The sequence below is a fragment of the Saccopteryx leptura genome, chromosome 2 (assembly GCF_036850995.1).
Source record: "Saccopteryx leptura isolate mSacLep1 chromosome 2, mSacLep1_pri_phased_curated, whole genome shotgun sequence".
Taxonomy (NCBI): domain Eukaryota; kingdom Metazoa; phylum Chordata; class Mammalia; order Chiroptera; family Emballonuridae; genus Saccopteryx; species Saccopteryx leptura.
The window spans coordinates 380,771,598-381,017,754 of NC_089504.1; the positions used below are offsets into that span (position 1 = coordinate 380,771,598).

Sequence of the window (246,157 nt, forward strand, 5' to 3'; positions counted from 1 at the left end):
CCCTGATAACAGGAACCTCAGCACCCAGTGACAGTGTCCAAACCCACTTTACAGATGAGGAAATAGAGACTGGGACCAGGCCCCTCCTGGCCACCTGGGAAGCCTGTGTGTCCCTCTGGCTCTGGTGGTCGGGCAGCACCCTGGGAGCACTCGTCCTAGATCATCGGCCCCTCCTGGGCCCATGCAGGGAGGCCAGGGGAGGGGGGTGACAAGGAGTCAGGGAGGACGGGCAGTGTGCAGAGCTGCCCATCCCACTGTGTTGGCCACAGGGTGCTCGAGTGGGTGTGAAGTCCTACCCTCTCTGTGTAGAAAACAGCCACCCCTGGTGTGCAGGTCCTGGAAACGGGCAGACCCTGGCCTTGATAATGTGGCTACCAGCCCCTGGCACCAAGGTGGCCGAACTATGCCAGCATCAGAATTTTGATGGGTTTCCATTTAATTTTCTCTTCATCACAATTACTTTGAAAACTATTATGTGTAGGTATTAATCTTTAAGCAATGATTATCTGCTCTTGTATTAATTATCTGACCATTGGGAGTGTCACCAAAATTTAAGATTTTTCATTGTTAGTAATATTTGCCAAACACAAGGGAGGTTTAATGCACCTCTATGTATTCTCTCCTGCCCAGGATGAGGCAGGGAGACTTCCCCAGGGCCTCTGAGGACTTGGGGTCAAGGCCGGGCACTTGTCAGAAGTGGCCAGGTAAGTGTCACTGGGCGAGGTGGTCAGACCCTGGCTGTGCCAGTCTCCTGCTTCTGAGCCTCTGAGCCTCTCTGTGAGATGGCGCTGACAAATGCCCTCTGCACAGCAGGCCAGGAGGGTAGAGTGGGATGATGCCCAGGAGGGGCCACAGAGCTCTGCCAGGTGACAGAGGCCTAGGGCCCAGTGTTGACAGGATGGCCATACAGTGTCAGCTTGCTTAGAATATTGAGAAGTGAGCAGGGAGCTTGCATCCACATGGCACTAGGTCATTAATGTCACATGTTACTCCACATTCTCAGCTGTCACGGAACTGAAGCCAGAGCTCCTGGGGACACTAGGGACTGCAGTGAGGCTGAGTGGACAGTGGGCCTGTGGGGTCACACAGGCCTAGACTGGCAGTGGGGGTTTACCTAGGGACAGCAGGGCACCTGCTATGTGGCAAGCAGCTTGCAGTGTCCCCAAGGCAATTTTCCCAGTAGGCCTTGGTGCCAGGGTATATACCCCAATCTGTGGGTCTCAGAGAGGCCAGCAGGCATAAGGCTGGGTGTGGACACTGCAGAGTGCGCCACCCTCCTAGTCTGGTGTCCAAGGGTCTTATGGGGAGCCGAAGAGAGGGTTGGGTCATACTTAGGACCCAGGACACACTCATGGGGGAGTAGCCCTGCCAGGTAGTGCCAAAGAAGTGATCATAGTGACGGTGACAGTGATGGTGGTGGTGGCAATGGTGGTGATGATGGTGGTGGTGATGATGTGATGGTGATTATGGTGATGGTGGTAGTGATGATGGTGGTGATGGTGGTGGTGGTGGTGATGGTGGTGATGATGGTGGTGATGATGGTGGTGGTGATGGTGGTGGTGGTGGTGGTTGTGGTGATGGTGATGGTAGGGATGATGGTGATGGTGGGGATGATGGTGATGGTGGGAATGATGGTAGTGATGGTGGTGGTGGTGATGATGGTTGGTGATGGTAGTGATGATGGTAGTGATGATGGTGGTGATGGTGGGGATGGTGGGGATGATGGTAGAGATGGCAGAGGTGTTGATGATGGTGGTGATGATGGTAGTGATGGCGGAGGTGGGGATGATGGTGGTGGTGATGGTGGTGATGGTGGTGATGGTGGGGATGATGGTAGTGATGGTAGTGGTGGTGATGATGGTGGTGATGGTGATGATGGTTGTAGTGATTATGGTGATGATGGTGGTGGTGGTGGTGGTGGTGGTGGTGGTGATGATGGTGGTGATGGTGGTGATGGTCGTGATGTTGGGGATGATGGTGGTGGTGATGGTGATGATGGTGGTAATGGTCGTGATGGTGGTGGTGGTGATGATGATGATGGTGGTGGTGATAGTGGTGATGGTGGTTATGGTAGTAGTGATAATGATGATGATAGTGGTGGTGATAGTGGTGATGGTGGTAGTGATGGCAGTAGTGATGATGATGATGATAGTGGTGGTGATAGTGGTGATGGTGGTAGTGATGGTAGTGGTGATGATGGTGATGGTGGTGGTGATGGTGGTGGTGATGGTGGTGGTGATGGTGGTGATGGTGTGATGATAGTGGTGATGGTGGTGGTGATGATGGTGGTGATTGTGGTGATGGTGGTGATAATGGTGATTGTGGCATAGGTGGCACAGGTGATGATGATAAGAGGTGATGTAAATGGTGTTGTAAATGGTGGAGTTGGTGATGGTGGTGACAATGGTAGTGGTGGTAGCAGCAATGATGAGGGATGGTAACGATAGTTATGTTCACGGTGGCAGCAGTGGTGATGAAAGCTAATTCTCCAGGACCCAGAGTTTCTCAGACAAACAACGTCTTTGGAGCCCTCCCCTGCCTCGTAGGCTGTCCCTGGGAGGCAAGAAGAGGAACAGCCTTAACCGGCCCTGATAGTACAGTGTTATATCTTGAACTCACAGAAAACATTTAATCTTAGTTAAAAATAAATAAGTCCAATTATTGGAAAGAGAAAAAATAGCCCAGTATTTACTGTAAGTGAATTGAAGGTAATTACTTGGAAAAGTCCACTTTAAGGATTCTGGGCACTGTCCCACTCCTGTCAGAATCATGGCTGGCAGGAGGGGCCGCTTTGCAGCACTCGTGGGATGGAGCAGGGAAGGCTCACCCTTCCTCCACCCTGGGGTAGATCTCGTTATGTTCTCCAGAGCAGTGGCTATAAGATTTGCAATGGCCCCCTTCCCTGGCTCAGCCCACAACTGTTGGTCAGGCCCTGGCCCCTGCCCTGGATGCCTGAACACAGTCCCAGTTCAGCCCCTGGCAGAAGAGGATGCTTCTGAATAGTCCCAGGCCCTGGACTCCCCTGCTCTGCTGCTCACCTGTTATGTGACCCCAGACAAGACCTTCAGCTCTATGAACCTGTGTCCTTCCCTGGGAAATGGGTGATAAGGTAGCTGCTTGCCCCCTGGGGGAGGGGCTTCCATGTTGATGATCAGTATTCCTGTGGTGGGAGGTAGGGGGCCGCTGGCCTGTGACACAAACTGTCTTGTGTAAAGGGCGGGGCCTTGCCTGCCTTCCCTCCACAGACCTCAACCCAGCCCAGGGTGTTCATCGTGAGCAACCCCCCCCCCAGGTCTCCCAGAACCCTGAGCTCATGAAGCCCCTTGGAGCAGGGGGCACCACAAAGGCCTGTTAGAGGCAGGTGCTGCTCCTGCCCAGCCTGGCTGGACACTGGGCAACTCAGAGGCCAGTAGAAAAAGGCTTTCAGGGGCAGATCTAAGGCCAAGCGCCCAGCTCAGCCCAGGATCCCAAACCCCGCCACAGGACAGGACAGGCCCTGCCCCTGAGTCTGCTTCCCGGGAGCCTAAGGGTGTTGATGCAGGAAGCCCTCCCACCCTCAGTCTGAGGGCCTCCTTCCAGCCCCAGCCCCGTGTGACCCAGCCAGACTAGCCCTTTATCTCCTTGGGGCTTCCTCTCCGTCTCTGCCCCCTGGTGGGGTGGGGTCACCTCCCCCCTTGAACCAGTGCCAGGGCCTGATGAAATTAGATGGCCTGTCTGTGACCCCAGCCACCAACCTCCAGGCCCAGACGTCCGCCAGGACTCCAACGTGCTCACAGCCTCAGGTGATGAGCTGCAAGAAGCTGCTGCTGTAATCAGCATGAAACGTGCCCCTTTGCCAGGGAGGAAAATCCTATCTCGGAAATCCACGTCCCAATACCAGTTCAATTTCACCCTCGGGGCCATAAACCCTTTTCCAATCACCTGGTGCTGTTGGCTGCCAGCGTCATTAATCCTGGGGACGGTATTTAGAGCCATGACATCGCCTGGGAGGGGGGGGGGGAATCAGTCCGAGCCCTGCAAGGAGCTCCCCTCTGTTCCCCCACAGAGGCCTCGGGAGACAGATGATGCCCAGCCTGGGGCACTGGGCAGGGATGTGGGCGTCCTGGCAGCCACACAGTCACTTCATCTCCCCCCACCTGGCCAGCGGGGCTCCAGATGGGCCCAGCTCGGGTGGGAAGACTGAGGCCAGGCCTCTCAGCCCCCAGCTGACACAGTCCCAACCCTCCCCCTGGCTCTTACCATCCCACTGCCTTGATTACTGAGGGTAACAATGAAAACATGTAATTGAATCTCCAAGAAATTACCATTTTTATAACTTGCACCCTGTTCCCGAGATAAATTAACTGTCTGGCTTGTATGGTGGGCGCTCAGGGCGCATCAGCGAGGGATGATACTGCCGTTGATCAACTCCTCGGAGCCTTCTTAAGAGGAATGCCTCTCTGCCTTCCGTGGGGTCCCTGGAGGCTCGACCGCTGCCCTGAGTGGGCAGTGTTGTCTTGAGTGGAGCTCCATCAGTCGCACTTGAGCAGTGAGTGGGCAGCAGGCTCCCTGGCTGGGTAGTTGGCTGATGGTGTGGGTGGTGGGTCAGGACCAGCTGGTATTCTAGTCCAGGTGTCACAGAAAGCCAGGCCTGAGGCCAGTAGCAGGCCTGGTGGGAAGGGAGGGGGCGTTACCCACCTGCCCCTCTTCCTGCTGGCCAAAACGAACTCCATGGAGCCAACTGGGCAGCAGGCTGAGTTGGTCATCCAGGCCACTGGGGGAGCAGCTGCCATGCAGGCAGTGAGGGGGAGTAGATGACCAGTTGTCTGAGTGGTCAGTAAATTTGTAAGCTAGTTGGTTGGTGGGTATAGTGATAGAAGTTCGCTAGGGCTGAGTTAACATGCCTCTTGCTGATTGTGCCAGCGGGTAGCCTTTGGGGTGGGGCGATGCTCGCCCTGGTCCGAGGACTGAGTTGCTGCAAAGTGTTTGCAGGCTGTGTTCAGCTGACCCACCTTCATACAAAGGACCCAATAGTGGAACCCCCTCACACCTGCTACCACTGACTAATGAGGCAACATGGGGCCAGCCGAGGGGTTCCATGCTGGAGAAGGCTCCCAGATGAGCGCCCAGCCCCTTGAGAGGGAGCAGGCATGGGGCACCTGAGGGGTGCCAGTGTAAGCCCCACAGTATTTATAATTACATTTCGGTGTGAACAGTGGGCTGAAACTAACCAGCGAACTGTAGATCTAATTTGGGCTGGAGCTTCTCCACCAGCCCCAGCGCTGCTCCTACCTTGTTAGACGCTTCTGCCTGGGTGGACCCACCCCTGGCTCCTCCTCCATCCCCTACCCTTCCCACTTTCCTGCTGTCAGGGCCAAGCAGCCCTTGAAGTCTACAAGGTTATGGTGCCATCTGGTGGTGAGTCCTGGGACCTACACCTTGGCTTGCAGGAAGAGGGCACCGTCCTTCAGATGGGGGGAGCTCCTTGGCACTGAGGAATATTAGGACACTAGCCCGGCCCGTGGCTACTCAAGGTCTCTGTTTCTGAGTCCGGCCCCCAGTGTCTTATTCAATCCCTTTGGACCCATTTCCAGGGCACAGGCTATACGCCTCAGGAGCTCGTGGCCCTGCATGTCCACTAACAGCAAGAGCAGGCTAGGGCCAGAGAGCGAAGAGCAAGGTGGGCAGGCATCCTGAATTCTAGGACTGGTGAGGATCTGGTAAGATGACCCTGGCACTGACCAGCAAGCGCACCAGCCATGCTGGCTCCCCAGGCTCCCCAGCCCACTGTCTATCTAGCAGAGACAGATGAGCATGGAGCGCAGAAGTGGGTGAGCCTGCCTGGGTGGGATTCTCTGGGAAAGGGTCTCTGGGCCTCTGCAGGGGTGGGCACATCCAATTCAGCCACCCTGGAGCACGGGAGCCTCGGCCGCCTTCAGCACAGCTACCTTCCTGGCCTCGAGTCCCCAATGCCCTGGCTTGAAGGTAATTTATTGGTGCAGTGTGTCCCTGAGAGGATTTTTCTGTCATTCTTATTATCTCCCTGATTCTTAAATTAAAAAATGAGCAGTGGTGTCCAGAGAGTCACCCAGGAAGGAAAAACAAACAGCCTGCCATGGTCCCTGCCCTGGGAGCTGGTCGGTCACACTAGGGACAGGGCAGACACAGAAGCATGCCCCCATCTCAGCCTCAGCCTCTGAAATGGGACCACCCTGGCAGTAGATCATGGCACAGCCCTCCCAGGGCCTTCCTCTGACCTTCCCCTGCACGCTGTTTCTAGCGCCCACGTCCAGCCAGTTCATCCTGCAGGGCTGCCCCCCAGGCCGGGAAAGGAAGCCACTCGGTACTCTGAGGATGTGTCTACACACCTGGAGTGTGCCTGCCCTCTGGCCCTGGAATGGGGTGGTCACTCCCTAGGGTGTTTCATCACTCACACAGCCACACCTGTGGATCTGTCCATCCTCCTGGCTATGAGTCTAGGGGAAAGTAGAAGTTATGAGGCAACCCACGGACCCCAGCTATGGATTACCCTCTATCTGTTATGCACTCAGTACAGGGGACAAGTCACCCCCAGGCCCTGGCAGGGGAGTGAAGACCAAGAGTAACCTGAAGGCCAGGGTAAGGGGGTCCCCCAGCCTAGGCTGGTTCAGGAAGCCTGCGGGGCCTAGAGAAATGCAAGGTGGCTCTGAGGGCTGGAGGGGCTGTGGCTGGCCCAGGGACTCCACGTTTCATCTGCTCCAGACCTATTTTTCAGCTTTGGGAAGGACTGTGGAGCACTGAATGTCGAGGCCAGTGAATCCAGGCAGGCGTGCTTGGCTCAGGGCAGGAATGACATGGGCCTCCTGTCCCTCCTCCCTAGCCCAAGCCCTGCTTAAGGGCTCCAGGGTCCCTGAGGCCACTGAATGTCATGGTAACTTGGGCAGGAAGAAGCTGCCATGGCAACTCACACATAGGGAGGAGTGCTACCTGGAAGAGGAGGGGGCGTGGCCTGGCACTCCCCACCCTGTGCTAGAGCCAAGCCTTCCTCTGTGCCCAGGAATTCTGGCCTGCACAGGACCCTATCCGGGAGCTCAGATACATGCAAAGCCCCTACCGTCACGCAGGACACTGGTTTTCAGGGTGCTTTGCATACATTAGAGTATGTGTCCCCATTCTTGGAAATGTCACCATGACTGTGGACCTCCAGCACCCCCTCTCTCTGAGAGCCTCCTCTGCCCCTTGGGGTGTTCTCCAACTCAGAGCCACAAGGAGGGGTGAGGGGGAGGAATGACATGGGCCGGGGAAGGAGGAAGGTTTCAGGGATGTGGGGTCTTCAGGGCTGGCTTGAGTCTCCAGCACTCGGGGACACAGCCTGGGTAAAGGTGTGGGTGTATCAGGGAGCCCGGAGCTTGAGGACCAGGGAGGGGGGCTCCGCAGAGTCACAGGCAGTGGTGCGAGGCGGTCCCTGTGTCATCCAGGTGCCTCAGGCAGCTCCTCAGACCCGCTGGGGATTACCACCTCCGCTCAGCCTGGGTGCCCCTGGTGAGACAAGAAGACACCCCTTCCACCAGCAGTCCACCTGTGTTACCTACCGCGCTGCCCTTGCTGTTACTATGGGGGTGTTCACCAGTCCCCAGGAGGACCGCCTCTCTCTCCCCATGTGCCTTTTCAGGCACCTACTGGCATTTGACAGGCTCGCGGGCACTGAGTGCAGGAAGCGCCCTCACGCCACCCCACCGTCACCGCCACACCAGCCACTCAGGACTTTTGGCCCACCCCTCCCCCATGGCTGCCTCACCTTAGATGTTGTCCAAGAAGCTTTCCTTGGCCCCCACCTCAAGTTTCCCCGAAGGGGTGCTTGCTCTGAGCTGAGCACATCCTAAGACCCATTGGGACTCTAGAGAAGGACAGGGCCAAGGCTAGGGGAGGGCCCAGAAGCTCCTTCCTCCTTTGGGTGGCAAAGCAGACCCCCGGCTGGCTGGGCAGTTCAGGGGGCAGCTGGTGTTGAAGCTCAGCCCCAGGCCTACCCTTCCCAGCTCACCCCTAGCCAGAGCTTGCTGTTAAGGGCTACAGATGTTGCCTCCCCCTCACCTAGAGACATAGCAGGGACTCCCAGGGCCAGGGCCACATGTGTCCGGCCTGTCATGGCCAGTGGACTATGCACACGCCTCCTCTGTTGGTGGGCTGCCCCCATTGGCGGTCCCTGCAGTGTAGCCACCCCACAGAGCAAAGAGGACAGGAGGGAGACCACCCTCAGGCGAGGGATTTCAACAACTCCTTAAGGTGGGAAGCAGAGGCTGACTGAGTAGGACAGCCTGGGGCTGAATGAGGCAGGGCAGGAAAACAGGGCTGGCTAGCGGTCAGCTTGGAGTGGCCACTCAGCACTTGTGAGGGATAGCAGGTGGCACAAGACGGCTCTGCTCGGGCAAAGTCCCCACACCATCCCCCACTGCACACTGCAGAGCTGCAGCCCAGAGACACGTGCCCAAGTCAGGCCTTCCTTCCAGAGGCCTGAAATGAGGGTGCTCGAGCTCCTCACAGGGACAGAAACGTGCCAGTCAGCTCGCTCCTTGTACACAGGAGTAGAAAGCCAGACATTTGAGGACAGTATCTAATAGGAGGTCCTATGACCACATAGAAAAAATGAACCACAAAGAATAATGCAGGAAACAAAAGATTTCCCCTTCCCCCACAAAGCCACTTTATCCCTAAAACAGAACAAGATGCTCTGAATAAAAGAAGCGGGGCACTCAGAGAACAATAGAGACAGCTGGTAAAAGTAAAACATGATTGCTGACATTCCAAACACCAGCGGCCAAGCCTGGACTGCTGGAGCAGCAGCGCTGGGGGCTGTGAGGCGCCTCGAATTTCTGCGGGAAGTAACTTTCTGAGCTGATTCCCTTGCTAGCCTGACACCCAACAAGTATGAGGTCAGAGTAAGATGCTCTCAGGCAGGGGTCCCCAAACTTTTTACACAGGGGGCCAGTTCACTGTCCCTCAGACTGTTGGAGGGCCGCCACATACAGTGCTCCTCTCACTGACCACCAATGAAAGAGGGGCCCCTTCCAGAAGTGCAGCGGGGGGCCGATAAATGGCCTCAGGGGGCCGCATGCAGCCCACGGGGACCGTAGTTTGGGGATGCCTGCTCTCAGGCCTGCGGGGGGCTCACAACCCACTCCCATGTGACAGACCACTCCAAAACTTCATGGCTAAAACAAGTGCGGTTTAGCCCAGGGCTCGGTGATCGGTTGCCCTGTGGGGCCATTCTTCAAGCACCAACCTGGGCTCCCAGTTAAAAATGACAGAAGTCCCTCCCTCCATAACCTCACATGCTATCTAGCAAGGCATCCCCCATTGCAGAGAGTGCCCAGATCAGCAGGACAAGGCCCAACACACAAACATGCAACTGCCAACACCTTATTCAGAACCCACTGGCCCAACTTATTCCCTGGGCTAGCACAGAATCTAGGAGGAGAAGCAGGCCCTGTCTCTTGATGTGAAGAGTGCAGAGTCACCTTGTAGAGGGGCAAGAACACAGGAGAGGAGGGATCTGTGGGGCCATTTCTACTGCACAGACAGAGGTAAATTTAACGGCTGGCTCACTGGGCGCATGCCCTGGGCCCTGACTTCTTAGGGCCCCGCAAAACCCTAACTTTACACTTTTTTCTAATGACACCAAGTTTAGTTTCATATGTGCAATTTTAACATTAATAGTGCATAATATTTTTTATTTATTTAAAAATATGTTTCCCTGTCTTTCTCTTTTTTAAGGGGCCCAATATTTTCTTCTGCACCTGGGGCCTCAACCAACCTTAATCTGACTCTGCACAGGGGCTCAACTTTCCTCTGATCCACCTTCCTGAGGCCAATATCTGAGAATACTGTAGATGAAACAAGGGAGGAAGCTGAGAAAGAGGAGGTCATGGAAACAGGGCAGCCTGAAGTGGGCGTGGGGGAGGTGGTACACAGAGGGCATGGTGGGACCTTGGAAAGAAGTGAGGGGAAACAAGCCAGGGACCCGAATCTGGCTCCGCCACTGGACGCGCGCTCCACAGAGGTTGAAAAGACCCCCGGGAGCCGGGAAGAGCAAGCGCCAGTCCAGTCCCATCACCTAATGGTGGTATGGCCCCGGGCAAGTGACTAACTGCCCTCATGCCTCAGTTTCCCCACCTGTAAGGAGAGGATAATAATCATCCTTCTAGGACCATTAAAGTATATGTTCAATAAATTATTTTAAACAAAACCTTGGAGATGTGATGGGTAAAAAAAAAAAAAAAAAAAGTCAGGCTATAGGGTGACCTAGTCTGTGTGGAGAGGCAGAGAGAGGCCGTGATGGTCGCCTGCACGGTCGTGCAGCCGTCCCCAGAAGGGTCTTAACGAGCAGCCTAACGAGGGCTGGGGCATGAGGGAGAACTGAGCTGTGAGGAAGGATCACACTAGACACACTGTTGTTTGATTTTGTTTTAACCGTGTGCCTGACTCATCTGTTTTACATTTTAAGAAAACAGCGAAAGTGGGTGAGGTGGGTAGGGTGGCTGAGGTGGGGACAATGCACAAGGGGTGACCAGAGGAGTGTACTTCAGGAACAGGGATGTGGTGGGAGGGGCCCTTTCAGCTCTGGCTCAGGCCAAAGCCCTGGCCCATTATGACCTCCCTGGTTTTGCCCAGGCCTTTGTGACAGGTGCCCCTGAGGCAGACCCGTGAGCTCTAACACCTGGGGGACCAGTAAAAGGGTGGCAGGTCATGCCAGGCCAAAGCCTGGACCTGGGGTCTAGAAGGGGTCACAGGGAGGTATGGAGGGGGCAAAAACCCTGGGACCCTGTGGCCACCCCCATCCCCAATGCCCCCAACCCTCAACTTCAAGCAGCCATGGAGGATGCCTGGACCCACCCTGCCAGGGGTTTGTAAGGTGGCCCTGTGTGGTCCCTCTCAGCTCCACTCACTCAGTGGAGTCGGCCAGGGCTTTCCCAGCCCCGGAGGCAGGGCCCGGGGGGCCCAGGGTAGGCAGTGAGGTACCTGGGGGATTTATTGCGAGTGAAGAGGGAGAGATGCAGAGACAAAGGCCAAGAGACCCAGCAGGGATGAGACAAGGACAGATGGAGTCAGGGCTGGGGTGGGGCTGTTCCCTGCACTCAGGAAGGGAGCAGGGGTCCCCCAGGCAGGGGGCATCCCCCAGCTCAAGGCGCAGACCCTGCCCATGCCCACACCTGACACTGAGGGCGGGAAGCCCGGCCTCACCCAGGGCAGCCCCCGCCCAGCTCCAGAGCGTGCCCCTGCAGCCTGCAGAGCAGTCCTTTCTCCAGCTGGAGCAGGAGAACCAGAAGCTGGTGAGTGAGGCGACCCACCAGGGCTGTGGAGCTGGTCACAGACTCTGCCTGTTTGTGCAAACAGCTCACAGCTGTTCCTGGACCTCCTAAGCCCTGTGCGCCCTTCCCTCTGCGCTGAAGCCCCTGCCCCAGCACTGGCTGCCTCAGGTTCCTGCAGCTGCGCTGGGCAGTCCCATCTCTCTGCCTCTTACCCCCAGAAAAGGCAGAACCAGGACCTGCGGGAGCAACTGGGGGCCCTTCTGGGACCAGGGCAGCAGTTCCTGCCCCTGTGCCAGGAGCACTCGAGTTGCACGACCCTGGCCTGGGTAAGTACATATCAGCAGTCTGAACCCAGCAGGACTTTGGCTACTGTCAGGACTGACCCTGTGACTCCATGCAGCACACCCTCCACTCCCACTTCCAAGCAGTCCAGGACCTCAGATGCTGTCCAAGACCTTGAAGCTGACTCAGGGGCTCTTCTGCAGCACCCTGAGCAGGCTGGTGCCAGGCCCCTGGAGGACAGGACACCTTTGCAGCTGCTGCGGAGGGAGCTGTGCCGGGGAGAGGAGTCCTTCGTGCAGCAGTCCCAGGTGGGCACCTGGAACCGGGCCGGGGCTAGGGGGCGGTTCCTTTGTGCAACAGTCCCGGTGGGTGGAGGAGGAACAAGCTGACCACCCAATGGCTGAGCCGTGCCCATACTATGCTCCTCCCCCAGAATGAGCTACAGCAGATCCGACTGTCCTTTGAGAGGAAGAAGATGGCCATTACTGAGGTGCCCACCTGGCCAGGGTGTAAGGGGTGCTGGGGGACCCACCTGGCGGGGCACATCCTTGGGGCATGACCTAGCCTTCCCCCCCATCAGGTGTGGGATGGCGTCGCAGAGGTACACATGGCCCTGAACAACCAGGCCACCGGGCTCCTGGTAGGTCCCCCAAAGAGCAATACCGAGAGGATGAGGGAGGCAGGAAACGAGTGGGGTTGGGGAGAGCAGGGGAGTGTGGCAGAGTGGTCAGGGGTGGAGGACCCTTTACCTCCTCTGCCCCCTAGAACCTCAAGAAGGACATCCGGGGCGTGCTAGACCAGATGGAAGACATTCAGCTGGAGATTCTGGGGTGATTGTGGGGTCAGGGGCAGGTGGCCTAACTGAGTTGGGGTGGAGCAGGCGTCCTGGTCAGGATGGGATGAACCAATCCCTAACCCTCCCCAGTTTCATGGCACCAGACCAGGGGCCCAGGGGTGGTGCCAGGCTGGTGCACAAGGAGTGCGCATGGCCCTGACTGTGCGACTCCCCCAGGGATCGTGCCCAGTGCCGCACCCAGGCAAGGAAGGACCTGTGCATAGCAGTAAGCCCCCACCCCTCTCCCAGCTTCCGCCTGTCTGGGGAGGGGAGAGTGGGCTTTAGTAGAAGAGGCCCCAGGGTGGGAGTCCCATTAGGAGCCAGGTGAGAGCCTTCTGGGAGACATGGTTGCAGGTGCCTATCCTGGGCAGGGGAAGCAGGAATGTGCAGCACCCGGACCCCTGCAGGGAGGAGTCAGGCTCTGACCTGCCCCTCCCCCACAGAAGGCAAAGCCACAGCTGAAATGTTCCGAGGGCCTCAAAGGCCAGCTCTGGTAGGTGGCTGTGTGTGTGAGCAGAGCCCAGTCCCCGGGGGTCTGTCCCACCAGCACCCCTGCCCCCTGACCACCACCGCCCACAGGCTGCTGGCCCTGAGGCTGCTGCTGGGCACCCTGATGGCCTGCACCGCTGCCTACGTGTATGTGGTGGACCCCGCGCCCTTCGAGGGGCTGGTGCCACCCCTGCTGAGCCGTGCCGCCGTCTGGAAGCTCCGGGCCCTGCTGGGCCCATTCCTGCACCTCGAGGTGGATGACTTCCTGCCCTTCTAAACTGGAGGCCCAGTGGCCCCAATGAGAAGGCCAGGCGGCCAGCATGGCCCTAGGAGCCCAGGGTCGAGCCAGTTCCTGTCCGCAGCACTGCCGCATGCACAGTCCCCGCCAAGAGCCTCGGAGGAGGGTGGGGTGGGGTCCGTCCTGAAGGCTGGACCTGTGGCTGGACATACAGTGGTGACACAGTGTCTGAGCTTGTCTCCGTGCAGATGGGGTACAGGGGAATCTGCTGCATCCTGAGGCTGATCTCAAAGTCGAGGTCCCTCAGGGTGACAACCTCACCTCGGCCTTCATGCCCCAACCGCCTGCAGGGTGGCAGCTCCTTCGCAGGAGGCCCCCAGCACCAAGGGGGCTCTGAACAGAGGGTTTCCACTGAAAGTGAGGACTGAGGATCCTCAGGCCCCCTCCTTCTTTGGGGGTCAGGTTCTCAGCCTGACCCTGTCACATGACCCGCAGTTCCGACATGGCAGGCCGCCCCACCCTCCCCACCCCTATCCAGACCACCACCCCACCCATGGCTATCCCCTCCTCAACCCAGGGACTCTGTCCAGTCCAGCCTCCCAGCACTGCCCCAAGGCTTTGAGGACAGGGGGACCACATTGGTGGACAGAGCAGTGGAGATAAACACAAAAAATTTTATTTAGGGCATTCAATTGGGGTAGGGAATACCTTCTACAACAATGGAGAGTAGCTTTATGGCTTGCTCACCCCCAAGTGGGAGAAATGGAGGTGCTGCTCCAGTAGGAAAGGGCTGGCTGGGGCCCTGCCCTCTCCCTGGGGACATCAGGCCCAGCTGGCTGGGGACTGCAGAGCCCCCAAGTACCCCAAGCAAGTGCCCCAAGCATACATCTCAGAGCGAAGTAGACTGCCAGGTAGGGCCCAGGCAGAATCAGCTCACTGGGCTGGGCGCTGGGTCTCCTCCCGCCCTGGCAGGGCCTGGACGGCTCAGCAGGCTGGTGGCTCCAGGTTAAGGCATCTGTTCTGGGTTCAGGGATGGGGAAGTGCAGTGACCTGTGGGGCAACCTAAGACCCCACACCCCAGCCTTACCAGAGAGGCCCGGGCTTCCCGGGGAGGAAGTGGAGTCTAAAATGCTTGGTCAAGCAGGGAGGTCAAGGTGATGACGTGACACCTTGGGAAGGCCGTGGTGGTCCCAGCAGCTCCAGGGCCCCCACCTGCGGTGTTGAACTCCCTGCAGCTGATGGGAACTTCCTGAGGTGGGCGGGCACACGGTCATGGGCCCCGTGGGCTGGGAGTCAGTCGAGGTTGGCTGATAGAGGGGACCTTCAGCCCATACCCCAGGGACCCTGGTAGCCTGGCCTCCCAGCTGTCCTGGGATGGCTGTCCTGGGCTCTGCAGATGCCTACTTGGTATCTCGCTCAGGCCCCGAGAGGCCAGGAACAAGGCTGGAGGCAGCCAAGTGCAGGCGGCACACAGCCCCTTGGGTGGGCACCCCAGGGGCCGGGCTCCAGGGGACCTGCAGCAGTGGGCGGTCCTCAGGGAGGCCAAGGTGGCACAGGTGCAGGCCGGGGGGCACCCTGGGTGGGCCACGATGCCCCCATCCACGGCTACAAGTGCCGATCCGCCCCCTGTGGGCCGCAGCGTCCCATGAGAGAGAAGTAGAAAGGTGGAGGTCAGCATGGCACAGAGCTGCCCAGTGAGGGGGCCAAAGGTCCGGGGCACCTCCCACACTGGCCAGCCTCTGCCCCCCAACCTCTACCCAGCTGTCTCAGATCTAAAAGCTGTGCATTCCCGATGCCTCTACCCCAGAGGTGGCGGGACCCAGTAAATACAGCGGCAGGACATGGCAGCAGCCACCACAGAGTCCCCAGCCAGCGAGTGGCTCCACATACTACCCCTCCTCCATTTCCTGCAAGCCCTTGGGTTCCCGGGGGCCCTTGGGGTGCCTTTCTCCAAAAGCCCCGTTACTGCCAGGAATGATGCAGACCCGGGGAGCCATATGCTCGTCAGCCAAAGACCTACGGGCCAGCCCCCAGCTCCCAAGCTTCCAGCTCGGCTTAAGTCAGCAGACATGCCCACATGGAAATTCCCATTCCATGTCGCTGGCCACCACCTTTCCCGGAGTCTGGCCAGCTCTGCCCCCACCCTGGGGCCCCTGAGTATCAGCAACAGCCCTGGCTTTGTTCAAGGAAAGGATCAAAATGACTCTTTTTCTTTTTTTAATAAAATTATAGATATATAGATGTAGATATAAAAACATAAAACAGACACAACGCAAGCGGACGCTGCTGTGTGCTTACTCTTGGGTCCCTGGCGCCAGGCGGAACTCTGACCCCCTCCCCATGTGCTTCCCACGCAGGTGCCGAGGCTCTGGCGCCCCGACTCTGCATGCCTTGGGGCGGGGAATCTCGTTTGGCAGAAAGGGACTCCCGATCTCGGAGGCCCCTGGAGCAGCGTCCGGCCTGTGCCTGCTCCCACCTGCCCCCATTGCCACCCACAAGAGCGTAAAGCAGAGGTTAAGGCTTCAATGACAGCGAGTTTCCCGGCAGTGGGGGCAGCAGGGTCCCGAGCTTTAACACATGGGACGTGGCATGGCAGCTCAGCGCACAGACACGGGGACACGCCCACCAGCTGGGCGAGATAGGACACACAGAGCCAGGATCCCACCCACAGCTGGCAGTCTATCGGTCTGTCCATCCACCTGTCTGTCAGAACCCGGAGTAGCCCTGGCGCTGGATGCCTGTGGGCCAGGGCTGGACTCCCCACAGAAGAATCTGCCTCACCAAACTAGAAGCTTCCAGCGGGTCCCTGAAAGGCAGCAGGTTAGGATCGCCAGGTGGCAGGCCCTCAGTCTGGAGGATGGCCAGGGACTCAGGCCTCTCTGTCCACCTCTGGGCCACAGTGACCCATCTATAAGATGAGTCGGTGGGGGCTAGCCAAGTGACAACCCCCGGGACATGGGTGCAGTCCATAAAGATGCAGTCCGTGCCCCTTCATGGCTCAGCCTACGGGAGCAGGGTCACCAACACAGATCCTGTAGCCGGTGGCCCGGCCACGCCCTGGTGAGCAGATAAGTGGATGGACAGGTGGAGAACGAGAAACAGACTCGCGGAGGCGTGGTTCTCTCTCTCGCTGATGTGTCCACACCAGGACGGGGCCTCCTCCTCTGTCAGGGCAGAGAAGTCTGGGGGTAGGGAGCAGCCGCTGGGGGGTCCTGGTCCCCGTGGTGCCACAGCAGATGGGTGGCAGTCACTCCTCACACCGAGATCTCGTACGTGGTCCCACCCACGCCAGACACCTTCTTAACGAGCGTGTGCTGGGCAGGGCTGGTGGAGGGCCCTGGGGGGCCGGCAGCAGGCCCCAGGCGGGCCAGGCCCGGGGACTGCCCGTTAAGCTTACTTGGGGGGGTCTTCAGCTGAGGGTGGTCCCTGCATCAAAGCAAACACATACATGCACACACACGGTGAACAAGGGACCACGGCAGGACAGAGGCCAGTGGAGGCAACAGGACAGATGATGCAAACAAAGCCCTGGGTGGCCATGCCGGCTGGCAGCCTTGAGGCTCAGGGATCACAAGGCCCCTGAGAAGGAGTCTGTGGGGGAGGGCTGTGTTGTCACAAGACAGACATCAGAATGGCTGTCACATCCCTAGGTCCCTTGGTCTCTCCCATTGGCAAGACCACAAGCATGGGAAGGCCAGGAGGACACCAGCCAGCCAAGCCCCTGGTTCTGGCCTATCCTGGTGCCCTAAGCTGGGGATCCCAGTGATGACTGTGTGGCTCCTTCCCTGTTCCCTCCTAGGAAAACAAGGGGCTGCCCTCCTGGCCCGGAAGCTGCCCAGTCATGAGGGCAGGAGGCCCTCCCACCTTTGGCTGTCATTCCTGCCTCTCTGTGCTGCTGCCACCTGCTGGACCTGTTAACTCCCACAACAGAAACCCCTCCCTCACCCAGCCTGTGCTCAAGGCAGCCGGGGTGATGCTCTGACAATGCTGCTGCATCCAGTGCAGGACCTGTGCAGTCAGGTGCTCAGTTCTTGTACTTGGGCCTGACCTGCCAGCCAGCCAGTCCTGCATCCTCAGTTACCCACCCACCGGGGGCCTGGACCAGCCTGCCCTTCTGGGCAGTTTCTGCATCTCTGAGCAGGGCAGCCCCTGCTTCCAGGGGCTACGGACCCTACCCAAGGTAGCACACTGTATTGCAGGGTGCTGTCCCCCAGACTCAGCCTCCTGGACAGGGACAGTGGCACCAGCTCCTAGGAAGAAGGCCCAGGGACCTCATGCATAGGTCTGTGCTGGCTGGGGGAGAATGTGAGATATTAAGCTAAGATGCAAATCCTCCCACACCCTGGGATATGCCAGAGTGTCCTTGGAGGGGCACAACCCTCACACAGGTTGGCCAGAAGCCTCCAAAGTGGGGAATGTCCGCCCCACAGGTGGCCACGGGCCTTCCAGACAACCCACACTTGCTTAGCCAAGAAGCCCCACAGACAAACCAGACACCTGCCCCCGCCAGGAAGCCTGCAGCACCCCCGGCACCCACCTCTGCACGGCCAGTGAGGGCGGCGGTTCCGGGAGGTCCGTGTGGATGAAGGCAACAGCTTTGGGGCCCATGTAGGAGGGCGAGCGGGGAGTGCTGGGCGGAGAGGGCGGGCCCTGGCGCAAGGGAGACCTGTGGGAGCCGCTGCCTGGCCGGGGTCCAGGGGCGTTGTTGTTGACCACGTCCGCCTGCAAGGAGGAGGAGGAGGTCCTAGGCGCCCGGCTCACGGCGCTCGACAGTGAGGACAGCGATGTCTGTAGTGCAGGGTTCCGGGCACCTCCGAAGCCAGGTCCGGCCACCAGGTCGTCTCTGGAGCCGTAGCGCAACACAGAGCCTCGGGGGCCCTCGGACAGCAGGCTGGCCTGCTGCAAGCTGTAGGAGCTGGGTGCATCATAGACTCCTGAGTCGCCAAAGAGCGAGTCGGCCTGAGAGCGCAGCAGCCGCTCACGCTCCTCCCGATCTTTGCGCTCCTGAATGGAGGCCATAATGGTCCTGGAAAGGTTGTCGTAGCGCACAGGCGAGGGCTCCCTCGGCCGGGGGCCCAACACGGGGCTGAAGCTGCGGGGTGGGGGCCGTGGGGGGTCACCCACAGCCCCAGGGTGCAGGTAGGAAGAGCGGTAGCCGGCCACACTGGCTGAGGGGTGGGCGGGACATGAACGGCCACCGGGTGGGGCGGGGCTAAGCAGGCTGTCATAGGACAGGCTGCCATTACGGTTGGGCAGCGTGTGGGGGGCAAAGATGCTGCGATGGGGCGTTGGGGGCCCACCATCAGAGCGTAGGGGTTGTAGGGCCATGTGGTCCCCACGCCGCCGGCTGGCAGCCTTTAGACTCAGGGATCGCAAGGCCCCTGAGAAGGTGTCAGCAGTACTGAGCGGTGGGGATGGTGGGTAGGTGGTATGTAGACCACCAGGTGTGTAGTCAGGGAGGTCCAGGCTGGGCTCAGATGTAAAATCCAGACTGTGGATGCTGTCCTCCCCCAGAGTCAGAGAGTCAGGGCCTGCAACCTGCAGGGACAGAAGGTGCATATCTACCACTGCCCAGCCACCATGCCCCACCTGGCCACCGGATGCTCTGTGCCCACATGGAGGCTACAATCTGGGTGACATCAAGGTGGTGGCAGGTATAACCAACAAGTTGTCCCGGAAGCACTCTATCCCCTGACCATAACACCTGTTCCTTGCCCACCACAGAAAGAAGTGGGGGCAGAGTGGAGCAGACCAGCAGCCTCAGATGGTGTCTCCCCAGAGAAGGGTGTGAATACTGCTCCAGTTCGTACTCCTAGCGGGGGTGGGCAGCCTCAGGAGCTGGACCTTGAGGACATGTAATAACCACACAGCAACCAGAGCCTTCTTTTGGGTACCCCACCCCTGATGTGTGAGCACTACAGGGCCACATCTGGATGCTACGGATATCCAGAGCTATGTCCTTGGAGCTATGTCCCACCCAGCTCAGGGGACAGCCGCAACAACAGTTTTCTTGGTTCAAGGCATACAGGTTTAGGCTGGGGACAAGAGCCCGTAGAACCTCAAAACCAAGAGGGGGCACAGATGGAGACAAATGTAGCCTCAGGGTACTTGGCCAACTCAGACCCTCTGTGGGATCCAGAAAATCCCAGGAAGGAGGTGACCAAGTCGAGGGCACTTACAGCCCAGCCCCATCCCCAAGAAACGCCGTTGCACATTGGCCAAGGAGGATAGGGTTAGGCAAGACATTGGTCCTAAGAAGAGGGGCTTCCTGGGTGAGGCGGGGCTGGTCTAGGTGTGCTGATCCGGCCACAGGGCTCCTCTCAGGTGGCTGTGAAGGAGGGTGGGGAGCCTAGGCATGCACGGGACCTCCGGGAATCCCTCAGACAGTCCAGGGCTGCCGCTGCTCCAATGGTGAGCAGAGAACGCTTATACAGCTCGGGGAAATAAATGTGCTTTCTCAAACAATCTCAGATTCTTTTGGAGCCTTCCCGTGGGCCTTATGGAGTGACTAATGGTGGAATTCCTGGCATCCTGGCACATACTGCTCCTGGGGGCAGCTGCCTACTGGGCCAGCAGACAGTGCTCCCTCCACTGGCCCCAACCAGGATCTCTGCAAGGTGGGGGCCTGCTGACACCCTCTCTGCCTGAAGCAGGGCCTTCCGGGGGCCAGGCCTCTGGGGGTGGGGTCTCTGGTGCAGGACATCAGGGCAGCACCAGGCTTCCTCACCTGCTCGCCTGGCCCACAGAAAGGCGCTTTGGGACCCGTAGGAAAAGCAGGCCGAAACTTGTACATGGCGGGTGTTGGGGGGCTGGTCCTCTGAGCCGACAGGGTGCTCTCTGGGAGAAATGGACCACAGTCAGGCTTGGGTCAATCAATACCCTTCCCCTCACTCGGCCAGCCCACCTCACCAGCACTGCCTGGACGTGGGGTCTGCCGGTCACCGCCGAATGTGCCCGCCTCCGACTTGGGGGGCAGTGGTGGCCCCAGGTCCAGTGGCTTCTCATCTAGCCGGTCCAGGCTGCCCTTGGACTGGGAGGGGGAGTGGTCAGTGGTGGGTAGAGTGTGGGCCAAGGGTGAGGCTAACTGAGGGCTCCTCCCTGGTGCCCTGGGACCTAGACCCTTCCCAGAATCTTTCCAATTCCTCCCCCTTCCATTCTTCTAGGCCTTTCCAACCTAGCTGCTTCCCACCTCCAAGGGCCTGACCTTTACCCCATCTCCCACCCACTGCAGGGTCCCCACCTTGCTCCGGCCCAGGCCAGCCTTCAGCCCATTGTCACTAAGCTTGACCTTGAGTGGTGGGGCTCGCTCTAGGAGTTCAGGCCGAAGGAAGGGAGGCTTCAGGCGAGCAGCAAGTGGCAGCCGGGGTGGCTCCACCACGTACCTGTAGTAGGAACAGTGAGTGGCAAGGGCAACCCAGTCTGAATGTACACCAAGGGCAGGGCTGGCCCACCTGCCAAGGGCAAAAGTAGACCAGGCTCAGGGCCCACAACTGCCCAGCTTGAACTCAGCAGAGACCCCCTGACTGCCCAGCTTGAACTCAGCAGAGACCCCTGACACCCCACCCGGGCCTCACCGGGGAGCCAGGGGGCTGCACAGCACGTGCTCCACGTTCCCATAGCAGCCTCGGGTGAAGGGATTCACGCCCCCACGAAACTTCCCCGTCACCTGTGGACAAGGGACCCCCTCAGCCAGCGTGGCTACCCAGGGCCCAGGCCAAGGTGGGCGAGGGATAGCAGGGGTTCTCCACAGGTTGGCCAGGGTCAGCCCAGTGGTAGCCCCTCCCAGGTTACCCCAGCTTATCCCTGCAAGGAGCTGTAGAATTTCCAGACCCTTAGCTACCGGTGGCTGCAATGGCACAGCCCCACCCCATGCCCCACCGCGGGATGCCGGACCTGAGCCTCCCCCACTGCTACCACACAGGCCACCTCAGCTGAGGGCCCTGCAGCCCTGCCCACCCCCCAACCCAAGGTCCCCATGAAGCCCTGGCGCTGTCGGCATCAAGGGCCCCCATCTCTATCACTGTTGGCCCCACCAGGGTCTGCACCTGCTCATTGGTAGTGCGCCCCCGAGTGACCAGCACCACGTGGAAGCCGGTGAGGCCGATGACAGGGATGAAGAAGAGACCGGCCACACACATGACAGCCATGCTGGCTCGTTAAGGCCAACGGCCACGGGTGAAGACACAGAGCAGGTGTCTGTGGACAAACTACCCACCCACCCCTGAGGGTTCCCAGGCAGCCGCCCCGCCCCTCTGAGTCCCGGTTCCCCTGTGAAACATCCTCAGCCCACACTGCCTCTGTGGTCGAACCAAGGATACGTGATGGTGGTGTGAGCAGCTCCCAGCCCCTCGGCGTGGTTCAGCACATAGACCAGGCCAAAGGCAACGACGCCCACCATATGCGCGCTGAGCGACAGCAGGAACAGGAAGAAGTAGCGGTAGTTGCGGCGCCCAATGCAGTTGTTGACCCAGGGGCAGTGGTGGTCGAAGTCCTGGGCAGGAGCAGCACGTCAGGGCGAACGGTGGGCGGGGGGGAAAGGGACACAGCGGGGAGGGGGTGGGTGGAGTGGTGGGGCCGTCACCTCTACACAGTTGTCGCAGACGCTGCAGTGGGAGCAGCGTGGTGGGCGGTAGAAGTGGCAGGTGGCACACCACTTCATACGGACCTGGATGCCCCGCACATCCACATTCTTGTACAGCGGGGCCCGGAAGTCATCCTCCTTATCCTCATCCTCATCTGCTGTGGGCCAGAAACAAGGGGGGTGGCAGGAAAGTAGTTTCCCTGGCAGGAAAGCCCCTCCCCGATCTCTGCCAGACCATCCACCAGGACGCCCCACTACTAAAGACTCTCCCCATGTTAGCCGTTTACACTCTAGTGAAAGAACAGATGATCTGCCCAGCACAAGGTCCTACCTCGGGGGAAGACGCCAGGGTCCATGAAGGTGGCCATGCTGAAATTGGCCAGGACAAAGAGGAAGATGATGCCATTGTAGACGGGAACAGCTGGGGACACAGCTCGTGTCAACCAGGGGCACCTGTGTGGCAAGCAGTGTAGAGCTGGGTCTGGGACTATAGCAGGTGGGTGAAGAGGGGGCTCGGGGCAGAGGAACTGGGCATAGGCCTTCGAGGCCACCATCAATGCTCAGCATGGTAGGCAGGAAGGCCACTGCTGCCTGGGAGCTCTGGGAGGCCCCTAACGGCCTGCCGCCCCTTTCCTCAGCCATCGGGGTTGTGCACACTGCACGGTGCATACTACATGGTGCACGGACTCTATGTCGACTCGAACTCCAGTGAACCCCCAGGTTGCAGTTAGGAATTTAACTCATAGTGGAGAAAACAGGCTCAGAGAGGCCCACAGGCTTGGGCATGACAGAGGTAGCATGGCGGGAGGGGCGGCAAGACAGGAGGGGCGGCCAAAGCTCACCCGTGTCTTCCCTCCCAACCCAGCATTGTTCCCAGGCTCCCAGAAGGAAAACTAGCCCTTTCTGCCCATGTGCCATGACAGAGGCCAATGACCTCTGTCCTCACCCAGACCTGTCCGCAGCCCAGTGGGGCATCCTTAACAAGGAGACCCTTGGGGGTACGGAGCCCCAATTCTCAGCCAGTACATACACAGTGGTATTATCCCTGCTCCTCCCTGAGGGGCGCATTCTCAGTCTGAGCCACGGGCAGTCCTTTCTTTTCCGTGGGTCATCTTCCTCTCCACATGACAGTGCAGAACACTTGGAGACTAGAAAACAATGACTCCCCCACCTCTTTACCACTTCTTACCACTTGGTTCCAAGGCTGGCCCCTCTTCCAGGAAGCCCTCCCAGACTCCTGGTGCCCTGTAAGGACATACATACCTCCCTAATGGATGCTATATCACAGACAGCATCTTCCTCAGCCCTCTTGGGGCCTGATCAGAGCCCTCTCTGTGGAGACCAGCCAGTCCCTGGGCACGCGGCCTGTGGCTCCCTGCCCCAGCTCAGCAGTGGGTCTCTGGGCCCACCTACTCAGCTCCCATAAAGCCCCTCTGGCCTCAGGCTCTCCATCTCTCCTATGGCTCCTGGCTGCTGTGACAAGCAGGAGCATTCAGGGGGTCTGCTCCCCTCCCAGTACCGAGGCCCACTGTGAATTTGGGGAACCAGTGGGGATCCCCCAAAGCAGCCCTGACCGTGAGCCCTGCCTGTCACCCGTCACAGGCAGGCCACACTGGCACACCCAGGTCTGATTTGGCCAGGAGCCAGCCCCACCACCCCAGCAACCACCTCCATGGCAGCAGAACTTCGCTATTTTTAGTGGAAAGCAAGAAGCTATTTAAAGATTCCCTTCCCATGGCAGCACACTTGGCACCCAGAGCCCAAGTTACCCCTTCCTCTTCTCGAGGACCCACCATGGAGGTGGACGCACGGCCTGAAGACAGGGTTCCCTCTGCCAGGAGCGCCTTCCTCTGCCACCCACCTTTCCAGGCGGCCTGGAGTGCCCACCAACGGACACCTTCCACACTCCCCATGCCTGCATGCTGAAGCCTAGCATGCAGACAGTGTTCAATGTGTGTCGTGGCTCTGATCCAATCCCATTCAGCAGGCAACAGTGGGCCCCTGAGGCATGGCCTGCCCTACAATGTGGGGGGCACATGGGTGGGTTTTCCAGACATGCCTGAAACCCAGGGAGAGGTGGGCCAGTGTGGACCCCAAACGGGCGGTTTGAACCAGCTCCCCATGGCACCTCTGGGAAGGGCTGGCCACATAATCTGTGCAAAATGAAAATGTAGGCCACTTGTTTGAAAAGTATGAAGAATTTCAAGGCAGTGACAGGAGAGTCTTAAAGCAAGCATGGGCCCTCATGCACCTGCAGAAGAGGCCAAGGGAACCCAGGATGCACTGGTGCCAGCTCAGGATGGGCAGATGTGCAGACATGGAGCATATCAGGTGGGTGGGCACTGAAGGCAGGAGGACACGTGCGGGGAGACCAGAGTGTGAGCCCCACCCACCATTCTGTCCAGGCTTTGCTGCACAGTGGACCGACCACACATTCCACCTTCCCAGCTGTGGGGGAAGGAGGGTGCTTCTCTTCTGTCCTCCCACTTTACAGACAAGGAGCAGATAATGGAGGGCTTGATACATGCACAAGGCCTCGGGGCGAGTCTGTGTCTGAGCTGAGATTCGAACTATTACATACACTGACGGGGACTGGACGCTACCGGCAGCCCCCAGCCCCGTGCTACCCAGAGCTGCCGCTGGCCTGGGCAGTCTGCACTGCTTTGTCCTCTCTGAGCCTTGATGAACACCCAGGACGCATGGGCTGGACAGTGGTCCTGATTAGATGCCTGGGACTGGGGGGAGGGAGGTAGCTGTGCAGCATTGGGTCCAGGTTTGGAAATCCGCACTGTGACGGGCCAGTGCTTACCTGGAAGAGCTGGGTGGCCTCTACCCACTGCCTGGGCCACACATACCCAGGGAAGAGAGGTAGGCTTTAGCTGGTGTAGGGCAGGATGGGGAGGGATGCAGGTTCTCTGACTGGGACCTGAGCCACTGTCCCTCTGCCCACCACCTCCAGCTTTGCAGACTTGATTCAGACCCAGGATTAGGCACTCCCATGCAGTCCTGTCTCCCACCACCCACCCTCCTCCAGGTGGCCTTCACCACCAAACAGTGCTGTAAGAGGGGACCAAGTCTGGCTCAGGCCTGAGGGGGAAGGTTCACTGGCCAATGCTGCCAAGGCCTGGGACTCAGCCACCTCGGGAATTGTGTGGGCTAAAGGGCGAAAGACAAAAGAGCCCGTGCAAACATGTGCACAGACATACGTATGCACCCACATGAACATGCAGGGACAGATGCACGCACATGTGTGCAGTACCCTCACATATACATAAACATGCTCCATCCAAGACATGAGTGTGTGGGTATATGTGTGCACAAGCATGCATACAGAGACACATGGGTACACACAGTTGTGCACAAAAGGCATGTTTGCATGAACATGCACAAATATGTGCCAATATGCAAGACACACACATATACAAACATTTGCGTATAGATATACACACTTGTGCACAGTGGCACACCTGCATGAACACACACATAACCACATAGGCACACCTGCACAAACACAGATGTATGTACATATGAACACAAGCCCCCTCCTCCCACTGACCCCAGCCCGGTCCAACTCAGGTCTGGCTGCCTCTCACTGATCTTCCACCTCTCTGGGTTTCCCTTTGCTTCCTGTGGACCAGGTGAGCACATGGACATACAAGCTCTGCGCAGCGCGTGGCCGGCAGCACTGCTCAGCCCACCTTGAGTCTGTCCTAGCTCCAGGAGGGCCTCTCTGCCTACAGGGAGGTGATCCCAGGCCCTGCTGGGCAAGGGCCGGCCACTCCCTGCTGGGTACAGCTAGGCCTCGGGCCAGAAGGAGACTTGACAGGGAAGGGGGCAGGCAGCCTGGCTGAGGCTCTGAGCACTCCTGCCTGACCAGCCCCTGCCTCTCCAGAGTCAGAGCCACATACATACCACTACCATGACCCCACCCATGCCGAGGCTCTGAGTCCTGCCTGGGCCAGCAGGGAGACACCATTCAAGGAGGGTAGGAGGTTCTATAGGGGCAGCACATGTACCGAAGTTAAATGTGGACTGAAAATTTTAACTCAGACATTTTAATTTAAATAGGGTTCTTCATTAACGGTTTGTGTTCATGTATAGGGATATAGGATAAGAGGATCTGTGACTACTGTCCTGATCAGGCCAGGCAAGACCTCTGGTCACATGCACCCATCCATCTCATCCCTACAGAGAGAGAAACTGAGGCTCAGGGGCCCAGAGTACTCCCAACCACATGCAGTGAGTCCTGGCAGGGGGCTCATACTAAGTTTCACCTGATCCCCATACAGCCCCTGCCAGTGGCTCGATCCACCTGGGCCCACCATGGGCTAGCCTGGTCCTGGGCTAAACCTCCCACAGTCCTAGGCTGGGCCTTACTGCCTGTCTGGGCTTCTGAGCATGGGGAGGACTCAAGCCCATCCTGGGAACCAGCCCGACATCCCAGAGGTTAGTCAACTGGCCTCAGACAGAAAAAAGATGGCCCAACCTGGCTCCAGGCATTGGTATTTTTCCAAGCAGCAGAGCTCAGTTCTGATGTTCATAAGATCTCTATCCTTCTGCGAAGTAGCTCTGGAAGGAGTAAGGGGCAGGGGCAGAGGCCTGGTGACCCTTTGACCCCCTCCACCCGAGCATCTGACCCAGCCTGGCAATGAGCCACAGTGTGAAGGGCTTCTGGGGTCCAAGGGGACACAACTGCACCAGGAACCCAGGAAGGCTTCCTCGAGGAGAAGGGCCTCTGGGAACCTGCCCTGTGGTGTGCTCCTCATTCTCAGAAGAAGGACGCTCCTATCTCCCAGCATCCTTTCCATACCCCAAATTCTCTTAGCAACATGTCTGCATGAAGTGCTGGCTCCAGCCCCTCAATGAGCTGACCTTGGTCCTCCAGGTCCCCAGGTCCCCATCTTGCATGACTTCAGGAGCTGCTGCCTGTGTGGACCTGTCCTAAAGGGGCAATTCATGTTTACTGAGTATAAAGAAAGTCCCTTAGTATCCAGGGAAGTCCAAGGATCTAAGGCAGAGAAGATAGACCCTATGGGCCTGAAGGTGGGGAGAGGGAACAAGCATGGGTATCAGGGTGACGAAGGGCCAGTCCTGAAAAGGGGACCACCTGGACCCCTGCCTGCCTGGAATTGCTACAATGTGTTAGCATCAATGAGCCTGGCCTGCCCCCACAGAGCCCCTTCTCAGGAACCCAGCTGCCAGGGCAGGGGCAGGCCAAGGTCAAGTCAGCCCAGGGAATGTGGCCTTGGTATCAGCCTGCAGGGAAGCCCTGTCCTGGGGGATAAGCGAGGCTCCCCTGGCTAGATGGTCACTCTACCTGGACCCCGGTAAGCGCCCCCAAGCCTTCATCCTGCTGCAAGGACACACACAGCACCTTTTCCTGGGCCATACACAGGGCAGGATGTAGGCACTCCCTATGGTACCCCAAGGGAAGCCTGCACCTCCCAGCACGATGTCCCTGAACCCAGACCCCCATCTGTGAGAACAGAGGAAGAAAGACCTGGCACAGGGCAGGATACAAAAGGTGCAGGGGCCTCAGAGCCTATTGCTTGGGGGTGGGTCAAGCTCAAGGACAGTGAGTAAGAGCCCTCTGAAATCTCAGGAAGGGCTCACTTCAGTACAAGTATGCTACAGTGAGGCCAGGTGAGCCTCACTGAGAGAAAGACAACAGGCTCTCAGGGGTAGGGTCAAATTTCAATTTCTTTTTAATAGTTTTTGTTTTCTGGAACATGTATTACTTTGAAAGTTAGGAGGGAAAACACTAAATTACACTTAGGAGATAAGAAACTGAGATAGACAAGCAGAGGCCACAACTCCCTCAAACCCTCAGCCCTGACCCCAGAGCCAGAAACGGGCCGGGTCCCACCACTTCAGAAGACCCAAGAGGACTCATCCTCCCTCTTCCTGCGCCTGCTGCCCACCTGCCCCTCTCCTTTCTGCTCCAGTCAGCAGCATCTGAGTGACAAGAACCCGCCTGCTCACCAAAGCCAGAAATAAGCCCGTCCACACAGGCCTTTTTTAAACACACTCTTGGCAGCCTGTGGCACCCACCCAGGCCCAGAGTCCAGGTAGGGGGCTCTCCCGCCTCCACAGGCACCCAGTGCAGACTCACTCTCCCCAAGGGAGCCACCCTCACTATTGCTATGTGAAAGGGTGCCATGCCGCCCCTGCCCATCCTGCTCCAGGGTCACTCACGCTCAGGGGCTAACCTGCCTCTGAACATAGGCCGCAACTGGCTTCAGACACCCCTGAGGCCTCAGGTCCCCAGGAGGGTTTGAATAGCTGTTGCTTTGGTCACCTGGGCTGTGTCTGACCTAGGACTTTGTGGAAGGTGGTAGTCACAGACATGTATGGCTGAAGTCTAGAGCCCCAAACCCTCCTTGTACCAGAAGGAGACCCGGGGTCCCATGACCATGGAGAGGGAGCTGTATGTACCCTCAGCCCAGCACTCAGTCTGTGAGATAGCCTGTGTTTCAGGTGAAGAAGCTAAAGCTGCCAAAGTCTAGAATCCTGCCTTCTTTCTGCCTCACGGGTCCCAATGCTTGCCATGGCCAGTATCCCTGGGTGTGGTCTGGCCTGGGCCCTCCAGCTGTGATTCCAGGCTTTCCCGAGAAGGTCAAGGAGGGGTGGAGGGTACTGCCAGGCTAGTGTCACAGGGAGCTGTGGGCAAGGCATGTGGCAGACAGGCCAGACCACACGGACTCAGAAACAACTTGGCTCCAGCCCCTGGCCACACAGCCGGGAGGGGACACAAGAGACACCCTCAGTTCCTTGCAGGAAGGTCTGGTGGCTCTGGGCAGCCCATGTCCTCTCCTGAAGCCTGTGGGGTGGGAAGGGCTGCAGCCACACCCTGGGCAGCCACTGCACACACTCCTGTCCAGTGCCGTACCTCACACCCAAGGCCTGCCCGGTACACTCATTAGATGCCCACCGGGCAGTGTGTCCCCATACACAGGACTCACTTTTCCCTAGGCACACTCACAGATTCTGCCTCAGACCAGGGTGGGGGCTCACGCTGCCCACAACCCTGGTGCCAGCCCTGCCCTGCCCAGCCTCCGAGCTGTACCAGGTCCTTGTACTTGGTCCCTACCCCTTCTGGCCCGGCTGTGGCCCTTGTGTCCCCGAGGACGCGGCAGACTCACGTGAACACGAAGAACAGGGTGCTGGAGCCGACCAACAGCGCGGCGGCCGTGGCCACTGGGATGTACTTGGCGGGTTTTAGGCGCGTCCCGGGGCTGCGGGGCATCCTGGGCGCCGCGCCGCCGCATCCCTCCCCGGGGCCGGACGGGCGGGGCCGGCGGGGTCGTGCCGGGGTCGGCGGGGCGGGTTGGACACCGCGCAAGACCGGCGGCGGCGGCCGCGGCAGCGGAGAAGGAGGAGGAGGAAATACCACCCCACGGGCGGCGCGGCGGCAGCGCGCTGATGTCAGCGCGCCCCTTAAGGTGGACCCGGCGGCGAGGGGGCGGGGCCGAACATCCAGGAGGAAGCGCCCCCCCCCCCACGCCCTCCTCCAGACGCTCGCTGCAGGAGCCCACCCAGCCTGGGACCGCAGAGTCCCTGTCTCTGCGCGCGCGCGGCAGAGCCTGGTCGGCTTCCTGCGTGGCGCTTAGGACCCTCGGACGGCGGGCATCTCCTCTTCTTTGGGCTCCAGCCTGGAGAGTTCCTTCGGCTCTCTGAAGCCACGCAGCCCTAGCGCACCTGCAGGCTATGGACACCGTAGTAGAGGACGCCAGGCACCCCGTTCCCAGCCCGCAGGCCCTGGCGCTTTGGCCTGTTAGTCCCCTCCTGGGCCTGTTTGCACAGTCCTTTCTCTAAACACGTCGGAGCGGCGTGTCTCTGAGGGTAGGCTGATGTCCCTACTCCGTGCTATTCTCGACAGCTAAGACCCTTCTTTTCTGGGGCTGCCCTACTCAGGCATTCACGAGGAGGTTGGGAGTTGTGAGACTGCAGGGGACCTTGGTTGTTTATCCCTGCCCACCTCACAGCCCTCGGCCCACTTGGCTGGACTAAGCACAACTAGCGGGCAGGGTAAAAAGAGCAGAGGGAGCTGGTCTCCCGCGTCGCGTCACAAGCTGCAGTCTTGGGAGTATGGGTGGGTGGGAGGCCCAGGGCCAGGCAAGTTCCTCAGCCTCCCCGGGACAGGGTGGAGCTTCCTCAGAAAGCACCGGGAATCCAGCCCCTGCGTGGGATAGGCCCGTGGTAGGGCCCACCTCCGGCAGGAAATCCCCCCCACCCGCGCCGGCGTTGCTTAAGGTGGAACACTGGCCTCGTAGAGAAGGAACGAGGTGGGTGGACTAGCTGGGCAACGGGTGCGGCTTAGCGGCCTCGATCAACCTCCAAAGCCTCCCCAGTGAGCACCAGCTACTGTCTCTGGCCGCGGTCGTCCACTGCACGGGGGCCATCTCCTCAGGCCACGCTGCCCCAGGCCCTGAGGCTCCTTGGCCTGGAGGCCCCTCCTTGCCGGTAGGTGGGCCTTCTTTAAGGCCCCAGCCCCCAGGGCTGCAGACTGCAAACTGCTATTAAGGAACCCGGGACCGGGGCCAGACCACAGTAGTAGTGCATCTAGACAGCAGATATGGTTATGTGCTTTCTACCACAACACCCAGTTGTAGCCCCTGCCCCCCCAGGAAGCTCAGGACGTGGGGTGTCTAGCTCTAAGAGGGGGTCTGGAGCTTCAGGGTGGATTCAGGGTGCAGAGGTGGACAAAGAACAGACTCCACCTGGAGCAGACACCACCTTATTGGCTGTCTGAGATGCCAGAGCCCTAAGATAGCCTAATACAAACAGGCCCAGGGGACACCATTCCAGGCAAACCGTGCCCCACCAGGGCTTCACTCTTGTTCTTGCCCTTCTTATGCCCCATACATGGAACACCACCCCCAAAACTCTGGTAACAGGGCTTGGAGGCAGTCCCACCCAAAGAGAGGCTCCTCCCAACGACTCAGCCACTGCACCGAGTGAGACCCTGCTCTGTGTAGGGGTGCCAGGACAGCCAAATGCTGATCATGGGAAGAAGGGGCACTCACACCTCTTTGCTGAGGTCCCTGCAGACTACCTGGGCAGAGGGAGACCTGGGTGAAGTGGACCCAGTGAAGCCACAGCCCAGAAATACTCTATCCAGATCACGGAACAGAAAATGCAGCTTCTCAAACACCATCACCCCCAACCTGCAGGAATGAAAAGTTGGTAGATCATCCCGCATCTCCTCATCCCCAATACTGTTAGCACCTCAATTCTGGCTTATCGTCACCTCTGTGCCACAGGGAGCCCACCTGAAAATACTGGCTGGGGACCGGGGGGAGGGGGGGTTAAAGGACTCCATTCTGGTGTCCTTGCACTTGCACTGCTCCCTTTGCAGCTGTTCTAGTGTTAACAGCCACATCTTTAAATGCACTCTGATCACAGCACCACTGTCCTCCTACAATTCTGAAGGGCCTTCCCTGCTGGGAGATACAACTCCTTCCCCAAGAGGAAGTCAGCCTGGCGTTTTATATCAAGTGAGGAGTTATCTTTCATTGGATCCCAAAACATTAAACATCCATTCTGGGCTGACAGGGGTGTCTGACCATCCTTCCCTAGACAATCAAGTCCCTGGGTGGGACCTTTCACATAATGCACCCAACAGAGGCCTCAGAGGGAAGTGACATTTGCCCTCCACAGCATCACAATTCCAACTCAAGAGGGGTGAGGTACGCAAGCTTCAATGTCCCTCTTTGGATGGGAAAAAACCACTGCACCAATGCTAACCTGTGTCCTGGGGCCCAAGGATGCCAGGACACAACCGAGCAGGCCAGTGAAGCCTTTGGTTTTAAAACAAGAGTGGCTTCCTTTGGAGGTGCATCTCCGAGTGACCAAGGACACAAAGTTTAAATCAGAAAAACATCATAGGACACACAGGGCCCAGCTAATAGACTTAGTAAGCCACACTGTAAAGCACCTGATACGTGTTGATGGCTAACAGCCACAGGAGGCATGAGCATATCACTCTGGGCTGGTAAAATTTGCTCCTCCCCTGTTGGAAGGTAGGGAGGCCACAGCCCCTCAGAGTCCTTGCTATCTCCTAGAACGCACCATCACAGGTGAGACCATGTGCTTTCTTTTTTTTTTTTTTTTACAAGAGACACAGACAGGAAAGGAGAAGCATCAGCTTGTATTTGTCACTAGTTATTGATTGCTTTCTCATACATGCCTTGACCAGGGGGCTCCAGCTGAGCCAGTGTCCCCTTGCTCAAGCCAGCAACCTTGGGCTCAAGCCAGCGACCATGGGGTCATGTCTATGATCCCATGCTCAAGCTGGCGACCACAGGGTTTTGAACCTGGGTCCTCAGCATCCTGGGTCGATGCTCCATCCATTGCACCACTGCCTGGTTAGGCGAGATCATGTACTTTCTAAAGCCTGTCCATGCACTATAAACCCTTCTCCCTATGTAGGATGATGTCTACAGATGTGGCCTACCTACAAGATAAATCCCCAAATGGCACAAACTTATTTGCATTCTTGAAAGCTCCCTTTTATTTAAAGCTATTGCAGGTGTCCACGATTCCACCTAATGGAGATGCCGGAAGTAAGTGGACAATGGGACTGTTTTCTCTGACAGTGGCAAGAGGACCAAGCCCTGCCAACACACTGCAACAGATTGGATGTGCGCACTATGGGACTGGCCTTTCTCTGGCTGAGGGCTGACCAAAGACAGCGTTGGCCAAAAATCTGGAGACTAAGGAATCTGGTGGTCTTCCTTTCTCTCCCCTAAAGGCAAAAAAGAAAAAAGAAAGAAACCCTCCCTACTCCTCACCACAGGACAAAGGCACATGAGGCCGTCAGGAGGCAGAGCACCCAGGACCAGTCTCCCCCCAGCTCAGCTGCCCCACTAGCGCCAGCTCAGACATACCGCAGCCCCAGTGGCCAGCAGGGGCCCAAAGTACAAAACAGAACGAATATGACAAGTGGGGTCAGACCCCGAAAGTGCCACCCCAACACCCTGGAGCCAGCAGGAACCCACGCTGCTGCCAGGACAGGGCCGGCGCACACACGGTCCTGCCCTTTGTGAAGGTTTCCAATGTGTTTATTCACTATTTTTAATGACTATAAATAACTGTTTCCACTATGGAAAAGAAAGTTAGCACAGTACATTTTCATGACTGGGGAATGGATTTTCTGAAGTCATCTTCAATAGGGCAAAAACTTAGAAAAAAAACACCTGAATGTTGGAATTCAGTCCTTTATATAAAGTCCCTTGTGAAAACAAAACAGAGTAAAAACCGAAAAGAAGGGGCAGGGCAAATTTTTTAAAAAAAGGAAAAGGAAGGAAGGAACAGAAAACAAGGGCAGAGGACTTATTGCTTCTCCTCGGCTTTCTCCTTGGTCTCGTCTTCAGACTCCTTGCTCTCCTCCTTCACCGAAAGAGCTTCTAGCTTTTCAGCCACTTTCTCAGCATTATCGTTTTTGCCCAATCCCCCTAAAACACGGGAACAAAGTAAGAAAACAGAGAAGCGCCATTCTCCCCAGCCCATGCTGTAGTCGATGTAACTATCTCATGTAAGCCTGGGACACACTCCCCACAGGACAGGCTGCTGTTCTACCATATCCCTCCAGTCACCCAAAGAAACACGCACGCATGCGTGGGACCTTGGTCAGTCTGCTCAGTTACAAGTGGTGACTTGCCATCGCAATGGCAGCCATTGTCAGGCCCTGAATAAACAGGTGGCCATGAGGACCCCTCAAAGCCCATTCTGCCTCTGGAGGGCTCTAGTCAGACTCCGTGACTTGACCACATGCCAAGTGTCACAAGGTCAGGCCAGTGAGCAAGCACTTGGGCCTTGGATGGCCAGCTCACTCCCCAGAAAGCACCATGTCCCCGGGCAGCTGTATTACCCGACAGGTCCAGGTAGTCACAGTACCCTGGAATGTTTCTATAGCAGACGAAAAAAGCATCCGCCTGGGACTGCAGCCGGATGCAGAGTGAGTCTGCAAGGAGCACCCCCGCCCCATCCATGAACACCACATCACCTTTCTTTTCTCTCTCTTCGATCTCTTTCCTGCATTCTTCAAACTTTGTCTTGAATTTTTGTGCATCTGTGCAAAGAAGAGAGACTTCCTCAGAACCCTGAGCAGTGAAGGGCACAAATCCAGTGAGTCTGAAGAGCCAGGACTCATAAAGGGCCCGTCTCATGGCCATTCTGACAAGCTGGGCTGTTTAATATGGCCCTGGGCCCGCTTTTGCCCTGACTGTGCAGTGATTGTTTCCTGGATCCCTCCTGAGGTTAGCGGCTATGCTGGGCTGTCTCCTTCCACCTGACTTTAACAATTAAGGCATAGTAGCACAGTGTGGTGGCCTCATGCAACCAAAGGCCAGGGGCCTCCTCGCGAAGTACTCTGCTCTCCATTCATGTTGGAAGTAGCTGCTGGACAGCCCTGTTCCTAGAGCCAAGGCGAGGTCCACTCAGCACTGGATGGTGAGCTACTAAGTCGATGGGCCCCAACACCCATCCAACTTCTCTAGTGCCCACCGGGCACACCTTTTGTCAATCTGGAAAGAGACCCAAGCAGGTGAGAGATAGCCTGGGCCTGCAAATCTTAGCACAGTTCCTGCTGATACCCAAGTGATGGTGAGAGAAAACCAGCTGGTGCAGCCTCCTTTGAGGTTAAGAGGGAAATGCACTGTTAATGGACTCGGTCTGGGAGTAGCCTTCAGGGCACATGGTTTGGCAGCACTTAGACCCCCTTCCTTGAGGAGCCACCAGACAACAGTGTAGAAACATTCCCCAACACAGCTTCCCAATTACCATCAATTCTCCCCCGAAAGCAACAGTATTTGTTTGCATTAGAACTGCTACGCTTGGGGCCTGACCTGCGCGGGCGCGTGGATAAAGCGTGGACCTCGAACACTGAGGTGTCAGTTCTAAACCCTGGGCTGCCTGGTCAAGGATATATGGGAGTTGATGCTTCCTGCTCCTCCCCCCTTCTCTCTCTCCCCTCTCTAAAATGAATAAAATACTAAAAAAAACCAAAAACTGCTACACTATAAAACGGCAGTTAGTCCAGTCCAGAGGCCCGCCCACCCACCCTTCTGCTTACTTTCAGCATTGAGGAAGCGGATGGCCAGCAGCTCCGGTTTGGGACGCTCATCGGCAAAGTCGGCATGGGTGTTCCAGACCCAGGCACGGTCACTGCCTGCGTTTGGCTTCAGCTCCATCATTGATGTGACTGGAGGAGAAGCCCCATGAGGAAGTGCCCACGGCCACACAGCTAGCTCACCACCCTGGCCACCCACAACAGAACTGTGGTCCTGGCTGCCAACCCAAGGTCCCACTTTGGGCAAAACAGGGCTGATTTGGGACGGTCTAGAATTTATCCAGAACTCTTTAAAAATGACCTATGTTCACTTAATACCAGGGCCATCCTAGATCTAGGAACAAGGTGGCCTGCTCCCTGACCATGAGGACACCTTGGTGAGGGTCTCCAATCCCAATGCAAACAAGGGCTCCAAAGTCAATGTGGCCAATTACACCAACCCCCTTAGTGTAGCCCCAGGCCCAGGACAGACAGGGGCCCAGTGGCAAGCTGACCCAGCCCTTCCTGTCAAGGGCATCCATCACATGGCTGTGGCCACACCATTGGGGACATTGGGAGGTGTCATCAGAGGGCCTGAAGCAGGGAAATGGGATGATCACCCAGAAAGGCATACAGTCAGACCAACACAACCAATCTCAGCCTTACACTGTTCAGGGAGACTAGTGGGGAGGCATAAGGCCACTGGAAGTGGGCACATGCTCATGTGCACAGAAGACACAGCTAGACCTGGAATAAGGAAACCTGCCCTATCACCTCAGGCTCTATGCAGACACAAGGGAGACAAGGGAGACCAGCTCCCCAAAGAACAGAAGCACCCCCAGTGAAATGCCCAGCATTATGTCAGTGACAGATGTCTCCAGGGATATCGGACAGCCCCATGCCTAGCCCTGGGCAACACATCACCATCACCACCCAACCCCCACAGACACGTGGCCAGCCTGTGACATAGACGACATGCACAGTCTTCTCCCACCATCAAACATCTGGTCCATCAAGGGTCCATGGTGTGCACTAGGCCCAGGACCCACTTGCAACTCAGAATGACCCAGCAATCTGGCAAGGCTCCAAGAAAAGCACACGTGTCAGGAAGACCCCTGAGGAAGCAATTAAATTGGGCTGGCAGGCAAGGACTTGGGCAGAGCAGACAGGCTGGGAGGTGGAGACTGGCACACAGAGGCCAAGTGGGTCAGAAGCAACGTGATACAAAGAGGACCCTCCTGCCCTCAGGGCCTCTGCAAGCTTACCCATCCTTCCACATCACCGTCAAAGGCCATTCCACTCTGGTTCCTGCCAGCAGTCACCCCACTGGCAGACAAGGAGGGCCCTGTCAAACACACATCACACCCAGAAACGCAACACGGCCCCGGGTCAGGAATGGAGCCCAGGCCACAATGGTTTCCGAAGACATACATACGCAGAGCACTGCATAACAGGCCAGCAGTCAAGAAATTGATGTGGCCCAGAACTTACTGTCACCCCTTCACAGGCCAAGCCTTGTGTGGCTAATCCTAAAACCTCCCACCCGACTGAGCCCAGGGCTAACAAATCATACCTGTCCAAGGGCCTTCACCCGCCCCATTCACTCCTCTGAAGCTTCATAGGTGCTGAAAGATGAAGCAGCCACCTCTCCACACCCCGTTCCAATCCCATGTCCTCCCCCGGAGACCATGTGGGGACAGAGCACACTAAAGAGTAGGACGGCACCTCACACACAGACGCACATGGTACATACACAAACACACTCACAGGCCCTCAGGCTGAGCCTGATTCCAAGCCCACACTGGGGCTCTGCATCCACCTGGCTGGTCCCACCTGCCCAGACTCCACACCCCCGTGGGCTATAAGCTTCTGCAGGTCTGCTCTGAGTTCTGAAGCATATTCAAAATCTCATTTCCTATTTTAAATTCAAAAAACAAAACAAAACAAAAAACACACTGTGAATGTGCACTCCATGTAACAGCACACTCCTGGGTTTCCGGCGCAGCCCTGAAAGCAGCTGCCCAAAGGTCGGAAGCTGTCCTGATGCAGAGTGCTGGCACTCAATGAAAACACACACCCGAGAGGCCACCTACTATAGTGGTTGGCGCATATCTTCAAGGTCTTGTCCCTCCTCATGAGGAGGCGAATGGTCCCTTTTTCCTTATGCTTCAGGAGCTTGACGTCACCAGTGCCACGTTCCTTCCATTCAGGGAGATCGTTTTCTGAAGCAAATCGGAAGAGCTTTGCTCGCCTTCAAGAAAAGTCATTGAGTGAGAGCTTAAAGATGCAGAAAAGGTAACATAAGACAAAAGCTTGCTTGGGAAAAACACTTTCTGAGCATTTAATAAATAGCTGTATGTGATGTCTCAACAAATATCCTTTCCTTTTTTTGTATCCAAGAACTAAAAGCCAAAATGTCACCAAAAGAGCAAAAAAGCAAATTCCAAGTTTTAACTTGATAAGAAAGAATAAAAGATTTCTACAGTCACAATGTTTTCTAACAAGAAGACCCGACCTCTCAGCAAAGTAGCCTCACCTAAGTCTGTTGGGCGTATCTGCAAACACAGTACCGGGGCTTCCTGGTGCCCTGTAGGGCCACAGGGAAAGCATGAGAACAGATGGAGGTCAAAGACCCCTATCCTCCACAGAGCCAACCTTTTCCTCAGCTGTGAGATGCCCCCTGTGCTTCCCCCACTCCCAAAAGGCCATTAAACCCTGCCTTCCCGCCCAGAACAGCACCTCACACTGGACCCAGGCAAGGTCCCCACCCCAGCTCAGCAATACTGCCTTAGGGCTGAGGCCAATATCTTCCCATAACCACTGACCACACCTGCCCTTCAGCTTCCCCACAGGAAAGCTCTGTCAGTCCCTTTTCTGTGGAACATTCTGCTCTCTCCCCCAAAACTTAGTTCTGTTAAGGGAGACCATGTTCGCACAAGAACACCCCCAGATCTTTGACTTCGAGTCTTATGGGCCCAGATACAAAGGTCAGACTTGCTGGCCTCACTTCCCTTACTCAGAAAATGCCTGTGTCTAGGACACCAGGAATAACTCCCACCCCTGTAGGGACATGGAGGTGACAGCAATAACACCACCAGCAGTCCTCACTCTTGGGAGGAGCCAGCCCCTGGCCATGGCATCATTTCTGGGCAGAGCAGAGACCTGGAGAATTAGTGTCTTCAGGGAGACTCCCACCACCTTCTGAAACCAAAGGTGCAAATGCATCTCTCCTTTTCCAGGCACTTGGGAGTTGCGGGGAGGTAATCTCCCCAGCCTCCCTTCCTTAGAGAGAGGGATGATGATTGCTTCTGCTCCCTTGCCCCTTCCTGAAACAAAGCACTCAAACCATAATCCAGTATCCTGGAGAGGTATGAAAGGAGTAGCGGAGTTCCACAGACTTGGATCAGGGAAACACTACAATCTATTCCCATTAACTTGTAACATTTCCTGCAATTCTGAGCATAGCCAATAGGCCAAAGGCTACACTGTTACAGACACATTTCAACAACACATTGCTAATGTAGATGCTGCTTCGAAACACCAGCCCACAAGAAAACAAACATAAAACCAGCCTATAGCTTCTTCTCACTGAAGATGCCAAAAAGCACATTTAGAGTAATTTTTTAAAAGTTATCTCAGTGACTACAACACTACCCACTTTCATTCATTATTCCATAAGTTATTTTATGCATTAAGAACAATGAAGCAGGGATTCACAAGCTTCAAACTACCAAAATTCCTAGTGGGGAAGAAAATAACAACAATAATAATGATGGATGGCAGTGGAGATTCCCTGCTCAACTGGGGGAAAAAGGGTTTGGGAGTGGCAGGATGCGGGGAGATGCACCTTTATGGACAGAGGAGTATCCATGCCCTTCACAGCAACTGGCCACAGGGGAGCAGGGGCACCCAGTAATGAGTGGACTCCAATAGCACCCTTCGTTTCTAAGTGGGATTAGTCATCACACAATTCCAGGCCCTCTCTTCAGCCTCGGTCCAATTAAAGATCAGGTCAAGATCTTGGTACCCATAAAAACCACAAATTCCATGTTAAAATAGAAATATCCATTTCAATATCAGCTTACTTACATTTTAAAAAGCTCCTCTTCATCTTCTTCCAGCGTTTTAATTTCTTGCTCAGGAAGAGAAACTATAGGCTCAAACTGGGGGTCGTGGTTGGACTCATCTGCATTCTCAGTGGAGGTATCATGGTCCTCATGGATGTCCTGTGAAGGGAGGTGTGGAGAGTTGACTGATGGCGATGAGCCTGGCCTGCAAGACAGGGCTCACCAGTGCCCACAGTGGATATCCCTACCAGTGACTAGCCTTACCCCAAAGCAAGATATTAAACCCACAGCCTTTCACGCTAGTCAAGGTTTGCATCTTTCCAGCACAGTGAGACACACTGGGCTTCAGCATCTCCAGATGCATCAATCACACCTGACTGGGGCTCCTAAAACTCAACCACCTACGAAACTGCCCCATTTATTTGAGCCTCCATGTCCTCATCTGTGAAATGTGGATAATGACACTGTCAGCTTTAAAGGACACAATGATGGACTGAAGAGGACAAAAAGCAACCCTTTGAGTTTCTACTGGTTGAGGAAATTTTGTGCTCTTGCTTACTAGAAGAAAAAACGAGACTGCCCGTTTTCACAAGGAATTCACAGTTCCGTCAGCAACTTCATCTTGATTCAAAAATAAAGTCAGAAGAAATCGTAAATATAAAACCCATAAAATTTTGGTTTAGTTTAGAGAACTGCAGAGCACAAAGATTCTTATTTTAGGTTCAAGTCATACAGAACACGTGGTTTGGTGATTTATAAAACTGTAAGAAATCCAGACACTCCCTTATCAGACTCAAACCAAAAAAGAAAAGATAAGCCTTCGCAGCTTTTCTTGGTTGGGCAGCACTGCGGCTCTGCCGCGGCCAGCTCGGCAGAACAGACACCCGCTGCCAACAAAGCCGCCCCCACCTTAGGTGCGGGAGTCCGGGACCCCGCTGGAACGCAAGAGCTTCCGCCGCAGAGGCCTGTGACGGTTCAAGACTGGGACAGAATGAATGAAGTGCTGCGTATACGACGGGAGGGAGGGATGCACGGTCTTGATGGGAAGCCCAGTGGGCTGAGCCTGAGGAAACCCGCAGCCCGCCCGGCGTCCTTGGCGAGCGGTGAAGTGAACACAAGACCAAGGAGCATGGGCGGTGGGGCCGCCCCAAGGTCGTGCGGGCACCCCGCAGCCCCTGGGCCAGAGCCCGCGCCCCTAGGTCACGCGCGTTCCGGCCCCGAAGGTCTCGAGCCCCCAGGCCGCACCACGGAGACCCGCAAGAGCCGAGATCGCAGGCCAGCGGGGGTTGGCGGCAACGTCGCGGGCCGCCCACGTGGCCACCCATAGCGGCCCCGGGCCCCCGCCCAATACCCTCCCGGGCCCAGCCGCACCTTGGCGGCCGCCATAGCGGCGCGGCGGTGGCGGCTCGGCTGGTTCGGTCGTCGCTGGCTTCAGGGCCTCTAGGTGGCTACTCGTAGCTCCTACACTCCGCGTCTGGCGCCGGCACCTCCCGCCCTCCCGTTCTTCCCTCCGCCCCGCGACCCGAACCCTGACCCCTGACCCCGCCGGCGGGAAACGCACCACGATTCAAAACCAGTGCAGCTTTATTGGCTCAGAAGACGGACACTCTCATTGTCCGGCCCGCCCCGCGCTTCCCGCCAAAATGCCCGCGGCGCATGCCCGGCCCTCCCGGCAGCCGAAGGAGTGTGCACTCCCGGCGGCCCTCGCGCGCACTTCCGCCCACGGCCGCGCGCGGTCTTCGGGCTCCCGAAATCGCGAGCCAGACGCCGGCGTTGGAGTCGACGAGCGGCGATGACGTAGCCGGAAGCTGGGATGATAGAGACGCACCGACTCTTCTGCACGCTCTGGCCGGCGAGACCGTGGCCGGCCAGACGAGTGGGGCTGGCGCGGGCCTCTGGTCGGCGGACGGTGCATTCCATACCCGAGACCAGGACCTGAGCACCGAGGGTTCGAGTCTCGCCCCTGGGTCGGCCTCGGTTCGCCAGACCCACGCTCTAAGAGACTTCCGTGAGCCAGGCCCAGGGTGAGGTGGCGGAGGTTGCCTTCGTGGAGCCCTCAGTCCAGGCAGGGAACGGATCGGAGGATGAATGACAAGGTCGACAGCGAAGTAAAGTGAAGGGAGATTCTAGCGAAAGACGCGGGGCGTAGATGGCAGAACTCATGAAAAGGGATGTAGATGCGGACGCTCTGGGGAACCTCTGGGATTCTGGGGTGAGATGGGAGAGGGAGTGGAAGGTAAGGATGATAGAAAGGGGAGGGGCCGGGTGTAAGATGCACTAACGAAGGTCTGGATGCGGGGTGAGGAAGCCTGGGCTTTCAGGACCCAGAGTCTAGCTCTGATCCCAAGCCCTGTCTATCTCCATACAGGGCCCGGGGCCAATGGAGGGCTGCGGCCAGGACAGCGGCAGTGCTCTGGGCATTTCTGCAGCCCCAGCCCCCCACGAAGAGAAGGAAAAGGAAGAGGGGGCTGGGGCAGCCGCAGAGTCAGGGCCTCAGCCTGGGCTCTACAGCTACATCAGGGACGACTTGTTCACTTCGGAGATCTTCAAGTTGGAGTTGCAAAACGTGCCACGTCATGCCAGCTTCAGTGATGTCCATCGCTTTCTGGGCCGCTTTGGCCTACAACCCCATAAGACCAAACTTTTTGGCCAACCTCCTTGTGCATTTGTGACATTCCGCAGCGCTGCTGAGCGAGACAAGGCCTTGCGTGTGCTGCACGGTGCCCTCTGGAAAGGCCGCCCTCTCAGTGTGCGCCTGGCCAGGCCCAAGGCTGATCCCATGGCCAGAAAGAGGCAGCGTGAGGATGAGAGTGAGCCTCCAGCCACATGCGTGGCCGATGTAGTGACCCCTCTTTGGACTGTGCCGTATGCTGAGCAGCTTGATCGGAAGCGGCTAGACTGTGAACAGGTGCTGCAGAAACTTGCCAAGTGAGTGTGGACACAGTCACCCTCTTGACACTGGAGCTGTATTCATTTCTTTGCTTGTTCAACCCTACCTGTGCTCTGCACAGACACTCTTGGCCATCTGCAAAAGCTCTTGCAGATCCAGCCAGTAAGACCCCTGTGTTACCAGTGGGGATAATGAGGTCCAAAGGGAGGGACCCAGGTGGCTAAGCATTTCGAGAGTAGCTAGAGATGGGTTGGGGGCAGATGGCTGAGTCTAACCCTGGTCCCACCTCACTCTGCAGGGAAATTGGGAGCACCAACCGTGCACTGCTGCCCTGGCTGCTCTCACAGAGGCACAAACACAACAAAGCCTGCTGCCCACTGGAGGGAGTCAGGCCGTCACCCCAGCAGGTCAGGCCAACAACCCTTTACTCCGTGCTCTTAAAGAAGCTGCCCTCTTCCATCTCTCCTGCTTTGCATTTACTACTTAGATTAGTCACAAGACTACTAGGCATCAGCTTTATCGCCTGAACTGCCACACCCTGGGGGTGAGCCGGGGCCTTTCACACATTGCCATCTCCCACTCACTCACTTTGGTCCCCTCCATGCACAAGTGGTGGGCTGCCAGGGTAAGGTCAGCTATGTCTCTCTTCCTCTCTCTGCCCACCCTATAGACCGAGTATCGTAACAAGTGTGAGTTTCTGGTGGGTGTCGGTGTGGATGGGGAAGACAACACTGTCGGCTGCCGGCTAGGAAAGTACAAGGACGGAACATGTGCTGTGGCAGCCCCCTTTGACACCATGCACATCCCTGAGGCCACCAAGCAGGTGGTGAAGGCCTTCCAGGAATTTATCCGGTGAGGCCTTGTGGCTGGGCTGAGAGCTCCAGGATGTTCTGAGATGGTCTGGTAGCAGAGAGCCTGGGTCCTGCTGGCAGGGGGTGCGATGGGGCAATGTCCATGATTGTGGCCTGGTAGGTGTGGCTGCTCACCCAGTTCTGGTTAGCAGATGTGGGGGGTCTCAGGGCCGCTTATGGTTCCCACAGGTCTACTCCGTACTCAGCATACAACCCAGAGACATACTCAGGCCACTGGAAGCAGCTGACTGTGCGTACCAGCCGCCGCGGGCAAGCCATGGCCATTGCCTACTTCCACCCTCAGGTCTCAGGCTGGGTGGTCCTGCCAGGGGATGGTGTCTGGGCCAGAGTGGGCTGCATGCAACACAGCCTTACAGGGCCTTTTCTACTGCCTCCTCCAGAAACTGAATGCTGAGGAGCTGGCAGGACTAAAGGCTTCCTTGGCACAGCACTTTGTAGCAGGGCCAGGCAAGGCCAGTGGGGTGACCTGCCTCTACTTCATGAAGGAGGGACAGCGGTAAGGAGCCTGGATGGGAGGGTGGGATGGGTCATTTCAATGGCTGGTGACACTGGATTGGTCCCACCCACAGAAAGACTCCCAGCCAGGAGGGCCTGCCCCTAGAGCATGTGGCTGGGGACCGGTACATCCACGAAGACCTGCTGGGGTTGACCTTCCAAATCTCCCCTCATGCCTTCTTCCAGGTAGACCAGAGTGCCCTGGGGATCATAAAAACACTTGGAGGCCTGATGTAACACCAGGACATAATTGGGACAGTGGGCTAGGTGGCGAAAAGCTGTTAGCCTATAGAAGTCTGGGGTAGAGCATTCAGGCAGGGGAGCCACAGGGCTGTGAAGTAGGAAGGAAGTTGTTTGCACTAACTAGCCCTCTGTGATGACTGTTGGAGAGCCATAGTTGGAAAGTGGGAGCAGTGGTGATGCCAGGGTTCTGGTGCAAGCTCTGGTGAAGTCTTCCATGCTTGACGCTGCTTTTTGGGGGTCGGGGGATTTGGCATCGATTTACTTTTGAAGCCAGGTCCCTCAGTGAGGTTGCCCAGCATCTCATGGCTAGAAAGATGAATGAGCCAGGAATGGCCACGGGTCTTGGAGCAATGGGAGTGCCCTGTGGAATGCAGGCACTTCGTGGGGCTGCAGGAGGGGAAGCTAACTTGGGCAGTGGCGCTGCTGACATCCTGGGTGGTGCTGGCTGACCCTCCAGGTGAACACCCCAGCTGCTGAGGTGCTGTACACCATCATCCAGGATTGGGCCCAGCTGGACGCAGAGAGCACAGTGCTGGATGTGTGCTGCGGCACTGGCACCATTGGCCTGGCCCTAGCCCGGGTGAGCCTTCCTGCCCCAGCTAAGAGTGCCCTTTCCTTACCCCACCCTTGTGTAATCACTGCTTCGGTGACCCCTCCAGTAACTTCCAGTTTGAAGGCAGCTTAACCCCAGCCTGTCCCCGATTCTCTTCTACTCCCCTCCCCAAGAAACCCCTAGGGTGGTACAGGGCACCATCAGCCTGTGCTTTTTCTCAATACAGAAAGTGAAGAAAGTCGTAGGGATTGAGCTGTGCCAGGAGGCTGTGGAGGATGCCCGGGTGAACGCCCACAACAATGGTGAGAGGCAGTGTACCACCCAGCAGGCAATCACTCCTGCCATGCACCTCCATAGAACACCTAGAATCTACTACATGGCTTCTAGGGCCAGCGGTGGAGGTGGGGGGTTTGGAAACTGCAGAAGACACAGCCGTGTGCACCCACCTGGGGCTGACTGATAGAGAAGGAAGAGTGAGAAAGCTCCCTGCCCACTGGTCAGGAGCTTCAGGACACCAGGCAGCTGGGCAAGTCCTGTGGGGGCAGGGCATCTGGGGTCCCAGTAGTGTTGCTGTGCCATCTGCAGAGCTGAGCAATGTAGAGTTTCACTGTGGGAGAGCAGAGGACCTGGTGCCTGCCCTGGTGAGCAAACTGGCCTCTCAGCAGCTTGTTGCCATCCTGGACCCACCCCGTGCTGGCCTCCGTGAGTAGCCTACATTTGGGAGTGGTGCAGGGAAGGAGGGCAGTGACATCTGGGTGGCACACCAGGCTGTGCAGCCTGATGTCCACACCTGCTGGACCCCCATCCCTCTTTGATGTGAGGACCCTTGCTTAAGTAGTCTACCTCCTCAGATTCCAAAGTGATTCTAGCTGTCCGCAGAGCTGAGAACCTCAAGCAGCTGCTATATGTCTCCTGCAACCCTCGGGCAGCTATGGGCAACTTTGTGGAGTGAGTGTGAGGTGGGGGTCTGGGATGGAATGGGGCCAGCACCCAGCCCCAAGAGCCCCCAGCCATGTTACTAACCTTGGCTGCTCCCTTCTCACTGTAGCCTCTGCAGAGCCCCATCTAACCGGGTGAAGGGTACCCCCTTCCGTCCAGTCAAGGCTGTAGCTGTGGACCTGTTCCCGCAGACACCACATTGTGAGATGCTCATCTTATTTGAGAGGGTGGAGCACCCCAATGGCACAGAGACCCTGAAGCCCCAGGACCCTCCAACCCAGCACTCACCAGCACCCTCAGATGAAACCCAGAAGGAAGTCGGGCCATCCTCTTCCTAGGCCCTGGAGCAGTGGCCCTTCCAAAACAGGGCCGAATTTGTATCACAGGCAGAAACAAGTGGCTCCTCAGGTCTTTGCCTCACCCCAAACTGCTTAGAGGCAGTAACCAACAGGACACAAGACCCAGCTGCCCTACCTAGGGCCAGCCTGTCCCTGTGGGCCATGCATTTATTGGTTCCTGCACTCTGTACATACATGCATCTATTCTTTTTGGACTGGTTGGGCCACAATAAACAACTGCTGAACTACTGATGTTTCTGTGATGGGAACCCAGAGTTTCGGCATAGGGGTTCTTCTGCCCCCCACTACAGGTACAAAGGGATGGAGCCAGAAGGGTACTTTTAAGTCTGAGCCTCTGGCTCTGCTAGCATTCTGCTAGTCCTGTGCACAGCCAAGAATTGACCCAGGGGGCCTGGGTATTAGAGCAGTCCTCCCAACTCCTCTGAACAGCAAAAGTTAACAGAATGTGGTGTTTTGTGCTTAACCTTGAGGAAAAGCAGATATTTCATGGCCAAAGGCAAAGTGTATATGTGGGATAGGGAGCACAGGGCAAGAAGTTGGGCCTCCCTGCCTCCCCCCCCCCCTTTCCCTACACAAAAGGGAGGGCCCTCAACCTTGTTTCAACCAGTCCTGATCCCTGGAGGGAAGCCACCTCCATGGCGACCAAGGAAGAGGCTGGGCTGGCATGCTGCTTGGCTACTGTGGGGAGCAGCTGTGTCCAGGCAAATGATGTAGCCCACTAAGGATTACATCAGAGTTCTGGTAAGCTTCTAGTCTCCCTCCCAGTTAGAACAAAACACCAGTCAGAATGTTTTGGACAGGTTTATGTGTCCAGACAATCAAGGCTCACTGTTACAGCCATGGCCCAGTTGTCCCCTAGAAGGTACACAACACACACAGGTGGTATCAGCAGAGGCTCTCTTTGCCCTCCACCCCCAAAGCACAGCTGTGTGCACACAACACTCGCACCCACACACAGGACAGAGGAAGGACATAGGGAGCCACAGTGAGGCTCATCCACTTCTAATAACGTACACAAAACTTTGGTTCACAATGGCGCATCTGGCTGATTTAAGGGCAAATAGTCACGGTCAGATGATGATTTACAGCTGCTGACAGGAGGCAAGACAGAAGCAAATGTATATAATTACAGCAATTTGATTTGAGGATTGTTTTATAAAGGTCAGCACAGAAGCTGACCTTGGTCACATAGGTGCTGAGAGGGTCAGACTGGGTGGCCCACAAGGCCAACATTGTCTTCCTGGAAACAAACCTCATCCACGGGGGACGTGGAGGACAGGCATGCCAGAGGAACCTAACAATGCAACCCGGAGCTGGGCTTCTGTACCTGGCAGTGCACCGTAAGCACATGGCACCCTGAATAGTGCTAGGGACAAGAAACCGATGGTAACCACCGCTACCTTACATGTGAGGACAACACAGGGCCCCAAATACACCCACATTCCCTGGGATTCAGGGCAAGGTTACATCTACCCCTGCACCTATCCACAGGAGCCACCTGGAGAGCACAGGCTGCTGGTCCCAGGAGTGAGCTGGTCACCAGGCTTGGCTGCACAGGGTGGCTGCCTCTGAAATCCAGTGAAGCTTACCACCCATGTGCTTGCACCAAATCTGGAGACGAGTGCCAGTTTGTGATCAAGAATGGATTGCACACTAAAGGTCCTTGTTTCCTCTTAAATAAATCCACGTGCTAAAATGCATTTATTGTTTATATCTGCTACATGACTCCAAATCTATCTTCTAAATACTTGTAAAAGTTTCTTTCCAAAAGCTAAAATACCATAAAAGCTTTAAAAATTGAAGGGTGGACAGATGGACTTGACTGTGCAAAAATCTTGAGTAAAAAGTTGCCAGAAGCCAGGACAGGTGAGAGGCCTCAGTATCTGCTGTCTAAGGTGTGTTTTGAGGGCATTAAGACTTACTCAGAAAAATGGACCACATTTCAGCTCTGGGCTTGGGCAACAAGCCAGGTGGAGACACACTGGCTGAAAAATAATCACCTTGATGATTTGCCTGCAATCTCTGAAAAAGTTCTGCTAAAATTATGTTTATTTTAAACATAAATGTCTGAAATACTTGTTCCTACCTATTATAACATTTTCAGAGGAAAAAGGGAAAACACAGGAGGCAGGAACGGGATGGGGTGCCAGCCAGCATGCACCTTCTGACCAGGTCCCTGCAGTGGCCCACAGGAGCCCTGGGCACAGGTCGCTATAGAACTCAATCATCATTTTCTCATTTCATCTGTCTTCCAACTATAATTTGTCAGTGCATGTTATGTACTAAAATTCATGAAAACCAGTCTACAGCGAATCCGTACAAGCAGAGGTCATCTCCAAGTCTGGCTTCCACCTGTGCGGGCAGGCTGAGCTGATGCTTGAACACGTTCACTCAGACCTGCGGGTGGCCCCCAAGGAAACAGTACAGTACAGTGTGGTACAGTACATGGCCATGGCTGTCCCCATGCACTGGAGCCCAGCCGTCTGGCTCCAGCCCTCAGACATGTGGCTGTAAGGGAGGAACTTAGATTGGAGGTGAGAGGCTGCAGAGTGAGCGATGCACTGTTCTCCCTGACAGCAGAGCCAGCAGCCCCCATGCCCAGCCCACCACCTCCTCATACATCCACAGTGCACAGGGGCTCGCCACCAGGCTGGGCAGATGCCACAATAGACATCTTGGGCTTCTTCCGTGTCTCCTCCTAGAAAAACAATGAAGATCAGAGATGTCAGTGAGGTGGAAACATGCTGAGCCCACTGTTAGGCAAGAGGCTACAGAGGAGGATGGATGGGTGGGAGGTGAGCCAAACATGCCAGGGAGCCTCTGGAGTAGGGCACCCATGCTTTGTGATTTCAGGCTGGGAGGACCAAAGGCCTGAGTAGTGGGCCAGGCAAGGGGCTGAGTGAAAGGGTCACCCTGTACACCATCAGAATACCCCATGACTCCCTGGCAGTCAGGACACACACTCAGAAGGACGAAAGAGGTCACAGCCACCAGAGATAAGCTACCTGGGTGGGGGGCTCTCTCCCCACCTCACCTGAGGGCAAGAGTGAGACCTCTCCTGGACCCAAAAGGCCACAAAGACAACCTCCTTCAGGGTTTATACAGGTCCAGGTTGATAAAACAGCTGAAAAGTTCTGAGACCTTGGGAGTGCTGGCTTTAAAAAACTGCACAGAGCCTGGGACAGATAAATAGCTTGGTTGGAGCATCCACCTGAAGCTCAGAGGTTGTGGGTTCAATCCCTACTCAAGGCACATACAGGGACAGACTGATGTTACTGTCTTTCTCTTTCTCCCCCTCTCTAAATTGCTAAAATAAACATTAAAAAAAAGACAAGAGAAAAAGAAGCTGCACGGTAATGAGCCCTACCCTATGCTCAACTGTTCAGTGAACCATACACGCCCCTCAGAACTGCTGAGGACTCTAGGAGGAAGAGGTCCAGGATGGCAATCTGCCACCCACGAGGACCTTGAGTGAGTGAGTGTGTGTGTGTGTGTGTGTGTGTGTGTGTGTGTGTGTGTAGGAGGGCGCTGGTCAATACACTGTGCCACCCACGAGGACCTTGAGTGTGTGTGTGTGTGTGTGTGTGTGTGTGTGTGTGTGTGTGTGTGTGTGTGTAGGAGGGCGCTGGTCAATACACTGTCCCTGACCTCAAACAGCCAGCATGAAGTGGGGACCCAGAATCAACAAACAAGAGGCTGGGCACTTCACAACCACAGGCCAGGGCTGCTAGCTCTCTATATAAAATAGTGACCTAATACAAATATCATGAATGCTGAAGCTCAAGGAAAATCTAATCTGGAAGGGTTAGGGCTTTTTGGGTGCCTGAGCACTGCCAAGGTGTCAGAAGCCAGTGATGAGTTCCCACAGGACAGCTTTCCCCCCTGCAGCTGCCAGTGTGACACAGCTTGGTGTCCCTCCCCTGCCTTGCGGGCAAGGGGAAGGAGGAGCCATAGCCCATGCTCACCCTCTCCTCAGCCAGCCTCTTCATCTCCTCCTGCAGCTTGCTCAGGATGTGCAGGTTTGGCTTGTTCTTCTTGGCATACTGCTGCAGCTCAATCACACTCTTGTCCGAGGTCTCCTGGGGAGCACAGTGCCTCCATCTCAAGACTGCCCTGGACCCCACACCAGCTGCCCCACCCTCGACCTGCGCAGAGAACGATGTGGAGTCCACACTGCCCCCGCCTCAGTGAACAAAAGCCACAACCTCCTCCCTTCATAAGACAAAATCAACCTGGCACCCAGCTGTCTCTGCTCCTGCCCAGGTATAACAAGAAAACTGGACACAGCCTCAGATTGAGTCGTGAGCCAAGCACTTACTGTGCCCAGGGCCCTGTGGAGTGATGCCCAACCTGAGAGGCCATCGGCCCCAGCCACTGAGCTCTCTGCATGTCCTAGACCAGGGGTCCCCAAACTACGGCCCGTGGGCCACATGCGGCCCCCTGAGGCCGTTTATCCGGCCCCCACCACACTTCCGGAAGGGGCACGTTTTTCATTGGTGGTCAGTGAGAGGAGCATAGTTCCCATTGATATATACTGGTCAGTTCGTTGATTTAAATTTACTTGTTCTTTATTTTAAATACTGCATTTGTTCCCATTTTGGTTTTTTTACTTTAAAATATGTGCAGTGTGCATAGGGATTTGTTCATTTTTTTTTTATACTCCGGCCCTCCAACGGTCTGAGGGGCAGTGAACTGGCCCCCTGTGTAAAAAGTTTGGGAACCCCTGTCCTAGACTTTTAGTTCAACAAACTATCCTGAGGCCCTCCAGCTACAGGACAACTGCTGCTGTACCTGGGGTGCCCGACTCCACCTGCCCTCCAAAGGCCACATGCTGGGCTGTGCCTGGACTAGACCCACACCGTCCAGCTTAGGAAGGCTTCCTCTCCATGGGCCAAAGCGGGCTTTCTCTCCCTCATTCTTAGATGGAGAGAATGCACAGAAGGCATACATACAAAAGGCATAATAGGTTTCATCTACATTGCACCCAAGTTTTCTCAACAACACATATCCTAAGGTTCCTCTAAGCACCTTGGGGGCCCCCGTCACCTCCCTCACCCTACCCTGTCATGCCCAGAGCAAGGGCCTCCTCAGGGATGGTCTGAGGGTCCACAGTGTGCTCTTTGGAGTCACCACCTCCAGTACCCACCCTCTATACCAGTGGTCCCCAACCTTTTTTGGGCCACGGACTGGTTTAATGTCAGACAATATTTTCACGGACCGACCTTTAGGGTAAGACGGATAAATGCACAAAATAAAATTATGCGACCAGCATAAAAACTGTGGTATTTTTAAATATAATTGTCGAACTTACGAGACAAGCATCAAGAGTGAGTCTCAGACGGATATAAGAGGGAATCTGGTCATTTTTTAAAAATAAAACATCGTTCAGACTTAAATATAAATAAAACGGAAATAATGTGTTATTTATTCTTTCTCTGAGGACCGGTACCAAATGGCCCACGGACCAGAACCGGTCCGCAGCCCAGGGGTTGGGGACCACTGTTCTATACCAACCACCCCTCCATTTACTGGGGTACTAATAACCCAGTTTCTGTAAACATCAGGAGAAAAGTAAAAAATGTAAACACATCTCCCAGTACTTCCCCCCACCCAACAAAGCACACAAACCTAAGGGTACTGGTACTGGATTAAATCTCAAGATCTTGGCAAAAGCAACAGAAACAAAAGAGATGATACACACAAGCTGTTGGAATAAAGCTGAGTAACTGTGTTCGTAGTCAAGAGGCCGGCCCTCGCATGCTCCCTCTCCCTTAACCACTGGGCGGCCTCAAATTAGCACAAGGGCTCTTGTCACTGGACTAAGGTCTCAGGGCTGGCAGCACTCACCATCTGCATCTCCTGCTGCTCTATACCCTCCCCACACTGCCAGAGCCAGGCCCAGGCCCCTTGGGCAGGGATGACTCCACTCCCTCAAAGTCACAGACGTGGCCCAGCAGAGTCCAAAGAGGCAGCCATGAACAAGAGCAGAGTGGCTCGACTCTGTCCCTGTGACAGTGAGACCCCAGGTGTGTACTCCAGGGTTGGGAGAGAGGTCCTATTACCTGTTTGACCATCTTGCTGCTTTCACGACCATACATGCGCAGTAACGACCCCCAGTTCTTGACATGAGGGTGCAGCAGCTGAAGGATTTTCTGAGAAGCCAACTGTTTCCCAACTCTCTTATTTTTACCTGTGCAGAAGGAAAGCATAGGCATGAGTCACAAACACCCAGCTGTCCACACAACCACCTTGCCTAAAGAGTTCATCTGTGTCTCCCTCTGAGCTCAGGGTATTCTATGGGAAGGAGGTAGAGAAGAGCTCCGCCCCCAAGCTGAGCACTTGCATCTCACAATCCCAGACTAGGACCCACCCCGACCCCACCTCAGAGAACAGCCCACCAGAGGCTCCAGGTCAGGACAGGACCAAGGAAGGTCACACAGCTTGAGTCCTCCCTCCTGCCACAATCCCATATTTCCAGACACAAACAGCAATGAGGTCATGAAGCATGTGGCCTGAGGTTCCTTGGAGAAGCAGGCACAAGAGGAAGGCTTTACCATAAGGCTCAGAGAAGCATCTAGAGGGGGTTTGTGTGCTTTGAAGGTTTCTGAATAAAAGGAAGGCAGGACCAGGGGTGCAGAGTAGGTCTGGAGAACACCAGGTACCAAGGAGGCACTCCTGACTTGGGAGGAGGGAGTTCTGGCACCAGGATCTGGCCTCTATTTCATGCCCCACCCACCCACCTGCTCAAGATCACTTCTCAGTGGGACTGGTGTCTGCTGGATCGCAGGGCATACTGGGTCTCAACACCAGGGTCAACTTGTGTACTACCTTCTAATTTATACAGCACTAGTTTTGTGTTTATAGCATTTATACAAAGTTTTCTCTTAAAATTGTATTTTAAAAAGTGGTTACTTCAAAACCCAAATTAGGTCATGAGCACAGGTAACACATACAACCCCAGAAGGCAGAGGGGCAGCGCATGTCCAGCACAGGAATGCAGAGTGTATCTGCCATTTGAGCAGGACGCCCCCACCGCTGCCACCACCGCAGGGACCAAGGGCTTGTAGGGGGCAGAGATGGCAGAAGGGGAACACATGGCCTAGCCAGAATGACCAGTCCAAGCCCATGAGAAGGACAGAAACAGCTTAGATAGGACTACCACAGTAGAGCCTCAGACTGACTGTGCCAGATGTTGATGTGAGATGCTGGTGGACACAAGTGTAGCAGTCAGTGCACACAGCTGGAGCTCAGGATTAACAGTAGGGCAGTGGCTAAAGACCAAGCCACAAGGGTTCAAAACTCCCAGAGAGACCACACAGAGGGGTACCAGCAGGGTGACACCCCTAAATGGTCATATGACAGCATGGTGGGTGGCGGGGAGGAGGAGAACCCTTACACCAGCCGCGCACTGTGTGCTTGCCGCACGCCATGACATATTCACTCTTCTGGTTTTTACCAGGAACCACTTCAAACTTGATGGATGTGTCACCCATTCCATGGTTTCTTTAAGAGAAAAAAGACAACAGGTGACCTCAGCTGAGGAGGATAAAATGGCTTCCAGACAGTTCTTTAAGAGATCTCTGAAGAAAATCCCAAATCTCCCCAAAACTGCTTCTCAGCTGAAGAGGGTGAGGTTCTCTGAGTACACCCAACCCAATCCCATGGGGTTCTGATGGACCGCCAAGCAGAAGGGCTCCGAGCACACACGGAACACTTGCAATGGCTCGACCTTTAGCACTGCATCTTGAGCCAGGATCAACAGCCAGTGAGGATGCTGGGCACCCAGACAGAAGCCCCCACAACCGACTTATGACAAGAAGCTCCCACCCTACCTTTTAAGGCACTCGTGGAGGATCTGATAGGGAGACAACAGTCCGGCCTTGCTGGTCAACTCGTAGACCCGCGAGTCCTCGATACTGATGTGGTTAAAATACTACGAAACAAAGCAGCCACACCTGAGTGCTGGCCTTGCAGAGCTGCTCCCCACGCTATCTGCTTCCCCAAGTGGTTCCTGTCCTCATTACCTCATGGAACAACTCACACCACCCACTTCACTCTCCAGCCTCTGAGACATGAATGAGGCGCTGCACTGCACCAGGCTGGAAAGAGCGCCTTGAATGGGGTGGGAAACTGGTGCAGTGAGGCCTGGGCTGCACAGCTAGCTAGCCTGGGGAGCCGTTTCTGAATCTGAAACTTTAGCAAGCGAATTTAACATGAAGGACCTGCTGAGCTAAAGCCAGCCCTGAATCTGAACCTTTAGATTTCACAGTCAGAAATCTAAAGATGAACAATCTTTGGGAAAAAACTTGAAAATCATCATGAGATTGAAGAAGAGAGAAGGTATGCCAGAAAAAAGCTGCACTGTAACTAGCCAAACTCTCTGAAAGCTGCAAAGGCCATGGCTGGGCTCTAGTCTTGAACACAAAGTCTTCCTGGATTTAAAATCGATTACTGTGACCAAAGAATAGAAAGGTTAACAAGGGTTAACAGAAAATCACTTAACCAGTTAAGGAAAAAAAGTTCTGTACAACAAAGACAGATACCAGCAGGAGTGGTTCTGACCCCAAAGCCTCTGGTAAATAGAGGATGCCACTCAGGAGCATGGCCTACCTCCCCAGTGGTAGTTGTGTTAGTCAGCTGGGGATACCATAACAAAGCACCACAAACTGGGTGCTTGAAACAACAGAAATTTCTTTTCTTTCAATTCTGGAGGCCAGAGGTTCAAAATCAAGATGTCAGCAGGGTCAGACTCCTTTTGAAGCCTCCCAGGGAGGATAGGATCCTTCCTTGACTTTTCCAGCTCTGGGTGGCCCCAAGCTTTCCTCGGCTTGTGGCAGCATAACTCCCATCTCCATATGGCGTTCTCCTCATCTCCCTCTCCTCTTCTTATAACAGCTGCTCTGAGCAGGAAGGCGGGATTCCTCTACTGCCATCTGGCATAGTGAGGAGGCAGGCACCCTCCCTGTGACTGAGTTGAGGAATGAAAGTGTTTCTGAAGAGTATTGCTGATTCTGTGAGCAGGAAATCCTCTTGCTATCATTTGGCTATTTGTCTTCCAACAGGTCCCCACAAGACACTTCCATTTTCAAGCTCCCGCATCAGTATGGATCAGTTTCTAGGAAAAGTTACTCAAGATGTCAGGCCCTGGACCCACTCTGAATGGCCAACCAAGGAACCAACCCATCAGCAGTGTCTGGTTTTCTCATTCAGTCTATGAAGGTCCACTCTCTAACCAGTAGTCAGCACCTGGGCTGAGACCCTGTAATATGGCCAAGTAGTTGCAGAACCTACATACCCTGTAGCTCTAGATTCCTACCCTGACAGAGCTGAGACCGGCGCACGTTGAGCGTGTGTGCTAGAAGCCCAAAGAGATCCAACAGCCTCTGACCAAGGCCTACACACCAATTACCAAGTAGCCATGGCCACATGTTGCTGACAGTTTAACCTAGCAGGAGAGAGTGGGGACTCCAACTCAAGAGAGCACAGGCAAAGGGCATAAGTGACCCACGGAGAACAGCATAGGAGAGCCAGGGTGATCAGTGCCAACAGACAGCGAAAGACCATGAGGAAGCACCACAGAGGGCCCAACATCTGCAAATTAGAAAATTTAGATAAAACAGACCAATTCTTTTTTTTTTTTTGTATTTTTCTGAAGCTGGAAACGGGGAGAGACAGTCGGACAGACTCCCGCATGCGCCCGACCGGGATCCACCTGGCACGCCCACCAGGGGCGACGCTCTGCCCACCAGGGGGCGACGCTCTGCCGCGACTAGAGCCACTCTAGCGCCTGGGGCAGAGGCCAAGGAGCCATCCCCAGCGCCTGGGCCATCTTTGCTCCAATGGAGCCTTGGCTGCGGGAGGGGAAGAGAGAGACAGAGAGGAAGGAGTGGGGGGGGGGGGGGGTGGAGAAGCAAATGGGCGCTTCTCCTATGTGCCCTGGCTGGGAATCGAACCCGGGTCCCCCGCATGCCAGGCGGACGCTCTACCGCTGAGCCAACCGGCCAGGGCCAAAACAGACCAATTCTTTAAAAATGTAAACTACCTGCATTGCCCTATTCCAGTGATTTTCAACCTTTTTTCATCTCGTGGCACAAACTAATTACTAAAATTCTGTGACACACCAAAAAAAACCCAACATTGCATTTTTTGACGATCTGACCAAAACAAAGGTATAATTTACACCAGATGGCTATGTATTGGCTATTGTCATTTTTTATCTGACAATCTAAGGGAAAAGAGGTCAGTGCCCCTGACTAAACAGTCAAGTGATAAATATTTTAAAAATCCTGTGGCACACCGGTTGAAAATCGCTGGCATGGGGCAAAGTATATGGTTAAGGGGTGCAGAATGTCTGGTGCCCTTTTCAAGTTCACCAACCCAGAAGCTCCTGACCACCACTTGCTGGGTTTCTTATGAAGGCATGATTGGTTACATCACCAACCATTAGTAATGCAACCTCCAGCCCCTTTAGCCCCAAGTCTGAAAATTGGGGGTGGTGGCAGAATGAACTGTGTGGCTGAAAGCCTCTAATTAGATGTTAGGTTCCCCTGGCAACTACCCCTCTCCCACCAATCCTTAGGGGCTTTCCAAAAGTCACTTCGTTAACATAAATAAAATCCAGTGTAGTAGAAAAGGGAATATTAAGAATAACAAGACATTCCATTCACCTTTATCGATCAGGAGCTATTTCAAGAACTGGTGACAAAAAAAGTAACAACTTATTGTACTACATTAGTTTTGCCCCAGGAACCTAAGTCAAAGACCAAATGTATATATATTTATTATATCAAACATCCCAAACATATATGCACCAAACAAGTCCCAGAATACATAAAGCAAAAACAGTCAGAAATGAAAGGAGAAATAAACTCCATAACAATACCTGAAAACTTCAATATCTACTTGCAGTAATGGATTGAAGAACTAGGCTGAAGACCAACAAGGAAACAAAACAACTAGCACACACCACTTAGACCTAAAAGACACCTGGTTTACTCCACCCAGTAACAGCAGAATATACATTCTTCTCAGGTGTATATGGAATATTCTCGAGGAGAGACCATATGTTAGGTCATAAAACAGGCCAAAATAAATTTTAAAAGATTGACTGAAATTATACAAACTTTCTGAACTGCAATGAAATTAAGTTAAAATCAATAACTAAAGAAAATCTGGAAAACTCACAAATATATAACCAATGGTTAAGAGAAGAAATTACAAGGGAAATTAGAAAAATTCTTTGAGATGAATTAAAACAGAAACAACACTCTAAAACTCACAGGATGCAGTTAAAATAGTACACAGAAGAAAATTTATAGCTGTAAGCTTTATATACATAAAAAGAAAATCTCACATCATTACTAACTTTAAGACACTATAAAAAAATAAGAAACGTTAACAAAAAAACCAGAATTTGGATCTTTGTAAAGATCAACACTGACAAAACTTTAGACTGACCAAGAGTTAAAGAGTCAAACTGCCTGACCGGGTGGTGGCACAGTGGATAAAGCGTCGGACTGGGATGCGGAAGAGATCCCGAGGTCGCCAGCTTGAGTGCGGGCTCATCTGGTTTGAGCAAAAGCTCACCAGCTTGAGCCCAAGGTTGCTGGCTCGAGCAAGGGGTTCCTCAGTCTGCTGAAGGCCCACGGTCAAGGCACATATGAGAAGGCAATCAATGAACAATTAAGGTGTTGCAATGCGCAACGAAAAACTAATGACTGATGCTTCTCATCTCTCCGTTCCTGTCTGTCTGTCCCTGTCTATCCCTCTCTCTGACTCTCTCTCTGTCTCTATAAAAAAAAAAAAGTCAAACTGCTAAAATCAAGCATGGAAGCAGGGACATCACAACTTTGCCAAATAAAAAAGATCAAAAAGAAAATACAATGAACTGTATCCAATGAATTAGATAACCTATATCAAATTGAAAACTTCCCAACCTGACCAGTGGTGGTAAGGTGGATAAATCATCATCTCAGAAAGCTGAGGTTGCTCTGGGCACAGGCTTTTCGTTACAGGGTCACTGGTTTGAGCAGGGGATCATCCATCCACACAATTCCAAAGTTCACCAGCTTGAGCCCAAAGATCGCTGGCATGAGAAGCCCAAGGTCGCCTGACCAGGCGGTGGTGCAGTGGATACAGTGTTTGGACTGGGACGCAGAGGACCCAGGCTTGAAACCCCGAAATCATGGGCTTGAGCGCCGGCTCATCTGGTTTGAGCAAGGCTCACCAACTTGAGCCCAAGGTCGCTGGCTTGAGCAAGGGGTTACTCGGTCTGCGGTAGCCCCCCGGTTAAGGCACATATGAAAAAGCAATCAATGAACAACTAAGGAGCCAAAACTAAGGAGAATTAATTCTTCTCATCTCTCTCTCTTCCTGTTGTCCCTATCTGTCCCTCTCTGTTTCTGTCATAAAAAAAAATGAAACCCAAGGTCACTGACTTAAGCAAGGTGACACTGGCATGGCTCTAGGCAAGATTCATAGGGAAAAGATCAATGAACTTAAAGTAAAAAGCAACTACGAGTTGCTTCTTACGCTCTCTCCCTTCCTGTCCCTCTCTCACATACATACATACAAAAATACAAACATACATAAATATCTCCAGAAAGACACAAAATCTAAAAATTGGCTGAAGCAAAATAAAATCCGAATAGATATAAAACAAGTTTAAAAGACTGAATTATATAGTAACTGAATAACTTCAAACAAAGAAAAGTCTAGGCCCTAGTCCTGGCCTCAGTAGCTCAGTTGGTTTAGAGCAGGCATAGTCAACCTTTTTATACCTACCGCCCACTTTTATATCTCTGTTAGTAGTAAAATTTTCTAACCGTCCACCAGTTCCACAGAAATGGTGATTTATAAAGTAGGGAAGTAACTTTAAAAAATTTATAAAGCAGAGTTATAGCAAGTTAAAGCATATAATAATAATTACTTACCAAGTACTTTATGTTGGATTTTCGCTAAGTTTGGCAGAATAAATCTTTATTAAACAACTTACTATAGTTAAATCTATCTTTTTATTTATACTTTGGTTGCTCAGCTGCCGCCCACCATGAAACCTGGAACACCCACTAGTGGGCCGTAGGGACCAGGTTGACTACCACTGGTTTAGAGCATTGTCCCAATATGCCAAGGTTGTGGGTTCAATACCTGGGGTCAGGCACATACAAAAAACAACTAATGAATAAATCTATCAATAAGTGGAACAAGAAATTAATGTTTCTCTTTTTTCCTAAAATCAATAAATTGTTTAAAATTAAAATAAAAGTCTAGACCCTGATGTTTTTACAGGTAAAGTCTACCAAATGTTTTAAAAAAAAAGATCAGGCCGTGGCTGGTTGACTCAGTGGTAGAGCACTGGCCCAGCATGTGGAAGTTCCAGGTTCGATTCCTGGCCAGGATACACAGGAGAAGCGCCCATCTATTTCTCTACCCTTCCCTCTCTCCTTTCTCTCTATCTCTCTCTTCCCCTCCTGCAGCCAAGACTTCATCAGAGCAAAGTTGGCCCCAGCACTGAGGATGGCTCCACGGCCTCCACCTCAGGTGCTAGAATGGCTCTGGTTGCAGCGGAGCAATGTTCCAGATGGGCGCATGTGGAGTCTGTCTCTCTGCCTCCCCACTTCTCACTTCAGAAAAATAACACACACACACACACACACACACACACACACACGCGCGCGCACTAATCATCAATCCTTCAAACTATTTCACACAATGTAAGAGGAAAGAACATTTTCCAACTCCTTCTTTATTACCCCAATACCAACACCAGACAAAAACATCACAAAATAACTACAGATCATCCCTGAAAAATAAACATAGCTATATAAGTCCTTAACAAAATACTAGATCAGTGATTTTCAACCTTTTTTGAGCCGCGGCACATTTTTTACATTTACAAAGTCCTGGGGCACACCACCTACCAAAATGACACTCTAACACAGTACATATTATACATATAGTTAATAATATAGTTTCTAAATATATTTATACTCACACCTGACCATGTCTCATGGCACACTGGTTGAAAAACACTGTACTAGATGACCAAATCCAACAACACAAAAATAATTACACATCATGACCAAATGGGATGTGTAATTATCCCAGGAATGCAAGGTTTATGTTAAAAAAAAATCAATTGTGATATATCACCATACTACTAAAGTAAAAGACAAAAACCACACAATCATCTCAATAGAAATAGAAAAACTATCTGAGAAAATCTAACATCTATTCCTGGCAAAAACTCAGCAAACCAGGAGTCGAAGAAAACGTTCTCAATTTAATAAGATCCACAGCTAACAGCATGCTAAGTGAAAGAAGCCAGTCACAAAAGACCACATGTAATGTGATTCCTTCCATTCCTATGAAATGTCCATAATCGGCAAATTTATAGAGACAGAAAGTAGATTAGTGGTTTTCCAGGTGTTGAGGGGCTAGGGAATGGAAAGAATTAGGAGTGATTGAAAAAATATTCTGAGTTCAGAGTGTTGCGATAGTCTTTCAACTCTTAAGTATTCAAAAATGCACTGAACTGTATAGTTTAAATCAGGGGTCGGGAACCTTTTTGGCTGAGACAGCCATGAACACCACACATTTTAAATGTAATTCCGTGAGAGCCATACAACGACCCGTGTACATTACGCATTACCCAATAAAAATTTGGTGTTGTCCCGGAGGACAGCTGTGATTGGCTCCAGCCACCCGCAATCATGAACATAAGTGGTAGGAAATGAATGGATTGTAATACATGAGAATGTTTTATATTTTTAACGTTATTATTTTTTTATTAAAGATTTGTCTGCGAGCCAGATGCAGCCATCAAAAGAGCCACATCTGGCTTGTGAGCCATAGGTTCCTGACCCCTGATTTAAATTATATCAATAAAGCTTTTTAATTTCAAAAAATGCATTATTCAGAGTCTGAGAAACCTTTGTTAGAAATCATAGAATCAGACCTACCCAAGAAAGGTTCACAAGTAGTTTTAAATGGTTCTTAATATAAAGAACAATCTAACTTTTGTAGACTGTCTCAAAGGTTCATTCCCACCACAGATCTACTATAAGGAGATCTGGATTTACTTCCAAATACATTTAGCATGCACAAGCAATTTCCTACTACCAATTACAAAACACAGGGGACAAAAATCTGACAAAAATGACATGTTTTTCCCTGCTTACATAAAGATAAACAAGTTTGCCCTTTTATGAATTATGAACAAACAGCATCACCTGAAGCTTGTATGATTAAATCATTGAGCACCGCCTGCAGTATCAGGGCAGGACAGTCTCCATTGGAGTCACAGCTCCAAACAAAGCAGGGTCATGACACTCACCTCAAGCTCTTCACTGTCTTTAGGTTTCTCCTCAGAAGTCTGTTTAACAAAGTCAGGGATGAGGATTTCCAGCGTAGCTCGGGCTATGAGAAAAGGAAAAAAAGACAAAAACCACTGATGATGTGGGCTTGGGCCCAGGCTGCTTCCCAACTACAGAGTGAGCTACACACTGGCTTCTCTGCAGGGAGGGCCAGGGACCCCCGTGGTTCAGAGGGGAGCAGGGGCCTCAGAGAGGAGTGCTTTAGAAACAAGAACAGTGCAGGATTGAAAAGAACACATCCTAAGGAAAGGAGACAGTGCAGGAGTCACTTTCGCCCTGAGGCACTTATAGCAGGTTAGGGAGAGATCAGCATGTCAAATGAACCATGTGACATGCAAGCAAATGGCTCAGCAAAACCTGGACCAAGTAGGGAGGACCAAGAACTGAGCAGGCTGCATGAATGGGGGAGAAGCAGCAAGATCAAATGAACCCTCTGGAGACAATGTCTGCAGGACAGAGCACAGGGATAACTCCATGCTAAGCACAGCTGCCTGAATGAGCAAGGAATGGGGTTCCCTCACCACTGGAATGGGGAAGTGGAGCACTAGGCGAGGGGGGAGGGGTGAACTTCTAGGTTTGTAGTGCTAGCAAGACATCCAAATGTAGGTGTTTAGTGTAGCCGGGGTCTGTGCAGAAGTGGATCTCTGCACATGAGGAAGAATGTAGCAAGGTCCTGCCACCAGGATGTCTCCACCCTCCACGCTTGGCTCTGCTCTGTAGGTTATCTGCTTCAAGACCTTGGTAACACCCAGTCTGTCGAGCTAAAAAAGGTCTTTTGCCAGAATTTCTCAAAAATGGACAACAGGCCTTCCTGGAGAATGGGGCAGAGTATGTGAGCCCAGCACAGCCTTACAGAGGAGGGACAGACAATCGTGTATTATTCCAATTGTCCTCAGCAAACACCATCAAAAGAAAGCGACACCAAGGGAAATTCTGAGTCCTATGAGCAAAAACACTTTCACCGACCTTGAGACCTAATGATACTTTGAAAAAACTGACATACTTCATACTCTGTGAAACAGCTGTTCTGGAAGACAATGAGAATGGTAAAAACTTCAAGAATTGACCTATGGGTGCCAGGGCCTGTGGTGTACCTAACCCCCAGCCTGTAACACTCACTTAGAAGTGAGCCCACTTCTAAGAATAAGCCAAACAACCCTGACACTGAGGCAATGGCTTCTGGAAAAGAATGCCAGTAACTAGTGCTGGGCACAAAAGTGAACAGCACATACACAGTCAAAAAGAGTAATTGGTTTTAAGCAAAAACCATAAGCTTTCCCACAGAATTGCTATGCTATATTCAATGAGTGGCAGTCCCAAATTTGGAGTCTGAAGGACTTAGGAAATTGTCCTCACAAATGTCAAAACCACTTGAAGAGAATGCCAACAGCATGCTGATTCACCTGTTTTTCATCTCCCAGCATGCCCACATTTTGCTTGGTTTAAATACAAACCCACTCTAGAACGTGTGCCGAGCACAGCCCAATCAGCTCTGTGAGCAGGGGGGAAAAGGGTGGGAGGTTTCAACCCAGCTGCCAATCAGTAGAGACCTCCTACTTTTGACAGGTTTTACTGTATCTGAATCTTTCCCAATGAGCACATAATTTTTAAAAATCAAAATAGATAATTACCTAAATAAAATGGATTCCCCCACCCACCCACACCCCTCCCACTTGGGCTGCTGCTCAGCACCCCCCAGCCAAGGGGAGGGGCAGGCACAGCGGGAAGCCTGGGGCTCTGACACCTAAGCAGACACATTACCAGCTTTATTCTTCGCAAGTTTTTTGCTGCTTGCAGTTCCAGATCCATAGGTCACACCATCAATGGTCACCGAAGCACCAAAAGGCTCACTTGGGTTCTCTTAAAATTAAAATTACTTTTTTAAAACATGCTCACCAAGACATTAAAAGCACGCACACACACACACCCTGGACAAGGTGAGGTCAGGATTGCCACTGGAAGGCAGAGACTAGGGGACTTCCTAATGCACTGAGATGGGGCTGAGATGGTCAACAGGCAGAGAGAGCACTCCAGGAAAATTTTGAGAAATGGGTGCCATAAGATAGTGAGCTGGAGGGGAAATGAGGTGAGAGGCAGAACCACCAGGGACAGAGACCAATGTCTGTGAAAGATGGACAGAGGACTGTGAGGGGCAGGGATGCACAGATGTAGTGAGCCAAAGAAACAACATGATAAACAATGAAAGGTTCTAGCTTCCAAGGGAAGACAAATTGGTTTCACAACGGTGTGCCGAGGATGGACAGGAGAGAGCTGTGGGAAGCACAAGCCTGAAGCCTCTTAATCCATCTGAGGGAGCCTGGAGACAGTGGGCAGCCTTCCTCAGAGCAAGGGACAAAGGAAGATGGTGAAGGAGTGAGTGTGAACAAATGAAGGGGAATCAGGATCGTTAGACTGGACAGATTCCCATAATGAACTGCCTTCTTGCCTTTCCTTTTCATTTCTATCCCACCTAGCAGCCAGCTCCCACCTCCCCAGACACGACCAAAAATGAGGTACGTGACTTTAGGACTGAGGTAGGGAAATTCAAACTTACCACATTCAAAGAAATTATAAACAGGGCGGACCTTGAGGACACGCTGCATGTACTCGTGCAGGATGCAGACCTCGGATTTCCCATTGGGGTTAATGACAAACTCTGTGACAAGAAGGACCATCTCAACAACAGTGTGAGGACTCCACTACAAGCTAGCACTCAAGACCTGGCACCATCCAAGTTACCAAGTCACTGAATTAGGGACTCAATGCCATGAATGTGTTGGATCTCTGGATTCACAGGGTAAAGACAAGCTCTGAATTAAAATGCAACTCACACACAAAGTACACATTTTAAAAACATCAAATGAAAAATAACAGTACAGTATAACCATTCTGCCGATGTTACAATTTATAAGCCCCAACTCACCCTTCTTCGTGGGTGCATCCTGCACAGACAGAGTGATGAGCTTCTGATTGGCCGGCAAGATGGGCCGCTCAGACTCGGCCTGTTTCCGTTTCATTTCTCGGTTAAACTGCCTCCGCTCTGCCCAAGTCCTGAATTTTTTCACGGTAACTTGCTCAAAGTCAAAACGCTTCTCCAGGTAGTTCCGAAATTCCTCAAGATCTGTACAAGATTTGCCAGAGAATCAAATTACTCATTTTCAAATTAAGCTATTTCTTCTGCCCAGTGAGTTGGACAGTGATGCACTGCCCATCAGACAGTTTCCACCACACAATAACCACTGCTCTTTCCTTGTTTTGAAGGGCATGGAAAGCAAAGAATTAGGTCCCTTCACTCAGCCAACTAAAATTATTCTGCAGGGCCTTGTGAACAAACTTCTGGGAAGTACTTTTAGTTTATTTACAACAAAAATAAGGATTAAAAAACAAAACAAATAAAAGATGGCCTTCAGGGCCTTTCCTTCTGTATCAAAACAAGTACCTGAGTGCCAACAGCAGTATGGGGAGCCGTGCACCCACTGCCCAACTTGCTCTCATCCCTCCAGCCACCGTGGCAGCCTCCAAATTCAGCAACATGCCCAAGCAGCTTAGGTTATGGCACTCACCATGCTTCTTCCCACTTGGTCCCTGACTCGGACCCACAGCTCACCCAGGTGCCTTGCCTCTGCCAAGTACCCCTCGCTCCAACTATTCAGTGAGGTCCCTAGGGAGCCTCCCACTTTCAGTTACACTTATTACTCCTTCTCTCCCAGAACTTCCTAGAGTTCCCACCAGCCTCACTAGTTTCTGCCTGCTTCCTACCAATCACTCAAGTGTGCCATGGCTCATGCCCAACCCTAAAAGCAGTACCAGAAAAGGTTCTACGTAGGCAGGCTGAAATGTATACTGAGATGTAGCCTTTTAAAACAAATGCTACAGCCCTGGCCGGTTGGCTCAGCGGTAGAGCGTCGGCCTAGCGTGCGGAGGACCCGGGTTCGATTCCTGGCCAGGGCACACAGGAGAAGCGCCCATTTGCTTCTCCACCCCTCCACCGCGCTTTCCTCTCTGTCTCTCTCTTCCCCTCCCGCAGCCAAGGCTCCATTGGAGCAAAGATGGCCCGGGCGCTGGGGATGGCTCTGTGGCCTCTGCCTCAGGCGCTAGAGTGGCTCTGGTCACAACATGGCGACACCCAGGATGGGCAGAGCATCGCCCCCCGGTGGGCAGAGCCTCGCCCCTGGTGGGCGTGCCGGGTGGATCCCGGTCGGGCGCATGCGGGAGTCTGTCTGACTGTCTCTCCCTGTTTCCAGCTTCAGAAAAATGAAAGGAAAAAAAAACAAAAAAACAAAAAAACAAAACGAAACAAAAACACAAATGCTACAAACAACATACTTGCAACTACTTAATTATAAACTGAAACTACGTATCTCTTTACATACCAATGCAGAAGTGAGTCTGGGAATAAGTTACCAGTAGTCACCTCTCATAAAAAATGAGATTAGAAGTGGGAGGTAGGGCCTGACCAGGTGGTGACGCAGTGGATAAAGCAACAGACGTAGAGGACCCAGGTTCGAAACCCCGAGGTCTCCGGCTTGAGCACAGGGTCACCAGCTTGAGTGCAGGGTCGCTGACTTGAGCATGGGATCATAGATATGACCCCATGGTCACTGGCTTGAGCCCAAAGGTCGCTGGCTTGAGCAAGGGGTCACTCACTCTGCTGTACCCTTCCCCCGTCAAGGCACGTATGAGAAAGCAAACAGTGAACATCTAAGGTGCCACAACAAAGAATTGATGCTTCATATCTCTCTTCCTTCCTGTCTGTCTTTCCCTATCTGTCCCTCTTCCTGACTCTCTGTCAAAAAAAAAAAAAAATTGGAGGTAGGTGTCTTACAAAAACAGGAACACATTCATTTACACATACATGCACAAAAGATGGTATGAAAAAACAAACCATCGTCTTAAAAGGAGAGCTCCCTTCCAGCTAGGTCTCTGAAAAAATCCAACATATCAACAGAAGACTAAAGAAGCCAACTTTGATGAGGGAAGAAGCCAACACCAGGCAGACAGGTTGAGAGGAGATTGAAGTCTACACATCAGGGAAATGGGGGCCAGTGAGACCCTGCCCTTTCCCCAAATGTCCAAGGCTCCAACCAGGACACTGCATCTCCCTTACCCCACAGAAGCCATCCCTCTAGCTCTTACAGGGTCCCTCACATGCAATAGTTATGAGACAATCCAGACAGCAATACAATCAAAAATCCCGAAAATGTGAAATTCTCTTTGAAAAAGATTCAGCAGGTGGGCTAAAACAATTTGCTATCACTTAAGAGACAACTAAGACTTGAATGAGTAAGACTAAGCTAAGAAGAGAGAGTGAGAAACACCAACACACACCCAAATGGCAACTGCAGGACTTAAATGTGAAATGCCCACAGAACAGTGGCAGTTTCCCAACACTGAGCCTGAAGATTGAAGAAACTCACTATGAGCCCATCAAGATAAACCAAAATGCCACACAAAACATCCTACTGAAAAAACGGAAGACTTAAGGAAAAAACATAAAAGTGACCAGAGAAAATGGTTGGTCTATATTGATAGCAGCCATTTCCATAGCAGCATTGGCCATGTGGCCCCTGCAGAGCCTGGGAGCAGGGGCCTGAGCATGGAACCCACGCAGGCTCTCCAAAGATGAGGGTGATGGGCCTTTCCAGACATTCGGGAGTAGACAGAGGTCCCTGTTGTCCCTTCCTCATACACTTAACTAGAAACAGATGGCATTCAGCAAAAGAGGACCCAGAGAAGGCATGGAAGGTAGTGGCATCCCTGTAGACAGTACAAGGAGGCAAAGGGGAAAGAGAGTTCACTCTGGAAACTTACCAACTGATTCGTCTTTGCACACCTCAACTTTGGCCTTCACCTGCCCCAGAGCCCCAGGGGCGGCCTCAGCCCCCAAGGGGTCCTTCTCATCTGGTGGCCCTGAGTCGGCCCCTATTGAATCAGGCTCTTCGAGGGGGAACTCCAGCTCTGCAGATCGGCTGAGGGGCTTGACAGGGGACACCTCCCCACTAGGGGCAAGCTCAATATTTTGCTCCCTTTCCTCATTGTCCTTCATTTTCTTGTAATGCAGACAGGGGATGCTACTCAGAGGAGGGTCATGTTTCTGTGGATAATAAAATTGCAACAGATTATAAGGATGACTCTGAAAGTCTGAATATCCACTGTCTTTCACCTGCCTCAGCTTGGCTATGATGCAATGTGTGCAGATGTGATATTCTTATCTGTTAATTTATAAGACTAAATTCATGACTGATGCATCCCTCACCCGTATGCTTCCCGTTCCCAAGAAGTATGGCCTGGACCAGGTGACCACTCGAGACTCTCTGTGTAGGTACACGGGGACTCCAGAATTATGGAATGTCATGATCCACCCATCAGGCAATGGTTCTGTAGGTGGGCGGCCACGACCTGCACAGAAAAACATCCTACTTGAAAAACTTAAGAACTTTTGGGATTTTTAAAAAATGATGACATATGGCAGGAAAAAACCCAAAAAGGTTAAAATGAACCAAATATTGAAAAGAACCGCTAAGGACTGGCAAGTAGGGAAGTGCTCCACCCTCCAGCCAGAACCTATTCCAGCCTTGCCTGTTGCTTGGCACCTCCCGGCACCTCCTGTGTATGAAAAAGTGTTCTCGTTGTTCTTGATTACCTGCTTAACCAACAGAATCTAAGACCGTCTATGACAGCAGGGAGCTTTCTGCTTGCTCACTGCTATAGTACTGGGCCTAAAACAGCATGTAGTGTGTGAAGGAGCCTCGGCTTTGCCTCCACAGATGGTGAGCATAGTGGACATTCGATTGCTCACCTCCTTGCCTTGGCTGGGTAAGCTTTTCTAAGAAACTGCATGTCTGCTGAGCACTATTTCCTGTGACCAGATGACAAGTCTTCACTGTAACTAAGCTGCAAAACTCTCATCAGCACACAAAACACTACTTCAAACCTGTGAATTTTTAAATCAGTTTTAAAACACTAGCCCCCTCAAAAAAAACCAACCAACCAACCAAACAAACAAAACACTACTCCCAGCCCCTTCCTTGCTTTATAGGAAGTCATTAATAAAAAGCAAGACTTGTTATCCACCTGACACCAGGCCCAGCTGCTGGGAAAAGCATAAGGCAAAGGCTTAACTAAAACTTAATTTCCATACAGGTTCTGGGATTAAGTTAAAAATTTTAGAAACAAAAGGAAAAAAAGCAAATAAAATCTACAAAAATATATACTAATGAAAACAATACCAACGATTCTCGAGGAAAAGGGAGTGGCACCCCAGTACATGATCCCCACCCAGCAAGGAGGGCCAACCCACACACGGCTGATACTGGACAGCTGGTGTCAGGATGGCCCTAGGAGAGAGTGAGGCACGTCAGAAGTGCACGAACGCTGTCACTCTCCCCAGTGAGCCAGGGCCAAGGAGCTGCCTTTCAGCAGCTTTAGGCTAAATCAGAAGAAACAAATGAAATACAAGCCTAACACAACATGAACACAGGTGCATCCAGGCCACTCATTTATGACAATGAGTAGTCACCAAGTTTCCTGGGCTGTCTGAAGAACTCACATGCTGCTCCTATGCAGTCTGTGAGCATGAGGACAAAGCTGCAACTCCCTCCTGGGAGGGAAGCATGGCTCCAGGTGGAAAAAGGCTGCAAAGGGAAAGGCAGCACCCATACAGACAAGCCGAGTGGTAGGCATACTGCTAACCTGAGTACTGCTCAGGACATGGCTTTACCTACTTAGAATGAGGTTACTGAAACCTCAGAAAGAGCACAAAGCAAACCTGCCAGAGGCCCTCAATCCCTTCTCAGAAGCTGAAACCCAAGTTCATCTCCATCTGTAATCAATGCATCCAACCCTTGTTCTGTTCCAACCACTAGCCAACATGGGCAGACACTTGCCTGCCCACCACTGCCATGTCCACTCCATAGCCAGGGGAGACTGCACATCACTTGCCCTCAATACCTCTCCATCAGCCTGACCAGGCATTGGCGCAGTGGATAGAGCGTCGGACTGAGATGCGGAGGATCCAGGTTCGAGATCCTGAGGTCACCAGCTTGAGCATGGGCTCATCTGGTTTTAGCAAAGCTCACCAGCTTGGACCCAAGGTCGCTGGCTAGAGCAAAGGGTTACTCAGTCTACTGTAGCCCCACGGTCAAGGCACATATGAGAAAGCAATCAATGAACAACTAAGGAACCGCAACGAAAAACTAATGATTGATGCTTCTCATCTCTCTCCGTTCCTGTCTGTCTGTCCTTATCTATACCTCTCTTTGACTCTGTCTCTGTAAAAAAAAAAAAACCTCTCCACCATACCTCAACTGCCTTCTGCACCCTGCTCTTCAGCCTAAGGTGCTACCTGTCTGCTCACCTGAGTCCCCATGCATCTCTTCAGCCCCTCTCCACTGTCTAACTGACCAGCCCAACATCTCCACCTGGGCACTCACAAGTGCTTCCAGACTAGGACAGACAGAAACAAACACACTTCTCTCAAACTGGCACTGCACTGGCAAAGGGACTACACAAACAAACCTCTGGGCCCACTGTCCCCAAATCCAAGTGTAATGCCATGCTTAGGCCACAGGAGCTGTGCTTTTAGACAAAAATTGTGTAACACCACCTGCTTGCTCCTTTTTTCCCCCAGTTACTAAGATACATCTTTTTCAAGTTATCAATGTCTTTTAATTTTTAAAAATATATTTCTAGATCTGTTTTAAAAAACAAATCATTAGTTTCAACATTTTTAGGCAATTAACATTTTGAGAGCAATTACACTACCATGAGATTATTCGCCATCTATTTCTCCCCCCAACACCTGCTTGCTTCTAGTGGCTTCCCCCAACAGCAAATGAATCCAGAACTTGGACCTCGACCTTCACCTATCACCATGCTGAGCACCCACCTCTGACCTCTGCCTCCACACACACTGTGCTGGTCTTGTCCCCAGAACATACCCATGTCCCCTCCTCAGGGGTCCCTCCCAGTTCCTCTGCAAAACACCAGCCTCTCTGATTTCCAAAGCACACGCCACAATCTGCACCTGGGTGGTAGGGCTTCTGGGTGCACCGTTATGTCCTGTTTCCCCTTTATCAGACATAATTATCTTACCCTCAAAAGCATGCCCAGAACACTGTCTTGGTAGGCCAAAGGCTCTCAAACCTGCACTTCTGCAAACACTCACAACCCTGCCAACTTACTTTTGAGCACTGTTTTAATCTTGGTCATCATTGGCTGCACACTTGTCTCTCCATCAGATGGATGGTCACTGTCTCCACCGTATTTCTCCTCCAATCTCCTCTTTTTGGGAGCACAAAGGCCCTCTTCCAGCAGAGCATCAACATCATTGTCAAAATCATCCTGCAAAACATACTGTTCAGACACCATAGCCTCAGCACCTGCATTCCTGCACCATGGGCAAACTTAAGGACACTAGTGAAAATGGACACAAAAATGAGATGCTCTCAAAGGGACCTAGGTGTGCCTTTATGATGCATGATCATCTGAAAAGCAAGCAAGATGAAACCAACAACTGAGGCTAAAAGGCTTGATCCAGACACACCATCAGGGAGCACGTCTCAGCAGCAACTTCGAACTCAGATGGGTAAAAGGTACAAGGCCAACCTGTCAGCCAAACTTTTCATTAAAGTTTTAAAGTCTGGACTTTTTATAGCTGTCTCTTTTCCACCTCGTATGAGCTTTTTTCTCTCTGCAACATCAGCTTTCATAAGATGCTGCAGTTCCCGAACACCTCTCTTTGGGTTTTGTTAAGAGCACTCCAAAGGAGAGGTCACCGACATACCTCGTAGGAGAAATTCAAGGCCTCTTCATCCACTCTGTCTCTTTGCACGATTGCTTTAGCCGTGAACCCGCCTGCTCCTTCTTCATCTAGCTCCAAATTGTCAGTAAAATCTTCTAACTCATCGAGCACTGCATACTCCACTCTCTTTTCCTGATCCAGCTCATTCTCCTCATCCTTCTTATCAGCACTCTCACCCCCTACGTCTACCCCGTTACCAACACTCCCGCCAAAGGGACAAGCATGCACGTCTCCACTGACAGGGCTAAGGGCCAGACTGCACTCTGCGCGAGTGTCGCGCTCCACTCCTGTATACAGCACCTTCCTGTCCTTACTCCTGCAGCTCTCGGTAAAGCTCACGCTAATCTTTACATCCTTAAGCAACTTAAGGTCAGGGGAGAACTTCCGGACCGCAGGTGCGTGCCGGGCGGTGCGCGGGCTGTGGCCACTACAGTTCGGGTCTATGAGGAGGCGGGCTTTAGAGAAGGATCCTTTGGAGAGAAGAGAAGCTCCGTAGAAGTTGAGTGGGTCCTCGGCAGGGGATTCGGCCTGTCCATCACCACCAGAGCCAACGTCCATTACCTCTGCATCACTGGACGTTTGCAGGGGAGGTGGTGGAGACTGTTCACGGGGCAGCGCTTGGAGGGGGCAAGCACGTTTCTCCATCACCGTTTCTCCTGCGGGCTCACGCGGGAGAGGAGAGGGACTCTCACATGTCTCCATAGTAAAAGTGGTTAAGACTATTTTAAAAGACCAGTTTTTAAAAACCTTACATAAATCTATACAGCTAACATGCACAAGTCCGTCGAGACCCGGTGCCGTCCTGCCCGCGCTGCACACGCTGGCGGCTTAGTCAAGCTGGCCACATTGCTCTTTTCATTAATGTAGACAGCTTTTAGAACCACTGCCTCAATTATTGGAAATCACAATGCACTCAGCTTAAAAGACTGACGACTAAGCGAGTCTGTCTTCATGCCAAAGTGGCACCTTTCTTCTTCTACCTGCAAAGAGATTTAAAAACACCATCACAAAATGACAGAAACCTTCCACTTCCCTGGTACCAAGAGTCAGGTGCTATTAACAGTGTAGTAAAGAAAATAATACTGCCTAAGAGAAACTTCTAGGCTTTAAAACAAACTACCTTTACTTTGTTTCTTCAGAACCTAAATGATAAGTTCAAAGTTAAATATTTTATTAATTGTCCACTGCAATTCCTACTTCAGAAACATAAAAATATTATCTTAAGATTCACAATGATTTTAAAAAACGTACACTAAACTTTACCGTAGCATTCCCTTAACTCAGCTGATTAGGTAAGCAAGCATGTGGTGCAAGGCTGCCCTTTCCAGAACACACAGAAAGTGTGCGGCCTCCCTCTGGCCATCAGAGCAACATCAATCTACTCACCTGCTACAGCTGGCTCAGTCAGAGGGTGAGCGTGAGACCCTCAGCTCAACTCTGCAGCACCAGGGCCTCAGAGGTACGGCCAGGCGCTCTGCTACCCTGGAACCCCAGGGCTCTCCTGGGCCCACAAGGTGGCACGTAGACCGGGACAGTGATGCAGCGTGCTGGTCGCCAGAGGTGGCGTGGTTCTGTTCCCAGTAGAGGAGGGAGTGGTGGCTGTGGGAAGGGAGCCAGGCCAGGGTTGGTAGGGCAGCTGCAGGAGACAGCTGGAGCCAAGGCACAGGGGGTTCTAAGTGCCATCTGGAGCCTGGCTCCATCCTGGGGGCAATAATGAGCCACCAAGGGTGATGTGACTCTCATGCCACAGTTCAGTCCCTATTTGGGAAAGGAGACTGACCACTCTGCCAGGCACAGTCTCTGTGCCCAAGGCATTGGAGGAGTCCTCTAGGCTAGAGGGCCAAGGCAGGAAGAGGGACAGGAGCCTTCAAGAACAGTGAAGACACAGAAGTAACTGCTCTGTTGACCAGGTAAAGAGCACAGACAAAAGGGAACTGAAAGCAAATGAGGTTCCCCCTGGAGTAACACGTGTTCCAGCATTCAGACAGGAGCCTGTAGAGGAGAGTAGATGAAGCCTCCAGGGAGATTGGTCCAACAGGTGCTGAGGGCACAGCTCTTGAACTGACTGGCCCAGAGAGAGGGGGCATTAGCGAGGTAGTAGTCATATCAAAACCACAGAAGAGAGGCTGCCCAGAGAGTGAACACAAACCAAGAAGGTTGAGGACACAACTCTGAGAAACTTCACTCCAGAGGAAGCACAACAAAAGGGCTGATATGAGGCCAAAAAAGCAGCTCAGAAAGAATCCAAAACTTAGATGTCTGTAGGAGGCTTGGGCAGCAGAGCAGAAGCACATGCAGGTGCACGCACAGAGTGCAGATGCACACACATATGAATATGCCATGCACACGGGTGCAACTATGCACATGCATGCCCATATACGCACATGGGGCAGCTTGACTGGTTGCACAGACAGGAATCAGCAAACATAACACGTTTAAAAAGTTTGCACTGCAGGGACAGAGCATAGTGATTGTATTTTGAAGGACATAACACAAAAACTAAGGACTTGCTTAGATTTAATCAATTCATTCAGCAAATACCATCTACTCCAAGGGAGACACTACAGTGAACAAGATCCTCACCACCTGGACACAGATGGAAAGGCAATGACCACCGAGCTGTCACTCTAATTCCAAGATTCTAAGATGTCCTTACTGTTCTGATTTCAATGATACTTAACACAGCATCTTCCCCAGAGATGTGTCTGTCAAAGGTGCTAAAGATGAAGGAAATGCAGCACATAGATGACATCAGATAAAGACTGAACTGCAGTAAATGCTAAGGAGGCTGCAGCCAGAAAGGCACCGGAAACACTGAGTAAAGCCAGTCTCCTGGCAACCAAGAAAGATCACTTTAAGAGGACAGGTAGGTCAGCATGCCCATAGATCAGACCAGGACCAAATCTCACAGCACCTGGTAGGTCTGCCCAGACTCCAGCTAAAGCCACTCTATGACTCTGGGAGCCAAAAAAAAAAAAAGGCAAAAATGAAAAACACAAGAGGAGATAGAAGGATTGAAAACAAATGGCAATACAGGGCAGAGAACACCTGCTACTGTGTTAAAAGGCTAAGAAGCAGCCATTGTAGAAGCACAAAACAAAGATGACAATAACTGATAAAGGGAAGCCTAGAAAAGGCCCACGAGACAGGGTTAGAAAGTATGCACTCTTCCAGAAATCAGGAAAGTCCCAGGATACAACAGGTCAAGGCACAAAGCCCTACAGTGGGGTAGTCCTGGCCAAGTTTCTTACTTTTTCCTCTGCAAGCTTTCTCGACTCATTCAACAAGTATTTGCTGAACATCTTCTATGTCACACACACACAAATATTATTCTAGGTGTTAAGGTCATCAGACAAAATCTCTGCCCATAGAGCTCACGTAATAGCAGGAAAGATGGTCAAGTAACAACTTAGAAAAACTGAGAAGTGCTCAAGAGAAAACAATGCAAAGAACTGGGAAAGAGGAGGCAGCTTCCAAAAGGATTGACAGTGAAGGCCTCAGAGCCAGGGTCCATCTGAAGGCAAGAAGAGTGAACCCGTGAACCAGGTGGGTACTGGGGGTGTGAGGAGACATTCCAAGCACACAGAGGAAAAACAAAGGCCTTGGAGTAGGAATGTGGTGTGGCAGGTGAGAGCACTGTGCTAAGGGGGAATGAGAGGAGGCCTAGTCAGTGAGGGTAAGCAAGACCAGAACTCTGGCTCTTAAGATGGGCCAATGGACAGGAAGGTCCAAGCACTGGCAGCCAAATCTCAGCAGGACCCTATTCTAAGTGCTTTATGCATTTTCTTTCACCAGCTCGGAGACCTGAGAGAAAGGTTAAGCAATCTGCTCAAGGTCACACAGCTAGAAACTGGTGGAGCTGTTTTAACACCCGGACAAGCTGGTTTCCAGTCTGTACTGCCTCAGTTTTACACCATCTTACATTTTAAAAGAACCATTCTATCTACAGAAAAGCTTTAGATGGGTGCTGGGGGGAGGGGCAAAGGAGAGAGCAAAAAAAGTTAAGAAGCTCACCAGGCTTAAGCCAGGGGTGGTGAGAAACAGTCCTGAGGGTTGCATGGAGGCTTGAGAGGAACCCAGGTAACTCCAAACTCAAAAATAGAGCTCTCGTGCACTGAGGTGGTGAAGGCAGCGCAAGGAGTGACTTGGGGTAAAGATGGGGGTGTAGGTCTGGACATGGCTACTTGGCATCAAAGTAATACATGGAGAACTGAAAAAAACAGCTAGAAAGGTAAGGTTGCAGCTCAGATGGAAGGCTGGAGATGGCAATGAGATGGTATTAAAACCAGGGACCTGGATGAGATCACCAAAGAGGGGAGGGTAACTACATGAGAGGCCATGACTGGGCAAACCAGTCAGATGCTTCCTACCCCCAAGGTCACAATTAGTCTATAAAAAAACACTTGAGAACTGTCCCTCACAGTGCCTGGCCATATAGGGCTCAAAGGATGGTTCATTCTGCCTTTGGCCTCACTACTGCTTCAGCTGATTGAACACACAGATGCAAACCTTGCTTGCCAAGTGGACCATAAGCCAGCAGCAGACTCACAGCAGGCTTCCCTGAGTCCCTGACACAGGGGTAAAACACACAATTGGACAGCATCCTTCGTTGGAGTCCACTTACTGGGCTGGCATGGAGGCACCGGTGGGCAATTATAGTACAATGCTGTGGCTGCTCTCCTGCTGCAGCTTCCCGCCCAACCCAGCAGCAGTATGACCTCATCCATTCCTTTTGTCATCCTCCAACGGACCTCATATCCTATACTCACAGGCAGCACGACCGACTGGCCGTTCACTCCCTTTCGTGAGTGAAGGCCTGTGATAGGGTTGCCCAGAGCCGGATGACTGAGAAGTCCGTTCTGCTGCCAGGAAACAAGGTTCCGTCCTAGTGGTTGGCCTCGCAATCACCAACGCTAGACTGAACTGCTGAGCACCGGATAACAAGGTACATACATGCGTGCATGCATGCAAAAAACGGTAAATCAAATTCCTACCAGAAGCAACCCAAGTCCGTCGGATGATACTTGACAGGTATCACTGTCAACAGGTTGGCACCTTACATTTATTTCTACCGTAATCATTGTTATAACAAAACCACATTCCAGTTATCTACATGATACTTAATCCACGATCATTTAGTGGAGGAAAAGACTTGGACAACTTCTCAGATTTCCCGCAGGGTCCTTAGCGAGCACTACCCTGTTCATACCTTTCCCGCCTGAAAGTGATGCTACTATTGCCACGGGCCCACAGGGCGAGGGGTTTTTTACACTTGGGCTGTTAACCGGGGCGGAAAACGACCGGCCTCGGCGCCACCTGAGCCCAGGGCCCGCCCCCCAGCTGCAGTCCCCCACCGTCCCAACCCCCCCGCGCTCTCCAGGCCCGCCACAATAAAGCTACACAAAGACCGAAACTCCGCATGGCCAGGCCCGCCTCACGCCCATCCGCCCCGCCCCGCCGTGCCGCCCGGGCCCGCGGCCCTCCACCGAGAGGTAAGGGCGCGCACTCGCTTAGGCCGCAGCGCCCGCCCAGCCAGCGGGGCGCCCCTCGCGCCCCGCACCTACCTCCGGCGCCTGCGGCCTGCCGGAGCTGCCCGCAGCCCGACCACAGAAGAGAGACCCTCACGGCCCGGCCGCCACCACCACCAACCAGAAGGCCACCCAGGCTCTCCCCGGTCGGCGGGACCCGCCTGCCGCGCGGGCGGACGGAGGGCGGGCCTTGGCGGCGCGCGGCCAATCCTTGGGCGCGGCCGCCCCACATTGGGGAAACCACGGAGCGGGCTGCGGAGGCCGCCAATCGGAGGCGCAGGACGCTCGCGGCCTCAGCGTGCAGCCCAATAGCGCGGCCGCATGGGCGGGACCAGACGCTGAGGCCGCGGCCGCGCTAACGGTCGCAGCCCGGGCGGGGCTCGCCGCGCGAAGGGCGATGGCCGCGAGGAGTGCTGGGAACAGGGAGCGCTGGGAATGCCGGGAAGAGGGGAGCGCGGGGAACGCCGGGAATGAGGGGGGTTTGATGCGGGATGTGCCGGGAATCCGGGAGCACAGGAACGCAGGGTGCGAAGAGCGCTGAGGTGGTCTCAGGGCTTGGGCAGTCTCCAGTCTAGACAGTGCAGACGAGACTGTTCACACACAGATATTTTGCAGTTAAAATCGTTAAACGTATCGTTAGGAAAAAAGGACAAGTATCCTCAATTGTCTAGCACTTTTCCATTTGCTAATACTGTATGAGGAGTCTCAAGAAAGAAAGAATACAAGTAAATTGAGAAGGGACCACTCTTCCTTAGACCGGAATTCCAGTAAGTAAATGTAGAAGGAATAATGGAAATAGAAAATACCCCATTTGGCAGAAAACACTAACTGCTGCAGGCAAAAAATCATGGATGCTAAAAAAGATGGGAAGAGGGTTGTTTTAGAGTTGGAAGTTTTCCCCCCAAGATATGAATTCCAAAGGGAAGATAGTAACTTTGCGGTGGAAGAAACCTTAAAAGACACCACTTTAACCAAGTGATCAAAGTCACCATCAAACGTATACACATCCAAACTTACCAAATTATACACTAGAAGGCTGTGTTGCATTGTATATTAAATAAAAATGAAGGGAAATAAAACACCAGGAAAGGGATAAATTGTGGACCTCCGGAGAACATGTATCACTTGGTATTTCTGCCCCAAAGGCAAAAAATGTAATCATGAAAAAAAAATAAGACAAACCTAGATGATGGGACATTCTACCAAAAAAACTGGCTGGGGGCCCTGGCCAGTTGGCTCAGCGGTAGAGCGTCGGCCTGGCATGCAGAAGTCCCGGGTTCGATTCCCGGCCAGGGCACACAGGAGAAGCGCCCATTTGCTTCTCCACCCCCACCCCCTCCTTCCTCTCTGTCTCTCGCTTCCCCTCCCGCAGCCAAGGCTCCATTGGAGCAAAGATGGCCCGGGCGCTGGGGATAGCTCCTTGGCCTCTGCCCCAGGCGCTAGAGTGGCGCTGGTCGCGGAAGAGCGACGCCCTGGAGGGGCAGAGCATCGCCCCCTGGTGGGCAGAGCATCGCCCCTGGTGGGCGTGCGGGGTGGATCCCGGTCGGGCGCATGCGGGAGTCTGTCTGACTGTCTCTCCCCGTTTCCAGCTTCAGAAAAGTACAAAAAAAAAACTGGCTAGGCCTGATCAGGCGGTGGCTCAGTGGATAGAGCATCAGACTGGGATGCAGAGGACTCAGGTTCAAGACCCTGAGGTTGCCAGCTTGAGTGCGGACTCATCTGGTTTGAGCAAGGCTCACCAGCTTGGACCCAAGGTTGCTGGCTTGAGCAAGGGGTTACTCGGTCTGCTGTAGCCCCATGGTCAAGGCACATATGAGAAAGCAATCAATGAACAACTAAGGTGTCGCAATGAGAAACTGATGATTGATGCTTCTCATCTCTCTCCATTCCTGTTCCTGTCTGTCTGTCCCTATCTATCCCTCTCTCTGACTCTCTCTCTCTCTGTAAAAAAAAAAAAAAACTATTAAAAAAAACTGGCTAGTACTTTTCAAGTGTCAAAATCAAGTCAAAGACAGACCAAGGAGCCATCTTTGATTAAAGGAAATACAACAAATTACAATGTGGGGATCTAGATCCTAGATTGGAAAGGGGTATTAGTAGGGCAATAGGTAAAATTCAAATAAGGTCTGTAGACCAGTTAATAGTATTGCATCATTGCTGATTTCCTGGTTGTGATCATTGTTAGGCCTAAACTGAAAGTTGTTACCAGCAACTGTTAGTTTCAGTTAAAATTATGAAAATAACCCTAACAAAATCACAATAGTGTAGCCCCAAACCAGTTTCAGTCAAATTATAAAAATAACTTTCTAGACATGAATCATAATAGTTCTGTAAATTCTAACCTCAGGCTGAAAGAAAGTCCAGCCCAGAGGGCACAAAGGAACAGTTGTGAACATTTGTGAGAACGTCTGCCAGACAGATGAATAAGCCTAACTGGATGTCAGCAACCTGTGCCCTATATAAGTCATCCCCTACCCTTTGCTCCAGAAGGTTGTTGTTCTTAAGACATGACCTTCCACAGCTCAAGCAAGCCTCAAATAAATACTCATCTTGATGAATTTTGATCCCTTGCAACTTCTTTCCAGCCATACCTAACAATTAATTTTACTGTGGTTAGGAAAGGTGTTAGCATTTGGGGGATGTGGATGAAGGATGTTGGAATTCTTTGTTCTATTTTTTCAAGTTTGTAGCAAATTGAAATAATTTCAAAATGAAAAGGTTAATAAAGGCAGGGAGATGGAAAGTCATAGGCTGTAAGTCTACTCAGGCCCTTCCCTCCCTTCCTGCCCCTTTCCGTTCACCTGGCTGCCTCAGTGGTCAGCACCAGACACATCAGAATGGGCACCAAGCCCAGTGAGAGTCTGGTTCCTGGACTCGGCTAGCTGCTGGCGTTGGTCCATGAAGCCATGGAAATCCTTGGCATACCACCATTCAGCTGTAGCCATTTCTCCACACTTCATTGCTTGGTGAGTTGGGGACTCCACCTGCTCCAGTCAGACTTGAGACCTCAGACCTGCACCCTACAGCCAGCTTCCCACAATGCCAGGGACCAAACTGGGTGACAGACAAGGACCCTCACCATAGGACCTCTCACACAGTCCCTACATGACTTCGGCCTCAGGGTCACAAAGACTGATTCCTGGAAGCTGGAACTCCAGCCCAAGCCGGGAGAGGAAACTTCCCTCTGAGCTTGTGTTTCCACCTCAGGCCGGCTCATCCTTGAGCCAGGTCACTGCTGAAGAGCCTGGATGATGCCATCTGCTGGCACCTTAACCAAGTAATCATGGTTACTAGCAAATGTATTTACATCTGAATTATGAACCCTGAGAAAAAGATTCCTACTTATGAAGGGCTCCTAGTAGCTAACTGGGCTCAAGTTTTTTTTTTTTTTTAATTAAAAAAACTTTTTTGAGAAAGAGAGAAACATTGATTTGTTGTTTTACTTATTTATGCTTTCACTGGTTGATTCTTGTACATGCCCTGACCAGGTACTGAACCTACAACCTTGGTGTATTGGGACAACACTGTTAACCAATTGAACTCCCAGCCAGGTGGGCTCAAATTAAAATAAATAAATAAATAAATAAAGCCGAGCAGCCATTTATGCACAGGGGCCTCTCACAACAAACTGCACTTCACAGAGAAGCTCTCACGGCACCTGCCTGCCCTGTGTTTCTGCCAGCTGAGCCAGCCCGTATAAAGGAGTTCCTGGACTCCTATTTCAACCAACAGTACTGAGGCTTTCCTGTCCAGTTGGAGCTGTGCAGCTCCAGTCAATCACAGTTGCTCTGTTTTGACCTATCAGCCATTTGGACCAATCAAACTGCGAGGATTTGGAGTCCTTATTTGCATGAGGGCAAACAAATCAGGAACCAAGGGTGGGGACTTCTAAACCAACTTCCCTCTGGTTCAGAAAGCACACTTTCCCTTCACCCCAAAATAATGAAGACTGTGTTTTCCTGGCTGAGCTGAAACACCCAAGGTGTCTTGTCAGAGCAGAGCAGGGCAGACCAGGGCAGTGCAAAGCAGACCACCAAGGAGCAGAGCAGAGCTGTCTAGCTGGATGGGCCTGGCCACATAGCTCTTTTATAGCTGTGCTGTTTGTGCAGATGTGCTGTATCATAATTGAGCTGTTTTGCAAATAAAGTTTACTTCTTCACCACACCCCAAATTGGGGATTCCTGTTAGCATTGGATTGATGCCAATGACCATCATTTGACAAAACTTATCAAAAGATGGGATGTTTGTGTGGGTCTCTGTGGGCAAAAGGCCAGGAGCCCAGGCCTGCCAGGACAAGACCTGGGATCAGGCTGCATTCCTGAGCTGGTCATGCTTGCTCATAGACTTGCCTTTGCATCAGTCAGCCCCACACCTCCAGCCTCCAAGCCAGCACACCCCAACTTGGCTGTCTTGGAACCTGAGAGCAGAAGTTCATCTGGGAAAGGGGCATCTGAGAAAAGGATGAATTCCCTAATCACACAGGAGAAGAGGACCCATGTTGAGAACTCAGGGATCAAATGTATCCAGAGGCAAGCACAGAGGACTGGCTAAGCCACACCCATCAGGCCCTGGCCTTCCTGAATGTATATCAAAAGCACTTCTAGAAGGCATAGATCTGTATACAGGGACCTCACTTCAAGGCACTGGACCTCAATAAATGGAGGCTTGGGAACACAAGCATTGCCATCCTTGGTTCAAATATCTACATGACCTAGGCATCAGGATACTGCAGTGGGCAAGAAAGGAAAGTTCTGACTTCATGGAGCTCTCCTGACAGGGAGACACATAAAAAACAATCAAAATACACAGTATGTCAGTGCTAACTGATGCAGAGAAAGAGCAGAGAGCAAAGCCGGGAAAATTGCAAATTTAGATAGGACCACCCTGGCTGGATAGCTAGGTTGGTTAGAGTGTCACTCCAAAGCACAGAGGTTGCTGGTTTGATCCCCCAATCAGGACATATACAGGAACAGACTAATGTTCCCATCTCTTGCCTTCTCTTTCTCTCTCTTTAAAGTCAAAAAATAAAAATTTTTAAAAAAATTAGGTGGGGCTCCCCCCCAAAAAACCATGAAAACTTTAGCAAAGGCCTGCAGGATGTGAGGAGGAGTACAGTTGGGATATCTGGGAGAGGAGTTATTCAGGCAAAGGGGACAGTGAATGCAAAGGCCCTGGGGAAGGAGCTGTGCAGAAAATGTCACCATAAGTAGTGGCAGGGGTTAAAGTGATGTGAAGGTGGAAGGATACCAAGCAGCAAGTGAGGGCAATGTGGGAGGACTGAGCACACAGGGCAGGCACCCCAAGGTCCTTGTCTTCATTGTACTCTTCCTGGCCTCATGGCTCTGCCTCCCCATTTGCCCTGGGGACTGGCAGACTGTTATGTTATACCCCCAAGACTTGGTTTCCTCGTCTGTAAGGTGAAGATCACAATTATATTATTTTGCTAGGTAGGACTGCCATAACAAAGTACCACAAATGAATGACTTAAATAATAGAAATTTATTCCTCACAGTTCTGAAGGCCTGAAGTCTGAGATCAAGGTGACAGCAGGGCCAGGTTCTCTCTAAAGATGCCAGAGAAAGATCTGTCCAGGCCTTTCTCCCAGCTTCTGGTCATTTCTTGGTGTGTGACTGCATAGTCAGTGTCTTCATAGGACTTCTTCCCTGTGTGCATGTCTGTCCGTGTCCAAAATTTCCCTTTTTTATAAGGATACCAGCCGTATTTGTTTAGGGCCCATCCTATTGACCACATTTTACCTTGGATTACCTGTATAAAGACGCTAATAAGGTTCCATTCTGAGGTTCTGGAGTTAGGATTACGTATAGCAAATCTTTTAAGGGCAAAAAATTCAACTCCTAACAATCACAGAACCACACTTTGAGCTGCCCTTTCCTCAGGGGATCCAGGCTGTGGGATGGAGGGGACCATGACGAGGGTGGGGAAGATTTCCTCCAGGCCCCACCCCTTGTGCAGAGGTGAACACCTTTGGAGGCCCTTCAGTGGCTCTGCAACCAGCCCAGTGGTGCCCCTGAGGGTAGACATGCCTTGCGAAGACTGGCGCTGGCATGGGGCACTGGTCCACGCTGTGGAGCATCCCACTGAGGTACACAAAGGGTCTTGGGCATTAGCAGTGCCTGAGCTGGGAGCCTGGCTTGTCTGACTCAGCTAGACACTTGAGGGACTTGGGGCTGATTTCTTCTTGGGTCTGCGGTCATGGCTGTGTCACCTATGCAAGCCCCCTTCAAGCCTGGCTCTGCTCAGGCACTTTTCTTCTGAGTTCAAAGTGAGCCAACAAGGGCATCAGGCCCCTGAGGAGTGGGAAGGAGGAAGAAATGAGCAGGCAAGACATGCCTGTAGCAGATCCACACCCAACCCCAAACTCCCATCTCTGTGAAGGTCAAGCTGGGGATCGGCTACAGAGGCAGAGGGAAGCCTGGGTCATGGCACTGGATATGTGGGACCCCCTTATGCTTGGCCCCAGCTAGGGACAGGAACTCCTGAGTGCTTGTCCAAAACCCTGGTCCTGGGACTGAGACAGACTCCATTACCCTCTTACCCTGAAACCCACCCCATCACCTGGCCTCCATGGTCCACACCAAGTACAGGCCTGATCACACTGCTCCCTCAGGGGATCTCAGGGACTCCCCACTGTACCTGGGTAAGTCTCTGGCTCCTTGGCTCAGCTCAGGAGGCCAGGTCACTGGCTCCTACTGTGTCCTATATACACAGGTTCTCTCACACCCAGGCATCTGCCCAAGGACCCTCATAGCATTCAGGAGGCCATGAGCAAAGGAGAAAGTGAAAAGGGTCTTTACCAGTATCTGTGCCATGGGAGCTCCTTCAGGCCCCCAACCCCTCACACACAACAGCTCCACTTGTCCCCATCACATAAGTTAAGGACCTGGAATGCATGGACTCACCACAGCCTCAGAGTTTTATTATCAACATCTCATGTTCAAGTACAGATTCCTATGAAGTTTGACTAAAAGGGAAGGGCCGGGGCTGCTGAGATGGGCCTGCCGGACCCCACGACCAGCGAGCAGGTAAGGCCTGAAAGGCTGCTTAGGTACCCAGCACACACAGGACTCCTGGTCACAAGACAGTCCCATTCACACAGGACCCCCTCGTGCACACAAGACCACTAGATCTGGCAATCAGACTGTGCTTCTGTCATGAGAGTAGGTTTTTGTTGGGTCTTCCTCATTCCTCAATCCAAATGTGGCCTGTTTCTACTCCCTCCAAGGGCAGGTCTGGTTGTGAGGAACTAGACTATGCCCAGGAGAGAAGGGGACACTTTATTATTATTAATTTTAATGAGAAAGGAATGGGGGGAGAGAGAGAGATAGGAACATCAATCTGTTCCTGTATGTGCCCTGACCAGGGCACCTCTGCACCAGCAACCTCTGCACTTTAGGACAATGCTCTAACCAACTGAACTATCCAGCCAGGGCAGGGACACTTTTAGACAAAGGTCTACTGTTGTTTTGATCAAACACTGGCCAGAAGTATGTGTGGGTGTAAGAGGCACACCTCTGCCTGCCAGGCCCGAGCACACATGTATATGCCTTGCAGTATGTGTGTGTGTTCTATCGATAGCATGTGTGCGCATATAGTATGTCACCTGTGTGTGTGTGCCCTACAAGTGTACATGTGTGCCTGTGTGCCAGCAGATGTGTATGTAAGCATGTGCCTTACGTATGTGTCTCTATGCATGGGCAGGGGGCAGGACCAGGTACATTCACACATGCACAGCACACCTGGCCCTGCCCCTGACCTGGCTGTGGGACTCTATCACTCCCACTGGCATAAGGGTGGACCTTGAACTGGATACAGGGACACAGACAGATCATACACAAATCAGAGGGCCTTGGTCCTGAGGGATAATGGCCAGGTCACACACAGGCAGTACATGTGCTGTGGAAGGTTCCTATCCTTCAAGGCAGGGCCTTACAGGAGCCCGCTAGCCACACCCAGGGGCAGGATTTAGCTCTGCAGCTTAAACTCATGGGTGCTGGTCTCCCAGCGGGAAGGGTCCTTGTCTAGCATGCTGCGTTCTGTGAAAGTCACATGCCCATCTGCGTCCACAAGGATGACCGTGTTGGTTCTGAAAGAGAGCATGGGGCCCATATTCAGCCCACTGCACTTGGGCCCCTGCCCAGCTGTCAGACACCTAACTGGGGTCAGATCTGAGGTAGAAAGGTCAATCCCACCACACCTGGGCCTGTGTTAGGCACTCAGCATGGCTAGACGCAGGTCACAAATGAGCAGCCCTGGGGAGTAGAGGGATCCTTCTGGGGCAGCTGGGCACTGAGCCTGCTGGGGCCTGGAGCTCCCTGGAAGGCCCCATAGAACCATGTTTGATGAGTCCTGTTGCATCCACTCTAAAACATCCCTAGCCTGCCCTGCCCACCCTCTATAGCACAAGCCCGGCCACCCATCACTCTGCCCAGGGTGAACCCTGGGCTAACAGTGTACTTCCCTGCTCACTTTCCCCCAGGATGCACTTCTCCCGGAGGTTTCAGGCAATGGCCTAGAACCACTAGGACATTCAGCCACACCCAGCTCTTCCAAAAGATCAACCTGTCAGCTGTTTGGGGACCAGACCTTCTTCACCTAGAAAACTTCCTTGTTCCCTCCCTTGTAACCCCAGACTACCCTGTCCCAAATACTCAGCACACCTCTCCTCCTGCCTGGCCTGCCCCATGGTGAGTACTCATTAAGCACCTGTCTTCCACTGATGGAGGGCAAGCACTGAGTCCCTAAGTAGACCCACTGCAGGCTGACACCCAGAGGGTCACATGCATACTGAAAGCTGGGGTTCCCAGTCGGGGTGGGACCCAGCAGCCACGCACCCAGACAGGGAGCAGACTTAGCACTCTGCCTCACACACCAAGTACACGAGCACACAACTCAGTCACAAAAACAAGCCTATGATGGAGGAGTAGCTTGAGGGAAAGGATGCCCCTGCTGAGGGAAAAGCCAGCCCAGCCAGAAAGACCACCATTCAGGCATGCAAGCCTCCTCACGCCCTGGAGCAGCAGTGGGCCCCGGAGGAACAGTGCCAGGCGTTCACACCATGCTGGCCCTAACCAGCATCCCATCCTCAGCCAGAGGGCTTGAAATTGTCATTTCCTGAAGGATGGAAGACTCAGGGGAGCCTGCCACCTTCTTGGTCAGCTGTCCCCAGGACATCACATGTCAATCTGCCTGGCTCACATCCTTCTGGGAAAACCACCTCCTTACCCGCATGGAGGCAGCAATAACCTAACCTCTCCCACCTGCAGGGAAAGAAGGGGCTTGGCTCACTCAATCTCAAATGACCTGAACCCAAAAACCATGTATATGTGTGGCAGCACCCTGACATCAGTCAGCACTTGTCATGGCCCAAACAACTTGTCCTTGAGTCCTTGGTGGTCATGAACCCCTCCATCACAGATGCTGCAGGTCCCCAGCCTGACACGAGGCTGGTGTCCATGGGACCTGATGCAAGATAAGTCCAGGCAGATGTAGCTTGCACATGAAGCCATGCTGCACTTCCAGGCCACGTGTGCCAGGCAGGCCAGGCACATGGCAACAGCACTCCTAGAGCATCCTGGCTAGAATAGCAACCTACCCTCTTCTGCTTCCTAGCTACCTCCAAGTACAGCATGTGGGCTTCCCTCTGATGGAGCCACATGGGCAGAGCCAGGCCCACTAGCCTCGCACCCAGGAGAAACAGAGGCAGGGAAGAAATTTGCCAAGACAGCAGATACCCATGCCAACAGCTTCTCCCTCTCAGACATTTTCACCTTGTAGCCAAGACATTTTCACCTTTCCTGGGATAAGGAAACATCCCAGGCTGAGATGACCTAATCTCGACCATGGTCACACAGAGAACGTGACAGGCCCAGGGACACAAAGCAAGTGAAGGGACAAGCCAGACAATGGGACCTCCAGGCCCACAGGGATTTAGTGATGCGAGTATGCTCAATGCCATCTCAGCCCCCTTGTGGCTGTGTAAGAGGGCAGCCTAGGACCCCTCTAGGAAGCAATGGGGCCTTATACCTGGTCTGCAGCACCCCTGGGAGCTGGCATCTGCTCACTCTACAGCCCCCTAAGCTGAAATAGAAGCCACTTCTAGACAAGGCAGAGGCTATGGGATCCACAGAGCTCAGGTAAGGCCAGGTTTCTCCTGGGACAGGACTGGATGCACCCAGCAGCCCACCATACCTGGTGCCGTAGTCTGGGCAACGCACGCACACAGCCGCATACTTGCTCAGAATGGGCTGCACATACTCCCTGCCCTGGTTCTCGATGGCTGGATCCGGCAACTGCCTGGAAGGATAGAGGAGGGGTCACCACCAGCCCCTCCACGAGGCTGCCTGCAGCCCTGTAGTGCCTGAGTAGCCCACTGGCCTTGGAAAGGCTATTTTGTGCACTTTTCTGCTAAAGGGCTCAAATCTCTGTCAAGACTTTCACTGAGGACTCCATTGCTGGGTTGGGCTTCCAGACAACAATCACTGGGACAGCTCCCCTGCCAGGGCCACCAGGAGCTGTCCCAGGACCCAGGACTCTAAGGACATGTATACCTGTGAGCTTAGTGCTGAGAAGGCACTCTGCTAGATCTGAAAATGCCTACAGTCTCTCTGGTAAGAGCTGTCCAGGGCCTCTGCAAAGGGACAGAAGCCATTTTAGGAGCAAGCTTACCTTCTCCTCTCAGTAGGGCCCGAGTTAGTGGGCAGGGGCCTGACTGAGATGTGCAGTCACCTGGCCACATATGCTTCCTGCCTATCCCAAGAGGCACCCTATGGCCATCTCTCCATACAACAAGAGCCCGTTCAAACCCCATAGTTTGCCAGCCACTATAGTTGGCACTGGAGCCATAACTGTCAATAAAAAGCAGCCGGGGCCTGTCATAGGCCAGCAGGGATGACAGACAATGACCGAGTGCTGAGTGGACTTACAGCTAAGCATGGGCCACTAGGTGGACCAAGGCAGGGCTTCCCAGAAGAAGCGGCTATGCTAAGGCTGTGCCCTGGTTCATGGTTCGGAGAGGAGGAGGGTGAGCAAGGGGCAGGGAGGGGCCCCAGGGGAGGGGAGCCAGAGGCAGGTTGTGGGGGGCTCCTCTAAGAGGCCATCGGGTATCTGAGCAGGATGTTGGCCTGGCTTGAGTGCAGTAGCAGAGGGATGTGTGGGCTGTGTCACTGCATGGGAGGAAGGTAGCTTGGCCACTACCTTGACACACACCTCCCCTCCACTGAGATGGCCAAGACACACCAGATGGTGGCATCCCTGGGGCAAGCCTCATGCAGAGGCCACTGAAGTGCCTCAAGGAAGTCGGGTCAGAGGTTCCTTTCCCCAGATAGTATCTGGGGTAGGTGTGTCTATGTCATGGCTCCTGGGGCCTCCAGCTACCCTACTCTCAGCACCAGACAAGCCCATATCAACCTCTAAAAGCACTGAGCTTCCCAGCACACTAGCCCACAACTACCCCATCTCCCATCATCAAAGGCCTATGTCAGAGACCTCAACTGTCCCCAAAGACGACAGATGGGAGGGGGCAGAGTACAGCATGTCAGCAGTCTATCAGGTTCTCCTGCAGCTGAGGAGCTGGTCCCAGTCATCTGCACAGGCCTCCCAGGGCAGCAGAGACCGCCTACCTCTCTGCCCCAGGGCCAGAGTGATAGGGGGACACTCTGCCCAGCAGGACCCACCCACTCACGCCTCCTCGTTGTTGAGCACATCCAGAAGCTGGGCGATGAGGACATCCTTAGGGAGTGCCTGATTCCGCTCCACAGCCTCCAGGAAGAGCCGCTTCCCAAAGCACAGCTTCCTCCAAGGTGTCTCCAGTAGCGCATTGCTCAGCCCATAGGTCCCTGCAGGGAGGGGGTCAGTCCACCAGTGCAAAGGCCCCACTGTCTGAATTTCAGGTAAACTGCCAGCACCAGGCAAGGTACCAGGGTACAGCCAGGAGCACTGAGGCCAGGCTGCCCCACTCTCCAGCATCTTCTCTATGGGTATCCCAACCCACCTGCACAGAGGAAGTGGAAACCTCAACACGGCAGAGCAGCAGTAGGAGACTGTGAGGCACAGAGAGAGGCCAAATGGCTTTGACAACAAAGAATAAACAAACTGAAATCCAAATGGGCAAAGAAAAGGGGATCTTTGAGAGAGTATCACCTCCCTATCTCACTCCCATCCCTCTCTAAGCTAGGAAAAAGCTAAGACGTGAGTCCTGAGCAAGCTCAAGGGTGGGAGAATCAGCAAGCAGGGGCCAGGACACCTGCCCCAAATAGGTCTTGGCTCACATCAGCAATTAGAGAACCCACCACCATCAGCCCCACCTAGTGGGCACAGGCACGGCCTCCTCTACATGCTGGCAGGGACCCTTGGTTAAGAGTCTTAAGGTCTTGACACAAGTTTCTCAGAACAGGTTCTCAGTGATTAATAGAAGGTGTCACAAAAAAGAAGAGGGTTTTTCATGCCAAAGAAATGGAGAGGTGTGGCCTTGAGGTAGAGAGGCTACAGCAGACGGCAGGAGCAAGTGAGCACGGAGTCATGTGCCCCAAAAGAGGCACTGAAGACGGGGAGCTGCCACCCTCTCCTGCAGCCAGGCTTTCCAGGCAGGATCTTGACTGAGTATGACACGACTTCAGCTGTTTCCAAGGAAGACAGCCCTGGATCTGCCATGCCCCCATAGGCATGCCACCAGCACAGGGTATCACTGTGCTTTATCCTTCAGAAGTGACAGGAAAGGCCACTAATCAATAGTACTGGGCACCTGGGTAGCCCCATGCAAAGAATGGAGAACCCCAACCTCACACCGAACACAAAAATCAATTCAAAATGTCCCAAAGGTCTAAATGAAAGAGCTAAAACTATAAAACTCTTAAAAGAAAATGTACAGGGGAAGCTACACAACCTTATATTAGACAATGCTTTCTTAGATATGACACCAAAAGCACAAACTACCTAAAAGAAGAAAATATGTAAAATGGACATCATCAAAATGTAAAATGATGCACTTCAAAACTTCCCTATTGGTCATTTTCTTGACCAACAACAAAGTGAAAAGAAAACCTACAGAAGAGGAGACAATTTTGGCAAATCATATATATGTTAAGGGACTAGTACTTAGAATAAATAAAGAACTATGGCTCAATAATAAAAATACAAACAACTCAGTTCAGGATCTGAATAGACATTTCTTCAAAGAAGATATACAAATGGCTACTAAACACATGAAAAGTTGCTCAATATCAGTAGCCATCAGGGACTTGCAAATCAAAACCACAATGAGATACCATCTCACACCCACTAAGATGGATATAATAAAAAAAACAATGACATCCTTGTTGGCAAGGATGTGAAAAAATTGGAACCTCATATATTGGTGGGAATGTAAAATGGTGCAGCTGCTTTGTAAAATAGTGCGGCATTTTTTCAAAAGATTAATCAGTTACTTTATGATCCAGCAATTCTACTCCTAGGTATATACACAAGAGCAATGAAAACATGTGTCCACACAAAAACGTGTAACAGGTGTTCAGAGCTTCATTATCCACTATAGCCAAAAGGATAAAATAACCCAAATATCCATCAAGGGATGAAGGAAGAAACAAAATGTAGAACGTACATAAAATGGAATATAATTCAGTCATAAAAAGGAATTAATCTCTAGTCATATTACCACATGCATGAACCTTGAAAACATGCTAATTGGAAAAAAGCCAGACATAAAAGGCTACACACTGCCTGACTCCGTTTATATAAAATGTCCAGAACAACACAGGCAAATCCACAGAGAGAGGAAGTAGACTGGCAGCTGCAAGGCACTGGGGAAGAGGGAGAATGGGGAGTAACTACTAATGGGTATGGTTTCTTTTTTGAGGTGATGAAAATGTTACATAGCAATGATAGGTGTACAATTTTGTGAATATACTAAAATGTCCCAAATGTTACACTTAAATGGGGGAATTGTATGATATGTGAGTTATATTTCAAAAAAGCTGTTATTAAAAAAACAGTGACAGGGATCAGGAGAGGGCAGGATGTAGGTGAAAAGAATTTCTTCCAAGCAATGATCTAGCAAAAGACAAGCGTCTCCCATCACAGAGTCTTGAGCACTGAGACCTGAGGGCATCACGGAGACAGTCTCCAGATGCTTCCACAAAGGCCTCTAAGCCAATGCATAGAATTTGAGAGTGGTGCTCTGTGTCCTTTTGTGCCTTTTAGTTTCCTATTTTCTCACTTGGTGCTGGCGAAGGGGCGGGGAGGAGGGGAGCGTAGGCAGCCTGACACAGGGACCAGGTGCATGCCATAAGGTACAGAAACAGCCAAAAAGCAGTCCCAGGAGAGAAATATGACAGGGACCTAGTCTCTGAAAAGCACAGAGGTGTCCCCATAGAAGCAGCCCCCATCATGTCACCACCCACCAAAGCAGGCTCACCTGGCTCCAAGACAATGGGTTCGGGATCCCCCTGATTTCCATAGTAGCACATGACATCTCCCTTCTCTGTGCTGTGAACAGGAGGACAGAGAGAATCAGAGGGAGCCATGAATGGTGCAGACCCCTTGATGCCTGGCAATCTCCATAGCCCTATCCCCAGCTCCCCTGCCAACAGCCAGCACAGGGATAGTGGTCTGCTGCAGCCAGGGCTCCAGCCCCTCAAAGAATTACAGGCAGGGTCACCAAGATCCTGGCTCACCCACAAGGACCACTGGCCTGGGAGTGACAACACCTAAAAGATCCTGGTGCCTCGCTGGATGCACGGGAATTAAAGGCTGACAGCGGTGACTACTACAGAGGGCTGAGTCCCACACCCAAGAACACTGGTCCCCTCTGTAAGGCCTCAGCCCCTGCCCCCAGCTCATCTCTGAGCATCTCTGGACTAGACATAATGCCCCAGAATAACAGAGCCTTCCGAACAAAGCACCAGAGACCACGTTTTTCTACTTTCATACACAAAATATGGATTTAAAAATAGTTTAAAATGCTCCAGAGCTGAATATGGTCCAATTCCAAAATACCATAGTAAATCCTTTTGCTGTAACCTGGAATGTCTTTTCTACAAACTAAAGAGAAACTTTTCTGGTCTGTGAGCTGCCTTCCTGGTGGGATGCCAGACTAGGGGACCTGAGCCTTTAGGATAAATCAATGGAGTGAAAAGGCTAGACGGGAGTGCTGGGGAGTCCCACTTGCCAGGCCCACCCCAGCCATTCCTCCTGCTCTATGCTGCCCTGCAAGCAGAACACCTGGACCCTAGGAGGCTTCACACTCTGTTCACATTCTTCCTCCCCACAGCTGTTGGCTCCTTTCTTAAGAGGTCTAATGACTTGAAAGATTTTGTTTGCAGGCAAGAAGCTAGAAAGCATGATGGCCTGCAGTAGTGGGCATCTACTCCCACCATATCCGGTCAAGTGGAGGGGGGGCTTGACCCAAGGATAAGCTGTGATAGAAATGAGACTCTCTTCTTCTAGGTCTTGAACCCTTCCTGGTACCCTTCACCAGTGCTGCTGGCTGATCTCTAACTCCCTGCATCCTCTGGCTCCCTCTGACCTCTGATGCTTTCTACCCTCTGGCCTGCACTGAGATGCTCCTTGGGCCAACCTACTCCTCAGGGATAACCCTCTGGGTTCCTGTCTGCCACCTGGCTGTGTCTATGGAGGCAGACCCTAACCCCGTAGCCCCCAGAGCCAAGAGCACTGCTTAGGCTCCAAGGGGACTGATCCCTGTCCCCCTGTCCCCCTTCTATAGGACTGCCTGCCCATCCCTGTGTTCACTCAGAGCATGATCTTCATCACCCAGCAACTTGACACAGCTGCTGAGCACCAAGTTCTGCCAGTGTTGAAGCCGAGGGGCTGGTCTCCCGGGCTAGGTCAGACATACAGACTTCCTACAGGCAAAGTGATCTCTGAACTGGCATGGAGGCTTCCCCTCCAGGAGCTGCCAAAGGTTCAAGTAGGCCAATGCAGGGAAGAGAAGGTTCTGGGCAGCAAGTGCCAGTGCCAGCCCATACCCTTGGCCCTCTTCCCATGGGGCACTGCAGCCTCTATACTGATTACCTCTATCTGCGAGGCAGGGGCAAGACAGAGCTCACCACATAGCAGGCATGGGTGTCCTGGGGCAGAAAAGAGGCCTGTAGACCTGCCCTTGTGAAAAGGGGCTGACTCGGGATGTGCATCTGATCCACTCATGGGCCTACCATGGGGCACTGGCCCCCTCCCCTGGCACCTGCAGAGGGGCAGACACCCTGCCAGAGCCTCTCTACACTGGCCTTCCTTCATGGCCACAGCACTTCTGCTCCCCCATCCAAGCTCATTCTGCCAGATACCCTGAGACAGTCAGCAGTGTCAACTCATGTGTCTGCAGACAGGGACAGGTGGGAATTTGGCACCCAGCATGCAGATCCTGTACCACTTCCCTGCCCTGTCCACCATGTCTGACTGAGGACCCAGGGCACAGGCTCTGGGGTCCCCCCCAGGAGACAACAGTCTTGCAAATTTCCCCCTAACCTGAGCCAAGCACTAACAATCACTTCATCTCGAGGCTCAATGTCTACAGTGGGAAGTGGGCCAAACCGATGCCACTAACAGTGCCTGTGCAGCTGGTGACTGAGCTGGTGTGGGGCCAAGGCCAGGGTTTAGGCCTGGGCACCACAGAAATAAACACACTCTAAGAAGCCAGGCCATGATCCACTGGCCACCAGCATCAAGTGGAAATTAGCACAGTGCTTCTTCCCAGGCTGGGACACGACTGGTGTGATGCAGCTACTGTCTCCAGGGGCACTTGGGACTCCTGCACAACCTCAGGAGACCACCAGTGGTCGCAGCCAGGTCACCTACCTGCGGGAGCTCAGCTGCATCAGGCACACAGGTGGCTCTGAGGATATGCTGAGCGCTGCATGTGAGAGGCTCAGCATGCGGCCATAGGTAGCCACTGACTGCTGCTACAGCTATCAGTCTCCTGCTGCACCTCTCTGTGTGCCCAACATGGGCCTGGAAAGGCTCCAACTGCCACTTCCCCAAGGGGCATAGGCCTTCTGCAGGATCCCAGCAACCTGACTGCTGAATCACACAACCCCAAGCCCCTCACAGAAACCAAGATGAGCCATGCTGTCCACTCAGACCCAGCTCCCTGAAGATGCTGCTGTGGGACCCCAGGGATCAGGAACACCCTGCTACCAGGGGTTCCCAGCATGCTTCAGGACCACTGCGTGCTGTGCTTACACCTTCCTTCCCCAGCCTAGGGCCCCTCTGCCCACCAGAGAGCAGTGTAAGTGTGGTATGGTGCAAAAACAGTGGGGTCCTCAGCCACAGACATGGGGAGAGGAGCTGGGGGCAGAAGGGCAGGTGTAGGCAAGAGGTACACCCTGTGCTAGGACAGCACCCCTGTAGCATGCTCTAGTTCTCCATGGCAAGAGCCAGAAGCCCGCACACTGTCTGTCACAGGAAGCCTCACTGTGACACTCTGCTTCCCAAGGCCCCACAGCAGCAGGTCTGGGAGGGGCTCAGCCCTCAGGACACTCACCAAGCCCACCAGGAGTGACGCCCCTGGACAGGCTGCCACAGAACCCCAAGCCTAGTGGCAGGGCTGGAACCCACTCCCTGCTGAGACCACAACCCAGTCGTGTGGCAGCACTTGGTGGGCTGCTGTCCCTCACCCAGCGGACTCACCTCAGGTCAGCTGCTATGAGGTTGAAGCCATTGTACAGGTGACCCTCTGTGGAGACCTTCTTCAGGTAGGACAAACTGTCTACGTCTGTGGTCAGAAAGTGGGCCACGAGTTCACCTGTGAGCAGGGAACAGACACCCATGGCTGAGGCAGCAGGCTTAGCCCCCCTCCCTGGCAAGACTGATGGTCCCGCTTCGGCTCACTACACCTCATCGACCCGGCAGCCAAGGAGTTCACCTGTGAGCAGGGAACAGACACCATGGCTGAGGCAGCAGGCTTAGCCCCCCTCCCTGGCAAGACTGATGGTCCCGCTTTGGCTCACTGCACCTCATCGACCCGGCAGCCAAGGAGGTCAGCATAGAGAACTCTGTTTTTGTTGGTTTTAATTTTTTATTGCTCCATTATGCCTCCACATATAAGTCCAGCATCAGGGGAAAAGTCTTCAATAGGGATGATATGTGCCCAGAAGCAGCCCTACCCAGGGCATCTGCTCTGCAAACACTGGGCAGGTGGGGGACAATGAAACAACCAGGAGTGACACACTGCCTGGGGGACAAGTATGAAGCATGTTCCCTAAGAGGAGTGAAATGTCCATGCCATGGGTGTCACGTGGACCAGGCTGAAGGTGGTTCTCACAGTGATTCCAGGCAGCAGACTACAGGGTCCAGAAAAACACGCACTCTTCCCCATTCTAGCACCTCCTCCTATCTCTGCACAGGCCTAAGGAAGCCCCCGCCCCAAGTTCCCACCCCCCAGGCCAGCCCCCAGACCCACCCTTGGGTTCCCCCACACCCCTGAGCCAGCCCACAGCCCTGCCCAGGGTACCTCGGCCCCTAGCGTCTGGGTCCTGCCGTGGCTGCAGGTAGTTGGTGAGCGCCGCCAGCTTCCCGCGGGTGCTGATGCCCAGCCACGTGCCTCCTTCCTTACCTTCCTCCATGTCGAGCCCTGGGCAGATACCAACATCACCACCAGCAGTGCCCAACCTATCCCTCTATCCTGGGGAACTGCACCTCAGTCTGACATCCCTGGCTGTTTGACAGGGGCTCTGAATCTACAGGGCGGGACAGCAGGACACCTAAAAGATGCCCTCCCCACGCCCTGCCCCTCAGGACAAGTGACACCCAGGACAGCATCTTGAAGCTTGGGCTGGAACTGGGCTGGGAGCAGGGCAACGGCTCCATCACAGGAACCTCATCCCGGACCTGCTGCAGGGGTGGCTGGCTGTCGTCTTCTGGCAGAATGCACAGGGCCCTCACCACGAGAGCTTCAGTAGGAGCCCGGTACACACCAAGCCTATAGCCCACCCAGCACTCCCATCCCCAGGGCACATGCCCTGCCATAGTCAATGCTGCACAATCCACCAGGCCCCCCTACAAGGTCGGCCAGGCCCTTAAAGCCACAGGAGAGCATGTTCCTAGACTAAGGGTCATTTTACTTGAAGAATGGGATAAAAACAGCTAAATCATTAAAATGTTATTTTTGGCCTGACCTGTGGTGGCGCAGTGGGTAAAAGCGTCAACTTGGAACGCTGAGGTCGCCAGTTCGAAATCCAGACCTTGCCTGGTCAAAGCACATATGGGAGTTGATGCTTCCTGCTCCTCCCCCCTTCTCTCTCTCTGTCTCTCTCTGTCTCTCTCTGTCTCTCCCCTCTCTCTAAAAAATGAATAAATAAAATCTAAAAAAAATGTTATTTTTATAACAATAAAAGCAAGAAAAGATGTAAAGATCAGGAAAAAATAAGTAAAACTATCTTTATTTGTAAATGACAAGATTTTATATGAAGAAAATCCAAAAGGAATCTACCCCTCAAAAAATCTGCTAGGAACTAATAGTAAATACTAGCAAGAATCAACAGAATGAACATTTAAATATACAGTTTAAAACAGTGCTAAATAATAATTTTAAAATATATACTTAGGAAACAAAACATTTAAGGGAAAATGTGTAATTTACCTAAAGACTGATTGTGAATCCAAATAAAATCAGGTTTACGGTTGGGGGTCCTTCCAGCCACTACTTCTGGTGATGGATCCATGATTCATGAAGCCACACTGTCAGTGCTAGGTGGACAGTTCTAGGGCTGGTCAACCCAACACTGGCCCCGAACTGAGACTTTGCAGCTGTCAGTGTCCACTTATTCATTCTGAATTTACACAGGCACACAGCACCCATAATGGTTAGGACCCCCTGGGGCTCATACTTCCTACCACGCTGTGGCCACCCACCATGAGGAAAAACTCACCACTGAGGATCTCGTTGTTGTTCCCCCAGAATTCTGCTACCTTGGACGGTCTGTGATAGAATTCATCCCTGTTGGCTGCCAGGATGAGCCTGAAGAAGAAAACACATCTAAAACTCTCCAGTCAAAACAGAAAAACCACACATTATTTTCTCTTTAGTTAAAAAAGAAAATTTGCCCTGGCCGGTTGGCTCAGTGGTAGAGTGTCAGCCTGGCGTGCAGAAGTCCCGGGTTCGATTCCCGCAGGGCACACAGGAGAAGCGCCCATCTGCTTCTCCACCCCTCCCCCTCTCTTCCTCTCTGTCTCTCTCTTCCCCTCCCACAGCCAAGGCTCCATTGGAGCAAAGATGGCCCGGGCGCTGGGGATGGCTCTGTGGCCTCTGCCTCAGGTGCTAGAGTGGCTCTGGTCGCAACATAGCGAGGCCCAGGATGGGCAGGGCATCGCCCCCTGGTGGGCAGAGCATCGCCCCTGGTGGGCGTGCCAGGTGGATCCCGGTCGGGCGCATGCGGGAGTCTGTCTGACTGTCTCTCCCCGTTTCCAGCTTCAGAAAAATACAAAAAAAAAAGAAAAAAGAAAATTTGCTTCAGTGACAACATGGGCAAGTCCCAAAGTGAAAAAGAATAAAGGTCAGCAGCAGCTCCAGGCAAGCAGTTTCCAGGGAGCTCTCAGCCAAACTGCCCAGGGCCTTGCAGAGGAGATAGGCAGTGTGCAAAGACGTGCATCCATGTTGTTCAGGGCTAGGAGACAGAGTCCTGTCCTGCATACCCACTGCTCACCCGGAGCAGAGCCTCGCAGGCAAGACCAGGGGCCAGGCAGGTGACGAATTCTACCAGAGGTACCAAGCACACTTCGGGTACCCAGGTGGCAGAGAGGTCCCTCATTCTGTCCATCTGTCCCTTCCCCTAAAGACACCCCAGCAAGTATACTGGAAGTGTGAGCATGCTCACCGGAGAGGCTTGGGGGTACGTGTGGAGCACTGTAGTGTACAGGGTCTCCCAGGGATGCTGTCCTGAGTTTGGGGTATTTTGGGGAGGGAATGAGTGAGCGCTTCTCTGTATTTTACTAAGTTTTTTCACTATGAATCCAACAAGTGTTTCTTTGGCAATTAGAAAAGATTCCAGTTTTCAGAGTCCAGGTTTAGAGGTAAGAAAGCTAAGTTTCCAGTCAACTTTGGCATTTAAATAAGAAAAAAGATGATAGTGAGTGAGATATCTTGGGTCTAAGAAGTGATCACCAGAGGACCCTCAGCACCACAGGTGAACAGAGGACAGGACCCAGGGTCTGGGGTTTAGTGACCCATTGGTGGTCATACTGGATCTGAAACCAAATTAGTCTAGTCAGTGGTTATGCCCTAAAAAGTCTTCAAAAATAATTTTTGTATTGTCTCATTGATTTCATGAATATATGCTCTTGGAAAAATGTGAATTATCAAAGATGTTCATAAAATTGAAAGTGAAACCAGCACCAGGTCATGAAAGTGTTTTTACCCCCTGGACACAGATAAGTGACACCCTATACACATACACACACATACACACACACTCAATACCTCCCCATGAAGCCCTGCCAGGTACCAACACAGCCAGGAACTGTGCGTGGCCGTGGAGTACTCGGGGCCACCCTGGAAGCCTCACCACCTTCGGACCGGACGGCCAGCCTACAGGCACTCTCTATCCGTAACTGGTTGCAGCGCTGCGCCAGGTCTCAGGGCTGTGCACCTGCGAGGGACAGGTCCCCACCCTGCTACGAGCTCCAGCCATTTACAGAACAATCCTCTGCAGTTCTAGCTGCCAAGCTCTGCCTTGACCCTAGCCTTCAGGTAGACGGCCTGAGGGAGAAGACAGCTGGGCCCTGACCTCTGCTTCCCACATCTGCTGTCCCTTCTGGAACCCACGGCCTGGACAGAGTGCCACATCCCTGAGTTGGGGGAGATGCCACAGCCATGGTGGGGATGCAGCAGGGGCCAAGCTCCACGCTGACCCTGTGGGAGGGGGGTGTTTCACACAGTCAGCACCAAGTGTCCTCCTGCAGACACCTAGCACTCCTCTGCACACTCGTCCTGACACCTGCAGAGAGTAGGGCCTGGGGAGGCTAGGTAGGCAGCACTCAAAATGAGGTTGTGCTGCTGGCTTCTGGTTTTGATTCTTACATAAGGCTCCAGAAAAGAAAAAATTGGGGGGGGGGGGGATAAAGCTGACTGAACAGAATCTTCTGTCCTAAGACTTTTCAACTGCCTCTTTTTAAAACAAGGAACATTTACATGTGTTTGTAACTAGGAACATTAATTGCTGGGTTATTTTCATCAAAACAGTCACTATTTAGCTGAATTTTGCAGTTAGTTGGGGATTTCATCACATACGCAATTCAGACATGTGTGGGGTGACAAGTGCCAACCGCAAGGCTCCAAGCGAGGGAAGAAATCCTTCAGCCACCACTTCTGGGACAACAATACCAATAAAGGTCCATCTATGCCACTGTGTCCAGAGACTGGGGACATGCCCGCCACAGTTAGGGGCTCTAAAGGCACCAAGTCAACCAGGGCTTTGTTTTGCTCTAATCATTGAAACCACTAATTAATTATTCATGACCAGTGAGCACTTCTCACCAGCTCCTGAGGGAGGGTGTGTACACCAGTTGGGAGGGGATCTATGTTGAGTCTGTGTACCTTCTGGGGAGCGTGGGTCTGTGAGCTCATAGTTTACTTTATATACATTTTGTGGGGTATGATTTTTTTTCAAAGATCACATATCCTCTGCAATCAAGGAAATAACATCAATGGAAGTGCATCAGACTCAATGCCTCTATGGAGCATGCCAAGATCATGAGGGCCCTGGGGCAAAGCTGCAGCCCGCATGGAAAACTTCTAAGTTAAGTTAGCATCTCACAGGTCCCTAATGTAAGTTTTTATCCACCAGGCTCCTTGCCAGAGCACTGCAGATAGTCACCCTAGAATTAAATACAAAAGCTAACCAACAGGCACCCAGACTATACTCATACTGGGTAAATGCCACCAAAATATAGAGTTTCCAAGTGCCTGGTAACAAGGGCATGGGGGCAGAGGCTGTGACCACCCAGGGGATCACACCTCTGGGTAGAGGCCATGATATATTGTGTCCAGGGTGACCCCAGAAGGGAGTGACCCTGGAAGAGAGCACCTGTGGCCAGCCAGAATGCAACCTGGAAGGCAGACCACACCTGGACAAGGGCCAGCCCAGAACCCAGAGGACAGACAGGGAGGCCCCAGGGAGCATGGGGGTTTATGCCAGGGCAGGGCCTGGGGGAAGACAGCAGTGGCATGTGACATGGGGGTGCCACATCTAGAGGAATGGGTATCCCCAATAGGGAGGGAAGCAGGGTGGCAACAAGAGATGTAGGGGGTACAGACCGCAGGGTCTGTGACAGTCCATCCCAGCAACAGGCTTGAAGATGCTCTGCAGAGGCCGTGTTCTCACTCACTTCCTGGGCAGGTACTGAGCTGGCTCCACTCCCTCCTCACCTTTCAAACACTGAGGGCCAGTCAGGCGGTGGCTGCTGAGTCTGGGCATGAACAACCCACAAGACACATGCTCTGAGTGGCCCACGTTTTTTCCTCTGGGAAAGAGATGACAGAATGCTCAAACATAGCCCAAGAGAGGAAGTTCACACATGCTTCAGGAACCATGCCTTCCACCATCAGGCCAGCAAAGTGGCAGGATGGGCCTACCCTGAACATCGCTGGCTGTCCTAGGCAGGGCGTGACAGGGACAGGCTAACCTTTCCCCTTCCTAGGAACTAACTCTTGGAATGCTAGAAAACACATTTCCATAAAATTAGCATCTGGAAATGGCAGAGCCACAAGCAACACTGCCCACAGCATCAAAAATGAGGATGTCTGTCTCTTCTGCAAGGCAGAGGTGACTTGTTTGAATCACATACATACATGTGGCAATCATTAGACCTAGAGCAACACTGCAGGGATGAATTCAACCCATGAATGTGAATAAAAACAGGGACCATCTGTTACCCTGACAGGCAAGAGACCACTGCAGTTGATACTGAGGGTGCTGGAGGGAGCACAGAGCCACAGGGGCCTCAGCAGTCCCAGCCATGTGGGCCAGCTCTGTGGGCAGCAGGCAGGGTTCAAGTAGATGGTGGCTGGCACCGAGCCTGTCTGGCTGGGAGGAGAGGACCTGGTCTGGATGGTGCATAATAATGACACACTGTGAGGACACGCTGCCCAACCCAACAGGGGACATGGGGTGACATGCCACAGGAAGCCTATGACAGGCCACCAAAAGACACTTGAGTAGGCCCTGACCAGACAGCTCAATTAGTTGGAGCATCATCCCTACATACCGAGGTTGCAGGTTCAACCCCCAGTCAGGGCACATACAAGAATCAACCAATGATGGCATGAAAAGGTAGAGCAATAAATCAATGCCCCCCCCCCTTTCTCTCTAAAAGTCAAATTTTAAAAAAAGATACTTGAGGCTATCAATTTGGCAGTCCTCCAAAAAGTTAAACACAGAATTGCCTAAGAATTAGCGATTCGACTTCTGGGTGCACACCCAAAAGAGCTGGAAACAGGACTCAAACAGATACTCATACACTAAGATTCATGGCAGTTGGCCCTGGCCGGTTGGCTCAGTGGTAGAGCGTCGGCCTGGCGTGCAGAAGTCCCGGGTTCGATTCCTGGCCAGGGCACACAGGAGAGGCGCCCATCTGCTTCTCCACCCCTCCCCCTCTCCTTCCTCTCTGTCTCTCTCTTCCCCTCCCGCAGCGAGGCTCCATTGGAGCAAAGATGGCCCGGGCGCTAGGGATGGCTCCTTGGCCTCTACCCCAGGTGCTGGAGTGGCTCTGGTCGTGACAGAGCGACACCCTGGAGGGGCAGAGCATCGCCCCCTGGTGGGCAGAGCGTCGCCCCCTGGTGGGCATGCCGGGTGGATCCCGGTTGGGCACATGCGGGAGTCTGCCTGTCTATCCCCGTTTCCAGATTCAGAAAAATACAAAAAAAAAAAAAAAAAAAGATTCATGGCAGCATTGTTCACTGCCCAGTCTCACTGTCCAGACACCCCCAGAACTAGAACAGAGCAGCCACCAGAAGCCCCTCTGGTTGAGGAAACACTGAGTATATTCACTCATTCACCCAGAGGTGTCATATTGAGCCTTTGGCTTAGAACTCTGGAAAGCATTTGAGAGAAACGCTAAAGCTGCATTGAATCACAACCCACAAGTTGTTAAGAGGACAGGTCCTGGCAGTGACACACAGGTTGTGAGCAAAAGCAAAAGAGATCTGTGCTCACCCTCCGCTCTCCTTCTTCCCATTTCTATTTTACTTGCGGGAGCTTGGAGGTAAACTTAGGAAACAGTGTCTCAAGAGGTGGCTGGATCTGGTAGTAACAAATACAGGCAGTGATGGAGTTGGTGATTTCAGGCTGCATTTCCTCATTTGAGAAATTCTTCACTGGTTGGGTGGAAAGACAGTTGTGTTGGTGTTGAAAGTTCAAAAGAGCATAGAAGATAGATATAAAAGCTTAGTAGCCAGAGGAGTGGATCATGCCAGTTATCCATCTATTTCATCTCAGCCCCAAATTTGCTCTTTTTTGCCTGCTCTGTGATACTGGAGCTGAACTTTGCAACTGGTACCATGTTAACTTTTGTCAGTAGAGGGCGCTGGAGAGACACTGGAGGAGGAGAGGTTTCTTTTCCTGGCTCCAGTGTGCTTTCTCAGGAGGCTCCCATAACACACGTGACTTCTGTGACTTCCCTGGCATCAGTGTCTTGCTACACATGTGCCTTCCCCAGCCCACAGTAGTAAGCAGCACCCAGTGCCTTCCCCCCAGCATCCTCCCTGCAACAGTTGCCAGCCCCCTTGAGGGCAGATTTCTAGCAGGTTTTGCTGATGCAGCACCCCAGCAATTTCTCTGTCAACCACTGTGCTACGGCTGTGCCTCTCCAGCAAGGTCTGGATGTCAGCCCAGGGCTAAAGGATGGGGTTTTGCCCTGGGCACTCCAATCTAGCTATAGTTAGTCATTCTGTATACTACACTTTCCCTGCTCAGATCACTGTGCCTGTCTCCTGTCCACTGGCTGCACCTTGACTCACACAGCTCTTCCTAGTGAGGGCCTTTCGGGGTCGGCTCCCAGATCCTGGCCTGGCCCTGCAGCCCACTCCTCTGCTGGAAGGAACACTAGGCACTTTTCATCCTCTATTCTCTGACCTAGACTGAGTGAATTCAGCTATGATGTTAGGCAGCATAGTGTGTACAATTTGGCCCGGTGACTCAAATCTGAAAAGCTAGTCAACATAGTTAAAATCACTTCTAGTAAACATTTTTAAATGATAAAAAGTAAGCAGTTTCAAGTGTCATTTCTGGTTATGGGTTTCATCTCAGCCTCATTCTCTGTGTGGATAAATGCTGACAGGTTTCTGCTGAGGTTCCCCAGGATGCTATCTAGAGTCTTAAAAAGAGAGGGTCCTCAGTCTCCCTCGTCTGGCTGGTACCCCCAGTGTCTCCCATCCCCCTGCACCCTGACAACATTCCCCAGACTTCTCCCAGCAACATTGACCAGCTAGCCCAAGTGGGGCTCTCACTCGGAGTCACCCCAATTCTGCTGCCTCCTGGTCCTCTATCAGAGCGTGCAGGGCTGTGTCCTTGCCTAGATCCACTTTGCTCCTCTGTCCTGCCCACACAGCCACCTTTGGAGGCTGAGTCCTAATATGTCTGTACATTGACTCAGGGTCTCCTACCGAGAGGCACCCCAGACAGAGTGACCATGTCTGAGAGGGCACTGCCAGGCCTGTGCAGCTCGTCCCAGGGCCGCACTCTCTCTGCTGTGGGCAGCAGCAGCAGCATGCCTCCACGCCTGGGGCGACTACACAGAGGCTGAGGACTGTGGGGCATCCGAGGCTGAGCAGATGACGGCAGACTCAGAGTGAAGGAGTTACCTGTACGCATTTTTGGAAACAGGGCGAGGATCGAACTTAAAGAAAATGATGCACATGGGTCCCGATGGTGGCTTTGCTCACACAGGGGTCACAGAGTCTGCAGGAAAAGGAAAAAAAATGAGTTGAGTAAATAGCAGAACCACCTTCCCTGCACCTGCAATGTTCTCTGACCAGGAACATAACCAGCTCTGTAATGCCTCTGACCCTTGCTGGATGTGCCAGTCATGTACACAACACCATGACACTCACCAGCACTATACAGCCATCTCCCTAAACATACATACTCGTCAGCACTGGCCAGACCATCCTGATTCCTGTAGTGCTCACTGGCCCTGGACCGCAATGGGGATGGCAAGTGGCTAGAGGGGAAAGCAGCAGCAAGAGCAAGAACCACAAGCACAGCTGAAGCAGCAGCAGGCAAGCTGGCCCACACCTGCCTGGGAGCAAGGCTCTGCAGCTTGCTCTGTGCCCCAAACCCAGACTACACATGCCTTCCCCTGGCAACAGCACCAATTCCAGTCCCAAGCCACTCAGGCAGGGCCACATCACATCTGACTGATTGGGAATGCTCTGCAGCGATGTCTACCACAGGCCCTGGCCACATGCCCTCTACCCATGACAGCCCAAGTGCAGTGAACAACCCGGAGGGCCCTGCATACCCGTCAGCAAGGGACGAGGGGCAAAGTACACGTGCTGGTGACATGGACACAAATGCAGGCGCTGATGTGTGAAGATTCAGTGTACACCTGCCTGTGTCGAGGCACACACAGAGCCCTCACCTGGGGCCTCTGGAACTAGCAGGTCTTTTTCAACAAATGTGTTAAAAACTGAGATGAGATCCCAAGGCCACCAACCCTAAACAAGGTGACTATGAGGGTCTCTAGTCCTACATGTGTGTTATAAGCTAGGGACATGGCCCCAGGGCAGAGCCAGCACCAGCAGCCAGGAAACAGGCAGCAAAGAAGCTGTACAGGTACTGAAGGGAGATGAGAAGATGCTCCCAGAAGAGCCTGATGAGCAAGGGGGGGAAGAAGGAAGATGTGTTCAATGTATGTACACATATATGAGGCTGAGAGATCTACGTGTATATGTAAATACATGAATACATCTGCATATGTGGTTATATGTGCAATGTGCATTTATGCATGTGCCTGTGCATGTTTGTCTACAGGAGGCCACTGAACTCCAAGTGCCTTAGCCTGGGGTACCCTGGGGTTAGGAAGTGTCCTTGCAGTGGCCTGTCCCAGGATGTTAAGGGCACAGTGCCTGCTAGAGTAGGACCTGCACCCCACCCAGTGGAGCACATCTGTAAAGCAGGTTTGAGTTGGGCCCTCCCTGGGGGGCAGGAGCAGGGGAGAGATGCTCAACCCAGCCCATCCTTGCTCTGGGTTCAATATAAGCCATGGCTACTCTGCCACAACTGCTTCCCTACCCCAGGCCTCAGCAGCCACAAAGGGAAGGTGGCCAGCCTGCTGGGTGGGACTCCAGCAGAGAGCCCCCTGCAGACATGGGCCAGGGAGGGCTCTAGCTCACTGCCTCAGGCCCAGGCCCCCACAGTTCCAGAAGAGACCCATCCCCAGGCCCCCACAGTTCCAGAAGAGACCCATCCCACAGCAGATGAATAGTGGTGATGACAGCTCCTCTGTGATGCAATCGCTCCTGGTTCTTGGGTCTCTGTAATGAAACCTTTTCTGTCTCAGGACTCATAGAAGGGAACGTTCCCACCTCACTGACCCTGCCAGCACCCCACGAGCAGGTGGACGGGAAGCAGGAACTACAGCCACAGAAAGCAGAAGAGCCAAGGAGGGGCCAAAGCCCAAGGCTGGCACCACAAATACACCTCAGTTGCGAGTCACTCTGAAGCTGCCAGACTCCTGGAGCCCGCTCATGGACAAGCCATGATGTTCCCACCACTCCACTCACTTCTGTGGCCAAGGTGAGAGGTGGGGAGCGAGGGGGGAAGGACTGACTCAATCACTGTCTCACACAACCCTGGAGAGACTCCTACCAGGATTTAGCCCCAGTTCCTCGTGGCCCCTGAAGGCATAAGCATTGGTGATAGCCACAGGGGACAAACCTTTGCCCTCACTAAAGCCCATAGTTGTGTAGGTGAGGTGTCGCCATGGTGACTAGCAAATGTGCAAGGTGCTAGGGGATGCATAGCCAGGTGAGATGAGCTACTGGCCACTAGCCCAAGCTGACAGGAGTTCCCACGCTTGAGTGCCCTGGTAGTGCCCGCTGGGGTCATCATTCCAGGAGTGCCTGACAACCCCAATTCTTGTGAGCAGTCTGGTGGGGCCAATTCCTTTGGTAAAGAAATAATTCGGCCCTGGCCGGTTGGCTCAGCGGTAGAACGTCGGCCTGGCGTGTGGGGGACCCGGGTTCGATTCCCGGCCAGGGCACATAGGAGAAGCGCCCATTTGCTTCTCCACCCCCACCCCCTCCTTCCTCTCTGTCTCTCGCTTCCCCTCCCGCAGCCAAGGCTCCATTGGAGCAAAGATGGCCCGGGCGCTGGGGATGGCTCCTTGGCCTCTGCCCCAGGCGCTAGAGTGGCTCTGGTCACAACAGAGCGATGCCTGGGAGGGGCAGAGCATCGCCCCCTGGTGGGCAGAGTATCGCCCCTGGTGGGCGTGCCGGGTGGATCCCGGTCGGGCGCATGCGGGAGTCTGTCTGACTGTCTCTCCCTGTTTCCAGCTTCAGAAAAATACAAAAAAAAAAAAAAAGAAATAACTCAAAATGCTTGAAAAATTTGTGAAAACATGTTAGCAGCAGCCAAGAGCTAACAAGGTCATGCAGGATTTAGCCAACATCTTGTAGAACACAGGAATCCAGAAGGGGAGAAAAGCAGAGTCTGGGGCCATTCCTGCCCTGGGGTGTTGACTTATTAGGAAAAAGGGCTCAGAAGGGAGAGGGACAGAAGACAAAATCCAGGGCCTCCCTGGCACGGGACCTAGTAGGAAACGTTTCAAGGGAAGCTGGAACCCCAAAGAGCAATACTTGCAGGATGTGAGTACTTTATCCACAGCCACCCAAGGGCCTCAGGACAGCCTATAAGTAGAAGAGGTCCCTGAGAAACTGCACGAGTGGAGCCAGGGCCATACTGGGGTCCAGGAACCCTCAAGCCAAGACTTAGTCTGAGGGGCTCCCACACTGGCAGTACCCCTGGGCACCTAGCAAACCAAAGTTCTCACCTTCATCCCAGTCATCCCAGAAGTCTCACAAATAATTTCTAGGGCAAAGAACGGTGCACTGTCAGAAAGAATCACGTAACAAAACAAAGTGCCATACAGAAGAACCAGCAGAAAGAGATCCCCACATGTCTTATAAACCAGCCATGCTCTGACTGCAGAAAAGGGGAGCTTGGGAATATCTATGGAGAAAATGAGATTCACAAAGCATTGAGAAAGGATTTTCAGAAGTGGAAGCTATAGGTAACCACAAATTAAAACTCAGCAGTGGATTTAACAGCAGTTTAGACACAGCTGATGATATGACATAGCAAAATCATCCAGAACATAGTGCAGGGAGACAGGAAGTGTGCTGGACCTCCCAGGACCCCAGGTGTCCCACCCACCAGCTACAGCTAACAGGGTTCTCAGCACTTGCCACCTGACCATAATCCAGTACAGAAGACACAGGCCCCTCCACCCCCAAGAATCTGGTCTCTCTCAGACACAAGAATGCCCCAAGCAAGGTTGGCTGGTGGTTCTGTGGCACCCAGGCTGCTGCAGTCAGTGGTCGGAGCCCTGCCAGCCCATCCCTGCTGAAATCCCACTGGCCCAGAGCCCTACCGGGACAAAGCTATTCTGAAGGCTGCCCCACCAGGAGCATGCCACCTGGGCTGTCAGAGGACAGCATGTGTGCCCTGGTCTACCGCGTTCCTCCCTGAACTGCATGCCTGACCGCTAGGTGAGGCCACTGGCAAAGGGCTGGTCTGCCCACTGATGCTCACAGGCCATATACAGAGCCCACACCCCCAACTCAGCTGCAGGCCCCCACAGTCCTAGCTGGCTCAGGCAAGTGGCAGACCAGCCCTCCAGATGTAACAGGGAGGGGTCTGTGGTCTGAGAAATTACAGCAATGGGTCTCCAGGCAGCCTGGTGCCAGAGGTGTGGGCACAGAGCCCAGGGCTGCAGCCTCGACGAAGACGCAGTCATTGGGAGGGAAGGACCAGAGGAAAGCCAGCCCCTGGGGAGGGGACCATCAGGAACTGCCTTTCTCTCCAATCCCTCACCCCCCACTCAAGCCAGGCCCACTGCCCACCCACCAGGTACAGCTAACTGGCCCCTCCCCTTCCTGGCTTCACCTCCCATCCACCCCCAGCACTCTTCATCTGGACCAGATATGCTCCCTTGGCAAACACCTGGCAGGTCCCATGGGTGCAGGACCCGTCTCCTAGAGTGCCCCTACCCAGGTCCACCACAGAGCTCCAACACCCTTTCCAGGGCATGGCGAAGTCCTCCTCCCTGACATCCTGGCTCATTCAATTACCTTGTCACCCCTGCTGACTTTCAGGGCTCTGAGAGCAAGCTCTGGATACAGCCTCTGTCATCCCAGTCACTGCACTGAAGGCTGGGTGCAGGTCAGATGGGCAGGTGGGTGGCTGGAACTGCCCACAGTGGCAAACAGCATCACGCCTGCCAGGTTACTGAGGTCCACTGAGAAAATGCTCCTCTCCACTTCCCACAGCTCCATGGCCAGCAGAGGAGGAGGGGCATCAACGGGTCCTATCATGCCAGGTGAGGCTGGGGCTTATCCTTGTCAGGTGGCATCTGTTTGTTGGGAGGAGCGCAACCTGAATGACACCTGAGCTGGTAAAATCTGTAGGGGAAGGCAGCATCCCTGGCAGAAGCATGCCTGCCTTTTTCAGTGACACCCCTGCCCCACCTGTCCCTGCCTCCACCCGGGCTCAGGACATAGGCACAGGCTATGGTAGAATGTCCACATGCCCGTGGAAGCCTGAGAAGTAAGGGATATGCAGGTTCTGGGGTCATTCCTGAGGGCAGGGTGACCAGAGCCAGCCACGGCTAGAGAAAAGGCAAGCAGATAGGTCACAGAGTATCTGACCAGGAACTTTGCCATGGGCCTTAACAGGGGCATCTGAGCATTGCAAGAAGCCATGTCCCACCTCTGTGTCCTGTGCCCAAGGTGCTGCTTGTCCCAGCAAGCCAAAGAGACCACAATAGTAAGGTGCACCCAGCCATGTCTAATGGCAGGCACTGAGCTGTCACAGGCCCATCCTCTGCTTTCCCTCCCTTCCCCTCACTTAGTCTCCAGGCAACCAGCTGACAGCCAGAGAACATAGGGCACAGTGAGGAGGGTCTCCCACAGAACTTGGCTCTCTGGCTAGTGACACACTGAGTCAGAAAAGGCTGGGCCTTGGGTGCCACAGGGCAACAAAGGGGACAGCTGGGGCGCATACTGGACACTTTACAGGTGTTATGTCCTCTCACTGAAACCTCAGCGTGAAGTCACACGGGAGGCTCACTGGCAGGGTGCCTACTGGCTGCACTCGGAGTGAAGGAGCACGCATATGTGTGGTGCTGGGGTCAAGTAGGCCACCTTGACCTCACACCTGCACCCAGGCAGCCCCCTAGAAGGCCAGGATGCCCCAGCACTGGACCTGCACATCTGCACAACCCTGGCACATCGAAAAGCTGCTCTACCCAGCTTCATCATGGAAACCCTGGGAAGCCAGAAGACCTCTTACACAAGCCCCACTGGCCTCACTGTTTTTCCTGTGGCCAGCCCTCCCTAGGGTATGAGAAGGCCCTGGGAAAGCTGGTGATGGGCAGACAGCTCCACCCCAGCCATGGTGGAAAGTCACTGTGTCCATGGGTGGTCCCACTAGGGGTGCTGTTTTACAACTGCCTCACACACAGGAGGACTGGTTCACTGGGACAGATGACCCCAGAGAGTGGCCCAGGGCAAGGAGGGGAGGCTCTGTAGGCAGCAGTCTAGAGGATCCACGTGAAAAGCTAGAGTGGAGCCTGTGAGGTGGCCAAACATCCTGACAAGTGCCTGAGACACCGGGCGTACCGCTGTACAGCAGCAGGCTATAGAACCAGCCACAGAGAGGTGTCTTCCTCCTCACCACTGCAGGAAGCATGTCCTTTCCTGTTCACTGTGAGGTCCAAAGGGGTGCGCACTGTGGCCTGGGCTGCTCCGGGCCCACTGGGGAGGGGAGGCGGCCGCTGTCGGCAGTCCCCCTTGCCCCTGAAGCATCCTCACCATGGTTGCTTTACAATGCCATGTTTCACGATTCACACACATTCCGCTAGCTGCACATGACAGCTAGGGAATCTTTGTAACCACTAAGATTTCATACAAAACAAACACTGACCTCTGTGTACTTGGCCAAGTGACAGCTCTGCTTTAATAAACTACCCAGGACTTCTCTGGAACGGAATAGAGGGGAGCATGAAGTCCTGCCTAGAGCAGGAAGGCTGCAGCTCTGGAAGCGCATTCTCTCCAACAATGTCCAGTGTAGACTGAGACTGTGACAAAGGTCCCATCCCAGGGATTGCAATTCAGGCTGGGTAGGTACACAAGGCTGCACACGCACAGATGAAACCAATGTACTCAAACCTCACACCTGCCCACTCACCACTGCTCACCAGTCACTCAGTCTGGAGCTCTTGCTGTGACCTTCACCTGCCTAGAAACAGCTAAGAAAACACTGGCCCCTGAGGTGGCCTGCCCCAGCCTGAGTATACATCTCTGCCAGGGCCTCCCACCTGCGGCCTGGGCAGATCCACATGTGCAAAGCAGTGCTAGCAGTTTTCACATGCACCTGGAATCCCTGGGCACACCTGAGCCCCAGGAGAAAGGGTCTGTGAAGTGTGAAGCAAAAGGAAAGCACCCCCTTCAAATCAAAGCCAAGAGTTTCCCATCCTCTCTAAGAAAGCCAGTGGAAGTCTTCCCAGATGACAGCTCAGCAAGCCGCTTTCCCCTGGTCTAACCACCTGGTAATTCAAAACAAGGAGAGTGGCTCACGGATTTGGCACCAGTTACTCTCAGTGCACTGGCGCTGCCTACAAAGCACAGAAGCTTTCTAGGCACTGACAGCCCATCTGCTGATAGCGCTTTTGAGAGTCTCCTGGCCGGCTTCGTCCTGCTGCTCACCCACTGCCTCTGAATCACCCCTCCAACCGGTACCTCCTTCCTGCTCCCCTGGCTCCCAGAGGACCAACAGGGCTGTTCCCAACAGCCAGGTGGAGCCAGGTAAACAGCCTCTGTCAGAAGGATCAGGCTCTTCAGTGAGTCAAGCTTCAAACCGCACTCCATGTGGCATCTAACAACAACGCAACAAGAAAATAAAACAAGCAAGCAGGCCTGGACAAAGACAGGTCAGGGTAACATGCCAAGAGATGCGGCGACGACCACAGTGGTTCAGGTAAGGGCCATAGCAGACAAAACCTAGCACCCTGATGGATAGGGCCCAACAGTAAGGATCTGCTTCCCTTGTGCCCCTACACCTGACACAGAGACAGGTGGGTGAAAGGCAGGGTGAGCCATCGACCTCACAGAGGCCACTGGGAAAGAAGGCCTAAGGGGCCTGAGGGCCACTGACAGGCCTTGTTGTCACTGCCAGCCCAGATGGGGAAGGACCCAGAGGAGGACTGGCAGACCTCAGCACTGCTGGGGGTGGTTACCCACCTATCTCCAGATGCTACCTGGCTGCTTGCCTCACTCTGCCTGGGGACTAACGGCATCATGCACTGTTACCACCAAGCTGGTGCCTACCAGCACCACCTCCTCCAGCATTTGCACCAAGCGCTTCCCCCTCCCCCTTCCTCCCAGCCTACCAGCAGCTCCTGGGGGCTGGCAGGGTCTATGGTGGTGGTTCCCACTCCCAGGTCACCCAAGGGCACATTCTCATCCGGAAAATTTCCAAATACGTGCATCCAGCAAAAGTCTTATCTGTGGCCAGCCATGTGCTTCCATATCTTTCTCTGCAAAGTATGGGTATAGGGTTATCTCACAGGCAGGATTTTGTTACCCGTCTTCCCCATGACTGGCTATGCAGGTCCATCCTCGCCAAGGGGTAGTGTCCCCAGCCTGCTCGCTGCTGCCCAGCTTTCCTGGGGGGTGGAGTCTGGTGCACAAGCTCTGCAAATGAGCTGAGGACCTTCCTAGGACAGCAACCCAGGAGGCAGAATGGCTCAGTCAGACGCTGAGGCTCTCAGGTGAGCACACCAGACCCAACTCTCTCCAAACATCCAGTGCCAGTCTGGCCCTGCCACGGCTCACCCTCCTGCAATGTCAGGAAATGCTCTCACCACAGTTTCCTTGGCATCCCTTAGAAGCAGGCCCATATCCATGAATCACTGATCTGGGTACGCAATCCGAGGCCTTTGTCACCCTGATCTGCAGTGCAGCTGATGTGGTGTGGACAGGCATCCCTGTTTGCTCCATGAGCCGCAAATGTTTTTTCCTCATCCCTCCCCTGCATTGCAGCCTTGCCTGTGCCACTGCCTATCAGAATGTCCATTATCTTACAGTGAATTTCCCATCTTTCCCGTACAGCTGTTACCTGTTCTGTCCCAAAATAAGAGCCCTTTTCTCTTGACTTCCTTCCTTGTATGGTTGTGTTTTGGCTTAGTTTTCAGATCTGCCCAGGGTCTGCCTGAGTGGGTGGTATGAGGGATGGACTCCTATGCTTCCTCGTCTCCAGGGCCCTCACTCTGTCCAACTGCCCCATACCTGGGCACCCTATCAGACAGCCCCTTAGGGCCCTGCACATGTCACCAGGTCTCTCAGCTTCAGCACATATTCTAGTGTTTGGAGGGCAAGTCTTCTTTTTGGCTATACAGTCTTCTAAAACTCTCACTGAGTGTGCCATGCCCACCCCTGCCAGCCACACCAGGTGCTGCACCAGTGCCCCTGCCCATGAAAAAAACAGAGGGAAGGAAGTCCGCTGCCTGGAACTGAGAATCATCCCAGGCCCTTCCACACTGGAATCCACAGAGTGGGAACAAAGAGCAGTAGAGAGACCCCACTCAGGAGAGAGGGCCCCACTCAGCACTTGCACAGAGGCTAAAAATGAGCAAGAGTCAACCACAGCGGCAGAAGTCAGGGCAGAGCACCTGGTCTACAGAACACTCAGGGACAAGAAGGAGACAGCTATGTGCTGGCGATGGTTTCCATACCCTCGTGTGAACAGTAACTGCGAGGCTGGTTTTACTGTCCCATCCATGGAACTAGATGCTTAAAACATAGTCATGTTCGACATCAGGGAAATAAAATGGGTTGCCCACCGCCAAAAGCTGCCTATGAGAGAAGCAAGTGGACAGATGCAGCTCTCCTTCCCCACTAGCTTTGAAATGTTCCTCTGTGCTGGAGGAGGGGGATAAGGCAGGAAAGGCTGGAAGAAGAGGCTATTCACAGGAGATTGGGCAAGAACAGACTCAGCCCTGGCTCAAAATACCTCAAAAAAGGGACCAAGTACTGCTGGACTGTTGTGAATTCTGCACAATAATGCTACCCACTGACCAAGTCCACACCTGACCACCGTGGCAGAGGGGAGAGGAGGACCTGTGTCCTTGACAGGGCACTTGCCTTTGCCAACTAAAAAGGCAAACAGCTTCTTGTCAGTGGGGAGACACCAGGTCAGAATGCAGCAATGAATAGCAGGGACGCACACCAGTGAATGGAGAAGCATTTTCACCACAACCCAGAACAAAGGGGTCTGAGACACTCAGGAAAGTGAGGTTCCCAGTTCACATCATATCAGTGTCCTACCAAGCTATACGTTCTAAAGCTCTGGAAAGAGATAACTGGTCCCTAGAGTCAGGTCCCATTTCACTACGCCAAGCACTTTACACATTTGGGAATACATTTTTAAGTCTAGCCAGCCTATCCACCTAGTCTTGAGCTGTGCAGAGAGGATGGGATCCCTCAGGCTTTACACACGAGAGCTGCAGAGCCAGAAACCTCCTCCCCACCCTGCATCTCACCCGCCCTGTTATAGCTCCCAGGGGCAGAGCTGCAAAGCATGAACTGCTCTTTTCATATGACGCCTGAAGTCCTCACAGCAGCTGCCAGCAGAAGAGGTAAACACACATGGGAACACAGTGTCGCTGGCAGTGTCACTGTTCCAGGCCTTGGCTGAGAAATCTCTGACGTCTGTAAATATTCCAAGCAGCTAGCCCACTGCAATGCTCCACCCTCCTCACCGCACAGGGACCGAGGAGTCCTCGATCTATGCTTTGTTGTTTCGACTGTTAAGTGGCATTTCACCGTGACAAATACTCTCTCCTTAGATCTTCGAGATATTTTAGGAGCACTAATTCAACCTCACACCAAGTGCTGTTATCCCTTCACAGTTCAAAGGAGCAGCACAAATGAGGGACACAGTGAGCATTAAGGAAAGCTCCAGTCATGATGCAGCCCCTGCAACTTGGCCCCTCCTGACAGGAACACTCAGCTTCCCTACAAGCCAGCCTGGCCTCCTGGTGGCCCCGGCAGCCTGCATGATTAACAAAGGAGGAAGGGGCCACCTTCTCCATCAACCCCTCAAAAGAAGATGAAAGCAAGCGCTTAAAGTTGGCATGGTCCCGAAGATCTCAATGGATAAACCCCAAGTGGCAGCAGAAGATGGATGTCGGCCTGTTTTACTTTTAAGCATGCTTATATTATTTTTGCAATCTAAAAAAAAAGCTGAGAGAGAAAGAAAAAAAAATGCACTGATAACCTGAAAGGGCAGCTCCGTGGTTCTGGGGTGACTTTATTTTCATGGAACCCATCATCCAACCTCATGGTCCAGGCCAACAAATGCCAGGCTCTGCAGCGCCGTCCTCATGTGACAACTGATGTATTAGCAAAGGATAGCCCCTGTTCTACACATCTGGAGAGTCAGTGTCGGTGTAGCCCCATTTCTAGAAGCCTCCCAGCCTCCCTACCCTGAGCTGTTCCTCTCCAGACAGGCTCTGGGGTCTCCTCATCTCTCCACAGAACTCCTCAGCAGCACCACCTGCAGTGCCTTCAGAGAACTTCCCTCTAGTGCAGAGGCCAGGTCCAAGAACACAGCCCATGGTCACACCCATGGGCAAACATAACCGAAGGACAGCTCTCAAATGAAAGCACAAAGTAAGCATAAGGTGGTAATAACAGCTCAAGGCCTGGGCAGCCAGAGAGTTCAGCTGACTTGCCTGCATCCAAAGAGGGACTGTCGTCACCACACGCTGGAGCAGGCAGTGACCTGCTCGGAAGGGCCTACAGTCTGTAGACACATCATAATATAAAGCTGTGGGACTGGGGTAAATGGTCAGGGACCTGAGGAGAGCACCAGAGCAATCCACTCTGTCCCACGGGAACACTGGGATCCCAGAAAGGGGGGTTGCAAGGGACAGAGGCTCTACTGTGTCCACCTGCCAACACAACACAACCATCTTCTCCAGTTCCCACCATCCCACCTGACAGGTCACCTGATGCAGGAAGGCTCCTGGGAAAGAGACCCAGAAGGAGCATAGGCACTAGGAGCTGGCCCTGGCTCTGAGTGACCTTGGGAACACCATTTGCCTCTCAGCCTGAGTTTTCTTCACTGTGAAAAAAACATTGTTGGACCAATGAACACTTGCCTCAAAAGGTTGCCAAGAGGACCACCAAACAAATGTGAGAAAGCACTTCCATAGCAGTACCAGCTGGAGATGACCCTTATAGCTGCCACCATGTCACATTTGCCTCATGGAAGAGGGTGCTGAGCCCAAACAGCAGCAACAAAACAGTGGTCAGCAGGTCCAGAGCAAGATGACAAGCCAGGCCTGTACCGAGCATGTGACATATCTGCTGGAGGGTAGGGGCCTGAGGCTCAGGGATTGGTTCAAGGGCAGTTTCTCTCTAGCTGTGGCCCAGAATTAAGCCGGGAAGTGGGAAAGGTGCTGGAGTGGAGAAAAGGATCTCAAGGCTAGCAAAAAGGACAGGCCTTGCCCTGGGTGCAGCCCTACCCAGCCCCCCGCCCATGCCCTGGGGGAGGGTCTGACCACCACAGCCACCCCAGGAAGGCCCCTGTCCAGGCGCAGGAATAACGCAGCATCTGTAGCCTACTCAGACATACATCAGCTGTCACCCCGCTGCCCACAGCAGACCTCAGGGAGGCAGCAGCGTGACTCAGGGCTCCATAGCTGACCATGACCTACCCATCTTGCGGCCACCGCCAGTCTCTGCTTTCCCGCAGCGAGACCAGCCCTGCCTGCTAGTGGCCCCCGCAACTCATCCGGGCTGGAATCACGGGAAACCCCTTTCAGTAACGCGTGGGGCCCTTCGTCTGCCGGGGTTGATTTGGTCTCCCCGGACCCGGCCGCTTGCTTTCCACTCCACGTCTCAGGAAGGGAAAAGGTAAGGCAGGGCGGCGAGGTGTAACCCTGCCCCTCCGCGCCCGCGTCTCCAGAGCCCCGTACCCCCGAGCCCAGGCCCACCCCGCGGGTAGCTGAGTCCGCAGGCCCGGGCAGCCAGCCGCGCACTCACCGCCTCCGCCGCAGCCAACTTCCGGGTGCCGCGCCCGCGCGCTGCCGCTACCGCCCAGTTCCCGCCCCTGAAGCCATCTGCGCGCTCACCATTGGGCTGTCCGGACAGAGGCGGGGCAGCGCGCTACAACCTGGGGTACGGTTGGCTACCTGCGCTGTCGCTAGGGGGTTGCAGCCCCTTACCCCCGGAGTCCGGCCCCTAGGGCTGCACCAAGGCTCGGGGTTTCGTTGGTGTTTGAGGGCCTGTGACCCCCGTGGACTTCCCAGCCTTCTTCACACCGCGGCCCTGGGGACGCTCGCGGAAGATCGCAGCCGCTTGCAGCTGCCGCCAATCTCATGCCCTCGAGGACCCATCGAGGGCCGCGGCACTGAGCTTATCTGTCACCTACCCAGCCGGTGGCCCTCACTGGAAATACTACGGGATGCTCACTTCCGTACCCGCCCCTCAGGCTCTGTCCTTCTCTCCCTGCGTCCATCCAGTCTAGGCCTATGGACCTTGCCGTCTTCTCCACTGCAACCCTGATACTCTGACATCCCTGCCATGTTCAAGACAGATCCTGGACCAAGCATTCCTGCCCCAACCAGCCACCCTAATCTTTGAGTCCACCTGGAGGCTGCTCTTCTGCAGGTCCAGGCCCCAAGGATCTGTACTAGGTGAGCCAGTGAGCAAGAGACCATGAAAGGGCACTGACTGAGGCCTTCACAACTGGACAGAGGCACTGGGCTCCCTGACAGCACCCTCCCACACCCGTTCTGGGGCCTAAGTATAGGGAAGTGGAGAATCAGAGGCTCAGGATGACGGCTTGCTCCAAAGTGGGCACTCAGCAAATTATGACAAGAATAGTAGTAATATTAAGGATAATAACAATGTGCTAAGCACTCTAAACCCAGGGTTTCAGAACTCAGTTTTCTTTCATCCCATTTTACAAATGCAGACAGGACTCAAAGCAGTTATGTGGCTTGCTTGAAGTAAAAAAAAAAAAAAAAAGTGGCAATTGGTAATGACTAGATTAGCTTCACAGCCCAGCACTGAAGACCTAGGTTCCTTTATCCTGATTCACTGATTCAGAGCAGTGATACCCTGTGGAAAACTGAAGCTCAGAAAGGGGAGGGGCCTAGCTGGTAATTAGCAAACACATTGAGCTAATTAAATCACTTCTAAATGTAGGAAAGAGAACCTCAAGTTTGGCAGCTAGGCCAGAATGTCATGACACTCCCTAAGACCCATCGCATCACACTCTTTTGTCATCTCATCTGTGTTCCTCCTGGAACCCAACAGAAGCTCTTTGCAGACATGGGAACAGAGGACTTCAGATGCCCAAAGACTCATGGCCAGAGGGTGGCAGACCCAACAAGACACAAAGTTCCATCCTGATCTGTCACCACTGACTCCAGTCTGGATGGCATTTTGTGCTAGGAAGCAGGCAAGACCAATGAGATAGGTTGAGGTGGGCATCTGAGCCCTGAGGTCTCAGGGCTATAAGGAGTTCATAGCCATCCCACTTCCAATTATACACATCCATAGACAGGGAACTCACTTCCTTATGTGGCCACCCTTTTGATGTCTGAACATCTGAAACTATTGGAAAGTTCTTCCTGACATCTAGCTGAAATTTTTTCCTCCTTGTCACTTTCCTCACGTGCCCCAGGGATGTCCCTACCGAGCTAGCCAGTGGCCAAGTAGAGAGAGTGAGAGATAGGAGACTATACTGGTTCCTGTGGCAGTGAGTGAGTGAGTGAGTGAGTGGTGGAGGCCGCCTTTCCTGCTCTCTGACTTTCTTACCCCCACCTGCAGCTTGAGCCATGTTGAGCCCACTGCCAGACAGTGGCCAAGTCTTCTTGGAACTATCGTTGCCTACCCTGGTCCTCTGTATGTCCTGGTGATCCAGCTCAGGAGCAGATGGGTCTCTGGAACCCTGTCAGGAATTAGTAGGGAGAGAGGCAATTGCTTGGGCAGATTTAGGTGCACAATCTCATTAGTCCAGCCAGTTGTGCTGTGTGTGGGAAGTGGTGATGCTAGACTATAAGGTCACTTAAAGAGGAGGGGATCCAGGAGAACCAGGGCCTAATGCCTTGGTGAGATCTATAGTGAATGTTGAGCTAATTAAATCCACTCTTAAAAGGAAAGAGAACCCCCAGTCTGGCAGCTAGGCCAGAATGTCATTGATGATGTGGCTCCATGGGACAAGAGCTGTCTTGCCAAATGGGGCTTTCGTGTTCCAGAAAGGGATTCTTCATTCTGTCCACCCAGAGCTTTGAGCAAAATCTCTGTGCTAGGGTGCCAAATGGCTGTCACCTAAAGTTCCAATGCCATTTGATTGGTGGTGGCTACCTGGCTTTGCAAGGCTCCTGGGGTCAATTTGCCATGTATACCAGGCACATGGGGATCCAATGGTGGCACCAGTAGTGAGTTTTAGCCCCAAGTCATTTCCCTTTCTTTGTTCTGACCAAGAAACTATTAAGTGAACACTCTGGCTCCCAACGTGGGTGTATAAGACATGAATGTCTGGTCCCCTCATTTGCAGTATTGTGTACACTATGGCTCTCTGGGTGGCCGTGGGGAATTGAGGATCTGGTCTTTTCCAGGTGCAACCAGGGCAGTAAAGGCTTAGAACCAAGAATAAGCCAGGACCAGTGTTTAAGGGGCCATTTCAGGAACCTCTTGAAACAACCCAATGGACAGCATCCCCACCACCACCACAAAGTAGAGTTGGCCTAGAGTTATAGTCCCATTCACAGTCACATTTGTGCACTGTGTCATTCCAGGGACCAAGTGGCTGTTCTCCACCTGGCAGGAAAATACAACCTTTGGTAAACTCAACCTGGAGGGCTGAACTCCACAGTGTTACTCTGACTCCAGGAAAGGGTGGAGAAAATGGGACACTGGGGGTTTGTGTGTGGAAGGGGGGGGGGGTCGTAATAAAGGCACAAATTCCTCCTCCCCAGGTCCAGATCTGTGGCGGTGGGATGAGGGAGGTGAGAGAGGGTGGTGCTGTGCAGCCTTGCAAGGTGGGCTCACCCAAGGTGTCTGCAGACTCAAGCCTGATGGTAGAGGAAAATCCCCTGTTCACTGAGGGGTCCCTCCTGCCTTGGGAACCCTGTAGGCATTCACCCACGACAACCTCTCTGAGCCAAGGCTGCGCCCTGCCTCTGCTATGGGAACCCTGGGGATACGAGGATGGGAGCCCCCAGGCTCAGGTATCAGATGGACTGGGTTTGAGCCTCCGTGACCTAAAACAAGTGAGAACCTCTGAGTCTCAATTTCCCATCTGTAAAATGGGATAGCAGAACTCTCCCTCGCGGGTTACGTGAAGAATACAATTCGATATGGACAAGAGGACGGCGCACGCAGCGCTTGGAGAACGGCAGGCGCTAGTGAAGGATACCTGCGAACTGGAGGTGGTGATGGTGACATGCTGCGAACAACGCACCGGAGTCTGGAGAAGGGGCGTTAGTCCTGCCGGGCCCCGCTCCGGGCCGAACGGTCCGGGGACGTCCTCGAAGGCAGGCGGGAGGAAATGGCCCCACGGCCCCAGCCGCCGCCACAGCAGCGGTCCCGGCAGGTGCCTGGCCTCCGCCGCTCTACAAGGGGGCCGGTATCGGTCGGGACGGCCATCCAGGTGGCCCAATGGCAAGCCGGCGTCTTCCCGAGCCCGACCAATCGACGCCAGTGGCCGGGCCGCGCCGGGTTTTCCGACCAATGGAAAAATTTGCGGGCGGATGGGGCGGGGCGGAGAGCCGAGTCGCTGGCCAGGCCCGCTTTGCGCACGGGCCACGCGAGGGGCGCGAGGGCTGGCCCGGGGATTGCGCGCGGGCCCAGGAGGGTCTTCCCCCAGCACAGGTACAACCCGAGGCCCGGCGAAAAGCCACCCACAGCGCGCCTTGGAGACCCCTCGTCTCGCGCGCTCAGGGACCTGGGGACGCCCGTCTGGGGGCGGGGGCCGCGCTGCGGAGCCGCCCACTCCGCGCTCCAGGTAGGTGGGACCGGAGGGCGGGGTCCGCAGGGAGCCAAAGGTTGGAGCTGTAACTGCGGGCCCCGCAGGGGCCGGCATGGGGCGGGGTCTTTGGCTGGGAGTCTAGGTCTGGACGGGGGTCGGGGCTGAGTATTGAAACCCGGCTCCGCCCGAGCCGCACCTCCTCCGCGCCGCGGTGCGCAAGACCCTCGACTGGTGGGGACAGTCCCTTTGTGCGTGGCCTCCGGGTCCTGCCCGACTGGCTTGGTCCTCTGCACTGCGTGACACCGGCGCCTTGTTGCCAGGGCTCTGCAGCTACGGAAACTTTCCAGCCGCCGGAGGGGCGGCGGGGCTGGGGGAACTTTCCTAGGGCTGTGCGCCGCGGGGAAGCGCCGAAGCACAGCGTGGCCAAGGCGATGTCTCCATGCCGCGTTGCTTCTGCCGCCTAGAGGACAAGGGAGAGGACGCTGCCAGGGGTCCCTGCGCAGTGCCCCGACCTGGACCCCCTACCAACTACCCCCATTCCCCATGAGGCGCCTCGGTGTGGGATACCGGGTCCGTAGCAGAACCGCGTCTTCCGCACCCGAAATGTTATTCGGTCCGGGTTCTCTGAGGTGTCGCCTGGGGCGAGGAACCTAGGATTCCCCAGCCTTCCATTGTAATCTTTAAGTAATGAAATATTGGGTACTTACAAGACACCGTTTCTAACCTACGCAGAGTGTATCGCTCCGGTTCTCATTCACTTTAGACCCAGACATGTTTAGGAACAGGGAAAAGAGAACTCGCCCATAGGGGTTTGATTCTTTAAGACAGACTCTTAATGTAACCTGAGGCGGCTACCCCTTGCTCATGCCCCTTCCCCTCGTCACCCATGTCACTCTGCAGGGCACACACCACGTCAGGACTTACAAACTCAGGTGTTGAGGGGATGAGCAGCCTAGTGCCTGTGGGGGCAACCTGCCCCAAGGACAACACCAGGGAGCCCCTCAGCTTCCACTCCCAGATCCAGGCTGCCACCAGAGGTCTGCATGTCCCAAGCAGGTTCTGTCCTGTGCTCAATGTATCTCTGGGACAGTGCTGGATATGGGGGACATTCATAACCCTCTGCCCAGTATGCTGGGCCTAGGGCCAGTCAGTTTCTGAGCAGGTGGGCCCGGCCTCAGGTTTGGCCACAGCATGTGTAGTCATGAATCTAGAAGATATGCTTTCTCTCAGCCGTGCCCTGTCCCATCCACTGTACCATGTCTGTTCTCTGTTGCCCCCACAAGTCTGGTCTGCCAGCATCTAGCACAGAGCTGGGCACAAAGCACTCTTTGTGCTCAGGACTCTGGTCTTGGCCTGGAGAAGAAGGTCACGTGAGTACAGCTAAGCCAGCCCCACCTTGCTTTTCCTCACTGGTTTTTCTGCAGGACACCAGTACCTGATGACCAAGTCCCTCTAGGATGAACTGGGTTCAGCCCCCACCCCTCAGGCTACCAAATTAGAGCTGCCTCCACCCCCTGCCATGCCTGGACTACATAGTACCCCCTCCAGGGTTAGCCCCTCGGGTCTCTTTCTAGACCAGGGGCCCCTTTGCATCTCCATTCCTTTTCCGTGTTGCACAGGATTTAGGGTGGGTTCATTGTGCTCCCTTCACCCTAAGAGACAAACTTGGGAGACACAAACCGCAGAATTCTTTTCCTCCAAGAGGAGCCAATAACTCAGGGGTCCCCAAACTTTTTACACAGGGGGCCAGTTCACTGTCCCTCAGACCACTGGAGGGCCGGACTATAAAAAAAACAACTATGAACAAATCCCTATGCACACTGCACATATCTTATTTTAAAGTAAAAAAACAAAACGGGAACAAATACAATATTTAAAATAAAGAACAAGTAAATTTAAATCAACAAACTGACCAGTATTTCAATGGGAACTATGCTCCTCTCACTGACCACCAATGAAAGAGGTGCCCCTTCCGGAAGTGCAGCGGGGGCTGGATAAATGGCCTCAGGGGGCCGTATGTGGCCCACGGGCCGTAGTTTGGGGACCCCTGCAATAACTGAAGCACAACTGAGGGAGCAAGGATACCAGGCATGCCAGAGCCTCAGCCATCCCCTAGCGTCTGCCCTGTGACCTGGCCTGGCCTCAGCAGATAAAGTGAGGGGGCAGAGTTGGGTTGGAGGACCCGGGAGAGAAGGTATGACAAGCTCTACAAGCACTGTGGGATTGGAGGGGGGGCTGTGTTGGAGGGGCACAAGGAGTTCTGGGAACTTCCCCTATAGTCACTCAAATTGGAGGAAGACATCTGTTCTTCTGCTGCCAGCTTCTATTAAAATTGGGATGAGGCCTGACCTGTGGTGGCACAGTGGATAAAGCGTCGACCTGGAAATGCTGAGGTCGCGGGTTTGAAACCCTGGGCTTGCCTGGTCAAGGCACATATGGGAGTTGATGCTTCCAGCTCCTCCCCCCTTCTCTCTCTCTCTCTCTCTCTCCTCTGTCTCCTCTCTAAAAATGAATAAATAAAATTAAAAATTAAAAAAAAAAAAAGATTGGGATGAGGTCTTGAGCTACTCTGCAAGAGCCCCTAAATTAGCATAAGGGTCAGGAATCCTTTCATAGGCCTTCCCAACTGAATGAGCTGCACATCTTAACCTATATCATAGGTCAGAAAATGAGCCCAGAGCTGGTGGACAACCATATCACCTATATGGCTCTCTTTTTTTTCCCTCCCCCCACCCTGGGTCAGGCACAGGCCTTCTCACTGCTCCCCGTGGACCCTGAGGGGCCAGCAGCCTCTAGAGCAGGAGTCCCCAAACTACAGTCTGCGGGCCACATGTTTATCTGCCCCAACCACACTTCCGGAAGGGGCACCTCTTTCATTAGTGGTCAGTGAGAGGAATACCCCTGGAGTACTGTATGTGGCGGCGCCGCAAAGCACGGCATTGCTCACGTACAGTACTACTTCCAGTGATGCTGGACGCATGCGTCACGGCTCTGGAAGCACATCATATCACTTGTTGTTTTGTTGTTGTTGTTTTTTTTTAATTTTTATTTTTTTTCATTTTTCTGAAGCTAGAAACAGGGAGAGACAGTCAGACAGACTCCCGCATGTGCCCGACTGGGATCCACCCGGCACACCCACCAGGGGCGACGCTCTGCCCACCAGGGGGCGATGCTCTGCCCACCCTGGGTGTCGCCATGTTGCGACCAGAGCCACTCTAGCGCCTGGGGCAGAGGCCAAGGAGCCATCCCCAGCGCCCGGGCCATCTTTGCTCCAATGGAGCCTTGGCTGCGGGAGGGGAAGAGAGAGACAGAGAGGAAAGCACGGCGGAGGGGTGGAGAAGCAAATGGGCACTTCTCCTGTGTGCCCTGGCCGGGAATCGAACCCGGGTCCTCCGCACGCTAGGCCGACGCTCTACCGCTGAGCCAACCGGCCAGGGCCACATCATATCACTTGTTACGGCTAACAGTGACAAATATGGAACTGGACATTGACCATTCCAGTAGCCAAAAGCAGGCCCATAGTTCCCATTGAAATACTGGTCAGTTTGTTGATTTAAATTTACTTGTTCTTTATTTTAAATATTGTATTTGTTCCCATTTTGTTTTTTTACTTTAAAATAAGATATGTGCAATGTGTATACGGATTTGTTCATAGTTTTCTTTATAGTCCGGCCCTCCAACGGTCTGAGGGACAGTGAGCTGGCCCCCTGTGTAAAAAGTTTGGGGACCCTTGCTCTAGAGCAGCGGTTCTCAACCTGTGGGTCGCGACCCCAGCGGGGGTCGAAGGACCAAAACACAGGGATCACCTAAAGCCATCGGAAATACATATACAATAGGCGACCCCTGTGTTTTGGTCCTTCGACCCCCTCCGGGATCGCGACCCACAGGTTGAGAACCGCTGCTCTAGAGCAAAGCAGCAGCAAGCTGACTGTGGCCACCAGAGGGCACCCAGGACCACCATGGCACACAAGACTTTCCACCCACGACCCTCCCAGAGGCACCTGGTAGGGAGGCCAGAGCACTTCTTTCTCCAGGCTGCCTGTTCTGGGAGCGCTGCTGGAGAATAGGCAAGGATCCCCAGAACAAGGCCCCTTGGTACTCCCCAGAGCCCGTCACCACATTTGGTGTAGGCAGGGGAGACCTGAGGTCTGGATGGAGGTTGGTTGAGCACCGGCTCGAGCAAGGACATTAAAGGATGGGCCCTGCACTTGCACAGCCCTTGGAGTGAGGACTCTTTCAGTTGCATGCCCCAGTGCCTCCCTGCTATCACCGAGGGGTCCAGGTGAAGACTCTGAACCAGCTGCTCAGGGCAGGGTTGCACCTCTCTCAGCATCGGTGTTCCTCTCTATAAAATGAAAGGGTATAACCAAAAGGGGAGCCTTTTCACGATGCACCAAGTTCCAGAGTGACCAGCAGCTTGGAAGATCTCAGCGGGACTTGCTGTAGTGCAGCAGGACTCGAGGCTTTAGTGCAGCGTGAGCTCCCAGGCAGGCCTGCTGGACCTTCACCTGAGCTCCTCACCATCCACTGTGGCCCCAAGCCACCTGCCCAGCCCTCCCAGCCTTAGCCGCATACCTATTCTGGACTCCGTTTGTGCCCATGAAAGCTGCCTCTTGTCAGATATTTGCAGGTCTACAGCTTGCTGTTCTGGCTCATGGCTGGCCCTTGCAGACTGGGCTGGGCTCTTGTCTCAGTTGGAGATACAGCAAGCGTTTCCAAGGCTGGAAGTATGTCTGATAAGGGGCTTGGTGACTTCTTTGACCCCCAAGGCTCTTCAGGGTCCTTGGCCTGGCAGATGACCCCAGCACCTACAGACCAGCCCTGAGGGGGTGGTGAGAAGGGCCCATGACAGGTACACCCTACCCTTGTGTTACAAATTTCATCATTGTTTCTACTTCATATCTCAAGTCTGTTTGTCCATCTGTCCACTGCCCAGAATTTTAGGCTCTGTCCCACCCCAACCAATACAACACTGCTCCCCCATGCCCCTCCACTCCCTCTGTTTCCACCCTCCATTTGTGGGAGGCTCTTCCTCTGACCCCATCCGTGCTGCAGCTCTGCAGACGTCCCCACCCCCACACAGGTGTCTACTGCTGAGTTCTCTGCATTTGTGGGTTTCTTGGCCCGGCAGGAGCCCCATGAAGACGGAACATGTTGTTCTTGTGACCACACATTCCTGACTCAGTGAGTGAGTTGGGGGAGTCCGAGGAGCAGGACAACCTGAGTTCAAATCCTGGCCCAGCGCTGCCTTGCCTGGACCCAGTCTCTCCATTTGTAAAATGGGGCATCGGGCTGACCCCAGGTGTCGAGTGAGAATCTATGATGATGGGGCACAGCTAGCACTTTAAGAGGCTTCTCATGAGGCCATTGATGGGGAGAGGCTGGTGGTTATCAGAACTGATAAGAAAAAGACACACAGTTCTCTGGGACAAGATGGTGTGAACATTTAAGCCAAAAACTGAAGTGTCCTAAAAACGTCACATTCTGAGCAAAAGTTGACCCCTGAGGCTCAGACCTTGGAGCAGGAACAGCGGCACTGGGTCGTGGTCAGGAGGGCATCAGTGGGCAGATAGACTCCTGTCCACGCCTCCCCTCTCAGCACACATGGTCGTGTGTGTACATGCATCATATGCACATGTGCCCAGCTTGGGTCCTGCTCTTCCCTGCCCAGTGTCCTGATTGCAACCCCATGATCCCTACTGACTTGAAGCCCCTCCCCTTGATGAAAGGGCTGCAGTGAAGCGGGAGACCCACCTTGTGGGCCCCAAATGGGCCACATCCACAGAGGAAGATTGGACAGAGGCTGGAACAATCTGGAAAACATCGTAGAGCCAAGGTAGAGAGCTCCCATCACCCATGTCCCATAGGAGATGGCCTCCTATCTGGGGCCCAGACCCTCCCTGTCTGTGTTTGCCACCTTGGTTTTCTTTTTCATGACACAGACACTGGCAACATCCCCAAGCTCTATACAAGAGGGAATGTGTCCCCCAGTTCATTGGACAAGACAGGAGGCCACATGAGTCCTCTGTCCCACTTCTGCAGGCATTTGAAAGGCCCTTGACCATAGCTTCATCCCCTTGGGCCCAAGGACTAAAGAGCTGAGCTGACCTCAGAGAGCCTCAGAAAAGGCAGGTGGCTAGTCCCACAGGACGGGTGGGGGAAGCAGAGCCCAGTGAGGAGTAGGAGGAACAGACTTTAGAGGGTTGTGACACCCTGCGTGAGCCTGTTGGACACTGATGTGGGAGTTCTCGTTGTTGGGCCATTTATCACCACAGAGCACACCCAGCCTTCTGGAAGGGAGATAGATATTATTATCAGTCCACAATTCTAGAATCAGCAATCAACAGCGTTAGAAACACAAAAGGCCATGGTATTCTGATGCAAACTGCAGATGGGATGGTCCTAATCAAGTGGGGATGAAAGTGCCCACAACTGTGTATGTCAGAATTACCACGAGACAACCTTGGGGTCAGGGATGACAGTGCCCAACCGGGAGTCTGGCCGCATCTAGAAGAAACAGGCTGGCAGGTGAGCCTCACAAGATGCCTTCTGGTTTCCCTGCAGGAGCTGGAGTCAGCAGGATGGATGTTGGGATATGCTGATCTTCCCTTGAGGCAGGTAAGTAACCTGGGTTTGGCCTAGGGACATCTCACACAGGACAACAGAGTGTCCTGTTGGTCTGGGTCAGTGTGCTCAACAGAGGGAGGGACCGTGGCTCTGAGTGACGTGTGCTTCCAGTTAGCCTCTCATTAGGTGGGCACAGCACCCTCACTGGACAGGGCAGGACAGGGCTGGACCTGGAGACCTCCTGTCACTGCTGCTTAGATTCACTGATGTCCTGAGTGTGAACAGCAGCCACTGTTTGACACCTGGTTTCAGGGATGAGCCTGTAGTGGGCCCACTGACCAGGATGCTGGCTGGGTTGCTCTGCACCCACCTTGGCTTGGACATCTGCCACAGCAGTGTCTGTAATTGGCACAGCCCACCCAGCTCTGTTCTTAGCTCAGGGTGGTCTTGCTGCAGGGGAAGACTAAAGCCACCAGCCCACATGCCAGAGCACCAGAAGGAGGGCACTGAGGCAAGCAGCAGGCTTTGTGAAGACCAGAGAGTAAATGTTTCAGTTCTGTAGGCCATAATGTCCGCCACCCACAGCCACACGAGTCTGCAGTTGTAGAGAGAAAGCAGCCACCAAGTCACCGAGTAGTCTGACTGCCCTGCTTACAGCCGGGATGCCATGTGCTGGCCCATCGCCTTGGGCATTACCTGTGTTGTGGGTTCTTCTGTTAATCGCAGATCCGGTGGGGCTGGAGTTTGGTGCTGAAAAGTGTAGCAGGAGACTTAGTGATCCCTGTGTCCCCAAAGACCTCCTGTATGGTGCAAAGGTGTGTCCTGCTGACACCCAGTCTGTCAGAGTTCGCTGTGGTGGTGGAATTTACAGAGGAATGATGGCTTGTAAAAATGCCCCCAGTCACTCTTGTCCATTCAGTACAAGCTCCCAGTCCCCAACACTGCTCTCTGCCATCTGTGTAGGAGCCTCAGCTGACCCAGATCTGTGGATCCTCAGTGTCACTGAATGTCCAGTGTAGGGGGCCTGACCTAGTCAGCAATGTGTTCAATTAGTGGCACGAGGGTGGTAGCCACAGACTCAAGCCCTTAGTGTCCTGTGCTGTGGGCTATATGACAGAGGAGACAGGCAGGGACCCCACTCTTTTCATGTTCGTTCCTTAGGACCTCCGGTTTGGGGAGCTGCCAGCTGGTTGGTGGGAGCTGGGGACCTACTGCCACCTGGCTGTGGGAGGAATAAGGTCTGGCTAAGCATCACTGTGTCCAGGCTGGTGGGCCGTGCAGGGGCTCTGGATTGGGATAAAGAAACTCAGCCTGCATCCAGGGCTCAGGACATGGCACTGCTTGTGGCACGGGTGACATAGTCCCCATCCCCCTTAACTCCTGGTAGGCCACCATGCCTTGTGTTGGCAGGCCACCAGATACGGAATGACAGCTCTGATAACTGGGCCTGCAGGAGGCTGCCTGCCACTCTCCCCACTGTCACCGCCATTGCTTGTCCTTTTCTTGTCCCTGTCTCTCCTTCCCTGTCTCCTGCTCCTGGTTTTCTCCCTGTTTCTCTCTGTGCCACTCTGCCTCTCCCTGTCTCCTGTCAGCTGTTCCTATCCTGCCCTTCTTGAGTGTAGTGATTGACTGTTTTTGTCTGCCATGGTAATTGACTGTTCATGTCTGCCGTAAGCACTGAAGGGATGGCAGTAGTATTTTTTTTTTTCTTAACAGAGATAGAGAGTCAGACAGAGACAGACAGACAGGAATGGAGAGATGAGAAGCATCAATCATTAGTTTTTTGTTGCGCATTGCAACACATAGTTGTTCATTGATTGCTTTCTCATATGTGCCTTGACCGTGGGCCTTCAGCAGACTGAGTAACCCCTTGCTCGAGCCAGCATCTTGGGTCCAAGTTGGTGAGCTTTTGCTCAAACCAGATGAGCCCACGTTCAAGCTGGCACCTCGGGGTCTCGAACCTGGGTCCTCGGCATCCCAGTTCGACGCTCTATCCATTGTGCCACCGCTTGGTCAGGCGAGATGGCAGTAGTATTTGTGTCATCTTTGCTCTGGGCTAGGACTGTTTCAAAGATTGGGGCACAGAATCTGGGCTCTGGCCAAGGGCTGCCTGCTCTGCCAGGCCCTGGGATAAGGCCCTGCCCACATCGGAGGGCGATAGAGCGGGGTCTTTGGGACCAAGTTGGGATGAAGGCTGATGGTAAGCACCTATGTGTCCCTAATACTCACTTTCAGCTATTTGGCACCTGCACACTGAGCTTCATGTTGGACACTGGTCATTGTGACCACATTAGGTCCCTCCCACCCTGGGGGAGCCCTTAGCCTGCCTGAGGACATGGCAACAGGCGTGGCCAACACAGGAATTACAAGGTGGTGAGGAATAGCAGGGTGCTAAGAAGAGGGAGCTGGAAGGTGGGATGGAAGGTGATGGTGATGCCAGGCCTAGGCAGAGAGGCCCTGGGGGGCATAGGCGCTCTTCACCACAGCCATGCCAGCACTGGTGTTCCCTCTTGAAGCCGCCTTTGCTTGGACTTACTCGGACTTGGTGGCTGAGCAAGGCTGCCTTTCTGCAACTGCTGGCCCCAAGCCAGGTTTTACTGGGGCTTTGATGTATTTCTTAGCCATTGGTGTGAGTCTATACACATTAAAGTATGAATTTTCCCCTTGTCCATCTCCCTGCTGCCTTTTGAGTCTTTTCAGCCTTTTAATTTTTGTTTGTGATTGTTGACAGAAGTTTTTCATATTTTGTGTGAAACCTGTTGATTTTCTTCTTTTACTTATCTCATTGTTCTATGCATTGTTCTTCCTAGCATGTAGCCAAAGAAATCCACATTGATCTTTTCCTGTAAGTATTTTGAGTTTAATGTTTATGCTCAAGATTTCATTCATCCAGACCTTATTTTGACATAAATGTGAGGTGAGGATTTAACTGTGTTTATACAGTTGTATCTGAACTGTTTCTTGACTACTATTTTCTGTCATCGGAAATTGGGAATATTACACAATGTGTCCTCGGGTTCGTGGTGCCCCGTGCAGGCATCCCTGGCCCTTGGCCAGCACCCACTGGATCGTTAAGATCAGCTTGGGACCTCCCATGATCAGCCTTTGTTCTCAGAAGTCAGTCCTTCTGCATGTTTACTCTACCGGTACATGTTGGGTCCATCCTGGCAGGTCCTCCTCCCTCTGTGGACTTACCTGAGGCTCGCGCTGTCTGGAGCCTGTTGGCGCTCCATGGATGGGTTTGTGTCTTGTGCTATAGCCCATGCACATCCTGCTCTGTTTTCCCTGTGTCTTGGGTTCACAGCCCCTCTGAGCACCTTTCACTACTGAGAACAGGTCCCTGCCATGGTAGAACCCCCTCTGAAGTCCCAAGGGTGATCAGGTCCCTTTGTGGATATCCAGGCTTTGAATGCTATGTGCTATGTGCCACCTATGGTCCGGGACAGCCCCTGAACCACCTGCAAGGAGGGGTATGGGTTGGTCTTCTGATGACAGTGTTCATGAGATTTCACATGTGGTGTCCTTTGCCCAGGAGGTTTTGTCACACTGTGGGAGTAAACAGGCTTCTACCTCAAGGGTAATAGGTTTGGCATCCTCATGACCTCAGCGGAGGCACCACCAGGCCAGTACTTACATGTGTCCTTTTGTGTCTCAGCTTCGGGGGCTGGCAGGAGTGTGGTGGAAGGCCAATCTGCCTGCCATGCAAGGATCTTGCCCACATGGCTGGGAAGCCTGGTGCAGGCCAGCCAGCTGCCCTCTTGCTTATGGGCTGTTCTAAGACAGGCATCCAGGGGCCTCTGTGGTTCGACTTGTGGGTCATTCCCAGGTGGGCTTAGTGTGAGAAACGGGAGACAAGACCACAGCCTCAAGCCCCTTCCCGCCCCCAGAACCTTTGCATCTCAAATGAGTCGGGAGGAAGAACACCTACGTGGCAGGACTTGGGTTCACACCCTGGCTCTCTTGGTTGCACAGGCCGCATGAAGGGCTCTGTGCCAGCTACTGCAGTTATGGTATGAGTGCCACGCCAGCTTCTGGCTGTGCCATCCCTAACTCAGAGTGATTCACCGCTGGTGGCGTGGATGGTGCATCAGAGCCAGCCTCGCGAGGGCGGCCATGCTCTGCCCACAGGTCCTCCTGGATAGTCCCTGTAAGCCCACGGTGTTTATAGCCCCCCCAGCCCCATCACTCTCCTTCCAGAACATCTCCGACCCTCCACTTTTCTCTTATGGCCTCTCCTGGCGCCTCTCACTGTCACTCTAGGCACCAGCTTTGGGCTATTCCTTGGATTTGTTCTGTTTTCTTCCGCTTCTTGGACTGTCCTTCAGGGAGCTGCCCATAAGCTCCCTGGACCAACAGGCTGTTGAGGGGCCTCCAGTCCCCCAGGCCCTGGGTACCCCTGTCGCAGCATGACCCTCAGCCGGAGGACTTGGAGCCATCAGCTCTGCTCTGGCCCACATGGAAGGCTGCCCATATCCTGGTTAGACAGCCAGAGGCACCCCACCCCCATGGGGCATCTTGCCAGGTTGATGTTTGCAGTTGATGAGTTTGGTATTTCGAATATGCCTTTAGTTAAACTTTTTCTTTTCAAAATATTTCACTCTCCTGAAAACCTAATTAGGCCATTCATTCATCTGAATGTACTTGCTGCTCTCTGCATTTTGTGAGATAATGAGGCTGTGGAGATGCTGCCAAACCTCTCCTCCCGGGGGCTTTTACCCTGTGCCCTTTCCTGGCCTGTGGGATCTGGGCCCCAGAGCTTGGGGGGTGGAGGGAACACCAAGGGTATAGATGGGGAAACTGAGTCCTGGGACACTAAGAGTGAGATGACATAGGTGGAGGGGACTCAACCCCAGCAAAGCCCACCCTTCACAAATCAGCATCTCCTGTCCCCTCCTGTCACCCCAGGCCCAGGGTCAAGGCTATGGCCTCGGTGATGCAATAGAGGTGCCTCCAATATCCCACTGGGCCTGGGCACCCCGAGGGACCGAGAATCATGGAGAGGCCGCAGGACCAGCCCGCAGATGCTAAGTGACAGTGGCACCAGAGTATCCTGTATTGCCTTTTTAAAAATGTATAAACCAATATGTGCTTGTTTATAGAAAATGTAGAAAAAACAGAAAAAAGGGAAAAGAAATAACGTCCTTCAGACTCCTCCATCCTGGCACTCGCAGTGCTTCCTAGGCTCCTAGTGAGACAGTATCAGCATGTGCAAGTTTATTTAAGCTGCTGGGGTCGTGACCCCTGCTTCCCCTCCCCAGCTTCTTCTGTGTTGATGCTGGGCCAGCACAAGAGAGTGGGCACCATCACTGTGCTGGCCCTGCCAATCCTCTCTGACCACCTGGCCCTTCCGCCATGGGCCTCCGCACTTCCGCGGACAGGCCTGCCCCTGGTATGTCCATGGGGTTCGCGCAGTGGCTGCTGCAGCCCAGGGCTCAGGAAACACATTCCACTGTGGACGCTCAGGCTGTTTGCTGCTCTCCTTCACCACCAGGGCCGCTGAGGTAAAGAAACATCTTGTGCCCAGGGTTGTTTTTCTGTATTTAAGCAACTTGGGTTTGGTTTGATTTTGAGGTCTACCAACTCTGTGTGTGTGTGTGTGTGTGTGTGTGTGTGTGTGTGTGTGTGTGTGTTTTGCTGGGGGCAGAGACTTGGTGGGGATTATCAGACTAGAGCAAGGCCTGAGAGCAGCTTGTGCCAGCCAGCCAACGACATTTCTTCTTCCTGAGAGACACCCAGGCCCAGTGTCTTAACACAGAGCCCACCCTGCCCCAGGGACCTGCACAGGAGACAGACCCTCTCCAAGTTAGACAGTCGAAGGAGCCACACCTCATCCATTTCTGTTCCCTCTTGTGTGGAATGGCAGCCCAGGTTCCCCGGCAGGGGAGTGTGAGGTGACACCACTCCTGGGGCTGTGCTGAGGAATGTGGGTTATCAGGAAGCCAGGGTGGTCCCCTGCTCTGTGGTCAGTGCACAGCAGGTGCGCTGGCCACCTTCTGCCCCTCAGTCTCCCCAACCACCGCCCCGTCTTGGTCCTGTGCACTTTTGGGGCCCTCACCCAGGCCTGTCTGGGGAAGCGACTCCCTTGGGAATTGGAGGCTTGGCCATACCAGCACTTCCGCAGATGATTGCCTCTGAGGTGAATCACGGGGACCCTCAGAGAGGGCTCACAGATGGCTCTGGCAGGAAGAGTGAGTCTCCTCTGCACGCAGCTGGAGCTTTAGGGCTCAAGGTACCTAGCACCCCCCGATTCTGCACCCTTCAGAGCCCCATGATGGAGTGAGGGCTCCCAGCCCCTACTGAGGGTGCTAGCTGTGCCCCTTGGAGCATGCCATGGACCTCGCAGTCTGCCCACTTTGGGGACCTTGTGATTAGGAAGTCTAACAGGGCAAGGGTGTAGCGAGGGGAGAAAGAGGGACAAGGGGAGGGAGGGGCAGAGATTTAGGTGTGTAGGGTACAGTGTGAATAGGGATGCTAGGGGCAGGGTGCTGAGGAGGCAGGGGTGTGGGAGGAAGTGGGAGTATAGGGAAGGGAGGGGAACTAGAGGGAGGGATGGGGAGAAAGGGACACTAGAAGGGGGCATGCAGGGGCAGGGAGGGGTATAGGGGAAGTGAGGGTACAGGAGATGTGGGAATACAGGGAAGAGGGGCAGGGAGGGGCAAGGGTGCAGGTAGAGGGAGTACAAGGGGCAGCAGAGGTGAAAGGGGGAGGGTGGGGGAGGGAGAGACAGAGGTTCAGAGGCAGGAAGGCAGAAAGTGTTTGGAGACTAAGGGCAACCCAGGCCCAGGAATGGGAGCTAGGAGGATGAAGATCATGTACTCTAAGCCGCATGCTGAGCCTCTACCCTTGGAGAGAGTAGTCCATGGACCCCCCACCCCCCCAATCAATGGGCACAAACTACCAGCCTCACCTGTCATCTCCTGCCCAGGATAGGAGGGGGTCAGGACCATTGCCCCCAGGAAGGCAGGTGATCTGTCCAGGGCCCCAGAGGAGGCAGGGCCATACCAGGGCTCTCTAGACCACCTCCTTCCATCTGGGGCTTACCTGCCCCCTGCCCACCACCGTCCCAGGCCCAGCTGCAGGTTGTGTGAGACCAAAACCACCTTGCCTCTTTGAACTCAGCAGTGGGGTGAGGGATTATGATGGGGAAACTGAGGCTCGGCAAGCTGAGTGGTGGTGGGGAAGGCCCTGCTCCCAGCCTGTCATAGGCAAGCACATCATTCATTTCCCTGCTTGGTGACAGTTCTCTGGCCTTTGTCTGTAGGGATCTATTGTTTGTGACAAGACTAATTTAGAATATTTGTACTTGAAGAAATAATTTCAGACGTTTATTAACCAAATCTTTGTAGCATGGGCATTAGTTAATTTTTAATTAAGCTTTTATACTTGCAGGCTTTTGTCTTCACAGAACCAGGATTTAGGGGGCTGGTGTTGCTGGGTGTGGATGGAGGTGAGTGGTGCTCCAGGCTACATTGCCGCAAAGGAGGCCATCTATGACCTGTGACACAGGCAGTAGCTGTGTACCATGGGGGAACCCTGGGCCCAGCATGCAGGCTGACACGTCCTCTTGCTCCTGGTGACCCAACCTGTCCTGCTTTGCTAGCTCAGAGTCCCTGCCCTGCCCCTAACAACTGATGGGCAAGAGGAGTGAAACTCAGGCCAGATGTAGTGTCTGCAGACAGCAGCCTTGGGCAGGGGGAAAAGGGCTGGTTGGGTGAGGAGAAATGTCTACCATCCCTTCACCTGAAACTAGTGGGGGGCTGCTTTGGCCAAGGAAGGAGAAGCTCCTGAGCTGGGCCTGGTTCTCTTGCCCTAAGACCCTCCATGAAATGAACCCCCATCACCTTCAGTATAAAAGCCATACCTGGTCCCTGTGATGCCACCAGCCTTACTCCTTGCCACACCCACCTCCAGCATCAGCAAGCTCTGCCTGGGTGAGGTCTCTGTGTCATTCTAGACACAGAGGTGCTCTCATCAAGGCAGTGTCTTTCTGAGCCCCTCAGAGCCCCAAGGCAGTCCTGAAATTTCTCCAGTTTCTTGCAAGCATCAGCCTGTGTGTACAGCACATGCTCTGACTCCACAGGGCTGCCCAGGCATGGGAATCACCTGGCCACTGTTCTTCAGCTGCTGATCTTTGCTTCCTTTATGCAGTAGAAACGAATTGAGCACCTGTTATATGCCAGGTGCTGAGCTGCCTGCCACTCAGCTCTGGCCTGTAATCCCTCAGAGGCTGAGGTTGAGGCTGTCTCTGCTCACTACCACCTTCAGTTCCATTTGAGGCAGCAGGAGAAAGTTTAGACTTGTCATGTCTGCCTTGTCCATCCAGAGACTTAACAGATCTGAGGGAGGCACAGCAGTGAACTTCATAATGTGATCCTAGGTTCATAGGTTAATTTTCTGTGCCTTCTTTCATTTCTGACTTCTCTGAACCATATCTGTTAGAAATATTTCTGTTTCTGACATATGAAAGGTAGTCAGTGAGAGATATGTTGGTTGTTTCTATGATTATCTTGGTTTGGAGACTTAGATGCCTGTGTGCTCATTATTTTAGGTTTAGCAATATTAATTTTTTATTGTTTGAAAGTATTTAAGGCTGTGAATTTACCTCTGAGAACAGCTTTGGCTATAACCCATGTTTTTATTTTCAGTTTTATTGAGATATAATTAACATATAACATTACATAAATTTAAGATATATATGTGATGATTTGATACACATATATACATATATTGTGAAATGTTTACAACACTAATGTTAGTTAACACATTTTTCACTTCATATTATTATTCTGTTGTTGTTGCAGCAAGAACATTAAAGTTTTATCAAAACAATTTTCAAATATAGTAAATCCTTATTTAACATCAGCAATAGATTCTTGGAATTGTGGTGAAACAATATATGTATAATGAAACCAATTTTACCACAGGTTAATTTATATAAACAAGAGTTAAGAGGCCTGACCTGTGGTGGCGCAGTGGATAAAGCGTCGACCTGGAAATGCTGAGGTCGCCAGTTCGAAACCCTGGGCTTGCCTGGTCAAGGCATATATGGGAGTTGATGCTTCCAGCTCCTCCCCCCTTCTCTCTGTCTCTCTCTCCTTGCTCTCTCTCTCTGTCTCTCTCCCTCTCTCTCTCCTCTCTAAAAAAATGAATAAATAAAATTTAAAAAAAAGAGTTAAGATCCTATGGTATCTTGTCAATGTTGTAACAAAATGATGTCCTTCAAGAACCTGCTGTATACAATACAGTATAATAGCCTGACCTGTGGTGACACAGTGGATAAAGCGTCAACCTGGAAACGCTGAGGTTGCCGGTTCAAAACCCTGGGCTTGCCTGGTCAAGGCACATATGGGAGTTGATGCTTCTTGCTCTTCCCCCTTCTCTCTCTCTCTCCCCTCTCTATAATGAATAAATAAAACCTTTAAAAAATACAGTATAATAGTTACTATACATATTAACTTAGTCATTTTATAACTGACAGGTTGTGCACTTTGACCATCATCTCCCCATTTTGCCCACCCCTCAGCCTCTGGCAACCACCATTCTGTGATTCATATATGTTTAATGTATGACATGTGAGTGTATTTTTTCACTGTTTCTAAATAATCAGCTCTGTATGCTTAAATTTTTATCTTTGATTTACTGTTTACTTGAAAGAGTGTTTTTGTAATTTCTAAGTTATTTCTTGGTGGCTCTCTATAAATTTTATTTTTAATTATTGTAAAATACATATAAAATTAACCATCTTAACCATTCTTAAGTGTACAGTTCAGTAGCATTAAGAACATTCATGTTTATGCAACTAATTTCCAGAACGTTTTATCTTGCAACATTGAAATTAAATTTATTAAAGAACAGTACCCATTTCCCCCTGCTTCCAACCCCTGGAACCAGCATTCTACTTTCTCTTTCTATGAATTTGACTACTACAGATGCCTTATATAAGTGAGATAATACAGTGGGTTTCTTTTATGATTGGCTTATTTCACTTAGCATAATGTTCTCAAGATTCATCATGTTGTAGCATGGGTCAGATTTCCCTCCCCCCTGCCTTTTTTAAGAGAGAGAGGAAAGGAGAAAGAAAGAAGCATCAACACATTCAACTTTAGTTGTGCCTTTGAAGATTTTCCTTCCTTTTAAGGTTGGAATAATATTCCAGTATAAGTCGCCTGACCTATGGTGGTGCAGTGGATAAAGCGTCGACCTGGAAATGCTGAGGTCTCCAGTTCGAAACCCTGGGCTTGCCTGGTCAAGGCACATATGGGAGTTGATGCTTCCAGCTCCTCCCCCCCTTCTCTCTTTCTGTCTCTCCTTTCTCTCTCTCCCTCTGTCTCTCCCTCTCCTCTCTAAAAAAAAAAAAATGAATAAATAAAAAAAATTATATAGGTTTAGGTGTACAATGAAATTATCATTTTTAAAGAAGTACCTATTATCATAACATGGATTAAATGGAAAAGTGTTCAGCCTCTAGCACATACATATACTGCTTACAAAAATTAGGGGATATTTCAAAAAAAAATATTCCAGTATAAGTCTATATCACATTTTGTTTATCCTTTCATCTGATGATAGACACTTGGGTTTCTTCACATTTTGGCTATTACAGCAAATGCTGATATGAATGTGTATATACAGATATCTTTTCAAGACCTGCTTTTAGTTCTTTTGGATAGATATCCAGAGGTAAGTTGTGAGAAATTTTGAGATATGGTAGTCCCATTTTTCCTTTCTTTCTTTCTCTCTTTTTTTCTTCTTCTTCTTCTTCTTTTTTTTTTTTAGTGAGAGGAAGGGAGGCAGAGACAAACTCCTGCATGCACTTTGACCGGGATCTACCTGGCAAGCCCACTAGGGGGCAATGCTCTGTCCATCTGGGGCCCTTGCTCCATTGTGACCAGAGCCATTTTTTAGCACCTGAGGCAAAGGCTATGGAACCATTATCAGTGCCTGGGGCCAACTCGTGCCAATCAAGCCATGGCTGCTGCAGGAGGGGAGAAGAAAGAGAGAGAGAAAGAGAGAGAGAGAGAAGTAAGAGGGGGAGGGGTGGAGAAGCAGATGGGCACTCCTCCTGTGTGCCCTGGCAGAAATTGAACCCGGAACATCCACACACCAGGCAACACTGTGCCAGTCAGCCAACCTGCCAGGGCCTATGGTAATCCCATTTTTTAGTTTTTGAGGAGCCACCGTATTGATTTCCATAATGGCTGTGCTATTTTGCATCCCACCAACAGTAAGTACACAGGATTCCATCTTCTCTACATTCTTGCCAACACTTGCTATGCGTTGCTATCTAACGAGTGTAAAGTGACATTTCATTGTGCTTTTGATTTGCATTTCACTGATGATAAGTAATGTTGAGCATCTTTTCATAAACTTTTTGGCCATTTGTATATCTTTTTTAGGAAATATCTGTTCAAGTTCTTTGGCTATTTTTTAATTGGGTTATTTGGTTATTTGTTGTTGAGTTATAGGAGTTCTTTATATATTCTGAAAATTAATCCCTCATCAGATATATGATTTTCAGGTCTTTCCTCCCAATTCTTAGGTTACTTTTTCTCTCAGTACATCATATTCTTTGATGAACAGAAGTTTAATTTTTTCATATAGTTGTTTTTCTTCTTTTCTTTTTTTAATTTTTTTGAGAGAGAGGGACAGGTAGGGACAGACAGATAGGAAGGGAGAGAGATCAATTCTTTGTTGCGGCACCCTAGTTGTTCATTGATTGCTTCCTCATATGTGCCTTGACTGGGGGGCTACAGCAGACCGAGTAACCCGTTGCTCAAGCCAGCAACCTTGGGCTCAAGCTGGTGAACCTTCCTTAAACCAGATGAGCCCGCGCTCAAGCCAGCGACGATGGGGTTTTGAACCTGGGTCCTCCGCGTCCCAGTCTGATGCTCTACCACTGCGCTACCACCTGGTCAGGCTGTTTTTCTATTTTCACTTTTGTTGCCTATACTTTTGGTGTCATATCCAAGAAATTATTGCCAAATACATCACAAAGCTTTTCCTTTATGTTTTCTTCTAAGAGCTTTATAGTTTTAGGTCTTATGCTTAGGGCTTTGATGCATTTTGAGTTAATTTTTGTATATGGCTTAAGGTAAAAGTCTTAACTTTATTCTTTTGTATGTGGATATCCAGTTTTCCCAGCACCATTTGTTAAAAATACTGTTCTTTAAACCCCATTGACCACCTTGTAAAAAATCAATTGGCCACACGTGAGGGTTTATTTCTATTCTATTCCATTGGTCTACATATATCTGTCTTTATGCCATGGTTATACTGTTTTGATTACTGTGGCTTTATAGTAAGTTTTGAAATCAGAATGTGTGATACCTCCAACTTTGCTTTTTTTTTTTTTAAGATTGTTTTGGCTATTCAGGATCCATTGAGGCTCCATAGGAGTTTTAGGATGGATTTTTCTATTTCTGTAAAAATGCCATGGAAATTTTGATAGGGATTGTATTAAATTTGTAGATTGCTTTGGGTAGTGTTGACATCTTGACAATATCAAGTCTTCCAATCCATGAGCATGGGATGTCTTTCTGTTTATTTAGATCTTCTTTAATTTCTTTCAGCAATATTTTATAGTTATCACTGTACAAGTCATTCTTTTTTAGTTAAATTTATTTCTATTTTATTCTTTTTGATGCTATTATAAATGAAATAATTCTCTAAGTTTTCTTTTTAGATTGTCCATTGTTGACTTTTAACTAACTTCTGTTTATGGATTTTTGTACCCTGCAACTTTACTAAACTGGTTTCTAAATTTTTGTGGAATCTTTAGGATTTTCTACATATAAGATCATGTTACCTGCAAACAGATTTTTTTTTTTTTTGCCTAATTGCTCTAACTAGGACTTCAAGTACTATGTTGAATAGAAGTGGCAAAAGCAGGAATCCATACCTGTTTTTGTTCTTTAGGAGAAGAGCTTTGAGTTGTTCACTACTGAGTAGGGTGTTAGCTTTGGTATATGTATAGTATGATATGTAGCATGTGTAGTACGATATAGCTTTCCATATTTATTTATTTATTTATTTATTTATTTATTTATTTATTTATTTTGTATTTTTCTGAAGCTGGAAACGGGGAGGCAGTCAGACTCCCGCATGCCCCCAACCGGGATCCACCCGGCACGCCCACCAGGGGGCGATGCTCTGCCCATCCAGGGCATCGCTCTGTCGCGACCAGAGCCACTCTAGCACCTGGGGCAGAGGCCAAGGAGCCATCCCCAGTGCCCGGGCCATCTTTTGCTCCAATGGAGCCTTGGCTGCAGGAGGGGAAGAAAGAGACAGAGAGGAAGGAGAGGGGGACGGGTGGAGAAGCAGATGGGTGCCTCTCCTGTGTGCCCTGGCCGGGAATCGAACTCGGGACTTCCGCATGCCAGGCCAACGCTCTACCACTGAGCAACCAGCCAGGGCCTATATTTTATTTATTGACTTTAAAGAGAGGGAAGATAGGAGAGAGAGAGAGAAAGAGACCTTGATTTTTTGCTCCACTCATTCATGCATTCCTTGGTTGTTTCTGGTTTGGTGTATCAGGATGACTCTCTAACCAGCTGAGCTACCAGGCCAGGGCTGCATATATTTTTTATGTTGAGATAGTTTCTTCTATTCCTAGTTTGTTTTATGTGGGGGTTTTTTTTTATCATGAAAGAGTTTTGAATTTTGTCAAATGCTTTTCATGCATCAATTGAAATGACCATTTTTTAAATCATTCTCTTAATGTGGTTCACTGTGTTGATTAATGATCATATGTTGAGGCATCCTTGCATTTAAGAATCAATCCCACTTGGTCATGGTGTACTTTTTAACATGCTGCTGAATTCAGTTTGCTAGTGTTTTTTTGAGGCTTTTTGCATCAGTGTTCATAAGAAATATTGGTCCATAATTTATTATTATAGTTTCAGTATCAGGGTAATGCTGGCCTCATAGAATGAGTTAGCAAGTATTCCCTTCTCTTCAGTTTTTGGGAATAGTTTGTGGAAGATGATGTTAATTCTTCTTTGAATGTTTGGTAGAATTCACCAGTGAAGCCATCTAGGTCTGGTTCTTCTTTCTTGGGAGGTTTTGATTACTGATTAAGTCTCCTAACTAGTTAGAAGTCTGTCTGCTCAATTTGCTGTTCATTCATGGATCAGTTTTGTAGACACTATGTTTTTAGAAGTGTTTCCATTTTATTTAGGTTATCGAATTTGTTGGTGCATAATTTTTATAGTATTCTCTTGTCATCTTTTCACTTAAGAATAGTATGCAAGGAGCTCTGGCTAGATGTCTCAGTTGGTTAGAGCATCATCCCAAAGTTCAGAGGTTGCTGGTTCAATCCTCAGTTGGAGCACATACAGGAACAGATTGATGTTCCTGTCTCTCCCTCTCTCTCTCTGCCCCTCTTTTCTCTTTCTGAAATCAATAAAATAAACATTAAAAAGAAAAATAATAGTATGCAAGGGGAAAAAGTACAATATTATACAAGAAAAAGGCATACTAAACACAAGTGAGTGTGGGGTCTTTTTGACATTTTTCAAGTCTATTTTTAAGCAACTGAGTTTGTAAAATTAAGTTAGCTAAAAACATTCATTTGTTTTTCTTCTTTTTTTCAGCTTTATTGAGGGTAATTGACAATTGTAAGATGTTTAAAGTGTACATACTGGTGATTGATTGACATCTACATTGTGGAAGGGTTTATCCCCAGTAGTTAATTAACACATCCATCCGTGTGTGTGTGTGTGTGTGTGTGTGTGTGTGTGTGTGTGTGTGTTTGGTTGTTTGGATTGGTTGGGTTTTGTCTGTTTCTTTGATTCACACCTACTCCCTTGCAGTCATCAGTCCGCAGATCCACAGATTTCCTGAGACAGTAAAAATACTCCCCAGGGGCCGCTGGCAGAGGATGACTACAGACAACTGCAGCCATCTTAAGGTGCACAGAACATCAGTATTACAGGGTGGGGCAAAAACAAGTTTACAGTTGTGAGTACTCAAAGCACAGTCTATTATTAATTATTGTTTCCTTTTCCATATGAACAACAACTATAAACTTACTTTTACCCTACTCTGTATTGCTGGAAAATGCAGTTTGACTTCTCAGCAGCCCTTGTTCCCTGAAGGGCATTGCCTGGAGCCCATGCTTGCAGTTCCCCAAAGTGCTTGGGTTAGTTGGCCTCTTGGATTCCAGAGTTTTTCACTTCTCTTGGCTCTTAAAGCCATAGTCCAAGGTCCCGGTGAGCCATGTTCCCTGCCTCCCAGGGAAAGATTGACTGTGTGAATGGCAAGTCATGACTCTGAAAATCCAGAAACTTCACCATGATGTCTCCTAAAGGTAATTTCAGAACTAGGTTAATCTTTTTAAAGATCTCGAGTTAAGGAGGGGAGGTATTTTTGTTTGTTTTCACAGAACTATCAGCTATTTCTCACCAAAAATGAGCGTCTGCAACATGGAAAGTGGTGCGTGGGCAGCGGGTGCTGTAGCTCCCGTCTGTGGATGGAGATCGCCCAGGGCTGTGGGCGGCCTGGTGGAGAACATGACCCAGACCTCAGTGTGGCCTGGGACAGCAGGCTAGGCAGGCTTCCTCCTACGCTGCAGAGTGGACACCACGTGTTTAAGGAGCCTGAGGAAACATCAACCTAATGAGAGTGAATAGTAAAACTCCAGGAGTAGCCCTGTGCACTGTTTTCTCAGCTTGTGTTCTGAAAGGAAAGCTGAATTCCTACCCTGACAATGAGAGCCCTGCCAGAGGCCTTCTCTGTTGAGGGCAGTTTCTGACCTTTTCTTCGGGTTCCATGTCTATTCATTCTCCCTCAGTGTATCCTGTTATGTTGAAGCTTGGCTCAGGATTCATTTTTTCATATCTCCTGTCTTCCCTCTTTTAATAACTCTTTATCCTTTTCTGCTGGTTTGGAAGGATTGCCTCGAGTTTGCTTTCTGCCACCTCACTATATCCTGGTTTTCTGCTGGGCTCTGTCAGCTGTTTGCTGCCTCTGCTGTGTTTCCCTGCAAATCTCTGCAGGATCTTCCTCATTTATGATCGTTCTTTTTCATTGTGGTCTTTCATTTTATTGCTATCTTGAACCGTTTGAGAACACTTATCAGTTTTTCCCTAATATCTGTGCTAATAAATACACTAAACATATTTCAGTATAAGGCAGCTCTCTCTTGGGCCTCCCAAAAGTGGCAGGATCTGCCCAGAGTGCTGGGGTGCTCCAGGAGGTCTGTGCATGCTGAGTGCTTCTGTCTAGGGTCCGTGGCCCAGCCACCTCCACCTGTCACAGATAGACCCCAGTATAGACCGGTGGCTGAGGCTGCTTGTAGACTGTATTGTCAGGAGCAGGCCTGGCGTCTTGGTAGAGGGGCAGCCTTGTCTGGTGTTCAGGGTAATAATGGGGTCTACCCAGGACCACTGATCCTCGCTAGGAGCCACAGTAGCTAAAGAACCATAACTCTCCCTTCACCTTCCTACAAGGACTTGTCAGTACTGTCAGGCCACCTACCACCCATTTTCTGGTGGGGCAGGAGAGGGCCCACATGGTAGCTGTGGCAAGTTCACTAGTAGCCATACAGAGCAGATAATATGCACACATGTTATGTGTGATTGTGTGGGTGGCTGCATGTGTGTACTGCAGGTAGGTTTTAGACAATCCCAAAACAGTCGGCAGGCCTTCTACAGTGTTTCTTCCTCCTTGTGGTCTGCCACAGACAAGCCTGGCTCCCAGCAGGCTCTCATGGGATATGTGTGTGGGTTGGGGAAGCTAGACAGGGACACTGCAGGGCCTAAAGTCTGTACTGGGTGAGGGTAGGGTAGAGCCCTCGGCCCAGTCCCACTGGGTCATTTGCATATGAAAGGCAAAACTTTGCTGTTGGCTGGAGGTTGGTGGTGTCTGGACTTGTTGCCATGGGCACTCAGCCTTAGGAGCAGCAAGGCTGGCATCCAGCTCGGTTTCTGGAAGGGAAAGGGTGTCCCTGGGGCCCCCTGCAAGGAGCTAGAGCTAGCCAGAGGCCACTTGGGACACTGAGCAAAGCAGATCAAAAAGGTACCTGGTTCTTTGATGGAACAAACCAGGAGCAAGGCTGGAAAGGCCTGGAACCGCCCTCCCCAGGGAATGCCCTCTGATCCATACAGAACCAGGCAGCCACGGCCAGTCTGCCTCTGCCCACAGCAGCTGTAGGGTCTTCCTGACACCTGTTCTGCTTGTCCCCTGTCCCCTTCACTGGGCTGTGAGTGTCATGCAGGTGAAGCCAAGTGGAGTGTCTCTACTTGGGTTCCCAGTGTTCTCTGATGAGGGAATGAGGGCCACTTTCCCCACACATCTCACTCTTCCCAGAGAACCTCTAGGGGCTGCAGGTGATTCAGCTGAGCCCCATCTCCCTGGATGGCAAGGTCCTAGGCTGGGCGACATTGGGCTCTCCCCAGCAACTCCTTCCCTCCCAGGGCTGTGGGGAGGATCGACTGGGTATTGCTACTAATGGTCTGTACAGGCACCTCCAGCTGCCTGAAAGTGTCAGCAACTAGGAGGAATGTTGATGGGAAAGCTGGCCAGGAGGGTGAAGTAGGGGCCTGTATGGGGGTGCAGGGGATGTTTGCTAACTCACAGGGGCATTGCTGTATCAGGATTGCCCCTTGTCCCCCTCCCTGGCACTTGTGTGGATCTGGCCACAAAGGGATGAATCTGTCCTGGAGCCATTCCAGCCTATGCTGCTGCTGGGGCCTGTGAGCCCCACCCCAGGGGCTTAGTTAGCAAGGCTGCAGTGGGTCAGACTGAGGTCGCTTGGGGAGGGCCAGCTCAGCAGGGGGCCCAAATGCAGGGGTACTGCCAAGTGCCTGGTCAGCAGCAGCCAGATGGGAGGGACCCATGGGCTAGAATGAGGAGGGGCTTCATGGCTGTGGCCGCCTGGGGGTAGGGTGGGGGAGTGTGCCTGCTGGGGTGAGCCTCACTGACTGTGGAGCTAGGGCACAAACAGGGCAGACACTCTGAGATGAGGGGACAGGGACTCTGCACTGGGTCCATGTCACTATGCCTTGGACCTACAGTACCCTCAGAGTCTCACCTCCCCAACTCTGGAGCAAGCCATGCCATAGCATAGCAAGGTTCCCCTTTGTCCAAGCCTATCTCAGGATTATGGCTGCAGTAATTCTGCCAGGCCATACAGCTTGGCTGGCAGAATTCTCCTCAGGATAGGCAGGCAAAGATGGGGACTGCCACAGCAAGGGAAGCCAGGCCGGAGAAGCAAGGGACAGTGAATGGGAGTGGGCCAGACACTATGTCCAGTCCCTTCAGCAGCCCTGGTCCCAGACCTCCTGCCATCTGCCCTGCCTGTCTCCGTCTGCCAGCGCCAAGGACTTCCTGAGCCCAGTTCCCACTGGGTCCTGTGCCTGGTTTCCAGTGAAGTGGGAGTTTCCCTGCTGCCTGTGCCTTTCTCTGTTTATCTAGATCAGGGGTCCCCAAACTTTTTACACAGGGGGCCAGTTCACTGTCCCTCAGACTGTTGGAGGGCCGGACTATAAAAAAAAACTGAACAAATCCCTATGCACACTGCACATATCTTATTTTAAAGTAAAAAAACAAAATGGGAACAAATACAATATTGAAAATAAAGAACAAGTAAATTTAAATCAACAAACTGACCAGTATTTCAATGGGAACTATGCTCCTCTCACTGACCACCAATGAAAGAGGTGCCCCTTCTGGAAGTGCGGCGGGGGCCAGATAAATGGCCTCAGGGGGCCGCATGCGGCCCACGGGCCGTAGTTTGGGGACCCCTGATCTAGATGGATGGAATACACTGCTTGTCAGAGTGATGGAAAAGGCAGTGGGAAATCCCCCAGCCCTCAGCTGACAGCCACTTTCTGGGGCCATGGGGCTCATCTCAGGGACTCGCGTGGACAGCGAGGGCAGGTGGATCTAGGGGAGTGGGTTCCAGCCTCTAGCACTTAGACTCTTCTGCCCCAACTTTCTTGACTCTGAACTGGGGGGCAGTGAGTTGAGGGGCCCTGTCTCACTCCCCAAAGGCTTATTGGGCACAAGCTCCAAGGGGCTGTAACCCCGTTGCCCCTCAAAGAGGCTTTGTACCACCACAAAGAGGCTCTGTCCCCCTGGAGAAGCCTGGGTGTTGCCATGGTGACAGAGGGGGCCTGGAAGAAGGGGGTCCACCCTGTGGGAGAAAAGGAGCATTCCAGGCAAGGGCACTGGTGTGCATAGGCCAGTAGCCAGCGAGAGCGATAGCTGCGCTGCCCTGCTTCCGCCTTCAGCCTTCAGCCTGGCTGGACAGCTGCCCTGGCTGTGCCTCGGTGGGGCTACCAGAGCATCTCACAGATAGAGCCCTTGGCTCCCCAGTGGAGGCTGGGCTCCCAGACCCTGGTTGCTGTCAGAGCTGTCTGGGTTTGGTCCCAGCATAGCTGTGAGCCTCAGGCCCCTTGGGAATGCCTTCGTCCCTGTGATTACTCCAGAATGAAGTGGCATAGGTCTCTGAACTGGGACACTTTTTTTTTTTTTTTTTTTTCATTTTTCTGAAGCTGGAAACAGGGAGAGACAGTCAGACAGACTCCCGCATGCGCCCGACCGGGATCCACCCGGCACGCCCACCATGGGGCGACGCTCTGCCCACCAGGGGGCGATGCTCTGCCCATCCTGGGTGTCGCCATGTTGCGACCAGAGCCACTCTAGCGCCTGAGGCAGAGGCCACGGAGCCATCCCCAGCGCCCGGGCCATCTTTGCTCCAGTGGAGCCTTGGCTGCGGGAGGGGAAAAGAGAGACAGAGAGGAAAGCACGGCGGAGGTGTGGAGAAGCAAATGGGCGCTTCTCCTGTGTGCCCTGGCCGGGAATCGAACCCGGGTCCTCCGCACGCTAGGCCGACGCTCTACCGCTGAGCCAACCGGCCAGGGCCTGAACTGGGACACTTTTAACTACCATCCCCCCATCGCATTGCTCTGCTATTCCTGAGATGGAGGGCGCTGATGAGCAGGATTCTGCTGGAGGGATTGGTGTCTTGCAGACTGTCTGCCTGGTAGGGGAGGCAGTGGAGCCAGGGCCAGCTGACCCCATACTGTATAGTACCTTGGGGTTCTACCCTCCCTTATGCCCCAGCCCCTCCCCATGGTTGGGGCTGGAGTGAGTGGGCTGCCGGTACAGGTGGAGAGGGGACTGACTGCCAGCCCCCAGCTCTGCCTTGAGCCCTAGGGTTCCCAATCCTGGGTCCTTGGCATACCCATGGGCTTGGCTGTTGTATGGACCACAGAGAAGGTGGGTCATGGCTGCCCATACCCACACTCCAAGCCTACAAGGCAGAGCCCTCAGGCCTGGGCTGCAGCTGCAGTCTGGGGCAGGAACAGGAAGGGCAGTGAGGGAGCGGCTCAGGATTCCAGCCCAGGTGGGGTGGGGGGGATTGCTGCATGTCTCCGTCCCAGGAGTCCTCATAGATGGGCAGGTCTCTAGGAATCAGGGAGACTTGAGGGCTGCCACAATTGGCACAGGGAGCATAGTCTGTGACCTGGCCCAGAGGGAAGCTCAGGCCCAGACCCTTTAGGGGGCTCTGGCAGGAACTCCCTGTGTCCTGATCCTCACAGCAGGAGGGGCAACAGCTAGGATGCTCACAATCCCCAGCCTGCCATTTCAGGTCTGACCTGCAGTCACCTGGCCACTCCTCAGCCCCAGTCCCCTCCCTAGGCTCTCAGCTCCTCAGACCTCAGAAGTATCCCTGCCTGGAACTGACCCTGAACCTCCTGCATCACATCCCCCTCTACCACCTCTGGTCCTTCTGGATCACCTGCCAAGTGGGCCCCCTGCCCTGGGGCTGACCAGTGCTTTACCTAGGGTGCCCCATTAGCACAGGGCAAGAACCTTTTGGGAAGAGCACCCCCAGACTATTCTACCTGCTTATGGGAGTTGTCCTCCATGTGATCATGGGATGTGTGCTCCTGAAGGTTCATGTGGGCAGCCTAGGGGCAGGAATAAGGTAACCAAGGGGTCGTCTCCTCTGCTGGGGAAACCTAATTTCCAGGCTGAATGTGATTATGGCTCTCCAAGCTCCTTGAAAATCCAGCTCCCTGAAAATTCCCTTGGGCAGCAGTTGGCACCGCCCAGGCCCCTGGGGAGCTGAGTTCCCCAGCTTTCTCACTCACTTGGCTGCCAGCTGGAGTGGTGTCTGTTTTTCCCATTTCTTTCTTAGGGTCTGCTTGTAGCAGGAGCTCATGCTCCTCCTAGAACATTGGCACAGCCCAGGGGGCCTGGAGCCACCGCAACCTGAGACAAGCTCCTTCCAGTCTTTCTTCTGTACACAAGCTTATTATGGACAGTTTTTCCACGCTCATTACATCTTGTTTCTCTGCCCACATCCCTTGTTCATGACCTTTACCTACTTTGAGTTGGGGTTTTGATTTTTCCTATTGATTCATAAGAGCACTCTATAGACACAGGATTTCACTTTACTTCTAGATAGATGTTGCAAAGACTTGATCCCAAGGTGTTGATTGTCTTTTGGTTGTCTTTTTGTCTTTTTCTTCTGCTTTCTATTATGGAAAATTATAAACACACAGAAATAGAGACTAGTGTGATGCACCCCCACATGTCCCTCGCCAGCTTCCACCATGATGTAGTCACAGTGTAGAAGTAAAGTTATTGTCTGTCATCTGAAACCTTCTCTACACGTGCTACTGTAATCAGTGTTGCTTAAAAACAAACTATAACCACAGTACATGGCTTTTATTTTGGGTGTACAGAAATGTTTTGTTCTCCCAAAGTGAAGCTAGTCAGTCTTACCTTGGCAGTTTCTTGCAGGCTTTAAGGTTGAGAACAACCTTCTCCCACCCGGGCCCTCCAGACCCTGCACTGACTGGGAGTGACCCAGTGTTCCTGGCTGGGACCGGTAGATGGACAAGGACTCCTCCCTGTGTGACTCCCTGTCCCCAGCCTTGGCACAGTGTGCATCCCTGCACACTGACCAAAGCTATTCCCATGGCTGTAACCACAGAAGGGGACAACAGCAAACGTGGGCCCCCACAAGGCCTGGCCAGGGTGTAGGGAGCAAGTCTCCAGGCTGGCAGTGCTCGGCACGGACACGACGTCCTCTGGCAGAGAGGGCTGTGGCATCACCAAACCTGGGTTCTGCTCTTCTGCTCCTGCTCACACCACTTCCTCCCCGTCTAGATGGATGGGGGTGTGGAAGGAGGTTCATCTGGTGCTGAGTCCCCTCTCTCCTGTCATGGAGGATGGAAAGCAGGCAGTGTACTGACAGATGGCCAGTGAGGGGTCAGGATTAGAGCCCAAGCCTCCTGCCTCCCTCCCCCTGCTGGCTTGACCCTTAGGAAATTCCTCTAATTCTTCAACTCAGATTGGCCTCAGGCCCCATAATTCAGTTTTCTGGAGTAGGGTTTGGCTGTATTCCCTGTGAGGAGAAATGTCTGGGTCAGCAGGAAGACATCTAATGTGGGCTTAGGTTTCAGGGGAAGGGTCAGCGTCTTCCCCTATCTTTCCTCTAGTTCCCAGGATGGGGCCTTCATTCTCCTGATAGTATGTTGTCTGCAGTTGTGGCCCAGAAGGCTCGGGGGCAGGCTCCCTCCTCCTAGCAGTGTTTCAGAGTCTTGCTCTTGCCCACATGTCCACTCATTCATCCGCCCAACTGTATTCACTCATTCCTCCAGCCAACCTCCCATTCCTCCAGCCAACCTCCAATTCTCCACCCATCCTTTTATCCATCACTAACTGCCCATGTATCCACCTATCCGCCCACCCACCATCCATCCTCATCCTCTCATAGAACAACCTACTTATTCGGCAGTCCATCATTCATTTACTGGTTCATTCATTTCCCCTTCTAGCCAGCCTCTGTACTTCATCCTTCCATCTGCCCACCAATCCATCCACCTGGGGTCACTTCTGGGTGCCCAATCTTGAACAGGCTTTCCCCACGTTGAGCACCTCTACTCCTGCCATGAGACCGGCAAGACTGTCTCTGGATGACATGTTTGTTCCCGTCTTCTTTTAAACTACTTCCATGGGCAGGAAAGCATGTGTGGTGAGAAGTTACTTGCAAAGCTGGTGGCTGGGGTCAGGGTGGGGTTGTGATAGGTTTGCCCTGCAATTAGTGCAGGGCCCTTTTCCAGTGAACAGAAGCTTTGCAGGCGTCAGCCAGGGAGGAGAGTGAGGGTCAGCTGAGGTCCCACGACGTGGCACCTCCCTGCTTACCTCCAGAGCCTCCCAGGTCACAGCAGGAGTGAATCTGGTACCCACCACTACCCAGGATTGGGGCCTCAGCCCACGGCCCAGCTGGGGAAACGTCTTTGAAGTCTCATGTTCAATCTTAAAAATTCATGCACATTTTGCCTTTCATATCATTACATATTTATTGTTTTAATATAAAAATAGCATTTTGAGTTACTATCAGAAAAACTGCCTCTGGGGTGATGGCCTAGGTCACCTGTGCGCACACGTGCATTGCACACCTGGGACCTGGGGAAGCTGCCATGTCAGGAGAGTGAGCCTGGGTCTTCCCTGCTTCCTCAGTGCCCCCAGCCAGCAGTCTGCCTACTGCATATGCCAGGGCTGCCCCTGAGGCCACCAAGGTAACGAAGCTGCAGCCGGCAAGTCAGCACCCTCATTCACAGGCAGGGGGTGAACCCTCAGGCTGGAGCAGAGAGCATGGCCCAGGGCCCGGGGTCTCTGTTCTCCTGTGGGCAGCTGTGGGGCAGGCACTCTACCCTCAAGCTTCCTGGCATTTTAGAGTGTTACCTGGGAGACACACAGTCATTTAGCTCTAGCTGAGAGAACTGGGTAGTGGAAAGGTCAGTATGGGGTTTGGCAGCCTTCTCACTAGTCTCAGAATCCTGGGCCCCTAGCCAGCCCCCAGCCAGAGCAAGTGGGCCCCTTCAGGGGGCTCCTCAGATCTGAGAGCTGTGGCATGCTGGGGGCCCAGGGCAGGGAAGCTGGAGGCTAAGGCTGCCCCCTGGCCTGCTGTCCCCAGGGTCTCCAGTGTAGGCCTGGTCCTGCTAGGTGGGAGAGGGGAAGCCTGAGGTCAGTCAGGAACCCATGTCTCAGCACAAGGAGGGAAGGAAGCCACCTCCTGGCCATGAGGCCAGTGGCTATCCCATGGGTCCTTATCATCACCTGCTGGGCCACACCTTCCCATCATACGTGCTGCCCAGGGCCATGAGGCTCAGCTGAGACTTCCCTGCTACAGTCAAGGCTGGTTGAGGGCTGATCTGCTTTGCCCTCTTCCCTGCCCTGTGCTGCCCTTGAGAGAGGAAGGGCCCACAATGCTCACATGGGCAGCCAGCTTAGTCGATCTGTGCACAAGGCCTGGGCCACCACAGGCAGATGTGTCTGAGACCCCAGGCAATGGTTGATGTGCATAGGGGGCTGCATGCCCATGGATGAGTACATGCCATGTTGTTTGTCCCTTATTCCCTGCTGGCCAGAGGACCTGGTTGGCTCCTCACACACTGTCTCCCCACCTTCCTGTGGATGCCAGGACCTCTCCCAGCAGGAGTTCAATTCATTCTCCCCACTGTGCTGACCTCACTGCCCCCAGGTCACGTTGACAGTTTATCTGTGTGACTGGTGCCAGGGAAATGAAGAGCAGCTCTGGGAGCTACAATGGCCTCTTTTCCTCTCTGGGCCTCGGTTTTCCCAGTTGTCACAGTAGACTGGACTCTGTCATGTCCTTTCAACTCAAGGTGCCCCCGTGACCCCAACAGTGTTCCTGGCCCAGCCAGCATCAGTGTGGCCAAGCCTAGCACTGACCCTTCCTTTATGGGGCTCTGCTCTTGCAGCTGGCTCTGCCCTGCAGAGCTGGACCTTCTCAGGTGCTGCCACACTGTTGTGTCTCTAAGTTCAGGCTCTATGTGGGTGGAGGAATAAGGTGGTCAGCAGAGGTGGCCTCAGTGGACTGATGTGAGTTGGGCCAGGAAGAGGCCCTGAGAAGCACTGGCACCAGGCGGCACACTAAGTGCCTGGCAATGTGGCCACATGGTCTGTACCCCATGTGCTGCCGTGTGGCTGGGTACGAACTCCAAACACTCCTTCTGCTTTTTGCCCATGAAAAACAAACACGCTGAGCAGCCAGGGAGCATGTGGTAAGGAAAAGTGCTGGCTCGTCATTGCAGCATCCAAGCCCTGCCACCTCCACCCAATCCCCTGGGATCTGCAGGGGAAGCACTGGATTGGGGCCTGGGAGGCCTGACCCTCCCAGCACACTGGGTCTGGGTAGCCCAGACCCCTTCGCTCAACCTCCCTCTGGATCCAGGGCCAAGCACATGGGCCATTTCTGGCACAGAACTGCAACCAGGCTGTGCTCGGTTTCCACTCTGCTGTGTGGGGAGACATCACCCTTGTTCCAGCCAGCAGAGCTGTGAATGGAGGCCAGATCACTAGTCTGTAGACCAGTGTTACCCCTGTGCCGGCCTAGATCTCCAGCACCTGGTGGCTATGGAGTGATACCTCCCTCCCTGCTCACTGGTGCATTGGCTCTGCCACACTGGCTGTGTAGCTATGGACAGGTCCCCCACCCTCTCTGGGCCCCAGCACTCACCTCAGTGAGATGGGGCTGGGCTGGCCCCATGAGACTGGAGTGAGCTGGTATGTGCTGTGGGCAGCAGAGGCACTGGGAGGTCTGAGCATTGGTCACACAGTTCTTTTGAGTTGACTCTGGGACCCCCACAGTCCATGGTTCTGCTGGGCCTACCAAGGAGCAGGGGAGTTCGGGTCAGAGCCCCACACCCCCGCATGTAAGGAGCCGGCTGCTTCCGGCCAGCCTCAGATTAATGGCTTTTAATTTAGAATTTAATGTCGCTTCTCTCTAGAGAGAGCTGGATGCTCCAATCTAGGAGTGAGTTGTATGATTTGTGAGTGGGGCAGGCAGGGGGCCCATGGTGGCCTCTCCAGGCCTCTGCCTTGGCCCTACCTTGACCTTGCTTTGCTTTGCCTGCAGCTAGTAGGCATCCTGGTCATGGAGGACTGCAACGTGCATTCGGCTGCCAGCATCCTGGCCTCGGTGAAGGAGCAGGAAGCTCGCTTCGAGCGGCTGACACGAGCGCTAGAGCAGGAACGGCGCCATGTTGCCCTGCAGCTGGAGCGTGCCCAGCAGCCTGGTGTGGGCAGTGGTGGCGTGGGCAGTGGGCAGCCCCTGCCGATGGCCTGGCAACAGCTGGTCTTGCAGGTAACAGCCCCCTGACTCAGGAAGGATAAAATGGCCAAGTGGGAAAACAATCAAGGGGCCCTGGTGGGCCACAAGCCAGCATGCATTGGCTTATTACAAGACCTCCGGGGGCCTCTGGGAAGGAGAAAAAAGTGGGATCCCAAAGGGACTAGAAATCTCACTTGGGTGTGCAGGGTACCACATGATGAATGGGCAGGACATAACCAGACCCAAAGAATAGCACACTCCACTCAAGTGAGCCCCCAGGACCCAGGCAGCTAGACAGGGTCTGTTTTGGTCAGCTCAGTGGTCAGCATGGTGACACTGAGTGTTTTGCTAGTCCTGGAGTCTCCCTGCCATGGTATTGTTCATAGCATGCATTAGTGGGTCAGCTCCAGGGGAAGGCTTAAGCAAGGCCTTGGGCTCTGCCTGCAGCTCAGAGGGTGACCTAGGAGGTCAGTTTCTCCACTGGCTATTATCTTCAGACTGGTCTCAGGCCCCTGATCAGCCCTAATGAGGTATGGAACCCTGTCTGCTCTGTGGCCAGGCCCTGAGAATTTTGAAGTTGGGTTGCAGGTTCAGGAGTCACTTTGCCAGGACCCCTCCTACTACCCACTGTGCCCCGTACCTAACCTGCAGATGAGTAACAAAAGCACCTTGCTCACAGGATGGTAGAGGCAGGACGAGGATATGTGGGAGTCCTGGAGTTTGGTGTGATTATTTGGGTTCCCATTATTAACTGAGGCATGGAGTGGGGGACAGGCAGGGTGGAGTTTTCCCAAGGTCCTGGCAGGGAGCTGGGAGAAGGGTCCCTGGGTGGGGGCCCACCCTGAAGGCCTCCCACTGTGGTCCCTTCTCACTACTGGGTTTAGAGACCTAGGGGCAGAGACCTGCTGAGTCCTCAGGGTTCCTCACAGTGACCCTGGAGGATCCTTCTAGTAGGTTACTCAGTTTCCTGGGCAGGACAGCAGGGCTGCTCTCCTAAACTTGGTAGCCTAAGCTCCTCTCGATGTGTCCCCTAGTACATGCTCACCCTCTCTTCACTGGTCCTGCTGAGCCCTCCAAAGGTGAGGCCTATACCTCCAAAATCGAGGCGGGGGCAGAACAGCCCATCTGGGCCATATGGGGACAGCAACAGCCGATGACCCTGAGGCCGCTCCTCAGGCTCCAGGCACTCTATTCAGCCCTCCCAAGACGGAAAAGGCTTAGGCCTTCAATCTGGAGGGCACCGCCAAGGGTTAATGCCCTCAAGGGAAGATGTTCCCATGGCCTGGAGCTGCCCTGGCTTCCTGAGGGCTGTGTAGGGGAGATCTCAGGCCACCTCCCCTCTCTGCCCACTGCCCCTCCCCATCCAAGGCTTTCCCAGCCTGCCTTTGATTTTCTCATTCTCTCTCTCTCTCTCTGTCTCGAGAGGAAATTGGTTTTCTCAGGCTGAGATGGGAGTCTGTTCCCAGGGTGGTGGCTAGACTGGCAGGGCGGATATGGGGATGCTGGGGTGCTGGGGGAGGTGGGGCCACATCTGGCTGTCCAGGCCTAGCAGCCTCAAAGCCAAACCTGCTTTCCAGATCCAGATGAGGTGCCTAGTGACCTACCTGCTGAGCCTCAGGGCTATCTGGAGCTGTCCTTCAGGGTCAGACCCAGGCACTGCACAGTTTGGGAGCTGGTGGCAAGGCAGGTTGCTGGGGCCTGGGGGTTAAGAGGCCAGAAGCTGCTGCTGCCATGACCCCTTTGGCTGCTCCACAGTCCCGGCTGTCTGCCCTTCATCCTCCATCAGGAAACTTCGGTCCCCTCATCCAGACACCTGGCTGGAGCTGGGCTAGCTGAAGCCAGCCTAGCCCTCACCCAGTGTGTTTGTTGGGGAGTAGGGGGCATCACTTTAGGGACCTAGCCAGGCTCGGGCTAGGACGCCAGCAGCTGGTGGAATTTGGGAGAAGAGAGAAACAAATCCAAAGTAAGCATCCAGGTCAAGTTCTCTTCAGGGCAATGGTCCAGTCCTCCTGCATCTGCCCCAGTCTTCCTGCTTCTGCTCCACCTAGGGCTGCCATAGATGATACAGGGGACCAGTGGTTAGGTCAGCTCACCCCTGTGTAAGTGGCAAAACTGAGGCTCAGAGGGACATTCAGTGGACGCCCAGAGTGCTTGATCATGATCTAGATACACGGCATGCTGTGGAAGAAAGGAAACCCTGTGGTGGCTCAGTTTCTGAGTGGAGTCAGTGGAAAAACAGGTAGGAGGCAGGAGGCCAGGTGCAGGCCTCCTCTCTTTTCTGGCACATTGATTCTCCCTTGGCCAGCCCCAGCTCTGTTTTTCTAAGCCTAGTAACCTCAATGATAATGCTAGAGCCATTGGCTTGTCATTGTGGGGTAAGACCCAAGAGGTGTCCCAGCCTAGCCCTTCCCATGTCTACATTTCTTTCCAGCAAAGCCAGACTCCCCAGGGTGTGTCTGCACCTTCTCACTAGGCTTCTAGGAGGGGGGAGTGCAGCCTGATTAAGCCACCACTCTGAACCCCTCCACCACCACCACTTCCCAGTAGATCAAAGGCATGGAGGAGAGAGGGTCTCAGGCATTTCACCCTACAGTTTTCCCTCCCTTTGATCTGCTCTGACACTTCTCAGAGGATGAAGTGATCCTGGGCCTGTGTCTTGAGAGAGAAAACCCAAGACAAAGTGGGTCAGTGCAGGTCTGTTTGCCAGGTCTGGGTTGAGCTCTGTGGGATCACTTACTTGGTAGGGGGGCTTTCTGGAGATGGGCAGGGGCTTGAAGCCGGATCTGAGAGACCTTGCAGTGCTGTCATCGTAGTAACTACTGTCTCCTCGGCCCCCATTCCATAGCAAGAGGAAACTGAATGCCTTTGAGGGTGTCTGCACTCTGTCCATGGCCACTCTGGCCTGTGCATTGCCAGAATTGTTTCCCCAACTCTACAGGGGAAGGGGTGTGTGAGCTCTTTTACTGGGGGCAAACCAAAGTCCAGGAAAAGGGACTAGGCTCAAGTCACTTGTTAGGAAATATATCACCCACTCTGAGAAGGCCGGTACAGGGAAGGACAGGAACCCAGACCCGCTGCAGGGGAGACCCCAGCCCGCCCTCACCCGCCCACCGGCCCCGCCCCGCCTCGCCTGGGCGCGGCCCGCGCGATTGGCTGCTCGCCGTGACCGCCGCCGGATCCGCCCCCGCGGGGAACCGAGTCTGTGGAGCCGGAGCCGGAGCGGTCGAGGCGTCAGAGCCGAGCCTGGACCTACCGCCACTGCCCCACCTCAGGCCCGCGCCTCCCGAGCTGGCCCAATGCCGGCCGAACTCAGACAGGTTGGAGGGAACTTGCTCGTGCGTTGGGGGCCGGTCCCGGGATCAGTAGCGGAGGGCGGGGCGCCGGCTTTCCCGGGAGGACCCGCTTTTGTTCCTTGGAACCGCCGGCCGGAGGCAGCTATTGTCTGAGCTCCGGGCCGGCATCGGACCCCGGCCGGGAGGGGCGGCGGAGTGAGCGCAGCGCTGGAGGCTGTGCAATGCTCCGAGGTTCTGGGCGGGGCGGCCCTGCACGGGGAGCGGGGACGGGACCCAGTGGGTACACCCCGGGCCAACGCCCAGGACAGGTGCCGACAACAGGGGCGGGGAGGCGAAGGCCTTCCGGAGCAGCCCTCTCTGTGCAGGAGGGAGACCGAGTCTGGAAAGGGAAGTCCAGCTGGTCCCCCTCCTCCCAGGAGCTCGCTGGGCTTCCCCTCTCCTCCAAAGCCCCAGAGCGGGTTCCGACTCTGGGGACCTGCAAAGGAGGTTCCGGAGGGAGCTTTAAGGGAAGCTGGTCTGTGGCTGCAGCGCACGTGAGGGAAGGGGTGGAGGACGGCCCTGTCCACGTGCAGAGGCGGGTGGGGTCTCTGAGGAAAACCCGGGCAGTCAGCCTTCCAGTACTAGGGCTGAGGAAGGTTTGTGGGTAGCCTGCACTCTTGCCCAGAGGGGGCGGGATCCAGTAGCAAGCTCGGAAACAGGCTGAGTAGAGGAACAAGCACGAGCCTCTCCTTGGGCTTGGACGTGGGTCTCCCACATACCTGCCTCCTGGGACAGCCAGTCTCTGCCTGCTCTGTATCCCTGGTGTGGCCCCCAGGATCTAGTCACTGACTACTCGAGATGGAGGGACCACTGGGGGAATTGAGGGGATTTGGGCCACAGTGTGGCCAATAGATGTGGGCTGGGCTTGGGGAAGTACGTGACAGCCAGCTCTGCCTTCTGTCCCTCACAAGCCTGCTCCCTTGATCTCTCTGCCACTCAGCATAAGCTTGTGCCCTGGCAGGAGGAGAGAGCTTCAGTCTACCAGGCTGGGCAGAAGCCATGGGCACCAAAGGAGAGGGTGTCTGTGGTGGCCAAGGGCTTGCTTCCTGGTGGGAAATGCCAGCCTGGTTTGTCCTTGAGTCCATCTGGGACGGCCATGCTGGTGGGAGGGGACTGTCACTCCTCTACCCCTCTGTTCATTCATTCAGCAGCACCCATCTTATGCCCTCTGGGGGCCTGGCCTAGGAGTTATGGGAGCCAGATTTTTTTGTTGTTTGTTTTATTTTGTTTTTCTTACAGAGACAGAGAGAGAGTCAGAGAGAGGGATAGATAGGGACAGACAGACAGGAATGGAGAGAGATGAGAATCATCAATCATCAGTTTTTTGTTGCAACACCTTAGTGGTTCATTGATTGCTTTCTCATATGTGCCTTGCCCGTGGGCCTTCAGCAGACTGAGTAACCCCTTGCTCAAGCCAGCGACCTTGGGTCCAAACTGGTGAGCTTTGCTCAAACCAGATGAGCCTGTGCTCAAGCTGGTGACCTCGGAGTCTCGAATCTGGGTCCTCCGCATCCCAGTCCAACACTCCATCTACTGCGCCACCGCCTGATCAGGCAGGAGCCAGATGTTGGGTCCCACCTTAACCCATTTCACGTGTTTGTTCCATGGTTTGTTCTTCAAGACCATGGGTTCTTATCTGACAAGTGCAGACAGTGCAGGTAGATCCATGCCTCTGGGACCACCATCCAGCCTGCTCCCCATTACAACTTGGCTTGTTTCCTTTGTCCCTTTCCTCATGTATCCCAAATACTATTGTGGACTTTGCCCAGGTGGTGATCCCTCTTATGTGTTATCTCACATCTGGCCACAAAGGTGGACTGGTACCATCTCCTGCTTGTCCTACAGCCATAACAACCCAGGTTCTTCTTCTTTCTGTTTGAAGAAGCTGAGCCCCTGGTGTGTACAAGGCCCAGGGCTTCTTGCTGTGCTCAGCTCTGTACCTCCAGGTACCCTCTTGAGAGCATCACCTTTCTGGGGTACTCCAGCTCCCACTCAGAGGCCTGGGCCAGGTTCCTCTCATATGTTCGAAGGACCTTGTGGGAAACCCTAGGCTTGTGCCGCAGCCTCTCTCCAGGCTGGAGCCTATGGGCCATGGACCAAGCAGACCATGGATAGGAATATCATGGAATGGATTTGGACCCTGGAGGTGGGTGATGGGAAGCTGGGCAGTGGTCCTAGTGAGAGCTGCAAGGATGAGGCCAGGGTGGGAGAAGGGGTGCTAAGATACAGTTGACAGGACTTGGCAGGATTTGGGACTGTGGAGAGGGCTGGGGGTGGTGTGTCCAGATGGGTGCCAGTGTCTGGGGAAATGGGGGAAACTGGGACTGCAGGGCAAGGGTTCCCTGAGGGTAGGCTGGCCTGGGCAGGTGGACATGGGCAGGACATGGGGCCCTAGAGCAGACAGGGATCCAGGCACATTCACTGGTCATTGCTCCTGTTGAGCACCAACTGTGTTCCGGTCATCAGCTCATGATATCATGTCCCCACCACAAGGGTGTTGCAGAGTCCCAAGCCATGGGTTGACTTTGGGCCTCTCCCTACCCTAGGTTTCAGTTCCTCCATCTGCTACTAGCTCTGAGACCCCTATAGTGGATGCATGGGTGGTGGTTGAAGGAGTCTGAACACATGCTGGAAGACAGGAGGAGGTGACGAGGATGTGTGCATACATGCAAGTGCCTCTGGAGATTGTGGGCACTGTGCAGTGAGTGCTCTTAGGAGAGCACACCAATTACGCAGGCCTGTGGGCCAGGCTGGGTGCTCATACATACTTGTGTCCCTGTCAGAAGGACCAAGTACCTGCAAGTGTGTGTCCAGGTCTCTGTTTGCATGTGTGTGCCCAAGCATATGTAATGGGAGCCAGGCCTTCCCATGATCTCTGGCCGACTCAGGCTCCTGCCTGCCTGCCTGCCTGGGTGAAGTCATCACCCGTTTTTAGCTCCCTGAGGTCATTTGCCAGCAGGGGCTCTTGGAGCCTCAGGATCACAATGCAGGGCTGCCTGGACTGAGTGTTGGTGGGTGATGTTGCAGGCTTGTCAGGCTTTGTTGGAGGGCCCTGGCTCTCATGGGCACCCCATCCCCTCATCCTGACTTCACTGTGTCAGAACGTCACCACAGACCAGAGTGAGAGGAATAAGCTGGATTGCAGAGTGGCATTGGGGTTTGAGATACGCTTCCCTGCCTCCCACAGTCCCAGCCAGGGTGTAGGGGCTCGTCTCTGAGAGTGTTAATATATGTAAATGTATGCAAACCTACTGACGGGCCATATTCCATTGGCAGTGTAGTGTCCTGGGCAACAGTCCTGGTCCTCATGTCATTCTTGCTTCTTGCCCCTCCTCCACACTTGCAGCTACCAGAGCAAGACCTGAGGCTCCTCCATGCCTGACTACCCCCACCCCCCACCAGGGCCCAGCAAAGAAAATTCAGTCCCTGCCACACATTTGCTCCTGCACTTGCTAAATACGGATGGCGCAGGCAAGGCCTCAGCAGTGACAGGCTGTTCCTGAACCTTCTCTTGTTCCAGAACTGTCCTGGCTCCCCAGTGCCCTCCAAGAAGCATTCAGGCCACTCTGCCTGGCAGCCCATCAGGGTGTCCTATTCTGGGCCTCAATTTACTTCTTTTTCCCAGGGAAAAGTGTTCCTCCTTCCTGGCCTGGTCTCCAGCAGGCACTCTACCTGCATCCCAAGACAGAAGGTGACAGCCAAGGCTGTGGCCCACAGGGGGTGAGGTGGAGCTAAAAGGCTTTGCAAAATTGTCTTCTATATGAATGCCTGAAATTCCCCCATTAGCAGCTTGTGAAATTCTGAGTAGATCTTCTCTCTTTCAGACCCCCATTTTCCTTTTATAAAAGATGTGTTCTCCTGCATGGGATGGGGTGCAGGTGTACCTCCTGTGGCATCTTCCTTTCTGTGTTGCCAGAGCCCAAGGAATGCACCTGTCCTTTCATGTTGGTTCAGACCCTTCCCTGGACCCCTGAAGAGGTTGTAGGGACCCAGAACCTCAACAGTAGCATAGTTGGGGAGCTCAAGCATTCCTTCAGGACAGGACCCCAACCTGGGAAGACATCACACCCTGAGGACTTAAGAAGGCAGGTCCTGAAGGCAGCTCTGGCCACCTTGCCCTTTCATAACTCCAAGGCCCAGTAACAGGAGCCAGAGTAGGGCTCTGATGCCAGGCAGCTGTGGATGGGAGCTGATGGCCTTCTCTGGGCCTCAGTTTCATGTCTGTGCAGGCTTTAGGAGCCTGGGGCCCAGGCAGAGGACCCATCCTGCAAGGTATGGGGCCTGGGTCACAGAGCAGAGCCTGCCCTTCTGCTGACCCAGCCCTGGCTGCTCAGGAATGTGTTCCCCACTGCCCTCCTCCCATGGCTTGGATTTCAGTCCCTACCCATCCTGGCCAGATGCTGATCCTGAGATGTTAGTGCTGTATGGGGGACCCATGTTGTCAGATACCCAGGGGTAGGCTCTTGGTCCCTGTGCCACTCAGCACAGCCAGGGTCTGGCCCAGCTCTGCTGTGGGCTGGCCTATTCTCCCTGAGCTGCAGTTTCCCCACTGGCCAATAGGTATGTGGGCCTTCAAAGAGCCTCTGTCCAGAGCCAGCTTGCCTTCAATTCCACCATGGTCATCCCTGTAGGGATGATGGCAGGGGGCAAGTGCACCGGTTGAGAATGAGGCAGGTGTTTGGGAGCTGAGGGCCAAGGTCAGTGAGACCTGGGATGGGGACAGGGGGAGAGGCAGGGAGGGGACACGGTGTTCTTATCAAGAACAAACCAGGCCCCCGTTGGTCGGAGCTTACTGTCTGTGTAAGGAAGAGTAGGCCAAGCCTTGCCCACTCAATACCCCAAGAGTATCTGGGCCGGAAGGAGTGAGGGTATTTTGGTGCTCTGAATGCACAGGGCATTCTGGGAGCTGGATATTTCTGGCCTGCGAGGGTGTCTGGTTGGCCGTAGGGATAGTAGGAGCCTGGGTGGCTATAGGGGGTCAGTGAATAGTACTGAAACTGCCAACCCAAGGTCTCTGTACTCAGCATTTCTGAGGTGGGGCAGGGAAGAGGCCCAAGATACCTGGAGAGAATCCAGCAGGTCCCACCTGGCCTTCTTGGGCTTCCAGAAGCCAACAGCAATCAGGCTTTGCAGCTAAGACACGGCTGCCCAAAACTTCACCACTGGGGTCCTGGACCTGATTTGCCACCTTGGTCTCAGGAGGCCTCGGAATGGGAGCCAGCCCCTGGGGCCCCCCTCGGGATGGGGCAACAGGGCAGGTTTAGCTCTTGGGCTTTCAGAAGCAGGAACATGCTGCTGTTCTCACCAGCTGGTGCTGAGACAGGCCCTAGGGTTGGTGGGTTCTGGGCGTGGGGATTAAGTCATTGCTGGCATCCAGGCCAGCACCTACTTGTACTCTAGGGTGGAGTGAACACTGGGTCCTCCCACCAACACTCACACCCCTCACCCAGGAGCAGAGCCCAGGCAGCCAGGTCTCACTGGCCACGATGCCAGAAGCACCTGAGGTGCTGGAGGAGACAGTGACGGTAGAGGAGGACCCTGGCACACCCACCTCCCATGTGTCCATTGTCATGTCAGAAGACGGCACTACACGGCGCACGGAGACCAAGGTATGGCCAGGCCCATGTGGTTGGCCCGTGGGCTATGTAGCCACACTTGTCTCATCTGTCGAGTGTGTTCATGTCCCAGCCTCCTGGGGGCTACTTGTTTGGGTGGGAAACTGAGGCCACTCTGGCCCTGTGGGGCAGTGTCCGGGCCTCTCAGGGTGCCCAGCCTATCGGCTGCCTACTTATTCACCAGGTCACCAAGACGGTCAAGACGGTGACTACACGAACAGTGCGCCAGGTGCCCATGGGCCCAGATGGCCTCCCCCTCCTGGATGGTGGCCCCCCACTAGGGCCCTTTGCTGATGGCCCCTTGGACCGGCACTTCCTACTCCGTGGGGGTGGCCCGGCAGCCACGCTCTCTCGAACCTACCTCAGCAGTGGGGGTGGCTTTCCTGACAGCCCCGAGCCCCGTGACGTTCCCAGCTATGGCAGCCTGTCCCGCGGGCTGGGTGTGCGGCCCCCACGTGGTGGCCCCCTTGGCCCTGGCCCTGCTGATGGCTGCTTCACACTGCCTGGCCGCCGGGAAGCCTTCATCGAGGGCCCTGAGCCTGTGCCACCGGCCAGCCGCTCCCAACCCGAGCGCTTCCAGGCAGAACCCTATGGCTTGGAGGATGACACACGCAGCCTGGCTGCCGATGACGGGGGTGGCCCGGAGCTGGAGCCTGACTATGGCACGGCCACAAGGAGGAGGCCTGACTGTGGGCGGGGCCTTCGTGCTAGGTGAGCACCCTGTGCCCGGCCATCGCCTCCAGAGATTCCACAGGTAGTCTAGCTGTTGGAGCTAAATCAGTCACACACATGTCAGTTTGAATTGGCCTCCATCTTCTCAAGGACAGCCACAAGGATAGGCTCCAGGATAGTGGAAGTTGCACTGGGTGCTCTCCCTGCAGGTTTGGGACATGAAAGAAGCTTTGCCTAACACCTCCTGCTCCTGTTCTAGGGAGGTGGCCCTGAGGACAGGATTCCACAAGGCTCAGGGTATTTCTCTGAGCTTGAGCCCCAGCTTCTCCCCAGGCCTCAATTTCCCCTCTGCATAGTTGCAACCAGAACCTAGACCTCCTGGTCCTTCTTAGTGTAATCTTGGGCTCTGTCCTCTCTGCCCTCAGTTTCTCTATCTGTAGAGTGGGAACGTGACCACAGTCTGGGTCTGGAGGATGCTGCATGACCATGGGCAAGTCACTCGGTCCCTCCTAGCCTCAGTCTCTCCCCCTTGGGAAGTGGTTTTGATGGTGACAACCCACAGGGACATCTGTGCCCTGGGGGACTGATGGTCTGAATGCCCCTCAGATGGGCCCATCAGGATGGCCACGTGAAAAGAGGATCACCTTCTCCTCTGACATCCTGGCACCAGCCAGAAATGGGCCTCACGGGAAGGTGGGACTTCCAGTCATGGACAGATGTTTCACAGAAACACATTTAGCTCAGATCGGGGGACACTGGCTGGTGATGGGAGTGAGTAAGCCCTGTCTGGGAGGGATGCAAGCCCTGATAACCGTTGGCTGGAGTTTGGTTGTCATTGATTCTGAGTCAGTTTTTGCTGGGCTGGGATATCACTTTTTCAGCACCCATGTACTTGTGGCCAAGTGCCAACACTCTAGGCCCAGCCCCACTTTCTGTGGGTTCATGTTCCCTGGAGTCTGTTGGGGCAGTTTGGGCAGGGCCAGCAGCGAACAAGAGCATGTTCATGTGCCCTGCTCACTTGGACAGGGTCTATGAGGACGTGGCAGATGATAGTGGTGAGCTGATGGAAGAGAGGCCCCCATTCCCAGCCACGACAGCACCGCTGGCCCAGCCAGAACGGGGCAGCCTGGGCAGCCTGGACCGGGTGGTGCGGCGCTCGCCCTCTGTCGACAGTACCCGCAAGGAGCCACGTTGGCGGGACCCTGAGCTGCCTGAGGTCCTGGCCATGCTGCGGCACCCGGTGGACCCCGTGAAGGCCAACGCGGCTGCCTACTTGCAACACCTTTGCTTTGAGAATGAGGGTGTCAAGCGGCGCGTGAGGCAGCTGAGGGGACTACCACTGCTTGTGGCCCTGCTGGACCACCCAAGGGCAGAGGTGCGGCGCCGGGCTTGTGGGGCACTGCGCAACCTCTCCTACGGCCGAGACACTGACAACAAGGCCGCCATCCGGGACTGTGGTGGTGTGCCCGCCCTGGTGCGCCTGCTGAGGGCCGCCCGGGACAATGAAGTCCGCGAGCTTGTCACAGGTGAGTGGCACCTGGCTGCTCTGCATCCCCTGGGAAAGCACCCCATTTAGTCAGGAGTCCCAGCTGCTGGGGCAGGCATCGGGCTTAGACACCATGAAAAATCCTTTATCTCTACCTCTGACTCTGCTGCCCCTGTGGGGCTGGCACTGGGCCCCATAGGCAGTCCTCCCTCACCTGGCCCCTTTCCCAATAGGGCAGTGGTGGGGACTATGCCTTGTGGAACCTCAGTGGCCAGGCAGAGTCACATGACTACCGCAGTATGGCCCCAGGAGTGGTAGTCCTACCCGTCTTTGTGGCTGGGAAGGGGTGGGGAAAAGAAGGCACCTACTGTATTCAGCCCCAGGCTCCCTGCCAGTTGCTCCTCTGTGTCCCAGCCCCTCTAGGTCCCATCGCCCCTCCCCACTGGGAGCCAGTGGTGGATGCTGTATGCCCAGGTCACAGGGTGCACTCAGGACCTCTAATAACTCTTGTCATTTTCTACCTTCTGGTCTGAGCTGAGACATGATTGAGGGTGTGGCAGGTCCTGAGTAGGGTCACATGGGAGGTAGGGAGGCAGTGCCTGTGGTCAGCACTGGCTGGTCAATGGTGCCCCACAGGCACACTCTGGAACCTGTCATCCTACGAGCCCCTGAAGATGGTCATCATTGACCATGGCCTACAGACACTGACCCATGAGGTCATTGTGCCCCACTCGGGCTGGGAGCGAGAGCCCAATGAGGACTCCAAGCCACGGGACGCCGAGTGGACGACTGTCTTCAAGAACACATCAGGCTGCTTGAGGTGGGGGTGTGGCTGGGCTCAGGTACCCCCTGAGCATCTGCCCTGCGCTGTTGCTGGTCAAGGAGGCAGGAGCCGGGCACTAGAACCTGCATGCAAACAGCTATCCTGGGATAGCCATATCTTTGTTATCCAGATCACCTGGAAGATCACTAGCTGTCCAAGTCTTAGGACTCAGATCCATGTCACAATTCCTGTCTGAGTCCTGAGAATGGGGCCTGATACGGTTGTACTCACTCCCAAGGGCCATCTCTGGACAAGGTCTGCCACTATGTTGTGCAGTACCCCATGTCCCTGTCCCTGCCCTGCTTTGACCCACTCTTCCATCATTGTGGTATCCAGAGAACGGGGAGCCAGGACCCTGTTTCCAGTCTGCCTCAGTGGCCTCACCCCACCTCCGTGACCTCTCCCCTCATATCCTGGGAGGCTCTGCAGAGACCCCACAGGCTGTCCTGGGTCTCCTTAGTCCTGACTGTCCATCAACATATGTCCCCATGGCCCTAGTGGGTGCTGACCTCAGGAAAAGTGGTACTCAGAGCCTCTGTTGGGGCAGAGGGAACTGAGGCTTGCCTGTGCACAGATTCAGGCCTCTGAACCCCCCTTTGTTTCTTTCCAGTTAAGTTGGGAGTCAGGAAAACCACACACACCCCCAGCCACAGAGATGCCAGGCCAGGGCTCCCTCCCCAGGGTCTCTGTGGTTAGGCTGACCCCACTTTTCTTCACTGCTGTAGGCTGGCATCATCTGCCAATAAACCCAACAGGTCATGAATGGTGCCCATTTTGTAGATGGAAACAAGGCCCCAAGGCCAGGTGGGAGCCGGGGAAGTTACTGTGGGAGCCAGGGGTCACAGAGCTTGCTTGCTCTTGGCTACCCAGGAACGTGAGCTCAGATGGTGCAGAGGCCCGGCGGCGACTTCGGGAGTGTGAAGGGCTGGTGGACGCACTCCTGCATGCTCTTCAGTCAGCCGTGGGCAGGAAGGACACAGACAACAAGGTGGGCGGGGTGGGACAGAATGGTCCCAGCAGGTCCCAGTCAGCATCAGTCTCAACCCCTCAAGAGGGATCAGGGAGATGGGCCTGGAGCGGGCACAGGGGCTTGGACTATATGGGTGGCACAGAAAGGAGTAGGCCTGCACATCTGGGGCAGTGTGGGTCACCTTGTAGTGACCATACTGAGAGGTGGTTCTACCACAAAGCTCAGAAAAGGTCCTATGTGAAGTAGGTATTCTACCCTTTTTCTCTCTCAGCCTCTTCCTGAGGGTTCTTGCTCATGTGGGCCCCTAGCTCAGGCCTCCATGTCTCTACACCTCCCACCCCCAGTCTACTCAGTGCACACTGGCTGCAGCCAGTCTTCTCTGAGAGGCTTAGCATTCCCCATATCCACCTGGCTATACCCCACCAGCTCTCTTCTTTTCACAGTCAGTGGAGAACTGTGTATGCATCATGCGGAATCTGTCCTACCACGTGCACAAGGAGGTGCCTGGGGCCGACAGGTACCAGGAGGCTGAACCTGGGCCCCCAGGCAGTACTGTGGGCTCCCAGCACCGGAGGCGGGATGATGCCGGCTGCTTCGGTGGCAAGAAGGCCAAAGGTGTGTGGGTGGGACCGGGGTACCACTTTAGAACCTCTCCTTGCTCCCCAGGGTGAGGCTTTCCATACTTGTGGCATCTGTGGCCAGTTCCCAATGGGCAAGTGAGAAAGCAGGGAACCAAGGAGGGTGTACCGCCCTGGGGTACCCATCCAGCAGGCCCAGCCTTGTCCCCTCTGCACTGTGCAGAGCCCAGGGGAGGGCAGGAGAGAACCCATATGGTGGTCCTGACTGATTCCTGGACCTAGTCCCTTAGCTCCAGGGAGGGTTCTATGGGCCCAAGGTGGAAAGTGCTGAAGATGATGCCACTTCCTGGCATTGGTAGAGCACCTGAAGACCCTGAGAGACCATGAAAGCAGCACCCTACCCCATACATACCACCTGCTCCTTTCGAGTGCAGGTTCCAACATAGCAGAGCAGCTACCTGGTGCAGTCTCTGTACTGCTCTCACCTGTTTAACCTATGCGGGCCTTTTCTGATCCCTGACCTACTTGAGGCCATTTTACCCACAGACGTAATTGGGGTGAGATTTCACATGCCACCTGCTCAACCCAGGGCATGCAGTGGGAAGTTGAGGCTTTCTGGGAGGGCATGGAGGGTTGCTGCCCGCTCAGGCTCGTCTCCTTTCTCCTGTGCTTCCTCGGGCCGCCCAGAGGATTGGTTCCATCAAGGTGAGTCCCTGTTTGTCCTGCTGTCCAGGCCTGGCAGGTGCATTGGGCACCAGGAAGGCACCCCCACCTCTTACTGCTCAGGCAGTCGTCTTCATGACAACTGCAGGACCTTCCAGTCTCAAGGCCCTCCCCCATCCCCAGTCCCTTCTCTGGGCAGCCATCTCCATGACAACAGCAGGAATGTCGGCCCTAGACTGGTTTGGAGGCCAAGGGGCTGTCCTGTAACCTTAGACTTTGTTCCCCAGGCAGGGCAGCGCCTGGAGCTGGAACTGGGGCAGAGTCTGGGCAGGGCTGGGGGTGTCCCTCCAATGGAGTGGGGCATTTGTGTCTCTGGACAGAGATCACATAGAGTCCCCTGGAGGCCAGGAAGGGTGGGGACCTCAGATCATCAGCTGTGCTGCCTCCCAAAGGAGGAAAAACTCCATCTGAGGTGGGGAGGATGGCTGGGAGGTACACAGGTTGAGGCTGATAGGTGTTAGGTGCTGCTGCAAGGGCTTGGCCTGTGAGCGGGGTATCTGCTAGCCAACAGACCCAGACAGGGGTAAGTTTCCCTCATTGTGAAGCCAGGCATGCGCTGTCCCTGCCAGCCCTAGGCTTCCTGTGTGCACCTATCCACCAACCAGCCAGGCTCCTGGATCCCTCAGTTCACACACTTGACAGCCACAAAGAGGCCATTGGGTAGGTCTGCAGTGCAGCTCTCAGCACCTGACGGGAGATGAGTCCTAGATGCTCAGGGCAAGGCTGGGACATCCCCAGGCCCCATTGCCACCACTGCACTCCCCTGGATCAACCTGCCTACCCGAACTCATAACACCTCTGCTCCCCTGGCCTCTCGGTGCATAGTTCTAAATATGGGACTGCTTTTTGGGCTCTGGGCAGGAAAGAGCTGGGCCCAGCCCTCCTGACACACCTGTTTCCCACAGGGTCCACCTCACCTCCTGTTGCTCTTCTGTTCCAGGGAAGAAGGATGGTGAGATGGACCGAAACTTTGACACGCTGGACCTGCCCAAGAGAACTGAGACCGCCAAAGGTAAGTGGGTGGAGGTGGAGTCAGCTCAGGGCTGTCCAGGTAGCGAAGTTTTGTGCCACTAAGCAGGTCTAAAGGGCCTTGGGCATCCAATGGGGAAACAGGACCACAGGAGCGGGGTTCCTCAGAGGATCATCTAGTTCCTGGGCACCTGTAGCGGGTTTAGAATTAGGGTCAGTGCCACAGGTCGCTTCTGGCTGGGTCGGGGGATAGAGAAGCCAGGCACTTGTTGAGTCACAGATTTGAAGTGAGGCCCTCAGTGAAGGGCAAGGGCTGGCTGGCAGGGCCCCCAGTGTCCGCTGAGCGGTTTGGGTACTGGGAGGGTGCAGCTAGATCCAGGATGGAGGCTTGGCCAGATCACCCTGATCCATGCAGGGGCAGAGGGGTTTGTGCTCCCAGTCCCCTGTGCCTGTTGCCACACTACTGTGGACTGACATTGTTCGGTGCAGTGGGAATCCAGCCTGAGAGAGACCCCAGGTCACAGCCCACTCTGTGAGCCCAGATGCTCCCAAACAGAATGGAAGGGATCAGCCACAAGAGGCCTAGGGGAGCGTCACAGACTGAGAAATTAGCCTGGCCAACACCTGAGGAAGCAATGTGTTTGGGGAATTGGAAGCCCATCCAGGCTGAAGTGGAGGGAACATGGCAACATGAGGACTATGAGGGGGTGATGGCATGTTCAGCAGAAGGATAGGGGACAGGGAGGTAATGTCCAGGAACAGGCAGAAGCCCCAGTATAGGGACAGCAGCCTTGGGAAGCTGCTCAGCCCCTCATCTCTGGAATGCTGTGGGGGAGCGCTGCTGCCCGGCCTGGACCTCTTAGAGAATGGACCCTGTTGCTAAGGGTATGACCCTGGCAACAGCCTGTTATATATGGGTGTGGGGCCCTGTTGCTAGGGAAGGTGGGTCTTGTTGCTAGGGGAGAGTCCCTGGTTGCCACCTTCTCCCCACTGGTAGGCCTTCTGGATGCTTCTGTTGCCAGGCAGGTCTAATCCCATTTCTTTGGCAGCAGAGTCAGGGGAAGAACAGCCTTTCCCAAATCTACTGCCTCATCAATGAGCCTCTTTTTGTTCCTCTGTGGAGTGGGAACACTTTCACTCTTGGCTGGCCATAACATTGTTAAAAATTCCCTGACTGCACCTTAACCTGGGAGAAGCAGGGAGAGGGAGTGATATGGGGAGGTCTGGATGATGGTAGGCAGCGGGTGCTCTGTGCCCAGGCTTTGAGTTGCTGTACCAGCCAGAGGTGGTACGTCTCTACCTCTCCCTCCTCACGGAGAGCCGGAACTTCAACACTCTGGAGGCTGCAGCTGGTGCCCTACAGAACCTCAGTGCTGGCAACTGGACGGTGAGAGGCAAAGTCTGGCAGGGAAGGGACAGAAAGGGAATCCCAAGCATCCCAGGCTGGGAGGGGGGGGAGGAGATACTGCACCTCCCTAAGGTTGGGGAAGTTGGGGCACTAGGTCTTCAAGGAGGGTTCCCTGGGTGGTGGGGTGTGGAGGCGTCTGGTGGAGGTGGAGTTGAGCTGCTGGTGTAGGGCTTTGTCAGAAGTGCAGTCCAGCTGAAGGGAGTGATCCGGGTCGGGTGGGAGTGTCCATTGTGTGCTGTGGCGCGACTCTGCTTGCTGAGCACGCTCCCACCTTCTCTGCTGCCATAGTGGGCCACATACATTCGCGCCACAGTGCGCAAGGAGCGCGGTCTGCCAGTGCTGGTAGAGCTGCTGCAGTCTGAGACCGATAAGGTTGTGCGCGCTGTTGCCATCGCCTTGCGCAACCTTTCGCTGGATCGGCGCAACAAAGACCTCATTGGTGAGGACGCAGGTGGAGCTGAGCCTGGATGCGAATTTGGTGGGCGGCTAGGGGGGCGGGGTCCTGCCACTGGGGCTGAGGGACCGGTGGTTCAGGGGCCTGGCCTTGCTCTCATCGCTTTGTCCCAGCTGCTGAAGCAAGTCTTCAACCTGTCTGATCCTGGCCTCCTGTGCACGAGGCCCTTGCGGACTCCCTTCCTGAATCCTGGGCTCCCTTCCTGAATCCTGCTTCTCTCCACAGGGGTGGGCAGGGGCGTGTCCTAACACCCGACCTTGCCCCTCAGGGAGCTATGCCATGGCAGAGCTGGTGCGGAATGTGCGCAATGCGCAGGCTCCAGCGCGACCTGAGGCCCACTTAGAGGAGGACACAGTGGTGGCTGTGCTCAACACCATTCACGAGATCGTGTCAGACAGCCTGGACAATGCACGCTCACTGCTGCAGGCCCGTGGCGTGCCAGCACTGGTGGCCCTTTGTGCTTCCAGGTGGGTCAGGGCAGGGGATGGAGAGGGCGGTGAGGGGGGGGTCTGTGGGTGGGGTCGAACACTGACCCCACCCCGGGCATGGCCACAGCCAATCGGTGCGAGAGTCAAAGGCTGCGTCCCACGTGCTGCAGACTGTGTGGAGCTACAAGGAGCTGCGTGGTGCCCTGCAGAGGGATGGCTGGACCAAGGCACGCTTCCAGGTGCGGTCTGCGCGGCTTTTCCCATCTCACTTTGCCAGGCTGGGTCCCTTACTGGAGGGCCCCCTACCCCCACCCCTGTTTGTTTTGTGCTCTCCCATCCAGTCGGCTGCTGCTAATGCCAGGGGGCCCAAGGGAGCAATGAGTCCCGGGGGCTTTGATGACAGCACACTGCCACTAGTGGACAAGAGTCTTGGTGAGTACAGGGCAGGGTTGTGGGGCGTGGGAACTCATTCCTGAGGTTCGAGTAGCCTCTCCACTTGGTGCATTGATGGCGACAAAGCTAGTGATGGGTGGAGGATGGTGGTTGGCCTTCCTGCAGGAAAATAGCCCCAGGGCAGCCCCTTTCCCTATTTACAGCCTTCTACATCTTCTCCACCCATGGTGTCCACATTGGTGCCAAGTTATGGGGGAAAGGGGATTGCCGGTACACAGTGGCCCAGCAGAAGGGTTTAAAGATGTTAGTGATGAAGGGTACCTAGGATCTCTGAGGCCAGCCCTGCCATGAGTTTATCTGCCCTGGTCCCCCCACTTCTGTATGCAACCAGCCAGCCATTGGCTTTTACCTTGCAGATGGCGAGAAGCCAGGCAGCCGGGATGTCATCCCAATGGAGGCCCTTGGCCCAGGTAAGTGTGGGTGCAGGGCTGCTTGCTTCCTGTGTGGGAAGGAGGGGCCCTGAGATGGGCCAGGTGGTTTTGCCCTGTGTGTGTGTGTGTGGGGGGGGGAGTGTTTGGAAGGCCTTCCCAGGAGGTGCTGGTTGGAAAAGAGGGACTTGGTTTTAGGGGTACTCAGGGAGTAAAGGGGTAGGGCAGCCTGGGAGAGGTCAGTGCTAGCTAGGGGCTCTGATCTGTCAGCTGAGGGGAGGTTGGAGGGTCCTGAGCTTCCAGGGGGGGGCAGGGGGCACTGCAAGGCCTGAGCCACTTGAAGGAGGGGATGGGGCTGTGGGAAGCCCTGTCATAGGCCTCCAGGATGATGCACCCTGTCCCAGAGGCCCCTGTCTGGACTGGGGGGGTGGAGTGCTCTGCTCCTGTGGTGCCTGCCCCTCAGAACTACCCTTATGCCCTCACAGATGGCTACTCCACAGTGGACCAGAGGGAGTGGAGGGCTCGAGGCAGTGCCCCCACAGGGGAGACCTCTGAGAAGGAAACTTTGAAAGTGAGTGGTTATGGACAGTGCCCAGGGAGGCAGCGTGTATAGTGCTAGTCCAGAGAGGGGCTCAGGCAAGATGCTGGGTTTGGTCTGGGTCCTGGGTCTGCCTGGAGTGGGGTTCATCTGTTGGGCAGCTGAGCAGGAAGACAGCTCAGCTCAGTGGCCCCTCCACTTCGGGAACCTCATATCAGAGCCAGTCTGTGGGTGCAGCTAGCTCAAAGCTCACACTCACTGGGAGGGAGAGAGCATGTGACAGGGCACTGCATGGCACAGTGCTCAGGGCCAGTAAAGTCTGAACAAGTGTGTCTGCACCCTACTGTACATGTGGAGGGGGCAAGGCCCCATCGTGGTCTCACCCGCAGGGCAGCTCCTGCCACCTGCTCTGTGCCAATCCCCTGGCTTTGGGCACAGGCCTCAGGGCATCTGCTCATCTTTGTGAGCCACATCAACTCAGCTCCCCTCCGCATCAGCCCGCCCCTCCTGCACACCAGCATGGGCCCTGCCCCACTGACCAGCACAGCCCCCACAGTCAGCTCTGACTAACCTACTCTGTTCTGCCTCTAACACCCTCCTGCCCACCGTCCATCTGCTACAGCCTGACCCCAGCAGGAAGGCTCCTCCTCCAGGGCCCAGCAGGCCCGCAGTCAGGCTGGTGGATGCTGTGGGGGACGCTAAGCCTCAACCCGTTGACTCCTGGGTCTAGCTTGCATGCCTGGTACGTTTTCTTCTCTGGTTGTTTGTCAACTGTTTCCCATTCTCTGGAGAGGGGCTTTTTTAAAATCTCTACTGGCTGCATGCTCTGTGCTCCCTGTATGCTCCGTGGTGGAATCCCTCCCTGCTCTACCACTTGGAGCCCTGTCACCTGAATGTCCATCTTAGGGAAAGACAAGCCAAGTCGGGGCCCAGAGGAGATGGGACCAGAGCAGGGATGCCCCCACCCATGCCTTTACACCTATATGCCTCCATTTGTCTAGTCTGTGGAGGCAGCCCCTGGCCCTTGGGCCACCATACTCAGCCTTCCCCTCTTCCCTCCTCAGGGCTTGGGCCCAGCCTTTCATTCTTAGAGATCTGCTGATGGGAAGAAGGGAACTCCAGGGCTGGCCTGCACAGACCCTGCCGTGGAGCTTGGAGCCCCCTGGCGGCAGAGGTCGGCAGCGCCTCTGTGCCAGAGCCAAGGCTGGACTTTCTGGACACGCCTCCCTTCCCACCCCCTCATTCCCTCCCTCCTAACTCCCTAGGCAGAGTTAGCTGTTTACTGACATGGTGCTGTGTGCATGGTGCTGTGTGCGAGTGAGAGAGAAGGCTGGTGGGCTGCAGGGCAGGGCCCATGGAGGCAACAGGAGAGGGGGCCTGGCTTGGCTTTGGGGTCGGAGAAGTAGGAGGGTGTGGCCCTGTATGTGCAGTGCCCGAGAGGAGCTAGGCAGCTGGCCCTGAGGACAGGCAGCTGGGCAGGGAGGGGGGCTCAGGAGTTTGCTTTGGAGGGTAGAGGGGATCCCCTGGGTTCCAACTCCCACCCTGCATGGCAGCCCAACCACCAGGCTGCCCCGGGGGGCTGGCCACACCGAGAAGACTGGGTGCAGCAAGATGGGGGTCAGGCTGTTCTTATCCCCACCTTGCCCTTGGACGCGTGGAACCCCAGCGCAGTGGGAGCCTTCCTAAGTGACACTGGCCCTGGCGCAGCTTCTGCATCCTTCTGCTGGAGCCCCAGGGACTGACACCTCTGGGACTGACCTTCAGCAGCAGAGGGGGACTGCTGTTCAGTGCCTGCTGTTTGTGACTTCAAAACAGAAGAAAAACACTGACAAAAAGCATTAAAAACAAAACCAAAATAAGACTGTATTGGTAAACACGTGAATTTTTGTAAGAAAATTTAAAAATTAAAAAAAGCAACAAAGGAACTTCTTTCATGGCTCAGCCCACTCACCACAAGCTGACTGCTCCTCCCAGTTTGCTAGGTGGGGAGTCGTGGCCCAAGGTGTGCAGCGGGAGCTCAGCGCTCAGGCCCCGTAGGTGCTTCAGTCCCCTTTCTGCACAGGGAGGTGAGGGCTCACTTCTGGGAGGTTAGGTAGGCCCTGAGGCCGAGTTTGTGTTCTGGGCAGAGATTAACTCCTCTGAGACAAGCTGCTCCCTAGGGAGCCTTGGAGAGGACCCGAGTTCCAAGCACTCTGGGGTTTGGGATTGGAGGGCTTGTATTTATTGAGTGCAAACCAAACCTACCTCATCACTCACCAGTTACGCATCCTGGTCTGAGCCCACTCTCTTCCATAACGAGGCTGAGTGGGACTCGGCTAGTGAGAACATGCTTCTACCCAGTGCCACACGGGACCCATGGGGCCAGGTGCTGGAAGGACCGTAGCTGGCGCTGCTGCAGGGCTGAGTCCCCATTCCTCAACACCTTGATCAGAGATGGGTGTGAGGGGTGACCCACTGCCCTGTTCTGGTTTCCCAGGTGAGATAGCCTCCAGGTGGGGGCTTAGCCAGCCTGCAGCTGTCCCTGTGGGGCTGACCGGTGTCCCTGGAGGAGCGGTGCTGAGGCAGGGCGCATGGGCAACATTTGCCTCTAGCCAAGGGGACTGCTATGCCGTGTCAAAGTGGAGGGCAGCAGGGGAAAGGAGCAGCAGTGTTGAAAAGAAACACAAAGTTGACCTCTTATATCTAAATATTTATTTAGCTCTTTACTATTTTAATATATTTTAATCATATTTAACCATGGTATATAAGAATATTAATAACCAATTTTAGTGAAGTTGCATTTCATTCTTAAAAAGGAGATGGAAGAACTCCGAGGAACTGGGGAATGTGTTGTTGGTCATAGTGCCATTACTGAGGCTTTGCTGCCACCTGGTGACAGCAAAGCTCGAGGACAGACGGAGAGCAGAGCCCAAGTTTCCAGATGTTCCCAGCTCCCCCCTCCCATGTCCAAAGACCTGTCCCCTTAAGAAGCCCTACTGGAATGCTGGTGGGGCTGAGTAACACTCAGAGACACCACCCACCCTGACATGGTATTTATATATAGATACTTTCCAGACTTACTGCAGTGACTGCCTGGTGAGCAGGTTGCCTTGGGGTAGATGAGTGGCTGACAGCCTGGAACCCTGTACAGAGGGACCAGTGTGGGCTGGGCTTGGCCTTACAGGCCTCAAGTGTGCTGCACTGAGGACAGACCCCAGAACTGTAGAAGCAGGGTTTGACAACAGCTTATCTACCACATCCTTTATAACCAGGCTTGGTGAGTGACCCAGAGCAGGGTGGGCAGTCAAGCCCGGGCTGGGCTGCCCAGGCCCAGGTAGACAGCCTTCTCCAGGCCATCGACCACCTGTGAATACTCCAGGTAGGAGGAGAAGTGTGTGCACTCAAAGCGGCTGCTCCCACGCACATGTGCCAGAAACTCCGGTGCTCCTGGGACGATGACATTGTCAGCCAGCAACACTGTTCCCTTTCGTAACAGGCCACACTCCTGCAGGGAACAAGACAGTTGTAAGGGGTGAGAGTCAGGGGTGTCCAGCAAGCCCACTCAAAACCGTAAGGACAGGTACAGCTGGCTGGTGGAGGTTCTATATGCTGGCCTGACCCTGCAGCTACTGGGGTCGCAGGGACTCTGCAGCCCTCCATTTCCTCCCTGCAGTGACCACTGCAGAAAAGGGCTGTGCTGAGTACAGGCCCCATCTCTAGAATATCACTCTGAGGAAGGATCTTCTCTTCCTCCATTCACTCCTGCATCCTTGGCCCCTAGGACAGTGTGTGGTATACAATGGTGCTCACTAAATGCTAGCTAGATGAGTGGAGGCAATAATGGGGCAAGGATTCAGGTCACAGTTCTAAGGCCAGTGGGTCCTTCATCATCCAGTGCCAAGAAAATGTGGCTTCTCCAGGTGGGAAAACTGCCAGGTGCCCAGTGTGTGGCTCTTGGCGGTGGTCACTGGAGGTTGGAGGTACAGTCTGGCTTGACCAGGGTAACCCTGCAGTGCTGGGGAGCAGGGCAAGCATGCCCCTCAGAGATTCACTCTGGACATCCCCAAGCCCCAGCATGTGGCATGCCCCATTCCATCAGCAACTGGGCCCTGGGCAGTGGCTGGCATTCCTGGGCCTGGGCTCTGCAGAACGAAGGACAGCAGCTGGACACACATAGGTCCTCCAGCATTGCTTTTCTAAGCTTGGGGAGGAGCTGCTTAGATTGTATGAAACAACACAATAAGAAGCCTTAAGCAGAAATGTGTATCTTGGAAGAGAGGTAGACTAGGGCAAGGGTCACCCCACGTAGTCTGGTTTCCTGGATAGTCATAACAGGAAGAAAAAAACGTGGAAATAAATCCCAAACGTGGAAAACGTAGTCGAACAAGTGACCTCAGGAGTGTCCGAAATTGCCGGCCTGACCACATACGTGGGGCATCTCCAAGTGATGAAAATCATGGGGCGGTAGCTCTGCACCCCTCCAGGGTGGTGCCCTAGGAGAGTCTTACTGTGGTCTCAGCCCTCCTGGTAGTCGCTGCGGTTACCTCTAGCCTGTGGGCTGTGGGGGAAGCCAAGGGCCCTCCAGCCACAGCTTCAGAAAACAGCGAGACTGGGACAATCCATGAGACAGAATTTAAACAGAAAGTATCATTATGTATCATGGAGTGTTTTCTCTTAAAAAAAAAAGGAAAGGAAAAGAACTTTCTAGCAATGTTGCCTAAAAAGACTGAACAGAACGCAGCCCAGGAGGAGGTACCCCTGGCCCAGGTCCCAGAAGGGTGGCTCAGGTCTGGGACAGGAAGTGCACAAGATAAGCTGGGAGCAGGGGCTCCAGCCTCAAAGGGCCGTGCTGAAGGACTCAGGGCACCGCTGGTCACAGATGAGACTATCAGTAGATTGAAGACACCAGACACTAAAACCATCTATGTAGTCAACCAGGAAAGAAGGAATGAAAGGAAGGAAACTTCAGCCACTTTTAGAGGGTACTAGGGCCAGCCATCCTTGAGAAGCTGGTCATAAGGGGGAAGAGGGTGGCCCCTGCACTGCCTTTCCCCAGACACCACGTGCCTCCCAGAGAGAGGACACAGACCCCTCGGGAGACCTCTGGCCAGAAGCTCACAGAGTCTGAGCAAACCTGTTGTGCTAACTGCTTCAGGGAGGAAACGGCATTCAGAGGACCAGGGTACCAAGTGTGAGGTGATTTTAAACTTCGTCCACAGTTCATTGACCTTCAAGTGGTGGATGTGGGCTGGGTTTAGTGACTGGCCTCTAACAAAGAGTGTTAATAAGGTGTGGCTTCGGAGCCTAGGTCATACACCCAGCCCCTTGTTGCCAGTCACCATGCTGTGAGGACACTTCAAGCAGCCCTGTGGACATGCCCATGTGACAAGAGACTGAAGCCTCCTCAAAGTGGCCATCCAACTTTGAACTGCTACCTGCCCTTGCTGGCCCCTTTTACCCAATCAAAGGGAGGGGCAGCTGGCCCTGACCCAGCACAAGCCAGTGGCCTGCAGAGCCACAGGTGTGGGGTCGCAGAACACATGCTTAAAAAACACAGCCATTCCCATTCATAACTTCTCTTCTTTTGAGATAATTACCAGTCTTGAACAAGGAGCACTGAGAAAACTGTTAGTTTCCTACTTACTAAACAGCAACACTGCTGCTTTTCTGTAAATGCAGGCCCCTGTAATTATCATATACACCAAAGCTGCTCAGATCCTCCTGACTCGCTGTGACTGTGACACTCCCTGTGACTGTGATGCTCCCTGTGACTGTGACACTGGCAACTGGGTTGGCCACCTTGTTTCTGCCCTCAATACATGATTTCCATGTTCAACCCCGCTCTGCCTGGTGGACCTCCTCAGGCCCAGGCATGCTCCCCCCGACAGCTACCCCATGGGCCTCCTTGTCATCTCCCCATTGACTGCGTCTCTTGGCAGTCTTTGGTCTCTTGGCAGTCTTTGGTGACCAGTCTTTTGTCCCTGGATCCCCTCCCTTTACACTACCAGCGCTCACTGCCTCCCTGAAGGTCCAGACAGCTGCACCCGCCTCCTCACAGCCATCCCTCCGCACTCTCCACAGTGCTCAGGGATCTTTCCTGAAGACAGGTCTAACCTCATCCTCATTAGCTTAAAGAGCATGGTGCCCCCCACCCATGTGGCATTTGAGGCCCTCCACACACAGCCCTGGCCTACTGCCCCAAGTAGGCCCACTTCTGGAATATACCGTGTCCTTTCACACCCACCAGAACCACTGGGTTCGAGGTGCTGCCCAGCCCTCAGCCATGGCTCTGGTGGCCATACCTTCTGTGCTCACAGTCCCTCAGCGCTAGGCAGTGCCCAGCCTGTGGGGGAGCTGAGGTGGGTGAGCAAGGGACAGATAACGTGGGACAGCCCCAGGCTGGCCCTCCAGCAGGGAGGCTGGGGTGGAACAGAGCGTTCCAAGCCCTCCATGAGGGCCACGGAGCTGCTAAGTGTCCCCTTGACTGCCCAGGAGGGACAAGGCAGTGGTTATTGATATTAAGCTGCACTTACCAGCTTGTTACAGACCCCAAGCTCCACCCTCCTGACACAAGGCAGCCCCACTTGTCACCATTTGGTGCTGCGGGTGGCTGCCTGGGGGGTTGCACAACAAGAAGCCGCAGGAGGAAGAAGGGCAGGAGATGTGGATTTACCTAACGAGCACCAGCCATCTAGTTGGGAGAGCCAGCATGGCCGCCAGGCTGCTTCCCTTCTGCCTCTTCTGACCTGTGCCCCTTTGGCTCAGACCATCTGGTCAATGGGCTCACCCCACCCAGCCCCTCCCTCCAGTACAAGCTGCCCAGAACCCCTTTCCTCCCATCTCCATCCTGCCCCAGGGCCTCCTCCAGTCCTCTGTGCTCCCTGGCCTCAGACAGGCCGGCATCAGCCACCTGTGGCCCCCAGGGCCACCCTTGGCGGGGCTTAGCCAGAGCACCTGGCTCTTCAGAGAGATGGAGGCCCACCGACCAGGCAGCCTCTGTGCCAGCAGTCAGCCCACCCCAGCCGGGCAGCTGCGTGCTCACCTCCAGGAGGACTGTGTCCGGCAGGTATCGGTCCTTCCAGTGGTCGAGGAAGACCATGTCCAGCGTGTCCACATCGTATTTCTTCTTCAGCTGAGGGATGATGTCCTGGGAGGCCCCGACAATAACGGCTACCTGCAACAGTGCTCCCTCAGTGCCTGTGTCCAGGGGGGACAAGGAGACCACCCCACTTGGACACCCAGGTAAGAGTCCACCAACAGTCTCTGGGGTCCTGGGCAGACAAGTCTCCGCTTTGGCCCTCCCTCTGGGGGGATTTCCTGCTCTATGGCACGGGCAGCAAAAATACCCTCCCATAGCTGTTGGGGGTTCTGTGAAACCTGACCCAGAAGGCTCCGTGGGCCTGGCTACAGCAGGATAAATGTAGCCTTGAACCATGCAGGGCGGGCCCAGGGCCTCCCCCATCCACACCTGGCCCCTGCCAGTGTCCACATCTGTCACTGGGGGAGGTGTTGCAGACCTTGTCCTGCAGGCCTGCGAAGTCCAGCATCTGCTGGGTGATGGCGGCGTAGTCAGGATTGAGCTCGATGGTGAGCAGCCGGGCGCTGGGTAGCAGCAGGCGAGCCATCCGCACAGCTGAGTAGCCACAGTAAGCCCCCAGCTCCAGCAACACGGAGGGCTGCTGCTCCAGCAGCACTGTGTCCACGATCTGACCTTCAGGGGTGGGAGGAGGGGATGAGTGCAGGCAGGAGGAGGCCCACTCCCCGTCTGGGGTCCGTTCCTTCAGACTGAGCAGCACCCCTCCCACAGCCTGGCCCTCAGCCCTCCCCCAGGAGCACAGTCCCACTGGACACCCGCCAGTCTCCCATGGTCCCTTAGGCCTCTGCCTTTCCACACACCTCTCTTTCATGGTCCCTGGTTGACTCCTACTGGTCTTAACCTTAAGCTGCCCTCTGTGGAAGCCCCCACTCCTCCCTGCCCATGGGCCACACTCAGGGCCTGCCTGGCTCCCTTGAGCTGGACACCCTTAAAGGGCTCTGATGGGGTTAGACTTCAGGACATGCAGCACAGCATGTGCCTGTGTTCCATGCTGGTGTCCAAAGGTCAGGAGGCAGTGTGCGGAGGGGCTCAGTGCCTGGGCTAGGCAGAATCCGAGGAGACCTTTGTGCCCTTGTTCCTTGCAGGGCACTGAGCCCCCAGCTCTGAGGGATAAATGTGAGAACAGGGCCTGCATGGGGCCCCTGTTCTCCCCTCTAATTGTTGGTCTGTGGCAAGGAGGGGACCTTGAGCAATGCCTTCCTGGGCAGTTTATCAAATGTCCCTCCTTCCCCATGAGGACTGTGATGTAGTGTTAAGATCTCTGCACAGCATTTGTCCCTGGCTGACAGGTGATTCGGGCCCCAGGGCTCCAGATGAGCCCCCACGCCAACACCCAGGATCGGGGTGATAACAGTCCCCTCCATGGGCTGTGCTGCCTGGTTGGGGTCCCCACTCCCATCTTAACTGCCTGCTGGCCAGGCTGCCTACCTTTCTTGTCACCCACGTTCATGGCCCACTCCTTCTGTGAGCAGTAGGTGTCGATGGTCTCCAGCACGCTCTGTGGATCCCCAGCCACTGCGTGCTGCAGTACGTAACGCAGGATGCGCTGCTCCTTGCTGTCACCCATGAGCAGGTTGTGGATGGGCTGCAAAATGAACTCGTTCCAGCAGAGAAAGAGTATGCCACGGCGCCGCAAGAAGAGCACGAGGGCCAGCAGCGCCAGCAGCACTAGGCCCAGTGAGGCTGCCAACAGTAGAGGGAGGGCCTCTGGCATCTGAGACAGGGCAAAGGTTGGGTGGGGGAGAAGGGGAGAGAAGAGGGAAGGGAGTCAGGGGCAGCCAGCCAGCTTCAGTGCTTAGTGGCTGCCAGGCAGTCGTGAAGCCACTGATGGGGCTCAAATCACCCTGGGTTAGTGCAGACCTGCCCTCTTTCTCCTCAGTTTGGTGGTGCTACCATTGCCCTCTTGTGTAGATGGGGGTCCAAGGTTCTAGAGGTCAACTGAGTGCCCCAGGGGAACAGAGATCCAGCTCCCCTACAAAGAGCTTCGGGCTAGGGCCGAAACTTTAGGTGGACAGAGCAGGTGTGTGTCTGATAGTCCTGCCTGCGGGCCTGCTGTCCATAGCCCCTCTCTCTGGGCACTTTCCCAGACAGCCTGGGGCCAGCTGCTGCCCTGACTAAGGGCGGCACAGAGGAGATACCACTCTGTGCAGCCCATGTGGGCACCCACTCAAGATAGTCTGAGACTTGTATAGCCCTTTGAGTTTCCATATAAGGACATAGGTGGTCCCTAGACCAGGCAAAGGGAGCAGGTCTATCCCTTGACAAGGAAAGCCAGTCCTGCCACCTGCACCACAGTGTGGGAAGTGCCAGCTGTATCAGCTGCTACAGATGTAGCATTACCTCCTGCTGTCTTGTCACCCTTCAGGCAGGTAGCTCAGGACCCAGTCATGTCGAACTGGGCCAGGGTCCCCAGAGACAGGGCAAGGTTGAGACAGCACAGAGAAGAGTTCAGAATGTTCAGGGTGCATGGTCAGATTTCTAGCTAAAGACCTTAAAATGTTAAAGGACAAGTCCTTGCCGAATAGCTCAATTGGTTAGGGCATCATCCCGATACACAGTTAAGGCACATACAGAAACAGATGGATGTTTCTCTCTCTAAAATCAATAAACAAAATTATAAAAAATGTTAAAGGTGAAAGAAAGTGGAACATAGGAATCTTCCACCAGGGCCATGGTCACTCACAGGAAAGGCTCTCAGAATCCTGGCAACTCCTGAGGATCCTGCTCTCCAAGAAGCTCCCTCTTTGAAAGGCACACCTAGCAGAGCAGGCAGGCTGAGGGTCTCAGTGGAGAGCCCCCTCAAGGATAACTTACGGCTCTAAACTCCAATGCCCTGGAAGGTGAGAAGGAGGGGGCTTGGGAAACAAAGCAGAGAATGAATAGAAAGCTGAAACTCTGCCCAGGGGAGTGTGGACACCCAGACCTCTCGGTTCTCTTGAGCCATGTTGGCTATGTACACAAGGCTGAGTGGACACATGCTCAGCAGGTCCAAGTCTCCACCCCATGGGCCTCGTTCCACACCCCTGCTCCCAGCACCGCCCTGACCCTCAGCGCAGATTTCCCAGCCAGCGTCTGCCCTCTGTGTCCCTTCTCTGGGCCTCAGCAGCAAAGCAGACAGAACTTGGTATTCTTTCGTCTTGAAATAATCATCAACAGAAACTGTAATCTGAAAATGACCAGGGTATAGATATCTGGGCCCACCCCTGGAGGCCAGCCTTGCCCTTCACCTTTCCCTCCTCAGATGAAAGAGCATGGAGAGGCAGCGACAACTGGGGAGACGAGGGACACTCTCTCTGGTCCTTACTGGCACCGTCTGTGTCACAAGGGCACATGCACCCGTGCCGTATCCAAAGCAGGAGAAATGAATGAACCACTTTGCTCAAGTCCTGTTTCCCAGGAAAGCAATTATCAATTTGGAAGTGACATATAAGACCAAGGGCTAGTTACAAAAAGAACATACCAATCAATGGGGAAAAGATGAGTTAAGAGAAAAATAGACCAAGGCAGCAAATATGAAGCTTATAGAAAAAGGCCAGAAGCCCTGAACTAAGAGCAGGTCTTGGTGCCAGAGTGGGGTGGACCCTGGGCCCCACCAGCCTAAGATAGACTATGAATCAGGCATCTTTCTGCGGACACCTCCCCCCCACACAGGGCAGGAAGCACCATGCAGGTGAGAGGATCACACAGGGAGAGGACATGGTGGACAAGGGCAGAGTGGCTTTCTTCTAGGACACAGATGACAGGAAACAATGGTGGGAAGCCTGTTCCACCTGAATGTCCAGAACTTTCCACTGTGCTCCTGTCTGGGTGATTAGTATTTCCTAACCACACATCTGTGTTGCTTTATTTTTTGTTACTATTATTACTAGTAGTGTGTTTGGGTGGTGAGACACTAGGCCATTTTGTTTTATTCTCTGTATTTAAAATAATCTACTAAATGTTAGAAATAAGTATCTAAATTAAGAAGGAAAATTCTGCTTAAATAGTAAACTACCTGGTGGACTCTGGGGTTGTGAACTATACATTTCAATACCCACAATACTTGAATTGTGTGAGAATCAGGCTTTTAAATCTCTGTCTCGGCCTGACCTGTGGTGGCGCAGTGGATAAAGCGTCGACCTAGAAATGCTGAGGTTGCCGGTTTGAAACCCTGGGCTTGCCTGGTCAAGGCACATATGGGAGTTGATGCTTCCTGCTCCTCCCCCCTTCTCTCTCTCTCTCTCTCTCTCTCTCTCCTTTCTAAAATGAATAAACAAAACAAAAAAAAATCTCTGTCTCTGGGTCCGTCTGATCATAACTTTGCAGAAGGGCGCAGGGAGTGGCCCCACCTGTGGGACAGCCTGCAGTTGCTCCTTTCCTGTTAGGAGGGGGTGGCACGCCTGCCAGGCAGGGCAAGCTCCAAACAGGACAGAAGCGGCCACACTATGAGAGGATTGTTATGCCTCCCTGTCAGCTGTCATGCCCACCTCCCACTGGCCCTCCCAGGGCCCTCTTGGGCCAGGGGCACAGGGCTCAGGGAGACACTCAAGGTACTACCCCCACCCCATGCAGTGCCTAGGGGACTGGGCTTCGTGCCTACCTCACCTGGTTCTCCAGCAACCCCAGTGGAGAGTTCTGGCATTCTCCTGTAAGGTGAAAGAGTGAGGCCCAGAGAGTGGGACTGGTTGCCCCTGGCCACCAGCTGAGTACTGGTCACTGGCCACACTGCCTCCCCATGGACACCTACCCTTTTAACACCAAAACCTCACTGGACATCCCTGACTTTAGGGCTACCCTGTTCCCAAACACTGCCCAGCTGTCCTGAGAGAGGCCACCTCCACCCAGCCATGGAGGAGAACATGTCCAGGTCTGCCCAGAGCTTTGTAGACAAAAGCTGAGCGAGTGAGTAAGTGGAGGGTGGGGGTGCCAGAAACTCAAATCATGAGTCATGCCATTAAAAAAAAATGAAAAAAATCAACAGATACCACAGAGGAAGCCACTCAGAGCTTGTGGATGTTCTGACCATGAGTCCTTTGTGGGGAAATAAAACACGGGTAGCTCCCTTTGTTCTGGGTCCTGGGACCTGAGAGACTGCTGCTCTGCAGTTGGAAGAGCCCCAGGGCCAGGTCGCTCAGTGTTTGCAGGAGACAGCCTCAGTCAGACTCCCACACTGTCCTGCTTTGGCTCCGAGCCCCAGGGGGTGCTGAAGACTCTTGGTTACCTTACAGAGAGACAAATGGAAAGGGCGATCCTGAGGCTTGGCTTCAGAGCCACCACAGGGGGCTGGTTACAGGACAACAAAGGCAACTCGACCACTGGGCAAGAGATGAGAGCATGGAAGCTGAGGGGCACTCTCCCATCCTCTCTGCTTTGGTATATGTTCAAAACATGCCATAACGAAAGGCTGTACGTGGACTGCCAAGCATACTTGTCAAATGTGGTTTCTTGTCCACAGAGAAGGGAGGAGGCGTGTCTCCTGTCCCAAAGGGCTCTTGGTGTCAGGGCAGGGGCTGTCCTGGAGGAAGCTGCTCAAGGAAGTCTAGGTTTGGCTGAGGCCTTTATGAGGCCTCCACAGCTGACATATGTAGAATCATGAGAGTGTGAGAGAAACTGAGACACAAATAAATGGACAGACATCCCATGGTCATGGGCTAGAAGATTAGACATTGTTAAGTTGTCCATAATACCCAGAGTGATCTACAGATTCAATGCAGTGCCTATCAAAAGTCTAACAGCATTTTCTGCAGAAATTTAAAAAAAAATTCAACCTGAAAGTCACGTGAAATCTCAAGGGACCTAAAATGGCCAAAACAATTTTGAAAAAAGAAGAAAGTTGGAGGATACACTTCTCAACTTCAAAACTAACAATAAAGCTACGGTAATTAAGACAGTGTACTCCTAGCAAAAGATTGACATAAAAACCAATGGAACAGAATTGAGAGGCCAGAAATACATCTTCATGTTTATGATCAAATGATTTTTTTTTAACCAAGATGCTGGGACCACTCAATGGAAAAGAACAGTCTATTCAACAAACGGTTCTGGGACGACTAATATATGCTACTGCGTGGATGAACCTTGAAGACATTATGCTATGAAATAAGCCAGACATAAAAGGATAAATGCACTTATATGAAATATCTAGAGTAGGCAAATCCACGGAGACAGAAAGTAGAATAGGGGTCACAGGGGCTGGAGGGAGGTAGGATTACTGCTGAATGGGCACAGAGTTCCTGTTTGGGATGATGAAAAAGTTCTGGAAATAGTGGCAATGGTTACACAACAACGCCACTGAATTGTACACTTAGAAGTGTTAAAATGGTATAAGTTATGCGTATCTTACTACAGTAAAAAGAAAACAGTGAAAAACAAACAATACAAGCAGCCCTGCTTCTGGCATGCCCTGTTCCAAAAAGGGAAGGGAACATGCCATTCCCCATAAGGAAGCAGGATCTAGAAGAACAGCCCAGCTCCCCACTCCCTGGGGGACCCAGGCACTCAGGAAAGCCTGTGTGCAGGCCTGCCGCCTGCCTACTGCTCCCAACTTCAGCAGGGCCTGTGGAGGAACCTAGAGACAGACACATGCCTCCCAGAGTGCACACTCATCTCGCTTGTTGGAGGCAGCGGAAAGGGGCTTCTTGTCACAGCAGAATCTGCCCACCCTACACGCTTCCTTTCAATGTGCCCAGGATGCATGCATCCAGCGTACATCTGCTTGCTGGCACACAGACATGGGCAAGGGCCGGACTCTCTTTCCCTAAACCACAAAAACACATACTCCCCTAAATTGCCTTTAAATAAACCCATTCTTTAGTATTCTTCCTGCCACATCAAAGCCATAACCTCCATCATCTCTGATCACCATTAATCTACTTTGAGACCCAAAGGGAGCAATCAAGACAGGTGGCAGCTGGGCCAGGCCCCTGGCCAGCCTCAGTTAGAGGCGGGCAGCAGGTAGTGAGGTCACTGACATCCACAGCCATCAACTCCTGGATCTTTAGCTCCCTTGTGACAAAAATACTTTGCCACATCCAGCTTGACACACAATAAACTTCACCAAGGCCCTGCCCCCCCAACATCTGCAAGTGAAGGGCTCCCCTCTTCCTGCAGGTCTGCCCTTTACCCATAGGCTCCTGAAGTTGGGGGCGTGGTCCTGTGAGCTTGGTAGCCCGTTTATCACTTTTGTCAGCTAGTCAGTATTAGTTTTCACATTTACCACATCCTAGATGACACTCATTTTTCCTTAAAGGAAATGAAAACATTTTTCATAAATATATTATAAGTAAGCATCAGTAGATGTTACTGAGACTCTTAAAAATTCTTTTAAAAAAATGAACAAACTATATCACCTGATTCCTAGGCTCATTTAAAAAAACTCATACAAGATCACTAGAAATGCCTTTGCCCCTTTTGCAAAGATGCTACATGCTGACACCTCCTCAGTGTCTGCCCAGCTAGTTCAGGAAGCCTGGGGGAGGGGCAGGGTGGCACTTGTGCCAGTGACTGCAAATGTGACAGAAGAAAGGTCCTGCCTCAGAATACAAGGAACATTCTGGGGCAAGAGTGAGCCGAATGGCCAGGATCTTCGTGGTGGGGAACCGAAGGGCGGGGTGGGTCGGCCAGGACATGCCTGCCAGGGTGAGCGTCCAGGGAGGGATGGTTGGCCATCTGTCTGAAAGAGCCCCTCACGGCACCAGACACAAGACCACAAAACCCCCAGTTGTTATCTCGTTCCCCACCTACCATCTATGTGCTGTAAATGTTAATTATTTAGTATCTTGTAACTACCAACGTAAAAGAAGTATGTCTCTCTGATTTACTTTTTATCCAATCCAAGAGAGGCCCCCCTTTCCTGTTTGCTTTCTCCAGCCTCCTTAATATATCACCAATGGATTTCATATAACACTCCTTAAGTCTCTTCCTTTTAGTCTAACGTATAAAGTAAGCTGTAAAACTGCCATTCTCCAGAGCATTTTCTCAATCCGTTGAGATTTTGTTTCCCAGCAATTGTTAGTTTGGCTCAAATAAACTCATAAAAATTTTCTACAGGTTTGGACATTTCTCATGGCAAACACTTATATAAATAAATCAGGCCAAATTTAATAAGACCAGAATTATTATTATTATTTGTGACAGAGACAGAGAGAGAGAGAGAGACAGATAGGGACAGACAGACAGGAAGGGAGAGAGATGAGAAGTTATCAATTCTTCATAGCGTTCATTGACTGCTTTTCTCATATGTGCCTTGACCTGGGGCATGGGGAGGGCTCCAGCAGAGTGAGTGACCCCTTGCTCAAGCCAGTGACCTTGGGTTCAAGCCAGTAACCTTGGGTTCAAGCCAGCAACCTTTGGGCTCAAGCCAGTGACCATGGGGGGTCATGTCCATGATCCCACGCTCAAGCCAGAGATCCCACGCTCAAGCTGGTGAGCCAGCGCTCAAGCCGGTGACTTCAGGGTTTCAAACTTGGGTCCTCTGTGTCCCAGTCTGACGCTCTATCCACTGTGCCACCGCCTGGTCAGGCACCAGAATTATTTTAAACAAGAATAACTACTTTGGCCTGACCAGGCGGTGGCACAGTGGATAGAGCGTCCGACTGGGATGTGGAGGACCCAGGTTCGAGACCCCGAGGTTGCCAGCTTGAGCGCAGGCTCATCTGGTTTGAGCAAGGCTCACCAGCTTGAACCCAAGGTCACTGTCTCGAGCAAGGGGTCACTCGGTCTGCTGTAGCCCCCTGGTCAAGGCACATATGAGAAATCAATCAATGAACAACTAAGGAGCCGCAACGAAGAATTGATGTTTCTCATCTCTCTCCCTTCCTGTCTGTCTGTCCCTATCTGTCCCTCTCTGACTCTCTCTGTCTCTGCCACAGAAGAAAATAATAATAACAATAATTACTTTGGCCCTGGCCAGTTGGCTCAGTGGTAGAGTGTTGGCCCAGCGTGTGGAAGTCCCAGGGTCAATTCCCAGTCAGGGCACACAGGAGAAACGCCCATCTGCTTCTCCACCCTTCCCACTCTCCTTCCTCTCTGTCTCTCTCTTTCCCTACCACAGCCAAGGCTCCATTGGAGCAAAGTTGGCCCGGGCGCTGAGGATGGCTCCATGGCCTCTGCCTCAGGCGCTAGAATGGCTCGATTGCAGTGGGAGTCTGTCTGCCCCTGCCCCCCGCTTCTCACTTCAGAAAAACACACACACAAAAAAAGAATAATTACTTTGCTTATCTTAGATCAAAAAGAGAAGTGACTGTAGAGGAAATTTTCTCAGTGGAGAAAAATAACACACTCTTGTGGGTTATCAGATTCTAGTCCTGTTCACTGTCTTTGAGGTTTTATGAATTGGATGGGATCCTGCCATCTTACACATATTGTCAGCCCTTACCAAATCATTTCTAGTTTCTTTCAATATCTGGCTCCAACTCTCCAAACTGCTGTTTCCACTTTATTCCCTCCTTCCTGACTTAGTATCACTGAGAATTAAAACTTGACTTCCCAGACCTTTGCTAGGTCTCAGGTTGTGTGGTAGCTGCTCCTTTCTCTCCAGGATCTGAAAGAGCCACACATGCTGAAGCCAGACAACTCAATATAAACTTCAAAGAACTCATCACCACACAAATCATGTATGGGCAACCTCTGCCTGAAGCTACTGGTGCATGAGCCATTCAAAAAGTCCACAGGAACTCCTGCATCTTCATGCTCTGTTTCAGAAAATAATCTTGACTGTGACACTGGTGTCTATGCCATCACCATAAACATTCACACTATAGACTGGGAATCTACCAGATTGCGACCACCATTGCTACTCTCCCAACCAGAGACCCTTAGAGCTCAAGTTTAAACTCTTCTCAATTGTCTGCCTTCAGGACCCAAAAACTGGGTTTACCCAGTCAGCTCCAACCATTAACCTTTGCTTTTTTTTCTGTTTCTATAAAAATGTGCCTTTACTGCCTGACCTGTGGTGGCGGAGTGGATAACGCGTCGACCTGGAAATGCTGAGGTCGCCAGTTCGAAACCCTGGGCTTGCCTGGTCAAGGCACATATGGGAGTTGATGCTTCCAGCTCCTCCCCCCTTCTCTCTCTCTGTCTCTCTCTCTCCCTATCTTTCTCCTCTCTAAAAATGAAAACAAACAAACAAAAAAAATGTGCCTTTACTAAATGTCTGATAGCTTACACCACCCAGCAAATATCCTTTATTACCAAATCCAAACGATGGTTCAGCTGGTCCTTAATGAACAAAAAGTGATCAAACAGAAAATGGACTTTTAAATTCCTTCCTTCAGCCTGACCAGGCGGTGGCGCAGTGGATAGAGTGTCGGACTGGAATGCAGAGGACCCAGGTTCGAGACCCCGAGGTTGCCAGCTTGAGTGCGGGCTCATCTGGTTTGAGCAAAAAGCCCACCAGCTTGAACCCAAGGTCGCTGGCTCCAGCAAGGGGTTACTCGGTCTGCTGAAGGCCCGTGGTCAAGGCACATATGAGAAAGCAATCAATGAGCAACTAAGGTGTCACAATATGCAATGAAGAACTGATGATTGATGCTTCTCATCTCTCTCCGCTCCTGTCTGTCTGTCCCTGTCTATCCCTCTCTCTGACTCACTCTCTGTCTCTGTAAAAAATAAATAAATAAAATTAAATTATTTCCTTCAATGACAGCAGGACCTGACAAGGACTCTCTCTTTTTTGTTGTTGTTGTTGTTATTAATTTTTTTTTTTAGAGAGAGAAACATCAATTTGTTGTTCCAGTTATTTATGCATTCCTTGGTTGATTCTTGTATCGAACTCACAACCTTAGCATTTCAGGACACTTGTCTAACCAACTGAGCTGCTGGGTCAAGGACTCTCTTCTTGACCAAACCCTATCTGGCTCCTCTGTGCCATGTTTTCAACTAGTCCTCAACTTTGGCCTATAAGGACTTGAACAAACACTAAAAGTTTCTAACAGCTCAAGGCTGCATCCACCCATAGGATGAACCCCGCCCCCTCTTAAGGGACGTGCTTGTTCTAGCCAACAACTAAGGACTAATCTCCTCTCCCAGTCTCTGTGGGTGGGGAGGAACCTCACTTCCACAAGTGCCAGTTAGCAAACCCAGGTGGGTGTCACATGGACTTCCCCCCCCATTCTGCTTCTTGTCATTTTTCACTTCCCTGACTCTCTCAAACTTCTGCCCTGTGGCGTTTCCCTCTACCAACTTCTCCCTTTTTTTTTTTTTTTTTTTTTTTTGTATTTTTCTGAAGCTGGAAACGGGGAGAGACAGTCAGACAGACTCCCGCATGCGCCCAACCAGGATCCACCCGGCACGATGCTCTGCCCACCAGGGGGCAATGCTCTGCCCCTCCGGGGCGTCGCCCTGCCGCGACCAGAGCCACTCTAGCGCCCGGGGCAGAGGCGAAGGAGCCATCCCCAGTGCCCAGGCCATCTTTGCTCCAATGGAGCCTCGGCTGCTGGAGGGGAAGAGAGAGACAGAGAGGAAGGGGGTGCGGTGGGGGTGGAGAAGCAAATGGGCGCTTCTCCTGTGTGCCCTGGCCGGGAATCGAACCCGGGTCCCCCCGCACGCCAGGCCGACGCTCTACCGCTGAGCCAACCGGCCAGGGCCAACTTCTCCCTTTTAAAACACCCATCTGCACCTGGGCAAATCAAGCTTTCTCCCCTATTCTCAGTAGTGACTGAAGACAATCTTTCCCCACAGCTTTACCTAGTGTCTGCCTATGTTTAGCTATGACAAGCAGAGGCGGATTAAGGTTGGTTGAGACCTAGGGTACAGAAGAAAATATTGGGCCCCTTAAAAAAAAAAAGAGAGAGAGGGAAAATAAAAAGACATGTTAACCATATTTTTAAATAAATAAAAAATATTATGTACTATTAATGTTTAAAATTGCACATATGAAACCAAACTTGGTGTCATTAGAAAAAAGTGTAAAGTTGGGGTTTTGCAGGGCCCTTCAGAAGTCCGGGTCCAGGGCCCGTGCCCTGGTGTGCCTGCCATTAAATCCACCTCTGTCATTGACAAGGCTCTCCTCACAGGACCTGCAGTGTCCCTCAGAGCCCCTGTAGCAGTTGGGAGTCCACAGGCACTCAGGGAAGCTGTCTCAAGCAAAGGACACAAAAGTCCCTGGCTGGAAAAACTAAAAAGTTAGCAGGTCAGACCTGGGGTGACTTCCCCTTTCTCTATGTTCTCACGGGGGCCTGGGGGTGAGGGGAGTGTAATGAGGCCACACCACCCAGACCGGGTCCTGAGGGGTCTTGGATTACTGTCATGACTCCCTGGTGGGGCAGCCATTCCCCTGAAAGAGGTAACCTGTTTATGACATCACTGTGCCCCTCTGGGCCTGGGCCCCACAATTCTCCCATTGCCAAGGTTCTGATCCCCGCTCAAAAACCAAGTGTGACCCCTCATGGTGATTCGGGACCTGACTTGGCAATCTGGTCACCAGGCCAAAGCCCTCCGCCAGAGACTGGCGCTGACCCTAGGAGTCTGGATCCCCACAGCAAGTGGGACACCCCACCCGTCTGGACCCCATCCCCAAGTTGGATCTTGCCACACTCGCACAGAGTTGCTACTCCCTCAGTCAAATCCGGCTCCCTTCCCCCCAACTCCTGCCCAGAGACCCCCACCCAAGGTCGGATCCCTTCATCCGGGTCCGAATTCCCCCCACCCCCCAACCAAATCCCTAACTCCAGGTCCAGAGACGCCTGCTCAAGGTCGGAATCCCCATCCCCGGGTCAGATCTCCCACGCCAGGTCGGACTGGGTCGGACCCGAGCAGCAGGTCGTATCTCTCCCGGTCGGTTCCCGCAGCCCGCGCGCGCACTCACCTCGTCCCGCGGACACCCCGCGCCGGCGCAGGCAGCGCGGCGGGCAGCCCGGCCGCCGAGGCCCCGCGGCGGCGATGGCGGCGATGGCGGCACGAGCGGCGGCGCTGCGTGGACTCCGCGGTCGCTTCCGGTGGCGGACCCGGGCCGTAGCGGGCGGGGTGCGGGGCGCGGCGCGGGACGCAACAGGTAGGGTGGGGCTCAGCCGGGTGTACCACGTGGTGATGTCCCCGCTGCAGCAGCGTCAGCTGGGACACGAGTCCTCCAGCTCCCAGTCAACCTCAAACCCTTTTCCAGATGCAGAAACAGCTGGATGATCTTGCCAGAGGTCCTGCTGGGTAGTTACCTGTGCCACGCCCCCACTTCTAGCCCAATATTAATATAGCCCTGAGGATGAGGTTGACTCACCTCCTGAAGTTACCGGGGCCATCCCCTGCATACCCCATTGGCCACACTTTGCCACCTCCTCCCCAAGGCCCTACTGGCCTCGCGTAGCAAGTGCACATGCAGGGAATCAATGAGGGGGCGCCAGGGAACCTGTGGACCCAAAGCACCCACTGCCTGCCACTGCTCTACAGGCGCCCTGGGGAATGGGAGGGGATGTGGCTCATCCTTTTGGAGCCAACTAAGAGACACTGACCGAACCAGGACAGTAATCACATAATCGTGAGTCCTGGAGTGCCATCAGGGTTCAGAGCAGGGGCTGGTCACTCAGGAAGGTTACAGTGAGTGTTGAAGGGTCTGATCACGGAGGGGGAGGGCAGCTCCTTCACGGAGATGGTAGCTGTGGGAAGGAGAGTGGTTGCACACTTGGCCAGCACTGGACTGGAGAACAAGGGCTGACTGCGTGTGTAAGTGGGCAAACTAGGTCCTGTTTTGGCCTTGAGGAACCCAGGGGAGTCAAGGAAAAGATCTGTAAACAGGAGCTACTGTTAGGTCAGTGAAGAGGAATTACGCACAAGGCCAAATGGATAAAAACAAGGTTTATTGCTACATCTGGGGGCAGAGGGGCTAAGGTAAAAAAGTGCATCAGCAACTAGTGCTGGTTAGAGAGCTACTTTTATAGGGGCAAGGATGGGAAAGCAGTTGCTGCTACAGAAGGAAGATAAGGCAGACATTCCTTAGAGGTGGCTGTGTTCGTTACTTGCAGTTAGGACAAGATATCTGTCTTGGACAACTTACCTAGTTTCCCAGAGCACTCTGTCCTTGGTGACTTCGTATACCTGCCAGGATTCAGCTGCCGGTCCTCTTCCCTTGGGAGGTGGGGAGAAAGCTCAGCCCTTTCAGCTATCTCTGTGGTCACAAGCCCAGGGTCCTTCAGGCTGAGGGTAACCCCAGAGCCTTGGGGCAGACACTGTAGTTCCCAGTTGAGCAGGAGGTGGTGCCCCAAGAATTCTGTCCCCAGGGCTACAGTGATGAGCAGATAGGATCAACGCCCGACAAAGATCCTGGTTGGACTTTGAGCCTCCTCCTGCATTTCATCCCCGTTGCTTTTCTGAGAGCAGAAAGATGCCTGCCCTGTCCCAGGCTTGAGGGGAGGCTGATGCAGCCCCTGAACAGGAGCCAGCATGACAGTGCTGCTAGTATCACCTGTCCCCTAACACTTGCTGCCAGGCTTTCCTCAAGGTGGCTCCCCAAGGGGGCTGACACACTCATGGCCACTTGCCCTCCCAGAGCAGCATGCTACTCACTCAGCCTTGCCACACTTGCTGGGCTCCTGTGCCAGGCACTGTGTTCAGAAAGGAGCAGAAAATTAAAGGACAGTAGGTTGAGAACACAAAGACTAGACAGACCTTTCTGGGCCAACCCTGCCTCCCGTGCCTGGCTGAGGTGGGGAGGGCGAGGCTGTGAGGCACCCCAGGGCATGGAGTGCACAGATGCCTCCAGGTGGCCCTGCAGAGTAGCCCCTAACCCACCCAGCCTGGCCCTTCAACGTTCTTCCTCCCCAGCAGGCTACCTAAGCCCTCCCATGAATTTAAAGGCAGATATACCATTCCTGCAGAAAGCTCCACTGCTGGCCTCTTCCAAGTCGTTATCAGACGCAGGGGCTCTTGCACAGTGAATGAGGAGAGCAAAAGATAAGCCCACAATCCATGTGGCTAGCTGTTCTCCCTGCTCTCTTCCTGGTAGCTGGCCGGTGGTGTAGGGGGGCACGAGGCTGGGCTTAGTGGCAGGACTCAGCGGGGACCCTGCTGTGGTGGCAGGAAGGACGGGCACCTGCAATGGAAGGTAAGAATGCCTGGGCAAAGGCTCCTCCTTTTGTACCCACGGGTAGCTGGAGAGATTCGGCCCTGCCCAGCAAGCTTGTATTCCTCATCTAGTGGTAGCTTTTCTCCAATAGCAGTTGGTCCTCAGTTCTCTGGACTGATATTAAGCTATCAGAATAACTGACAGCAGTTTAAGGCCTCTTTGGTGTCTTTGAGTTGGATTTGGAATTAAGTCCACTTTGGACTGGCTGCTTGAAATGACCTGTGGCTCCATTAGATCCATAAGTACCTGTACACATATCTCAGGTGCCCAAATGACCCCTGCTGCGTGGTGGGCACAGTTTAGTATCCCCATGGGGCAGGCTGCCTGCAGGACATGGACCAAGTACGTGGACACAGTTCTGGGTGGCCGCTCCCAGGCTTCCTCAGCTGCAACCCAGGGCCTCATCTAGGCTCAAGCTCCTGTGTCCCTGTAGGAGCACAGGCCCTGGACCCTGGCCTGTGGGACATCTATGAGCCAAGATCCCTAAGAGGCATGAGACTCTGTTTTCCCCACAACCAGGAAGGTTGGAGTGGCTGCAAAAACAGCCACACTCGGCCCTGGCTGGTTGGCTCAGTAGTAGAGCATTGGCCTGGCATGCAGGAGTCCCGGGTTCGATTCCTGGCCAGGGCACACAGGAGAAGTGCCCATCTGCTTCTCCACCCCTCCCCCTCTCCTTCCTCTCTGTCTCTCTCTTCCTCTCCCGCAGCCAAGGCTCCATTGGAGCAAAGTTGGCCCGGGCGCTGAGGATGGCTCTATGGCCTCTGCCTCAGGCACTAGAATGGCTCTGGTTGCAACAGAGCAATGCCCCAGATGGACAGAGCATCGCCCCCTGGTGGGCATGCTGGGTGGATCCTGGTCGGGCACATGCGGGAGTCTGTCTGACTGCCTCCCTGTTTCCAACTTCAGAAAAATACAAAAAAAAAAAAAAAAAAACAACAACCCAGCCACACTCTTCTCATTGACAGGTCCAGGCTCTGATGCCCATGTGGGCTGGGCTCACTGGCCTTAGATAGCAGACCCAGGACTCCAGACTTTGCCTGGGAGCCTCAGCCAACTCTAGACACCCTGGAAATAGTCTGTGCCCTCCCCTCCCTCTCCATGTCCTGATAATTTTCTATTATTTCTTCCTTCCTCCACAGGAAGCAGGCCTATGCCTGCCCTGGGTGTCCCTCACTTGGGCTCTGGGTCAGAGCTCTCACAGACTGGCCATACCTAAGGACACAACTGACCTCACCTACCTCCTCTACCCCCTTCCTCTGTGTCTTCTTGACTGTCTCTTGACTGCCTTCAATGTCAGTAGTTTGCAGAAGAGACACAGATGATGCCTTCTGCAGGGCAGCAAAGGTGCAAGCAGCCCTCTGTGCCAGGTGTGGGCATGGGGATGCAAGCTGCCTCTGAGGTGATACCACAGTGAGCCCCAAAGGCATTTCAAGGAGGAACTCCAGGCCCTCCAGCTGTCACTATTGCTCAGAGCAGGGTCCCTCCAGAGCCCAACATGCACCGGGTATTCTGAGAGGCCTGGCTGTGCCGCCCAACGCACACCAGCTCTTTATTCTCCTTCACTTGTAATGAGGTAACCCTCACAACAGAAAGACAGGTGGATGCAAGGAAAACATTTACATCCTGTCTGGCTCAGAATGTTGAGTGACTTTGGAGTTCAGAAGCATTCCTTCCAGTTAAATTTCCTTCTTGAATGGTGGTGGTGGGAGATACAAAGGTGATTGCACATCCCTCCTCTCTCCCCTGGCATGGCGTAGTCTTGAGACTTGCACAGGCGTTATAAGTCCAGTCACTGCTTTCTGCTTGATGTGTATGTATTACCACCCAACCATTGTACGATGGGGTCTTCTATTCAATAAAACAGACCCTGTGCCACTTAATTATACAGGTTTAAAATTGTATGTCACCTTGTGGAATCAGCATCCCCTGACTTGTCCTTCCCTTCCTTCTTACCTGTCCCCCCTTACCCTGACAGGACGGCAGGACTACAATCTCCTGGTGATTGGTGGGGGATCTGGCGGGCTGGCCTGTGCCAAGGAAGGTATGTGTCCTGTGTCCCGCTGGTGTCTCCAAGCTTTCAGCGTCCCTTGGAATGTGCAGTGTTGTTCTCCAGGGCTGGGTGGGGGTGTGCCCTGAGAGGCCATGAGCGAAATGCATTGTTTCGGTAGCTGGGCTCCAGGGCCCTATCACCCTGCCAGGATCACCCCAGCAGTCTTGTCACTGTGCCCTGCTCTCCATGGTACCCAGTTGTCTATGCAGCACACAGCAGCAAGGTTGGAACCCCAAGTCTGAGCCTGCCCTCCTCGGCACCAGCCCCAGGACTCACAGGATCTTCCCCCACCTGTGGAATATGTCTCGCACCCACTATACCCTGCCAGCACTGTCTTTTTATGATAGCCCATTCTAAGTAGGTTTCAAATGTATCTCTGGGAGGTTGACTTGTATCCTTCATGTGTGTATTAGCCATTTGTATATCCATGGAGAAATAATCTATTCAGAACCTTTGCCCTTTTAAAAATTGGGTTGTCTTTTAATTATTGAGTTATAAGAGTTTTTTTTAACATATATTTGGGATACTAAAACTTGTCAGATACATGATTTGCAAATACTTTCTCCCATTCTGTGGATTATCTTTTTTCTTTTTACTTTATTTTTATTTATTTATTTTTTTTTGACAGAGACAGAGAGGGATAGAGAAAGGGACAGACAAGGACAGACAAACAGGAAGGGAGAAAGATGAGAAGCATCAATTCTTCACTTTTTCACCTTAGCTGTTCATTGATTGCTTTCTCAATCAATCAATTGCTTTCTCAATCAATTGCTGTAGGGAGCTACAGCAAAACGAGTGACCCCTTGCTCAAGCCAGTGACCTTTGGGCTCAAGCCAGTGACCATGGGGTTATATCTATGATCCCACACTCAAGCCAGCAACCTCACGCTCAAGCTGGTGAGCCTGTGCTCAAACTGGATGAGCCTGTGCTCAAGCCGGCAACCTTAGGGTTTCGAACCTGGATCCTCTGTGTCCCAGTCCGACATTCTATCCACAGTGCCACCACCTGGTCAGGCTCTTTGTGCACTTTTAAGAGTTTTTATTTATTGGTTTTTAGAGAGAGAAACATTGATTTGTTATTTCACTTATTTATGCATTCATTGGATGATTCTTGTATGTGCCCTAGCTGGGGATCGAACCTGCAACCTCGACTTATTGGGATGGTGCTCTAACCAATGGAGCTACTCAGCCAGGGCTGCCCCTTAACTTTCTGAACATATGGAATACAGTTATAGTACCTGTTTTACTGTTCTCCTTTAAGTTTGACATCTGTGTCAGCTCTTGGCTACTTTTCGCCAACTGATTATTTTCTCTTTAAGGCTTTAGATACTTGATGGAAGAAGTATTTTACTGCTTCTTTGCATGACTGTTAACTTTTGTTTGAATCCCAAATACTTTGAACTTAACCTTATTGGGCTCTAGGTATTTTTGTATTCCTAGAAATATTTTTGAGCATATTTTACAGGTAAGAGACAGTTTTTCTTTTTGGGTCCTCCACTAAAGATTATTGGGCAGGTGTGGAGCTGTGCACAGTTTAGGGCTTATTATTCTCAGCTACTGAGGCATGACCTTCCTTCATGCTTACCCAACACCCCAGGAATTATGTGTTTTCTCCAGGCTGATCCTTCTGGATGGTTCTTTCCTGGCCTTGGGTAGTTTCTTCACACACATGCACTGATCAGATGTCCAGGTTTCTCTGCAGCTCTCTCGTCCAGGAACTCTGGCCGCCTTGGTCTCCCCAGACTGTCAGCCCCTGTCCTCAGCGGGGGCCCCTGCTGGCCTCTGGCGGGCCCTGTCCCGTATGCATCCCAGAGACTCTCCAGTCATGGGCTCACCTTGTTCCTGTCATGTCTCTCAGATATCGCTGTCCTTTGTTTTCTGATGTCCAGTGTCTTGAAACCCATTATTTCATGTATTTTGTCTGGATTTATGGTTGTTTCAAGTGGGAGGGTCCATCTGATCTCTGTTGCTCCATCATGATCAGACATAGGAGTTGGCCATTGGCACATGTGATGTGTCTTCTTGGCTGGAGCTCTTAAATCTAGCACTGGAATGCCGCCATTAATTAATATATATAGTCTTCTAATACTTTGTTCTAACAGACAGCCATGAATTAAGCAGGTTCCATAGTGTTTGGAACACTCTTGGACTCATGAGTTTAAGTCAGGTGTGCCCTCTGAGGCGGTCAGGTCCACAGCCTGACTGAAGTGGTGCCAAGGGGAAGCCCTGTGGTTAGTTCTGGCTAGCCATTGTCAGGGTTAGCCTCAGAACCTGGGACTTGTGGCCCGGAGGAACCTGCTGACAGCCAGGGGTAAGGCCAGGAGGCTCCAGACAGGGTTGCGGTTTGAAGGCTGGGTCTTGTTCCTGCTCTAGGGGCTGGCTGGCCCTGGCCCTGCCTTTTCACTTCTCCTGAGTTTTGGTGACCTCACTCTGAGAACAAGGCAGCAAAGGCCCATGTTGGGGGCCCCAACAAGGGTAGACATGGGTGGAGGCCCCATATGGTGTCTGGTGGGAAGAAGAGGAGGTAGCAAGCCCACTGAGAGGACCTGGTGAGTCTGGGGCCTCTTCTGGGGAGTGGGTTCTTCTTTGATGCCTCCTAGCTGCTTGAGTTTGGCACTGTGCTGTGTGTCTAGACCTGGAACCAGGTGGGAGAGGCGAGGGACAGCTGGGCCCTGAAGATGGTTCCCACCTGTGGGCAGCAGACAGGGGACTCGGATGCAGAGCTAGTGGGCACCACGGGCCCTGGTCCTTTCCCACCCTCTTTTAGATCACATAGGTCCCCAGTGTCCCAGCCCCAAAGCAGCTCACTGGTTTTACCCACCTGCCATCTCCTCTCGTCTTTCCAGCCGCTCAGCTGGGAAAGAAGGTGGCCGTGCTAGACTACGTGGAGCCTTCTCCCCGAGGTAGGCAGCCCCAACTAGAGCCAAGAACCTGGGGCAGGGGTGGGGGAGGGCAGTGCATGGTACGGAGGGCAGCTGAGCCCAGAGCCAGTCACCCCCTGCTCTCCAGAATCATTGTGGCATGTCCTATTTCTCCCCTAAGCTGCCAGTACTTTAAAGTTCCTAGTTCTTATTTAAAAATGACTGTGAACACGATCATACAGAGCACATTTGTAGGGCACAATCACCTGGACTATGTTTGAGTTACAAACCACAACTTAAGGGCATTCTAAACTGTAGAAGAACAGGAAAGTCTTTGGCGTCACCTGAATATAAATGTAAATGTGTTCTTTTCAACATACCAGGCACCAGGTGGGGCCTCGGAGGCACCTGTGTGAATGTCGGTTGCATCCCCAAGAAGCTGATGCACCAGGCAGCGCTACTGGGGGGCATGATCCGTGATGCCCCCCACTATGGCTGGGGGGTGGCCCAGCAGGTTCCGCATGACTGGTAAGGAACCCATCTATTCCCAGGGCTTCTCTGCTATTCACGGAGGAGGTGGAGGCTTTTTCATCTGTTAACCATCAGAGGAGGGTGCTGTCCCATGGGGCTTCTCAGCCAGGACAACCCTGGGCCCCCAGGCATTTGGCAATGTCTGCAGACATTTTTTGGTTATCATCACAGGGGTGGGGGGAGGTGTGTGCTGCTCTGTCTACTGGGGAGCACCCTAGGATGCTGCTAAAGGCCTTACAGTACACAGGACACCCCCACAGAGGATGACCTGACCCATGGTTCGGGGTGGGGGCTGTTTTAGGTTTAGTAGGCGGTACATGATCCACTCAGAGCCATGCACAGGCCCCCTTGTGGTTCTCAGATGACCTGGACACAGGGCTGCTGCTGTGTCCTGACCACCATGGACCAAATCCCTGTTTCCCATGAGTTCAAAGGTCCACAGCCCCAAACCTGGGACAGGGATGGTGGCCATGGGGAGGGCCATCATGTTTTACCAATTTTAGAAGCACCTTAGTCTCTTGGTGTTTATGTTAATGCACTGGGCATTAACAGAATGCAAACATTAATGCTTGCATCTAACAGTGCATCTAACAGTGTGTTTGAAACTCCACAATTATCACCTGTGGTGGTTTCCTTTTTTTTTTTTTTTTTTTTTGCAGAGACAGAGAGAGGGACAGATAGGGACAGACGACAGACGGGAAGGGAGAGAGATGAGAAACATCAGTTCTTCGTTGTGGTTCCTTAGTTGTTCATTGATTGATTTCGCATATGTGCCTTGACTGGGGGACTACAGCAGACCTAGTGACCCTTTGCTCAAGCCAGCGACCTTGGGCTCAAGCCGGTGAGCCTTGCTCGAACCAGATGAGCCTGCGCCCAAGCCAGCGACCTTGGGGTTTCAAACCTGGGTCCTCCGCATCCAGGTCCAATGTTCTATCAGGCCTGGTCAGGCCTGTGGTGGATTTTAATGTTTTGTTTTGTGTAATAACAGGAAGAAGATGGCAGAAGCTGTTCAAAACCACGTGAAGTCCCTGAACTGGGGGCACCGTGTCCAGCTGCAGGACAGGTACTGAATCTTCGCCGGGTCCCCTGGCCTTCTCTGGGTCATTTTATACCTTGTTCTGTCTCACCCTGGTGGGCACCAAACAGGCCAGACACTAGGATGGCTTTAAAGCCACCCACAGAAGGAGGGTGGTATGAAATTGTGTGTCTGTGTCCTGCAGCTGTTAATGGGTTGTAGAGTCACTGAGGACTTCTGTGGGAGCTTCAGGTGGAAAATGGAGGCAGGGCCTGGCATTGGGAGAACACAAGATCAAGGTTGCAGTGAAGGCTTACCACAGCCATCGAGAGCCCACCACTACAGCATGGCCATTGTGATTGGCAAGGGTGGGTTGCTTCTGCACACCCTGCTTACAACCACCCTTCTGCTCTCATCGTACCCATTTCCTGGTCTCATTGTCCCCTAAAGGCTGGGAGTGATTCCTATCTTCTGAGTACTCTCCCTTGCTAGCAAGAAATTGGTGGTTTGGGTATTATGGGGTAACTGGGTGCATGTGGGGCTTCTTCCTGGTGGATGTGCCTCGGTGACATCAGGGGAGGCCCAGCCACTTCTGCTCTCACATGTCAGAGCTGTACTTGGGCTCTTAGGACTACACTGACCAGGCTACTATTCCTGTCTAGCAGTTGTGGTCACCATGTCCTAGGGAACCCCATGGGGAGAAGGCAAGCTGCCCCGCCCCGTGCTTCCCTGCTCTGTTCTCTACTCACCTCTTCCCCACTGAATTATGGGTGGAGGATGGTGGACTGTGGGCCCACACCCACATTTGAGCAGTCTGCACAGTGCTCCCTGTTTGATGCCATAGGTGATGCTGAGTTTGTTTAGGAAATGTTTGAAAATCTTATTTATTTTGCAGAAAAGTCAAGTACTTTAATATGAAGGGCACCTTTGCTAATGAGCATGTGGTTTGTGGTGTCACAAAAGATGGGAAAGAGGTGAGTTCCGACTGTCCTGCGAACCTCGGTGCTGTTCTCAGTAATGAGTGCTGCTGAATTGGCGAGACAGGTTCCTCTGGGGCTGCTTGTAATTCTTTATGAGGGGTGAAATGGATCACGGATCACAGGTGACTCAGGTTGCACCGGGCTGCCAGCGGCAGGGGGCGACAGGCAACAGGGTGACAGGTGGGCGATCATACACCCTTGCAGAGTTTTGTGGGGATTCAAGGAAATGAGACACCTGCAGGGTGCTTTGTAAACTATGAAGTGCTTGGAGTTAGAACATCTGCCCTCTTCCTGTCCCCTGGACCCTTGATGGGCTCCCAGCTCCACAGGGCCTCTGAGCTGCTGTCTATAGCGTACACACTTCAGGGCAGGGGTTGTGATTAGAATCATGGGTCTCTGCCCTAGAGTACCTGCTGACATCGAGTCCTCTGTGTGGGTGACCGCGGTGTACCTGTTTGACTGTGGTTTTCTTGGTTTCTTAGACTCTGCTTTCGGCTGAGCACATTGTCATCGCTACTGGAGGGCGACCGAAGTATCCCATGCACGTGAGTGTTCTCGGAGCACAGCCTTCCCCCGCACCTGGATGGCCGGTCTCCGGGCTCATGTGATGCGCTGGTTATGCTTATGCTTCCTACACCAGCCTCACTCCCTATTCTTTCTCTTCTTTAAAAAATGTTTTTTTCTCTGCTCACCATTATTACTTTCTATTTTCCAATTCTCTCTCGAATCCACACTCTGCCGAATCAGGTCTGCGGGACCCCCAACGGCTGAGTCCTGAGAGCCATTCCCAATCCACTCTTCAGCGGGCTTCCACCAGATCTGTTCTCCTTTGTTGATTCCTTTTTTTCTCTTCAGCCTCAAAACATTGGAACATGCAGGACTTAGGCCTTGTTCCTTCTCCTCCACATCCAAATCTTTTTTTTTAATTGACATAAAACTCACATACCATAAAATGCACCCTTTGAAAGGGTACAATTCAGTGGGTATTTCAGAGAGTTGTGTAACCATCAATCACCACTACTTAATTCCAGAACATTCTCATCACCCCAAAGTGAACCCCTGTACTCCTTAGCTGTCACTCCCCACTCCCTGCTTCCTCCAGCCCCTCGCAGCCACCAGTCTGCTTTCTGTCTCTGGACTTACCTGTTCTGGACATTTCACATAAATGGAATCACACAAGATGTGGCCTGTGACTGGCTTCCTGCCCTTAGCGTAGTGTCGTCAGCATTCATTCCCGGTGCAGCCTGTGTCAGAACTTCATTTCTTTTAACGACTGAATATATTGCATGGTATGTGTGTGCCCCCCTTGGTTTCTCCCTTTGTCCCCCGATGGACATCTAGGTTGTTTCCGCTTTTAGCTTTTATGAATATTGCTGCTGTGAACATCTGTGCAGAAGTTTTTCTGTGGACTTGAGTTTTCACGACTCTTGAGTACTGTGTATCCTCAGGAGTGGAGTTGCTGGGTCATATGTTAACCCTGTGTTTAACCTTTTGAGAAACGAACTGCCAGACTGTTCCAAAGTAGCTGCACCATGTCCTACTCCTGCCAGCAGTGTATGACGGTCGTGCATTCTTGTTTCTTTGCATGTCTCATAATTTTTTTGTTGATAATGGAACTTTTCAAATAAAATAATGTGTTAGCTCTGGAAATCAGAATCTCTCTCCACTGTAGGATGTTGCTTATTATTGTTGGTGGTTTTTCAGAACTGATTTTGTAAAGTCTTTTTCTTTGCTGTGTGAGGCCTCTGAATTCTCTGCTCAGTTAGCTTAGTGGTCGGCTAATGACTAGACAGAGTTTCCCTTAACCACCTGAAACCAAGAAATCTCCACATCTTTGCCGAGGGCTCCCGGGGGGCATTTCGAGGCATACCTTCAACCCTCGGCCAGGCAGGGGAAACTCTGCCTTAGTCCTCACTTCCTGCTGAGTTCAGCCAGCAGTGAGAGCTCAGTGCCATTGCAGGCCTATCCCAGGTGGGTGCACAGCCCAGTGCCAAAGCCTGCCATCCAGGTCCCAGGAATGTGTGGGAGCTGTTCATCCCTCAGCTTTTCCTTTTACGTTTTTGGTTGGTCTGTTGTTTGCGTCAACTGGGATCCATCACTCCAGGCAGCCGTGATGTTCAGTCATTGGGCAAATCCTCCCCAGGGAGAGGCTTTCAGCACTGGGCGAGTTCAAGTGAGGTCAGATGAAGACAAGCCTATTGAGTGGGGTCTTTCAGGGAACTACCAGCCAGGTCAACCAATGACTGTTCTTTGGGAAGGAGCTTTGAACAGGCTCCAGCTCTGTTCTGCTCCCTCCATACTGTCATTTTTCAAGGCTGCCACTGAGCTGGGGGATGGGACTAGAGTAAGTTAAAACTCTACAGAACTTACTGTTCTTACCAAATTTTAGCCATTTTTCTTGACTCAGTGTTCCCTGTGTTGTCACGAACCTTCAGTTCATTTCCAGAGTTATGAAAAAGTTGGGTCTGATAGGTTTTGCCAGTTCTTTTGCTGTTTTATGGAGGGGTGTACTTTGGGAGGTCTTCAGTTCACACCATTTTCACTGACATCACCTCCTGGCCAGTCTTAGATGTGAGGGGTTCTCTGTTGTTCCCTCCCCCCCCCCCCCACATAAGGAAGGTAGAGCTGAGGAAAAGGCCCCAGGCAGGGTGACAGAACAGGAAGCAGGAAGGGGAGACAGGGGTTTGGCTGAGGCCACATCCCCGAGGGTCTCCCAGGGACCCCAGGAAATGGGTGCCGTCAGCCCTGAGCCTCACGTGGGCCGCAGCAAAGTGTACGGGCCCACTTGTCCCACGGGGCTAGAGGCCACTCCTACGTCCTACTTAGACCCAGATGGAGCGTGGTTGGAAGAACAAGGAGTGGTTCTGTTTCTTCTGACACACCTAAGTCCCAAACCTCCAGTTTCTGTTCTGGGCTTTCTCTGGAAATGGGGCACTGAGGAAAAAGCATAACTCCAGTCCTCGGAGATCACTGGACCCTCTCTTCTGCTGACAGGGCAGCAAGAACAGCTTCCAGAGGGAACCAGGCAGCTTGTCCTGGGCGGGCCCTTGGGCAGGCTGCATGGCTCTATGGGATAGCAGAGTGCTTTGTTCAAGGTAGCTACACTAGATAGGGGCAAAGCGGGTGACTGTTAGGGACCCCCCACCCAGCAGCTAGGCCCATGTTGGTTCCGCCTGAAGACCCTAAAGGCCACAGTCACTTCTAGGAGCCAGGCAGTTATCTCAACTCCTTTGAGGCACTGGCAGAGCTGCACACATGCCCACGCCAGGGTGCCCTGTGGAGGGGACTTGCCTGGCTCCACCCTGCTGGCCCTCGGCTGGGCAGCAGCCCATGTCTCTGTTCGCCCAGAGGGAGAGGAGGCAGGAGCTGCTGCTCCTGGTTCTGGCTGTTCTGCTCTCCGACACCTCACCCAGCATGACCCTACTGCCCACCCTCCTGGGTACCCGCCAAGACTCGCTTGAGTTTTAGTCTCTTTGATTTTCAGACCTTTCAGTTTCCCTTCAGCAAACCCAAGAAATTCCTGGCTTTATTTTTTTTGCCAATTGGAATCGTAAACTGTTTGAAATCCATTTCCTCTCTACCAGCACATCGTACTTTCACAGGCCTCTGCCCGGGCACTCGTCCTGATGTCTTCCCACCTGCTCAACAACCCCTCAGGTCCCACTGGCTTCACAATGATCAGTGTCCATCCTGGGCACAGGGCCCACCTGTGCTTTCCCTCGAGGGTGCCTGGTTGCGCCCAGCTTTCAGCCTGGAGCCCTTGAGCTGGCTTGCTCCCCACCCCTGCCGAACTTGCCCCCTCCGCTCCCCACTGCTCTGGGTCTGGATGAAGGCGGGGGGGGGGGGGGTCCTGGGAACAGAGAGGAAAGAGCTGCTGGCTGTGCCCTGGCTCCCTGGTCACCTCACACATCCAGGGAGAGCTCAGTGCTTTCATGCTGGGCGGATGGCACCGTGAGTTAGATATAAACAGGTCACCTGTCCCTAGAGGCCACACCCTGAGGAAGAGTCTCTGGAGCAGGGAAGTGCACCCACAAGTGAACTGGAGTGGTTCTGACTGTAGTATGTCTACAAAATGGGCATCCCCTTTGAGTACGTCTCAAGGACAGGCCAAAGGACTCTTTTCTCACAATGATCTTTTTTTTGGATAGATTGAAGGGGCCTTGGAACATGGAATCACAAGTGATGACCTCTTCTGGCTGAAGGAATCTCCTGGAAAAACGTAAGACCTGACCCGACGTGTGCCCGAGGCAGTTCCCCTTTGTTTGTCTTCATAAACATCAGGGCCGTGTAGAATCTGTGTCCTCTCTCCTAGTGCGTTCTTTTTCATCTACCTGAGAGGAAGACAGAAAGCCCATTATCTGTGTCCCTTTGAGAGGTTGTTGACATGTCCTGTGACTGTCTTGGAAATAATGGCGTGTGTGTCACAGAGTGAATCGGACATTTATTGTCTAGGGCAATGGTTTTTAAACAGGTCCAGGAACCCCAGAGTTCCAGCGGGTCCTTGTCAGGGACATCAGAAAGGGGGTCATCCAAGAAGGAAATAGCCTGACCAGGCAGCAGCACAGTAGATAGAGCGTTGGACTGGGATGCGGAGGACCCAGGTTCGATACCCCAAGGTTGCCAGCTTGAGGGTGGGCTCATCTGGTTTGAGCAAAGCTCACCAGCTTGGACCCAAAGTCGCTGGCTTGAGCAAGAGGTCACTCAGTCTGCTGTAGCCCCCTGGTCAAGGCACATATAAGAAAGCAATCAATGAACAACTAAGGAACTGCAATAAAGAATTGATGTTTCTCATCTCTCTTCCTTCTTGTCTGTCTATCCCTATCTGTTCCTTTCTCTGACTCTCTCTGTCTCTACCACAAAGAAAAAAAAGAGGGAAATAGGTTCAGGTCATTAAGAAAAGCCCTCAGCCTCTCTGGCCTCAATCAGACTACACCACTTTAACCTTGTTGCTACCTTGGACTTCCCTAGGTCTAGCAAAGAAGGCTCTAGAGGCCTCAGAAACCAAGTCCAGTTGTGGAAATGAGACCTGTGGGATGTGAGTGGTTTTACACTCCCCAGGCAGGCTCAGTGTACTAAGTTCACTTTCTCTGCATCCACAGAACTGTCTATTCTAGGTCCAGACATCTGCAGGGGTGGGGGGGGGGGGGGGGGGGACGGGGATGGGACACAACACTTCATTCTCACAGAGACAAGACAAGAAAGACCACCAGAGGGCGGCAGAGGCTTGGTCGTCAGCAGCACTCAGCTGCCTTCAAGAAAATATGAGTGGAAAAGGGTGTCCACAGGTGGACAGGCATGTGTACACAAGTGTACAAGTGGGGCAGTGTGTAAGTGTGTGTGTGCATGTCATGTACTCTGCTTACCACCATCGTTTGCCATTCACGAAGCATCTTCGTTCAGGGCTGAGGCAGGATTCCCTTGAATGGATGTGGTGCAGTTTATGTTATCTTCCCACCACTCACGAGCATCTCAATACTTTCTCTTTTCCATTGTTAGAAAATGTGCAAAGGAAACCTTTGGTGTACATCTTATATACTGTCATAAGTGCTCCTTATGTACTACTATATCTGTCAGGGTGTTTTCACAAGTAGAAACCCCAGGTCCAGGGCAGGTGCCCTTCACACCTTCACATATCTACTAAATTCTTCCTCCTGGCCAACTGCACCGTTACACGAGCATTTCTGCCTCCTGTCCCCCTCCTCGCCACATGGGCATCAGCTTTTCCATAAGGCATAAAATAGAAAAGAGCCTAACCTGCTCCGGTCAGGTGAGCACCGGCTCCTTCTGCCCGAGGCAGGTCTGAGTCCCTCCCAACATCTGCGCTTAAGCTCATGCAGGTTTGTGTCCCTCTGTCCATCACCTTCCACCAGTCCCCTAGGCTGTGGTTTGTCTTTTGACTTGGAGATAGTTTTTCATGTAGAAGTTTTAAATTTTTATGTTGTCACATTTATAATTTTTTTCTCTTTATGCATAATTTCTGAGTTTCTGTTCTTTTATCCTTGCCTATTCAATAGGTTAAACATGACCTGGTTTTATTTGCATTTACTATTATTATTTTTTTGTGTATTTATTGGCTATTTAAAATTGAGTGTCACCCTTGTCGGATAACTCGGTTGGAGCACCATCCAGAAGTGTAGAGGTTGCGGGTTCAATCCCCACTCAGGGCACATACAGGAACAGATTGATGTTCCTGTCTCTCTCTCTCTCTCTCTCTCTCTCTCTCTCTCTCTCCTTTCCTCTCTCTCCAAAATCAATAAAATAAACATTTAAAAGTAAAATAAAACAAAATTGAGTGTATGTAAGTTTGCGTGTGTGTGGTGTGTGTGTGTAAATTGTCAGCTTGGTCCTTGGCCTGCTTTCTATCTGGTTTTTCTTTTTCTTCTCTTATCTCTTTCTTATCTTCCAGCTGGTTTGCATATTAGGGCTGTGATCCCATGTCGTTTATGTTGCAGACTTTCTCAGCTTGTCATGTCTTTTAACTTGTGCAATGTACAAATTTTTTTTTAATGTAACTTAGATCTCTTTTTACACTTAATGGCTTTTAGATTTATTGCATGTTCAGGAAGGCCTGCCCCACCCCCAAGATTGTTTTTGAAATAAAGCTCCTGTATTTTCCCTTAGGGCTTCCACCCTTCAGGTTTGCCTTTGTGTCCTTGGGTGTTTGCAAATCACCTGCGTTGTGGTGAGGTGGAGACCAGTCTGCTGGTGTCCACGGTCATTCCCCCTCCAGCCCTTCAAGCCAATCTGAAAGCTCCTTCCAGAGTTGAGTTTCTATTCTGCTCTGGCTCTCAACTCCGGTTTGCCTGTGCCACTGGCCAGAGTGCCTGGCATCATCTTCAGGCAGGGCTAGGGAGGGTGGCCCGGGCGCAGTGGGTGCCGGTGGCGGCCCTCAGCACGATGGCCCAGGCTTGGGCTGCCCCTCTTTCGCTGTGCGCTGGGTGCAGTGGCCCATTCGGCCGGGAAGACACGGCCCCAGATACTTTGGTCAGGAAAGAAACTGCAGTGTTTATTTTCTTCAGGGAAAAAAAAAAAAGATTTTAGAAGATTTTTTTAAACAAGCTCTTTCGTTTAGAAGGAATCTAGGTATGTTATTGTTTAAGGAAAAAAAGTGTTTGCAATGTATCAGTCACCCGTTTCGTTCTGAGCATGATTTATGTGAGGAAATGGTTTTTTTAAAAAATTAAGCTGGAGATATATCCCTGTACGATGCTTCTGTGAAAATGCGGCTTTTGTCCGGTGCTGTTAATGCAAGTTGTAACAGTGTGATATGGGAGTCAGTGTTTACATGTTACATTCCTCTGCGCAGTCAAAATAAGCCCGCAGGGTCTACAGTAGCATTTCTGTATTTTATCAGCTTGGGCTGGGGCTGAGGGGGAGGCCTCCGCTCACACTTGGAGGGGCTGTTTCTGCCAGATTTATTTGCCTTATAAATATTCCCCGTGTTTATTTTAACTCGCCTTTAAAATGGAGCTGAAATTAATATGGACCTGAGGGCTGCCCCCTGGCCCCAAGTGCCTCCCGTCACTGGGCGGGGATGTTTCTACTTGGCCCCATCAAGGAGGCCAAGCTGGTGGCCAAGGGTGCCCAATGTGCCTGGCCGCCTTCTGCAGTGGGTGCTGACTGGCTCCCTAAGGCCAGTTGGAGGCTTCGGGTGGGCACAGTCGGCCCCAGGTTTCTCATGGATTCAGCAGCCTCCCTCTCTTCTTCTCTCCCCATGATGGACACGAAAGCAGCTGGGTGGGACCTTCTTTCAGGGTGCGTCTGCACAGAGCACAATGGCGGGGCCTAGCTTCAGATCTGGCCAGTGGAGCCCACAGTGGGGCCTGTGGCCTTCACCCTCCTGTGGTTGCTCCACGCCCCCTTTGCTGCTCTTTGTACCCCCATGGCCACAGTGGTGTCCTGGCCTCATGAACATGTGAGGAGCCCCCTTTTCTCCTTTGCTTGTGTCCAGGTCTGTGGAGCCCAGGGCTAGACAGATGGCAGAGAGGGGCGGCCAAGCCCAAGCCTGGTCGGTGGAATCAGCACCCTCACTACGTAGCTGGGTACTGATTTGGAACCCCTGGAGGAGGCCTCACATGTAGAAGACTCCAGCAAGTGCAGCGTGAGTTCCCAAGTTTGTGAGCAGGACCCTCTGAGGCCAGGCGGGGCGGGCCAACATGTGCGGGGTCTAGGGCAGGACTGTACAGGTTGGCATCTTCAGTTCCACCGCCCGAACACCAGCTTTGTGTCCAGCTTGATTGCCTTTTCCATTATTCTTGTTTCTTTATTTTCCTGTGGAAATCCAGGGTGGGTTGTGGTGCATGGATGATTCTGGAGGAAGGACAGACTTCTCTGGGCTGGCAGGAGCCCTTTTGGAAGGAGTGGGCAGGGGAATAATGGCCACTTGGGGAAGCTGTCCACTCTCAGTGGAGGAAATGGGGATACAGAGTGGGTGCACAACCCTACATAGGGAAGCTCAGAGTTGGTACTCAAGTCCTGCATGGCCCAGCCATTCATCTGGGCAACCCCTGGGGCCATAGAGGGAGCCTGGAAGGGGAGAAAGGTGGTCCACTCCTCACAGCTCCTGTAAGGAGGCAGGTACCGGAATATCTGGATCCGAGTGTCCTGAAGCAGCCTGGCTCCACCTTGATCCCACAGCCCCATGATGTTTGCTTGTTCATGGGGAGGTCCGCCTCTACTCTGAGGCCTTCTAGCCCCAAGCAGCCTGGTAAGAACCTGGGTCTGGACATCCAAATTTATGGTTCATGCCTGCTGCAACTGTTCGGGTCCCTTAAGGGTGGGGAACTGAGGTCACTGTACTCTAGATCCCCCTGGCTCCCTGGCCCAGCTGGTTAGCCCTTCTGCCTGGAGCTTGCTACAGGTCTTGAGGTCAGCTCTCTGCAGACCGGCGCTCTGAGGTAGAGCTCTGGGCTGACTTCAGTTTCACCATTTTTCTCTAACGGCAAAGAGGACTTGAATGAGACGGGAGATACCAAGGGTGGCTCTTCTCCCACGTTGAACTTACCAGGCAACAGAATTGCCATTTCCAGATAAGAACCAGGACCCTGTTCCCCCTGCCCACTTGGGTAGCCCAGTTTCCTCGAGGGTCTGCAGAGTTGGGAGCTGACAGACCTGTCCTGCAGCTGCCCAGCTTGCTTGTCAGCCCAGGACTGGGTACTGTCCTATGGCTGCTCCACAGCCTGACGCTCTCTGTCCTTGGGCCCCATGGAGAACTTCTATAACTTGGACTGATTTAATGCTGCCTGTCAGAGTTGGTCATGGAAGGAGTTTTTATTTGACCCTTATTAAGTCCAGAAGCTGATTAGGTACTAATAATCACTTTTCTCTCTTCCTAAGAGCAAGCAAGAAGAATGTAAATTTTATTTGGGGGAAGAACCAACCACAGCTGTTAATTTAGGAAAATACGCTGCCGCCGAGTTTTTTCATTTTCTGCTTAACTTACGTATTCATTTAGGGTGACATCCTTACGTCCACAAAGGGGAGATTTGTCCACTGCCTGGACTTGGCTGCCAACCTCTAAAGTACCACTGACCATCTCCCCAAGTGCGTCCCTGTGACTAAAACGTGTAGGGCTCAGGCTGAGGAAGACCTCCTCAGGGTGACAGTAGTTACGGGACCAGAGCCTGGAGTTGGCATCTGTTGTGGGGCTGAATGTAGAGGCTCTGGCCTGGTGGGAGTGGGCTGCCGCCCTGGGGCCCGTTTGGTATTTCCTGCTCTGGCAGGACTGCCAAGGGGCCAGGTGCCTGCCATGAGGCCCTCACTCTGGGTGGGTATTCCCCTTGGGGAGCAGATCAGGGGCCTTCAAACTCGAGAGGCAGGTGGAGAGCTCTTTAAGCTAGGGCTTCATGGCCCTGAATTAAGGCTTTTGTTTCTGTTTCCTCCCCCTATTCAGATTTTGAAAAAGAAAGCCTGCCCTGTGATTAGGCTAATCCCACTGCAGTTATGTCTTCATGTAAAATGTTCGCATACCGAAAAGCACAGAGAGTGGAACTGCCCTGAACACATGGAAAATTGAATCAGGGGTTCCTAGGTGCAAGTGGTGACTTCCGGCGTGGGTGATGCCCTAGTCTTGGGCCTCCTGATATAGTGATAAGACAACTGTTTCTACTCCTCAGAAGCTCACTCACCCCCTCCCCCCTAGGCCCACCCAGCTGGTCCCCTGATTGCTGCTGCTGCTAGCACTGCTGTCCTCCCTTGGCCTGCCAGGGACTGCAATGGTCACTGTGACTTGGTACCCAGTCTCAGTCCCACCATTCCCAGGTCCTGTCCAGGCCACGGGTCTCCTGGTGGCCAGTGGAAGCTGATCTGCAGTTTCAAACTTACCAGTAGAAACAAAATGGTGCCCTTGTCGTCTGACACTCTCCCCACTCATGTCTCGGGGGCTCCAGTGTCTGTCTCCATTTTTGCTCCAGCATGTTCTTTAGTTCATTTGATGGGAGTTCTCTGGCTGAGTTCTTGGATACTTTATTCTTCACAGAATAGTCATTATTTGATAAATTGGGGGCAAGGTGGAGTGAAAACAACACGGTTGATAATCCTGCCTCATGAAGGCAAGAAAAGGCCCGGAGTTGCCCTCCATACACATGGGAAGCTGCTTTTGTTTGCGAGATTTCAGCCACACACATTTGATCAAGGACACTCCCTTAGGAAAGGCCTGGCTGGTGTCTGCCTCCTCCCAGATAAGCCCTCTGTCAGTGACTCAGAGCTGGTGGCCGGGGATTGGGGTCACCATGACTTTGCAGTAGGAAAGGGAGGCCCAGGGCACCGAGGGGTCTCTGTAAAGGGAGCTCGGGATTTGTGCCTGACTGCCCTGTCTCCCCATCATATTCCCCATCTGCACAGTGCAGAAGGGTAAGGAGGTATGTAAGGACTGCAGAAACATAATGTTTTTGCCCAAATCAGGAGACCATGTGTCTGTGTTGCATGCAGCAACGTGGCACGAGGGCCTGGAGCTGTCCGGTAGGCCATGGGCTACGGACGGTCTACTCCCACAGGAGGGCATGCTTTTACAGGGACTGAGGCATGGAGACAAGCAGGGACAAGCCAGTTGGTGGACAGAGGGGCTGCCCTGGCGTCTGCAAAGCGTGCCTGGCCAGGAGGCAGTCAGCCCACCCCATCGCTGCTTCTGCAAACCAGATGCAAAGGGCACTCACTGTGCATTCAGCCTTGATACAATAACTTTGTTCTTGCATTTGGGGCAGGATATTCAAAGTACCTAAAATCTGTGTGTATCATAGTTTTACATCTTAAAGAAAGGCTTATACCTTTCACCATATACATCAAATCCAAAAAGCTCAGGTTTTGTCATTCTGAAAATGTCCTCATGCATAGACATATATGTGATACCACATGGGTGCATGGGTCCCCTCAGCTTCCTCATAGACTGAGCTCACTCCACTCAACCCGGTCTGACTCCATGGCTCTGTCTCCGCTCCTGAGGGGAAGCCATGCGCCAGTTGCTTCTCGCAGGGCACCTGCAGGAGTGCTCTACGGGATATGCCACTTCTTGAAATGGAATTATATCATTAGTACCTGCCGGGATTAGAGCTGACATTGGGCTTATCCATCTTTACATCACCTCCTCTTGTTCAAAGGCTGAAGGAGTGATCTAACAAGCCCACCCACATGTCGCCTCCCAGGCTGGGAGTTTTCATTCTGCGTTAAGTTCTGTGCACATGTGCATGTGTGTGCATGCATTTAAGTGTGTATGTGTGTGCAGAGTGTGGAGCTAAATTACAGGAGAGGATTTATACTATTATGGCAGATATTTTAAACGATCCTGCTGGGTCCCTGTGTCCGGTGTCTGTCCTCCTTCCAGGTACCCTCTTCCTTGCTCAGAGGAGCTGGCTTTCCAGGCCCTGGGCCTGTGTGTTTCGGGGCCTGTGTCGGCCTTCCGTCCTGGCCTTCTCTGGTCCAGGACTGTTCTGCCTATAGACGATGCTTTCCAGGAGCTGTATCCCTCGGTCTGGTGCCCTCCTCATTTTGCAAAGCATTGCTTTGTTTCTACCCTGGCTGCAGGAGGCCCAGAGAGACCCCAGGGCAGAACATACCCTAGGACAGCAGGAAAGCCCCTTCGGCTTCCTGTACTGGGCTTTTCTCAACGTGTCCATTGATTTCGTGTCGGTGCCACTTCCAGGGCCTTTCAAGGGACATGTGCTGTTTTGTCACCAACCACTCATGTCCTTCACCGCCAAGCAATTTTCTGATTCAATGACACTGTTTGTCATGTTGTATTTCACAGCTGCAGCCTCTGGGAAGTGGGTTTTGTGCAGTGGGACAAGCTGTTTGAACAGTCAGTCTCAGCTGACTCACCAGCTGACCAAATGCCTTGCACGAAGGCTGAAGGGCCCTGTCCTCACGGCAGAGCCCCCATTTGGAACAGCTGTGGTGTCTGATGGTAGGCCACGTGTGAGACTCACTTCTATTCCTCTCTGTATCCATTCTTCTAACAGGTTGGTGGTTGGAGCCAGCTGTATCCTTTGGTAATGTGCAGGTGACAACGGACCATGCCTACAGTCCTGAGAGGGGACGTTCAGAGCCCAGTGCCCCTCCCCCACGGCTCTTCCTTCTGTGAGGAGCACACTCTGCTGCCTGGAAGCAGGCACTTACAGGGCCACTCAGGGTGCATGACCTGTATGCAGGGGACAATTTTAGGCTGACCTTTGAGGTGAGAGCTTCCTGGAGGCTTTTCCTGAGGCCACACTGAAGCGGCTGAGCTAGAGGGGCCAGCTGGACACAGCCGTGGGGCAGGCGACCCTCCCTTGAGAGCAGCCCACTCACTCAGGCCTGTTCCTTTAGGGGAGCAGTAGATCCAGGGAGGGTCAGGAAGAGCCACAGGAGGACCTGGGGTCAGGAAGGGGGACATTCATAGGAAGATGAAAGCGCTGGGACTGCTAGCCAAGCACACAGGCCAGAAGCGGCTGCCTTGTGTCTTTCATGGAGGGGGTGTTTCCTTTCCATCACCACTTGGACCCCACAGTGTGGGCCTAATCGTGGAGGCTGAGATTAAACTCCAGGGAGTCTGGACAGAGGCCTCGTGGAGGCAAAAGCCACCTGGCCCATGGGTGCTGGAGGGAGCCCCTACCTTGCCGTGGACAGGCATTTGAGAGATGGGGGTACAGGGTTCTCCACAGCTGGTATTGGGAGCCCCCTTTGGGCTGGCTGGGGACTGGTAGAAAGTGGGCTGCTGGCATAGGACTGTGGGGATCTTGCCACTTGGCTCCGACACGATCAGCTAGGATTCCTTAGCCAGTCTCTGGTAGATGTGGCGCTGGAGTGTGCTGGCTTCCTCACTGGGCTGGGACTGGACACCACTGTCATGATACGCAGCATCCCTCTGCGGGGCTTTGACCAGGTAATGCCTGCAGGCCTGGCTCCCAGCCTGTGGCTCTGCTTGCCCCAGCTTGTGGCCCGTTTCCTCTGCAAACTGCCCCAGTGCAGGCAGGTGCAGGTGTGGGCAGAGAGTGTCTCAGTGTTTAGAAACTGGCCCTTGAGTCAAATGAGGAGGTTGTTCATAAAATAGAAAACACCTGCCAGAATGTGGAGGGAATGGTTGTCACTCAGACTGTGTGGCAGCTCTGGGTACACGGGGCCAGCCTCTCAGACCCCAGTCATTCCATTGGTAAGTGGCAGGTGTACATCAGCAGAAGGGCTATCCCCCACCTCCTTGCTGAGACCCTCTGGGATCTGATGGGGGTGCCGCCTCAGGGAGGTTAGAACTCGGCAAGAAGCAGGTGGGAGACTGTCAGGGCCCGGGGTGGCCACCTCAGGAGAAGCAGCTCCTGGCCACAGTGCTAGCCACCTTCTTCAGACTGAAAGATGTAACCCGTGAGGCAGGATGAGTGCTCGGTTCCCTGGCAGGTGGGCAGTCCACCCTGGTACTTGGAGCATCAGCATACCCTGTGAGGCCCTGCCAGTGCCACATGCACTGTACAGGGAGCAGCGCCAGCTCAACGCACAGTGAGCTGTTGTGGTCGACTCCTGACAGCTGTGTGGCAAGACCCCAGAGGGCCACCTTGTCGGGTCTCACTGAGCAGGTTGTCCTCATACAAGTCCAGGATGCAGGCACCCATGCTGACGGCAGAGGCACCCATGTAAACAGCCTGCTAAATTTGTTTTTAACTAAAAACTCTCCAAAGAAAGGTCACTTGTTAAAATCCAAATCTGGGGTTGTTGTTAAGATATCAAACCCTCCGTGCCCTCAAAAAGAAGATAGACTGCTGTCCATTCCACAGCCCTGCTGGCCTTCGGTCCACCCCCAGGTTCCTGGCCTGCACCTCCCAGCCTGGGTGACACAGACACTTGTTCCTCCATGCTGTGCCCACCATGTGCAGTTTGCCCTTCATCTGGTACACTCGGCCGTCACTTCACTCAGTGGCAGAGGGCCTGAGTACCTGCCATGAGGACGCAGTGTTCAGGGCAGACTTCAGGCTGTGGAGAGAAGGTACCAAACAGCAAATAGGAGCCACAAGGAGGCCGCACAGCTGATGCTGCAGTGATGAGGCCCAAGAGGCAGAGGGGACTGTGGAGACTGGCTGCTGGGAGGGCCGGCCTTGGTGCTGAATGGAGGCAGAAGCTGGAGATGATGGGAAGGGGATCAGTTCCCAGAGAGGGGCCCATGGAGGATGAGAAGAGGGTGGACCCAGGCCTCCTGAGGCACTGCAGTGAGCAAGGCCAGCTGGAGGGCCAGACTGGCAGGAGGAGTACCCCAGGGCATCCGAGGCAGGGGAGGCAGTCTCATGCCTGGGTAAAGTAAGATGTCTGTCCCATTGGGAGACAGTAGGATCACCCAGGTGGGAGTCGCGAGGAGCGGGAGCAGGCTGCAGTGCTCTGGGAGAGGTGCAGGGGCATGGCCAGGTGACTGGGGCTGTGCCTGGTGGCAGGCCTAGGGGCGGTAGACCGGCCCTGTGGCTCAAGAGGGCCCAGCAATTGCCTTCAGACTGTGACAGGGATGTCCAGGCCTGTCAGGAGTCCAGAGGGGTACAAGAGGGACAGGCAACCTACCTACATCTTCCTGTCACCAGGGTAATAATCCTAGATAGGCAGGGCTTCTCCTAGTATACCAGTCCCTAAGTGAGCTGGCGCATCTGAACAGACTACGGAGGATTTAGACAGTGACTTTTATTTTTTCCTGAAAAGGGAATCTGTGGCTGACTGCGCGTTCTGTGACGAGCCCCCATAGTGGTAACAGGAACTGGGTTTCCCATCTGCAGCCTGAGAGCGCAGTCTCTCCTGGGCTGGGAGGAAGGAGCCCTCTCTACAGATGACCTGCCCCCAGCAGCACCCACTACCCCTGCAGAGGCGCCCACCGCCTGTCCTGGCTCCCCAGTGGCTGTGTTACGGACCACAGTCAGTGAGGGAGGGTCAGGAGCCGAGTGCCATCTGGTTCAGGCAGAGCAGAGCCCCCAGGAGAAAAGGGTGCTTCTCTGTCATTACTTTCAGTGACAGTCATTAATTAGCATCTAAAGAAGAGCCCACAAGTCAAGTGCATCCTAACTGAAGGGCTTGGGGCCCTCAGATTTGGAGCTGGAGGTGGGAAACGGGGGTGCCAGATGTTCTCCAGACCCTTCTCTCAGCTCCACAAAGAACAAGGAGACTTGGAAGACGGGGTGGCGTGCGTGGGGACATGTGGGAGGGTTGAGGGCACTGACCCCTCTCCTTTGAACAGACCCCTCTTGCCCTCACTTCAGGGCCTTTTCAAGGAGGCAGGGGGCCAGGTCCTCTTCCCAGTCGTCATTGGTGACATTTTCACTGCCACCTGGTCCTCACAGCATGTGCTCTTGTGCTTTGCAGCAAATGTCATCCTTGGTCACAGACCACATGGCTTCTCATGGAACCCAGTTCCTGAGGGGCTGCACCCCCTTGAGGGTGAGGAGGCTCCTGGACAACCAGCTTCAGGTCACCTGGAAGGACCTCGCCTCTGGCAGGGAGGACATGGACACTTTCAACACCGTCCTGTGGGCTGTAGGTAAGGGTGTGCAAGTCATACGTGCATGTGCATGAGTGAGCACACAAGCCACACATGGAGAGTGGTGGCACCACCTTCCCTTCCCGCTGCCTCCAGGGGTTCCCCTTTTCCTGCTGGCTTGTAGGTGGGTTGGCCACTACAGACTGTACCTCTTGAGCCATCATAAAGACTTGTGGGATTGCTTCCGATACTTCCCAGTGGGTTGCTTTGAGCTCTGCACATCATCACATGCTAGGAGGGGTCATTTTACCGCCTTTCCAGAAGTCACACTGCAGATTTCCTGTGACAGCATACAATGATAGGGCAGAGGCCTCAGGCCTTTTCTAGCCAGGTATGGGCTGTGTTCTCATCCCCCATTCTCTGAGAGGCATGGGGTAGCTTCTGATAGGAGCAAAGGCTGGGCAAGTGTGGTGGTGCAGATCTAGCCCACTGCCCACCTTGCAGGATACACTCCCTCCCAGGCCGGGCCCTCCCTGATTACCTCCACGGCCCTCCTAAGAGGAAGGGTAGGGAGTGTGGACATGGGGTGGGGAAAGATCCCTGCTCAGGGCCTGGACCTGGACTGTTCTGAGGGAGGGGAAAGGGCTTTGAGGAAATGTCTGAAGCTGGACAGGGTGATCAGGGCGCCAAGACATGTGCTATCAGGATCCTGGTCTCTGCTGGGATGCTTCTGCCGTGATCACCTGTCAACTTGCATGTTAAAAGTTAGAGCAATCAGGGTCTTGCTCATTCTTGATATCTTTAGTGTGAGGGGTTTTCTCTGCTCCAAGCCTGGGCTTAGAATCCATGTGGCTAACAGAATTGTCATTGGGCTCCATGTCAATGAAGCATATGATTACTGAGCACTCTGAGGGGCTGTCACTCAGAGAGGGTGTCCTGTCAGCATTTGTTGAGACCTGGTCACTAGATTCAAGTGCTCCCTGCGGGGCTCCTGGGAGGGACAGGGCTGCATCACAGAGCAATGTGTTTCTGAGAAGCCTGTTTTCCCTGAGTTGCTCAGAATAATTGGAAATCAAAAGGTGAACTAACTCCAGTGGAGTCAGAGTTCTTCACTTTTGTTTGGTCAACATGAGCAGATTTAAGGAACAAGGAAAAGGATCTGAAATATCCCAGAGTGAATTCAGTGCCTCTTCATCAAAATTCAATAAATTAGCAAAGGAAATATTCTTGATCAAATCATAAATTTTAAGTAGGTTTACTCTGATGAACACTATGAAAGGCTATAGAACTGTTTAGATCCAGAAATGTAAATTGATGTTTAATATCTTAAAGTCCATTCTAAACTGGGAGGTGGCTTGTTTCTCCCCTTCCATCCGTACCCCAGCACTACTACCCCTGTCTTCTGATGTCTCTCCGTGCCCTCCACGCCCTGGGGCTCGACTTTTGCACTGAGGTGCAAGCCTGCACCCAGACCTATCTGCTGAGGCCATGCAGATGATGGCAGCAGCTTAGAGGGCAAGGGGCTGTGCCCCCGGAAAGCCTTTGGGTCCCCCAGCTTTCAGACGGGGCCTGGTGGATGACAAGTAAGCTCCCCCCTCAACATGCATGCCTGCCCTCCCCCACCAGGAGTTCATTTTATTTTCTGTATTTTCAGAAAGAGCATCCCCAGACAGTCTGCCCGGCATGATTGATGCTGGGGGTGTAGGCTTTTCACAGTCCTTGGCCTTTGACCTTGCTTCCCCAGGCAGCGCTGTGGTGGCGGCGGTTTCTGGCATGCCTTCTGGGGCTGCACGGGCATGTGCTGACTTTGCTGCTCGTTCCCGGGCCAGGTTTTGTAAACATCAGGAGATATTTCCCAGTTTAACAACTGGGAATGTTTTCTGCCGGGTTACCCTGCAAACCTTTAAGCAGGCACTATTCTACTTGCAATAAAGGATGAGCCTATTCAGAAGGTTAAAATAAAATGCCCTGGGGCCACATGGGAGACACAACAGAGCCTTTGGACCGGACATCCCACCCTAACAGTGAGCTGGACCTTGACATCAGTTAAAAACAGAAAAGGGAAGGACACCCCTCGTGCTTATGGACACATGCTGAGGGCTGCAAGGAGCTCCCGTGGGGGCCAAGTGCCGGCCTAGCCTGGCTGCCCATGTGCTCGATGCCTGGGCCACAACCGGTGAGGACAGTGGATGTAGGGATGGTGAAGTCAGCCCTGCAGTCTGGAAGCCAAGGAGGACTCTGAGCCTCTTCCTCAGGGCAGCCTTGATCTCCACGTGGTGGATTAAACACATTAGCAGTTAAAGCAGTTAATTGCTGTGCAGGGGGCCCTCTCATTGTTTGTCTCTGAATCACCCACCCACACCAGGTGTCTCAGATAATAGACTGGGAACTCGCAGCAAGGAGGATTTCCTGTCTGCAGATGTGCCGATTACAGTGCTGAGTGAAGACAGTCAGCCTGTGCTGCCTGCCGGCTCGAGTTCGCCCTGCACAGTTAACCAGTTGTGGCCTGAATCTCTGGCTGTCTGGGGGAGTGGGAGCAGGATGGGCATCAGGAGTGGACGGACACCCCAAGCAAAATGCTTCTAGTCTGGTGGTTGGCTTTAGTTTAGCTTGGATTTTGTTTTAAAACATGGACAAAAGGCGTTGGGATTGCAGCCTGGAAAAGCAAGAGCTGAAACGCCCCTTGCCCCTCAGCATCTCCAGCCTCCAGGGAAGGTTCTCTGCCCCTTGCTCGAGGGAAGGATGAAGGCTGTGGCGCATCCATCCCTGGACCATGGGAGTCCTGCCCACTGTTGGAAGAGCCCGGATAGCTGTGTTCCCAGTGTCCATACTGCCGGGAGGGCTGTCCCAAACCAGCCGCAGGAGCCCCCATGGTCTGCTGGGTGAGACCTGGGGGAATCTGCACTGAAGCTATTTCTTTTTCTCGGGCTTTATGTCAGGAGAAGAGCTGTTATCGTCCCCCTGTGGGTATCCCTGCGGTTAGGTCATTTCTGAGCCTCAAAGATGGTACAAGAGGAGCCTGCAGGGCCTGGCTCTTGGGCACTGGAGGCCCAGCCTTCCAGCTTCTGTCCATACTGAGGCCCCCACTGTGAGCCACTCCCAGTACAGCCCACCCACACAGCATGTGTGCTTGGACCATGGCCAGGGAGACAGGTGGTGCCTGGGGAGCCCGTCATGGGGCCCACCATGTCCCGGGAGGGGAGCTCGTCTGCCCAGGGTGGACTGAATCCTGGTGCTCCTCGCTCTCTGCACCAGGGACATGGTATTCTGGTGTACCCGCCAGCCATCCCCATCCTCACTCAACTGTGTTCATCTGGTGGCTCCCCTGCACCACAGACATGGCCCACGAAAGTCCCTGAGGAGTTTCCCCACCTGGTGCCAGGCAGCAGGACGGAAAGGGGGCAGGAAGCAAAACAGAGCTGAGCCCCCGAGGCTGAGAATTCGTGGGTGGGAGTGCTCTGAATCCAGCGAGAAAGAAGAGGCAGCCCGGGGCCCTCACGCCTCCTGAAGGCCAGCGATGTTGGGGAGGAGCTGGTGGGCTGATGGATGCAGCCTGGTCGAGAGAAGCCCCGGTCCAAGGCCACCAGGTCTGTTCCCTGGGACTGCGCTTGCTGTGGCTGTAGGAAAGCACATGTGGCTGTCTTCTTGCTGGGGACTCTGCAGTAGCCTGGCTGTGACAGGTCACATACAGGAGACTGCTTTGTGACAGATACCAATTCACCAGTGCCCATCCCTTCCCTTCTCTCCTATGGAGCAGTGGGCCTTGAAGTACACTGCTCTGCTTCTATATTCTGATGCCTTTTTTAAAATTAATTTTAATGGGGTGACATTGATAAATCAGGGTACATATGTTCAGAGAAAACATCTCTAGGTTATTTTGACATTTGACTATGCTGCATTCTCTGATGCCTTTTTATTTCAGTGCAAATATAGAGTTTGTAATTACTGACATCAAGAGAGACCCAAATCTGCTTATGTATGTGATTTGGTTTGGGAGGAAAAGAAGACATTTACGGAGCCTATACCTCTAGGCACCTTACAGAGGCCCAGGAAGTGGCCACAGCCTTCCCTGCCACACTGTGTGGCCCCCAGGCAGTGCACCACTGCTCCCGAAGCAGTGCCATGGGCCCAGCGACCTTCATTCCCCTCAGCCCTGGTTTGCAGTGTCACTAATCCATGGCAGAAAACAGGAGAGGGCAGTGGGAAAACAGTGCCCTATGCTCTCAGACTGGCTTCATGCTCTCTGCTTGGGATGACTCACATAGCCAGGGACAGAGAGCTGTGCCCAGCCTACCAGCCACCTCCTTGTGTCCGGGGTCGCCTTGCCCCCCACAGCCATCAGACCCAGCCAGCCTGCCTCAGTGCTCATGGGGATCCGGTGGGATCTTTTACCAAGTCAAATGCAGGATTTATGGTTAGAACTTGGTGGACCCTGACTGGTGGATAAAGCATCAACCTGGGATGCTGAAGACCCAGGTTCAAAACCAAGATCGCTGGCCTGAGCACAGGCTCATCCAGCTTGAGTGCAGCTTTACCAGCTTGAGCATGGGGTCGCCAGCTTGAGCCCAAAGATCGCTGGCTTGAGCCCAATGTCTCTGGCTTGAGCAAGGGATCACTGGCTCAGTTGCCCCCCCCCCCCCCGCCAGTCAAGGCTTGTATGAGAAGCAATCAATGAAAAACTAAAGTGATACAACTATGAGTTATGCTTCTCATTTCTCTCCCTTCCTTTCTCTCTCTCTTAAAAAAAAACAAACACCAAACAACCACTTAGGAAACAAGGGAAAAAAGAAAAAAGACCCTTAGTGAAAGCTCTTCTAGAGAGAAATGACGACTCTGTGTACATATAAATGTGCACCATCTAAATTTTGCAAATACCACTTGGAGCAGCCAGCCAGCGGGAGAATTACATCTATAACCGTTAAAACTATAATTGCTACCTGCCATGGAGCATGTTCCTTCCTGGGGGGTCCCGTGGACCAGGCTGTAGCTGGGCCCCGGCTGGAGGTTCCATTGAGCCCAAGGGCTGGCTGTGGGGCCGGGGTGGCTTATTTTTCACAATGTCAGTGCTTGCACACAGGCTTAACTAGGGAAGACTCATGTGCTGACCCACTTGTCCAAGGAGCTTTCCAGGTTAGAGACTCCTGCATGATGGCCTGGGGGCACACTAGTGGGTGCTGGTGTCACAGCAAGCAGCCCACTTCAGGTTACACTAAGGCCCAGGGGCTCCCTCATTCATTCAACAAATATTGAGCCCTTCCTGGACATTGAGACCAGCAGGATAGCAGCTCTCCTCTGTCCCTGGGGTACTTGCAGCTATGGGTCTGGCCTGGGACTTACTGAGAAGGGGCCATTTGAAAAAACAAAAGAAGCCTTTGCTATTATAATTGTCCCTTAAGTCTTAAGGATGACAAGGCACATGTAATACATTTTTGGAAAGTAGGTCTCTGAGGATCCAACTGGAGGTTCAAAGGTGTGAGTTCTCTTTTGTGCTTGGTCAAGGTGCTGTAGAGGCCCAGCCCTGTGGGCGTGGCCAGCTCTGGGTAGCCACGTGCCCCTCAGGAGGGTTCCCGGGAGACCCTCCTGTGAGCCTGTGTGTGAAACTGCTGCTGGGCCCTCGCCCACGCTGCCTCCGTCAAGCCTCCTGGACTCCCGACCTCCCAGCACATAGCTTCCAGCTGCTTCCTTTAAATCCTTGCTGTGTATGTCTGATCATAGCCCCTCATTCACCCTGTCATACTCCTGCTGGCACTTAAATCTTACCTCGTTACACGGATTGCCCTTCACTCGTCAGAACATGTGCTCCCGGCAGGCGTGAAATTGGAGGGAATGCCTGTCTTCCCATAGTGGATGAAAGAGGCACGTGAAACTGCATGTGCCCGTGTCTGCGTCCCTGTGCCCCGCAGAGCAGGTTGCAACTGACCATCAGCCACCGTCTGGGGGTTACTGGCCTTCAGCCCTCTCTAGCTGGCTAGGTGAGTGTGGTGGTCAGTGAGCAGCAGCTGGTGGGACCATCAGAAGAAGACTGGCCTGGTCCAGTTGTGGCGAGGACACTTCAGCTGAACACTGATTCTACTGCCACTTCAGGGCCCTGGGCTGTCCTGAGTGGTGGGTGCTGGGAAGGAGGGACTGTTTCACCTCAGAGACACTAGGGGTCACATGGTCCTCCGGAGGGACTCTGGCTAACAGACAAGGCTGGGCCTGGTGAGGGGGGCAGCTCCAAAGGCAGAACGGTGTGCGGGCTCATTCACACGTCTATTCAGACGGTGGTAGCCTCTGAGGAGGAAGCGAGAACATCTTAGTTTTTTTTGTTGTTTTTTTTTTTGTATTTTTTCTGAAGCTGGAAACGGGGAGAGACAGTCAGACAGACTCCCGCATGCGCCCGACCGGGATCCACCCGGCACGCCCACCAGGGGCAATGCTCTGCCCACCAAGGGACAATGCTCTGCCCCTCGGGGGGGGGGGTCACTCTGCCACGACCAGAGCCACTCTAGCGCCTGGGGCAGAGGCCAAGGAGCCATCCCCAGCGCCCGGGCCATCTTTGCTCCAATGGAGCCTCGGCTGCGGGAGGGGAAGAGAGAGACAGAGAGGAAGGGGGTGGGTTGGAGATGCAAATGGGCGCTTCTCCTATGTGCCCTGGCCGGGAATCGAACCCGGGTCCCCCGCACGCCAGGCCGACGCTCTACCACTGAGCCAACCGGCCAGGGCCACGAGAACATCTTTTTGTACCTGGAATTTTAATGTTTTCATTGTTTGCTGTATCTTACATGTATTCCATAAGAATCTCTTACAAGGCAAGAAAGTCTTGAAAATATCTAAGTGGATGAGACAAGGCAGGAACTGACACTCACAAGAGGAAATAGAATTAATCAATGCATGGCCAAAAAATAATTTGACTAGTAAAGATGAGCACTGAAAGAGCACTGAGCTCCCACCCCCTTTGGGAAAGAGCAGAGCCGAAGAAAGAGCTGTGGAGGTGTGGCCCCCTGCCCTGAGCTGACTAAGCCCCGCCTGGCCAGTGGCTCTCTTCTGAGCACCTGCCCCAAGGAACTAAACTGACATGTGGAAAAACCACTGTCTCCATCCCAGTGGTGTCCAGGGAGCCTCTGAAAGTCCTACTCAGGGCATCCATTCAGCCGCACTTGGTGGGCCCAAGCTGAGTGCCACGAGCCCAGGCTGAAGGGAGAGAGATCCCACAGGGCTTGGAGTGGGCAGCCTACTGTCCTGGGGTGGGGAAGGTGCTGTCTGTGCATGACACGCAGGGTGGCGCAGATGGGGGTATGGTGTGGACTCCCCTCTTCCCCAAATCACCTGAGGAATAGCACCCTTATTTATTTATTTATTTTGTATTTTTCTGAAGTTAGAAACAGGGAGGCAGTCAGACAGACTCCTGCATGCACCCAACTGGGATCCACCCGGCATGCCCACCAGGGGGCGATGCTCTGCCCATCTGGGGCATTGCTCTGTTGCAACCAGAGCCATTCTAGCACCTGAGGCAGAGGTCATAGAGCCATCCTCAGCGCCCAGGCCAACTTTGCTCCAATGGAGCCTTGGCTGCAGGAGGGGAAGAGAGAGACAGAGAGGAAGGAGAGGGGGAGAGGTGGAGAAGCAGATGGGCGCCTCTCCTGTGTGTCCTGGCTGGGAACCTGGGACTCCTGCACGCCAGGCTGATGCTCTACCACTGAGCCAACCGGCCAGGGTAGTACCCTTATTTTTGCATAAGATAAAAGGAAAATGGTCAAGGAGATGACTTGATACATTTGCCTGCATCTTGCTTCATGCCATTTATGTATAGCCTGGGCTGGGCTGGACGTTGTCCATGTGGCAGGCCTTGTCCCTGCTTGTGTGGCCGGCTACTGGGTTCCACCATGGCACTCACTCTTCCTGCTCCTCTAGGGCTTCGAGCCTGAGCTGAGTGGGGGCCCACACCACTTGAGTGCACCCTGATTCCCATGGGGAGCCGTGACCGCCTTCTAAGCATGAGGGAACCAAACTCCGGAGGATCAAGGGGCCTGTCCCTCCCTCCTCTGTGCCCACTGTCCAGGTTATTTGCTCAGTGAGGCCTGGGGTGAGGGCTGAGGGCCTGGTGTCCTGGCCATGGCCCTGTGAGGCCTGTCAGCTCTGGGATGTGGCCCTAGTAGGCACCTGAGCAGAGCTGGGGCCCCTGCCCCTCTCAGGCATCACCTTGGTGTAGTTTTAAGCTCTGAGGTGCCATAGCTGCCCTTCTCGGGGCTACCCTTGACTGCCTGGTGCAGCCTTGCTCTCCCTTCACTGTTCATTCCAGAAGCACCCATGGAGTGCTTACTGCAAGCTGGTATCTTCTTTGGTACACTATTTAATCCTTCCGCCCTCCCACTCCTGCCAGCCAACCAGGCATCCATTATTCCTTGTATCAGTGACCTGACTCACACATTCCCACGAACTTGCCCAATTTATGTACATAGCATGTCCTAAAAATGTCTGGCTTCAAAATGGACTATAGAGGCCACCTAATTCATGCATTTGTTCCTGTCTCCTGCTACTACTTTTACCTTTTTCTATATAGTAGTCCCCCCTTATGCATGGTTTCCCTTTCCACTGTTTGTTACCCATAGTCAACTGCGGTTTGAAAACATTAAATGGAAAATTTCAGAAATAATGCATAAGTTTTAAATTGCGTGCTGTTCTGAGGGGTGAGGTTTTGCATGATCCCGTGCCATCCCGCCCCAGAACGTGAACCATCCCTTTGTCCAGCATCTCCACGCTGTCCCCGCTCTCTACCTGTTAGTCACTTAGTAGCCGTCTCGGTAAACAGGCCGACTGTCGCAGGATCACAGTGCTTGCGTTCACGGAATCCTTATTTTACTTAATAATGGCCCCAAAGCTGGCAGTTAGAATATGCCAAAGAGGAGCCATAAAATGCTTCAAGTGGAAAAGCGTGTATGTATAACAGCAATTTTTAACCTGTGTACTGCAAGAATTTTAAAAACATGCAATACCTAACTATTTAGTCAGGGGCACTGACCTCTTTTCCATTATTTTGTCAATTTAAAAAATGACAGAATAGCCGTCCAGTGTGAGTGAATTAAAATTATACCTAATTTGTTTGGTCAAGTTGATAAAAACTAGAATATATTTTTCGGTGTGCCACAGAATTTTAGTAACTTATGTATGCCATGAGGTGAAAAGGGTTAAAAATCACTGATGTGTATTTTTTTTTTAAGTATATATAGGTTCAGTACTATCCATGGTTCCAAACATCCACTGGAGGTCTTGGAACATATCACCTCTGTGGATGAGGGAGGGATACTGTATTTTCTTCAGGACCTCAGATGTGATTTGGCTGACATCTGTAAGGTGTGCAGTTACCATGGTTACCATGAGGCACAGGAGGAAATGCTCTTGGCCTCCCTGACTGCCAGGCAGGAGTGCAGGAGAGAGTTCAGGTACAGTGTGTGTGGTTGGCTTCAGAGCAAGTTGGTCTTGGGCCGCCAGCTTGCCCTCAGACACTCTAGCCCCAGCCTGGAGCCGTCAGCAGGAAGCAGTGGGCCCGGAGAGCTGCTGTGTGCTGTGCTCTCAGAACTGGGGACCGGGGGGGGGGGGGAGCCAGAGGGCTGAGCTATGAGCCCTTCTCTTGCAGGGACCCTTGGCCCACCCAGAAGACCCCTCCAGTTCTGCCCATGGGGCCAAACCCCTTCCTCACTGAGGCACAGTGTGTTCCAGTTCATTCCCAAATGCAGAAGGATTCCTTGGCGCCTGCTGGGTGCCCCTTACCTGAGAGTCAGGCCTGGATCCCTAGGCCATCTTATCCAGGGCAGGACACTGGTAGGATAGCATGTCCCACTCTGCATTCCCACGGGTCTCCATTCATACGATTTTAGCACCATTAGAAAGGAGAAACCTTGGAGCCTCTTGGAGCCTACGTCTGGTCTGATGGGCGGTGGGTGCCAGCCTGCCCGGCACCTGATTCCTGTGGCCAAGCAGAGTGAAGAGGCTGGAGCCGGCTCCCCATGAACTTGAGAAGCACGGCTTAGCCAAGTCTCTGTTTTGACTTCCCGCTCCAAGAGAGCAGCTGGAGACGAGGTTTCCCTTTCACACGGCTTGGTCTTCCAGATGTTCACATTGGCACCACCCGCTACCCGACCTCTTGTGTGTCTGAGCCACTACAAGTTGTGGGAACTGTTCCTTAGAAACCATTCATGTTTGCCATGAGGGGGTCACCCTGAGCCTCTGGGGGCCATGCGGGGCTGCCCGCTACCCTCCTAGGACCGGGCAGAAAGAGCTGCCTTTGCTACTGAGGCCGCATCCCACATCGACTAAATTAGGGAAAAAGGGACCTCTGCTGGCAGCTCAGCTGTGACGGCCCAAGGCTGTAGCATGTGGAGTCTGGCAGGGAGGCAACTGCACCAGTGCCCCCGGAGACCACTGCCCCTGCCCCTCCTGGCCTTTGTGCCCAGGAGCAGGATTAACTGAGCTGGCTATACCAAGGGTGGATGTGGTGTGTTCCTGCCCCTCAACCCAGGTCTTCACTCAACTTTGGGGGTCTCAAAGCTGGGGCTTCCGGCTGGGCAAGTGCCACGGGCACAAGAGGGGGAGCTGAGGGCCTGGAGCATGGAGCTGCTGTAAGAACTGGCCTCCAGCCCACAGAGGGAGTTGTGGGACCTGTTCTGAGACCCTGAGCAGGGCATGAGCTTGTGCATTCTTGCTACTTGCTCTGAGTTGGCTTCCCTCCATGTGGTACCTGGGCACAAGGCTATAGTCAGTCCACACAAACTGTCTGCTGGCAGGATAGAAGCGTCCACCCATCATGAAGTGCTCTCCTGCAGGATAAGTGTCGGAAGCCTGGGGGGGGGGGGGTGTTGTCACAGAGAACATGGAAGGGAGGGCATCCCACCTCAGGAAGGGCCACATGGGGGCTCACAAGGCTGTCAGCTCACCTGGGGCCCACAGGTGGGCTCCACGGAGCCTGAGACACCCTCAATGGAAAAGGCACACACAGGACAGGAGCCACGGCTTCCGTGAGGGGCCTGAGTTGTATGTATTCTGTGTCTTTCCTGTGGAGCATGATGTCTTTAACAGCTGCGTGGCCCTGTCACATCGTGTCTGTGGCTGCTCTGCCATGTTCCAAGGTGTCCAGACCTGGAGTGGGATCCTTGGATCCTGGCCTCCTCACTGGGGAGGGGTTTAGTGCTCATAACCTCTTGGGTCATCACTGCTTCCAGACCTTTCTGTGGTCAGAAGCAGGAACTTTATATTGTGTGTGTGTGTGTGTGTGTGTGTGTGTGTGTGTGTGTGTATGAATTTCCAATTCAAATTTAACATTATAAGGTTTTAACTGTTCTCTTTGAATGACACATAAAATCTGTTTGCAGCTTTATTCATTGTTAGGACATGACCCTCTGAGGATATTCAGTTAAAAGGAGGGATTCCTACAGCTCTTGAACAAATCATCTTTCTGTTGCTGTTACCAATCTTATACATAATCAGGCCCCGTTGTTTGAGGTTGTTTACAGATCATAGGGATTTTTTTTCCATTTTTAAATTTAATTTGACTTTTTAATATTTAAACTAAACTATGTATGTGATGAAGAAAACAAAATTGTATCACAGGATGTGTTTCGAGAAGTCCTATTCCTGTCCCTCCCCTCCCCCTCTTTCCTCCCTTCTGAGTTTCTGTTAGTCCTGCCTCATCCTTTCATTGTGTGTGTGTGTGTGTGTGTGTGGTGGTGGTGGTGGTGGTGGTGGTGGTAGTGGTGGAGGCCCGTGGAGGCCAGGAGTCCCTCGACAATGTTTATATTTGATGTTTTACCAGTTCTAAAGTGGACATTCTGAGAAGTGTTTCAAGTAAACCAAGGGATCTTAGTCAAAACTGCTAAAGAAAACCATGGTAAATAAACTCTTCTTTCCTTCAGGTCGAGTTCCAGAAACCAGCAGTCTGAATTTGGAGAAGGCTGGAGTAAACACCAACCCTGAGAGTAAGAAGATCCTGGTTGATGCCCGGGAAGCCACCTCCGTCCCTCATATCTATGCCATCGGAGACACAGCAGAGGTACAACTGGTGCCTGGTGCCTGGCTGCCCACCCTGGCCACCTACCCTGGCCAGGCCTTGGGGACACACATGACTGACAGAGGCTCTGGGCCAAGTCCCAGGTGCTATTAGACCTGAGTTCTGGGGAATTGGGCATCAGCCTCTGCTCCCTCGAATGCTCTTCCTTTCTCTGGAGGGCAGGTAGGAGGGCTTTAAGATGGCTGAGAGCTCTGTTGGCAGATACCTGTCACATATGTCCTTTGTGTCAGCCCTGAGGGAACGACACCAGTTCACACACACTGCAGTGCTGGCCTCAACCACCCTGCAGGTGGACAGAAGTGTAGGGCCCTAGAAATGCCACTGGACACAGCCTTGGGGCCATGTTGGCCCCAGAGCATTGGGACTATGTTGGCCCCAGAGCACTGGGACTGACTGCCTTGCCTCAGTTTATGCTCTGCTCTCTGGCGGGTCGATACTCTCTGCCGGGGCTCTCCAACGGGCAGGGCCTGACAGAGTATGTACCCAGCCCCACTCACAGGCCTGTTTGTTTCCTTCCCTGGAAAGTAGGGCACACACCACCTGTGAGTCCCTGATGGAAGCCCTGTGTCCCCACCCCCCAGCTCTGAGCAAGACCTGCAGCTGGTCATTTGTGGGGCCTTTGCTCCCCCAAAGCCTCAGGAGCAGTTGGCTTGTCCTGCACGTATATAGGCCAGGAAGTGGCTCAGGAGAGTCCCTGGTCAAAGGGGACTGAGAGGGGCACCAGCTGTCCCAGACCTCAGCAGGCCTCTTGGCCTTAAGACCTGCTAGCATCATTTATGTGTATGGTAGTTTCCTGGGGCGGCCATCACAAACCACGACAAACTGGGTGACTTAGACCAGGGGTCCCCAAACTTTTTACACAGGGAGCCAGTTCACTGTCCCTCAGACCGTTGGAGGGCCAGACTATAAAAAAAACTATGAACAAATCCCTATGCACACTGCACATATCTTATTTTAAAGTAAAAAACAAAATGGGAACAAATACAATATTTAAAATAAAGAACAAGTAAATTTAAATCAACAAACTGACCAGTATTTCAATGGGAACTATGGGCCTGCTTTTGGCTAATGAGATGGTCAAGGTCCGGTTCCATATTTGTCACTGCTAGCCATAACAAGTGATATGATGCGCTTCCGGAGCCGTGACGCGTGCGTCCTGCGTCACTGGAAGTAGTACTGTACGTGAGCGACACTGCACTATGCGGTGCTGCCACATACAGTGCTCCTCTCACTGACCACCAATGAAAGAGGTGCCCCTTCCGGAAGTGCGGCGGGGGCTGGATAAATGGCCTCAGGGGGCCGCAGTTTGGGGACCCCTGACTTAGACAAACAGAAATTTATTTTCTCTAATTCTGGAGGCTAGAAGTCTAAAATGTCCCTCTCCAAAGCCTCTGGGGGAAGGGTCCTTCCTTGCCTCTTCTAGTTTCTGATGGCCCCAGACGGTGCAGGCTGGGAGCTGCAGCTCTGCGCTCTCTCTCTGCTCTGTCTTCATGGGGCCGGCTCCTCGAGTGGCTGTGTTTTCTTGTTTACCTCTTATCAGGACTCTCTCTTGGGTTTAGGGCCCACTCTAATTCACTATGACCTCATTTCTAGCCTATCTTAATCATCTCTACAAAGACCCTTATTTCCAAATAAGGTCACATTCTGAGGTTCCAGGCAGAGGTAAATTTGTGGGCGGCAAAAGGGGGATACTGTTAAACACACCATGATGTTTTCGTTTACATTCATTCATCATGTACTGACTGAGTGCCCGCTGTTCTGACACCAGGCTCTTTTCTGGGTTCTGGGGCCACTGCAGGAGCAGATAAAAGCCCCAGCCATCATAAAAGTGACATTCTGGGAGACGTTAAAGATGGCGAATAAGTAAGATGCTGTTAAGGGAGGACGGTCAAGGAGAGTCCTGAAGGGGGGTGGTCAGTGAGGGACCCCTGGGCTGAAGAAGAGCTAGGAAAGGCACAAGGGAGCTCAACAAGGATGCTCGTGGCCATGTGCATCCAAGAACAGCTCTGGGAAATGCCTGGGGGTAGGGAAGCCAGTGTCTATGGTGGATGCCTAGGTGGGACATCCTGGAGCTGAGAGGGCTCAGGTGGCACTTGTCACTGATGCTGTGAGGCCGTTCTTCCCTCAGCGTCACCTGCCAGCCTCTGCTGTGGTCATGATATTCGAGGGGCTTCAGGCAAGCTTGGACACATGGAGACAGGCCAGGGCAGGAGTACACACAAAGCTGGGCCTTTCCTTTTGTTTCTGAAGGACCAGTCTTCCCATCTGGCATGGGCATTAGGGGACAGCTCAGCTGGGGTGTGTGGTCAGAGTTCTGGCCAGTTTTCCTGCCAGGTTGTTCTTGACCATCTAGTTGACCTGTTGCTGTGGACAGAAGTGAGTGGCTTTACATGTGCCTGACTGTTCCATGGACACAGCCCACAGCACCGGGCAGCACAGCTGCTCAGTGTGATCTCTGATGGCCTGGCTGTGGCATTCTCTGGTAGTGACCTCTGTGTTCATCCTGTGAGCTGTGCCCTAAGATAGCATCATCGTGGTCTTGGGAGAGAGCCCAGTTCGAATAAGACACGCTCTCTATGCACCCCAGGAGCTGAGTGAGTTGGAGTTTCATCAGCTGCAAGGCTCGTGCCAACACAGCAGAAACCGTGATATGTATTTCAGACCATGTTTCCAGGAACATATGGTACACACAAGGGCATTATTTGTTCATAAAATTTTTTTTAATTTATTGATTTTAGAGTGAAAGATTGACTTGTTGTTCCATTTATTTATGCATCCATTGGTTAATTCTTGTATGTGTCCTGATCAGGAATTGAACCTGCAACTTTGGCATATCAGGATGGCGCTCTAACCAACTGAGCTACCCAACCAGGGCCTGTTTGTTCAAACATTAAATCCACTTACGGTACTTGGAAAGGTCATTCTGAGTAGTCACAGGAGTTAACGTCCCAATGGTCCAGGTCATGGTGGAGGGTGGGGGTGGCCATTGTTTAGTGCAATGTTGTGCGCGTACAACTGGAGGTTTCCACACCTAGCCAGGCTCAGTGGAATGCGCAGTCTGCTCTCCTGAGTTATCTCTGTGGATCTCCATTCATTTCTGGAATGTCAAACAACATCTGCATTTCCTGCTGCTACAGAGGTGATTGGCAGCCTGTCCCAGGCCGACATGTGCAGCAATGCCGGGGGCTGTGCCCCCACCCCCACCCCCAGCAGGACACACACTGGGACAGAGGGGCCCCCAGCAGAGCGGCATTTTGATTTGGGACTTGTAATGGGCTGTGATGAGCTGTGTGTCAAGAGCACACAGAATGCTTCCAGGGCCCGTTTTAGCCTGAATTCCAGCTAATGCAAATGGTTGAATGGCAGCAGGATCTCTTTTGAGCTTTGTTGTGGGGTCAGCTCGCCAAGGTCACCAACAAGAAGAAAGGGTTCAGATAGAAGCCACAAGGGAGCATGGGTACTGTGGTGGGCTCATTAGAAGCTCGCCTCTCTGCCAGGATGGGTGTTTCCAGAGCAGGACAGAGGGAGTGAAGAGGGAACCAGCAGAGTCGCCAAGGGCCCTGGGGGCTGCTGGAATCCAGCAGCAAACAGTGTTTGGGGGCTACTGAATGGGAGACACCTCACTAGGAAGGTGGTGGGTGAGGGGGGCACTGCGCAGACTCCCTTAGAAGATGTGCCCACCTGACCCCACACTCACTCCTTCCTCTGTCAGGGGCGGCCCGAGCTGACGCCCACTGCCATCATGGCAGGGAGGCTCCTGGCCCAGAGGCTCTATGGCCAGTCCTCAGTCCTGATGGACTATGACAACGTGAGTACTCGCTGTTCTTCACAAGATTGGGTTCAGCCTGGAGAAGGCTGCGGCTTGTCCTGAGGTGTGGATGTCTGTATGTGTACGTGTGTGCACATCTGCATGTACATGTGCAAGTATGTGTGGGGATGCCTATGGATGTGTGTATGCATGTCTGTGTGTGTGTATGCCTGCATTTTTGTTCATGTGTGCATGCATATGGGTGTATATGTACACATTTGCATGTGCATGCGTGTGTTGTGCACACACACATCAGTGTGTGTGAATGTCTGTGCATGTGCATGTGCGTGTGTGTGTGCATGCATGCATGTGAGGTTTAGCTTTGTGGGTATGGCCCAGGAATAAGTGAGTGAGTGTCCCCCTTGTGTTGTGGCCCGCCAGCCAGCACATCTGGGGACTTGGCCTGAGTGAGAATATTTCATCTCGGGTCCTCAGGGGTGTGCCTGACTTGGAACCTGCTTTCTAGGTCCCCACGACAGTCTTCACCCCGCTGGAATACGGCTGTGTGGGGCTGTCAGAGGAGGAGGCTGTGGCACGCCATGGAGAGGACTGTGTGGAGGTAAATCAGGGCCCTGAGGAGAAGGGGCTGGCACAAAGTGACACTTAGTGGCACTCATACCCCCTGACACACCTTCCCTGACAGAGGCCAAGCAGGCGAGCAGGGGTGTTAGCTTCCCTGCTTCCTAGGACCTGCAGCTTGGCTGGGCAGGAGCAGGGTGGAGTATGGAGACCCTCAAAGATGGCTGTAACGCTGTGATGTGGCGAGAAGGGACTGTGAGACAAGAGTGTTGGAGGGCACCCCCATAAAGTAGGGGGCACGTCTCCCTAGACCTGGAAAGAATTCTCCTGTACTGTGACCTCTGCTCCCCTTGTCCCCTATCCTCCTGCCCCAGCCTGGCCCCACCCCAGGTACCTTGACTTCCTGCAGCTCCCGGACTCCCCTGTGGTTCCTGCAGTCTGCGACCCCTCACCCCACCCAGCCCCATGCCAGCTTCTGCCACCATTCCTCTTCTGAGACCCTCCCATGCCCCGCAGGCCCCTGGCAGCCCAGACTTGGGCTCTCACCCAGAGGCAGGGGGGTTTCATCAGACAAGCCTGCTTCTGGGGTCTGCTCTGGCAGGCCAGCTGTGGCCTGGGGGTGGCCACAGAGCATGCCCCAGGCAGCCTGGCAGGATGTGGGGAGGCTTTGGAGGCTGGAGCCTTTGGCGCAGCTTTCTCTTGCTGCTGCAGCAGCCTGTAGGCAGACTGATTAGCAACCAGACCCCATATGACCACCACCGCTGCAGGGCTTGGTACCCTTTGGGAATGAGTCACTGGACTCCAGGGCCTGCCCCTTGCCCCAGCGCCCCAGTCCCCTCCATCAACAGGCCAGGCCTGACAGGCCGGCCTTTCCCTCAGCACTTTATTTGCTATTTTTGTTTGATTCATCACAAGTACACTGGGACATATGTTCATGGCATTTTATAATGTTGTTTTATGTTTCACAATGTTGAATGGCCAAATACCCTTTGTTTGTTTTTTTTTCAATTCTGTCTTAGTTAGAACAATATTCTCTGAAGTTCCATTAATTAATAATGGCTGTGCAACATATGTGAGGGCCCTGCTCATTTTTTACTCAGCCGCAGCCCGAACACGCTGTCGATCCCTTCGCGGGTGCTGAAAGCCTTTGTCCGGCAGCTCCGGTGTGGGCTGGGGCCGCCTGCGTCTGTCCCTCCCCTCGCTCAAGTGCGGGCCCAACAGGCACCAGGGTGCCTGGGGGTGGCCAAATGGCCACCCGCAAACCCTCTCCTGTCTCCCACTGTCTCCTTCACCCTGCTCACGCTGCAGCATACACCAGGGATGCACTCCTGGGTGGTGCCCACGCCCTGTGTTGAGCCTTGGGCTCAATGACCAGTTACAGTGAAAAGCGCCTGGCCAATTTGGTGCCTGTTCTGCTGCTGTGGTTCATGGGGGTCTCAGCCCGGAAGGGTGAGGCTCGGACCCACAGTGTGGCTCTGGCTATAGACTGCCTGTGTGTGGGAGAGAGGGGTGCTCTTCATGGCCAGCCAAGCCATATCCTAGCCCCAGACCACAACCTGCAGGCCAAGTGGGTCTCTGCTGTGTTCATACAGCCTATCAGAGCTGGAAAATGTCCAGGGATTTTGATTTGCTACAGCCGCTAACTCCAGGAATCGGTATCTTATCACTCAGGTTTATCACGCCTACTATAAACCACTGGAGTTCACGGTGACTGAACGGGATGCGTCCCAGTGTTACATAAAGGTGAGTGTGCTTGTGGGCCTGGGTAGGGGCAAGCCAGGAGGTGAGAGGGAGGGGAAAGAGTGGACCCCAGGGATGGGGAGCCCCACGTGGCCACACAAGCCCCAGGGGGTGGGCCACATGCAGTCCCAGGGTCCCACCTCCACCAGGTGGCAGCTGACAATGTGGCTTTCAGATGGTGTGCCTGCGGGAGCCCCCACAGCTGGTGCTGGGCCTGCACTTCCTCGGCCCCAATGCAGGTGAAGTTACTCAAGGATTTGCTCTAGGGATCAAGTAAGTCCAGGAAAATGTTGGCCGTCACACGATGCTCAGACTGGCGTCCCGAATGTTGGCAACACTACAGTGGAACGTCCACTGCATTGATGGTGCTTTTATGTAGTGTTGTCTGTGTTTTCAGCAGAGCGTCTCCTCAGATGAGGCAGGTTCAGCCAGACAAGAGGCAGCTTTCTTCTCCAGCCAAACCCTGTTAAGCCAGCCACACCAAGTGTCTATCTATGGCCAGGCAGGTTGGGGGGCTAGGGGAGGGCCTCACGTCCCTGGTGGCCTTGGGTGAGAGAGGTCACTTTTTGGGTCTTTTCTACTCAGAATGAGCAGGATTTGGGCCCTTGTTCATGGGCCCCAATACCCAGTTAGTCATGAGAAAGGTCTCAGCTTTAAGTGTGCTGTGAGATCCCCCCCACCCCCAAATAGACATTCATCTGCTAGAGCCCTGGACATTACCTGTGTCTTGGGCATGGGCTGTGCATTGTGGGGCCCAAGGCTTTGCTGACGGAGGCTGTGGGTATGAATGGGTTGCCCAGGCCAGTGAGGAGGTTGGGCAGCTGGGTGTGGAGCTATCAGAGGCCGGGAGATAGGGTGAAGCAGAGGGGAATAGAAGAGAACATATTATGCCTCCTGGATCCTTGTGTGTACTTGGGGTGTGTGGAGATGGGAAGTCTAAGGACAGAGTGGGGGTTCAAGGAATAAGTTCGATATCCAGAAAAGCTGATGATAGAGGGGCTGCAAAAGCCGAGAACAGTTCAGACATCCCAGTGGCACCCCAGCCTTCCACATGGGCAGCATGGGCCCTCAGATGGGGGCACCTGGCACAGAGCAGCGAGCCTTGGGTCCCACCATTGCCTTCCTAGCCCTTCACACACAAATCAAGGTGACCACTGGGTTTGGAGGGGAGCTGGGCCTTGGAGGAGAAGAGAGCAGACAGGGCTGGACTCATTCTTGGAATATGTGTCTGTGGTCCTTACATGGGATTCATGTTATACCCTATTCAGTCCAGGGTGACCATTGGAAGGAAGCACATGAGTCTGGGGCAATGCTCTGCTGAGTCTTGCCAGAGCCTGTTGGGGGGAGGCCACTACACCCTGGGCACAGAAGAACAGCTGAGGTGACCCCTGGAACCTGTCCCACTGACCTGTGTGTGAGCACTGGCAGGCCGGGCTGTCCACAGGTCCAGCCTAGGAAATGTCTGTGGCCGCTGGGAAGGGAGAGCCATCTCCATCTACTCTGCCATGCTGAACTGACACTTTTGCCAGGACTTACGCTCAGCTTCTAGAACAATTTCTAGAGAGACTCTTTAAAATGTGGCATCCTTTTTTTTAATAATGCAACTGCGAAGGGCTGATTTCTTAATATGCAAAGAACTCATAGAAATCAACAGTAATAATTACAGAATGAATCCAATAGAAAAACAGAGAACACAAACAGGCAATTCCGAAGAAAACAAAATAAAAAAAGTAGAAAGCTGCTGTGTCTCGATCAGAATTTTAAAATTTAATTGAAACACCAAGAAACCATTTTGATTGGTGAGGGTTCCAGCAGTGATAGTCTTCCAGAGTCTGCACAGTGGAGATGCAGAAGGTTTGAGCAAGTCAGTAGAGCGATGAGAGTGACATTTCAGACACAGTCGGAAGGAAGGACTGGACCCATCCATGGGGGTATTTTGTCCACATTTGAAATGAACAGACAGTTGTTCATGGTGGCTCTCATCCCACCAGATGGGTATTCTAGCACATGCGTGCATAGACATCAGAAGATCTGTGTGATGGGAGTGCCCTGTGGCGTGCCCACACGTGACTTGGGAGGTGGTTGTTGCTGAGTGTGCAGGAGGCACATGTGTGACAAGTGCCGGGTGCCAAGCAGAAGATCAGGCCAGGAGCAGGAGCTGGACAGGTGCAGGCTGCGGTTATAAAACGTGGGCTCAAGTGGAGTGAGAAAGTGGGCCCCACAGAAGGATGGGCTGGAGCCACGGCCCAAGTGGAGCTGTGTCCAGTGGTTGGGAGCAGCAGGAGGCCGGGCTGGAGCAAGTAAAGGAGAGGTCAGGGGGAGGCGGGCTTGAGCTGGGGCTGCTTGGTTACTGCAGGCACAGGTGTTTTCTTGGAGGGAGACGGGATGGGTCCAACAGGTGTTGGCAGGTGTTTCTGGCTGCTGGCTGGAGGAGAGAGGTTGGGGGCCAGGGTTGGAGTATGGTGAGAAGACCGAGACTTCCGAGGCATTTCCCTGTGTGCCACCTTCCTGGGACAGGGTAACATGAACATGTCTCCCTGCACTGCCTGACTTCCCCCACCCCCTGCATGTAGATGTGGGGCCTCCTATGCGCAGGTGATGCAGACGGTGGGCATCCACCCCACTTGTGCCGAGGAGGTGGCCAAGCTGCGTATCACTAAGCGCTCAGGCCTGGACCCCACTGTGACCGGCTGCTGAGGGTAAACCGCCATCCCTGCCAGGCCCGGGACACACGGCACAGCTGCTGTCCCCAAAGCCAGGCCGGTTGGAGGTTCAGATCCAGGTACGTGTGGGGCGGGCTCCTTGTAAGAATAGAGCAGTGAAGGGAGGAGGGAGAGTGCCACTGGGAACTGTCCTCCAGGTGTGTGGCAGGCTGTACCTGCTGTGCCACCTCAGACAGGTGAGACCTGGGCCCAGGCCATAGTAGCCAAAGAAGGATAGAAAGGGAGGCCACTAAGGGTTCCACCCTCCCCAGGATACCCCCAGACCCTGGCCTGGCTGCCGCTGCTCCCACATGCTGAAAGTATCTTGAAGCTGGGCTCACACCCATCTCAGGTGGTGGGACACTGAGTGTGGAAAGTGTCCCCCAGACTGAGTTCCAGGGGCCACTGGGCAGGAGAAGCGGGTCTCCCTCTCCTGCCTTGCTCCTCACAGAGCAGCGGCAGCTCGTTTCTCTGTCGCCCAGAAGGTGGAGATACTGCCTTGTGCACAGCTGCTGCCACACAGCTGGTTCTATTAGAGCTTCGCAAAGCCAGGCTGGGCCAGTGGCAGCCGGAAGCCTCTGGCTCTGTTGTTGATCCCAACCCTTTTCTGGGGAGGAAGACATTAGCGAGACCTTCCCTGACCCCTGCTAAAGGGATGCCTGTGGTCAGGGCATATCTATCATCTCTCAGTCTGAGCATCCTCCGGCCTCAATGTGAGGGGCTGAGCAGTGGCTGAGGGTCCCGTGGGCAGTGGGCTCAGGGCCTCTCCTGGAGCATACCTGCTTCACCCCAGTCCCCCAGACAGGGCTGCCTTCCATACAGATAGACAAAGGGCATCCTGAGGAAACTCTTATCTTAGTGTCACACCTAGAAGAGCTATTTTGTTAAGAGCCTGTCATAAATTGTTATCACCGCAAAATATTTTTTCACGGTATTCTTCCCTGTGACTCATCAACCTGGGGGAGCACTGTTTGGGGCTTGTTTCTCATCTTCCCTGGGAGGGTTCCTGTGCTTGGGCATAAGAGACGCGGCCAGACATATGCAGAGATGGTGTGGCCACCTCATGCTGACCCCCCTCATCTTTGGCAGGACACTGGAGGCCAAGCCCGAGTGACCCCCAGCCCTGCCTGAATAGCCCCAGCCTGGAGAGCCCCTGAAGTAGTTGGCGTGGGGCAGCGTGTCCAGATGGACTGCCCGTGTGCCCTGCAGGGATGGCTCCCGGGGGGTGTCAGCCCCCATACCTGCACTGTCCACCCGTTGCTGCCTGGACCAGTCCTTCTCGGCCCCTGATGCCAGATGATGACGACCTGCGCAGAAACCCACTCTGTGGGCTGCCCACGTCCGAGCCCTCCTGGTGTTTGTGGAGTGCAAATAAAGAGGGTGTTTTCCTAAAATGTGCCTTGCCTATGGCATCCCCAGTGTGCCCCCAGGATGGCCCGGGTGGGGTGGGGCCTGGCCAGCCAGCCTGTCACCCCCCATCACCTCCCTCCATCATTTGGGAACTGCTTCCAAGTCGTTCTGCGATGCGAGCTGGGGTAGCATCACTGCCTTCCCAGCATCAGTGCCTCGGAAAACCTGCACCCTTCCTCGGCACAGATCTTGTGGAATCCCTCCTGGGACCCTCTGTGCACCTCACAGGTGCTCTGAGCGCCCAGTAGGTGCTCAGGAAGGGTGGGAAGCCTCTGGCTTTGTTCCAGAGCATCCTGCCAACAGTGTGACCCAGTGACAGGAGTGGACAGAGGTGTTCAAGGCTTTCTGTCCCCTGAATGTTAGCTCATTACATTTTCATGGCAGCCTCCAAGTGAGCTTGTCTGCTGTGCTCAAGCTAATCCTGCACATTGAGGCTTGATGGGCCCAGGGAGCACCCGTCGGCACCGGCCGCACCTGTCAGTCACTGCAGAGAGATAGCGCTGACAGCGACGGGCAGGGCCTGGCATTGTGCTGGGGCTTTAGTGGTGGTTAATCTTGTGTCTTTCTTAAGAAAACATCACTTAGTCTGCTGGCCCGGGAGCCTTGGATGGGACCCTGCTTGTCAGCAAACAAAGGAATGTCTTTGCACCTTAATGGGCCTACGGGAGCCTCAGACTCTCTGTGTGAAGCGTGTGCAGAAGCTCTCAGACGCCCAATTAAGATGCCAAGTGCTGGGCTGGGCCGGGCCCTCTCGACAAGTGCAGCGCGAGATCAGCCGTGTCCCATTTAACGCACGGCTGGCGGCACGCCCCATCCTGGATCCTGCTCGGAGGGCTGCCTCTCCACTGGGAGGAGGTATGTCCCTGTCTTGGAGGCAAAGGTGAGGTTTGCAGAGGTCAGCTAATTCTTGGGCTGCCAGGGCAGCAGAAGAGGCCCCTTCTGGACAGAGGCTTTCAGATTCCTTAAGCTGGATGGGTCTCTGCCTTGGGCAAAAGAGGAACCTAAAATGGCCTTTTGCTTTTTGTGATGATGAAAATTGATGCTGCCTGTGTGGGCACTGCTTTGGGGTGAGAGTCAGGATTGCCTGTCACTGGCAGCCAGAGGGTGGTCAACATGTGCCTGCCCCCACAACCCCCCAATGATTTTCTCTATACACTCCTTTCCGCAGCACAGACCTTGCTCCAGCATGCCTGCTGTGTCTGTAACGCCCACTCTCTGGGCTGTGTCTGGCCTCACTGTCCAGTCCTGTGGGTACTCAGAACCACTTTTGGAGGATGCTGCCTATGTGTCCATGAAGCACCACAGGACCGTCTCAGAGACCCAGCCAGGCCTGCTGGCTTCCCTGCACAGGGGCTCACACCCTCCTGGTAAATATTGGGCAGGGGCCTGGCCCATCTCATGAGCCATGGGTGTTCCAGGTGAAAACCTGCCATAAAGGGCCTAGACTCCTTGACCACTGTCACCTGAGCCACCTTCAAACCACATGCTGTGTCAGTACAAGATTGCCGACCATGGGGCCCAGCAACCCACTGCTCTGTGGGACCTAGGGACCTGATCCTGGAGCTGCAGCCAGGCAGGCTGTTCACTCAGGCCAGGGCCCACTGTGCACATGGGTCTCAAGTCTAAATAACAGTGTGGGCTGCAGGACAGAGCACTGACTCAGTGTTATCTGTCTTGCATGCTGCTTGGCTGCAGGCTCACCGCATGGCTTGAGGGCCCTCTCTAGGCCCACCCCTACTCTGTCCCCTCCTCCCAGGGACTGAGGGAGGGGCCACAGCGCCACAGGCCAGGTGCTCTCCACCTGGCCTGAGGGCCGCCTTCCCGCCGCCTTTGCATGTTTTTATGGTGCAATGAAAATATGATTTTAATTCCTTAGATTGTTTTGTGTAACCTACAATTACCCCCGGCGACGTCCTGCACGCTTCTGCTTATGGCTCAGATTGCACAACGGCATGGGCGGGAGAGGGGCTGCCGCTCAGGGGCCAAACCACCCCTCCCTGCCTCACCCTTGGCTCTGGCTGGCCGCCACTCCAGGTACACAGAGGAGGGGTGATAAGCAGTCACTGAGGCCAGGACTGAGGACGACATAGGCGAGGCAGGGGAGCGGTGGGCCTTGCCTGATGAGAGAAACTATGACTGGCAGCCGGGGGTGTAGAAGGGGGCATCAGCTCACAGGACGTGGCCAACATGCTCAGGCTGCAGTCTCCCTCTAGACTGTCTATAGGCTTCTGGTGTCTTCCCAGCATCTCAGAGCCCTGCCAAGACCCCCAGCTTCTCTCAGCAGTAGTGGGGAACCCACCCCACATGTGTGTCAGCCATGCTTTAACACAGCGAGGGAGGCCTGGCTGAGGGAGTGACCTCTGAGCTGAGCCCGGGGCCCTTGCAGGCAGAGTTGCCCCATGAGAAACAGGTTGGTATCAGGTGGTGCCTGTGGTTCAGGGTATCTGTGCCTATGGCCTCAGGTTTGGGCTAGCTCCTGAGGGCCCTGGAGTGGCTCATCTCAGCCACATACCTCACTTCACCTAGCCCAGGCAGTAGCTTAGAAGCACAGGCAGTGTCCTGGGCCCCAGCCAACTCTCCAACCTGATGCAAGCCTGAGCCCTTCACCTACTGCTCACCACAGGGTGCAGAGCTGCCAGGAGCTGCTGCAGTGCAGGTGACCTAGGACCCTGCAAGAAGGGGGCCCTGAGTCAGCCGTGTGCTCATCAGGGCCCGTGCCATCTGATAGACGCATGGCTTTCAGGCCATGTCACTGAGCCCTCCGGACCCTGTTCAGGCCCCAGGTGCCCAGCCACCCCAGTGAGGAGCCTTCTTACATGACCGCAGTGCCCTGTGCTTGCCTCCCTCACTGGAAGTGTACACACTGGTGTTGGCTCTGTGAGTACATTGGGGTCCAGGCCAGGCCATTCAGGTGCAGGCAGCCAGGAGCCCACTCCTGCCTCCCCAAGTTGCTCACAGCCAACTGAGCCTCCTAAGCCCCCTCTGGAAGCCACTTCCCCCTCCTCCTCACCCCAGGGGTTCCCACCAGGCAGAGGCAGGGCTGAGTGACTTCAGGAGTGATGCCCAAGGGAGGGGGCAGGGTGGACAGGCACTTGATAATGGGAGAGCCGGGGCCACGACCTTCAGACCTGGGTATAATGTCTGCAGGATAGGACAGCCCAGTGCACTTCCCTGCTGCCCACTCTGCCCTGTGCCCACTCCTCCCCCATCTGTGCCCCAGCTTCCAGCAGTCTCTCGGGTTTCTGGTCCTGCCACTGAAGGCTCCAGGAACCCTGCACATCCACCCGGTCGGTGGATCCTGGCCAAGCACCTGTGCCTGTGAGGGCAGCAAAGAGGCCACTGAGTGGGCCCCATGGGGCCCAGCAAAGCATCTTAGAGCTGAGCTCACCTAATCCCAGCCCCAACGTGCTATGGTGCTCGGGTTTCCCTAATCCCGAAACCCAAACCAGGGCCCAGCAGCCTTCCCAGCGCCATCGGAATGGGCAGCAAGAAGACCTCCTCCTATGTGCCTATTGTGTTTAGAGCTGAACCCCACCAGGACAGGACATGGAATGGGGCATCCACAGGGTGAAGATCAAACCCTGGTGAGCCCTCGTGAGCTCAGGAAACAGCCCCTAGCTGCCTGGCTGGTCCAAGCAGGAAATTCAAAGTCAGTGGTGACAGCAAAAATGACAGGCAAGGCAAGCCCCCCTCAAGCCTGCCAAGGTCCTGGCCTCTAGGGTTTTATGGGACAGTGATCTGGCCATGAAATTAAGCTTTTTTTCCCCCCCTAATAAAATTTGGATCTTTTTGGCTTATAACTGATGATCAAATAACACCAAATGCTTGGGAATAAAGTAGAACCATAAAAGAGACCGTGTGACCTTGTTATATAACAGCTGGAGGTCAGGAGCCAGCTGGGCCCAGCTCTCTGCCCTGACCACTGACCACTGACCCAGCCTGGCTCCCAAGGGACTGGGCACCGGGCACATGTGTGTGAGCACTGCAGCATAGGGCACCCCATACACTTCCCTTTTACAGTCTTAGCAGTGAGGCACACAGGCCATGTGTGGTGAGAACAGTTAATGGAACCTCGTGCTTTCTAGCATCTTTGAAGAATTTTCATCCCCATAAATTTCCCCAGAACAGTTGTGATTAGCTCCTGAACTACCAGGGTTGTGATAGGAGACAGAATGTGAGGAGATCAAAGCAACATCCAGATATGTATATTTCAGGGAGCAGAGGTTTCCCGCTTGACAAGTGAGAAAACTGATTCCCACAGCCTCTAGAAGTCCCTGTGGGATGCAATGGTGTAGCCACACCACCACCTTGCCCACCAAAGCCTCACTGCCAGACCTCTTTCTGGGGGAGAGGGTAGATGGGAGTCAAGACCACCAACGGCTTCAATGGCTCATTGTTCAGCCCATGGTGGCTGGAATTGGACTGGGTGCTTATTGTAATAAAGTCCTAACAGTTAGCAGGGTTTACATAGCTTTGGGAGTGTTTGATTGTCAAAGTCTTTGGGAGGGGAGAAAGTATAGAAATGGTGTATGTTGTTCACATCAGCCCACTCTTTGCAAGTTGAAGTGCCATCCAGAGCCTTATATATCTCAAAAGTTGTGGTACAAGTCAGCTCCCCAGTGCCTGAGCATGTCAGGAGGCCCAGGCACAGTATTAATGAGTCTTGCCTTACTGCTGAGACAGCTTTGACCCCCACCCCACCTGCCAAGGGCCATAGTGAGGAGGTGCTGCCTCAACAAGTGGGGTTGCTCCTCTCACTCCTGACTTGTACTTTCTCCCACAGCTTACACCTGGCCCTTAGCCTCTCCTCTGTTCATGCTGCTCCCTCAGCCCAAAGCTGTGCATGCACCCTCTGCCCTAACTCCCTCTCTTTAGTTAAGATTCAGTGCAGAGGCCCTGGCCGGTTGGCTCAGTGGTAGAGCCTCGGCCTGGCGTGCAGAAGTTCCGGGTTCGATTCCCGGCCAGGGCACACAGGAGAGGCACCCATCTGCTTCTCCACCCCTCCCCCTCTCCTTCCTCTCTGTCTCTCTCTTCCCCCCCCCCCCCACCCGCAGCCGAGGCTCCATTGGAGCAAAGATGGCCCGGGCACTGGGGATGGCTCCTTGGCCTCTGCCCCAGGCGCTAGAGTGGCTCTGGTCGCAGCGGAGCGACGCCCTGGAGGGGCAGAGCATCCCCCCTGGTGGGCAGAGCGTCACCCCCTGGTGGGCGTGCCGGGTGGATCCCGGTCGGGCGCATGCGGGAGTCTGTCTGACTGTCTCTCCCCGTTTCTAGCTTCAGAAAAATACAAAAAAAAAAAAAAAAAGATTCAGTGCAGAGTTCCCCTCCAGGAGGCCTTGCCTGACAGCGGGCAAGGGCCAGCTAGGGCTTCCACAAATCATTTCTCCATTACCATCTCTGGCCCTAAAGGAGTCTCCCTTCTCACATCTTTATCCCCAGCCTGGTGTCTGGCACATGATTGGTGCTCAAAGAGTAGCTGTCAAATGAATATTGGTGTGAAGTCTTTATGTGATGTTTCCTATTTTAAAATGCCCATGGTACTTTGCTCTGCAAGATCTGAGTACATGTGCTCCACACACGATAACATCCATGGAAAGAGGGGTGTGGCTTAGCACCCGACCTGATTTACCTCCTCCTGGTTCTGTCCTGCCAGGACCACACCAGGTGGGCATGACACCAGATCTGTTCCAAGCATTTCAGCAGGCACTGTGTGTCCTAACCACAAAGGCAGGCACAACTGGATTGATGCTTGTAAAACAAATATACAGAGGGGCTAGTCTGGGCAATAACTGAGCAGCGTATACAGGGCTAACTTGTCCACAGATAAAAATGACCAACTTTAGCCAAATAGAAAAGATAACTATTTGAAAGCACTGAAGATCAGCCAAAGCACTCCGAGACTAGGGGAACCTAACTACTGGTAGAGAAATGCACTGAGTGAGGTCCATGCTAATACTGCTTTTATGGAGGGCCCTATTTAGGGCATGGATGACTAGAATGTGAGAAGAAAGCTCTAACCCTATTGACTTGAGGTGCCAGAGAACAGAGTTTGGGTCAGCCAGAGCATCTGGGAATGACGGAGAAAATCCCCCAACCTGCATATAAACTGCCCTCAAATCCTTGGTTGACTCCTGAACTGCACATGCATGATCACTATTCAAAAATCCCAGGAGGAAGACAGCAGCAGTCTGAACAGAGACTCAGCTGTCACCTACCACAGGGTAGGAGAGAATTTGAATCTCAAGTCCTGCCATATTACAAGGACTATATAAATACTGTGGGCACTTCAATGGAACCACAGAAATTCTATGCTGTAGAAGAAATTATGTCCCAAGACTAAAGGGTTTGCATTAGGACTAAAGGCAAAACTGCAATAGATCCCCCCTAATACATACAAAACCAAGCCTCTAAAAGTTCAAAATGAAAGGCCTGCTAAAACAAAATCAGTGCAGTTCAGAAGAAAATAGAATCCAAAGCCTCTGCAAGTGCCATTCACAATGTCAAGAGTGCAGTAAAAATTACTAGACATGCAAGGAACATGAAAATGTAATTCCTAACCAAGGGAAAAAGCACTTAATAGAAACCAGCCCCAAGATGATGCAGATGTTGGAGTAAAGTAAAAAAACAGCTAGTATAAATATATATAAGTACTCAAAGGAAGAAGTGGTCATAATGAATAAACAGAAGGAATTTAAGCAGAGAAATGGAAAATGTAAAAAGAACCAAATGAAAATTCTATAGTCAAAAAATACAACAACTAATGAAAAGCTAACTGGATGGATTTTAAAGATCTTAAGAGCAAATTGGAAAATGGATCAAAGACCTAAACATAAGATCTGAAAAAATAAATTACATAGACGGAAACATAGGTACAAACTTATAGACCTTGGCCATAGAGAACATTTTATGAATTTGACCCCAAAGGTAAAGGAGATAAAGGCAAAAATAAATGAGTGGAACTATATTAAACTAAAAAGATTCTGCACAGCAAAAGAAACCGACAACAAAACAAAAAGGCAGACAACCAAATGGGAGATGATATTTACAAACAACAGCTCTGATAAGGGGTTAATATCCAAAATATAAAAATAACTCATAAAGCTCAGCAACTACCAAGCAAATAATCTAATCAAAAATGGGAGAGGACCTGAACAGGCACTTCTCTCATGAAGACATACAGACAACAAATAGATATATGAAAAGATGCTTGTCTTTGCTAGCTACTAGAGAAATGCAAATTAAAACTACAACAAGATACCACCTCACACCTGTTAGATTGACTGTTACCAACAAGACAGGTAATAACAAGTGTTGGAGAGGTTGCGGAGAAAAAGGAACCTTAATTCACTGCTGATGGGAATGTAAACTGGTACCGCTATTATGGAAGAAAATATGGTGGTTCCTCAAAATATTAAGAATAGATGTACAGTATGACTCAACAATCCCTCTACTGGGTATCTATGAAAAAAACTCAAAAGCATTGGTATGCAAAGACACATGCACCCCACATTCACTGCAGCATTATTCACAGTGGCCAAAACATGGACACAGCCAAAGCAGTGTCCCTTGATAGAGTATTGGATAAAGAAGATGTGATACATATATACAATGGAATACTACTCAGCCATACGAAATTATGACATATTGCCATTTACAACAACATGGATGGACCTTGAAAACATTTATTAAATGAAATAAGTCAGAAAAGGCTAAGTACTATATGATTTCACACATAGGTGGGATATAAAACTGAGACTCATGGACACAGATTAAAGTGAAGTGGTTACCAGGGAGAAGGGGGTAAAGAGGGACAAATATATGGTGATAGAAAATGATTTCACTTTGGGTGATGGGTACACAATACAATCAGTAATTCAAATGCTATAGAAACATTTACCTGAAAACTATGTACTCTTTTT

General features: G+C 53.2%; 9 protein-coding genes and 1 non-coding gene across 32 annotated transcripts; 4 read left to right on the forward strand and 6 right to left on the reverse strand.

Moving 5' to 3' along the window:
- Positions 1-10,751: 10,751 nt before the first annotated feature.
- CCDC188 (coiled-coil domain containing 188) lies at positions 10,752-13,147 on the forward strand. The gene is made up of 9 exons (XM_066366484.1): positions 10,752-11,285; positions 11,483-11,590; positions 11,750-11,854; positions 11,980-12,036; positions 12,127-12,186; positions 12,312-12,376; positions 12,559-12,607; positions 12,825-12,874; positions 12,961-13,147. Exons 1-9 carry the CDS (start codon positions 10,752-10,754, stop codon positions 13,145-13,147), a joined length of 1,215 nt encoding a protein of 404 aa, XP_066222581.1.
- Positions 13,148-13,925: 778 nt separating this feature from the next.
- Positions 13,926-29,069, reverse strand: ZDHHC8 (zinc finger DHHC-type palmitoyltransferase 8). Of its 4 annotated transcripts, none has more exons than XM_066365328.1 (11): positions 28,832-29,069; positions 22,021-22,142; positions 21,690-21,847; positions 21,427-21,599; positions 21,154-21,256; positions 20,683-20,774; positions 20,349-20,490; positions 20,018-20,138; positions 19,836-19,945; positions 17,646-18,646; positions 13,926-14,734 (listed from the first exon to the last, which is right to left on the reverse strand). In XM_066365328.1, exons 1-11 carry the CDS (start codon positions 28,933-28,935, stop codon positions 14,509-14,511), a joined length of 2,352 nt encoding a protein of 783 aa, XP_066221425.1. In that variant the 5' UTR covers positions 28,936-29,069; the 3' UTR covers positions 13,926-14,508. The 4 variants fall into 4 exon arrangements, with proteins under 4 accessions (XP_066221425.1, XP_066221423.1, XP_066221424.1 ...); XM_066365326.1 differs by lacking the exon at positions 13,926-14,734 and adding an exon at positions 15,219-16,534 and having other exon boundaries at positions 21,690-21,844; XM_066365327.1 differs by lacking the exons at positions 13,926-14,734; positions 28,832-29,069 and adding exons at positions 15,219-16,534; positions 22,720-25,143.
- A 3,823-nt stretch (positions 29,070-32,892) lies between these two features.
- On the reverse strand, positions 32,893-40,338 carry RANBP1 (RAN binding protein 1). Its single transcript, XM_066365338.1, has 6 exons — positions 40,179-40,338; positions 38,830-38,966; positions 36,834-36,991; positions 34,765-34,893; positions 33,697-33,762; positions 32,893-33,145 (listed from the first exon to the last, which is right to left on the reverse strand). Exons 1-6 carry the CDS (start codon positions 40,191-40,193, stop codon positions 33,024-33,026), a joined length of 627 nt encoding a protein of 208 aa, XP_066221435.1. The 5' UTR covers positions 40,194-40,338; the 3' UTR covers positions 32,893-33,023.
- On the reverse strand, positions 33,535-33,658 carry LOC136396174 (small nucleolar RNA SNORA77). Its single transcript, XR_010749579.1, has one exon. It is a non-coding gene; the product is annotated as a small nucleolar RNA SNORA77 (small nucleolar RNA).
- A 252-nt stretch (positions 40,339-40,590) lies between the features above and the next one.
- Positions 40,591-45,376, forward strand: TRMT2A (tRNA methyltransferase 2 homolog A). 6 transcript variants are annotated; one of them, XM_066365337.1, is made up of 12 exons: positions 40,591-41,043; positions 41,176-41,735; positions 41,996-42,104; positions 42,368-42,549; positions 42,738-42,852; positions 42,950-43,065; positions 43,139-43,250; positions 43,765-43,887; positions 44,087-44,162; positions 44,446-44,562; positions 44,712-44,808; positions 44,991-45,376. In XM_066365337.1, the coding sequence occupies exons 1-12, from the start codon at positions 40,957-40,959 to the stop codon at positions 45,055-45,057; spliced, it is 1,761 nt and encodes a 586-aa protein (XP_066221434.1). In that variant the 5' UTR covers positions 40,591-40,956; the 3' UTR covers positions 45,058-45,376. The 6 variants fall into 6 exon arrangements, with proteins under 6 accessions (XP_066221434.1, XP_066221429.1, XP_066221430.1 ...); XM_066365332.1 differs by having other exon boundaries at positions 44,909-45,375; XM_066365333.1 differs by having other exon boundaries at positions 40,591-41,019; positions 44,909-45,374.
- Positions 45,377-46,818: 1,442 nt separating this feature from the next.
- Positions 46,819-76,051, reverse strand: DGCR8 (DGCR8 microprocessor complex subunit). 2 transcript variants are annotated; one of them, XM_066365329.1, is made up of 15 exons: positions 75,899-76,051; positions 71,721-71,933; positions 70,317-71,314; positions 69,715-69,874; positions 66,789-66,931; positions 66,344-66,626; positions 63,456-63,653; positions 63,087-63,188; positions 62,294-62,392; positions 60,493-60,575; positions 52,991-53,091; positions 52,555-52,661; positions 51,221-51,348; positions 49,124-49,237; positions 46,819-47,856 (listed from the first exon to the last, which is right to left on the reverse strand). In XM_066365329.1, exons 3-15 carry the CDS (start codon positions 71,034-71,036, stop codon positions 47,773-47,775), a joined length of 2,322 nt encoding a protein of 773 aa, XP_066221426.1. In that variant the 5' UTR covers positions 71,037-71,314; positions 71,721-71,933; positions 75,899-76,051; the 3' UTR covers positions 46,819-47,772. The 2 variants fall into 2 exon arrangements, with proteins under 2 accessions (XP_066221426.1, XP_066221427.1); XM_066365330.1 differs by lacking the exon at positions 71,721-71,933 and having other exon boundaries at positions 70,317-71,310; positions 75,895-76,034.
- Positions 76,052-81,631: 5,580 nt separating this feature from the next.
- Positions 81,632-118,666, reverse strand: TANGO2 (transport and golgi organization 2 homolog). Of its 7 annotated transcripts, XM_066365354.1 has the most exons (10): positions 114,824-115,096; positions 102,684-102,780; positions 101,038-101,198; positions 95,758-95,846; positions 94,341-94,460; positions 93,518-93,632; positions 90,291-90,361; positions 87,564-87,717; positions 86,072-86,176; positions 81,632-83,966 (listed from the first exon to the last, which is right to left on the reverse strand). In XM_066365354.1, exons 5-10 carry the CDS (start codon positions 94,450-94,452, stop codon positions 83,846-83,848), a joined length of 678 nt encoding a protein of 225 aa, XP_066221451.1. In that variant the 5' UTR covers positions 94,453-94,460; positions 95,758-95,846; positions 101,038-101,198; positions 102,684-102,780; positions 114,824-115,096; the 3' UTR covers positions 81,632-83,845. The 7 variants fall into 7 exon arrangements, with proteins under 7 accessions (XP_066221451.1, XP_066221446.1, XP_066221447.1 ...); XM_066365349.1 differs by lacking the exons at positions 101,038-101,198; positions 114,824-115,096 and adding an exon at positions 118,537-118,666; XM_066365350.1 differs by lacking the exons at positions 101,038-101,198; positions 114,824-115,096 and adding an exon at positions 115,152-115,200.
- ARVCF (ARVCF delta catenin family member) lies at positions 118,657-171,851 on the forward strand. 7 transcript variants are annotated; one of them, XM_066365339.1, is made up of 20 exons: positions 118,657-119,124; positions 125,653-125,706; positions 151,559-151,786; positions 160,536-160,694; positions 160,885-161,411; positions 162,399-162,898; positions 163,495-163,678; positions 164,552-164,669; positions 165,095-165,266; positions 165,917-165,934; positions 166,893-166,964; positions 168,181-168,308; positions 168,618-168,768; positions 169,052-169,250; positions 169,339-169,450; positions 169,553-169,643; positions 170,021-170,074; positions 170,518-170,603; positions 171,193-171,312; positions 171,635-171,851. In XM_066365339.1, the coding sequence occupies exons 1-19, from the start codon at positions 118,669-118,671 to the stop codon at positions 171,298-171,300; spliced, it is 3,417 nt and encodes a 1,138-aa protein (XP_066221436.1). In that variant the 5' UTR covers positions 118,657-118,668; the 3' UTR covers positions 171,301-171,312; positions 171,635-171,851. The 7 variants fall into 7 exon arrangements, with proteins under 7 accessions (XP_066221436.1, XP_066221438.1, XP_066221439.1 ...); XM_066365341.1 differs by lacking the exon at positions 165,917-165,934; XM_066365342.1 differs by lacking the exon at positions 151,559-151,786.
- Positions 171,852-173,238: 1,387 nt separating this feature from the next.
- Positions 173,239-190,574, reverse strand: COMT (catechol-O-methyltransferase). The gene is made up of 5 exons (XM_066365357.1): positions 190,430-190,574; positions 179,074-179,359; positions 178,067-178,260; positions 177,592-177,723; positions 173,239-174,054 (listed from the first exon to the last, which is right to left on the reverse strand). Exons 2-5 carry the CDS (start codon positions 179,357-179,359, stop codon positions 173,854-173,856), a joined length of 813 nt encoding a protein of 270 aa, XP_066221454.1. The 5' UTR covers positions 190,430-190,574; the 3' UTR covers positions 173,239-173,853.
- On the forward strand, positions 190,485-238,225 carry TXNRD2 (thioredoxin reductase 2). Of its 2 annotated transcripts, XM_066365355.1 has the most exons (18): positions 190,485-190,615; positions 194,652-194,717; positions 197,572-197,628; positions 197,970-198,114; positions 199,106-199,180; positions 200,028-200,106; positions 200,595-200,657; positions 204,261-204,331; positions 212,565-212,584; positions 213,375-213,466; positions 215,905-216,079; positions 227,908-228,044; positions 231,775-231,870; positions 232,337-232,429; positions 234,061-234,132; positions 234,305-234,402; positions 236,703-236,911; positions 237,921-238,225. In XM_066365355.1, exons 1-17 carry the CDS (start codon positions 190,504-190,506, stop codon positions 236,824-236,826), a joined length of 1,575 nt encoding a protein of 524 aa, XP_066221452.1. In that variant the 5' UTR covers positions 190,485-190,503; the 3' UTR covers positions 236,827-236,911; positions 237,921-238,225. The 2 variants fall into 2 exon arrangements, with proteins under 2 accessions (XP_066221452.1, XP_066221453.1); XM_066365356.1 differs by lacking the exon at positions 234,305-234,402.
- Positions 238,226-246,157: the final 7,932 nt, after the last annotated feature.

What these genes read in the sequence shown, in the direction of transcription:
- CCDC188 (XM_066366484.1), top strand. Translation starts at nt 10,752, where the DNA reads ATGGAGGGGGCAAAAACCCTGGGACCCTGTGGCCACCCCCATCCCCAA. An exon ending in ACCAGGCCACCGGGCTCCTG is followed by an intron (nt 12,187 to 12,311) that starts GTAGGTCCCCCA and finishes TCTGCCCCCTAG; the next exon opens with AACCTCAAGAAGGACATCCG. An exon ending in GGCCTCAAAGGCCAGCTCTG is followed by an intron (nt 12,875 to 12,960) that starts GTAGGTGGCTGT and finishes CACCGCCCACAG; the next exon opens with GCTGCTGGCCCTGAGGCTGC.
- ZDHHC8 (XM_066365328.1), bottom strand. Translation starts at nt 28,935, where the DNA reads ATGCCCCGCAGCCCCGGGACGCGCCTAAAACCCGCCAAGTACATCCCA. An exon ending in TCTGCGACAACTGTGTAGAG is followed by an intron (nt 21,600 to 21,689) that starts GTGACGGCCCCA and finishes GCTCCTGCCCAG; the next exon opens with GACTTCGACCACCACTGCCC. An exon ending in CCCACGTCCAGGCAGTGCTG is followed by an intron (nt 19,946 to 20,017) that starts GTGAGGTGGGCT and finishes CATTTCTCCCAG; the next exon opens with AGAGCACCCTGTCGGCTCAG.
- RANBP1 (XM_066365338.1), bottom strand. An exon ending in GATATGCGCCAACCACTATA is followed by an intron (nt 34,894 to 36,833) that starts GTAGGTGGCCTC and finishes CTTCTCCTCCAG; the next exon opens with TCACATCAATGATGGAGCTG. An exon ending in CGAAGAGAGAGAAAAGAAAG is followed by an intron (nt 33,146 to 33,696) that starts GTGATGTGGTGT and finishes CCCGTGTTTTAG; the next exon opens with GGGGATTGGGCAAAAACGAT.
- TRMT2A (XM_066365332.1), top strand. Translation starts at nt 40,957, where the DNA reads ATGGCAGAACTCATGAAAAGGGATGTAGATGCGGACGCTCTGGGGAAC. An exon ending in GATGGGAGAGGGAGTGGAAG is followed by an intron (nt 41,044 to 41,175) that starts GTAAGGATGATA and finishes ATCTCCATACAG; the next exon opens with GGCCCGGGGCCAATGGAGGG. An exon ending in CCCACCCCGTGCTGGCCTCC is followed by an intron (nt 44,563 to 44,711) that starts GTGAGTAGCCTA and finishes CTACCTCCTCAG; the next exon opens with ATTCCAAAGTGATTCTAGCT.
- DGCR8 (XM_066365329.1), bottom strand. Translation starts at nt 71,036, where the DNA reads ATGGAGACATGTGAGAGTCCCTCTCCTCTCCCGCGTGAGCCCGCAGGA. An exon ending in AAGACAGTGAAGAGCTTGAG is followed by an intron (nt 53,092 to 60,492) that starts GTGAGTGTCATG and finishes TTTGTTTCGTAG; the next exon opens with TATTTTAACCACATCAGTAT. An exon ending in AGAGGCTGGCTGAGGAGAGG is followed by an intron (nt 47,857 to 49,123) that starts GTGAGCATGGGC and finishes TTGTTTTTCTAG; the next exon opens with GAGGAGACACGGAAGAAGCC.
- TANGO2 (XM_066365349.1), bottom strand. Translation starts at nt 102,739, where the DNA reads ATGTGCATCATTTTCTTTAAGTTCGATCCTCGCCCTGTTTCCAAAAAT. An exon ending in CTCATAGCAGCTGACCTGAG is followed by an intron (nt 90,362 to 93,517) that starts GTGAGTCCGCTG and finishes TCCTGTTCACAG; the next exon opens with CACAGAGAAGGGAGATGTCA. An exon ending in GTGCTCAACAACGAGGAGGC is followed by an intron (nt 86,177 to 87,563) that starts GTGAGTGGGTGG and finishes CTATCCTTCCAG; the next exon opens with GCAGTTGCCGGATCCAGCCA.
- ARVCF (XM_066365339.1), top strand. Translation starts at nt 118,669, where the DNA reads ATGGCCCCACGGCCCCAGCCGCCGCCACAGCAGCGGTCCCGGCAGGTG. An exon ending in GGGCGGGGCCTTCGTGCTAG is followed by an intron (nt 161,412 to 162,398) that starts GTGAGCACCCTG and finishes TCACTTGGACAG; the next exon opens with GGTCTATGAGGACGTGGCAG. An exon ending in AATGGAGGCCCTTGGCCCAG is followed by an intron (nt 170,075 to 170,517) that starts GTAAGTGTGGGT and finishes ATGCCCTCACAG; the next exon opens with ATGGCTACTCCACAGTGGAC.
- COMT (XM_066365357.1), bottom strand. Translation starts at nt 179,359, where the DNA reads ATGCCAGAGGCCCTCCCTCTACTGTTGGCAGCCTCACTGGGCCTAGTG. An exon ending in GAACGTGGGTGACAAGAAAG is followed by an intron (nt 178,261 to 179,073) that starts GTAGGCAGCCTG and finishes CCACCCCTGAAG; the next exon opens with GTCAGATCGTGGACACAGTG. An exon ending in CGGACACAGTCCTCCTGGAG is followed by an intron (nt 174,055 to 177,591) that starts GTGAGCACGCAG and finishes TGTTCCCTGCAG; the next exon opens with GAGTGTGGCCTGTTACGAAA.
- TXNRD2 (XM_066365355.1), top strand. Translation starts at nt 190,504, where the DNA reads ATGGCGGCGATGGCGGCACGAGCGGCGGCGCTGCGTGGACTCCGCGGT. An exon ending in GCTGGCCTGTGCCAAGGAAG is followed by an intron (nt 194,718 to 197,571) that starts GTATGTGTCCTG and finishes TCGTCTTTCCAG; the next exon opens with CCGCTCAGCTGGGAAAGAAG. An exon ending in CAGCAGGTTCCGCATGACTG is followed by an intron (nt 198,115 to 199,105) that starts GTAAGGAACCCA and finishes GTGTAATAACAG; the next exon opens with GAAGAAGATGGCAGAAGCTG.